General features: G+C 40.1%; 4 protein-coding genes and 8 long non-coding RNA genes across 16 annotated transcripts; 3 read left to right on the top strand and 9 right to left on the bottom strand.

Annotated features, from left to right (window-relative positions):
* The first annotated feature begins 2,054 nt into the window (after positions 1-2,054).
* On the top strand, positions 2,055-21,569 carry LOC114153630 (uncharacterized). Its single transcript, XR_003597360.1, has 3 exons — positions 2,055-2,065; positions 8,408-8,414; positions 21,236-21,569. It is a non-coding gene; the product is annotated as an uncharacterized LOC114153630 (long non-coding RNA).
* On the bottom strand, positions 11,525-13,253 carry LOC114153632 (uncharacterized). Its single transcript, XR_003597362.1, has 2 exons — positions 12,224-13,253; positions 11,525-11,710 (listed from the first exon to the last, which is right to left on the bottom strand). It is a non-coding gene; the product is annotated as an uncharacterized LOC114153632 (long non-coding RNA).
* Positions 17,698-18,644, bottom strand: LOC114153631 (uncharacterized). The gene is made up of 2 exons (XR_003597361.1): positions 18,455-18,644; positions 17,698-17,941 (listed from the first exon to the last, which is right to left on the bottom strand). It is a non-coding gene; the product is annotated as an uncharacterized LOC114153631 (long non-coding RNA).
* Positions 21,570-51,220: 29,651 nt separating the features above from the next.
* On the bottom strand, positions 51,221-53,031 carry LOC114152582 (uncharacterized). Its single transcript, XR_003597156.1, has 2 exons — positions 52,771-53,031; positions 51,221-51,604 (listed from the first exon to the last, which is right to left on the bottom strand). It is a non-coding gene; the product is annotated as an uncharacterized LOC114152582 (long non-coding RNA).
* A 1,082-nt stretch (positions 53,032-54,113) lies between these two features.
* Positions 54,114-56,018, bottom strand: LOC114152581 (uncharacterized). Its single transcript, XR_003597155.1, has 3 exons — positions 55,122-56,018; positions 54,894-55,029; positions 54,114-54,597 (listed from the first exon to the last, which is right to left on the bottom strand). It is a non-coding gene; the product is annotated as an uncharacterized LOC114152581 (long non-coding RNA).
* Positions 56,019-84,528: 28,510 nt separating this feature from the next.
* LOC114152892 (glutamate receptor 1-like) lies at positions 84,529-228,459 on the top strand. Of its 4 annotated transcripts, none has more exons than XM_028031026.1 (18): positions 84,536-84,944; positions 94,353-94,487; positions 125,612-125,851; positions 158,035-158,219; positions 163,946-163,999; positions 165,545-165,703; positions 170,653-170,820; positions 176,599-176,703; positions 178,086-178,196; positions 181,722-181,928; positions 183,639-183,854; positions 184,942-185,065; positions 185,185-185,326; positions 187,143-187,341; positions 188,935-189,182; positions 204,842-204,956; positions 221,960-222,094; positions 222,448-222,636. In XM_028031026.1, the coding sequence occupies exons 1-18, from the start codon at positions 84,848-84,850 to the stop codon at positions 222,502-222,504; spliced, it is 2,697 nt and encodes an 898-aa protein (XP_027886827.1). In that variant the 5' UTR covers positions 84,536-84,847; the 3' UTR covers positions 222,505-222,636. The 4 variants fall into 4 exon arrangements, with proteins under 4 accessions (XP_027886828.1, XP_027886827.1, XP_027886826.1 ...); XM_028031025.1 differs by lacking the exons at positions 204,842-204,956; positions 222,448-222,636 and adding exons at positions 200,552-200,666; positions 227,357-228,459 and having other exon boundaries at positions 84,543-84,944; XM_028031024.1 differs by lacking the exon at positions 222,448-222,636 and adding an exon at positions 227,357-228,459 and having other exon boundaries at positions 84,547-84,944.
* Positions 100,574-106,503, bottom strand: LOC114152893 (uncharacterized). The gene is made up of 3 exons (XM_028031028.1): positions 106,372-106,503; positions 100,750-106,226; positions 100,574-100,604 (listed from the first exon to the last, which is right to left on the bottom strand). The coding sequence occupies exon 2, from the start codon at positions 105,174-105,176 to the stop codon at positions 102,393-102,395; it is 2,784 nt and encodes a 927-aa protein (XP_027886829.1). The 5' UTR covers positions 105,177-106,226; positions 106,372-106,503; the 3' UTR covers positions 100,574-100,604; positions 100,750-102,392.
* LOC114152895 (uncharacterized) lies at positions 120,548-121,228 on the bottom strand. Its single transcript, XR_003597238.1, has 2 exons — positions 120,723-121,228; positions 120,548-120,641 (listed from the first exon to the last, which is right to left on the bottom strand). It is a non-coding gene; the product is annotated as an uncharacterized LOC114152895 (long non-coding RNA).
* LOC114152894 (uncharacterized) lies at positions 150,951-168,932 on the bottom strand. Its single transcript, XR_003597237.1, has 3 exons — positions 168,534-168,932; positions 164,867-164,869; positions 150,951-150,983 (listed from the first exon to the last, which is right to left on the bottom strand). It is a non-coding gene; the product is annotated as an uncharacterized LOC114152894 (long non-coding RNA).
* Positions 228,460-246,876: 18,417 nt separating the features above from the next.
* On the bottom strand, positions 246,877-248,677 carry LOC114152668 (uncharacterized). Its single transcript, XM_028030614.1, has 2 exons — positions 248,630-248,677; positions 246,877-248,484 (listed from the first exon to the last, which is right to left on the bottom strand). Exon 2 carries the CDS (start codon positions 248,133-248,135, stop codon positions 246,939-246,941), a length of 1,197 nt encoding a protein of 398 aa, XP_027886415.1. The 5' UTR covers positions 248,136-248,484; positions 248,630-248,677; the 3' UTR covers positions 246,877-246,938.
* Positions 248,678-262,036: 13,359 nt separating this feature from the next.
* On the bottom strand, positions 262,037-283,019 carry nipal4 (NIPA like domain containing 4). 2 transcript variants are annotated; one of them, XM_028031911.1, is made up of 11 exons: positions 282,899-283,019; positions 282,708-282,807; positions 273,468-273,569; positions 269,947-270,084; positions 268,468-268,524; positions 267,294-267,384; positions 267,049-267,209; positions 266,447-266,614; positions 266,224-266,303; positions 264,970-265,182; positions 262,037-264,842 (listed from the first exon to the last, which is right to left on the bottom strand). In XM_028031911.1, exons 2-11 carry the CDS (start codon positions 282,742-282,744, stop codon positions 264,651-264,653), a joined length of 1,239 nt encoding a protein of 412 aa, XP_027887712.1. In that variant the 5' UTR covers positions 282,745-282,807; positions 282,899-283,019; the 3' UTR covers positions 262,037-264,650. The 2 variants fall into 2 exon arrangements, with proteins under 2 accessions (XP_027887712.1, XP_027887713.1); XM_028031912.1 differs by lacking the exons at positions 282,708-282,807; positions 282,899-283,019 and adding an exon at positions 276,143-276,314.
* A 752-nt stretch (positions 283,020-283,771) lies between these two features.
* Positions 283,772-287,045, top strand: LOC114152673 (uncharacterized). Its single transcript, XR_003597202.1, has 4 exons — positions 283,772-284,131; positions 284,702-284,807; positions 286,284-286,342; positions 286,752-287,045. It is a non-coding gene; the product is annotated as an uncharacterized LOC114152673 (long non-coding RNA).
* Positions 287,046-288,358: the final 1,313 nt, after the last annotated feature.

Genomic DNA, 288,358 nt, shown 5'->3' with positions numbered 1-288,358 from the left:
AGTCAGTAAGAGAATGCAACATAATTTATTATTTTATCATAAAACTAAGAAGATACGACAGGTAGACCAGGGGACGAAAGTAAGAACGGGGATATTTATGGCACCTTTGTTCATCACACTCAGAAACTCATCTACCAGCCATGTACCGCCATGATGCGCTCCGCCACCCGTTTGTTGAGACCGGGATGATATGAAATTTATTGTGCGGTTCGTCCGTAAAGTTACACTTACACTGTAAGCATCTACTACTCAGCTGCCTGCCTTGTTCAGTCTATCTGCTCACCTGTATAAATACTCCTGCAGCGCTCTTGCTGCCGTTCGCTTTCAACCAGCAGCTCCGAGAAGAGAAAGGCTGCTGTACTCCAGGCATCACGACAGTCATTTTAAAGATGCTTATTGATCCCCAAAAAACGATGAAAACCCAGACATTATCATTAATCAATAAAATCCCCACGGGCCGAACTTGAAAATTAGCCATAATGCCGCTAACGCTTAGCTTTCGTTAACAACTCAGAGGCAGAAGTCAGAGCTACGCGTAACGCAAATAATGTCCCGGCTGGAGGTGCAGGCTCTAGTGCAGCGGTGTCAAACTCCAGTCCTCAAGGGCCAGTGTCCTGCAACGTTTAGATGTGCCTCTGCTGCACCACACCTGAATAGAATAATTAGGTCATTAGCAAGGCTCTGGAGAACTGATCTACACAAAGAGGAGGTAATTAAGCCATTTCATTTCAGTGGTTTGTACCTGTGGCACATCTAAAAACTGCAGGACAGCGGTCCTTGAGGACTGGAGTTTGACACCTGTGCTCTAGTGACTCACTCTTACCGAGTTTAAAAGCCTCTTGTATTTTCAGAAAAATACATTGATTACTGCCATTACCCATATCTTGATATCTTTTTGGTAGTTAAAAGACAACAAAAGATCCTTCTGGATAAGTTTAATAACAGATCAGTGTGGTTAGGTATTGAGATGGTTGACTCTGTCCTTCAGCATCTTTCCTACTGTAGGAAACATTGGTCACAGTGCAGCATAGGTGCCAGGCTGGATGTTTGAGACACAGAAACCAGGCTCATTCTTACCGCTGAGAGTCACAGAGGGCCTAGTGTCTAAAGGGCCTTAACCTCTTCAGTTCCCTTTCTGTTCAATCTGTGGGGCTGATATTAAACCTGCCTTGCACCAGTAGAGTGCATGTACTGTACATAAGCATGTATAGTAAACATGCTTATACTGTACATCATACACCAAGGCAAAGGTTAGACACTATTGTAGCACACACTAGATATGTTAAAGGGCAGGAGATGTTTTTCAGTCCATAACTCTAAGAGACATTAACAAATAAAATAGAAAAATGTGATTTTAGGAACTATCTCTCTTAAATGAAGAGGACAAACCAAGAAAAAAAATGACAATACACTTGTGTTTGTTAAATCGGTTCTTCAAACCTGTCATTCAGTCCAATAAATACCACCAGACAAAATAGAATAGCATTGGCAGATGTTATTTAATGATTTCTCATTTGCTCCGTTTCTATTATAAATGTGCACCAAACTTTGTCAATATTCCACAATGTTGGAAAAAACACAATTTTGCAATGACTGTGTTATATCAGACACAAAATTAAAATCAATTAGTTTGTTCATACAGTGAGTTATTTACAACATGCCGTGCCATGATCCTCCAACTACTTATTTTCTTATTCTTCCTCAACATTTGTACCAGTGGGAACATCTGTTTGTTGATCATGTGGCTCGTGTGATGAAAAAAAGTGTTTTCATTGCAGTTTTGAGAAGAAAACCAATTTTGACACAGTCAAAAAAAACACCTCATCTAGCACAAAAACCTTTTATCATAAAACAAGTTTTCTCGAAATTGGCATGTTTCCAAACAAAACTATGTTACAGCAAATTTATTTTTGAAATGTCAAATTGCACAATTATATGGTCAACAGTAACACAGCTAATGTCACATGCAACATATTCAACATTTTCTTCATAAAAGAAATGTTTGTCAGAACTGCTATTGCCAGATAGCCAGTCTCTTAACTAAATGTACAGAACAGACAACTATGTGCCCAATGCACATTTAGGAGGGTGCTGGTCAGTTAGCCCCTATTCAGTTTGCAATAAATTTCCTTTCACACTAAAGTGCTTTGGTTATGGCAAGACGTTCTCTGCCATGGGACATGACTTCATACCTGCTTTGGGAAAATTTTGCACCACTTTTGACCATCAGCAGATTTAAAGTAATTATCTATAATTTACCTTTAATCTATTTTATGAAAATGTGTTAATATAAATAAGTATCTTCAAACAGAAGGTGACTCTGAATTATTGTTTCATTTAGATAAACAAACAAAGTTTATATTAAACTTCCCCAACTGAAACAATAAAAATTGGGTGTAATTTATATTAAACACATTGAGCATATTTAACAATTGTACATGAGATGCAAAACAATTCATTCATGAGTTTAGCTTTCTTGTTTCCACAATAGACTAAGGTAACAAACCAGAGAAATAAAAGTGGTTGATTATGTGGGTATGCAATGGTTTGTTTCAAAGCAGAAGTAAGAATAGACAATATAGCAATAAGTGTGTAAGAGTTGGCAAAAGCAAGAAGTGAGAGGAGCTAATATAGATGCCCCCAATTATCCAGCTTGCATGTTTTGGACTGGAAGAGAAAATTTAAATCCCGGAGGAAAAGTGAGAGAATGCAAACACGACACCTTGCTGGGATTTGAAGCCAGTGGTTTCTTGTCATGAATCAACAGAGCACAACCCTTCACTATTGTGCCTCCCTATCGTATTATTTCCATTTAATTTAGATTTTAAAGCCTCCATTTTCCCTTTAGCTGCTTTATAATTTCACCAGGTTTTCTTCTGAGGTGTCAGCTGGTTATCTTTTGCCACCCAAAGTCACTGAAATTTCTTTAGGGGAAAAGCACATTTCTTGTACTGTTTCTGTCACTACACTTATTATATTACATGTGTCACATTATAATGCTACGTTATGTGTTATGCAATTTTATAATTTTTTTATTTGAAATACTATGAAATATCCTACAGAACTGTCTTCTTGCAGGCCACTTCAAATGTCCTCATAGGTTTAGTCAAAATACATTCTTGTACAAAAATGTGACAGCTCTGGATCTCAAAATATGAGGTGTCTGTGACGTTGGAAAGTTATTTTGCTATTTGTTTATCAGAATGCCTGACAGCACTTAGCAAAATTTCTCTTAGACAAAAGTGAGCAAAACATTTCTTAGGCTTAGTGACACTAACTTTAATTTATTTAATTTGGAACTCTAAAAACTCTAAGCTCTAATATCCAGATTTAGATTAGCTTCGCTTTGGTTAATTTACAAAATTACAAAAAAGAAAACATAATAAAAGACTATTTTACAACTAACAATATACAAAAAAAGAAATAAGGTGAAGTCAAGACTTATACTTGCCTAACCTAGTCATACACTCAGCAGTCTACAGCAGTAATCAGATATGCAATTTTATATTTTAAGGCTCATTTAAAGTACACCAAAACAGGATACAATGTGAGATCTTCATTCAACTCATTCCAAAGTTTCACATTGACAACTGAAACACATCTATATTTTACATTACTCATTAGCTTGATCAAATATTAACAAACCTCCTAAATTACATTTACATTTTTCCAGTAAAATATTTTATTGACATTCCACGTCCCAAGAGCCAGTTTCTGCAACCGAGGATCGGACCGCCAGGGTCCCCTCCCTTGGCCGCCACCCATCACACAATGCACCCGACCCCTTTGGCCCCTCCCACGGGTGGTGGGCCCATGGGAGGGGGGGCCCATGTTTCCTCTTCGGGCTGAGCCCGGCCGGGCTCCATGGGTAAAAGCCCGGCCACCAGACGCTCGCCATCGTGCCCCCCCTCCAGGCCTGGCTCCAGAGTGGGGCCCCGGTGACCCGCATCCGGGCGAGGGAACACCAAGTCCAATGTTTTTACTCATCATTGGGGTCTTCGGGCTGCACTTTGTCTGGTCCCTCACCTAGGACCTGTCTGCCTTGGGTGACCCTACCAGGGGCATGAAGCCCCAGACAGCATAGCTCCTAGGATCATTGGGGCACTCAAACCCCTCCACCACGATAAGGTGGCAGCCCATGGAGGAGGGATCTTGTTCACGAATGGGGGAAGAAGGGAGCGGGAGATCGACAGGCGGATTGGCGCAGCGTCTACTGTCAAGCAGGCGCTGTACCGGTCCGTCGTGGTGAAGAGAGAGCTGAGCCAAAAAGCGAAGCTCTCGATTTACCGGTCGATCTACGTTCCCACCCTCATCTATGGTCATGAGCTTTGGGTCATGACCGAAAGAACGAGATCGCGGATACAAGCGGCCGAAATGGGTTTTCTCCGTAGGGTGGCTGGGCTCTCCCTTAGAGATAGGGTGAGAAGCTCAGTCATCCGGGAGGGACTCAGAGTAGAGCAGCTGCTCCTTCACATCGAGAGGAGCCAGTTGAGGTGGCTCGGGCATCTGGTCAGGATGCCTCCTGGACGCCTCCCTGGTGAGGTGTTCCGGGCACGTCCCACCGGGAGGAGGCCCCGGGGAAGACCCAGGACACGCTGGAGAGACTATGTCTCTCGGCTGGCCTGGGAACGCCTCGGGATTCCCCCGGAAGAGCTGGAAGAAGTGGCCGGGGAGAGGGAAGTCTGGGCCTCCCTTCTGAAGCTGCTACCCCCGCGACCCGACCTCGGATAAGCGGAAGAAGATGGATGGATGGATGGATATTTTATTGAAAATACTTCATTTTCAGTGAAATATTTTAAAATATCATATAAAGCATGGAGAAAAGCTGCTACATTTTAAAGTTTTACTTTGAATGAAAGCTTAACAGCTATTTTTTGTAACTTAACTAATATGTCAACAGTTGTTTTATTTGCAATAGCATTAACTTCCTTGCAATCAGCAAAAGCTGAACTTATTTTACATGAAATCGGGCTTTTATGTTTTCTGCAATACACCATGCTTCCAAATATCTTAACCCTCTGATGCATGAATTATGATCCTTTGTGTCAGAATTTTTTTTTCCATTTTTTAAAATTCTTTTCTTTTTTTTCTCCGAAGAGTTTTTGCGGCGCTAGTGGCTCGTATTTTTTGTACAGTAGGCAGACAGGAAGGAGGGTGAGGAGAGGAGGGGAGACATGCGGTAAAGGTCGTCGGGACCGGGAGTCGAACCCGCGACGTCCGCGTCGAGGACTAGGGCCTCCAAACGTGGGGCGTGCTAACCCCCTGCGCCACCACAGCACGCCCCTAAAATTCTTTTCTTAAGGCATAAAAAAGGTAGGAACATTTTTTTGTAAAAAGAAATTTTTTTTTATTTTTATTTTTTATGTGATCAATTGTAATTTTGTCCAAATACAAAGTTGTTATTTGAAAAATACATCAGTAGTATTGTTCCTTAGGGGTTATCTGATGTCACAATATTTTTTTTACTTGCAAGAGTCGTCTACAGTAGAAGGAGGGACCGGGTCGGTTCTCATGCTTTTTTGTCTGTCGGCCATATTGTATTTAACAAAAATAATTTCTTGCATTTGCAGCTGATGGCCAGTAGTTGATGGTATATTTTATGATGCATTAGTGTCCACTTCAGTGGTCTGTGTGCATTTATAACATAAAAATCCACAGGAAGCACAAGAAAATGGCTTTTAGATAGCTGTCCACTGTAGTGACCACTATGCATGAAAGGGTTAAAAAAGGTGAACATCTGCTTTGGTACTATGTGACTATGAAAAAAATCATCAATAATTTTTAACACATGTTGCTCCTTTAATAAATATAAACACCTCAGATAATCAGATTAAGGCTGAAATGTTCTCCTTTGAATCTTGGAGAAACAAACTGTTTTTCTTACTTACAATTTTATGACTATCAACAGGTATGCCTGTTTTCTAACTCTGCACCAGTTTTATTCTGATAGACTGCTTCTTTTTTCATTTAATTAGTTGATTGTCAGAAGGCTGAAGAGTAAATGTACCACATATGCACTGATTCTGAAATGAAACAGGTGATAGATTGCACAAAGTATTACATCTGCGCCTTATGGCAGAAATAATTAGACTAGATTTGTCGGGCTAAACGAACCACACATTAATATACTGTATATCACAGAATATTAACAGTGTTCCATTTGCGCATTGTTGAGTCACACAAGAACATATTTGAATTTACTTGTGGTTGTAAAGCCACAAGGACGCTTTCGTAAAAGCAAAAAAAAGAGAAAGTTTTAAACCACATTAGGCAGTTTCTGTTGTGGAAGTGACACCATTAAGTTTACTATTCTGTTTTAGAGACAAGTAATGGACACAAACATGGTGTGTATGACTCCACATTCATCAGCTGCATATCTACAAGATTGTTAGTAGGCGTAAATGTCTCCACCTGATGAATCTTCAGCCTACTCCACATCCTCTGGGATATATGTGGCTCATTTTTTTGGGTAAAATGTTCCACTGTGTTCATCAGCTCATCTCTAACATGCCTCTGGGATGTACAGTGGCATTTTAGAGCCCTCCCTTTGAAAACAGCTGCCAGATGCAACTAAAGCGAAAGCTGTGTGAAGCTGCTGGCTGGCATCATTAAAGGGAAAAGATACATGCTGTTAAATTTTCTTAAAGCAAAAAAGACATCAGATTCCGATAATAATTGCTTGGAATCATGTCATAACAGTCTCATTCAATATGCTTGATTAAATGTCTGAACAGCTCTAATTGTGTGGCACAGACCAGAACTTTTGTAATGGCAGTGGCACTGGCAGACAGTAATATAAAGGTGGTAGTAACCTCCAAGCAGCAGAACTTGAAGCGACCGATCAAGTTTAAGCTTGATCGGTTGTTGAAGTTCCTCTTTTAGGTTTCATGATGTTACAGAACTGAGCTTTGTTCACTGAGAGATGTTGACCACAACAGCTACCAACTCTACAAATCTTATTCCTCTTTTTTTGAGGAGATAATTTGTGCTTAGTCAACTAATTCTTTGCAACAATCCCTCTTTGTAATAAGTGTTGCCTTTTCTAGCAACAGCAGTTCTGACAAATGCTTTGTTTCTTATACACCAGCAAAGATGGATTTTATGCTATTCAGAAAATCAGATTCTCAAACATACATAAATCAGTTTTGTTAATAATGAATGCATATTACACAATCTCCCATCTCTGTTTGCTGTTGGAATATTATGCAGGGAAAAACATCCAAGGGAACAGACCCCAAAGTGACTTCATGGAGTATTTAGACTAGAAAAGTGGTGGAAATATTCCAACACAGTTCTGTTACAATAACGTAGAAACATTTCAGATCCTGAAGGAGAAATTATTTTAATCTAAATTTATTCCTAACAAAGCAGAAATGGGACAAGGGCTGGGGGCTTATTGGGAACATGTTCAAAGATCAGCAGGTGTGGAATTTCTGCCTCAGTAGATGAACAATCCAAATAAAAATTACTCTGCTTTTGGCATAAGGGAGGTGAAATCACACCTTAATGTCTAACTTGATTTCATAAGCTAAATGTAAACAACTGTGACGTCAACCTTGGTTTTGGCATCACTTAATGTAATAGCAGCAAGAATTATGCTGTTAGCAGTAATTGAATATAAAGACTGAAGTATGTTTGGGAGGAGGGATTATACAAAATCTATGAAAGGCTGAGAAAATCAGTACAAGCAGTTGACCTGAAGGTTTTTCATGCAGATATTTTACGAACTGAAACTGGTGGAACCCTCAAGAACCAAAAGGTAGAGTGACTGAGGAGTGTACTATATAAGTTGCTTCATGCTGACATGGACAGGACTTAGTGTAGACCAGGGTTTCTCAAATCCGGTCCTCAGGTCCCCCTGCCCTGCATGTTTTAGGTGTTTCCCTTCTGCTACACACCTGGATTGAATCTATGGGTGATCAACAGGTTTCTGCAGCACTTGATGGTCATGCAATCATTTGAATCAACTGTTCTGGAATAGAGGCACATCTAAAACATGCAGAGAAGGGGGGCCTGAGGACTGGAATTGAGAAGCACTGGTGTAGACAGCATCTTGACCAGGAGTCTCAAACTCCAGTCCTCGAGGGCCGCAGTCCTGCAACTTTTAGATGTGCCTCTGCTGCACCACGCCTGAATAGAATAATTAGGTCATTAGCAAGGCTCTGGAGAACTGATCTACACAAGCAGGAGGTAATTAAGCCATTTCATTCCAGTGTTTTGTACCTGTGGCACATCTAAAAACTGAAGGTCTGCGGCCCTCGAGGACTGGAGTTTGAGACCCCTGATCTTGACAGTGGGTGCAAGATACAGTTGATGTTGATGTACAGGGCATAATGAAAGGGACTACAATAACTTTGAGACTTAATCTACTGTGATGACAGAGGAAAAGGATTCACTTTGTTTGCAGTATGCATGTTGATTGTTCTACCTGGCTCTGAAACTTTAGTGGAGAATCTTCTCTTCTCTTCTCTTCAGAGAGCCAAGACTTTTTAGACTTGACCAGATTCCTAAACACATTCTACTTTTACATCTCTAAGTCTCTCTCTATTACCTCATTGAGTGAACTGAATTTGTCATATTTTGGTTGAGCATTCTCAGGCTGAAACTGTACTTTGTCATTGCCTGACTGTATGGAGGAATTTAAAGGTCCATAAACTCATGGAATATATAAATAAAGAAATGATACATATGACTCAAATTCCTTCTGCTCATAGTCAAAACGGGAAGAGATTTAATGCACATCTTTGGAACCAAAACATCACATTTACATTGTTACAGAAATCCAAAATCTCTTGACTTCTGCTTCTGACTTTAGTTTTTTAAAGAGTCTCAGCTCTACTGGTGTGTATTGGGAAGCTTCAATTTAAATCTCGTCACTGCCCTTGATTTGCTCCGTTTTACACTGGATGTGTGTTGGACTTCCTGGAATAATTTGAGACCTCTTGACCTCAACATCTGCTCCATTTCAGATGTGCCGAATAACAAGGGTGGTGTTCTTATCTGTCCAAACAGCATTCTTTCTAAATCATATTTGGTCTAATTCGACTTCTTACGCCAGGAAAGGGAGGGGATCAGGTCAGGGTGACCTGAAAGGGGATGCCATAAGTCTTTACCAAAACAACTTCATAAATAGTATTTCCGCTTGTGATGGAAAAATTACAACAAGGTCACATCTGCTAGTCATGTTTTATGAAATGCTTATGAACTCTCACCTATTTGGGTGAACTATTTGGGTTACATGTAGAAGGTTGGAAGTTGTTTTCTACAGCTGCATCAGAACCAGGCTGTCTTGCCCTTTGTTGTTAATGTCGTGTTCCGGGGTTCTTGGTTTCCCTTGTGGAGGTCGGCTTGCTGCTATTCACCATCTAGCCACCAGATGGCGCCAGCTTCACCTCTCTCTCTGGAGTGGGGTGTTGTCATCCGGCGCACCTGTGATCTATCTGCTCGTCAGGCAAGGTGTACAAGAGGAGCTGACTGCCAGCACTTCGACGCCTGAGTGTTAGCCAGTAACGGTACCTCTGAGCCCCCTTGAGCTAGTCTCTGTTTTTCTCCTCGGTGTCTGATCTCTTAGTGAATCTCCTTGTTGTCTCCTGTCTTCAGGTGTCTTTCCTGAGAAGTCCTGGGTTCCCCCATCGTGACGCTGTGGAACCTACCCACTGGTTGCCCGAGTTTCCAGACTCACCTCCTCCGGCTATCGCAGTTCCCTCCTGGATGTCCCGACTGGCAGTCGTGTGGCTCCTCTGTCTCTGTCCTGCCAAAACCTACCTGTCCGTCCCCACCCCAACAACATTTCCTCGCCGCCTTCCGGATCTCAGTGGCCCAGCGCTGTTCCACCTGGATCATACGGAATCAAGAACCCCGAGTACGGCAGTTATCCCTCCAAACCTGCAAACTCCCACTCAACAAGTAAGATTGCTCCAATTCTCTGTCATCACTCCCGTCTCCTACACCCTGTGAACGCACCATCTCCTCGCTGTGTTCTTTATAGTGAGCCGACCACTCCGTGAGCCTTTTCCTTCCCCCTGGAAAGGACCCGCAATCTTCAGTACATTCTATTATTGCTGTTGTAATAAATTCACTTATTATATATATCGCTCTCCTGTGTCGTGTTCTGCATTTGGGCTGGAATTATATACTCATCATGACAGTTAATTCTTTATCCTTGGTATAAAACTCATGTGTTGTCTCTGCCTGACAGAGCTTTTCATCCAAACCTGCTTTATTACTGATTGTCCTACAAGCTCTCTGTATTGTACACAATATATGAATAAACCTGATTGAGTGATTTCACCTGAACAGTGTTGTAAATAATATTTTTTCCACGACACGCTCTAACAACTGACAGCCAGGTTCAGATAAATCTTTTTTTTTTTTTTTATCGCCCTGCAAGGGGTCTTTTTTGCGGACTCTAGTGTCCCTTTTTCAAAGTAGGCTGACAGGAAAGGGGGAAGAAGAGGGGGAAGACATGCGGTAAACGTCGTCGGGTCCGGGAGTCGAACCCGTGACAGCCGCGTCGAGGCCACGTTGCCTCTGAATGTGGGTCGCGCTAACCCCTCCGCCACGCCTCCAGATAAATCTTTCTTGATGTCACTTTTTCAAGGGAAATTTTCTCAGATCTAATCTGAGTTACACTGTGTAATAGAGCTCCTTCGTGTTGAAAATTTAGTTACTTGATTATTCTTTTTTGCAGCACTCATCTATTTTCATTCACACTCTTTATAATGCTGCCTGGGCAGATGTCAGGTTCATGTCTCATTTGTTCAGCTTTGCAAGTTTCCTGCTCTCAGTCTGTCATTAATCAGCATGTTGGTACCTTGAAGTTGCTGCTTTCCTCTGCAGAAAGGCGTTCTGACAGACAGCCAAATACTGCTCAGAGGTTTGGCACAAAGGATTGCTTCTGCAGCAAAACGTAGAAATAAAAAACTTATCATCTATTGTGTCAGTCATTTTCACTGCTTTGTTTTTAGCTTAAAGGCCCACTATTATACTTCTTTGAACAAGTTATGATACGTCTGTGAGCTATACAAAGCATAAAATATTTAAAAAATCATTCTCAGATATTGAAATTTCACCTGATCAGTTCTGCCTATTTTGAGCTAATTTACGAATGAACTACATCACGATTATGAAAATAAGCTGCTGCTGGCCGAGCCCTCCTCCTAACTCAGTGTTTATATTAAAACCTCAGATGTGTGAAAATGGCTACAAACAGATGCACAGTGGTACAACCGTACATGTTTGACCCCGAAGCAGAAGTGGAGCCTCCTAAACAACCATCATGCCACAACCACAGAAAGATTAAACTCTGCGGATATGACACACATATATATTATTAATTCAAACTCTGAGGATTCTGCTTTGCTTCAGTGCCATGATCTGAAGTCAAGCAGCTGACATCTGCAAAACAAATGCATTTTTTCCGTAAGTGCGACCTTTTTTAAAATATATATTTGAGAAATCAATGAAGAAGCATCTAACTCAAAATGCAGAGTATCACTTTCAGTTCCAACAGTAAATGTGCAAATATTCTGTGTCAAGTTATTTTCTAATGTATGCAGCTTCCCCACTTGAGAAGGGATGGACAGAACGATGTAAACTCTTATTAACAGGGATTTTACTCAAAGGACCAAGCAGTTTTCTTCATTTTTTATCCTCCATTTATTAAATGTGTGTCATGATATTCCATGAATGGTCCAAAGCAGGTAAAAACCTTTAAACAAACCCAAAAGAAGAAAAATAATTACTAATCTGCATGTAATTCTACATAAATTAATTCCACTCAAACTACAAAGCAAATGATGACAAACTATATAAACAATACTAAGCAAACCACTGTGAATCAAACCCACAAAGTAATAATAGTTAAATGAACAAGTAACTAAACTTAAGTTCTCTAACTTTAAAATACATTCCACATTAATATTTACAATTACATAATATTTAAATTTATTTAAATATACAAATATTCACCTCTCAATATTAATCATAAATATCTACTTTATAAATATAAATAGCTAATGCTAAATTGATTAATAGTTAACCTTAGCACCCAATAACAACAACAATCAATTCAATCATTAAAATCAGTCAATCAGTTCCAGACTTCACCACCACAATCCACCGCTTCAGTTCAGACGCTGCGGTTATAGGCGTTAATTTGGCCAGTAAAGCTGGCGGCCCGCTGTCGGGATGTCAGTAACTTTTGCAGTCCGATCTGTCTTACCGGCTGCCTCTCCGCTCGTTTACAGATTTGTCCAGATCTGCACAAATTCCGGGATTTCTGATGAAGCGTCCCCAAACTCCAGTCCTCTCTGTTTGGCTTTCTTTTCCGCTTTTTTTCTTTCATTGTCCGTCCCTCTTTTAGGTCCGTGTGGAACATAGTGAGCGCATGTCTTTTTTTTTTTTTCTGATTTGACTTCACACCTCCCAATCGATCTTTCCATGAACCACTGGGAAGATCGCAGTTCTGCTATTGTATTTGGTACATCTGGAGTTTTATTCCTTTCTGGTTTGACTTTCCGTTTGTTCCTCTACAGGTATTAAGACGATGAGCCTCCTAACATCCCTGTGAAGAATGGTGGTCTTAATTGTGTCTGTCTTTAGTGGATGAGCTGATCTTTGCTTGACATGGTTTGTTATAGGAGTGCAATAGCTTGGGACAACCTGGACATTTACGTCTCTCACAACACCCTTCTTGTCGGGATTAGCACTTACAACTCTGCCCAGCATAAACTGTCCTCTAAGTGCATTTTGATCACACAACCAGACAATGTCCCCAATAGCAACATTTCTCTGGGAAGTGTGCCACTTGCTCCTCACAAAAAGGTTGGGACCAGCCAGCTGCCTCCAACTTTTCCAGAACTTAGTAACCTCATTTTGCATAGCTCCAAGTCGTTTGAATGAATAGCTGGAAAAATTAAACATTTTCACATCACCACTCTGAGATGCTCGTCCGAGCAAAAGACTGTTGGTGTGATGTACTGAATACAATCCTCTCGACTCTGTATTCTGGCATCAATCGGGCGCTCATTTGCAAGATTGGCAGCATTACAAAGAGTTGTGTGAAATTCACTGAATGTTAGTGGAAATTCTTGACCAAGACTCTGGAAAGCTCTTTTCACAATGGCAACAGCAGCTTCAGCAGCTCCATTTCTGTGAGGTGAGTCTGCAGGAAGGATTTTCCACACCCACTCAGTCCCATTCTTTGCTGCAGTTTCTTCCAAACCTGGTATATTTTGGGTGCCCAGGTACCTGTACAGTGTAAAGGAAGAATTATTTATTAAAACTTTGAACAAAACGTTTGGCTCGTATCTTCCTTTAACAGCCGGATCCTCTCGGCAAGCAGCGGGCACAGCTGTAAAACGAAACTAAACAAGGCGTGTTGACGTCACAGATCACAGAGTTTAATTCATACAAAGCAACGCATAAATCAGTTAACAAAGCTGCAGAGGTACAGAGATATGCATTTTATCACAAAATAACAACAGACAAAGACAACACGAAACACAGAGACAGACAAAGGCGCCCACGTGGAGAAAAAATGGAAAAAACTCTCTATATTCCTCCTTACACGTCATCTTATACCAAAGAGGAGTTTCCTCACTTTAATATATGCAAAGAAGGCGTTCTGTTGTTCAACCAATCAGAGACCTGTTTCGGCCCCCCAGAGAACCCCGGAAACTCCCCTCCTTACAGCTCAGCTCTGTTCTCTGTCAAACCAAACAGGGGAAAAACCCTTAATCCTGGGCGTACCACGCACGAATGTCCCCAGCACCGAAGTCCTGATATAAATCTCGCCGACTCCCCTGGAGTTTCTTCCTCCCACATTCCAGCTGCCGTTTCCATGGAGATGCTAATTTTATGGCCCTTGTATAGGCGCCTGCTTGTCTCGATCGGGCCATCTCAAAGGGTCACACAAAGCCTGTTTTTCCAATAAGAGTGCTTAATATTTCTTTACACATGTTGTAAGTATTTTAGCACTTAAATAATCATTTTCCTTAACAACAGCTCCTCCAAAATTGGTTTTGCTCCAACAAAATTGGTGCCTGCGTCAGACCAGATCTTCTGGGGGTGACCTCGAATTGCAGTAAATCTCTGATAGGCCATCAGGAAACTTTCAGTGGAAAGCGAGCTTGCCAACTCAGTGTGAATAGCTCTACTGGCCACACAACAAAAAACGACTCCCCAGACCTTAATTGTCACCCTTTTCTTGATGTCATCTCTGACATAATAAGGCCCGAAGAGGTCGACTGAAGTGAACTTAAAAGGAGGTGCAGGCTCAGCCCTCTCAGGTGGCAAATCACCCATCAACTGCTGACACTTCAGAGCTCGAGCTTTCCTACAGACCATACAACTGTCAACAATCTTTTGGTTTATCCTTCGTCCTTTTACAACCCAGGCTTTTCTCCTCATCCTCAGCAGGGTTCCAGCAATTCCATCATGTGCAGCATTGTGAGCTTCTCGGCCCAACAGTGTTGATACCCAGGCATCATAGGGTATGATGGGAACTGCAGCTCTGTCTTCTCTAAAGATCTGTATCCTGCCGCCACAGACTAATAATCCAGACTCTTTGTCTTGATAAACCACCAACCTATCTATGGTTGTGTTGGGAAAGTTGGCACCCATCTGAGCAGCAAGAAAAATATCCCTGAGAGCATCCCCTCGTTCTCTCACAGAGATTACCCCTCTTGAGCAGACTGCCTCCCACTTTGGTTTAGCTGCAACTTGATTTTTCTTAATGAATCTCTTCGCTGCTCTCCAAACCCAGACAATTGTCTTGACCAGTCGTGTCAGAATGCTAAAGCGGCTAACATCTATCAGATTCTGTATGGATATTGATGGCCGCTGCTTCTTTGCCAAAACCTCTGCCTGATTTTGCGGTAATTCTTGTTTGAGCTCTGATTCCTTTATCCCAGTCCTTGTGGTTACAGCAATGAATGCCTTCTTTTGCAACTTGGTGATGCTTCTTTTTGCATCAATAGCAAGTTGTTTAGATGATTTAATTGGTCACTTTTCAACTGGAGATTTTAGAAATGCTGGGCCTTGTTGCCACTTCGAGTCAATATCAAGATCTTAAGGGTTAGCTCCTCGGGTAATGATGTCGGCAATGTTTTGATTCCCAGGAATCCACCACCAATCTTGGATTCTTGTGTTGCTCTGGATATCTCCAATCCTATTTGCAAAGAATGATTGAAACCCATAGCTTTCTCTTTGAATTGCTCCAAGAACTGTTTGACTATCAATGAGGTGATACCACCTCTCAACTTTGATTTGGCTGTGCATCTCAAAGTACTTCTTTAATCGTGATGCAAACACTGCTCCGCACATCTCTGCTTTAACAGCCTCACCTTTTTGTTCCAATGGAGTAAGCTTAGCCTTGGATTCCACCAGCCTAATGATTGGGTCTTGGGCTGATCCCCACCTCAGATACAACACTGCTCCATAAGAATATTCACTTCCATCTGAAAATGTAATTGCTAAAGGGTCACTGCTGTTATGAAAGGGAGTTAATGCTCTCCTAAACTGGATCTTACTAAGCTGAGTGTACTCTTCAAAGAGCTTGATTGCATCTTCTCTAAGGTCACTTGAGAGTGCTAAATCCCAGGTGTCTTTTACTTGGCTGCTCACATTCTTTGCCTCTTGGAAAGCTTTCCGCACCAGGATTGCCCCCTTCTGTTTTGCAGGAGTTACTAAGCCAACGGGATCATACAGACCAGACACCTGACTGAGGAGCTCTCGCCTTGTCAAAGGGTTTGGTGTTTGACTTCTGATTTGGTCCAACTGGAGGTCTTGTCCAAGTAGCATCTTTTTTTTCCTCTTTGAAAAATTTATGCTGACCATGACATGGAGTTTATCCTCCTCCAAAATGTACCCCAGACCGAGTGCTTTATTGTCCTTATCCCGCATTTGATTTGGTAGAACCATGGTCTTTACTTTCACTTCATCCTGCTTGTTGTTACAATTTTTCCTCCCACTTTGCCCAGAAAACACCCAAGGTTTGAGTTTGAAACCTCCAGCTTTGAGAATGCACTCCACATTTTCTGTGATTTCCTTTAGCCTGTCTGGGTCATTGTGGGACGTTAGAATGTCGTCAACATAGCTGTTATTCTGAAGGACTTGTCGCTCCTCTTCAAGATGAATAAATGAGGGTAAACTTGCAGTTTCTCGCATCGCCAACTGTGCAATGCATCCTGCAGGTTTATCTCCAATGTTCACGCTTGTAATTGCGCAATCTCCAACTTTTTCATCCTCAGAATCACGCCAAATAAATCTGTGCAGGTGAACTTCTCTTTCCTCCAGCCAAACAGAATTATACATTTTCTTTATATCTCCTAATGCAGCATAAGCTCCTTCTCTGAACCTTAATAGGACAGCACGGATCTGGTTTAGGACATCTGGGCCTTTCATCAGCAGGTCATTCATACTTATCTCTTTAAATTTCTGGCTGCTATTCCACACAAGTCTTACAGGAGTTGTCACCGAGTGTGGATTTGGAGCAATTAGGTGGCTTACATACCACACTGGGCCGTTCCATTTGTTGATTGCTTCCTCAGACAATTTAATTGCAGCTCCACGCTGAAGCATGTCATGCACTTGTTCAGTGTAAGCAGCTTTCCAGTCAGGTTCTTTAGCCAGTTGCTTCTCTGTTCTAAAAAAGGTGGCTTTGACTGCATTTCTGTTGTCTGGCAGGGATGCTGGATCTTCCAACCATGGGTACCTAGCATGTCAGTGAGGTTCGTCTGTATGGCTGTCTCCTTCATTGTAGGTAAGGCCTTTCTTCACTACTTCAAGCTCCCATCTCCACCACTCCAAGAAATCTTGGCTTGTAGTTGCAGTCTTTGATGCCTTATGTTGGTTGGAGACCTGATGAATTAATGGCAGATGCTGTGGGATTCCATGAATGACCTCTTCATATCTTACAGCAGCTGTCCTCATTGACCTTGCAAAATGTGCTTTGGTTGTACGAGCTGTCATGGCAAGTTCCTCAAACAATTCTGGATGGGTTCCTCCAACCACTTTTCCTAAGGGCCCATCCCACAGTACAAGGTTCCCCACAACTCTAATTCTTTGTGGTGTCAACTGACCTTCCCTGTGGCTTATAAGTAAGCTTATTTCTCTGGGTCTTACAAGTTCATCCAGTGGTACGTCTGGAAAAAATCTTTGCAGCTGCTTTGCTTTAACATGCTTATGAATGTCTGCTACTTCTGATTCTGCTACTTGAAGTGCAATTAACAGTTCGGTCCTTCCAAAGGTTCTCCGCAGGGTCTCCTGGATTAAGCATTTGATTTCTCTTACTTTTGCTTCACATTCATTTGCAGTTTTTTCCAGGTCAGATTTCTGCTGTTCAGTCAGTGCAGCGTCGTCATCTTCACCCAATTTGGATTCCACTTCTGCGATGAGACTTGCTTCCAGATCATCATTTGCTGCCATTACTTTTCCAGCCTCTATGTTGAGCTTGTTGAAATTGTCCTTTAATTCCTCTTCAGTCATGTCCTCATGATCCCGAGTTACGTTATTGATCAATCGAGTCAACAACCTCTTTGCTGTCGTTCTCTCCATCTTTAGTTGTTCAAAAGACTTCTCATCAGCTGGTTCTGCCATATTTTGAATCAGTCTCAGTTGTTCACAGATATGAAGCAAACAAATGATGTCAGCAACTATCTCTTCTTTAACAAGATCCTTCAATTAGTTTCTTTCTTTCTCATCAGCAGTTTGTGGTCGGTTTTTCAATGCCGCTGGTTTATACTGTGGCCGGTTTTTACTGTCAAGTTATTTTCTAATTTATGCAGCTTCCCCACTTGAGAAGGGATGGACAGAATGATGTAAACTCTTATTAACAGGGATTTTACTCAAAGGACCAAGCAGTTTTCTTCATTTTTTATCCTCCATTTATTAAATGTGTGTCATGATATTCCATGAATGGTCCAAAGCAGGTAAAAACCTTTAAACAAACCCAAAAGAAGAAAAATAATTACTAATCTGCATGTAATTCTACATAAATTAATTCCACTCAAACTACAAAGCAAATGATGACAAACTATATAAACAATACTAAGCAAACCACTGTGAATCAAACCCACAAAGCAATTAAAGTTAAATGAACAAGTAACTAAACTTAAGTTCTCTAACTTTAAAATACATTCCACATTAATATTTACAATTACATAATATTTTAATTTATTTAAATATACAAATATTCACCTCTCAATATTAATCATGAATATTTACTTTATAAATATAAATAGCTAATGCTGAATTGATTAATAGTTAACCTTAGCACCCAATAACAACAACAATCAATTCAATCATTAAAATCAGTCAATCAGTTCCAGACTTCACCACCACAATCCACGGCTTCAGTTCAGACGCTGCGGTTATAGGCGTTAATTTGGCGGGTAAAGCTGGCGGCCCGCTGTCGGGATATCAGTAACTTTTGCAGTCCGATCGGTCTTACCGGCTGCCTCTCCGCTCGTTTACAGATTTGTCCAGATCTGCACAAATTCCGGGATTTCTGATGAAGCGTCCCCAAACTCCAGTCCTCTCTGTTTGGCTTTCTTTTCCGCTTTTTTTTCTTTCATTGTCCGTCCCTCTTTTAGGTCCGTGTGGAACATAGCGAGCGCATGTCTTTTTTTTTTTTTCTGATTTGACTTCACATTCTGGGTAATGCAACATGGGACACAGGACTAACAGACACTATCGTTCAGCATTAAATCTGTAAATCTGTGGCTGCCTTTACAGACAACCCAAATGCCATATGGCGAAAAGTTTTATGGTTCACTGAGATTAGGACTCATTTGTTCAGTCACATTGACAGAAATGATAAAAAAAATCAAACAGCCCCTTTAATTACTTCTGTAATAAATATGCCGCTATGATCATTTTGTCCATTCACATCACATGATTGATCCATTGAAAACACAAGCCATGTGTGCTGCATTTATCCGTGCAGTTTTTGAGATGTGTGGGGAATTTCATCAAGAAACTAAGCCTTATATCAAGATCTTTCTGCAAGCTGTTTCATCTCATTTTAGCATTTCAAATGCAAACTAATTTGCCAAGCACCATCTTCACACTGCTCTTTGTCATGAGCTGTGCTTCCATTCACCATATAACTGCACAATTTGACATTTCAAAAATAAATTTGCTTAATAGAAACACTGCAATTAAAAAAAATAACTTGTTTTATTTTATTGATAATGACCGACAGTACTAAGACCCTCCTCTTGGCTCTGATTGGTTGTTTCAAGTAAGCACTGGGAGCTCTGGGAGAGTGCAGGGGAGCTTGACTTTTTACAGGTATCTTTCTCATGCTATACATTCATGGCACAATGACAGTTTTAATAAATATGTAGAATTTATTTATTTATTTTTTATATAAAAGTCACATACTGTAGCATTAACTAACTATTAGACAGGGGGTGTCCATGTTTCTGAAAATGTATTTACAGCTTTAATTGGCAATAATTTATTGTGTCTCTTTTTTTAAGGTAATTAAAGGTTAAAGTTCTATGATCGTTCCATGCTAGAAAAAAGGAGTCCAAATGCATAGTTAATTGCCTAAAATAAATGTCATGGTTGTATTCCTGTCTCTCTTTGAAAGAATGCAGTGGAGATCTACCAATACAAATGTACAAAGGAACAATGTCCTTTGTACATTATACTTTAAATAGTTATTTAAAGACTCTTTTCCACTAAGAGTCTTCAAATAACTATGAACAATTACTGTGTGATCAGATACATAAAAACAGGGACACAACTCACCAAATAGTAGCTGCCTACAGGTATCGGAAGGAGCATCTGTGGGCATGTCTGACTGCCAACATTGTAAATAAGCAAGTGCTTGCATGTGTATGGGTGTGCTTGCATGTGTATGGGTGTGTGTGTGTGTGGGCGTCTGCGTGTGTTGGTGTGAAGATGAATGACTGTAGATATGTGTTTGATACAGACCAGATGGGGGATGAAACATCAGATGTTTCTTTTGCCGACTCCTCGTTTTTCATGATGACCAAAGGACGGTCATGTGAGAACACGTACTTGACAGCCTCACTTTCAACCACTCTGAGCCAACCATACAAGCCTTCTCAGGCTTCCCTGAAAAAAAAGTATTGTTTTCTTTGGCTCAAGCAACACAAAAGTCCATTGAACTTGTGTGTTGCTTCAAGAGTTTAGACAGCTGCTTCCCAAAATAAAATGTCTTTATCTATTTTAAACAGTCTTTAATCAGTCAAGCAGCTGCCTCATTTCTTTGTGTCTTCACTTTCTTTAAGTGTTTTTAGATTTCTAAATAAAGATTAACAGCTGAAAAAGTAGAAGAGCCAACTAGATTCTGTTTCAGGTGTAACACAATGTGATGTTTTGCAGTCTGCAGATAGAAGAGGGGTGGGGGGTTCCATCTGTTTGAACAGAAAAATAAACTTTTATGTCATGTAAAAGTCAAAAACATCTTATGATCACATTCATGGGTCATTGCAGACAACTCAGTGTAACTTGGGAATTCTCAAATTTTCAAATTCCCATCTGGAAAAGTAAATTGGAATCCACCTCAGACGCCTGCTTGCTACTTGCTAATAAACAAATGTATGCCTGTGTTTCTTTCATACAACAGAGTATTAGGACCAAACTTGTAAACATCTTGCAATTTTTTTCAATTATATTCTTATCGTGGCCCCAGTACTCTTACATAAAAGATTACATGCAAGATTATATTTATTAGGTAGCCTATGATCAGTGATGGCATAGTTACTTTGAAAAAGTAACTTTAATCGGATTACTGATTACTCTTTGAAAAAGTAACTACTTAGATTACTGATTACTTGATTTGGAAAGTAACTAAGTTACATTAAAAGTAACTTTTTTAGTTACTTTCTGCATCTGTTGACAATAATGTTCCGCCACCTGTGAAAATTGCATTAAACTTTACGTATCCTATGTCTGACATCATGACGCAAGCTTCATCAGGGACAGATCCTGTAACAACCAGGGTGCTGTGGTGGCACAGAGGTAGAGGACAACCCACATAAAGAGACCGTAGTCCTCGATGAAGAAAGGTAAACATAAATTTTAAAAAACGATTTAAATGAATAGACTTTTTTTTCCCACAAGAAAATTTGTGAGATTACAAAAAATCCCAGGTAAAGTATTAATCAAAGATTAATAGTGTGAATATAATATTAGTAAGTGATAGGTATTTTTGTGCACCTAAAATACAAAGAAAGAACCACGGACAATGTTTGAGTTTTCAACCAAGCTTTTGCAAAAGGAGAAGACGCAGCAAATTGCTCCTCTGAACAGCTCACCATGTGTTCTGAAGCTCTGCAGTAGAACTTGCCTTTTATCAACACAAAACAAAAGAAAGGGGGCTGGTGCTGATAAGATTAGGAGCCCCCAGGAACTAACACAAACAAAAGCAGTTTTACGACTAAGGAATCTCTCCGTAGGGGGGGGCACAGAGTATAAACAAACACAGGTTTACGACTAAGGAATCTCTCAGAAGACCATCTTCAAAGAACATGTTTTAAGGGTTAAAGAAAGGTTAGATCTGTCTCACACACATGTTCACTTTAACCAATAGATGACCCTAGTAACACTACTAATGTAACAATGATAATAAAATTATTCTAACAGTAAGTGTATGAATAACTTCTAATAGTTTTCCATCCATGTCTATTATATGTGGTTATTATGTTTTAAAAGATCTAATTAATGATGTTATCTTTCTTCAAAATGTTAGATGTACACATTCTGAATCTTTTGTGTTCGAAAAATTATTTTTTCTAAAGTTCAAGTCTGTTAAAATTGTGAAATCCTGCTAGTCTTATTTTATTTCGCAAAAAAATATACATATCTTTATTGAAATGTAATATCAAAAGGTTTTGGTGCAAAGGTTGAGGTTTTTGTAATGGTTCCATTTCTGTGAAGAAGGATTGTTTTCCTTCTTTTTTCAAGGAAATCAAACTAAGACTTGGGGATATGAGGAAAGTCTAATGTCCTGATATATTTTTGCTATATCACGATGCACAATATATATCATGATATTCTTACATGAGGTCCAATGTTATTTTAAACTAGAGTCCTTGCAGCATGATGTCACCCATGCAAGTTCCCGTCCCCATTTCCCTGCTAGACTTAAATGTAAGCTCATATAAAAAGGAATGCAGTATTTTGCTATGAACTGTCTATACTATGACTAGATAACAAGGAGAGAAATAAGTTTTAACTAAGAAAAAAAATTGCGAGTGACAGGGAAGTAGGTCAGTTATCCTTGACTTTGACAAGCAAACAGACTTAACAAATAGATGTGCTGTGGAATAAGGTGTGTTTTGGTTCAGCTTAAAAATAAACAAGGTGATTAAATTGTTTAAATTAATCAACAATTGCTGTGTTAGCGTGGCAAATAGCAGCAGCGGCTAATCTACCACAGCAATCACTTATTAATAATCGCAAAATACACGTCAAGCCTAAAAACCCAAAACTGTAAGGGACTGAATGTTCTGTTCTATGTGGGGGTAATGGTTGAGTGTTTTTGGTGCTGAATCCTGATAAAAAAAGTTGTGTTGTGTCAAGAAAACCCGAGCTCATCCCACTTCCCCATGCTGGAGATAAACTATTATTAAGTTTAACAGTAATAATAAATAAAGATATTTGATCGAACTAACAGGAGAGCAGAGATGATCAATGCCTTATTTAGAAACAGATTGTTGAACAACGTAAACGTTTCAGAGAAGGGGTTGTGCAGGCAATGGACATAGGAGGTTGAGGAACCCTGAGACATTAGCACAGACATCAGGACATAATGTCTCTTAAGACAGTGATGGGTATGAGATCATCTGTCCAAGCAGTCAGCCAATTAAACAAGCACAGCAAGAGTGCTAGCCAATGCAAACGCACCAAAATGTGGATAAACCCTATAAAAGGTGGGTGCAAAAGAGGAATCTTTGGTTGGATCCTCCAGGCAGCTTCGAGCCAAGATCGAGATGGACAAAGAACTCTGCAGCTGAAGAAGAGTCGGGGCCACAGAGCCGAAGACTGCCCTGCGCATGGGGCCCACAACCTGTGACTTCAAATCACACTTCTCTCATCAGCTGGGTTCAGACCCCAAAGACAAAGATGAAGATAAAGGCAAAGACAAAGACCAAGGCAAAGGCAAAGAAGAAGAACTGGTGCCTTCCTTCCTGTCAGCACCCAAGTCCTGTGTGACCTCACCATCCATGCGGAGAAGAAGTTCATCAGACCTACAGAGATCCCTGCCTCCGCCGATCAACTTCCTCCTCCTGCTGCAGCACCTTCTTCATCATCAGGCCAGGTCTGGGGTTCAAAACGCCAAACTCCGTCCATCTCTCTCAAAGGTTCCCTTTTAAGTTCTCAGTGTCAGCATTAGGGAAAGATAGACTAGATGATTGATTTTACTTATTTGATTATTTCTGCTACTGAATTAAGCTGTACTGACCCTTGCAAAACTGCCTTCCTAATAAAATATTTAGCATAAAAAAATCTAAAAGATGTTGTGGACATTCAATTAATGAGTCACCTTAAAGTTCTTTGATGGTTGTAAAATAGCTGTGATGTTTGATTCTGGAGAGGAAAAAGTGGAAAATGTTTTTAGGTTGCTGGTAGCCCATATGCAAAACAACATCCTTGGGACTCGCCCGAGTCACTAAAACCAACCTGGTTCAATAACAAATGCAAGTTGTAATATAGAGAAGGAGCGACCGTTAACAGGTGTGCTCTGTGAAACTAGTTGGCTGCAGGCTGCTCAGTATGGCTATTTCAGAGGGGGAAGAAGGTTGGGGCACCTGGATGTACTGCAGGTCGTCAGAAACCAGGCGAATCGCTTCTCGAAACCAGCTTAAACAGAGTTTACTTCAGTTCTGGACAGGGTAAATCCCAACAGATTTAGGAAACTCAATTAACCTGTTAGATGGAGAGCTGATAGCACATCTCCCCTCTCAGAAGAGGAAGTAGAGAGTGAGAGAGTAGAGAAAGAAGGGGTAGGGGGTGTTTCGCAACAACAGTTGTCAGTTGCTATGGCAACGAGTCTACCTGTAGCATAAAGCCGATAGAGAGCGAGAAAACAAAAGAATGAGTAGTTTTGAGTTATTTTTCCCATTGCACAGCACTAAATTAATCATACCTACGTCTCCAGATTTCACTATAACGGACTAGTTCTACCGCGGCAGCGCGGCTATGAACGGCATGTAAAAGAACAGTCTGATTAGGCGGTGAAATAAATTGGTACTGTGGCGGTTACAATGTATATATTTCACACCCGAATGTACACTCTTATTGTGAAGGGGAGAAGGTGAGGTGAGAAGACACCAACGGTTGTCCTACATTTTCTATTTTTGGTATTGATTGGAAGACATTGAGAATAAAACAAGACTCAAATAATTTTTTCGCCTTTTTCTGCTGACTTCCACATTGGTGACCCCGAACATCTGCGAACATCTGAGCATGTTTTTTAACGAGAACTCACCAGGTGCTGCTGCTGGTTCTCCGCCAGCTGTGGTTTCAGACCCAGTTTTTTGCCAGACAGCCATTACTCCAACCACTGCTTCTGTTTTTACTACCATTATCAAGCTTCTGGAGTTCTGGCAGCACGATCCAGAACCATGGTTCCAGCATGTGGAAGCCCAGTTTCATCTCCGTGGGATAACCACAGAAGAGACCAAGTACTTCCATGTAGTTGCTGTGTTGGATTTCGTTTCCACCCGCCATCTGAAGGGTCTGCTGAGGAACCCACCAAGCGCTAACAAATACAGCGCGTTCAAGGAGAATCTGCTTCGGCTCTACCAACTGTCAGACACGGAGTGGGCCGATCGCTTGCTCTCTCTGAATGGCTTGGGGGATCACAAGCCCTCCAAGCAGATAGAGAACATGCTGGCATTACTTGGCTTGGGAGATGTTTCCTTTTTATGCATTTGTTTCTGGGCCAGCTTCCTCCACCTGTTCGCACAGCTCTGGCCAGCTCTCTGCTGATCCGGACAAAGGATTGTCGCTCCCTAGCTAAAGAAGCGGACCGGATTTTGTTGGTTTCCAGGCACTACAGTATGAAAGAATTTCTACCAGGTGTGACTCAAGGAGAGTCGGAGCCTGTTGATGCTGTGGCTGAGGTGACGGAGCGACGAAAGGACAACGTTCAGTGCTTCTACCATCGCCGGTTTGGAGTGAAGACGAAGCGCTGCATTCCTCCATGTTTGTTCGTGCGTCAGGGAAATGACAGAGCCAGCGCTTGCTAGCAGCTGTGTATGCCGGCAACTTGGACAAGCTGCTTTTCATCATGGATGAGGTCTCTGGACTGCGTTTCCTGGTGGACTCTAGTAATGTGTCACTCGCAAACCATCCGGCTCTAAGAGCCGGCTCTTTGAAGTGAACGATTGGAACCGGCTCCACAATGGGAGCCGTTTTAGGATCCTATTTGGGAGCCGGGTTTTTTTCTACAGTACATCGCTGTCTCTCCACCTCCCTGTCGTTGTGCTTGTGCTCTGCAAGTGCCAGAGCCGATAGTATTTCCCCACATCGTTTTTTTTTGTCTTGCGGTGCCTCGCTGTCTCTCCCCCCCTTCTCCCTCTCCTTGCGCGTTTTGCTCTTCTGCCAGTGCTAGAGCGGAGAGTTTTTTTCCCTCGGTCGGTCCACTGCCCTCATGTCAAGCGTGTGCTCCACACATCTGACCAATCACACATAGTTTCAATTAATAATGTGGCGGGAAAACACTGAAAAAAAAAAGTTTATCTCCACTTTTTTTGTGGAAACGGCAGGCAATTGGCCAAGCTGTATAGCGTTCGTCGGCAGGTGTTTATGCACAGACACTCACTCAGCGGTCAAGAAGCACAGACAGAAGGGGAGTCAGTGTGAGAACTGAATAGGTGAAAATAAATGAGTGACAGAAAACGGAGCAAGATTTGGACTCATTTTAATGCTACATCAAGCTCCAGGGCAGAGTGCAGACTGTGCAAAGTCAGCATTTCCTATCGTGCAGGCTCGACAAACAACCTGCACAGCCACATGCGGACATCACACGCATCGGTATTGCTATAGCATTGTTATGTGGCATTTTTACTCATCATAAGTGCTTAACAATGTCAATAATGAAACAAAATATTATAAAATTAGGTTTAAGCTATTAATTAATTAATAATGTCAAAAATATATATGGGGAGCCGTTTGGGAGCCGAAAGAGCCGGCTCTCCACAGTAAGAAGAGCCATCAGAGCCGCATCTCGAAAAGGAGCCGAAAATCCCATCACTAGTGGACTCGGGTGCACAGCAGAGTGTCGTGCCCGTTTTGTGCGAAAGTAACGGACTGCAGCTGGATGCGGCTAACGGCACCCCAATTCGCACTTTTGGATTGAGATTGGTGACCGTGTGTTTCAACGGACGTCAGTTTCAGTGGGACTTTGTAATAGTTTCTGTGTCTACCTATTTTGGGAGCAGATTTTTTGTGTACTTTTAGGTTATTAATACATGTTACTAATAGCTGCTTAATAGATGCTGTGTCTTTTGATACATACCCCTGTAAACTTAGTGGTCCCGGCCATCGACTCCTTGCCAACATGCTTGCCACAGGTGATGAGTATCAGCATCTGTTAGCAGAGTTCCCATCTTTAACAGTTCCCACATTTTCTGCTACCATGGCAAAGCATGGGGTGGAACATTGTGTACCTACGGTCGGCCCACCGTTTTTAGCACGAGCGTGCCATCTAGACACAGCTAAGTTAGCAATAGCAAAAAAGGAGTTTGCAAACATGGAGTGTCTTGGCATTGTACAGTGCTCCAAAAGTCCATGGGCATCTGCACATGGTTCCCAAAGCAGACGGGGGTTGGCGACCCCGTGGGGATTTTTGGCGCCTTAACAACAAAACCAGTAATGACAGGTACCCAATTCCTCACATTCAGGACTTTTCTGCCCGCCTGGCTGGAGCAACCATTTTCTCTAAAGTGGACTTGGTTACATCAGGTTCCAGTGCATCCCTTGGATGTACCCAAAACCGCAGTTATCACACTTTTGGTCTTCATGAGTTTTTATGCATGCCCTTCAGTCTTAAAGGCGCAGCGCAGACTTTCCACCAGCTTATGGATTCAGTCTTGCAGGGTATGCCATTTTTGTTCGTCTATTTGGACAACATATTGGTGGCTAGTCCCTAAGCGGAAGAACACAAGGTGCACCTTCGTCAGCTATTTGTCAGCTATCAGTGAACGTGGCTTGATCGTGAACCCAGCTAAATGCCAGTTTGGACTGCTTGCTGTTGAGTTCCTGGGACACAAAGTGTCTTCTCAAGGGGCAGTTCCCCTACCTGGTTGAAGCAGGTGGTTTCCCTACCTGGTTGAAGCAGTTTAAACCTTTCCCCACCCTCCCTAAGTGAAGCCCCTGCAGACGTTTTTGGGGATGGTAAACTTTTATAACCGTTTCATTCCACAGGCAGCTCACCTCATGCACCCCTTGTATGACCACTTAGAGGGAAAAAATGGGACCAGCAGATAGAGTGGATCCCCGAGAGGGATGATGCCAAATAGGCTTTGGCTAATGCTGCGCTTTTGGCCCATCCATCTCCAGTGGCTCCTGTGGCTCTAACAACTGATGCCTCTGATTATGCAGTTGGGGCAGTTTGTGAGCAATGGGTTGATGGTGCCTGGCAACCCCTTGCTTTTTTTTAGCAGAAAACTCTGGGATGCTGAAAAAAAAATCTAGCACCTTTGATAAGGAACTGCTTGCATTTTTTCTGGCAACACGGCATTTCCACTTCATGCTTGAGGGCAGGGACTTTACTGCTTTTGTTGACCACAAGCCTCTCACTTTTGCTATGGCAAAACTTTCTGAACCATGGTCGGCTCGGCAACATCGGCATTTGTCTGCCATTTCAGAGTTCACCACTGACATTCAGCATGTGGCTGGCAAGAATAATCTGGTGGCTGACTGTCAATCCAGAGCAAAGTTTGCTTCTGTGAATTTAGGTGTGGACTACCTCGCCATGACCACAGACCAACTGACCAACTGGGATATTCTGGCCTTTAAAGTGGCTGAATCCAGTTTGCATTTAGAGGAAGTCTCCTTTTATGAGAGTGGTGCAATGTCTCGACTGGCAAACCTCGGCCTTTGGTCCCTACTAGTTGGCGTTGGCGGGTTTTTGATACAGTTTATTCCGTTTCACACCGGGCATTAAAGCTTCTGTTAAACTGGTAGGGGCAATGTTTGTGTGGCCGGGACTCCGTAAAGATGTACAGACATGTTTGGCTTGCCAGCGTGCCAAGGTGCAACAGCACACTAAGTCTCCACTGAAGCACTTTTCTTTTCCGCAAAGGAAGTTTGAACATGTGCATGTGGACTTAGTGGGGCCGCTTCCACCTTCCAGAGGTTTTACCTATCTCCTGACGATGGTGGACAGAACTACTTGGTGGCCGGAGGCAGTTCCGCTGTCATCAACCACTTCGGTTGATGTGGCTCTGGCATTTATCTCCTCCTGGGTGTCCCGGTTTGGTGTGCCATTGGATTTGACCTCCGACAGAGGTCCCCAGTTCACTTCAGAGTTGTGAACTGCAGTGGTAGAGCTCCTCGGAGTTAAACTCCACCGTACTGCTGCCTACCATCCGCAGGCCAATGGTCTTTGTGAGAGGATTGCACTGCACAATGAAGGCTTCATTGTGGGCCTCATTGGTGGATAATAGCTGGATAGATCGCCTGCCTTGGGTTTTGTTGGGCCTGTGTTCGGCTCCAAAAGAGGACCTGCGGTTTTTTTCACCTGAGTTGGTCCTGGGCCAGCCTTTTATGGTACCAGGAGAATTCTGGGTCCAGCAGGATCGGTTGATTCCCAGGGGAGTAGAACAGTTCTAAATGGGGAATCTAGCACATCACTGCCTTCCACAGGTGTTTGTGCCAAAGGACCTAATGTCTGCCAAGTATGTATTTATCCACCATGACTCACACTGCTCACCACATCAGCCTCCTTACGATGGTCCATTCCGTGTTTTGGAGAGGGGACCTAAGGATTCTTTGGTGGAGTTGGGGGGTAATCAGGAGAGTATTTCGGTGGACCATTTGAAGCCAGCTCATGTGTTACCAGGGGACCCAGTTGAGTTACTTCTGCCACCTCGCTGTTGTTGTCCCCCAGTTTCTTTACCCACTCTTCCGGGTCCTTCCTGTGCAGCTGGTTTGTCCCCATCAGGTGGACAGTTTGGTGGCAGTTGATTAGGAGAGTCTCTTTCAATTTCAACCACTTCCTGTGAAAAGAAGCTGTGGTGGCCGACTTATTAAACTCCCTAGTTGTTACCATTAGTTATTTCAATTGTTTTGTTTGTCGCTGCTGTTTAGTTTTTCCTTTGTGTGTGTTTTCTTTTATGTACTTGTGATGTTATTTCACATGTTATGTGTTTTTTTGTTTGTGACATTCGGGGGGGGGGGGGGGGCATACAATGTATATATTTCACACCTGAACGTGTACTCTTATTGTGAATGGGAGAAGGTGAGGTGAGAAGACACCAACAGTTGTCCAACATTCTATTTTTGGTTTTGATTGGAAGACATTGAGAATAAAACAAGACTCAAATTATTTTTTCTGCTGACTTCCACAGTACAATTTCTTGTGTTTTTTCTGTTTTGCAAATTTCCTCATTTTGTTTGACATCCTCCATATAAAATCCAAACCACTGCCAAATTATTGATCCAGCGCGGTTTCTCTTTGGAACTAGACTAGTTAATCTGATTCCTCTTCAGTTACTGTCTCATTCACGGCTCGCCTCAAACTCTCACTGTCACCATGTTTTTTTGTTTTCTCCGCGCAGCGCAATTGGTAGAAAATCTTCAGGTTGGGAGGTGGGAGGGTATTCATAGGGTGTTCAATAATCCATTGAATCGCCATCCAATTCGCAGTGAATTTTACAGCGAAAGTTTATTATTTGAACGACAATTTATACTTGATAGTTGCAATATAGCCATTTTAACTATCGCAAATTGAAAATATTGCGATACATCGAGTATGCTCAATACATCGCCCAGCCGTAAATCCAACCAGTTAAAAGACCCAAGTCAATATTTGAAGCAGAGAAAATTGCAACTAATGGCTGGGAGACTGCAGCCCCCATCCTGTTATTTTAAATTGTGCATGATTCACAAAGATAAATAAGGAATAAGAACCTGAGAGAACAGTAAGCCAGAAACATGGATGGCTTTCACAGAAGGTGGAGGTTAGATGTTGAGAGTGAACATTAAGAGTCATATGCAAATCAGCTTGTGTCAAAAAATTCAAAGAGATTGATGGGAGGGAGATGTAGGAACAAGAGCTGCAGATTATAGCCTTTAAAACAAATGAGACACTTCAATCGCCATGGCAAGAGAGCAGGGTAGACAGATGGGTAGGTGAAATACAAAACACAAACTTCAGAAACAAAAAGAAGTTGAAGCTGTAAAAGTTTGGAGAAGAGAGCAAAGCAAGAGTAAGCGAAGAGGAAGAAGGCAACAGCAGAAGGTGTCAGCTTGAAGCAGGTTAATGAGCCAACATAAAACAGAATTACAGAGCGAGGAAAGTAATTAACACAGTTACATACTGACCTGAGAGCTGCAGGTAGAGAACCACCTGCGTTATAACACCCACACACCCACGCCAGCACTCACACACACAATAAGCCTCCGGTCAGACTATAAAAAAATTGCGAGAAGGCAAAAAAAAGTACTTCTACACAAAAATATGTGTAAGGAGGTTTTTCCTCTTAGATTTGAAATTTAGAAACTGCATTGATTAAAATTATTCCCTCTAAAATATTGAATCCGTAGCTCTTCTGTGAAATCGCCACTACAATTTCCCCAAAACGCTGCATAAGAGGCCTGTCACGGCTGGTGAGGCACTGACTTAATCAAAATTAGATTTACAAATATAGCCCCCCTACATGTTGTTGTCTGCATATGGAAATTTCCCGCATGTGGACAATGCTGGAGGGCAAAAAGACGATTGTTTAACATGCCATCCATAGCTGCACTGCCGCAGTAGAATAATTCCGTTAACTCAATGAAACTTGGACATGTAGGTATTATTAGGACCTGCCATAGCAATGCATAGGGAGGACAGTGACTGACTAAGTCCATGTTAGTCAACATGCTTGTGACTGTCCACATGCTCTCGAGTACATTGAGAGCATGTGGTGCTAAAGTAAGCATTAGCATCAATGTTAATTTTTACATCAGAACGCTGGGTTCCAACCGACAGGCACACTTTGGCAGGCCCCGTTTAAATTTCTTCTGAAATTTTCTAGTTAATTTAGTGCTATGCTCCACAGCAAAGGGAAAATCATTTCTTTCTCACTCTCTGTAGCGGCCAATCTACACGTGTGATGGATTGAAATGTGGTTATTTCAGAGGCTGGCTAGTCTGATTTGTCTGAAGCAGTGGTCAAATTCAACCAGCAGGGGGAGTCTAGCGCTTGCGCTAGCTATAGTGAAGAGCACCGGAACTTCCTCCTTAGTTAATAATAACCGTTGGAGCAGAAGCACCGTGTCCAGCTCTTTTATTAAAACACTCCCCTTCTTCAGGTATGAGTATATATATATACACACCTGTATATTGTAAATGAGTTTATTGACTTTCAGAAAGCTGTGAGTTCTTTTGGCACTCCGAATGTTAAATTCTGTTGTTAGCTCCGTTGTTAGCGCTGTTGCTAACATACTGCTGTTAAATCTAGTTAATAATAACCGTTGGAGCAGAAGCACCGTGTCCAGCTCTTTTATTAAAACACTCCCCTTCTTCAGGGCATTTACATTTGGAGGCACCGCTGGGATGTTGATGGTGAGGCGCTGGAATCCTACAGCAGAGGAGAACGCCCCATATCAACCATCCCATTATCAAAACCCAGGTAGTGGAGAGTGCAGCTACAACAAGGTGACGCCCAGCCAAGAGGACTTTGTATTCTGAGGTGCAGAAAAGCTACTAGGAAACAACAGTTCTGCGGTAACTGGCAAACACTATTCTTCAGCACACTTTACCACTGACGTAGAAGAAGAAAAATATATATATACATATATGAAAAAAATGGATTCAGAAATGGACAATCTACAGTTTGAGATTAAAGGAGCCCTCTTCCAACTTACCAGTGACCAGCTGAGCGAAATATGTGATTTCCTGGGAATTTCAGGAACAAGCAAAGACAATATTACAGGCAAAAGTCGTAATATTCTTGTTTCAATGATCATCAAGTATATTGAAAGTGACGAACTGAGACAATTAGAGGATGAAGGAATGTCAGCTTTGCTGAGTTTAATGGACATGATAAAATCAGTGCAGACAGTTGTCAAAAACAGCGCAGCAGAAAAAGAAAATGAGGAGGAGGAGAAATTAAGCAGAGAACTGGAACAACTAAAACTCATAGTTCAACAGAAAGAAACTGAAATGAAAACCCTGGCAAACAAAAATACAAAGGACATTAGAACAGCGTTTGCCCAGGCTTCCCCTGCCCATGAAAACAACCTCCCATGGAGAAAAGAATTTAAGATCTCAGGTCAAATTGGCGACCCTGGACAAAAGGATAGGTTAACATTTTCCAGTTTGGCCCGCCAAATAGAAAATGGTCTTAGCAAAGGTTACCCTGAACCAGAGATAGTGGATGCTGTCATTAGGGCAATAGTACCTGGCCTACAACTGCGCAGCTACTTAGAAGGAAAGAGTGACCTGTCCCTTCCCACTCTTAGGAGAATCCTTCGTTCACATTATCAAGAGAGAAGTGCAACTGAGTTATATAAACAACTTACCACAGAAGTGCAGAGCAGCAGAGAGACAGCACAGAATTTTGTGATCAGAGCAATGGACTTGCGCCAAAAAATATTGTTTGCTTCACAAGAGGCTGAGTCTGGCCTTAAGTACGATCCTGCATTAGTGCAAAGCATGTTCATGCACACGGTTCTCACAGGCCTTCAGAGTGATAACATAAAGACTGATCTCCAACCTCACTTGTTGAAATCAAGTACTTCAGATGAGCTGCTCTTAGAGGTTCTCAATACTGCCTCTGCTAATGACAAAGAGAGACAGGATAAGAAGAGAAACACCACACAAAGGTCCACCGGTGTGCACGCAGTTCAGTCTAATGATACAAATAATGAAAGGAGACATGGGGGACACCAAAATGTTGCTGCACTTCCCCCAGATGTGCTGTCTGACCTGAAAGAAATCAAAGCAGATATGGTTTTGCTCAAAGATCTCAAAACTGAAGTTGCACAAATCAGAGAATCCATTTACAACAAAGAAGATAAAACTAAATTACAACCTGATGTGTGTCAAGAAGCAGAATATGGTTTTCCCCACCACAGGGCTTATGCTACTCCACAGCTTGCTCCCTGGAGCACCGAGGGTGCAGCTGCTCATCATCAAAGAGGACCTCTGCAGGAATATCAAGGAACCTATGATCCGAGGTCAATTAGAGGAACTACTCAATTTCAACAGAGATTTGCACCACAAAGATACCCAGTGCCACGCCCCAGACCAAGGTGCCTTGCATGTCAGCAGCAGGGAGAAAATTTCTGCCAGCACTGCTACAGGTGTGGAAGCAGCGAACATTTCCAGGCTGGATGTAGAGGATATCAACGCACGCCCTCCACTGCAAGAGAACACCCTTTAAACGAAGGAAGGTTGCCCCCGAGGGACAGGGAGTAACCATGTGCACCAAAACGTCCCAAAAATGTGCCAATTGTGGAAGAATGGAAGGATCCCAAACGTTTGGACAATGTTCAGTGTGCAAAAGAGTACTTTACTGTTCCAAGGAGTGCCAGGAGAGTCATTGGCCAGAACATAAAGAGTGTAAGCCACCCACAAACACTGAAACAACTGCTGAAAACATACATCTATGCACAACTATGACAGGTAAAAAGAAAAACACACTGTCACAGAAAGACTCTACATTAGTTGACCTTGTTGGGAAGAAGTGTCTTGTTAGCTGCTATCTACAGCAGAAGAAAACACAGGCGCTCTGGGATACTGGTTCGCAGGTTTCTGCAATTGATGAAGCCTGGAAAGCGGAGAACATCCCAGATGCGAAACTTCGAGATATAGCAGAAATTGTTAACTCAGATGATCCCCTACAACTTGAGGCTGCTAATGGCACAGAAATGCCATACATAGGATGGGTAGAAGTAATGTTTAAACTAGCAGCTGGTCTTGAAGGGTTCTATGTTCCAACGCTTGTTATGAGAGGCAGCCATCTTCCCCGTCCCATAATAGGCTTTAATGTTATTGAACGTATTATTATTAACAGACACAAACAAATGAACTATGAAGAGACAGAGGAACTTTTAAAAACAGTGAACATGGCTTTCCCAAAACTAAAAAAAGGAAATGAAAAAGCTTTCATTAAAGCAGTGAGTGTGGAGCGAACAAGTGAGTACCTAGTTAACACAGCATGTCAGAGAATGACTGTACCAAGCCGTAGTACCGTCCAAGTAAAATGCAGAATAAATGTCCGACCTTTCAAAGAGGACACAACTCTAGTGTTTGAGCCAGATGAAAACCCACTGTGGCCAGAGGGACTTCAGTTTTGTGACACACTATTTCGAATACACAGAGGTGCACAGCCCAATGTTATCCTTAGTGTACAAAACCCCACTGATCGTGACATTACACTAACAAAAAGAACAGTTATAGGCACAGCACAGTCAGTTACATCTGTGTATCCATTCAGCCTAAACGACGATTCACATTTGTCTGCTTCTGTAAATCAGATTCAGACCCACCATACCAAAGATGACGCTTCCACAGAACCCTGGGATCCACCGATTGATCTCAGTCACCTGAATGAGACTCAAAGACAGATCGTACGTGAGATGTTAAGGGAGGAGTCAGATTCTTTCTCCCTATCAGACAGTGATATTGGCTGTATAGAGAAACTACAGTTAAAAATTAAACTGAAAGATTCTGAACCGGTTGCTTGTACCTACATGTCTGTTCCTAAACCATTGTACGATGAAATGAAGAACCACCTAACTGATTTGATTGTGCAAGGATGGATTGAGAAATCTCACTCATCCTATGCTTCCCCCATTGTTTGTGTCAGGAAAAAGTGTGGTTCGTTGCGTTTGTGCATCGACTACAGAGAACTAAATCGGAAAACTTACCCTGATCGACAGCCAATCCCCAGAGTTCAGGATATTATGGATGGACTTGGTGGAAACACCATGTTCTCACTGCTTGACCAGGGAAAGGCGTACCACCAGGGGTTCATGGCGAAAGACAGTAAGGAGTTGACAGCTTTTGTCACGCCCTGGGGCTTATATCAGTGGGCTAGGATTCCATTTGGGCTTATGAATGCCCCAGCAGCCTTCCAACGCTGCATGGAAGAGTGCCTAGAAGGGCTGCGTGACAAAATATGTGTACCATATTTAGATGATACACTAGTTTTTAGTAAAACATTTGAAAGTCATGTTAATGATGTTCGAAATGTTTTGCAAAGACTCAGACAACATGGGATAAAACTAAAACCCAGCAAATGTGAGCTGTTTAAGAATGAAGTCCGTTACCTCGGGAGGATTGTATCAGCCGAGGGAAATAAGATAGATCCTTCTGACACTGCAGCTGTCCAGGTTTTAAAAGACAAAGAACCAAAAACAGTCGGTGAGTTGAGGCAAATTTTGGGACTGTTAAGTTACTACCGTCAGTATATCAAAGATTTCTCCCGCATTGCTGCCCCTCTGTATGATCTAACTAAGGGGCCAGTTAAAGATCAGAACCAGTCGTGCTGTAAGGGGAGGAAGTCACAAAACTGCAGGAATGCAAAAGTAGTGCCATCCCACACTCCAATTGAGTGGACAGACAGTCACCAACAAGTTCTTGAGCAACTGATAAATTGTCTGACTCAGCCACCCATATTGGCATTTCCAGATTTTTCTCTCCCATTCGTTCTTCATACAGACGCATCCAGTAAAGGCCTTGGAGCCGTACTGTATCAAAAACAAAACGGAAAATTGCGCGTCATTGCATATGGATCGCGAACACTGTCAGCACCAGAAAAAAATTATAATCTTCATTCAGGCAAATTAGAATTTCTTGCTCTTAAATGGGCTATCACAGAGAAATTTCGCGATTATTTATACTATGCCCCCTTTTTCACCGTTTACAGTGACAACAACCCTCTAACTTATGTGTTATCAACTGCAAAGCTGAATGCCACAGGGAGTAGATGGGTTGCAGAGCTCGCCGACTTTAATTTCACAGTTAAATATCGTCCGGGCAAAGAAAACATTGATGCTGATAGCTTGTCTCGGATGCCACTGGATGTAGAGAACTTGATGGCTGAGTGCACAGAGGAGATGTCTTATGATGCTGTAGGAGCGACTGTAATGGCAGTAGAGACACAGTTCGAGCCAAATGCCTCCTGGTCAATGCCTACCTCTATTTGCAGTATGCTAGACACTCAGGGGAACTCTGTTTCATTAGCCCCAGCAGCTATACAACAAGACCAAAAAGATGATTTACTTATTGGGGTGGTGTTGCAGTCCAAATTGTCTGGAGTGAGACCCCCACGACATGAGCTAAACAGGCTTGGGCCACAGGGTCGGTGTTTAGTAAGGGAATGGGATAAATTGGAGTTGGATGAATCTGGGGTGCTTTGGAGAAAGACTGCCCACAGGAAGCAATTGGTTCTTCCAGAACAACACAAAGCAAGGGTCCTAAATGACCTACATGATCAGATGGGCCATCAGGGCACTGATAGGACAGTATCATTGATCAGGGATCGTTTTTTTTGGCCCTACATGCGGCGCGAAATAGAACAGTATGTAATGAGATGTACCTGTCTGAAACAGAAAAGACCTAGCCGTGAGACAAGGGCTCCCCTTGTAAACATAGTCACCACACAGCCCTTTGAACTTGTGTCAGTGGACTTTCTCCATCTAGATAGGTGTAAAGGTGGCTATGAATACATATTAGTGATTGTGGACCATTTCACACGATTCGCACAGGCATACCCTACAACATCAAAATCTGGAAAGACAGTAGCTGACAAAATATTCAATGATTATGCACTAAGATTTGGGTTCCCAGCACGGATCCACCATGACCAAGGTGGCGAGATTGAAAACCAACTTTTCTCTCAGCTCTCCAAATATTGCAGTATGGCAGGATCAAAGACTTCCCCATACCACCCTCAGGGAAATGGTCAAGTCGAACGCTTTAATCGGACACTGATTCAGATGCTCAAAACCCTCACAGACAGGGACAAGACAAACTGGAAAGACTCTCTGAATAAACTTGTCTTTGCCTACAACTGCACACGCACAGAGGTGACAGGATTCTCACCATTTTATCTGTTATATGGCCGCTCCCCAAAACTACCCATTGACTTGTTGTTCGGCCTACCAGCAGAAACCGGTAACCAGGATCACCATGCTTATGTTGAACAGTGGAAAGAAAGGATGCAGCAGGCGTATGCCATTGCACAAGAAAATGTGCAGAAATCTGCCCAAAGAAACAAAAGAATCTATGATGCAAAAGTAAGGAGCTCAATGTTGTTTCCAGGAGACCGGGTGCTAGTGAGGAATTTGACTCCTCGTGGTGGTCCTGGTAAACTCAGGAATTATTGGGAGGATGTCATACATACCGTTGTTCGCCAAGTGGGAAAAGATGTCCCAGTGTATGAACTAAGACCTGAACATGGGAAAGGAAGATGTAGAACACTTCACAGGAATCACATCTTGCCTTGCGATCACTTACCACTGGAAACTAGGACAAACAGACCTGTAAAGAATAAAAGAAAAGCTACAGCAAAAGAGGACACTAGGGAGGAATGTGAGGAAGAGGACGATGAAGATGATTATTATCCCATGAACTTATTTCATTCATCAATTCAGCCAGCGACATCAGCAAGTGAGGCACCTGTAGCTACACCTGATTCTTCTGAACCAGCACCAATGGAGCGCGCATTGGAAGCTCACCAGCTTGACTTTGATTCTGAACATCAGTCAGGAAACCAGGTGATTCAAACTCAACACTCACCTGATACTGGTGCAGCGACATCCATGACCCCAACTGATCACACTTGTTGCTCTTCTGAATGTGAAATGGACATAAGACCACATCGACCACAAAGACTGCGTCGGCCCCCAAAGACACTAAAATATGATAAAATGGGTTCTCCATCGTGTTACAGTATTGCTGCACTTCCCTCTTATGCAAGACTTCCAACTTGGATGCATCCTGTACAGCTATGCAACAACCAGCACCTTTACTTGTATGGACTGTAAAATGAAATATGTGGACTTTTTCCAAATGTGGCACTTAAGAAGTGATAAGGAAAACAGACTGGTTTTGAGGATGCTTAAGGCACCAGAAGTGAGGACATTATAAACTTGCTTATATGATTTGTAAGAAATACTGTGAACTGACTTATGTGGAAATTTCAATGTTCTTTAGCAGTGTTCGTGAAGCTTTTCTAAGTTTTTCGAGTGACAAAATGTGACTCAAAAAAAATTGTATGTTTCATAACTCCAGGTTTGTAAGACTCATTGTAGAACCGCCCTTATAAAAGTATTTCATGATGTTGAGGACAACATCTAACTTTGAGGGGGAGTATGTGATGGATTGAAATGTGGTTATTTCAGAGGCTGGCTAGTCTGATTTGTCTGAAGCAGTGGTCAAATTCAACCAGCAGGGGGAGTCTAGCGCTTGCGCTAGCTATAGTGAAGAGCACCGGAACTTCCTCCTTAGTTAATAATAACCGTTGGAGCAGAAGCACCGTGTCCAGCTCTTTTATTAAAACACTCCCCTTCTTCAGGTATGAGTATATATATATACACACCTGTATATTGTAAATGAGTTTATTGACTTTCAGAAAGCTGTGAGTTCTTTTGGCACTCCGAATGTTAAATTCTGTTGTTAGCTCCGTTGTTAGCGCTGTTGCTAACATACTGCTGTTAAATCTAGTTAATAATAACCGTTGGAGCAGAAGCACCGTGTCCAGCTCTTTTATTAAAACACTCCCCTTCTTAAGCATTAGCATCAATGTTAATTTTTACATCAGAACGCTGGGTTCCAACCGACAGGCACACTTTGGCAGGCCCCGTTTAAATTTCTTCTGAAATTTTCTAGTTAATTTAGTGCTATGCTCCACAGCAAAGGGAAAATCATTTCTTTCTCACTCTCTGTAGCGGCCAATCTACACGCAGACTCGTTGCCATAGCAACTGACAGCAGCGCCACTTTGTTTCAGAATTCAACAAAAAAAGCACTCAAATGTTTCCCACACAAAGGACCGAACATTCAGTCTGTTGCAGTGATATGATTTTAGGCTTAACATTTATTTTGCAATTATTAATAAGTGATCGTTGTGGCAGAGCTACAGCTTAGTTAATCTAACACAGCAGTTTGTGGGTTATGTTTCTTTTCTGCATTCTTTACACATACAAACTGTAGCTCACAAAACCACATTTCATTAATAAACTAAACAAAAAATGTTATTGCCGTCTTACCTTTACTTATAAATGAAGTCGTTGCGCTCCTCATTCTGCTCATAAATATACTTTCATCCAAAGCCAAGTCTATCCTCGACATGCCAAATATTTTCAGTACGACCTGATTTTGAATATGAGTGGTCGACCGCACATTTGGTTTAAGTCACAAAATCCCATCTGAGTCCACACAGTGCCATAAGTTGAGAAAAGAAGGAAGGAAAGCAGAAAACACAGTTTCTAGTCAGAACATCCACAAACCCTGTCTTTTCTTTCTGTTTGAAACGAGCAGTACCCTTCCGTCTCATAGTTTGAAGTAAACCTTTGAGCTCTGGTGTTGGTCGTTCTTTAGGATTATTTCCTGCTTCGATTGAATATTAACTTTAGAAAATAGTTTAAGTGTAGAAATGTAGTCTTCCATGTTGACGTCAGGAGAGAGGAGAAAACAATAAATATATTGCTGCACTTAACTTATTTACTGCATGGCTAACTTGCCGTCTCTTATTCTGCAGACATGGAGTCACTAGACCAATGTCTGGGATCATGAACGCCCACCTCACCTCGAATCTGTTTTGTGCCATTTATGGTCGCTCCTCAGCACACAAAACACATTACACACACAGTTGGTGACAACAAACACTGCATACATAAGCTAAGTTATGGAAAATCAATTCATATATTAAATGTTTTTTAACCATTTTATTGGTGACATACAGACAGGAGGAACATGCTCTCATCAAATAGCAAGAGGTTGTGCAATCCTCACCTGCCTCTCCTGACCAAATGTCACTGACTCACTGTCATTATATACTTTATCAGTATCAGTATTTCAGAAGGAAAAGGCGCAATATCAGAAGAATAACCTTTGTGAGTTAGCTATAGTGAGCAATGCTAATTCACATACAAAACATTGTGTAGAGAACTTGTATTCTCACCCATGAACAAGTAACTACGATTGTTTCCCCCCTTTTAACATTGAAAGTATAAAATAAAATTATAATCGAACTTTTAATACTTAACAAAAAAATAAATAAACTTGTGGCTAATCGATAGCCAACCAAACTAATTATAGCACAGAACTCACCGGAGATTCACACCAAGAGAAAAAAAGAGCAAATCAATCTCAAAAACAAATTTCTTCCGGGTCCAGATACATGGGCATCGAAAATCAGCGACAGATGAAAACTATTTCTTGAAAAATATTGAAAAGGAAATTGAGTTTTATCAATAAAGTGACCAAACAAAGCTTTTTTTTCCCTTCTTCTTTGGTTGTTCTGGCCCATATGCTGTAGCGCACCACTGTAGCTTTAGACTACTTTGTCCTTGCGCTCTTTATTTATTGCCACCTAATGGTAATATGGTGTATTACATACTATAATTCATATCAAATCATAAAGTCATATGGGTTACACTCACAACTCAAGATTAATTAACTTTAAAAACAATGTTTAGACAACTCATCTCTTGTTGTTAAATCAATTTCATGAACTTTAATTTATGAGTTAAAAACCAAAAGAATATTCTTGTTGACTTAAATTGCATTTTCAAGGCAGCAGGAGGACTTTCATTTTCAAGTTAAACCACCTTCAAATGTTTTCCAGTGTACATATAATTTAAATTATCCAATTGACAGGTACAAATAATGTTCAACTCACCATGATGTCATTCCAACACTAAGCAAATATTTGTCCAGTGTGTTTAAAAATCTTTGAGTTAATCTTAATAAAAAAAAAAAAACATTCTGGGAAATGTATTTAGAGTCTCAACTTGAACCCATTTGAGTTGATCTTGCTGTCTAGGCATTTTGAAGTACATTTACCTGGGAAAGCAAAAATATAGACACCACACTTCACCTCCTAATCTCTTCAGTAACATCCAAAAGCCAGTCTGTGAAAGAAATTGGTCTTTGAAATCCAGATGTGAAAGTTCAGCATGACAGAAACTTGGTGATGCAGTATTAGGTGACCTGTCAGAAATTATTCATCACCTCATTTGATGATTTATTAATGTTCCAGGGAGGTGAGGCAATAGAAGATATGGGACTGTCCTTCAATGCAGCATGTTCCAGTTTTTATTATTTATACAGAAGACCAATGAGGGTGTGAAGAGTTCTACTTTTTTCAGTCCCAAAACATTCAATCTTTAATCATGAGCAGGTTTGTTTTGTACCAGTCACAATCATGTTGATAGTTTTTCAAAACTAATTGTCTTGATCAGAATGAAATTAATGAAGAGAATAAAATACAGAGTAAAATCAAATCAAACATACACACAGAGGGATTTATTTGTAATATGACTAAAAGCAAAATTACGAAACATACTAGTGTTCTTGTCTGTCAAACATCTGAAAACAGAACCCACAGTTCATTGTGCTGCTGTCATGTTCTGAGTTTTTCTGTGTATTTATTTATTGTTTTCTGTGTCCTTGAGTCTCTTCGTTGTCCTGTCCTCCCCTTGATGGTTCCCAGGTGTGTCTCGTTCTGTGATTACCCGCTGTGTATTTAACTCCACCTGTGTTCCTTGTTCCTCATCGGGTCCTTGTCAATTCAGTGTCTTGTCTCATTTGTGCGTGCTGTCTCTCCGTGGTTCCTGCCTCCGTATAGCTAGTGCTACTTGTGTTGAGCTCTGGTCTCCGCTCTGCAGTGCTGCCTGGTTTTGGACTTTGTGTTGGCTTTTTCGTCATTAAATCATTATTATTCATCTACCTGGTTCCATCTGCCTCACCACCTCAACACCACCATTTCATGACAGCTGCATTTGCAAATATTGCCTTTGGATAAAAATTTGTTCGGTTTGTACTTGTTCTGGTTAATTGATGTCTCTTGCCCATTTGAACAATACCCTTTATATATCTGGTTCTTGAGTTTATTTATTTTCTTAAAAAAATTAGAATAATTAATAACTTGCTAGGTTGAAGTGATGTTCCACTTTGGCATCTTCTTCCTAGTTGCTTTTAAGCTGCAATGGCACACTTTCACTATATGTGTCAAAATATAGTGAAAGTGATTTCACTAGTGATCTAGTCTTCTCTTAGTAATTACTAAGTTAATTAATTGCGCTGTTTTTATTTGCTTGCTATTATTCTAGATCAGGTTCTTCCCATGTTTGGACACCTTCAATCCTTGTAGATGTTTTGTATGCATTGTATTGCTTCTATTTCATTTTCGCATCACTTCTCTCTACATGGCATTCTTTAATGTTGGCCTTTCATAACCCTCAGATGATGCTTTCATTCTGAACTATGTAGAAGTTGAAAGTCTTTGGTGAAACTCTGGATGATTTGAGCTTTTTGTCATTTCGGAAATGTACTCTTACATGTGGAGGACGTTGCGTGGGCTGAAGCACACATGGGTGCACGGCTGATTAAGCTTTCTGAGTGCGCAGAGATGCGCTGTCGGGGCTCCTCCATCTATTAGGATCTGAGGAGTTAAATGAGGCGTACACCCCCACTGCTTTGCTCACCTCGTATTAAAACAACACTGGACACCCAGAGACGTTGTTAGATTATGTACAGCTCTACTTTTTATTGTTCAGCAGAAATTAAACTTCATACAACTTCACTTTTGATCTTAAGGGGAACGGAAACCACAATGGAGACCAGTAATGACTCATGAGTCATTGATTCATCAGGTGAATCTCTCATCATCTCAACTCAGGGATCGTAAGAGGTTGACTACTGTCATATCAAAGCAGGCAGACAGTCAGTCTTTTTCACACACAGATTATGAGAGCTGTTTGATACAGAAAGAGTGATTGTTGCTTAATTCCCTTTTTTGATGCTTGCTTTTTAAGTGACATTCAGAAAGCAGTCTTTAGAAAAGTACTGGATTTTCTTTTTTGTTTTGGACATCTCATCTGGAGAATACAGGAGAGGATTAGGGCATCTGACTTGTTTTTCAGAATTCATATTTTTTAAGTCTGAATTCTAAAATTAAAGTCAGAATTTTGAGATTAAGGTAAAAATTCTGAGAAAAAAGTTGGAATTTTGAATTTTTCTCATACTCTTGATTTTAATCTGAGAATTCTGACTTGACTTCAGAAGAAATTCTGAGATTAAGGTTGAAATTCTCATTAAAAAAGTTTGAATTCTGACTTTTTTTTCAGTGGCCCTAATCTTCTTTATTAGGGGGACATACCATCATCCAGTGGCTTAAACTATAACATGCAACACACACATCTGAAACTCATTTGAGCTTTTAATAGTGTCAGCTTGTCAGAATATCACCAGTTTTTCAAGCAGTTCTGTAATAGCTCAAAAGCTTAAAGATCTTCCTGAAAGCTTCTGCTTTGAAATGCGATTGAATTCTCACTGGTTTTTTTTTTTCATAATATGGCATACTTAAAAGAGAGGAATGCAAATTGTTTCAGAATGCATTAAGAATAGATGGACCTCTAAGTAGGGCTGGACAATAAATCAATAACAATATACAATGCAAAAGTCACCTTATCAATATCAATAGGTAATATGTTTGATAGAATTTTCAATAGTTACACTGACGTCTGATCCAGAAATGCACATGATTCTGGAATATATTGGCATAGGAAAAGCTTTAACTCTCCTGTTATGTTAGTTTCTGAGGTACAGCAATAATGTTCGTGGGTCAATTTGACCTTGGGAGTGTTTAATCATGCAATAGTGTCAGAAACAAAAAAAATATTCCAAAACATTTTTGTATCTGATTATTAACTCCAGTACTAACCATTTCAATCAATATTTGAAATGTTTGAAAAACAATTATGTTTTTTTATTTCTCAGAAATTAAGGATCAATGACGACAACCTACTCATTTACTCATTTGGAAAAAAAACCTAGACATGAAAAACAGTAATTTCCTTGAAATTCATCTTTGATCAATTTTTTCATATTACATTTTGATTCTTTTTTTCAATGGGTGATCTTTATAATTGAACTTGAGACACACATACTGTTCAGGGTCAAACTGACCCGCTGATTAAAATCAAGATAAATGAGTCATGCAGAGAATATTTATGTTTTCCCCCACTTCTGCTGAGTGTCACTCAGTGTGGGTGGAGTTTGCCCATGGGAACAGAAAATGTTCCTGTCAGAAGTTGGATGAACACCTGCTTTCTCGCAGTTTCCTAGTGAAGTAAAGAGAATAGTGGGAAAGTGGGCTTGTGTGTGTCGGGGTGTGCATGTATGTGTGTGGTGTGTTGTGTTTGTGTGTGTGGGATGAAATATGGTTCATAGCTGCAAGGAAATATATAGAATTGGACATTTTTAAATCTTTTTTGCACTTCAAATTGACTGCCGGGTCAAATTGACCCGAACAGTATCTATGTAAAAAGTCGATGCATGTGTAAAATCAATAAATTTTCAATTTATATGTAGAGTGCACCTATTAAGACAAATAGAAAAAGTTTCATGCAAAAAAAAATACTTCCAACTATTTTTAAAAAATGTTTTAACTTTAAAACGGGTCAACTTGACCTGCAACATAACAGGAGGGTTAACCACTCAACCTCTCACGGTCAGTCAAGCAAGGTTGGTGGCATCAACTAACTCACTTACTCTTTGGTTGTCTATAAACACCCTGTTGAGTTAGTTGTGTAGCAGCAATTTAAAGTTTTTCCATCATGCCTCATAACTTCTGGTCACATCAATAGTTTGGTAGTATTTCAGATATCGACTGATTTGAAAAGCTTATATTGTGATATGTTTTTCAGCCAAAACACATCATCATTGCAATATCAGTATGCACATCAAGAATTTTGCAAATGCAAATGGCTGACTGGAACGACTGTTAACTGTTAGCAGGCTGACTATTTTCTTGTGTTTTAAAGATTTCAACATTTATTACACTAATGAGATACTCATGCTGACTTAACTTCTATGGATTTACCAAGTCTAGATTTGAACAGTCCTGAGGCAAATCAAGGGCAGCATAAGTGGCTGGGTGTCATTTTGGCAGAGGCAGAAGGTGAATGCTGTACTCAGAAGTATGAGGGGCCGTTTAGGACAAAATTTACGTTTTGTCTCTCACACACTACCAAAAAGTCTCGCATACTCCAAAAAAGTAGCCACGCACACTCCAAAAAATTACGTTTTGTCTCTCACACACTACCAAAAAGTCTCGCATACTCCAAAAAAATAGCCTCGCACACTCCAAAAAATTACGTTTTGTCCCTCACACACTACCAAAAACTCACGTATACTCAAAAAAATAGCCTCGCATACTCAAAAAAATTACGTTTTGTCTCTCACACACTACCAAAAACTCTCGCATACTCAAAAAAATTACATTTTGTCTCTCACACACTACCAAAAACTCACGCATACTCAAAAAATAGCCACGCACACTCAAAAATTACTCACGCACATTCAAAAAATACTCAAATTGCGTATACACACACTACTAAAATGTCACACACACACACAAACGTTAACTTTCTCGCTCACATACACTACTATCAGCTCGCTCACATACACTGTACTAACAGCTCGCACATTCACAAACGTTAACTTTCTCGCTCACATACACTACTACCAGCTCGCGCACATACACTACTACCAGCTCGCGCACATACACAGAAACGTTAACTTTCTCGCACACATACACTACTACCAGCTCGCTCACATACACTACTACCAACTCGCGCACATACACACAAACGTTAACTTTCTCGCTCACATACACTGCTAACAGCTCGCACACACACAGACGTTTATCTCTCACATACACAAGACTAAAGTTGAACACACACACAGTACTAAGACTCGTTTTATGTATGTGTGAGAGCGAGACTTTTTATGAATGTGTGAGAGCGAGACTCTTTATGAATGTGTGAGAGCGAGAGCGAGACTCTTTTTGAATGTGTGAGAGTGAGACTCTTTTTGAATGTGTGAGAGTTGTCACGGAAGAGGCGGGGCATAATTTTTGGATCAAACTGCGCATGCGTAGATCCTAAACTATAAGTTTCGATTGTTGACTCACTGTATGTTCTATTACTTAGTATATTTGTGCTTTTAAATATATATAGAACGTTTAACTTTCTTGTAGATTAAATGTGCTATAGAAATAAATGAATCTGATTGATTGATTAAAAATAGCAAAATTGCTGTAGTACAATCTGTCCACTGGGTGCCAGTATTACAGGAATTATTAACCGGCGCCAACTAGTGCCGAAGAAGAAAGAGTTTGCTATACCGAACATGGCTAACTCTAATTCGAAACGAGAGAGAATTGGTCAGGCAGCTGCCATTTTAAACACCATTCTATCTTCTCCGGAGGCAACCAGCACTTTGACAGGCGCATTAAACGATTCAACGACTGCCCGCAGTGCTACAGTAGATTCAGAACTCTCATCTCTGTTCCGTTCCGGAGCGGCCAGAGAAAGTTGTGCGGTGCCGGTGCCACCAGATTATCAAGGTAAACAATTGCTTTTATTATCACTTTGTTGTTGTTGAAGCGGTACAGATATAGTTTTAAAAAATAATTCTGTAATCTTTATTCACTCGCCTCACCACCGCCACCTCATATCCTATTCCTCACTTCCTCTCCTGTTTCATGACAGGATCGAGCTCCGGGGTTCCCAGACCCCCGCGTTATCAAGTGCAACAGTCTTTCGGATCTTGGTCTTGTACACGAAAAAGAAGGTAATATTGTTTGTTGGTTTGAAATCGTTATTATTCATTTGGATCTGCACAGATGACAGTAGACTTTGCCTTGATAATTGGCGGGTCCTCAATTCCAGTTTTCTTAGACCATGTCCCACAAATTGTCCCTAATCATGTCCACAACTAGCATCCAGGCTCTCTACCGTCCTTCTAATGGCCCCAGTAATTGGCTTATACCTAACTGTTATATTTTTGCCTTGCCTTCAACACGCATGTATCTCGAAGGACACTTTCCCTAAAGCGCTGTGCTTCAAGATTCCTGGTCTACATGTTTAACATGGGCTGCATTACAGTGTTGTCTTCATTCTAATTCAAACATCATGCTCTGCATAACATGTTTAGGATCTTGCTGTGATCCTAAACATGTTTTGCATCCTGCAGCAGGATGATGGCCATCATGCAGCAGGACCCACTGCAGGATCGTTATTATTCATTTGGATCGGAAGTGCACTTCTTATTAAGGAAGTGCACCTATGAAGTACACTTCCCTTGTTTCTCAGACTAGGGTTATATGTAATTTGTAAAGTTATTGAAACTGACTTTCTTTCCATCTCTCTCCTTCTCACCCTTTTTACCACAGGAGTTTTGTTCCTGCTTCAAGAATTTCTTCTGGCGGAGTTAAACAGAAGATTTAAAGTGAAAACCAGCTATTTTATCTTATTTGAGCTGCAGACATACAGTCTTAATGAAGCTTGCAGTCTTCTTAGTTGTGCAGCTACAGCTGTGTTTACTACCTTTATTTACATTTGGAATAAGTGAAGGTGATGTTCAACAATTTTTTAGGGATGCTCTACAATGCATAGACTCAATTCAAAGGGAAAGAACATATGGCACACATAACCAGAACAGGCTTTATAGAGAACTTTCAGGGTACACTCAGACTTTATATATAATCCTGTCAATGACAGAGTTTAGTGAGACAACAGACCATATATATAGAATAATGATTGAAGAATTGTATAGCTGTTTTAAATCGGTTTTGGAAGAATATATTGCTATGCAAAGATCTTCTGAATCAACTCCTAGATGTCTAATTCCCCCTACAAGAAGGACTGGTTGTCCAGGACGCCCGCAATACGACATCACATCATTGCAAATTTCTCACTGCATTTCCATTGGAATGAACTGGCAGCAGATTTCATCTGCCTTTGGTATTGATCGTCGAACTCTCTACAGACACAGACAGCACTTGGGAATCCAACCTCTACAATACACTGTGCTGACAGATCAAGACTTGCGCCAAATTATAAGTGACATTCTACAAAGGACCCCAAATGTTGGAGAAAGTTATGTGCGTGGGGGCCTTTCTTCGAGACAAATGCGTGTTCAACGTTGGAGAGTCAGACAGTGTCTCCAGGCATGTGGAATTAACGAATTAATTATGACAATTATAAATTTACATGTTATCCTCACTGTCCCAATGTTATACCCTTAAGCAGGAGATTGATCCAATTGGAAGATCATTTCGCAGGAGGCGTACGATACGCCGAAGGGTTTATAATGTTCAGACTCCAAATCAGTTATGGTAGGGGAACACTTATTTACATATGGCATGATTATAATTATTATATGGTGTTTTGCATTGTATTATACTAACTTTATTTGTTTTCTAATGCAAGTTTTCAGCCAAGCCCACTGAACAAAAACACCTCTTATTGGTTTTTTGTTTTAGGCAAAATTAATGTTTTATAGAATATTAGACTTTTTATATTTATAGAGAAAATTCATTTACACAGAAAAAGCCACACCTATATTATCAAATATTCTAAGAGTCCTGTCATACACCTCCTATATTAACCTTTAAAGTTTAAACTTTGAAACTTTAACTATCGTAAACATGATTACTGAAATTGCTGATTTCAGTAATCAGCAATTACTGGAATCAGCATTAATTGCTGATTTCTGATGACAGAAATTGAAATCTGAGTGAAGACATGTTGACAATAATGATGGTACTGAAAATATCTTCTATGGAGTGTGATTATTTCATCTGCTTCTTGCTTTAAGACTTATGGCTAATAACTTAATCAAGTATTTCCATAACAAACTGAACTATAGCCAACATTTATCAAAAATTAAAAAATAAAACATGTAATATAGATTATTCCATCTTAAAACTTGCTTAATAGTTTTCTATTTTAGTCTGTATGAAGCAAATCAACTATATATTTTAGCTTTGTGGTTTAGTTTTGACTGATTACTTGATTCATAAAAAGGACACAAATATATTGCAATAATCATTTCATAAAGTGTTTATTGAGATAAAAACGTCATTATGGAAGTAAAACAGAGTAAATTAATTGCCACAGGACATTAACATGCAAAGCATTCTGTTTTTACAGTTCCATTTAATGCACATATAATATCTGTCTTTGCTGGCTGGCTTTCTTGAAATTTATTTAAATATGACTGTATTAGGCACTCAAAAGTATCTAATCACTAAGGCTATAATGAAATAAGCACTATAAGATACTGTAAGTATTAGGAGTTTTTATGAAGTCATGAATTTAGATTTTTATAATTATTGTATCTTCTACAAGTAACAAAAAGAATGAATATTAGTTAATTATAAACTTATTAGTTTATAAGTTTTAAAATGCCCCTAGGGTATTTCAAATTTTTTTTAAGTTCCATGTTTTGGTCTTGATTAGATTGTATTCGTTATTTTAAACTACTGTAATGGTATTAATATACCTCATGTCTGTATACCTTTTACTCTTTTCATATTAAGGGCATTTAAAATTTAAGAAATGAACAAGAAGTCAAATTAATTATGTTTCTTAAAATGTTTTAAATCCTATGGTAATGATCACCAAGGTCTTTGCTACTTTAAATGTGTTACATTGTTTTGTTGTTTTAGTTCTTGGGTTAAACTTATACAATGTTATTCATTTTTCAGGCATTTTGATGGAAACCACAAGCTGGTGAGATGGCGCATGGTTTTTCATGGCTGTGTGGATGGTTTTAGTCGGACTATTATTTATCTCTGGTGCTGTAACAACAACAGAGCCTCTACTGTATTGTCACTGTTTGTTATGGGAGTGAATAATTTTGGTTTACCTTCAAGAGTCAGGTGTGATCATGGGATGGAAAACATACTTGTGGCTCGTTACATGTTAGAAAGGAGGGGCCTCAACAGACGTACTGTTATTGCAGGATTATCTGTACACAATCAACGCATTGGAAGACTGTGGGCAGAGCTCAATAGAGTTGTCTCTAATCATTTTATTAATCTTTTTAATTTTATGGAGGAGCATGGTATTCTTGATTCTTTGAATGAGGTCCATCTATTTTGCCTTCATTTTGTCTACATGCCAAGAATTGAAAGAGCCACAATAGAGTTCCAAAACCAGTGGAATAACCATGGACTCTCCACTCAGAATGGACGGACTCCACTCCAGTTGTGGCACACAGGAGTCATCAACAACATAGCACAACAAAATGTAGCTGTTGATTCCATTTTTGAGGTAGATGATAGTTTTGGAGTAGATTATGAGGGCCCTTTACCTGGTATTCAGACCAATAATAATGTTGTTATTCCTGATATTTCTTTGGGCTTAAATGACACGATAGTTAATTTGATACAGCAAACTTTTGATCCTCTGCAAAACGATGGCAATTATGGGATTAACTTATTCTGCTCAGTAGTACACTTTGTTGAACTGTTTAATTCTTAATCTTAATTATTTTTAAGTATGCAATGTAAATATTAAAAGTTAATGATTTGTTAATTTACATTTTGAGTATACATTTTATTTATTGTTAACTAAATTTATTGTCGTTAGAAATGTGAAATAAACATTTGGTCAATACATTAATTTGAACTGTCATTTAACCAATACATTTCAACAAACATTAAAACACTGATAGAAGATGCCAACATTTATTTAGAACATCAGATAAAGAACCTCCAAAAAACAAATTATATAAAAAGCAGCTGTGCCATAATCTAAAATCTTTAAAATTGGACATAGTACAAAACCAAAGGATAATAAAATGAAATTATACATATAACATTTTGTTTTACATTCAAACATGATGCATTGAACCAATGTGCTCAGAAGTTTTAAGATTTTGTCAAACTTAGCCAAACTTGAACATTAATGATTAAGACAAAGAAACTGATCAATTTAACATGCAATTTTTTCACATCATGTCTAGCCCCTTATTCAAACTAGCAGGGAGAATTTTTGAACATTACTTTGCTAACTGGACCAGCCTTTGCAAAATGTACATACAAACTCTAAACTTTATTTCAACACTTTCAACACAACTTAGCATAGTGATATGTCAGTCACTCAAATGAAAAACTTATGTTCTCCCAAATCCTTGAGTGTTTGCTAAAGCAAAATCAATGTTTTCCTTAAACACTTCATAACAAGTCAGGACTGGTAGTTTCAGACAATTTATGCACGTATTTGCCATTGGAAGCTTTTTTGTGTGGCTTTCTTCACTGCTGCCATGAAGAAACTCAATAGATGGTCCAGGAGAAAAGCCAATTGGTGGTATCTCGCTTGCTCCAGTTGCAAAAACCAGGATGTTCTGTAGCTTGGATGAACCTTCCTCATCTGTGGGGAATAAAATATTTCATATTAATTATGGTACTATTTTACAATAACAGTTATTAAAACAACTCTAGTGACAACTATGCTTGTTCATTTATTTGGCCTTACAATTGAAAAACTTTGTGCGACATGTCTTTCTTCCACAATCCATGAAATTACATCTGTCAAAGCAATTATGTTTTAATGTAATATATGATTATGATAAATGGGAACATAAATTCTCCCATCGACAGACCAAAATTACAAAGTAAAATGTACAGTCAGCTATTTATATTCTGAAACTGAAGCAAACTTGAGTTCTGCTGCAAAATAATGATAAAGAATTACAATTACACCTCAGAATAACAGACTAACCCTAATGGATGGAAAAATTCAGCAGGTTATATTAGGAAAGTAATGTGAAAATTAGTGATAAGTGACAGAAGTGTTTAATGAATTAAAGCTATTAGAGGATAGAACAGAAGGAAAACTGAGGATAGAGAGAAAATGTCACAGGTTTAAAGGGAGTGTACTCCAAAAGCTTAACTATAAACATGAATGTAACAGTAACAAATAAGTAGCAATAAGGAACATCACAAAACTCCTTTATAGACTTAACTAAACAGACGGTTGATGTAATAATAATCATATATGAAAAAAAAAAATCTGAAACAGCTAAAGACTTTGATTTAAATACTAGTAACATGCAGTGGCATGAAATTACATTAACTATAACAAATATGTTGTGGTGATTCTGAAATTGAAAACATCTGCAATGATGAGTGGCTACATTTGACAATCAGTTATTATTTTTCCGAAAAATCAATTCCCTAAAGTGGAATTTTATTTTTTATCCCAAATATTAATTTAAAAACTTGATTTTGGTTAAATTTGTGCTTTCTTATTAATATTTTTATTATATATTTAAAATGAAAATTTGTTGTATTATTATTTTTGATCGCACCATCAAAAATTGGATGTTTTGAAACACTGTAGTGTGACAGACATTAAAAACAATCCTAGAAAAAAGATATTCACACTACTGTATGTGACCGTAGGATGCACAAACAGGACCCACAATTTTCAAATTGTCAGGTGTCTACTATATCCACGGAGCTCTGGAAAATTTCTATGCTGTAACATAACTTGTTTTGATTTTCAGAGACACTGTATGAATCTTTGCAAAATACCTTCTGCATCCTGCAGATAATCCCTCCACAAAGGAATAACGTCTTCTTCCAATCTTCTCTTGTTACTTCCTTTGGGGGAAAGTCGAGGTGTGAAAAGTTGGTCCATTACGGCCGTTAACAGCTGGGGTTCGTGGCAAAACAACTTCCGAAAACTGTCTGGATGCTGCTTCACAGCACCCAGAACTCCCAGTGTCTTGAGGCCTTCTGTAAACCTGTATAAAATTAATGAAGAACAAATGCAATTAGTGTCATACTAAATGCATTAATTTAATTATTGGAAGAAAAATAAACCTCTGAAAAGGTCCCTGGACCCGATGTACAATATGAAACATCAGCAAATCATGCAGGAGAAGATCTCTATCGCTGTTAAACGTCTGACGCAACCTGCGCTGGCCATGTAATCCAAAAGCGGATCTGTGGCTTTTTGAAGCTCCTCCAGAGTGCAACTGTCAGATACCTAATAAGATTTCCCATAAAAGGGAAAAGACAAACACAAATAGGGACACCACAATATCATTTAAGTTCAAGACATATTCCCCCCCTTCAACAAGAACTAGACTCACTATAACCATCATTCATAAAACTTATGTATCAAAATTAATATAATTTGTGAGTGCATTTACCTTTTTCAGTTTTGCATGGAGGTCTGCATCATTTATGTCATTTAAAGTAGGGCAAGCTGCATTTGGACCTCCAACCAAGCCATCAAAAAGTACTGGAGAAAGAAAGCGAGGTGCTGGCCCTCCATGGACAAGGCTAACAGCTATTGCCCTTCCAGCCATGAAATACGTGTCCTCCCTGAGGGCTACATGAAAGATTATTTTTTTTATTCAAATAAATTTTAATGCATACGATTTGGAAAGAAATAACAGGTGCAAAAGAATCTACACAAACCTGTACTGTTCATTGCTAAATTCTTTCTTCCATCTGGGCCCTCAAACATCGGAGACACAGACAGGGCTTCAATGAGAAGACGCAGAAATTCTCTCCGTGGGCCACCCAAGTCCACTGCCTCTTCAGATTTTCCGAAGTCATCGGAAAACTTCACATTCATTGAGTTTTGTGGATTGTAGGTCGCCCTCTTGAAACCCCGTATGGCACCATCCAACACTGCAGATCGACTGATATTAAATTTGCTGTGCATTCCAGTGTTGATACTTTTGGAGAGCTCCTCAAGAATGTCTTTTGCAGGCAAAGTATTTGCTGAAGTTTCTGATCTGAAAAGTGGACAAACATTAAGATATGTGACTTCTTTAAACTATTCTCCCAAAAATTATGAAAGCCAAAAAAACATGTTTACTAAATGTAATATACTATAATGCAACACCTTTTAAAAGTTTTCAACTTATCATACTATACATTACCAAGCTGCAAGACAAAGCATACAGAAATAATTTCTTAAATAGATACTCACAAGTGAGTTTCAATACTGGCCAGAATGGCATGATTCATTTCCTCATCCTCAGAGGACAGATCAGAAACATGACACATCACAGACAAATAAGTTGAGTAGTTGCCAGATGCGTGTGCTGTAGGTTCGTCTTGACAGCGTTCATCGGAAACAAATTCTGTAGCAGGTGAACTGGAACTGATAGGTGTAGGATGCACAATGGCAGATGACTGACTTGGATTTTCAACAGAAGTCAGATTGCCTGTATAAGTTTGGCCATAGGTAGAATTTGTCTCTCCCAGCATTACTTCATCTGCACTCTCCGAATCATTGCAGAAGATGGTCTCGATAGTGTTCTGTTGTCTACGTCTAGTTGTGGCTCTGGTAAGCCGTAGAGATGTTTCATATGTTGTTTCACTGCTTACTTCAGGAGGTTCCTTTAAGATTTAGCACAGTCAACATGTAATTTGGAAAAAAAAAAAAAAACACGTGTAAGTCCTAATTTCTTTCTCTGAAAAAACATGTTTGAGATAATATGGTAACATTTCTTTATGGACTATCAATATGGCAAACAATAAAATAAACATGAATCCTGTAGGTAATGGTGCTATAAAGCAAAAATAATGCCTTTTTTTCTAAATATATCAAGATAACATAGCAAATGCATATAATAGTCAATATCAAATCGTGTAGAGCCAAAACGACAGTAACAAATTGAAACACAAAAACTTACAAGAAGTGTTTCTGATGGTCTGACATACAGAGCCTTTGATTTAAAAACCTTTTGAATCAGCTGACCATTGAGTTGTTGACCGTGTTGCAGTTTTGGGCTGATCAATTTCTTTCCGCAACCCATGAGGATCTGAAGGCTAAATAATTGGATTTTCATTTAAATTATCATTATTTGAATGAATTACTTTCAAAACACTAACAGAATACAATAATAGAAACATACACTTACCTGACATTTTGAGGAATTTTAGAGGCAAAGCCCTCTCTGATTTGCTGGATCACCATCTGAAAGTCCCAAGTCTTATGGAACTCAAAAGCACTCAATATGTGACCATTCTCATGCAAGTATTGCTTTAAAGGTGGCTGGCAAATCACTTCCCAAGTTGGATTTGGAAGGAGTATTACTTCTTTGTTAAAGCATTCGTGGTATGGGACACCTCTGGGTCTGAGAAACAAGGGAAGTGTACTTAATAGGTGACAAACCCCAATATCACAGCAAGATCCTAAACATGTTATGCAGAGCATGATGTTTGAATTAGAATGAAGACAACACTGTAATGCAGCCCATGTTAAACATGTAGACCAGGAATCTTGAAGCACAGCGCTTTAGGGAAAGTGTCCTTCGAGATACATGCGTGTTGAAGGCAAGGCAAAAATATAACAGTTAGGTATAAGCCAATTACTGGGGCCATTAGAAGGACGGTAGAGAGCCTGGATGCTAGTTGTGGACATGATTAGGGACAATTTGTGGGACATGGTCTAAGAAAACTGGAATTGAGGACCCGCCAATTATCAAGGCAAAGTCTACTGTCATCTGTGCAGATCCAAATGAATAATAACGATTTCAAACCAACAAACAATATTACCTTCTTTTTCGTGTACAAGACCAAGATCCGAAAGACTGTTGCACTTGATAACGCGGGGGTCTGGGAACCCCGGAGCTCGATCCTGTCATGAAACAGGAGAGGAAGTGAGGAATAGGATATGAGGTGGCGGTGGTGAGGCGAGTGAATAAAGATTACAGAATTATTTTTTAAAACTATATCTGTACCGCTTCAACAACAACAAAGTGATAATAAAAGCAATTGTTTACCTTGATAATCTGGTGGCACCGGCACCGCACAACTTTCTCTGGCCGCTCCGGAACGGAACAGAGATGAGAGTTCTGAATCTACTGTAGCACTGCGGGCAGTCGTTGAATCGTTTAATGCGCCTGTCAAAGTGCTGGTTGCCTCCGGAGAAGATAGAATGGTGTTTAAAATGGCAGCTGCCTGACCAATTCTCTCTCGTTTCGAATTAGAGTTAGCCATGTTCGGTATAGCAAACTCTTTCTTCTTCGGCACTAGTTGGCGCCGGTTAATAATTCCTGTAATACTGGCACCCAGTGGACAGATTGTACTACAGCAATTTTGCTATTTTTAATCAATCAATCAGATTCATTTATTTCTATAGCACATTTAATCTACAAGAAAGTTAAACGTTCTATATATATTTAAAAGCACAAATATACTAAGTAATAGAACATACAGTGAGTCAACAATCGAAACTTATAGTTTAGGATCTACGCATGCGCAGTTTGATCCAAAAATTATGCCCCGCCTCTTCCGTGACAACTCTCACACATTCAAAAAGAGTCTCACTCTCACACATTCAAAAAGAGTCTCGCTCTCGCTCTCACACATTCATAAAGAGTCTCGCTCTCACACATTCATAAAAAGTCTCGCTCTCACACATACATAAAACGAGTCTTAGTACTGTGTGTGTGTTCAACTTTAGTCTTGTGTATGTGAGAGATAAACGTCTGTGTGTGTGCGAGCTGTTAGCAGTGTATGTGAGCGAGAAAGTTAACGTTTGTGTGTATGTGCGCGAGTTGGTAGTAGTGTATGTGAGCGAGCTGGTAGTAGTGTATGTGTGCGAGAAAGTTAACGTTTCTGTGTATGTGCGCGAGCTGGTAGTAGTGTATGTGCGCGAGCTGGTAGTAGTGTATGTGAGCGAGAAAGTTAACGTTTGTGAATGTGCGAGCTGTTAGTACAGTGTATGTGAGCGAGCTGATAGTAGTGTATGTGAGCGAGAAAGTTAACGTTTGTGTGTGTGTGTGACATTTTAGTAGTGTGTGTATACGCAATTTGAGTATTTTTTGAATGTGCGTGAGTAATTTTTGAGTGTGCGTGGCTATTTTTTGAGTATGCGTGAGTTTTTGGTAGTGTGTGAGAGACAAAATGTAATTTTTTTGAGTATGCGAGAGTTTTTGGTAGTGTGTGAGAGACAAAACGTAATTTTTTTGAGTATGCGAGGCTATTTTTTTGAGTATGCGTGACTTTTTGGTAGTGTGTGAGAGACAAAACGTAATTTTTTGGAGTGTGCGTGGCTACTTTTTTGAGTATGCGAGACTTTTTGGTAGTGTGTGAGAGACAAAACGTAATTTTTTGGAGTGTGCGTGGCTACTTTTTTGGAGTATGCGAGACTTTTTGGTAGTGTGTGAGAGACAAAACGTAATTTTTTGGAGTGTGCGTGGCTACTTTTTTGGAGTATGCGAGACTTTTTGGTAGTGTGTGAGAGACAAAACGTAAATTTTGTCCTAAACGGCCCCTCATACAGAAGTCCATCCATCCACAGTCTATATCACCTTATGCATGCAGAATCATAGGAGGATGGTGACTATCTCCAGGATAATTGGGAGAGAATCTGGGTTCACCCTGAACCTGTTGACATTCAGGGAAAAACAGCCATGCACATGCATACACACACTCATATCCCATGGGCAATTAAGAGCAGCCAATTAATACAAAGGCTATATTTTCAGAGTCAGTGAAGAAACTGGAAAATCCATTCATGGGTAAAGCATACAGTCTCCATTTAGAAAGATTCTTTTACCAACCAACACTGCTCCATCATATAGCCTGGCCTAAGATATTGTTGCAAAACAAAGATAAATAGATGTCATCCAAAATGAAACAAGAGGAATAGTTTCATTCTCAGTTTTGCAGCTCTTAAAATCCACTTCCTGATGAGGGAGTTTAAAAGGTGCAGGTTGAAGTGATTTAATTCCTTGGACTGAGCCCAGATTTTCAGACAGATATCCTCTGAATTAGATTGTTTTTTTAAATTAATTGGGCAGGCCTTCAGTATGTGATCTGCACATTGATGTACAGATAAATATTGTGAAATTCACTTTTTAACTTTTAAATAAAATCTGTGCACTGATCAAAGGAAGTCCCTGAGCTGTTCCTGTCGTACATATCATCATGTTGTCTTTACCTGGCTTTGTTCTTCATTTGTGAGCTTTCTATTTCAACTTCTTAAGCTTTTCACATTGCTAGATTTACCTCTCCTTGACTGTCTCCCCCTCATTACAGTCTCACCCTGTGATTTGCATGACTTTAATCCTCCCCCATTTCAGCCTATAATTCATTCTGTCAAACTACAGCTTTTTGTACAAAGTGCTTTCCAAACACCGTTGCAGATTCTTTCCAGGTTTTCAACTTCTGCAATCCAATTTGATGTCCTAATGATCAACCCCCTCCCATGTTTCCCCACTGAATTCTGAAGGGGAGCATACCACCCCTAGTATGAGCCTAATTTCCAGGTGCAGCCATGCTGTGATGAATTGTCATGTTTTGAATCATATGGATCTGAGTAACAGGCTCTGACTGAGTTCATTTTGTGCTTAGAAACTCAGTCAGTTTCTAACCATGAGTACTATAGTACTGCTATAGTTCCTGGGCTTTCTGTTAATTTATTGTTGACCTTCCTCTAAGCTTTCAAAAGGGTTATCAACAAATTAGGGTTACAAAAAGAAATAACTCATGATGTTTTACATTGTTAGGTGTAAAAAATCCTGACAGCTTTTTAAAATTTAAATAAACATGAACTGGAATAAATGTAGGATTTATAATTGTTTTTCCCACTGGTAATCATACATGTGGTTTTGGGTCTGTATACTCCAGTCTTGCGTCTCAGTCAGACAAAACAAATTTTCCTGCTGATCCAAAGATGAAAATGCACCGCCCTGCAGCAGTTTGCCTCTCGGCCAGCATTGTGAACATAGATTGTGTGTGTGGCTGAGTTGCTGCACTCCTCTCTGTATAAAATTCTGTGCCCTGATAAATCAGCAATGACACATACAGTTAGACACACAGCCCTAAAAACCCACCCAAGGCTTTGTCACAGTTGCCATAACAATGGGCGTAAAAAACAATTAGGAAACTGATTGGCTGTGTATAGTTTAAGAGGGAACAGATAACTGCAGTTAAAACATGCATTGTAGATCTGACTCTGTAACAATGGCTGTCTGCCTGAAACTTTTTTTCCTCAAATCTGAGATAAATTCAAATGTGCAAAAGCCAGACAATTGTAAAAAGTATACAAATACCACCCTAAACTGTCTTGGATATTTCAGTATGTTTAAAAAGTATAACTTGGACCAGTTCATTGTTTATATACATTCATCGGTCACTTTCTTACGTACAACGTGCTAGTACCAGGTTAGACTCCCTTTTGCCTTAATCCTTTGTGGCATACATTCAATAAGGTACTGGAAACATTCCTCAGAGAATCTGGTCCTTGTCGACATGATAGCATCACGCAGCTGTCCAGATTTGTCGGCTGCACATCCTTGATGTGAATCTGCTGTTCCACCACATCCCAAAGGTTCTCTATTGGATTTAGATCTGGTGACTGTGGAGGCTATTCAAGTGAACATGAAAATGAGTCCACTGTAATGAACAGGACAGTCTGAGATAGTTCGCGCTTTATGACATGGCATGTTATCCTTCTGGAAGTAGCCATCAGAAAATGCGTACAATGTGGTCATAAAGGGATGGACATGGTCAGCAACAATACTCAGGTACGCTGTGGCATTGACACAATACTCAATTGTGTCAATGCATTAATTGTATTAATGGGTCCAAAGTATGCCAGGAAATCATCCCCCCACCATTGCACCACCAGCCTGAACACTTGATACAAGGCAGGATGGATCCATGCTTTCATGTTGTTCACGCCAAATTCTGACCCTACCATTCGAATGATGCAGCAGAAATCAAGACTCATCAGACTAGGCAATGTTTTTCCAATCTGCTATTGTCCAATTTTGGTGAGTCTGAATGAATCATAGCCTCAAATTTCTGTTCTTAGCTGACAGGAGTGGCTCCTGGTGGTCTTCTGCTGCTGTAGCCAACCCTCCTCAAGGTTCAACGTGTTATGCTTTCAAATCAAATCAAATCAAATTTTATTTGTATAGTACACTTCAGCAGCAAGGCATTTCAAAGTGCTTTACATCATAACAAACACAAAAACACAAAATCATGCAACATAGAATCAACAATCAAAACATTACATTAAGTCAAGTGCCCTCATTAAATTCGTAACTGATTATGTTTCAAAAGCAACTCTAAACAGGTGGGTTTTTAGTCGAGGTTTAAAGGAAGTCGATGTTTCAGCTGTTTTACAGCTTTCTGAAAGTTTGTTCCAGATTTGTGGTGTATAGAAGCTGAATGCTGCTTCTCCTCATTTGGTTCTGATTCTGGTTCTGGGGATGAAGAGCAGACCAGAACCAGAAGACTTGAGAGGTCTGGAAGGTTGATACAACAACAGCAGATCTTCAATGTATTGTGGTGCTAAGCCATTCAGTGACTTATAAACTAACAACAATATTTTAAAGTCTATTCTTTGAGCTACAGGGAGCCAGTTTAGGGACTTTAAAACTGGTGTTATGTGCTCTATCATCCTGGTTTTAGTGAGAACATGAGCAGCAGCGTTCTGGATCAGCTGCAGCTGGAGGATTGATTTGCTGGACAGACCTGTGAAGACGCTGTTGCAGTGATCAATGCGACTAAAGATAAATACATGGATAAATTTCTCTAGATCTTGCTGAGACATAAGTCCTTTAATCCTGGAGATGTTCTTCAGGTGATAGAAGGCTGACTTTGTGACTGTCTTTATGTGGCTCTGAAGGTTCATGTCAGAGTCCATCAGTACTCCCAGGTTTTGGGCCTGACCGCTAGGTTTTAGTTGTATTAACTGAAGCTGTGCATTGACTCTTGATCACTCCTCTTTCGCTTTGTTCTAAGCATCTGTTCAGTGCTTGGATGGGTTCAGAGTCACCTGGTGACATCGTAATGTAGAGCTGTGTATCATCCGCATAGTTATGGTAGCTAATCTTAATTCCTGTTATAACCTGAGGTAGTAGGAGCATATAAATATTGAATAAGAGGGGTCCTAGCATTGAATCTTGGTGTACCCCACATGTGACCTTTGACCTCTTTGATGAGAAGTTTCCAATTGAAACAAAGAAATCCCTGTTCTTTATGTAAGATTCAAATCAGTTGAGCACTGGACCGGAGAGTCCGACCCAACTCTCCAGTCGATTCAGTAAAATGTCATGATCAACAGTGTCAAAAGCTGCACTGAGGTCCAACAGAACCAGCACTGTGGTTCTCCCAGAGTCCATATTTATATGGATATCATTGAACACTTTTACAAGGGCAGTCTCTGTGCTGTGGTGAGCACAAAAACCAGACTGGAAGGAGTCAAAGCGGTTGGTTATCGTTGGGAAGCTACTTAATTGTTTAAACAGCTTTTTCAATAACTTTGCTGATGAATGGGAGGTTGGAGATCTGCCTGTAATTCTGCATTAGTGATTTGTCCAGATTGTTCTTTTTTATAAGTGGTTTAAAAACTGCTGTTTCCAAAGCCTGGGGGATATCACCTAATAAGAGGAATGAGTTTACTATTTGGATCAGATCATTAGCAATGACAGGCAGGACTTTCTTAAAGAAATGTGTGGGTAGGACATCCAGACAGCAGGAACTTGAGCTTAATTGACTTATAATTTCTTCAAGGGTTTTATAATTAAGTAGTTGAAATTGTGTCATTTTTCCTGTATTTGTTTTGTTTGGGCACAGCATTGGTGCTGGCTTTAGAGTAGATGTGCAGACTAATCCTCAGATTTCTTTTTAATTTTCTCTGAAAAGAAGCTTTCAAATATGCTCTTCTGCATACCTCAGTTGTAACAACTGGTTATTTGAGTTGGTTTGAGCTGCCATTTTGTCAGCTCAAACCAATCTGGTCAAACAACGCATTTGCACCCACAGAACTGTCGCTGACTGGATATTTTCTCTTTTTCTGACCATTCTCTGCCAATTTTAGAGATGGTTGTGCATGAAAATCCCAGTAACATCACTAGTAACCATGCCATGTTTAAGTGAAAGGTCACTTAAATCACCTTTCTTCCTCATTCTGATGCTCAGTTTGAACTGCAGCAGATCGTCTTGGCTATGTCTACATGCCGAAATGCATTGAGTTGCTGCCCTGTTATTGGCTAATTCAATATTTGGGTTAATGAGCAGTTGGACAGGTGTACCTAATAAAGGCCAGGTTTTACTTGAGGCAAGAGTTAATATTAATGACACTGTAATGACACTCAATGACACCTTCACAATTGTTGCTACTTGTTTCACTTTACTTGAGGTAAGAGTTAATATTAATGACAGTGTAATAAAACTTAATGACATCTTTATTATTGGTCCTACTTGTTCCACTTTATTTCAGGTGGGGAAAATATTAATGACTGTGTTGTTAAAGCTTTTGACAGTGTAATAACACTTAACGACATCTGTAACTAGTCCAATGTTTAAGGGGAAATATCACACAATTATGCAGTTAAGACTAACAACAAATGACAATATTTTTGACAGATGATTCTTGATGAATGTCAGGTTGTCATAACAAAGACAATTTTTGTCTCATAAGTTGTCATAATGAAGACATTTTTGCCAAGGATAATGAAAAGTTGTCATAAGAAAGACATTTTGAATAATGTCAACTTTGCATTTAAAGTGTCATTATTTACTGAATGACACTTCATGACTACAGTCGTAAACATTCATAAAGACTCCTTCATCTTCAAGACAGGTGTTATGTCAGTCTTGTGCACACTCCATCAAATAAAGTGTTACCGAGCTGGGTATATTCCATCAATTTATTTGCAATTCATCTTACTGCTTTCCTCTGGTGGGCAAGTGGCAAAAAGAATAGTATCCACCAGACAACTCACTAATGTATTTTGAATTACAATTTTTTTTACAAATTGTGGAAAATCTACTATACTATCTACAAAGGAAAGAAAAATCATGAGTTAGTTGATGTGTTCTTTGAGTGTCTGTTAGAACCTGTCCATTTCTAATCAGTTTTTTATTGTCAAAAGTCAATTAGGAGCAGTGGACTTTCTTCAAAAGCATTTGCTGGAGAAATTTGAAAATTATTGTAAATTGTTGTCTAATTATTTTATAACAATTCTTTCAAATAATCATAAAATCACTCATAGCTAACAGATGATCAATAGCGAAGTGAGTACAATGCTTTTGCACATCTAGAAAGAGACATTTTTGGTCATTCATCCTTTCAAAATTGTTCACACTGTTGAACTTGATAAAAGAAAAGATGGAAACATAAATTATCAAGTTTTACCATGGGATGTACATGTAGCTTTGGATCTTCCAAGCTTTGGATCAGCTTCAATCCAAAGCTTAGATTTCATTGGAAAAAAATTGGAAAGATCTGCCAACTATTTTGTTAGCAAGAAAAGCTAATGTATTTACTCTCAAACACAGTAGCTATATGCACACTGATTATAAATCAGTGTGCATATAGCTGATATGTACACTGTATATATATATATATATATATATATATATATATATATATATATATATATATACTGTATATACTTATGTTATTTTTTAGTGCAGCTATTGTAACACTAAATGCTAAGCAGTCATAATGAATTCTGAAGTCTTAGTGAGAAATGTCTTAGGTGTCCAATTGAAATTTTAAACTTGGTATTTTATGCAACTCTTAACTTAAAAATTGTAATTTATATGCAAACATGGATTAGATAATTATGCCATTTTCCACAAGCAATCAAGCAAGTACATTGTTTGGTTTTTTTCCAAAATTGTGTTGCACTTTAGTGCTGTCATCAAGGTGATATTTGGAAAACCTTTAGTTTATTTACTTTTATTTAATTGAAAAAATAGGAATAGTTCATGCAACAACTAAGAGAAATCATGAATGAAATAACGGAAAGAATTCTACATTCATAACATCTCCACCACCTATTCATATAAATATAAAATTAGCCATTAAGTTCAAAACTCTGGCTTTTTTTTCAAATACACAAAAAATAAACAAATACACAACAAAATATCAGCTTATTCAATGCCATATCTATTCAGCATAATGATTTTCAAACTAATTTCAAATGCACAAATAGATTTAGATAGTATTATATCACTGTCATGACTGAGCTTTAAACAGACACCTTTAATTGAAATGTGTATTGACACTTGTTAAAGTTTGAGAGCAAATTATTCTCTGTATGTTTAGGGTTGTTATTCTGATGGAAGGTGAACCTCAACCCTGGTTTCCCACCTTTACGAGCCTCTGATGGAGGGGTTTAAGACTAGTTCTTGAGATATGTCTTGCAGGTTTTAGAAGAGTCCCTGCTCTAACACGTGAATAAAATGACTTAATTACCTCTTAATTACCTTTTAGCGTGCCAACTAATTTGGCTCATAATGAGCCATTTGATTTAGCTGTGTTGGCGCATCAAACATTTGCAGGACAGTAGATCTCAAAACTAGGGTTGAAGACTTGTTCTAACAGCTTTTGTTCTAGGAATCTCTTGTTTTCAGGCCCATTCATTTTCCCTGACCAGCTGTGTTGACAAGAAGTCTGCTGTGCTAAAAAATATGTTCCTTCACACATGATTAAATGCCAATAAAGCATGAAAACAAGGCAGAAACTGAGAAATGTATGCATGCATAATGTGTGTGGTGACCTAGATGTGTGCAACATGTAATAAAGCTGAAATATGACCAGACACACCTTTTTTCAGTCTCAGAAACCACTAAACTTGTTGCATTGTTTAGCTGCTGTTTCAGCCTTTTAGAACTGAGCAGGACCAGCTTCCTGAATAATCACAGAAACTGTACGCCTTAACTCTACTATTTGAAGTTTTGTGACTGATGCGTCTTTGAGCAAGACACTGCTCCCTGGTAGAATTCATCAGCAGTCTCCAATTCCAGGCAAATTAACAACATGCTGTGGAAAGAAACATGAGGTGGCATGTTTCTTCATGGGACACAGCTGGGCTTTCTCCTCGCTCTGTTACCATTTTTACCGCCGTGACAGCCCTCCATTTGGCTGACTTGGAGTAGCCAATAAGGTCCCGGAATCTTATGGACTCCCTACAATAGCAGTAGGTGACTGCTAACCTACTTTGCACCACATCAGTACTGAGTATAAACTCCACAAATCCTAGCTTTAAATGTGACATTTTCTAGCAGCATTTTAGCTCTGATCAGACAGGAGGGATCTGTCTGCAGCAGAGGTCCATCACATTTAACAACAAAGGTCCACTTCTTCTGTGCACATCAATGTGCTGACCTACAAATAGCATTGATGCACATCTTGCAGTCTACCATGGTAGAGACTCTTGTGTAATCTGTTCCTTTATAGGATGAAGTCCTACTCCTGAATCCTGTTACTATGGAGACACAAAATTAAACAAGAAAAGAAATTGGATTAGACTGATGTTTCACAAAATAAAAGAAGTTCAATATTTTTGTTGATGAAACTATTTCTCACTTTTTGCTTTTAAAAATGATTTTTCATTCCCAAAGATCACTTTGTTTTGACAGCTGTGTTACTATTTTGTCTTTGAAGAAATACTCAGGAATATGAACAGACTTTTTCCATGTGTCCTCCTCTACCCTCCCTGCATCTCCTAGGGCTTTAACTCTTGCTGACAGCCAAGTGAGTGGGGGGAAGGTTTTTCCCATTCTTTGTTTCCTGTAGGTGGAAGAGGGAAAAGGACAGGGACTAGTTTTTTTAGAACAATTGATTTTGAGATGTGAGAAAAGTGGCACCACCTGCAAAGAATGGCTGGTGTTCCTGAGTTTAATCTAAGGTGCCTAATACCCATCATGTGGGACCTGCAGTGCCTGTCAAAAGTATTCCTTTTTTTTTTTTTATATGTCATGTTACAAACAGAAATTTAAATGTATTTCATTAGGAGTTATTGTTACAGACTAATACAAAGAGGCACATAAATGTTAAATAATAAGAAAATAATTCACAAAAACAAACAATTCTGGCATGACATTGTAATCAAACCCCTAAACCAACATTTGGGATTGTCTATCAGCTTTGCACAGAGAGTAAGATTGGACAGAGAGGAGCCTGTGAACTGGAATTCATCTGCCTGGCCCACACCATCCTACCATCACCTTTAAACACCAAGAATCTTAACTTACAACGCTTGAGGCAGAGAATGAATTCTCAACCCAGACAAGACATCAACCAGTTTCTGGTTTAGCACCTTGGCTTCAGAATTAGGAAAACATAATCGCGGGGTAGATGGGACAAATAAACCGGGACCAATAAACACACAAAACCAAATCCTCTCACGTACAAGTAGTATGTACATAGAGGGGTAAAATAGCCAAGGTTTTTACTTATGAAACATTTAAAAAACACAACATTTGATGAGAGGATTTAGTATGTATGTGTGTGTGTGAGAGTGTATATGTATGTATGCAATATAGATCATTTTAGGCTTGTAAAAAATATAGGATAAATTGAATTTATGGATTACACCAGTTGATGGTGGTAATACACCAAGTCTGTAAGCTGCCAGTAAGCGCCATAGACGAAGAAGAACAAGAAGCAAGGTTTTTCTCAATACCTATATTTCTAATAATATGAAATTTATTGTAGATGTTGGCAACAGCTGAGGTGTTTCACACATGCAGAACCCCTTTTGGCAGTGTTAGCTTCAAAGTGTCTTAATTGTGAAGAAACTAGTCATATAGATTACGCAGGTGTGATTTGGCCCATTTTATCACAAAACTGTGACATATGGTGAGATTATGTTCATTCCACTGTTAGAACATTCAGAATTTTAGAAATGCAGTTAAAACAATTTTGTAACACTAAGACTTTTTTCAGTGAACTGGAGAAATCGACAAGCCAGTATGTCTTGTGATATTTGTTCAGTCTTGGCAATCAGGACTATTTCTCTTACAATTATTTCCTTTAGTCTGATTTTATTCTGAAACAGATCAACACATTTTTCATATGGGTAATTCTGAGTTTAACTCAGAGATTCCAGGAAGCTTTCTTCATTTCTGTCCATTTTTGTGCCTCGAAGCAGTAAAGAGAAAGAGGAGAGCTGAGAAGAACAATTTGCTCTTCAGTTTACTTCACTTTAGTTTCCAAGATCAGTAGGTGGAGGTTACAATCAATAACAAGCACAACCTAAAAGAACAACTAGATTTAATTATGAAGGTGCATGTTGGCAGGGATGGATGTGAACATTTGTGCTAAAGTGCAAAATAAGAAAGGCAATACTTTAAACTGAAGGCTAATTAATATTTAATGCTGCTTATGCAGGAAGTTGGAAGAAAGACAACTGTTTGGAGGAAATATTTATTAACTTGTTCATATTAATATCATATCTGGTATAATCAGAAAGATATAAAACTGTTCTCTAAGTTCATGCTAATTAGATTTAAAGAACAGTTGTTAGTCAGGTTCAAGGTCCTTGATTTGCTGACCTGAAGATAACATTCTCTATTAATATTTCTTAACAAAAATAACAAGGTTCCCTGCAAACTCCCCCGTCTACATAGTGGGATTCATCAAGCTATCACTCCATTTTTAATTGTTTTGTAGCATTTTAAGTGCTTTCAGTGGTAGACTGGTGTCAGCATTTTACAGCCTGACTGGTCTGCATATGTGCAGGACTATCTATAAAAAAATGTTGGTGCACCATATATACTGACAACTTTCTCTAATGCAATATTGGGCTTTTTTTTTTAGTTTGCTTAAGATCCGAAGGCTTTCAGAGTCACTTTTACACAAAAGTAAAGCATTAAACAGAAGATCTCTTTGTTCAACAAATATTTTGGTTCACCATCTGCAAGTAAGTGGTCAGTGGTTAGACACAGACAACAACAAAGGCACAGCATTATCTCTGTAAATACTCCCGTTCCTCTTTTGTGACTTTTACATTCAGAGAATAGGAAACAGAGCATCATGAAACAGCGTAGCACAAATTTCAGGACATCTTTTCTCCATGGCTAAAACATGGTTGTGTGTGTACAATACATCCATCATTTATTCATTCTCCCAGCCTCTTTTATAGAAAAACTACAGACACCACATTCTTTCATGGACCCTTTGGCTGCTTCTTATAATTTAATGTATAGAAATATTGTGTGTTGGAGCTAAAGGCAACAACAAGCCTTTTAAAGAGCAGCTGGCGTTTTTTGTTTGTGTCAGACAAAACAGCTCCCAGTACAAGCACAAAAAACATTATGAAATAGCATGAACTTTTGATTTGAACATGGATTAAAGAGTATAAGAACAAGTGATGAGTGTATTCATTTAGAAGACCTGGCTCAAAAATAATAATGGGGACAGGAAAAAAGAAAAATAAACAAACAACTTGAAATTAAATGAAGCTTTTTAATTCTCACTTGTAAACATTTTCCTTTCCGGAATGTATCCCTGGAAATTGAACTAAAGGTGAAATTGGAATACCTATGTCCACATACTGTATGTTTATATATAGCATAGCAACACAGTGCATTCTGGTCTGAATGGAGAAGTTGCAGAAAGCTGTATGCTGCAAGTCATGCAGGGCAGAATATGATGATATGATATGATGAGACCAAGATTTCATTTTTTAGTCTACATGCAAAACACACCACAACATTGTGGTGGCAGCCTCATGCTAGGGGAAAATCTCTTCTGTATAAGCTTTTATCAGGGCAGCACTTTGAAAAAACCTGTTAGACACCGCAAGACAGCTGAAACCATAGCAGAGTTTCACTTTAGAAAAGGACAGAACGAACAATCCAATTACAAATCTGTGGCATGGCTGGAAAATTCAGGTTCACAGGCGCTCTGGCTTTAATCTTTCATCTTGAGCTAATTTGAAAAAAAAAAAGAACAATCTACAAAGATTTAAATTTCAAGATGTGCAATGTCAGCAGAAATATACCCTAGAAACTTGCAGCTGTTACTTTATTGAAAGATTGTTGTAATGGTTATGTAAAAATCTTGAAGATGGTTTAAATGCTGCAAGGCACCATAAATGTTTCCCTCATTTCTCTTTCCTGACGCATTCTGTTTGTTACTGTCATCAAATCCAAGATTTGTTTTAATTGTAGTGTGATTATGCAAAAAACATAATGAAAATTATTTCTTTGTCTCTCCCTCTAGCCAGGATGCTTCCCTTTTTCAATGGAACTGCAAAATAAATAAATCAGTTTAACATGAAAATTAACTTCATGACCCTGGAGCATGCATTTCTTATCCTCATAGGTTTTGAGGTAACTATTTTCTCCTAAAATAAATTTTGCAAGACTCAGCAAACCCCCATCATCTAGAGCGGTCACAGATAAACCTCGCTGTGAGGATGAAGCATTTGAATCCCTTGTGAAGTCGATTGTTTGTCCTATTTCCACCAGATCCACCTACACTGCTTTTAGCCTCCTCATTGGGAGCAGATAAATTAATTAGGCAGAGATGTGGATAAAAGGGGGTGTTGATTCTCCTCTCTTTCTTTGTTTTTCTCAATAAATTCTCTGGCTGGAAAGTGACAAGAAGGGGATAATCAGCTTCACTACAGTTCTTGGGAGAATGCGTATGAGGAAGGCTATTATGTAATAAGAAATGATTAAACTATGTTAAGGATGCCGTAAACGCAGAATATAGACAAATATATAATATTGTCACATACTTAATTAACTTATAAAATCATTACATTATGAGGAACCCACTGAAATAGACACTTTTTTGTGTGTATGGGTAAAATTGTTGATACCTGTCGTGAAAACTGGCGTAGAGTTGTGAGATCTTTCCAGGTACACGTAGAAAACAGTGCATAAAGGCCTGAGAGAAATAAAGTAATCTTGCGGTTTGATTTAAGTATAATTAAAGATAAATATATATATATGTGCATATTCAAATACTGAATGATTTTCTGAAATGTATTTTTGTATCTTGATCTGTAATGGTTACAAAAACATGATGATTATGGTAGATAATTAATAATGGACAACAGAAATGTGTTGATTTACTATCATACTTGATAATTAATAATGGATTATAGAACTGTGTTGGTTTAAAATCATACTCAAAGTTATGATGGATGTAAATGACAAGATGATTGTGTTAATGATTTATAATGAATTAACAGAAATGTGATGATTTAAAAGGATGGAGTTAAAGTAATGAGTGAGGTCCTGTTCTCAGGCTGTGTCGCAATAGGCAAGCTGAGCAAAGCGGGGGAGCAGGGGAGGTTCAAGGAAATAAGACTACAGAAGATAACGAGAAAGATACCCAGATGGCCAGCAGAAAAGAGGAAGGTCATATGATGTTTAACGCTGTAAGTTACGCAAGAGCTGACGGTTGGGGAAGGTTGGGACTTTCCATTGTCTCATCGAACGTTCAAGAGGTCAAGTACACCGTCTCCCCATACACAACCATGGGTCGAGATAGTATAAAAGACGGCAGAAAGAGGAACAAACTGTTCTTAGTCCGCGGCACTGAAGACGAGTCAACAAGAGGATGCAGAGAAAAAGCATAGGACCGCACCCTGGAGCCACGGGAAAGTTGAGACTTCGCGCCGCCAAAAAGGGACAAGATCCTTCAGCCCCCAGCCCTGGCTCCTGATTCTACCGCCGACTCTGCCTCAACCCAACGATCTCAAACCCACTGCAACAGACTTGGAGAAAAGACAAAGGTCCCAGAGGGATAAAGAATTGGGCGTTCAAAGGATAATAACCCATTCTGCTTTGCTTCTATTCTAAAGAGGATTTTGCCACACAAGCAGCAAAGACTCTGTTAGGTCTATTTTAGTTCCTAACCTGCAAGGAATCAACCAGAGACACAAATTACTTTTCTGCAGAAGAGGGGAGCAGAGCCAGACGCGGAGAACCGCCATCAAACACTGTCTGTGATCAACTCCGTTGGCTCTTTGTCCCCAATGCCTTTTATTATGATTACAAGGAAGGAGGTTGGGCTTTTTCACACAGTCACACAAAGAATTGACCAATGACCTTTACTACAGGATATTCTGGAACCTTCTGTGGACATGCCCTTACAAGGGCACAAGGCTGACCGCAACCAACCAGCCCCACAGAAAGCTGACAACACAGGAATGTGCAAACGTCTCTAGCCTCCAGGCAAACATCCTAAAAATAGTTAATAGTGTATCACAGAAGAAAAGAAGTCAAGTAAACAACACACAAAATAATAATATGAAAACATAACCTTTCAAATAAACTCACAAGTAAATGACCTTAGATCATTTTTCTAACAGACTCTAACCGAGGAATTGAAGATTTCTGTTGCCGAGATCAACTGCCATCAGGGTATAAGTTGAATTGCTCCCCAAAAGCCTCACTCAGTTAATTAGTGACATAGGTCAGAGAGAGGAGTTAGGATAGTGTGGTTGATTTATGTTGATTTCTATCATTCCACTATAGTATTGTAATCACTGGTAATTAATCTGTATGTCACTCACCCCTGCTAAAGCTTGCTTAATAAATATACGTTTTAAAATTCTGTAGAAGTTGGTGGACATTGAAATTAATTGAGTCATTAATTATTTTAGATTCTCCAGTTAAAGTAAAATTAGTGTACATGGTTCTAGTAACGTGGTAGCTTCAGACTTTCCTGTAGTGAGTATAAAAATAACGATCCTGGGACTTGAATCTAAGTCACTAAATCTAATCTAGCCATTTCCAAGAGCAGGTTATTTTAGAGAGAGGGTTACCATTAACAGAAGTGGTTATTGGAGCTACGCAGCTGTGAGGGCTACTCGGCTGACTGTTTCTTAACTGTAGAGACTTCTGGATTGAAGGTAGTTAGAGCTAGACGAGCCTCTCTCGCCACCAGTTTAGAAAGATTATCTCTCATAGACCTCCTTTAGGGTAAGACCCAGGTCTTAAAGATATTCCGGACCTGTTAGAGAACTGGACAGTAGTCAACCCAGAGAAGTTGTGAGGAGTGGGCGGGGCTGACTATTGCGTAATAACAAACATACCCCTCTGACCGAAAAGTTCACATTGTAATCAGAAAATCAGACATTATTTCTGAATTTTGGTTCAACAGAATCATTTTAAAAAATAAACTAATGAAACAGGCCTGGACAAAATGATGATTGAAAAGACTGAGAATAATTTGACCATGGGGACATGGAACATTAAACTAAGGAGTGTCCTTTAATTAGCATTACAGTATATGTGTCTTCAAACTTTTAATCAATCAAGTTTATTTGCAGATATCGGCAGGAACAAAATCCATATTGCCAAAAAATGCATCCCCTGCTAAAATGGAGAAATAAAGAGTTATGAGTGGAATAACTTTTTCTACATAATCACATTTGTTCCCTTAACTACTGATATTAGTTTTATATCAATAGGATCATATTTGGGAAAAATAGAGAGGGCATGCAGATATCGGCAGGCTAATAATAGGCTTTGCCAAAAAATGCATCCCCTGCTAAAATGGAGAAATAAAGAGTTATGAGTGGAATAACTTTTTCTACATAATCACATTTGTTCCCTTAACTATTGATATTAGTTTTATATCAATAGGATCATATTTGGGAAAAATAGAGGGGGCATGCAGATATCGGCAGGTTAATAATAGGCTTTGCCAAAAAATGCATCCCCTGCTAAAATGGAGAAATGAAGAGTTCAGAGGGATTTTACCTTTTCTAATGACACTTGTTCTCTGAGCTACTTCTGTAAGTTTCATATCAACAGGACAATAGACAGGGGATACAAATATTGGCAGGCACAGAAATTAAAATGCATCCCCCCTACATTAATAGACTAGACAGTAAAGGATGATATAAAATGTTCTACATAACGGGCTTCTGTTTTGTAATGCTTTAAGCCATTGTGTTAAAAGAAAAATCAGGGAATTTCAAACCATCTGCGGAGAACATTTTCATCAGACACTGACTGAAAAACGTTCGACTCATATGTTTCAATAAAGCTATAAAAACCGTATTTATTTCAATTAATCTGCGAAATAAAACCCACCGTTTTATGGCTTACATGGTTAAGAAACGTGATAATGTTACGAATATCTTCAAAAATTTCCTTTTCGGTCATATTTCAGTCCGTTTTCTCATCAATATGCGAGAGTTTAGAGCGATGCGCGCTCCCGCAACAGGGCATGCATTTCTCGGCATAACACCTGTTAGGTCAAGACTTGGCAATTTTCCTGAGGCCCGGTGGGGGGGCGACCGTAAGATAATGCTTCTGCATGTAGAACTCTCTAGCTAAAGCCTTATTTTTTTTTAGCCCTGTGGTGATATGTCACAGTGAGGCTTCCGTAGCCTGGGACAAACGGATGAGCATGCGCTGTACATCCGGTTGGTGTCAGTCACACGAAGCAATAAAGTTGAGTTCTACAAGCTGCATGACTGGTCTGTAACTGGTCCTTTATAAAAGGTAGCCGTTCACGACATGGTGTCAGAAGTGGCCGACAGGACGCCTACTGAGTGAGATATGGCAAAGTTCGGACCACCGTAACCCTTCGACTTCTCCCGGCCGGCGGACTGGCCCATGTGGCGCCGTCGCTTCGACCGCTTCAGAGTAGCATCGAAGCTGGACAGGGAGAGCGGGGAAGTACAAGTTAACACGCTTCTTTATGCCCTGGGACGAGAGGCAGAGGCTATTTATGACTCTTTCGTGTATGAGAGAGAAAACGACGAAGAAACGGCAGATGAAGAAACTGTAGAGATGCATCCCGAGCTGGACTACACAACGGTAATGGCGAAATTTAGCGACCATTTTGTGCCTAAAAGGAACATAATTCACGACAGAGCTTGCTTTCATAAGAGAGTGCAGAAAGCCGGAGAGCCAGTTGAAGCATTCGTTAGAAGCTTATACGAGCTAGCGCAATACTGTGAGTTCGGAGGCACCAAAGATGAACAAATTCGAGACAGGATAGTGATAGGCATAGTGGACCGAGATGTTTCCCAAAAATTACAGCTGGAGGCAGACCTCACGCTTGAACGAGCTATTCAGATGGCACGCCAAAGCGAACAAATCAAACAGCAGAGCGCGAGTTTGCGTGTGGAACATGCTGTGGACGGAATGAGTCAAGGGAAACGGCATTTTCACACTAAAAAGAGCTACAATGATGCACAATGGCGGAGAAAACCGGAGCTCGGTGAGTCCAAATATCTCCTTACATGCTCTCGCTGTAATAGACAACACGGAAAAACGCAGCCATGTCCAGCTAAGAACAAGAGGTGCCGGAAATGCAATAAAACTGGACATTTTGAAGTTGTCTGCAAAACAAAGATGCTGAAAGAGGTGACAGTGGCTTCTGACAACCCGACCGAGGGGGAGGACATGTTTTTTCTTGGAGCTGTAACTAATGTTAAGCCAGCAATAATTGAGCAGCCAGATTCAGAAAATGAGTGGCTTGTAGAGTTACCGGTAAATAGCTGTTCTGTCAGATTTAAAATCGACACAGGTGCAGACATTACAGTGATGTCTCAGGCTGCATTTAATAGACTGCCAAAGAGCCCAAGATTGGTCACAGCAAGTAAAATGCCACTGGTCACCAGCCCTGGAGGTGAAGTCCGCTGTGTGGGCAAGTTTCTGGCCACAAGTCAGTTTAAGGGACATAAATACCGGTTCTGGGTTACTGTCATAAAGGGACCCTATGCTCACAACCTGTTGGGAGGCAGCGTTGCTAGGAGGATGGGTTTGGTCAGAAGGATCAACAACATAAACACAGACCTCCTAGGGGACGTATTCGGGGAAATTGGCCTGCTTAAGTGTGACCCTGTCAAAATAGAACTGAAAGCAGACGCAGAGCCCTACAGCCTGACAACGCCATGCCACGTTCCATTTCCACTCCTTTCAAAGGTCGAAACAGAACTGAAGCGTATGCTACACTTAGGCATCATAGAAGAGGTTACTGAGCCCACTGATTGGTGTGCCCCAATGGTTCCTGTCGAAAAGAAAAACAGAGATCAAGTAAGAGTGTGTGTGGATTTGAAACGCCTAAACAAAGCAGTAAAACGAGAGCGCTACATCTTACCGACTTTGGAAGACATTGCTCCAAAGCTGGCGGGGGCTAAGGTGTTTTCCACCTTAGACGCCTCATGTGGATTTTGGCAGATCCCTCTGGATGCAAAGAGCAGAAGACTGACAACATTTATAACCCCCATTGGTAGATTCTGTTTCAGACGACTGCCATTTGGAATCACGTCAGCGCCAGAAATTTTTCAAAGACAGTTATCCACTCTGTTAAAGGACCATGAAGGTGTTGTCGTGGTCATGGATGACATTCTTGTTTATGGGAAAACTAAGGAGGAACACGACAACCATCTGAATGCAGTTATGAAGACCATCAAGAACAGTGGCTTGAAGCTGAACAAAGCAAAGTGTCATTTCAGCAAATCAGAAACTCGGTACTTTGGTCACATCATCAGTGCAGAAGGCATTAAACCGGACCCGACCAAAGTAGAGGCCATCACACAGATGCAGAGTCCCACCAATGTGGAAGAGCTCCGTCAGGTTCTGGGTCTGATTAATTATGTGGGGAGATTTTTGCCAGGCCTCTCCACCAAGCTACAGCCACTCACCAGCCTGTTGAGAAGAGAGAACAAGTGGGTATGGAACGACACACAAGAACAGGCGTTCAGCGCGGTTAAAGCCATGCTTGTGTCAGCCCCATCTCTTGCATATTATGATGCAAACCGCAAAACCGTCATAAGCGCTGATGCAAGCAGCTATGGCTTAGGGGCAGCTCTACTACAAGAACATGAGGACGGCTTAAAGCCCGTGGCATTCTGCTCCCGCACGCTGTCAGACGCCGAGAGAAGATACTCTCAGATCGAGAAAGAGTGCTTGGCAGGGGTGTGGGCATGTGAGCGGTTTGCACGCTACGTTCAGGGAATGGACAGTTTCCTTCTGCAAACAGACCATAAACCACTTGTGCCACTCATAAATACTTATGACCTGGACAAAGCCCCTCCAAGGTGCCAGAGACTCCTGATGCGCCTTTTAAGGTTCAATGTCGAAGCAGAACATGTTCCCGGCAAGCAGTTGGTGGTGGCCGACACTTTATCCAGGAGGCCGCAGAGATACGTGAGTGACGAGACCACAGATCATGTGGTACAAGCACATGTTGAGTCGATTGTAGCAAATGCGCCTGTCTCATCCCAAAGACTCTCTAAGATTCGTGTGGCCACTCAGCAAGATCATGAATTGCAGCAGATTACAAGTTTCATCAGGAATAGATGGCCGCCTAAAACGGTGATGAACCCATCTCTTCATCGTTATTATTCTGCAAGAGCGCATCTCTCAGAAACGGATGGATTAGTGTTATATCAGGACCGACTGGTCATTCCTGCTGCGCAGAGGGCTGAAGTGCTATCAGATCTACATAAAGGACACCAAGGACTAACACGGTGCCGGGCACGTGCTAGGATGGCTGTGTGGTGGCCGAGCATCAGTGCTGAGATTAAACAGACAGTATCATCATGCAAATTCTGCATTGAAAACAAACCAACCCAGAGGCATGAACCTCTCCTGACTTCTACCCTACCAGAGGGCCCCTGGCAGCGAATTGCTGCTGACCTGTGTGAGTTTGAGAGATGGAATTATCTCATTGTAACCGACTATTACTCCAGAGACATTGAAATAGCTCGCCTGTCCTCTATATCTAGTCGTGATGTCATCAGTCGACTCAAGGGCATGTTTGTGAAGTGGGGAATTCCACTGGAACTGGTCAGTGATAATGCCACTCAGTTCACATCTACTGAGTTCCAAGACTTCACCAGAGAGTATGGATTTGTGCATACGACCTCTAGCCCCCATTACCCTCAGGCGAACGGTGCTGCCGAACGAGCGGTTCAGACTGCTAAGAACATCTTGAAGCAGCCTGACCCCCATTTGGCCCTGATGTGCTACAGAGCAACCCCTAGTAGTGCCACAGGTGTGAGCCCTGCACTACTTATGATTGGGAGAGAGATTAGAACTACACTTCCGATGCTGGAGAACAAGCTGCAAGCTGCTCCGGTGGACAAAGAACTGGTACAGCAAAAGGACAATCAGACAAAGTCAGGGTATCGGTTCTTCCATGATCGCCATCATTCTGCACAATCACTTCCCACACTATAACCAGGACAGAACGTCAGGATAAAATTGGATGGTGAAAAAGGCTGGAAAACCCCGGCTAAGATTATTGCCAAATTGAAGGAGCCACGGTCTTACATGGTGGAAACAGAGAATGGAGCTGTGCTACGACGGAATCGGAGACACCTGCAAGCCGTCCCACAGCCCACCGATCGACCAGATCAGTTACAGTCACCTGATTCCCCAGTGAAACCGACCAGTAGCTTTCCACCTGAAGACAGTTCCGACTCCATGGCCAGAAGCCCTGTGCAAAAGCAGCTGTACCCAGAGGTGGAGCGTCCTACTTCACTTGAAGGTTCACAGATTACATCCAGGGGAAGAGTAGTCAGAATTCCTCTGAGATATAGAGACACTTAGTGATTCAAAGTCCTCTACTTCACATGTTAGTTTAAGTGTGACAACTATAGAGTTCAGAAATGTCTTAAGTTTGTTCTACTTTAAGTTGACAAGGCAAAACATTATTGCATATTACAATTTTGATTTATTCATATATAAGGGTTATTTGACATGAAAGAAAAAAGGAGGGAGAGAAAATGAGTAAATTGGAATTTGAGAGTGCACTAGAACTGTAAGAGCAAAGATTCACTTGCTAAAGATGTTCGAGTTACCAGCAGTCTACTAAAAGCAAGTAAAAGTGTTAAGTTTGTTTTGTAGGATGGATAGGAACAGCAACTGTTGAGGGCAGAATAATCCCTACGTTGCTGTGGACTGAGGGCAGTCTACCCCAACGTCCTAGTGTTCAGATATGCTATTCTCTAACTTGTAAGTATTTCTGCAAAGTACCAGTATAAGGTTAAGCATGTGTGTTTCACTGCTGAAAGGGGGAGATGTGGTGATATGTCACAGTGAGGCTTCCGTAGCCTGGGACAAACGGATGAGCATGCGCTGTACATCCGGTTGGTGTCAGTCACACGGAGCAATAAAGTTGAGTTCTACAAGCTGCATGACTGGTCTGTAACTGGTCCTTTATAAAAGGTAGCCGTTCACGACAAGCCCCAATTTTCCCTTTACGACAATCTTACAACGTCCTGCAGTGTGTGGTGTGTTGGCCCGACTATCTCAGCCTGTGGGGTTTTCCCTGACTGGGAGCGAGGACGCAGCCTGTTGAACGTGACAGGTAGCCAATCAGAAAGTGCGGTTAGCGCAACTGAGAGTCCGGTGGACATCGGAGGTGATATGTAGAAATGCGTATTACTATATGTAAAGCTCATTTTTATATGTGGTTATGTTTATTCAGTTAAATTATTAACTACGAAAAAACATAACACGCCTCCAAATCATAGTGCAGCAAATAGAGCGGCTGCTCCCGCCGTCTTTTATCAAAAGCCTTTTCTTTTAGTTTCGTCTTTAATCGCTTAAAATGAGTCCACAAACTATCACTACTGTTTGATTATTCTAAATTCATTTATGGTATGTTGGGGGTTTTACTGGATTTTCTTCTGGAATCGGGATGTTCGTGAGTGGAATCGGTTCGTGTGGTGTGTTGCTCCTGCCGTGTGGCTGGACACAGAACCGACCGAACCTGTTGGACTTTTATTCAACTCTGTGGTCACAGAAGTTTGGAAAATCGGCCGACAATCCTTAAATCGTGCCGTGTAAATCAGACCTAAAACTCACAAGCTACTCCTCTCCTCTCGTCGCGACCACTGCCCTAACGCTCTCTGACTCTGGTCGCTATGGTAACGTTTACATATACCTTCAAAATAAGATACAAATGCGCCACAAAAACGAACATTTTACTTTCGTGAAAATTTTAACTCACGATAACGACTCATGGGAGCCCTGAGCTTGTTTCTCTGCAACCAGACGGTCCATCTGGGAGTGAAGAGAGACAATGACACCCGAAGTGTTGCACAGGGTGCTGGGTCTCTACAAGCAGTTTGAAGCTTCATTGCCTCATTAACGAGCCGGTCACCATATCATGCAGAGCTTGGAATGTGGGAATCATCTACCGGGATAAATCCATTCTCCTGTCTCTTCTCTGGGCCTTTTCCCCTTCGCAAAGAAACTTTCCAAAGAATCTGATATGTTTCTGACTCATTTTGCTGCTTGTGGCTCAATGTTGGCACGCACGACGTAACCGAGAGAATCCGGTTAAAGGATTTTCAAAGTAAAAGATCCTCCAGACTCAAATAATACATAAAACGTAAATATTTAATTATTTCTTGCGCGGCCCGGTACCAATTGGTCCACGGACCGGTACCGATAGTGCAACTATCTGCTACTGAGAAAAAGAGATGGGTGAGCCAGAGAAAAATATCTTTATAAAGAGAAGTACTGAGAATCAGTGGCGCAAAAAGTGGGTATGCAGGGTATGCAACGCATAGGGGCGCTGCACTAGAGGGGGCGCCAAAACCCCGTCTCGAAAAATGTTTTTTTCTTGTTGGCATTTTCTATAATTAACAGAATGAAATGATCAATAACAGGGGACAGCACTGATTAGTCGCCCCTCTGCTCCTTCACCTCCCTTCCTGTCGCTCTCCCTTCCCATACAGGTGGCTGTGCACGCGCCCCTAAGAGTACGCAGGCGCGTTTTTTTATTTTTTTTTTATTTTAGACTACCACTCGTAGTGCACTTGACAAAATGGAGCGGCAGAAAAAAAAGCTGTCCGGGGCGCAAAACAGAAAAAGTAAAAGGGAGAAGGATAAAGATGTTGGCGGGATGAAAAAAAGCCTTTCAATGTGGTTGAAAGATAGTAGGTAAGTACCGTCAGTGTATTAGCAGGACAGGAGGGCTGTAAATAATCAAGTTAGCTAAAGCTAGCAGCTAGCCTAATACGGAATCGTCCCATATTTGCTGTTAAAAGTTGCCTCCCCTATTAAACCATTAAGGGACGCGATTTGTTTTGTATTTCTATGAATATCTGATACATAAACCTGTCACAGACACATAACCGCGCACTAAGTAAGAATGACCGAAATAAAACTCAGGAAATATTAACACAGGAAAGCTAAAGCTGCTGTGGCGGCAGTGCCCAGCTAATGTCCAACACTTAGCCCTCCTGGGTGCATTTTTTCACTCATATATATTATGGATTCAAATTAGTCATCAGAGTCACTAAAGCCCTTAAACTCAAAAAGGTTGGTGACCTATTTTACCAACCTTTTTGGCAGGGGGACACTTGATTTTAAATGTTTTATTCAATACCACTACAGTGGTGTTGTGATGTATCTGATAAGTCAGATCAGATGTAATGTCCAATCAGTAACTGTTATCCAACAAGGAGTGGCCTTTACCACACAAAATGGGGGACACATTTAGGCAGTGCATGGTTGTAAATGGCCCACAGAAAGTTTCTGATGGTCCATATCCAAGATCAGAGAAGAATAAGAGGTGTTTTTCCAAAGCATACTGTTTTCGTTTACTGTCTAATGGAGAGAAAGTTGAACGAGATTGGTTACTGTATTCTAAAAATACTAACAGAGTCTATTGTTTTGCATGTAAGCTTTTTGGTGAAGCTAAAGTTCTTGACACATGCCTTGTGGAGGGGTATAATAACTGGCGATGTCTTTCAAAAACACGGAAGCACCATGAAACCAGTAGTTCTCACATAAATGCTTATCTGACGTGGAAAGAAATGGCATCTCACTTACGCCTAGGTAAAACTATTGATAGTGAACTGCAGAAAACCATGGCAGCTGAAAAAGCACACTGGAGAAGTGTGTTGACTAGAGTTATCGACTGCATACTTTTCCTTGCAGAGAGAAACTTGCCACTAAGGGGGAAAAGTTCTCAGTTAGGAAATCCTAAAAATGGAAATTTTCTGGGAATCCTTGAGCTCATAGCGCGATATGATGTAACACTGGCAGAGCCTCTTAGAAAGGCTGCCTCCAAACAAACCACTGGATATCTGACATGGTGCACTCAGAATGAATTTTTAGATTCAATATCAGAGTGTGTTTTGAGTAAAATATCTGCCAAGATCAAGTCCTCTAAGTACTTTGCAGTGGAACTGGACTGCACACCTGATATTTCAAAGCAAGAGCAGGCCTCAGTCATCATTCGATATATGGGGGGGCGCCGAAGATATGTTCGCATCCACCTCAAAAATATGGAGTTGCGCCCCTGCTGAGAATGCATGGACTAGACTGGCCGGTCCGCGGACCAATTGGTACCGGGCCGCGCAAGAAATAATGAACTACTTCCGGATGTTTTATTTTGAATATCCTAAACCGGATTTTATCGGTTACGTCTTGCGCGGCAAAATTGAGGCAACTTGCAGCAGAATGAGTAACAAAACAACATCGGAGTACTGCGCCCCCCCCCACCCGCACATCGGTCTCGATAGTTACCACGCGCAACCCACCCACACACCCCCGCGGTCCGCAGCAAAATTGCGAAGGGCTGACTGGTCCGCGCGACTAAAAAGGTTGGGGACCGCTGGACTGGAGTTTAAAATCTGTTTGTCTTATATAACAGTAAACCTATTAATCGTATCTCTGCCTTTCAGACAAAGAGCACACAAAATTTGTTTTCTAAGAACAAATTTGACAGCTGCACTAGGATACTGACACAGTAATTGGTAGTGTGCTAGAAGATGGGATTTTGAGTCAATATTGAGATGAACTGACTTGGAAGAATCTTAAAGGTGCATTGTGGTAATGGCTTTGCATTTGTTCATAAAACTTAAAACAAAAAAAGGAAACCAAAAGAGCATGTATTGTTCTACAGGATGTAGTTTTATTATTCATGTTCATTTAATCACCTTTTGGTAAAAATTTGTTTTTGGAGTGCTTTAGTTAGTACACTGCCCATCTGGTGACATGGGTAGGGTTGCCACCTTTCAGAAATAAAAATAAGGCCCGTGTCATCCTACTCTCATGGGGTGGGCTGGCCGCTGCAGTGATGGACATTATTTTATGGCAGTTTCTTGTTTAAAAAAAAGTGAAAAAAGTTCATCGAGCAATCGTTAATACATAGAGGGTTAAGGTACCTCAAAATGTTACTCCAATGTTCAACATATTGAGTAAAAGTAGAAAAGAACAGTCCAATAAATTACTTTTATTAAGCAAGTGTAAAAAATACAAACACACCCGATTTAATATTCAAAGTTTGTTTTCACACAGCAAAAAATATAAAGTTATGTGCAAATTCTGGTATTTTAAAGAGTATTTCCAAAATATTTATAGAAATAAGGAGTTAGGTTTGGAGGCTGGTTGTAGACCAAATTTACAATGGGGGCCGGGATAGTCGGTGTTTTTTCATGGAGATACTTAAAAAAGAATGAAACAAAAAAACAGGACAATATTTCATCATTTGATATATTAAGTAAGGCAAAGCGTCTCCACAGATATAGGCTGCAGACCCTGATCTAGCAGATGAAAAGGATGATCATCTCAATAGTTAAAAGTGTAGCACTATAATTTTCAAATAATTGTTAAAGTAAAATTGTGAAGGTTAAAAAAAATCCACCACTGAATGTTACAAAAAAAAATAAAATACAGAATTATTATTTAGTATAATTCCTTTGGTATTGCTTGTTTTTGTTGTTTGTTTTAAATTTGATAAAAGTTTGCAATATACACTCATTTGCCACATTATTAGGTACACCTTGCTAGTACTTTGTGGCATAGTTTCTGTGCTGCCTTTTGTAAGTTAAGCTGGACCAGCAAGGTTGAAAACCGCACTAGAACGCCCCCTGGTGGATATTTTGTTTTGTTTTGATGACGCTAAAAAAGAATATAAATCCAAGATGGTGGAACGCGTCACCGAACAGCTCACGTTAAGCTGATTATCATCCTAATACGTTGTATTTCAGACAAGATTTGTTCGTAAGTGTTGGTTAATTGTAAAAGCAATAATTGTCTCTTTGTTTTATGTAACTGGTGTAAATAATTGTATGCTGGAGTCAGTTAGGAAAAGTTTTTATTTTTAGCTAGCAGCTAGAATAGCTAATTTGCAATGTTCGTTGGCTAATACTCAGTTTTGTATGTTTCAGTTTACGATGGCCAAAGTGATGGCGGTGGTCAGAGGCCACTCTTCAATAAACAAGTAGAAAAGAAACAAGTTTGGTTATTGGAGCGTCGTTGTCTGGCTGTCTAGCTGCTGAAAACTGGAAATCTCAGGGCGAGGACAGCACAGTTTCAGTAAGGTACTGGAAACATTCCTCAGTGAGTCTGGTCCTTGTCGACATGATAGCCTCACGCAGTTGTGCAGATTTGTCGGCTGCACATCCTTGATGTGAATCTCCCGTTCCACCACATCCCAAAGGTTCTCTATTGGATTGAGATCTGGTGACTGTGGAGGCCATTCGAGTTCAGTGAACTCATTGTCGTGTTCAACAGATCTGAGATGATTCACGCTTTATGATGTGGATAAAGCGTCACACGGTTTATCCACATCATAAACCGTGTGACGTCTTCTTATGGCTACTTCCTGCTGGAAGTAGCCATAAGAAGATAGGTACACTGTGGTCATAAAGGGATGGACATGGTCAGCAACAATACTCAGGTAGGCTGTGGCGTTGACATGATGCTCAGTTTGAACTGAAGCAGATCGTCTTGGCCATGTCTACATGCCTAAATGCATTGAGTTGCTGCCATTTAATTGGCTGATTCAACATTAGTGTTAAAGAGCAGTTGGACAGGTGTACCTAATAAAGTGGCCGATGAATGTACTTCATTACATGAAAGGTGATTTCTTACAGTTTTTCTCTCTTGCTTTGGTGCACTACTTAAATTATCCTGAACATTTGCAGAACATTAACTGGAATTTGTAGCCAAAGTACATTTCTATGTCAATGAGCATGTCAGAATAACAAGTCCAGGTGTCATTGTGTGTGGATGAGAGTCAAATTGAGCTTCTACACTCTTAATTTCCAAATGAGATGAAAACTTTACATTATCTGAAAAGGAGACTTTGATTCTTTGATTTTGATTCCTCTCAAGGCACTTTCCCCTGTCAAACGTTTTGCTTCCACCCAACTTTCTATTTATATGCTTAGATACAGAACTCTGTGAACAACCACCTTCTTTAGCAATGACCTTTTGCAGTCATTTTTAAAGACCACATAGATCTGTCTTCTGGGCATCAGAAACATTTGTGAATGTTGTTTTGAGTAAAGTACATGATGGAATGTGACACCAAAGTTTCCAAAATGTAACTTTTTTCATCTTAAATTTTTGACATACTGAATTTTGGGTTTTTTATCTGGAATCCATAATTATCAAAATGACAAGATATAAAAGCTTTATAGATAGATAGATAGATAGATTGTTGTCAGGAAAATTGGACACATCTGCCCTTCAGACGCTGCTTAGTAAACAATTTCTGCAACAAATTTCAAAATAATCTATTTAGAACAAAGGGTATTGTCAGGGTGTCTATGCGGATTCTGTGAAAAATGGTGCTGGGTTGGTTTGTTCAGGAGCGTGTTTGACTTGAGGTGAAATATCTGGATCAAAGAAGGCAGAAAATTCATGATGTTCTCAGAGAGAGAGAGACGGGGAAGGGGAAGGGGAGGAGAGATGGTAGAGAAAGAGAGGAGGTGAGGATACACATCAAGCAGTAAGAGACTCAGAGCCGACGCGGCAGCAGAGAACTGCGCTCAAACTGTATGGATGTTAATAAGCCAGAGAAATAAAAGCGGTTGGAGCGGAGAGCGCATGTGGCCGGGCTGCGGTGGATCCCTGCCGGCCACGGCGTGAATGGGATTACGCAGGTTGCTCCGGTTCCCCTGTCGGTGCTGCTGCTGCTGCAGGAAACATGCGTCTGCAGAGCTTTCCGGTCCCCTCGCTGCTGCTGCTGCTGCTGCTAACTGGGATTTGCAGCGGCACAAGTTTCCCAAGTAACATAAACATAGGTGAGTCGCAGCTAATTCTATCTATCTCAGGTCTCTTATACTACTCTTCATTTTAAAAGAGAATTTAAATTTTCTCCTGCCTCTCGTTTGACACAAAAATATCCCCGTTGTCATTATTAGATGCATTGCAACTTATGCAACCTTATTATCTTACATTATAAAGCAAAATTAGCTCAGACAGCTTTAGCGCTCAGTGTTGCTCTCGTGACTTTCAGAGAATTATTCATTATTTAGTTTGTGGTTTGAAGAATTTTACGCTCATTGACTTGCAACAAGCAGGGTAACATTTCCAAAATTTAAAGCATCGTCTCAGATGTTTTTCAATTTAAAATAATATTTTTTCTGTTTTTCACAGTTAGGAGCCAGCGTTACAACTACTGACATTGATCAAAGATTATGTTTAGTTATGACTAATAATCAGGGTCTCTTTACCTTTCAGGAACTAAGAGTAGCCTATTCTTAGTGGTACTGAGCTAAGACTCAGCATCATGGACAGAGTCACAGTTGTGGACAGACAGACGGAATCAGGCGGGATTACTTTAGTTTTGCAGTAGTAAAGAATAGAACCGCAAATTAGCAGTAGAATACCATTTACCTTATTACAAGCAAAGTTATTTTTACTGCATTCCGTTACAAACAATCTGCTGTTGACGAACATTATTGCTGAAGTTGTTTCTTCAAAATATAATCAGCAGCAAACTGTGATCCACTACCATAAACTAAGATTAATCATACATAAATGTATGTCAATGTGTGAAAATATATGTTAAATAAGGAAAACTGTAATTGGTATCAATTTTATAATTATTATTGTTTCTTTGTAGTATTTTGTGTTTAATGGCATCGTTTCTAGAGATCCATCCATTTTCTAACATCGTTATCCCTAGTGGGTTCAGGAGGGGTGCTGGTGCCTTTCCAGCTAACGTTCCGGGTGAGAGGCTGGGTTCACCCCGGACAGGTCGCTAATCCGTCACAGGGCAACACAGAGACAGACAGGACAAACAACCATGCACACACACACACTCACACCTAAGGAGAATTTAGAGAGACAGTCATGTTTTTGGACTGTGGGAGGAAGCCGGCTTAACCAGAGAGAACCCATGATTGCACAAGGAGAACATGCAAACTCCATGCAGAAAGACCCTGGGCTGGGAATCGAACCCAGGACCTTCTTGCTGCAAGGCAACAGTGCTACCAATTGCACTACTGTGCAGCCCATTTCTAGAAATCCTTTTATAATAAACACATTTTTATTTGACTCAACTGTAATGAAGTCATATATAAATAGAAATTATTAAATATTCCATTAATCTGCCTTAGATTACATTTGATGTAAAGTTGTACAATACAACTTCACTGAAATGAAAACATAAGCAGACAGTGGAATACTGAGAAATTTCGTTGTGATTTTGTCCGCATAGAAATTGGAGATGGACATGTGAATGGTTGACAGAGCTGAAGAATAATCCAACAGAGTAGTGACATCATGTGTGAAACCCCAGGGATGTCAGGCAGTTACCAGAGCATCTGACAGACAATCTAAAAAGTGTAGCTTAGATTACTTAGACTTAGACTTAGACTGACTTTATTGTCATTTTGCATGCACAGGGTGTATACAGAACGAAATTTCGTTGCATACGGCTCAGGACAGTGTTTTGAGCTTTCAATGTTGTGAGGTTACTCCAGAATAAAATAAAATACAGTATAAAATATGAATATAAATATAAATATAGAATATAAAGTGCAGGAATGACAGTAAAATATAAGTTATTTAGCTCTGTACATGTGCAAGGTATAAAGTGGAGACCAGATTTTAAGTGCAGTCCAGTTAAGAGTTCAGCAGTCTGATGGCAAGTGGGAAAAAGCTGTTTCGGAACCTGGTGGTCCTGCACCGGATGCTGCGGAACCTCTTTCCAGAGGGCAGCAGGGAGAACAGTCCATGGTGGGGGTGTGAGGGGTCACTGATGATGTTTCGGCCTCGGGACACGCAGCGCTGGGATGAAATGTCCTGGATGGAGGGAAGGGGGGCCCCGATGATCCTTTCTGCTGTCCGCACCACTCTCCTCACGTTCTTCCAGTCGGAGGCGCTGCAGCTTCCACACCACACAGAGAGGCAGTTGGTCAGAATGCTTTCTATGGTGCTTCTGTAGAATGTCTTGAGGATGGGCGGGGGCAGGTGGGCTCTTCTCATCCTCCGCAGGAAATACAAACGTTTCTGTGCCCTCTTGGCCAGAGACGTGGTGTTCACAGTCCAGGTGAGGTCGTTAGTGATGTGCACCCCCAGGAATTTGGTGCTGCTGACCACCTCCACAGCCGAGCTGTTGATGAGCAGTGGAGCGTGGCTGGGCCGGTTCTTCCTGAAGTCGACAATCATCTCCTTCGTCTTGTCAACGTTCAGGATCAGGCTGTTGTCTCTGCACCAGTCCACCAGCTGCTCCACCTCCTCTCTGTAGTCCAGGTCGTTGTCGTCTCTGATGAGGCCCACCACCGTTGTGTCGTCCGCGAACTTCACGATGCGGTTGGTGGCGAACCTGGGGACGCAGTCGTGTGTCATCAGAGTGAACAGCAGAGGGCTCAGGACGCAGCCCTGAGGGGAGCCTGTGCTGAGGGTGATGACATCGGAGGTGTGTTGTCCGATCCGGACTGACTGAGGTCTGTCGGTGAGGAAGTCTAGCAGCCAGTTTCGCAGGGGGGTGCTGAAGCCCAGGTGTCCCAGTTTTCCTGCCAGATGCTGTGGGATGATTGTGTTGAACGCTGAACTGAAGTCCAGGAACAACATCCGCACATGAGTGTTCTTCTCCTCCAGGTGAGCCAGGCTCAGGTGTAGGGCGGAGGAGATGGCGTCCTCAGTGGAGCGGTTTCGGCGGTAGGCAAACTGGAACGGGTCGAATGTGGAGGGGAGTCTGGAGATGATGTGTTCTTTTACCAGCCTTTCAAAGCACTTCATCATGATGGGAGTCAGTGCCACAGGCCGGTAATCGTTGAAAGAGGTGACTTGAGGTTTCTTTGGCAGCGGAATGATGGAGGCAGTTTTGAGACAATCAAACAAATAATAAATAGGGTCTGAATTTTTCTTGAAGTAACATGCAGGGTTGTCGCTCCTGTGGCTGGCATCTAGTTGTTATCCCTTTCTGGTCAAGCCACAATGGTTTCTACTGTTATATGTTTTTATTCAAGGTTGCAAGCTGATGATCTGAACCTGAACAGCATTCGATTTCCATCAACATTTAGAATGGCATCTCTGCCTACAACAACACATTTTTTTTAAATTTACATATCCTTTATTTAGCAAGTTGACGCACATGATGACTAGTTCTCATTTACAACACTAATCTGGTCACTTGCACAAGTCATGCAATACACCTAATATCTTATTCTGCAAGTTACTATGAGCACAAAATATTTGCCTCATCTGGCATGTTCAAGCCCTTTGTAATCCTTGAAAATGCATTGGCAGTTACTTGACTACACTGCAAAATTTGACCCGCAATTAGTTGTGTCTACTACCTTCTATTCTTTAAGTGTCATGAATCGGTGCAGTGGATGTGGTGAGGCAGACGCAGCAGACTCAGGATGAGATAAAGATGGTAATTTTAATACTGAATAATGTTCAAAAACAGTCCACAAAGATTCTGGCGGCACGGCTGAGCGGAAACCAGGGCTCACACCGGTAGCAACAGAATGATAGCGTGGCAAATGAACAGGCAGACAGAAATCACACAACAAGCGACGAGGACCCGACAAAGAACAGACACACAGGTGACACTAAATACACTGGGGGTAATCAGGGAACAAGAAACACCTGGGAACTAATCAAGGGGAGAACAGGACAACACGGAGACACAGAGACACCGAAAACTCGAAAATAACACACAGAAAACACAGAACACGACATTAAGTCAGTAAATTTAACGAGTTTTTGATTCGGAACCTAAATGTGTGAGTTTGTGAAACATACACTTACAGTAATAAGTTGTTTTGACTTTTCATCAATTTTGTCAAACTTCCAAGAGTTGAATAAATTAGAGTTTTTAGGTTAGCACTTAAAAAAAACTGATAGAAGAAAAAGACAGGACTGGGAACTCATTCCCAGTGCGCTTAGCAGCATGTTATGTCCTGTGTGGAGTGAGATGGAAGTGTGTTACATTGATCTGATTCTTGTGTGTTATTAAGGCAAATGTTTGTTTTAATGCAACTGACAGTTTGCAAAGCTTGAGGATAATGTCCTGTTCATACTGTTTGTGAGCAGAATTTATTGCTATGTTTAATAAAATTCATTATCAGATCAGAAATTTTGTTCATGCAATTTGAAACAGGAATTTAAATGATTCAAAAGTAAAATAAGGAGTTTTTCTTTAACTTGAGGTTGTGAGTAAAAATAATAGAGAAATGTGTGCTCTTTAAGTAGGTGAGGGCAGTTTGTTTTTTTCTTGCATATTGTGAAATAATTATTAGGTATATATTGAAGCGTTAAGTTAAAACTCATAATTCAAGATTAAATCACTTAAAAAACAATGTTTAGACAACTTGTCTCTTGTTGTAAATCAACTTAATAGACTTTAATTTCTCAGTTAAAACAAAAAGAATTTTCTGGTGGACTTAAATTACATTTTCAAAGCAACAGGTGGACTTTCATTTTCAAGTTAAACCATCTTCAAATGTTTTACAGTGTAAATGCATTAGTCAGCATTAACTGAACATCATCCCAGTGCATTTAGAACACGTATAACTTAAGGGTTGTACATGTTCTAAATGCACTGGGATGATGCACCTTTGCCATTTGTTGATTACAAATTTGTCTTCATTCAGCTGGAAGAAACCCTTGTTGTTTAAATAAAGCATACTTTAATGGTTACCTTTTAAGTTATAAAATGGCTTGCAAAATGACAATATAACATCAAATAAAAATAGACTGTTACCAAACAACAAAAAATTATATTTTTTTATTTTGTATCAAAAAATAAAACACTAAATAGTGTAGAGTCTATCTTCAGATGTTGGAGATCAAACAGGATGTGTCACTTCTCTTGGTATCCAAGCAGCAAGATGTGCTGTCTTTGAATTAAATGTCAGTCTTTGGTCAGCAATAATGTCTGTCCACCAGTTTGTGTGGAGTTTCCATAGTAATCAGCCATTATACAGGCCAGTGGGTGCAGCTGTACAGTTGTACGCAACGTGCATACCTTGAGATTTTCCTTTAAGTAAAAAAAACAAAAAACAAACTTTATTAGCTTTTTTATTATCTTCCCCTTTTTAATATTACCAAAATTATGAGGAAAAAAGCATCTTTTACAACATTTTGTACACAGCCCATGTCTGTGTGAGTCTATGGGAGTGGACACCTGTACATCCTGAACATAAATGCTTCAGTTCACTGTTGTTTCTTTGGTGGGTTGGCGTTTTTTCTGTAAGTAAATGTGACTATGCAGTGAAGCTAGGTAAAAATGAAAAAGCAGAGTTTTAAACCTTCCATAGTTTTAGGGTTGGGTGAACCCCACCACCAGCTTTTCACCATGTGTGCGGTTCTAGTGGGGTCGCCGGTTTAACAGCTTTTTTGTGGTTCGCAAAATGAAGAGCTGACGGGTCACCAGGTTGGCATACCAAGACATCTGACACACTCTTCCTGAGACAGCAGGAGGGTTAAACAGTTAATCTAGTCGAAACTTTGTGCGACATGATGTGGGTTGGTTATGTGATTGTGCTCTTGTGGGTTAGGTGCTGTGATTGTATTGTGCATATCCTCCGACAATATCCTGCAGACACCTCTGCAGGATATTAGTTACGGTAGTATCTATTACTTTGATTACATGCACCATAGTATCAGGAGCAAGCAAGCCCATTATTTAGTCATCTAGATGGAAGAATGTTAGTTGCCAACATCTATGGAGATTACTGTGGAGATGGTCAAAAGCAAAAGTACAGTATCTTCATTACAGGTTCTGTGTTGTAGCTGCAACTGAAGTTGACCAGGGTTGGAACATGAGTGGAAGGTGGTGGTGTAGTCGTTTCAGTCAGATCAACTCCAAGTTCTGCCTAACTATCTGTTTGCAGCTCAACAAGTCATCCACCATCCTCTAAAAATCATCAAAAGCCATCCATATTTAAAATAATAATGATAAAAAACCAAATATGCATTATCTTTGTATTCTGAAGATGCATACCAGAGTTTTTGAAAGTCTGAGGTTGCATGCTTGGCGTTCTTTATAAAGTTATTTTTTAAATCTGGTCAGTTAGGATATTTATCTGTAACTTAGCTTTTCTATTACCTTTCAGTCATTTTCCTGAAGACAAATCTTTGCCTGCATATATTGTTAGAAACCATAGTAATATTACTTTTGAAATAACAAAAAGTAATATACTTTGTGTCATAATGTATTTTTTAGGAGCTGATCTAATTAAGTTATTTAATCAGTAAAGAATTGTTATTCAGCTTATAATGTTTTCAGATAAAATGGTTCAATCAAAGACACTGGTCAGTGTTCCAATTTCAAATGAGAATAAAAAAGGTAATTAAAGAAATTCAATATGATTATCACAGATTGCATTCTTAAGTAAATAGAATAGTTTCTCATCTTTTGTAAATTGTCTTTAATATAAAACTGATAGCAAAAATAGAATTATATTAGAAACTCATCAGTATCATCACAGATAATTTGAATAATTTAGTTTTTAGTCATTTTTACTATTGACAAAACTTTCACTCCTACAGTATATGTAGACCTGTTGAATCTAGTTTCAGGGGTATTTCCTCAGATTTCTTTTCCGTTCCAGTCAGATTCGTTGGTGTGGCTCCCGCAGCTGTGGTCTGCGGAGTGGATTATTATCATGACTCATCAAGCCAACCGGTTCGGACTCCCGCTGTAGTTTGCTCCCAGGTTTGATGCTGATGAGGCATCATGTTGAATTTTTTTTCTGGAGTGAACCCCCTCCTGCAGTTTGAGCCTGTATACCAAACAGCTTTCAGCAGTTTTGGCTCTGGAACGTTGTTTTTTTCTGCATATTTTTTCCTGAATTAGTTAGGCCTTCTGTCACAGCAGATGGACCACTTCCAGCCATTTAGAACTTAGGTTCATTCATTACATACTATTTATATGGTCTGTCAGCATGTCCAAAGTTTGTTGCACATTTTAAAAGAAAGTGTTCTGATGTTTTATTCATTCATGATTTAGTAATCCCAGGACATTCAGAAGTTTTATTCTGGATAAAATGGATTGGATGTTTATTTCTCTCTTTGCAAAATTAAAAAGTATACTGCGTTTTAAAACAACTTAAACTTTTTACATTTTGTCACCTGAAACAAATCCTGCTGTGATTTATTGACATTTTATGTGACATAGAAAAAGTTCACAGTCAGTGTTGAATCAGGAGGAGCTGTAGAGATCCACAGCAGAGGTAGGTTCTGTCAATGTGACCACTTCTGCCAAACACAGATCTGACTTTATGGCATGGATGAAAAAAAGAAATCTATTAAGTTTGTTATAAGCCATGGATGGTAATACAACACCAAGTATGAACTTTCTGGAGGTCAGGAAAAGCACCAATGTGTAACACCGCATATGGTACTAAACACACTCTCTCTGACTTAAAGTAAAAAACGCATCTAGCACTTTCCAACGCAGATTTAAAGTTGTAAAAGAGGTGGAGACCACAAATTCCTTAAGCTCAACAGTTTTGTACTGGCTTGTGTTGGTCTCATATATACCTCAACTATCCTTTTCCCTTTTCCTTTTCCCTAATCTTGTTCACAAATTAGGGAAAAATGGAGTGGGAGATCAACAGGTCTATTAGCACAGTTTCTGTAGTGAAGTGGGTGCTGTACCGGTCTGTCATGGTGAAGAAAGAGCTGAGCCAAAAAGCGCAGCTCCCGATTAACCATTTGTTCTGAATTATAATTTTGTTCTAATCCTCTGGTCCAATGATTAAAACTTATGTTTTGTCCTGGTTTAGCTGGAGAAAGTTATGTGCCATCCAGGTCTTTATGTCTGAAATGCAATTAAAAAGTGCAGTGATTGGCCGGGGTCGTCCCGAGACAATGAGATGTATAACTGAGTGTCATCAGCATAACTGTGGAAACTGATTCCATGGTCCATGGCACCAAGCGGCAACATGTACAAATTAAAAAGTAGAGGACCTAAAATAGAGCCTTAACTATGGCGTCCCCCAAGGCAATCCTTAGCTTAACTTGTTTTTTTGTTTTGGAGCTTGAGAATTTCCTTCCTGGGTAATACACTTGTTATTCACTTTTTATGTTTCTACTGGTGGCTAATTTTATTGTTTGGTTTAAATATAAGAAATTTCAGTGGTATCATCTGAAAAACAAAAATTTGCAGTGTTGTTGCTCAGAATAAAAATAGAATGAAAACAGCTCTCTTTTTGTTCCAGAGGACCAATAAGTTGCTGACCTGTCGGAGTTTAAGTATTCACATTATTTCCATGAGACCCTGAAAACTATTATGAGAAGTGGGTGTGAGTGGCAGGCAAATGGTTGAAATAAGAGCCATGCCAAGAGGCTTTTAACAGCAATTACTGCCAAACACTGATCATTTTTAGCCACAATGATGAAGCCTGACTGAGGGATGAATCATGAAGTAAGAGGTCCCCTTAATTTATAATGTCAAAATTTGTTTTGTACAGTTTCAGAATTTAGGACTCAGGACTTTAGGACTCAACTGTAGGCCTCAGAATGGCAACTCAGAGGTCTGAAGTAGTCTTGAAATCTCAAGAATTGGTTAGATTTTGACATAATTACAAAAGACTAGCGTAACAAGCACTATGGTGCATGACGTGTGTTACCATGACATTTTTGTTGAAAGGACTTATAGGACTATAGGAAACTAGTTCAGCTATGATACAGCCTATTTAAAGTTGAACATTTTGGAGCCGTGGCCCAAAGTGAAAATTTGAGTGGCAAAATAGTAATAGGAGACACAGAATTTTCAGAATTTCATCTTCCAAAAATTTGGAAAGCCAAATTTTATTTCTTTTTACTTTCACAAATATGCTGTACTTTCTGTCAGTCTGCCACTGTAATTATCTTTGAAATTTGTTTCGAGAGGGACTGAAGTAGGGAATATCTTTTTACTGGAAGACTTTTAAGGAACAAGTCCTGCAATAGATCGTGCATTTTTTATGCTCCTGTAGAGTCCTCAGCTTTGACCCATTTTTATTCATTTAAAAGGCAGGATCTCACATCTTCTGCCTTTAAAATGCTGCTGCCAGACTACAAAGTACACCTTTTATGCATATTTTTGTCTTTATGTAATTATTGAATTGTACCAGTCTTACTAGTGCTCTTTATCCCTGAAATGTGTAAAACATAACTAAGTGGTGTCCTAAAAATTGAAAATAGGGGAAATTTTCTATTTTTTCCAAATCTTCTACTTACTATGTGTTTTTTTTATTGACTAGGAGGCCTTTTCCCCACTGGGTCCCATGAATACGAGGTGTTTCGTTTCGCCCTGGCACAACATCAGGACGTCCCCAAACTGGTGCCACAGGTGGACATGGTGGACATTGGGAGCAGTTTTGCCATGACCTATGCTTGTAAGTGAAAACACTAAAAGCTGTGGGTGTGTGATAGGGGAAAGATTTCAGATTGTCTTTGTGAACAAAAATACTTCAGCCAGTATTTTTTGGGGGGAAGACTCTGGGAAGACACATTGACTTTGATTCTTCAGGAGCCTATTTCACTGAACATTGTGTATTTGGTGTTGTTTATTGCATTTTGGTGCAAAGGTTTATCGCGGTCTGTTTATTTTGTAATTATGTCCCAAAGCTCATGAAAAGACATCCACATTAAACAAACTCAACTGTGTGAGAAACACCTTTACTGAAAACACAGACAAATAATAGTCCTAAAAGAAGCACTGAAAGTCGAAAAAGGCTTCAGCATCTGAAGAATATAAAATATTTAACACTAATAAACAGACCCACAGAAAGTAAGCAACTTTAAAATAAATAAGAATGAACAAGTGACTCTACAAACCTCAGCTTGATTTAAAAATTCTTAAATTAAACTTTTAAAACATGCTTGTTTGAAACACGATTTTGCTCATTCTGAAATCTAAAGTAGATTTAGGAATAGTGACCTTTATTTTTTATTATCTGACAGGAAGAAAGGTAGAGAGAAAGGTGGAGGAAGTGCAGCAAATGTCCTGAATTAGACCGAGGACCGAGAGCAGTTGTATGAAGGTCTTTAGCCTCTGTACATGATGCTGCTGCTTTACTGCTAAACCATGTGGCACCATTCAAAAAGGCAATTTGATCACCAGCTTGCCATGGACCTTTTAGATGAAAAAATATAGCATAACTATATGTGTTGCAGAGAATAGATAGTGTAGCTGTGGCAATGACCCAAAATTAAATTTTGTTAATCTCATGCAGCGCCATGCATGTAAAACCAATGGGATGACTGTACTAGTTAATCTGGCTGCTTGGAGGAAGTCATAAAGTTTTCAAAAAAATATTTTGAAAAATAAAACAAACAAACAAAAGAAAGCAAGCATGATGTCACATCAAATGTAACTTAAACCATACCAAAAGGGTTGGAACACTGAATTCCACAAGTTTGATCCCATTTTACCTGTCATATTCACATTCAAACATAATAAAAGCAGCATACATCAATGAATGACAGCACTTGATGTATCAGTTAATCTGCTGCATTTGATGTTGAGCCCTTTAACAGCAGCTTTATGTTTCCGTATAATAGTGGTCTCTATTCACTGTGTAAACCTGGTAAAGATATGTAAAAATTGTGTGCATTTAAACACAATTTGTAGATTTCATACCAACATAAATTAAAACACCTTGTGCAAAAAAGCTCACACAGGTTCCTTAAAGACAACACATGTCAAACTCAAGGCCTGAGGAGAATCCATAGCTTGCTATGTGGGCCTCTGGGTTTTGGAGAGAAATATGAATAGAACTTTCAAGATTGTCAAAACACAACAGTGGTGTACTTATATATTATTTTATCAGTTAAATCAAAAGAGTTTTTACCTGTATACTACCAAATTACATAAATATGAAAAGATGTTCAATCATATTTAATTTTGAGAAGTTCCCATTGATTCAGAGGCAGCCATTTATTAATATTTTTGACAGTTTACGAACAGATTTTATTAAAACATTCTGCAATATTCATGATCTTGATATGGCCCAAAATGAAAATGACTTTGACACCCCTGATCTAAAATGAACAGATTATTTTGATTATTAATCATTATTACATCAGTCTGTAGTTTTGATGTTGAATCACTTGGATTCTGTTCATTTTAAGTTTATTTTACTGGAATATTTTGTTGCATCTGCTGTGGCATCAGACACACTGAGTGACCTGTTAGAGGTCGATGCATTCAGCTGTCGTTTGCACTTCCATATCATGGATCAGCTCTTCAGACCTTTCTCCAGACTTTGTTAAGCAGGCTTGGGATTTGGGGAAGATTAGGGTAAATAGAGGCAGTCTTAAAGAGTGCAGCCGACGGCAGTAAATGTGGACTAGAGGGAGCTGAGCGATAAATGGACTCAGGCTCTGGGGACTGATCGCTGGAGGAGATTTAGAGAGTAGTGGAAGTGTTTTTTTGTTCTGTGGCCAAACAAAGAATTTAGAAACCATCCTTCTCGCACCTGAAGTGTGAGTCCATTCAGAGACTTCCAACTCATATTAGAAATAATTATGTTGAAAAAAGTACATCAAGAACTATATTTTTGTCAATTTAATTGAATTTTACATCTGTTATGCTCACATTTTTGTGAAAATTCAGCAATAAATAGCTTATTTCATCACTAAGTTACATTTATAAACAGTAGAAAATTACAAATCCTTCAGCGGTGAGATGGGTACACTCTGCAAAAGCACAAATCTTTCCAAGTATTTTTGTCTAGTTTCTAGTACAAATATCTTAGTACAATTGAAATAAGACAAATCTAACTTTCAAGTAATGTTTGAGTAAAATATAGGAGGTTATTTTAAGTCTAATTCCTTAATATTGATAAATAGTACTAGTTCTTAAAACTTGCACTAGTGCTTGTTATAAGTAAAATAATTTGCCAGTGGAACAAGGACTCTATCATTAAATATTATGGATTTATTTACTTCAAACAAGCTCTTATATTGTTATTGTGAGAGGTGTGGTGTGGAAGGAGAAGTCATCAGTCATCAGTTCAGTTAGTGATGTGTCTTCTGTGTCGAGGCCTCGGAGTGTGTGTTCAGTAATCCAGGAGGATTTTTATGAAGAGCGTATCGAGGCTTGTGTTGATGAAGCAGGCTGTGAAGTTTGAAGCCTCGCACTCGCACTCGTACTATGTGGCTGACTCAGGAACTGGTTTATCAGTTTGCTTGCAGATCGAAATACATGGCAGTAACACACTGCCATCACTAACCCATCACATTTTCATGTTTTATGATTTTATTGTGTGTGTGTTTGGAGGTTATGGACCCAACTTTTCTTTGAGAAGATTTTTTTTCAAGATTTTGATCTCCCCAAATAGTTTCACACAGTAATAATAAACTATTAACTAAAATGCCAAAAAATCAACACAGTAAATCCTGTGTTCTAATTTCTTAATTTCTAATATTTTAAAAGGACAGGTATCATGTCCAAATGAACTTTAATGATGAATATAAAAAACGTGAGCTATGCTGAGGCATTATTGAGCTCTGCAGAAAAACAAGGATATTAACCTGGTCGGCCAAGCTCAGCCAAATCATTTTAGGATGCAAAGATGAGACAGCATAGATTGACCTGGAATATTGGGAAAGTGACCAAATGTTTTATCATAACATTTATAAACCTACTGATGCGTTTCTTGCTTCAGAGCGCAGACAAAGCGCTTCATCTGCGCTGTGTGAGCGCGGGTATTTTCTGCAGCAGACAGAATCATCTCAAAACAGAGAAGCCACCAAACCCCGAACTCAGTTAAAGTTGTTATTTGTAAGTAATAAATGAATAATGTAATTTTATCCATAGCTTGGTTAGAGTAACAAGCCAATCACAACTCTCTCCTCCATTTGGTTCCAGTTTTCTTTTTGATCCAGCCATTGTTTCATATAGATAAAGACTATAATCAGATTTTATGTATCAGAATCACAAACATAATTTACTTGTTTATTCATTGTAAGGATTCATGTTGTTTTCACATTGCCTATTTTTGTCCACTTGATATCACAGCAGAGCAAATGAAGCACCACGGTTCATCGGCTCCTGAATCGAACGATTGGATGGAATGCCTCGATGTTTCATGAAGCTTCATCTCACCATCACTACTGTACAGCAAACGAAGCTGGTTTATTGGTTCTCATCTAACTGCCACATCCAGAAGTCCATCTATACACGTCACACAAAACAAAGTTGACTTTCACATATGTTACGTCCACAAAGGGCACAACATATTGAGGACACGAAGACAAAAATGAGGATTCAAAAGTAATTTTTATTTTCATTTCTCTCGACCTTTTCTTTAAGATGAGCTTCTTTTGATTTTTCTGTGAAGAAAAAAAGAGAATTAAATCCTCGGTTCCCCATGTCCCAAACAAGAAAGAACACAAAAATCCCAAAGTATAAACAGAAAGTTGGACCTGATGAGCCGATCAAAAAGAACAAAACGGTACAGCAGGAGGCCAACCCTATACAGGGCCGTCGAAGCCCCTGCTAGTACCGGACTACAAGAAAAAAGAAACTACTGTTAAAGAAAAATCGAAAACAGGACAACCGGTCCCACCAGGTCAAAAATTACTACAAAAACAAAACATCAACCAGACAAACAGCTAACAAAAACTACCGTGTGGCAGGCTGGAGACGTGCGCACCACGTCAGAACGCATCCTCGGTGTTGGTTGGGAGTGGGCGTCGCCCTTACCTGGCGCAACCCAGCCTATTTATAGGCGGTCCAACAGCGTCACAAATTAACGGACCAATTACAAGAAAGAATTATCAAAACTCTAAAGTATATTAAACAACAACAATCATACAACTAACTTCTATACAAAATAATCCAAGTGAAAAAAAAAAATAGACAGAAATAAATACAATGTGCCGGAGCACATAACAACATACATAAAGTAAACATTAACGATTATTTATCAATGATAAAATATCAGACAAACATCTTATGTATGCAAATGCAATATTTAGAAGTCATTTTGTTCTTTTTATTACTTTATGTTTCAACCAATCAAACTCCGGCTTTTATCATCTTACTTCCTATAAAAGAGCTGGGTCTGAGGCGGGCCTCTCCTTTAGCAGCAACCTAAGATGGCTGCCACAAAAGACACAAGCACAAGGTAACATCTCCACCTTAAAAGAGAATGTTCACATGTACACACTCTAGAACAGGGTTCTCAAACGCCAGTCCTCGAGGGCCACTGTCCTACAGTTTTTAGATGTGCTACAGGTACAAAACGCTGGAATGAAATGGCTTAATTACCTCCTCCTTGTGTAGATCAGTTCTCCATGAGCCTTGCTAATGACCTAATTATTCTATTCAGGTGTGGTGCAGCAGAGGCACATCTAAAAGTTGCAGAACAGTGGCTCTCAAGGACTGGAGTTTGAGACCCCTGCTCTAGAACTAAAAAATAAATTGAGAAAAACTCAGTGCTTCTTTACACAACAAAAGTTACTTGTGAGTTGGTTTTGTCTCATTTCACATGTACTGTGATATTTATTCTAGAAATTAGACCAATATTTAGTAAGATTTTATGTTTTTGCAGTGTAGGATTTTGTTGGCATCTTTATCAGTAAACTGTGACCTGTTTTATATGCCTGGATGCCACTGGAAGCTCCACAGAGCCTTGTGTTTGTGTGCATGGACTAAAAATCCTATCCTCCTTTATTTGAACTTTCTCTTCTGAGTTTGGTGAAAGGAAAAAAGAAAAATAAAGGCTATTTCAGAAAAAAACAGTGATGAGGATCTGAAGAAAACTTGATGAGGATCTGATTATTTTTGAAGCTGTTCATGTGCCCTCAGGGGAATTTTATACCTTTCTACTGAGAGTTGGAGAACATTGTGTTGGTTTTATATTTTAAGCTTTAGTTGACCACCAAATCCAGCTTGATGCAAAGCAGGTGTTATCTATTTTGCTGTATTCAGGTTGAGCGGTGCTCCAGCGCTGTGTGACACCAGCTGTCAACCATTTCACCCCATCAGGGCTGAGGATAATTCCTGCTAACATAATCTGAGCATGCTGCAGCAGCTCGCAGAGAAATGTTCTTGCCCCCTCCCCCCTCAAAAATCACTGAAAGGACGCGGCCAACTGTAGAGTCTGTCTCACAGGAGGCAGAGCCCAGTCTGTTTTACATTTCACACAACGGTGGACTGCAGAGGAAACACAGAGACAGAAAGGAAGTAATGTCTGAGAGAGAGAAAATAAATCAAAGAACAATCAAAAATCAATAAATCAAAGAACAGGAAAACAGAAAAGATTTTGAAACAGTTCAATCTGTCAAATGGGAATATTTTTTTTCCTGCAGCTTAAAGAAGCGGAAGGAGTGTAAAAAGTGACTTTGGATCTTATTCTGCCTCTGTGTATGTCCTGGCCTCGCTAAGCACTGTGACTTTTAGCAGTAACTCAGCTATACGGGTAGATAAACACTTTCCCATCCGTCCACCAAGAAGTACTCCATTTGGTTCTTTAGCAGGGTTTAATGAGAATCGTGTAAAACTGTAACACACAAAGGTACAGAAAATGAATGCCAGCTAGGCTAACACATTGGGCTGACACAAGTAAAAATGTCCATCTTCACATAAACATGTCAATGGGTTACAAATTATGATTTATATGACAAGCAAATTAGAACAGTACTTACAGACGATGCTGTTTTCCCCTTTTCACACTTAGATTAAAGAAAACACAACAAAAAGGGCTTCTTTCAGAGCACATGGATCAGCAGGCCTTCTTCCTTTCTGGTAAACAAGTTGTAGTGATAAAAGTGACCACAAGATGGCGTCAGTGAACCAGCAATAGACAAAATTATAACATTTGCCACTAGGTGGCCTCAGCAGATGAACTTAACATTGAATAACATTAAATTAAACAGGTTTCACTACACTCCCCGCCTGGCGTCTTTAAAAGATGCCACTAAATCAAATGTCCACATTACTAGGTGTCAATAGAAGAATCAATTCTGAGATTGGTCGGCTGAATGTCTTTACATCCTGATGTTTTGCAACTTTAACATCCACTTTTCTCACAAGCCCGTCCTTGCTGGGGTATGTCTTAACAAGTCCCATGGGCCACTCGTTGCGCTTAGCAGTGGAATCCTTCAGGAGGACAATATCTCCTTCCTTGAGATTTGTTTTCTTTACGAGCCACTTTTGACGACCTTGAATGGTGCAGAGATATTCTTTCCGCCATCTTGTCCAAAAGTTGTTGGCTAGTATCTGAACTTTCTTCCGTTGACTCTTGAAGACGTCCTTCTCTGTCAGGTTGTCTGGAACTGGAGGAGGAGCTCCTGTTTTCTGAGTAAGAAGCATAGCTGGAGTTAAGACCAGTGGAGCTTCAGGGTCTGTGGAAATTGACACAAGGGGTCTTGCATTAACGATAGCTGTGACCTCTGCCATGAAGGTCACCAAAACTTTGTGGGTGAGCTGAGGTTGCTTCACATCTAGGAGTAGAGCATCTAGAATGCGGCGAGAAACCCCAATCATTCTTTCCCAAATTCCACCCATGTGGGACGCATGGGGCGGGTTGAATTCCCATGTGCACCTTTGTTCTGTTAGATAGTCTTTGATCATGTTATTGGCATCTTGCGGTGATAGTTTCAGCTCATTACAGGCGCCAATAAAGTTGGTCCCTCTGTCAGACCTGAGAGTTGCTTGGCTGGTCCGCGGAGTGAAAAGAATCTCTGGAGAGCATTGATAAAGCTTGAGGCAGTCATTGTTTCCACAACCTCAATGTGGATGGCCCTGGTGGATGGCATGTGAACAACACTGCCCACCTTTTGTTGTTTATTTGGCCTCCTCTTGTACATTTTGTCACAATCTCACACGGGCCAAAGACATCCAGGCCCACATATGAGAATGGTGGGTCCACTTTGAGCCTTTCTTCAGGTAGGTCAGACATAAGCTGTTGTTCTGACAGTCCACGAAGCTTTCTGCAACACACACACTTGTGAATGATGGTGCTTATGAGCCGCTTACCTCCAACCAACCACAGTCCACTGGTGCGAACGGCTCCTTCTGTTAGATGCCTTCCCTGGTGTTTCACTCTCTCGTGATGATGACGCACTAGCAGAGTTGCAATGTGGTGTTTGTTGGGTATTATGATCGGATTTGACTCGTTTCTTTGTAACATAGAATGCTGCAAACGTCCTCCAACTCTTAGGAGCCCCTCATTGTCGATGAATGGATTGAGTCTGAGAATAGGGCTGTTCTTTGATAGACTTTGGTCTTTCCTGATTGCAGAGATTTCCTGTGAGAAGCACTGTTGTTGCACTGTGTGAATGATCAGTCACTCCGCTTTATCCATTTCTGAAGATGAGATGTTGTTGCAGTAACACCAACTTCGACAGCTGTTGCTGTTTTTGTTTGAGAAGCTTTGAGCGATGTGAATGAGTCTGGCAACCGCTTTCAGGAGAGATTTCCAGTTGGAAAAACGTTCAAAGCGACTTGAAAATAGTTTGTGAGTTGATGACTCTGTTACCACATTGTTCACCCTGACCTTTGTGTCATCATCTGGATTGATAAGCAAGTATTGTTCATCTGAACCAATCTTTGTCGAGTCCGTGTCTGTGAGGAATCTTGGTCCAGTTAACCAGAGGGTGTTGACAAGCTCTTCTGCTGCAACTGATCTCGAGACACAATTTGCTGGATTGAGTTTGGTGGGCACAAATCTCCACTGATTAGGCTGAGACACTTGTCTGATGCGCTGCACTCTGTTATTGACAGTGGCCTCGGCTTCTGATGTGAAAGACAGCACTGCATCGTCCATGTAAAAATGTTTCTCCACTGACTCTGTTGTTTTGCTGCCATAGACTTGCTCCATTTCCTTTGCTGCCCTCCGTAGGCCATAAATGGCGATTGCAGGTGATGGACTGTTCCCAAATATGTGAACCCTCATGCGGTATTCAACCACTTCGTTCCCTGGCTGATTGTCGCGGTACCACAAAAACCTGAGCATGTCTCTGCACTCTTCTTGAACCACAAAGCAGTGGAACATCTGCTCTATATCTGCTAAAACTCCGATTGGGCCTATTCTGAATCTCATCAGAACTCCAAGAAGACTGTTATTTAGGTCTGGACCCTGCAGCAAAACGTCATGCAGTGAGACGCCGTCAAACTGTGCAGATGAATCAAACACGACACGTATTTGGCTGGGCTTTTGCGGATGATAAACTCCAAAAGTGGGTAAGTACCACCTTTCCTTTTCTTCTTTGAGTGGTGGAGCAAGCTCAGCGTGATGATTATTAAGCAGCCTTTGCATAAACGCAAAAAAGTGCCTTTTCATTTCAGGTTTCTTCTGAAGATTGCATTCCAGAGAGGCAAAACGTTTCTCTGCATATTCTCTGTTATTAGGTAGCTTGCGACGAGGATGCCGGAATGGGAGAGGGGCGACCCAGCTATTTGAATCATCTTGGAGAAAGCCTTTTTCCATTATTTCCAAGAAGCGTTTGTCTTCAATAGAGGGAGCTAACTGGTGGTCATGAATTGTTCTTGAAAACACCGAAAGTGTGTCTGATGTTTCTGTGTACAAGTCTCTTACTTTTATTTTGTTCTCACACCCTAAAAATGTAGGTCTGCCACTGTCAGATATGTATGTCTTCATGCTGCTCACTGTTGGAGGCCCATGCATTCCATTGACACAGACATCACCGTCTACCACCCAGCCAAGATCCAATTTTTGTGCAAATGGTTCATTATTCAGTCCGTTTATCTGTTTCCGTACTTTGTGCACTCTCAACAGGTCTCTTCCTATCAGCAGGAGAATTTCAGCATTGGGGTTGAGAGGAGGGATTTCTGAAGCTATTTTGTTCAGGTGGTTGTGGTGATAGGCCACTTCCGGTGTCGGGATTTCTTTCCTGTTGTTAGGGAGATTGTCACATTCAATCAATGTGGGAAGCTGCAGACATGTTTCTTTGTCTAGAGACTCTATCACATAACCATGGGCTCTCCTTCCATATGCTTGTGTTGCGCCCATACACGTTGTAATGCTGTAAGGAGCCTCAGTGCCGTGTATGTCAAACTTATCAAAAAACTCACTTCTTGCCAGGGAGAGATTGCTCTGGTCATCCAGAACTGCATACATCCTCATACTCCTCTGCTGTTGACCTGAGGGATACACGTTAACCAGAATAATCTTGGAACACGATTTACCACTTTGTTTTTTGGCGCAGACTTTAGTGCAGTTTGAGCTTCTTTCCTGTTTCGTCTCTTCCTCCCCGCAGTCCTCTGCACACGGTGGGGGCTGACTTGAGGATTGAACCACGCTTGTTCCACTGAAATGCATGGCACTAACATGTTTGTCACTTGCCCATTCCAAACATTTGATTGGAGCTTGACAGTTTTTGGCCATATGACCTGTAGAAGCACAGCAGATCATGTGTTCTTTGAGAAGTTTTTTGCGTTCATCAAGAGTCATTTTAACAAATCCTCTGCACTTACTCAACGGGTGCGGTTTGTTATGGATAGGGCATTGTTTTTCTGGGTTAACAGGGATTTTCTCTGTTGATTTGACAGGAGTGCTTATTTGATCTTGTGTGACATTTGTTTTATTGACAGCAACTGGGTGTCTGACTGGTGCACATTTTTCCTTTCTCTGAGGAGCACACGTGAGTGAGAGAGTCTTAAAACTTGGATCATTCCTTACTTCAGCTTCTGAGCACACAAATTCTTTGAAGAAGGAAAATGGTGGGAAAGACACATTATAATCTCTTTTAAATCTAGAACCTTGTGACATCCAGCGTTCCTGTAGAGGGTAGGGGAGCTTCTCTACAATAGGCCGGACACCTCTAGCCGTGTCCAAATAGGCTAAACCACACAACTTGTCACTTTGCTTTGCAATCTGGAGCTCTTCTAGAAGATCTGCTAGCTCTTGAAGTTTGTGGTTATCTCTGGATTGGATTTTGGGAAAAGTTTCAAGTCTTGAGAAAAAAGCATTTTCAATTGCCTCTGGTGAGCCATATATTTTGTCCAGTCTTGCCCATATTGCTTTAAGTCCATCCATAGGCCAGTTAACATTAACTGCTCTTATTCTGGCCGCATGCTCACTTGACTCCTTGCCAAGCCCTTTCACCATCAGATCAACTTTTTCACTAGGTGTCAGCCCTAGTGGTTCTATAGCACTGATGAATGAAGCTCGCCATGCTTCATAATGTTATGCAGTGTCATCAAATTTGACTAGACCAGATGTTATGACTTGGTTGCGTGCTAAAAACCTTGCCAGGTCAAATGTGGGATTTCCTGAGTTTACGTTAGAGGTAGGGACAGCAGTTTTCACATTAACGTTGTGCATTGTGTCACCTCCATGGTAAGAGTTAAAGTTGCGGATTATTCAACGTGCCCTCCTGTCACATCTGGCTGATGAATGGGAAGAGACTTGAATTCATCTGATGCTGCGTATTGTTGCGTGGTTACAGCAGCAGGCATAGGTACTGTATATTGCTGCATGTTAACAGCATTGGGCATAGTGTTAGGTGGGTGTGAGTGAGTCCATTCATCCTTGTAGTTGTACTGACTGAAGTAAGATGACTGCTCTTTTACATAGTCTTCTGTCCTTTTCAGTGTTTGTATGGCTACAGGGCTGCGCTCGGATGTCTCACTGTATTTTCCTTCTTCTATGTCTGCTGCTACTGCCTCAAATACTTTTGCTTCAGCATTAGCAGCTGTAACTGCCTTTTGAAGAGTGAGTGCACGCAGTGATGCTTCAAGTTTTACCTTCTCAATCTGAATATATGTCTCTTTTTCATGAAACTCCAATTGAACTTTAGCTGCTTCAGGCTTAGCTCTTGCTTTAGCTGCGGCCAAACTGACTGAGGAGCACGTAGATGACCGTGAGGCTACGGAACGGACATGGTACACTGTACTTTGAACCATGTCCTTATTTGATTGCTCATCACTTGCCTTCTGTTCATTATCTTTGTTGTCCATGGCTCAGAAGTTGTCTTTTTCCTTTGTCTTTTCTGCATGGGATGTCTTTTTACTACGTCTTTTTACTGTCCTGGCCTCGCTAAGCACTGTGACTTTTAGCAGTAACTCAGCTATACAGGTAGATAAATACTTTCCCATCCGTCCACCAAGAAGCACTCCATTTGGTTCTTTAGCAGGGTTTAATGAGAATCGTGTAAAACTGTAACACACAAAGGTACAGAAAATGAATGCCAGCTAGGCTAACACATTGGGCTGACACAAGTAAAAATGTCCATCTTCACATAAACATGTCAACGGGTTACAAATTATGATTTATATGACAAGCAAATTAGAACAGTACTTACAGATGATGCTGTTTTCCCCTTTTCGCACTTAGATTAAAGAAAACACAACAAAAAGGGCTTCTTTCAGAGCACATGGATCAGCAGGCCTTCTTCCTTTCTGGTAAACAAGTTGTAGTAATAAAAGTGACCACAAGATGGGTTCAGTGAACCAGCAATACACAAAATTATAACATTAGCCACTAGGTGGCCTCAGCAGATGAACTTAACATTGAATAACATTAAATTAAACAGGTTTCACTACAGTGTATGTTCACAATTAAAAATTTAAACAGCACAGAATTTAGAGAATTAGCTCATGTTCATAAGTCTGCAATTCATTTTTGACATTAACCGTCCAAATTTTTAAATGTCTCACATGGATTTAAATAGGCTAAGCCCAACAGGATGAATGCTCAATTATATTGGAGCTAAAGGGTTTGTGATTCTAGGTGTATTTGTAAGTCCAGTGATCAATCAGAATGTCTGGATCAATCCAAGTTTTTCACAGGGAGCTGCACTTCACCTGATTCTTTCTGCTGCGCTCCTATGGGATGCATGCAGAAGCTCATGTGAGGTTGAAACTTTAGGGTTTCAGTTTTTAGAAATTCAATACTCTGGAGGAGATAATGGCAACTGTTTTCCACATTAAGTGTCAAAAGTCAATATATCAATGTACAGCAGTTATTTCCTCAAATAAAAAAAATTTCATGTAAGGTCAAGGAAGTAGAAAGAAACTTGTTCTCTTCAAAATCTTCCAAAAAATATCTGAGGGATATAGTATTATTATTATAGTATCATTTAAAAAATAACTCGCCCTTTATACTTACGATCCATGGTTGTTTGAGTTTTGGGTGACATTTATATTTTGTGTTCTATTACTGCTCATTTTTCAAAAAATAAATAATAAATAAATACTGTATTTTCCGCACTATAAGGCGTGGGGCACTTTATATATGGACCAATATTGAGCCACAACAGGTCTCGCAACTACGGTAAACAGCAGCCGACTTCATTTTCCCCCGTAGAAGAAGAAGCGCGCGGTGCATGCTGGGTTTTGTGTAAAGACCCCAAAATGGCTCCTATTAAGAGACAAGCTTATGACGCAGAGTTTAAGCTCAAGGCAATCAGTCACGCAGTAGAACACGAGAATAGAGCAGCAGCGACAGAATTTAACATGAACGAATCAATACTGTGGAAGTGGATATATATTGTGATTGCACTAATGTTTGATTTACTGTAACAGTATCAGACTGTTTTTTATGTGTTTATTGAATCGAGGAAAAGTTCCCCTCCACTATATGTAATGCCTTGCTGTTGTTAAAAGATAAACTGTGTCACGAAAATACCACGTCACTTACTTTACCTTGGAGAAAATAATCAAACAGCTGTTTATTCATTTTGGGAATGAACAAAGTTTTCAGAACGCTGGTTTGTAATCTATTAATAAAGTTTGACTGACCTATCTGACTATTTTGTTGACATTCCCTTTAGCGCAGTTCAAGCTAATGGATGCATAACGTAACCCCAGCCTCTGCTGTAGCGTCTATTCTATGCGCCTTATAATGCGGTGCGCCTTATATATGAAAAAAGTTTTAAAATAGGCCATTCATTGAAGGTGCGCCTTATAGTGTGGTGCGCCTTATAGTGCGGAAAACACGGTAAATAAAATTTCCTCACTCAGTAAATAGTTCACACTAAGCTCAGAGAAGAATAAATCCAGTCTCGACATCTATCTTCTTCTGAATCAGAAACAGAAAATGTTTAGCTCCTGTTTTTTTCCTTTGCTATTTGTTGCAAAGTTTCAGTTCAAAGAAACAAATTATTTAGTGACATGCAGTGTCACTAAATAATTCACTCACTATAATTCTATAACTATAACTCACTATAATTCACTCTAAATAATTAGAGTGATGCTCAATTCAATTATATGAATTGAGTTTTGGGTGACATTTATATTTTGTGTTCTATTACTGCTCATATATCAAAAAATAAATAATATATAAATACCGTATTTTCCGCACTATGTATGGACCAATATTGAGCCACAACAAAATGTTTGCAGACAAACTGTTTCTTATTTTTTCCAGTAGCTCTATGAAAGGAGTTGTCCTTTCTGCCCAGCTGCCTTCAAAGGAAGTGTTGATGCGGTCAGTCTTTTCTGCATTTTGGGTGTTTTCACTGTAACAGATACATATTTTTTGCATCAACACAAATCTCCTGAGAAGTCTGTCGCATACAGTGACTGTGGGAAATGTCCTACCACTTATCATCTACATGAATGCAACATTTGCTTCGTGCTCTGTCTTGAGGCTCAAAGGTTCTGAATTTGGCTCATGTGGATCCATCCATCCATCCATCCATTCTCTGTTCACCCTTGTCCCTAATGGGGTCGGGAGGGTTGCTGGTGCCTATCTCCAGCTACGTTCCAGGCGGGAGGCGGGGTACACCCTGGACAGGTCGCCAGTCTGTCGCAGGGCAACACAGAGACATACAGGACAAACAACCATTCACACACAACACACACCCCTAGGGAGAATTTAGATAGACCAATTAACCTAACAGTCATGTTTTTGGACTGTGGGAGGAAGCCGGAGTACCCGGAGAGAACCCACGCATGCACAGGGAGAACATGCAAACTCCATGCAGAAAGACCCCGGCCGGGAATCGAACCCAGGACCTTCTTGCTGCAAGGCAACAGTGCTACCAACTGCGCCACTGTGCAGCCGCTCATGTGGATTGTATTTCAAATTGGATTTGATCTTTGTCATTTCTGTATAACTAATCTATAGCTCAATAGACAGATCTATAGAAAACTATCTTCCATGTTTCAGTCTCATTGCATGACATTAAAAAGGAGTGCCAGCACTTAATTCTTTCCATATGAAGCTCTGAAATCAACTCTAACAATTGTGCCAAAATGAGTGGCCAAATATCCAACTGTGATAGATTGTTGATCTTCAAATGCATATGGTCAATGTGCAACTTGCAAAAAGAATACTTACCCCAATATTATCAAGGGCTTATGTGTATATTCAAAGTAGCATGTGTATTTTATTCAGCGTGGAAAAGTGAAGATCCACAAAAATATGGATAGGGACTTCTGATCAGAACAGTAAACAAAAAAAAATACTTCAGAGGGATTTCTCTCTTTTGTGTAGCCAAGTACCAGCTGTTTGGGAGACACATCGGTACACTAAATGTACCACTGATTCAGCTGCTTGTTGAATCAGTGGCACAACCAACAGTTGTAATTTTAATGAGTTTATCCATCTACAGATTTTTACACTATGATGCATTAATTTATTCAGTTACATTCAATTACCAAATGAGTGGTTAGAGAAGCTGCAAACAGACTGGAAGCCAATTGTGTATTTAATGAAGAAACATGCTGCAAAATGAGACAGGAAGGAAAGATGGGGACAAAGATGAATCAATAAATGATCTTGCATTCCACAAAAGAAGCTGAATATGCCAGCAAAATGTTCTGACCTCACACAAAGAACTGAGGTTAAAAGATTCCAACCAAGAGGCAACACAGCAGAAGAATTTAATGCACCAATTTGTTTAGGGAACTGATGGGATATTCAGTGCAGACAGTGGTGTGTATCTCTGCAGGAAGATGGTGGGGAGCGGCTGATGACCACAAGAGATTTACGCTCATGCAAAGAACACGACTGATAAAAGCTTTATGGACAAACCTGCATCAGTTACAACACTCAACAACAACACAAAGGCACACACCTGCCGTTTCTGTAACAGGCAAACCAAGGCAAACATTTTAGAAAAAAAAAAATTGCTTGTGTCTCTACACAAGCAATTTAGTGGTAAAATAGTTATATTCTGCATTCATTCACCAAGCTGAATATATTTATATTTTCTCTTCTTTTGCAGTGATGAAGCTTTGATAAGAGGCAACATTTTGCCAACTGAAGTTAATGAAGTCAGCAACATTACCTGATGCGCAAACACTTCCCTCAGTGGGAGAATAATCCCACAGCGCTGCGCTAGACGTGTTCCAAAGCCTCTTGTCCTTAATTCTTCAAACCGCCTCCATTAGCCCTCAGATAGTGTCCATGTCAGAGATGACACTGTGATGGAAATTTCCCGATATTTATTGATTTAGTGACCTTCAAAATGTTCTCTCTGCAGAAAATTGAAACTGTCTGCAGCACCAAGTGGTCAAGTGTGTAATCTGTTAAAGTGACAAATGGGTGTCATATTTTGACCATTTAATAAACCAAAACAGAAAATATTTGGTTAATGCGCTCACCTGTTTGTGTTTTTCTATTTGGGTAGATTGCAACAATTTGTGCAATACAAATACCTGAAGCTTCACGCCTGCTCCCTCTAGCTCAGATTATGGAGAATTACAACAGATAAATCATGATAAACAGTGTTTTCCTCATAAAAATATTAGGCTAGTAGAAAGTATAGCTAACTTGAATTTTTTGTTTAGTGCTGTTGTTAACTGAATAGGATGAAGACCATGAGGTTTGCACTGAAGGTAGAACAGCATAAAAAAGCAGGCAGAGAAAAACTCAAGCCTTAATGAATCTGTTGCTGCACTAATAAACAGCATACTGGCAAAGCAGCTAGATGAAGTCAACCTCTTTGGCAGAGTAACACAACATGGCATTCATGCTTGTAAATCAGGCAGAACTGAATGGAGCTGGACTGAATAGGAGGGAAATGAATGGAATCAGTAAAGGCAGGCAGAGATGGAGAGGGAAAATGACACGTTAGCAGAGCCTGTCACCCAGTTTTCAAAAGAGCTTTAACCCAAGTGTGACCTTGTGCACAGACTCACTTTTCTGATGCTGCTGCATAAACCTCTTTTCTGCTGCAAATTAGAAACCCACCATGAAACATTTTGTAAAAAAATAAGGAGCTGCCTTATTTTTCAGTTTTGGTTTGATTGATTTTGGCTGAGTGGTTGGAAATTCATCAGCCAGCTGAGAGGAAAATAAATGGCATGTCCTTTGAGTACCGAGTTCTTTATCGCTTTTACTAAAGTAATTTCTCAGAAAGTTGAGTTGTTCTGATACGTTCACCTGGAGTAATGTCACACTGAGTTTCGCACATGCAAACAAGGAACATCAGTTGGATTTATGCTGGCGTACAGAGTACATGCCTCTTTATAAAGGACATGTTTATTTAAAAGAAGCTTACTGATCTTGCGTAGGTGTTAATTTTAGTGGCAGTTTAAGACAGTGTGTGAAATAATCTATACTCATCTTTTTTAAAAAAACAAAAAAATATACAGGATAAATGTGTGTAGTCAATGATTAAGATTACTTCAGGTTCCATGTCTGTCATTACCAGAAGCAGTCAGGACTTCAGTGGATATAAAGAATGTCCACACAATTTCTTAAAATGTAACAATATTGTGAGGTAAAACAGTTTAGAGCATTTTTAAAGGGGCTGTATTATGTAAAATTAACTTTTTTGAGCTAAAAAAAAAAGCTCAAATGTTATTCCCTCATAAACATACTTGGAATGTTGCTGTGATTCTTTAATGTAAGTTTGAAATTTCTTAAATTTCCAGTGGCAACCATTCAGCTGTGCAAAACGCCTGGGAGAGCCTAGCCCCACCTTCGAGACGAAGCTCCTCCTCAGAGTTGCTGTTTCCAAGCTTCTGAGATCCCACCTCACAGAAGCACCCTCCCCCCCTTACGACTTCCCAACTCAACTCCTTCAGACTAGCCAGCAGCAACTAGCAAACATCTGGTGAAACTGTGCATCAGCTTATTATGAACTGCAATGCTGGTAAAACATTGTTTCAAGGGTCAGATTTCTTTTAACTCCTAGGAACTGCGGTCTTAAAGAGATGTAGGCCTAATTTTAAGGTGTCACATTTTAATGTCAAATTTATTTTGTCGTATTTAATATATGCAGCATTTTTATAACAACTGAACCAAACTTTAGTTTTGCTGTAAAGTGGAAATCACATAATCCTGCTCGTTTAATTATTTCAAAAATATTTTCAAACAGCAGCATAACCTTTTGTCTACATAATTCAACAACAAAGTCTGCTTTAGTCAAAAATAATGAATAAATGTAAAGGCTCTAGATCCACACAAATCTATAAACCAACACTTTACTAGAGCACCTCTTGATTTACTTCATTCAGTTTGATTAACAGCATTTAATGAGTGACAAGTCACTCTTCACTTACTGTGCCACTCTGTGACAGAGCTGACATGTTTAGTTTTCTCAAAACATGGTGCAGTGCATTTTGACCTAACAATTCTTAAGATTGTTTCAACATTTCAAAGGACAGTGTTTCACAAGTTTAAGGGTTCATGCAAATGAAAATATGCAAACCTCAATCTAACTGCCATGTTCCTTTATAAAGAGAAGGCTTTCTCATTGAGTCCTGCCAACCAAGTCTGATTGTTCAGCCTTTTTTCTGATTGTCCTTTCATGAAAATTGCAATTTACTTGCTAAAGAAGGAGCTCTTTACACATTTTGTCTTAGCACTACACACTTTGACCTTGAGGTGAATTTTCTAGTACATCCACTCCTGGGAAGATTAGAATTAAATGTTTCCTGTCTGTGAATAACTTGTTACTGAAGAATGGAGTTTAGATTGTATAGAAACACCTTTATAGCCCTTCCCAGAACTATAGGCTGCAACAGTTGCTTCTCTAAGGACATTGTTGATGTATTTCCACCTTTGTATTGTGTTAACACCAGTGGTGGGAAGTAACAAAGTACAAGTACTTCGTTACTGTACTTAAGTACAATTTTCATGTATCTGTACTTTACTTAAGTAGATTTAATAATGGGTACTTTCTACTTTTACTCCACTACATTTTACAGTAAGTATCTGTACTTTCTACTTCACTACATTTCTACAAAAGTGTCGCGTTACTCGTTACATCCAAGTCGCACTGCTCTCTTTTTGTCCGTTAAACTATGAAGTTCAGGGACTTTAAGGTGGCGCCGTAAAATCCAAGCAATAACTTAGTGTCTGTTGTCACCCATGCCTCCCCCTTTACTACCACGCGGAGCTCCAGACATGCGCAGTGGTTTCCTCTGAGCGGGAGAAGATGTCTAACTAATCGATAATAGCTGCATAAATCATAAGATATGACGACATGTAAAACCAGCAGCGCTTCGCTTTCACAGACGGTGGGACTTTGTCCAACTTTTAGCGTCACTTGGAAGGAAAGCTTAAAGAAAGGTAAGATCTGTGGACGTGATGCTAGCAAAGCTAGCTGTACTGAGACACATGTTGCATCTGCGATGAAAAAAAGTTGTCACTCATTGTGTGGATTCAGGAACGATCCGATTCTTCTGGACGGATCTTTACTAAGGTTGATGGGACTGAAGCCTCACTGAGAGCCGTTCTTTGTTCTTGTATACACTGCAATAGCTATATATAGCTATATATATATATATATACACACACACACACATTTATTTAATTGCCGAATAAGTAAAAGTTGAACGTATGAACACAGAGCATGCTCATTGGTTGATTTTGTCTCCTGCCATGGTGGCAAATATGCAGTGGGAGGGAGGATGAGAACAGTCATGGTGCTCCTTCTGCTTGTTGCGCCGTTGGACAGTGTTCATAGTGTTGTTGTAATGTTACAATTACAACTGTAATTGTAACATAGCAATTACAGTTAATTGCTATGTTTCATGGTTTAATGGTGCAGACAGTTGTGGTTTCTGACATGGGCAATATGGGCAACCGCCCAGGGCGTTATTTTTATAGGGATGGCAGGCGACCTCTGCGGATTGTAGCACAGCGATGAAAGCAAAACAGAATGAAATGAGTTGTAATTGATACTTGTTAAATATGTTTCAGCTTTAAGTATTTATATCTAGGTGTTTTTATGGAAATGTGGATCTTTCAGATCAATCTGAGAACCAATTTTGATAGGTGCACTTCATTTTATTGTGTCATGTAGTGCAGGGCGCTGGTCTTGGTCTCGTGTTCAGTGATCTTGACTACAACTCTGCTACGTGGCTCCTCGATTGCATGTCTTCCCCCCCACACCTTCGTTCCATCCCCTTTCAGTTGGATTTCTTTCTAAATAAATGTCACTAATGAAGTTCATGCTACGTTAGGACAGGAAATAAGATGTTTCCATCCCTGAAATGTTTATTAAAATGGCACATTTATGATGTATTCAAATTAAATACTATCGGCACACTTAATGATATTAGCTATTAGGTTATGTATTCAGCAAGTACTTTTACTTTTAATACTTAAGTATTTTTAAAAGCCAGTACTTTTTTACTTTTACTTAAGTAAAATGTTAATGTGGTACTTTGACTTTTACTTGAGTACATTTTTGCCTGTGTATTTGTACTTTTACTTAAGTACATTTTTTGAGTACTTTCTCCACCACTGGGGAACACACACTGTTTTGCTCCAAAGCAGCAAACTGACAAAACTAATGTTGTAACAGGGGAAATATAGCTAATTAATTTGATTGTTATGAATTTTAGATTCATTAATGCAGAAAAATCTCCCAAGCAAATAAGTCCCTTCAGTTTTCTTGCATGAACAATCAATACAAATGGAATTTGATCAATTTACAATGCAACGTCACAATTGTACAATCCTAAACTTATGAAATATGTTATATTTAGAGGCTAGATTGGCTTCAAACTCACAGTGAATACAAATGTATATGTTAATTTAAAATAGTATTTAAATTTAAATTTGTATATATTGTCCACTGAAATCTTACATATCCTTGTTAGAATGCCATTAGTTTTCCTCTTCTGAATCCTGCCAAACTTTGCAAATCAAATATAAACTAACAAGTGATCAACAGAGACACATTTTTTCTCACCATTCTCCCTGAGGTTGGAGAGCAGAAGGGAAAAGGAGGGAGGAATGCAGACGGAGGGTAAATTAAACGATGTTACTCCTCTGCCTCTGCCTGCTTATCAGCAGCCTACAGATTGAGACAAGAGGAAAGAACATGACTGCCCCACTGCCCTCAGTTTGTCTTATTTGTTGCTTATTGGTGCAGAAAATAAAAGATAAAGAAATCATTGTGTGGGATACATTGAGGCAGGAAGCCCAGTTAAAAAAAGACACTTCTGATTCGGGCTGCCTGTGACATTTCGCCCTTCAGGATTTGCTCGTAGTTATATGCTCAATTGGATGGCTAAGATGGGAAAAAAGGATAAAGTGCAGTATTTAAAAAAAGGACAAGATGTAGTTGTTGGGAAAATGTTTATCTTCAATAGCCCAGTTCTGAAAAAGGCAGTGTTGAGACACAAGTCCTGGTGGCAAAAATTAAAGGGATTATCTTTAATTAATAATCTTAAGGCTTACTTCTTGTCAGACAAACAAACAGTATTAGATTCCAGACTCACTGGCTAATTCAAGTTCATTATGAGACAAAAATAACAGCAACAGTGAAAAACAGAGGATAAATTCTGTACGGCTGTAGGCTGTGTGGTTCAAAAACATTAATCAGGCTTCGGCTAAAAAAAATTTTTTCTCACACATACATAGAAAGGCTCCCAACTGAGAGAAATAACCTGAAGGTTTACAAGCAACAAATAAGATAAGAGCTTTTCAGACTCACCAAAAAGGTTAAAGAAAGGGCCTTTTTTAAATGTCAAGTTTAACTTGGCAAGTCATTCTTTTTGATGGTATCTTTTTAAAAAAGTAAGGTAGTAGTTTTATCCCATAATTCTTTCAGAGTGAAACTCTAAGGTTTTAAATATTAAAAAAAAGTAAAATAGTATATGATTTACTTTAAATCTTAAAACTCAAGTAATGCCATTGTGGAAATCTCATTTGTGTTTTTAGAAACTTAAGGTTAGATCTAAATAATTTAAATAACCTTATCAAAATATATGCATGCAGGAGGATTTTAGGACACTGTATATGTTAATGGTGTAAATTCAGGCATCTTGTCCGGTCAGTTGACCATTCTTGTGTTGTGTCAAGCTAGGCTTCAGATGAAGAGATATTTTTTTCTTTAAAGTATAGATCTCAATACCTTATAGACTGAGATGTCAAACTCCCCTCTGCTTTCAAAAGACTGTTTTCACCTGTAGTTGAGTTCAATGAAGTTACTCCCAAACTATCTACTGCTATTAACATGTCAAAGAACTCCTGTTGATAAGCAGACAAAGCACTGAAGCATATGTTTAAAGCTGGTGTATTACAAAAAAAAAATTATTTTTTTTTACATATTTGTTGGAATTATCACTAAGTTGTGACAGTATGGTATGACAGATTTTCACATTTTATCTTATATTATACAGTTACAACAAAATGATAATTTTTATCAAATATGTTAAAAATATTTAATAAAAATTACATACATACAAAAGATGTTTTCATCATATAATCTAGTATATCTCTACTATGTCTATTTTTCTCCTATTGAATAATCCAAAATGAATGACTTCATAGTTTTTCATGTTTTAAATTTTCACCCTGAATTTCTTTTTTATTCCTTGAACTTCAAAAATGCTTAAGCAAATAAAAAAAATGTCAGGAAAACATGGTAGTAAGTAATAATCTGTTCATTATGGCCCATATGGACAGATTCTGGTTTTTGATGAAAGTCAGAACATCTCTGACACTGTTTTCGCTGTTAATGCGCCAACACTGAACACCGATCACTGAGTGTGTGTTAATTTCTGAATTAATAAGTAGAGCAGAAGGAGAAGTTAACAGTGCTTGCACCTAAGTCACTCCCATTTAATCCTCAACTAATTTAACTTGTCAAACTGCCACCTAAGAGGTTCATCCTGGTTTCATCTATTAGGATAAGTGAGACATGAGGTTCAGAGTCATAGAGGACAGTTAAGAGTTAAACTGGCAACTGCTGGCAGAGCCTTGACAGTCTCATGTGTGTCCGAGCAGCATACTCAGCAGGAGATTATTGCGCCAATGCCTGCGGGGCCGCCTTTGCCTAAATTATTTCAGACTAGTTGTGTGTTTGTGTATAAGTCATTGTGTGGGTGTGTGTGCAACATTGTTTTCTTTTTGTTTGTATGAAGGACTTATCACCCTGAGGCGGCAAGTTAATCTATTATTGAACATTGCTGCTAAACCCATTAATTAGGACTTGAGGTTGAGACGAGTGAATGGCCCAGCGAAGTTCAGTGGGAGTCCAGCTAGCAATCCAGTGACATAATAACCAGACAGGGCTTTAACATGCAATTTTGAATAACCCAATCACTCTCTAATGGGATTCAACATCTTAACATGGCAGGAACGTCATTGTTTGATAAAATGGGAAAAGGGAAATTTTAGAAACCTTATAGCTTCAGTATTGTGTGAAAAACATCCGCCTCTGGGTTTGTTCTTATATATTAACATAATGTAATCTTTGAGAGTTTAAAATCTACCAGAGCAATCAAGTTTACCCATTACCTCCTGCCAATGGGGCTGCTGAGGTAACAACATAAGGAAGAAACCGCAGACATCCCTATTTGGTCATACAACAGTTGTCTATTTATCTCCCCGGTGGCAAAAAACAACCTTCAGCAAATATCATGCAGTGTCAGAAATTGACATGGAAAATCATGCTGTGTAAGAATATGTGGCTGACGCCTCGTTATTGTCCTCTTTTGGCCCATCAATGAGCACTTCCACAGCTACATTCTGTTAGACCCAGAGGTTTCCCAACAAGTCACTCTCCTTTCGATCCTCAAACAGGATCTAACTCAACCTGTCCAGGGTGACCCCGCCTCTCGCCCGGAGCGTTAGCTGGAGATAGGTACCAGCACCCCTCCCGATCTCACTAGGGACAAGGGTGCTAGAAAATGGATGGATGGATGGAATATTGGAAAGAGAGCAGTAGTTTTTAGCACAAGTGTTACAAGTTTTGAGAAGAATGGCATGAAATCCTGCTTTAAACAGAAAATGTGTGCTCTCGAATTAGAGCAGAAATATTCCCCCATATTCTCGGTCCAACATCGAAATGGTTGCCACGGGAAATTAAAGGACTTCTCAAACATGCATGAAAGAATCTAGGAAACACTTTATTTATGTTTTTTTATGGGGAAATAACATAACACAATGTAAAGCTAAAAAGTCAATTTTACACTACATAAAATGTATATGTAGTAAATTCATTAGTTATGTGTTCAGATGTGGTTTCCCTCAGTTCATTGGGAGCAACTCCAACTACTCCCTGTTAGAAATAGTAAGGTAGACTTTACGTTTCAATATGACCGCTCCTCTCTTAAGCAATAGTAAGTTGTGATGGAAACATTTCTTTTACAAGACACACACATAAAAGTGCATTAAAAAATCAATGGTATGTGATTGGTAATGCTAAACTGAACAAATTAAAAATGGAAAGTGAAGCTTAAAACAATGTTTTTAAGAGCTATCGCAAACGATGTTCATGGATGTTGACATGTTGAAATTCTGACTTCTTAACTAGAACGCTAGTTTATTGAATCTAATGTCAAACCCCAATCTCAGTTCCCACTTCCCAGGTAACTGAAACACAGCATAAGCCCTCTGCAGATCAAAAAAAAACTCCACAATGTTTGACATATCTGCTGTTTCTAATTAACTCACCTGTTTTCACTCAGCTCATTGTCCTCAGCAGTTCTTAAGCTGTTGTTTTTCTTCCCATTCTCCAATTTCGATTAATTCTCCTTCCTTGTCTACCAAAATATGTATTTTGGAGTCCTTGCTTGTTCACAATGCTCACACTTCAGTGAATTGTGTTAAAGTATTAAGTTTAGCTCCTAATTATGTGTTTGTGTTCTACATTGCTTTTTGTTATCCAGTGGATTATTATTATTTATAGGATTAGAGGCTTGCCATGGGGTTTGATCTTTGTTCTACTTTCTACATTAACAATGGCTCATAGATTTTATTAAGGCAACGTAGGTAGTGTGTCAACTGTTGAATAGAGTTGTAATGTGCAGCCATTTTTATAAGTAATTTTGGACACTTAAATTCATGACTTAAATTAATTCATGTACAGGAACTAGTTTAAGTCAATTTACACATTCAGTATTCATTGTTTTGTTATTGGATTGAGAAAATAAAAATACTAAGCATTTATATTTTGAATAACTTTGGAAGATTCCTTTATTTATTGGCAGATACCAAGTCTGACATAATTGCTTGAAATTTTCTCTGAATTTAATTTAATCATGAGTAAAAAATAAAAACGCTTTAGCTAATAGAAATTTCCATTTATTTGTGATGCTGTCTATTTTCCTTTTCCAGTGTAGGATTTTTCTAATTTCCCCAGACTTTGAGCTCAGTCGCTCTCACTGAGCATCACTTCACATAAGACAAACAGTGAATACAAATGTCAGTATGAAGTGTTTGCACACTGAATTGGAGCTCATTCTGTTTCTGATTTGACTGGTTGTCATTCCAGACAAGCAACAATGAAACACGTGTCGGCTGAGTGATGGAAATGTGGAACGACATGCTGAAACATTGACCTGGTCGTTGGTTTGGTTTTCCCTGGGCCATCCTGTCTGTTTGGCAGATGAACGTAAAATACTCAAGCTGTAGGTCAGCATGAATGGAAGCTCTGGAGGATGATAAAGATGATGAAAAGAGTTAATAGAATTTTTTTAAAAATATTCAACTTACTTGTTGCATACTAGTCAAATCGATGAATGGATGGATCTGTCACAACAATGAACAATTCTGCAAGTAGACATGGTCGCAGCTGTGGGCCCCACAGCGCTCATCCTCATTGTCGTCTTTGGGCTGTCTTCAAATAAAGCTTTTTCTAAAAGCCTCAGGTGATGGTAAGCAGGATGTCTGATTGAAGGAGCTTCATTTGGTGTGAAGCGAGGTCAGCTTGGTTGTCAGGGTGCAATGATAAGTGCCCTTGTTGAGTTTGTTGATATTAGAGGACATCAGTTAGGGCCGGATGATATAGTTGAAATAAGGGGTTTCAGATCAGTCCATATTGATATTTATTGATTCTTTTTTTGTTTTGTATGTCTGAAACACTGAAAACCGGTGGCTTGACGTTTCCTGTTTTAGCTACAGTTTTCACTCCAAGCCATTGTTTGTTTATTTTTAAGCATTTATGAGGCATGGTGGCAAATCCTTAAACTGCTGCTGTGCTGGTTACTAAACAAGTTGCTGGGCAACCAAAGAGTGAGTGAGTTGTTGGGTTACTAAAGAGAATGAGTTAGTTGATGCCATGTCATGATGGGTTTAAGGTTTCTAGCCCACATGCAGAACACAAGACAGGAGAGTTGGAATCAGTTTAAGTGATTTATTAAGATTACACAATTATCAGAATGTGGCAAAGTGGTCTGGTCCAGGGAATCAACGGTAACGGGCAGCAGTGGTTCACTGCGAGGGGAAAGAGCAGACTGGTGAGTTCAGGGGTCGTGGGAACATGGAAATCTCAGATAAAACACAGGTTGTTCTTACTTGTGGTGGTTGGATCTGAATCTTGGAAGGTAACTGAGTATGTCCAGGGTCTCGATCTCTTAGTGGGTCCAGGAAAAACGGAGGAGTGCGGCGGAGAACGGACAGGTAGGCTCGGGTGCAACGGAGACACAGAGGAGTGGTGCGACCGCCAGCCGTGGGATCCAGGAGATACTTGCAAACAACGGAGAGGTGAGTCTGGGAACTCGGGCAACCAGTGGGTACTTTCCACGGCGTCACGAGGGAGGTTCTGAAACCAGGAAAACTGCCAGGATCTAGTCAGCGGGTCCAGAGTGTCAAAAGGATCACCGTGACTGGCAAAACACTCAGGCGACGCTGGACTGGCGGTCAACTCCTAAAGTATGCTCTGCTGATGAGGGTAATCGATGACAGCTGAGGATGATGATGACACCACCGCACTCCAACCGGAACCTGTCGCCATCTGGTGGTAAGAGGTGGAAAAGGCGCACAGGAAAAAACCCCACCAAGAGAACCAGAGAACCCCAGAACATAACCCACCTTGCTTTGCTGGCTATGAGAGGTTGAGCTGCTAAAGTCTTTCCTCTGCTTACATCCAGAAGAATGCTGTGCAGTTCTGGTTTGGAGTTCAGAGAAAATTGTATATATTGAATATTTAATATTCTGTCAGACATATTATCTGCTGATTTTGATCACGTGTCTATCGTGATATACATTATTACTAATTCATTGTCCAGTCCTAACATATAAGCAGTCAGGACAGATGGGTCTGAAATACTAAAAGAAACACATGTTTATTGTTATAGGTAGAATTCAAAAAGGTCTATGTCTCTTTTCTTTTTTAGAGAATTAATTCAATTAGTTTTGTTTAGCATTTTAGTAAGAAACAAGAAAAGGCTAGAATTTTTCATCCAAGCTTACTCTGCAGCCAGCTGACCAGAACTGAGCCACAATAGATAAGAGAGGGGCATTCCTGTGTTACTCTATGCTCCAACCTGCCAGAGAACATTCTTTCCAACTCTCTCTTTGGTGTTTCATAAACCCGATTTTGAACTGCAGGAATGGCATAAAGTACTTTAAACCAACACTTTTTGAAAACGCTTTTTGCTTCGCCTTCTGTTAGTTTTTGTTTTTTTCATTCATGTTTTTTTGTTGATAAAACTGCACCTACCTTTTCACTACAATACTCAAAAGAAAGATGTGGTTGCCAGAAACTAGAATGGGGAAACCAAACACAAGTAGAGCTTATTGATTTCACACAGTCGTTTGACAAAAAGTGTCGTTTTGACATAAGCAAGGAATCACTTCATCAGTTCCCTCCATGTTTTACATCTGGACTCCATCATGGGGATGTTTTTGACCCTAAACACAAATAACTACAAACACTTCCTGAGGCTGACAGCATCTGTCAACCCCTCTGCTGCCTGATTCCCTCTGATGACGGACCAGCCTGTCATCCCAGCAGGCCAGCAGAGTTAATGCTGACAGACAGATACCTCGTTAGCATTATAGCCACTGCCAAAGGGCGAGCATCTATTGTTAGCGTGATAGCAGGGCCTTGGAGCAAACGGTTATTCTCAGTGTGACACCACTCACAAGGGCCAAAGTTGTTGAGAGGATGTTACCTTGGGCCATAGGGCTCAGAGGAGGGAGAAAGGACGCCTGTCACTTTGGTCCTTATGGATGAAGAGTTCAGTGGTGGGAGCATTGTGACTAGTGTAGTAAGAGGTATTTGCCAGTAAATTTGGAGTGCAGTCTTGCTGCATAAGGTTGAGCTTTAAAGATTGTTTCATACGTTGACATTACCTTGAAGCACCAATCTTGGTGAATGCTGGTACTGAAACGTCAACGTAAAAACCATTAATAGCCCAAACTACTCAACCCAGTTATTTGGTGTCCGTTTCGGTTAAAACCGCAGTAAGCTGTAGCATAGCAGAGAGCAAAAGGTCAATTGTGGGGATTGAGCACTGTGTACACATGCGTAATTGATCGTGCTAAGATCTTCCTCCTGGATCTGTTATGAGAACTTAGAAAGATTTTTGGATCAAGTTGTATGTTGTTTCCATTTATCACTATATTATTTATTTTATTTTTATATTGTTGTAGCTCCGAAATACAAAAACATAATCTGTGTGTCTGTACCACAATACCCCAACTAGAAAATGGATTAAATTCATTCATAGTGAGCCACATGAAACTGCTTTTTAGTCATAATTTATGATTTTGAACATTTTTGTATGATTTATAAAGTCTAAGCTTATAACATTTTTAAACCAGGCAGTTTTTCTTGGTCTAAACCTGTTTCCTAGCCCTGGTCCTCAAGGCACACCACATTGCATTTTTTAATATTTAGTTTCTCTTCTATAGGACACTTAATCTTCTGCCTCTTAATCTGGCATTAATTGAAATCAGTCATGCTGAAACAGAGAAACATCTATAGGGCATTATGCCTTGAGGACCATGGTTGGAAAACCTGGTCTAAACATCTTACAAATGCATCAGCATAATGTTGACTATTATGTAGATGAGGTGTGAGTGTAGCCTTGATACTGAAAATCAGATCGATTGCTCAATGGGATATATTTGATTTTGCCTTTCTTTTCAAATGATTAGACTTTTAAGTCAATAGCTGTCTAATGCAAGCAAAAACGATTTCAAGCTGTAGCAAAAATCAAGTCTATGAACATTTATAACATATTTGGTACCTTTAGTTGTTTTCAAATGGCACAAAATCATTTTAGTCTTGGCAAACCTAGGACTGAATATAATCTGTTTCAACAGAGCTTCCTGTTGCAGAGGAGATATTTACTGCTCATAACCTCATAGATAAATGCTTACTTTACAATTGTGATTTTTTAGGATATTTTTCTCATACTACTGCAATGATCTTTTGCTTTGTAAATTTAACTTCTGATTCAGTGTCACAAAATCAACACAGAAAATCTTCATCATTTTTCTTGATTCTGTATGAACACAGACTGTGACTCATTATCGGATGACTAAACCTTGTCCTATACAAAATGCCTTTAGTTCTGAATGGATTATCTCACTTTGTGTTGTATTATTTTAAAATAAAGTCTGTTAAGCTACATCCTGTAAGCTCAGACTTCACTCTCTCTCCTGTTTCCATCTCTACTGTGACTGCTTATAAAAGGCAACAGCGCTTTTAAACAAAAGAACATTTTCTGTCTCATTGAGTTTGGGCTAAAATGTTAACTTTTCAAACAAGATATGTGAATAACTGAATGAATGACCTTATTAAATCACTTTTTTTTATATGCACTTTCTTTATCTGTATGAGCATTATGAGATTAAGATGGTCTTTGGGATGACGGGTTGTCCTTAGAACATTAAGATTTATAGCAAGTTCTTTTTTATTGACAGCTGCCTCAGCCTGTCACGGTCAGCAGTCCTGGACATCTTGTTGCTTTCAGCAGCACGGAGGCTTCTCTGCTTTAGAGCAAATTTTCTGGGTGACAACATATAACCCTGCACACTTTAATTCAGCCTGAATTCTTGAGAAGCAAAACATAAGACTTTGGTTTACACAATGACTTGTGCTGCTTCAACAGCAAGTATTGTTTTGTCTTAATCCCAGTCTGTAAAGGACCTCTGCATGAAGTAATTTGATTATTTCCATTGTGGGGGTGAAGATTTGCTATCAGGAAGCCTTTTGTGTGAGAAGAGGGAGTGTGCTTCATCAGCTCCACAGCAGTGGAAATTTACATCAGTTTACCATGAAGATAAGGCCTCTTTATCCTCTCCAAGTGTACCATCAAATGGAGATTTACTGTTCAGTGTTGCATTTGCAATAAAAAGGGAGATTGAGTAAAAAAGACCCAAATGTGGAGCCTGCAGGATTTTGTATGTTTAGAAATTGCAGCCAGACCAGAAAAAAAGAAGTGACGTTTTGTGGCGTGGCTGAAATATGAGCTCAGTTTCACTGACTTGAATGTCTGGGTGACAGCCTCTTCTCAAAAACAAGTTACACACTAAGACAAAATGTTGTTGGAAAGAGAACAGTGTGATGGAAGAGGACAGAAGGTGAACAGCAGCTCGAAGGGTGGAGACATTCACACTGACAGAGAAATGGAGACAGATTATATTTTTTTTAGCCCTATTCTTGAAAGAAACACACAAAATATGAATTCAGGAGCTGTTTTACTACAGCAGTCTCTAAATGTTCACTATACCTATGGGAGGTTATCACCAAGGATCTTCATCTAAACATTTGTTAGTCCTGGAGAATGGAAGCCACAAAATTTCCAATATTGTCATCAAACTCGTTTGAGATGGTTTTTGGCTTTTCCTGTATGTTTCCTACAAGAATCTCGGAAAAAATCCAAACTGGAAGGGAGAACTCTGTCCATTTTTCTGAGATGTTTGCATCAATTGCTGGCATGCAGGTTCTATGTCTTGTTCATTACAGCCACGCATAACATCAACATCTGATGGATTATGTTTTGCATAGCCTGGTTGATTCACTGGAAACCTGCTTTATTTGCATTTTGTTTTTTGTGACGTTTTTCAAATTCACTCAAAATCTACACAATTGGGTGGGAACATAGTTAGTAACTGTGCATAACACAGTGTAAATATTTAGTTTGCTAACTAAATGTCTAGTTTGCAGCTACATATTTAATTTTACTTATAGAGAGTTTTACTACATAATATCCAGTTATTTTCACTAGCTGTTTCTATTTTCACTAAATCATTTATCAAATTATTCAACCATTACAATGCCTGCCTTAAGAGTAGCTGCAGCCTGCTCTCAGTTGTGGCCTGCAACATTATGCAAGTCAATTCAAAAAGAAGACTATAATATAATATGTTAAACTCTGAATATATTATCAAGAAGTTCACTAACATTTCCTTTATTGGCCTGTCTTCTCCCACTCCCTCATCTCTCCCAGTCTGCTCCCAGTTTTCTAAGGGTGTGTACACCATCATGGGCCTGTATGACCGAAAGACAGTCAACATGCTGATGTCTTTCTGTGGCTCTCTACACGTGTGCTTCATCACGCCGTCTTTCCCAGTTAAGACCAACAACCAGTTCGTACTGCAGTTGCGGCCCCAGCTGCAGGAGCCCCTCATGGCCCTTTTGGAGCACTTCAAATGGAAAAGGTTTGTCTACATGTACAGCTCTGATTCAGGTGAGAGCACAAGACACAGCATGCAGGACAAATTGCTTTCATATGCTAATTGCACATGCATGCTTTATGCACTCCATGTCAGAGATTACTGTGCAGACATTCTTCAAGCTGCTTTATGTCCAAATGATAAAACTTTTTTCTGGATTTGCAGAGAGGCAACTCTGCTAACTTCATGGTATCCATGCTAACTCTGTACATGGATAGTATAGAAGATTTAGTCATACACAATTCTGTCATAATGCACTTCTTTTGACACTCCAATTTATGTAATATACATCTCTAGCCAACTGTCACAAACAAGGAAACTAAAAAAGGGAAAAGTCCTTGATTATCTGACTTAACAGTTAATACTGTTAACCCATTAAATATCAACATATTTAATGGGTTTACCTGTAAAATGTCACATTTCTGAAAAGTTTTATTGTATCAAACTGATTGTACATTGGGTAATGTGCTCATAGGTCCTTTCACCAATCTGTCCCCATTCCATACACATGCATAGCAATTTCATCTTACCTTCATTTTCACTTGTTAAAAAACTATTTTGTTCACGTGTGACATTGTGTATATACCAAGTTTAGTAATAGTATTGATTAGGTTTTTCATATAAGAAAAATTGGGTTTATAGTGGCAACAAGATAGAATATAAGGTACCATAAAATTCAGAGAACTAAATACACAAATAATGAAAAAATAGAACCTTCCTAGTTCTACATTTTTTAAAATATTTTTCACATTAACTTCACAATAAAGGAGCAGCAACATAAAATATGTTTGACTGAAAGGTTAATAGTGCAAAACAGATATATGTGTAATGGTGAACATCTTATCGGTCATTTAAACAAAGTGAATTATCATACAGTTCATGCGCTTATTTTATCTTTATCTTTTAAACATTTGTAACAAATATTTAACATCAATCCAAAAAATTTGAATCAGGGATTTAACATGTGATGAGTTCTGCATTAAGGGATGAAATTCTAAAATATGATTTAATCTATATCTATAGTTTGTTTTTGTTTTTTACTACACGTTATTTTTATTAATTGTTTTTACCACCCTTATATAATACACTGCTCAAAAAAATAAAGGGAACACTTAAACAACACAATATAACTCCAAGTAAATCAAACTTCTGTGAAATCAAACTGTCCACTTAGGAAGCAATACTGATTGACAATCAATTTCACCTGCTGTTGTGCAAATGGAATAGACAACAGGTGGAAATTATTGGCAATTAGCAAGACACACTCAATAAAGGAGTGGTTCTGCAGTTGGGACCACCACGGACCACTTCTCAGTACCTATGCTGTCTGGCTGATGTTTTGGTCAGTTTTGAATGTTGGTGGTGCTTTCACACTCGTGGTAGCATGAGATGGACTCCACAACCCACACAAGTGGCTCAGGTAGTGCAGCTCATCCAGGATGGCACATCAATGCGAGCTGTGGCAAGAAGGTTTGCTGTGTCTGTCAGCGTAGTGTCCAGAGGCTGGAGGCGCTACCAGGAGACAGGCCAGTACACCAGGAGACGTGGAGGAGGCCGTAGGAGTGCAACAACCCAGCAGCAGGACCGCTACCTCCGCCTTTGTGCAAGAAGGAACAGGAGGAGCACTGCCAGAGCCCTGCAAAATGACCTCCAGCAGGCCACAAATGTGCATGTGTCTGCACAAACGGTTAGAAACCGACTCCATGAGGATGGTATGAGGGCCCGACGCCCACAGATGGGGTTTGTGCTCACAGCCCAACACCGTGCAGGACGCTTGGCATTTGCCAGAGAACACCAGGATTGGCAAATTTGCCACTGGCGCCTTGTGCTCTTCACAGATGAAAGCAGGTTCACACTGAGCACATGTGACAGACATGACAGAGTCTGGAGACGCCGTGGAGAGCGGTCTGCTGCCTGCAACATCTTTCAGCATGACCGGTTTGGCAGTGGGTCAGTAATGGTGTGGGGTGGCATTTCTTTGGAGGGCCGCACAGCCCTCCATGTGCTCACCAGAGGTAACCTGACTGCCATTAGGTACCGAGATGAGATCCTCAGACCCCTTGTGAGACCATATGCTGGTGCGGTTGGCCCTGGGTTCCTCCTAATGCAGGACAATGCTAGACCTCATGTGGCTGGAGTGTGTCAGCAGTTCCTGCAAGATGAAGGCATTGAAGCTATGGACTGGCCAGCCCGTTCCCCAGACCTGAATCCGATTGAGCACATCTGAGACATCATATCTCGCTCCATCCACCAACGTCACATTGCACCACAGACTGTCCAGGAGTTGGCGGATTCTTTAGTCCAGGTCTGGGAGGAGATCCCTCAGGAGACCATCCGCCACCTCATCAGGAGCATGCCCAGGCGTTGTAGGGAGGTCATACAGGCACGTGGAGGCCACACACAATTCTGAGCCTCATTTTGACTTGTTTTAAGGACATTACATTAAAGTTGGATCAGCGTGTAGTGTTATTTCACTTTAATTTTGTGTGTGGCTCCAAATCCAGGCCTCCATTGGTTAATAAATTTGATTTCCATTGATGGTTTTTGTGTGATTTTGTTGTCAGCACATTCAACTTTGTACAGAACAAAGTATTCAATGAGAATATTTCTTTCATTCAGATCTAGGATGTGTTATTTGAGTGTTCCCTTTATTTTTTTGAGCAGTGTATATCAATGGCATTTAACCCTCCTATTATGTTGCTGGTCAAATTTACCTGTTTTAAAGTGTAAATTTTTTTTAAATAGTTGGAAGTATTTTTTTTGCATGAAACATTTTCTATTTGTCTTAATATGTGCACTCTACATATGTATTCATACATATGTATTATGTAGAAAATGTATTCATTTTACATATTTGTAAACCCCCCTGCGTTTACTTTTTACATAGATACTGTTCGGGTCAATTTGACCCGGCAGTCAAGTTGAAGTGCAAAAAAAGATAAAAAAATGTCCAATTCGGACTTCCGGGTCAGCGCTGCAACAAGATGGCCACATAAAAACAGGCTCCTCTGTGTCGGTAATTAAAATTTCCCCCTTGCTTAACTCAGATAATTATCAAAACTCCAGGCTAAACCACTTAAAGGGGGAAGATGCCGAAAACTAACAAGACCGAAAAGAAAACATCTAAAACACAAGATAATTGCAAGCAGTCGGGAGATGTTAGTGAAGATGACGCTAATGCTACCACCAGGAAAGCTGGCACTGACAACAACTCGCATTGCTGGAGAGTATCAAGACGCTTTCAAAAGACTTAAAAGAGTTTAAAAACAAAATGAAGCACAACATAGAAGAACTCAAAGAAGACATAAAGGCTACAATGAAGGAAGATCTCAGCAGATTCAGGGAGGAAATGATGCGCGAGCTGCAGAATCAGAAGGGCAGTATCACCGAGGTACAGACCTGAATAGCTGACCTGGAAGCTGCGTGCTTGGAAATGAAAGATGAGCTGCTTGAGACATTAGAAAGGAATAGAGCTATGAATGACAAATTTGTGGATTTGGAGAGTCGAAGCCGGAGAAATAATCTTTGTATCTATGGAGTTCCGGAAGGAAAAGAAGGTAGATCGGTCTCCGAGTTTGTCACCGATTTGCTAAATAAACAGCTGAAGCTACCAGATGGAAGCGAACTCCGTATACAGCGGGCACACCGAGCATTGGTACCCAAGCCGCCTCCCAACACATCTATAATTGTGAACTTTTTGCAATTCAACACAAAAGAAATGGTTCTAAAGAAAGCCTGGGAACAGAAAGTGGAAATGGAAGGCAAACGCCTTTATTTTGATAACGATTATGCTTTGGATGTCATAGAAAGACACAAAGCATACGGCCCATTGAAGACAGCCTTGAAACAGAAAGGTATCAGATTCCAGATGCCGTACACAAAGATGAGAATCTTCTGGGACTCTGGAGTATGGACCTATGAGAATGTGGACGAAACAGCATAGGATATGATCAAGAGAGGCTTCTGCTTGACCTGGGTTCCAAAAGAAAACAAGTTGAGATTGGCCAAGGAGAGGCTGGACTCGCTGTTGCCATGGAAGCGGATTAACAACACTGATGCAGGTCAACGCGCGAGGGAGAAACTTACTGAGTTCAGACGTGAGGACCAGTGACTCTGAACATCAAATCACACGAGGTGGTTCATATTATTATAAGAGCTGATTGACTTTTCCAGCCTGATTTAACCCGGTATTGGATATCAATCTCTCTTCTGTTACCAAAGTTACTTATTATATGTCTTTTGATAGATATTTAACCAAATACCGAATGCAACAAATGTTGTAGCATTTATCAAATGTTGGACTTACCTAGTACAAGTAGACCTCAGGCTACTACTGGAGAGGGCCCCCACCTTAGTGTGGTGTTTTGCCTTCCCCCCACCAGCAGGGACCCTGAGAGATGTCATCATACTTTGGAAGTTTCTGTTCTATTTGTTCATCTATGTTTTAATAGTTCGTTCAGTTATTTGTTGGGGGTTCTTTTTCTGATATCACATGGTGACCTTACTAATCTAAATAATGATTGATAATATCAAGATTGTTTTGTTGAATGTGAACGGTATGAACAATCCTATAAAACGCAAAAAAAACAACTAAAATGCGAAAACAGAAAGCACAGATAATTTATTTACAGGAAACGCACCTGTCTAAATCGGAACATGAAAAGCTTAGAGGCTTTGGCTACTCAAATACTTTTTATAGCTCATTCAGACATGGAAACAAAAAAGGAGTTTCAATTCTAATTCATGACTCAGTAAAATTTGACTGCAGCCATGATCTGTCAGATAAAGAAGGGAGATATGTGATAGTGAAGGAGACTCTTGAAAATGTAAAGGTAACACTGGTCAGTGTTTACAACCCCCCAAACATTAACATACAATTTCTGAATAGCCTCCCCAATAAAATAATTATGGAAGCAGAGGGAATGCTGATCTGGGGAGGGGATTTCAATATGGTATTGAACACGAAGCTTGATACAACAAACAATAAAAAACAACAAAATTTAACTACAAAAAAATTTAAATTGGCACTTGAAAAATTTGGATTTGTTGATGTCTGGAGGGAATTAAACCCTAATATAAAAGGATTATACCCACTACTCTGCACCCAATAAAAGTTATTCCAGAATTGATTACCTTTTCATGAATAAATTTGACATACAGTACAGACCAAAAGTTTGGACACACCTTCTAATTCAATGGGTTTTCTTTATTTTCATGACTATTTATAAGGCAAGAAATCCCACTTATTAACCTGACAGGGCACACCTATGAAGTGAAAACCATTTCAGGTGACGACCTCTTGAAGCTCATCAAGAAAATGCAGAGTGTGTGCAAAGCAGTAATCACAGCAAAAGGTTGCTGCTTTGAAGAAACTAGAATATAAGGGGTATTTTCAGTTGTTTTACACTTTTTTGTTTAGTGCATATTTCCACATGTTATTCATAGTTTTGATGCCTTCAGTGTGAATCTACAGTGTCAATAGTCATGAAAATAAAGGAAACTCATTGAATTAAAAGGTGTGTCCAAACTTTTGGTCTGTACTGTATATAAAGTAAAAGAATGTAAAATAGAAGAAACAAGTATATCTGACCACTCTTCCCCAATATTAAAACTAAATTTACCTTCCAGAAAACGCAAAACAGCATGGCGATTAAATGTAGGCTTGTTGAACTACAAAACAATCGAAGCTGAAATTTCCCATGATATAAAAACTTATATAGAAGAGAATGACAATGGACAGGTTAATCCGATAATACTATGGGACGCACTTCAGGCAGTATTAAGAGGAAAATTGATATTAAAACCTGTGGCCTTTAAAAAAATCCAGAGTGGAAGCCTATGAAAAAGAAAGAGCTAAATTAACAGAACTAGAAAAACAACATAAATTAACCCGAAATGCCAACGTGTTTATAAAAATAAAAGAACTAAGAAACAACATTGATGAAATACTTACATATGAAATTGAAAAGAAATCGAAATTTATTAGACAATCATATCATGAAGTCGGATCCAAAGGAAAAAAAACTGCTGGCAAAGAAACTGAAAATCAACAGTCAGATAGAAATATCTATAAATTAAAGGATGGTGAAACAAATCAAATGATACACGACCCTGTAACTATTGAGGACATGTTTAGGACATACTATCAGAGATTATACAGTCAACCTCCTTCCGCTGAAGATGGTCAGATAGAAACCTTCTTGGACTTACTGGACTTGCCCTCAATTGGAGAAACCCAAAACAAACTTCTTACTTAACAAGAATAGAAATACAAAAAGCAATTAATAGGTTAAAAAACGGTAAAACATCAGATAGTGATGGATTGCCATCTGAGTGATACAAATCCTTTAATGAAGATCTCCTACTAATACTAGAAAAATCATTTAATTATACTTTGGAACATGCAGTGGTCCCTCCGTCTTGGAAAGAAGTGATTATAACAGTTATTCCAAAAAAGAGGATGAATGAGACATGCTCGGATTATAGACCTATATCTATTCTAAACATGGACTATAAAATTTATACCTCGATATTAGCAAAACGATTTGAACAATTCATTGGAGACATCATAGATGAATACCAAACAGGATTTATTAGAGGTCGCCAAACGCGAGATAACATCAGGAGGGCACTTCACATTATGGATCATATTCAAAATAAAAAAATAAAAGCTATAGGACTTTATACCAATCACCAGTGGCCAGAATCAAGATTAACGGAAATCTAACTGATAATATAAAACTAGAGCGTTCTACACGTCAGGGTTGCTGTTTATCACCAACATTATTTGCGATTTATATTGAACCACTGGCACATAAGGATCTCGAGGGTATTAATATACATAATGAATTTCATATAATAGGTTTGTTCGCAGATGATGTAATTTGTTATTTATCAAACCCGGAAAATTCGCTGCCTTGTCTGATCAAACAGTTAGAGATATTTGGCTTCTATACAGGATATAAATTAAATTTGAAAAAGACGCAGGTTGTGACATTCTGTTATACACCATCAGAAACAATTCGTGGACAATATAATTTAAACTGGAACTCTACTATGATGACATACCTAGGAATACAATTAACAAAAAACATAGATGACCTATATAAAGCTAACTTTATTACAGTGGACCAAGAAATTAAGAGGGACATTAGAAGGTGGAATGCCCTAACACTAGATTTCAGCTCTAGAATTGAAGCCATAAAAATGAACGTATTACCTTTTCCTGGCATTACCTATAGAAATCCCGGACAGACAGCTTAAAACATGGAACTGGATTATATCTGGATTCATATGGAATGCTAAAAAACCCAGAATAAAATTTGTAACTTTACAATTACCAAAAGAGAAGGGAGGTATGGCATTACCAGACTTTAGAGAACATTATCATGCTGCCCAAAAAACTCCCATAATAAATATAAGTGACAAAAATTATGAAGCGAAATGGAAAAATATTGAACAAAAAGTCCATGGAAGAGAACTGCGGAGTATTATTGGAGATATAGAGACCACCAAGAATACACTTGAGAAAGTTAATGCTATTGCTACTTTCTCACTGGGTAAATGGTTATATATAATCCGGAAATGCAAACTAGGGGAACAATTATGTTTGATCCAGTGGCCAGCCTATAACAAATATTTTACTCAAGATCTAGGATTTAAACAATGGCTAGAAAGAGGTTTAACAGCGTTATGCGTAGTCCTTAAAGATGGGCACTTCAAAAGTTTCCAGGAACAACAGCAAGAATTTGCCCTAGGAACTCAAGATCATTTTAGATATTTACAATTAAGGGATTTTTATAACAAAGAGATAAAACACAGAGTAGACCAAAATGAAAATGGGATTGTCAAAATATTGATCGAGACCTATAAAGGTAAAAAACACAGAACAGTGTCCTTAATCTATAAATACCTGTTGCAAAATAGAGGCACTAATACTTTGGATATTAAAACAAAATGGGAAAGGGAATTGGAAATTCTGTTAACAGAAGACAACTGGTTGAATATCTGGAAGACCCAAACTATGACATCCTCTTCCAGAATTTGGAGAGAACATTGTTGGAAAAATATAAGCAGATTTTTTATAACACCCAAAACTACCAGTAAATTAAAATCTACTGTTCAACCGTGTTGGAGAGATTGTGGAGCATTTAATGTTAACCATGCACATATTTTCTGGCTTTGTCCTAGAATTACACAGTCCTGGAACGAAATACACAAAAAGATTGTAAAAATATTAGGTTACACAATACCTAAGACCGGTCTGGTTTTATATCTTGGCCTTTTGGAGAATGTTGTTCTTAATAATGACTGTTATTTGTTTAAAATTCTGTTGGTGACTGCCAAAAAGGTAATAACTAGGAAGTGGTGCCAATCTGATCCTCCCACCACAAAGGAATGGATACAGACTGTGAACTCATTATATGAGATGGAAATTCTAACACCGAGGCTGAGACTGAGGACACAAGAAGAGCAATGTGAGGACAAATGGGGAAAAATGGATAAACATCACATCAACGCTACAGTTCTAATTTCGGGTATGAACGGTAGCTACCCTTGTATTTTGCGATACTGGAATAAGAGTCTCCCCCTAGTATGTTATACTTGTTTTGTTTGTTCTGTATTTTTTGTCTCTTGTAATTTCTAAGTATTGTTTTTCATTTTTGAATGTATTCTAAAACTTTCAATAAAAATAAAGTTATAAAAAAAGTCTATGTTTCCTTGCAGCTATGAACCATATTTCACTACACACCCCACCACACACGCACATGCACACCCCGACACACACAAGCCCACTTTCCCACTATTCTCTTTACTTCACTAGGAAACTGCGAGAAAGCAGGTGTTCATAGAACTATAGACAGGAACCTTTTCTGTTCCCGTGGACAATCTCCACCCACACTGAGTGACACTCAGCAGAAGTGGAGGAAAACATAAATACTCTCTGCATGACTCATTTTTCTTGATTTTAATCAGCGGGTCAATTTTTGTGTGTCTCAAGTTCAATTATAAAGATCACCCATTGAAAAAAAAAAAAAAAGTGTAATATAAAAAAATTTACCAAAGCTCAATTTCAAGAAAATTATTGTTTTTTGAGTCTAGTTTTTTTCAGTGGACATAAAAAATGTAAATTCCATTTTTTATGTCCAAATGAGTAAATGAGTAGGTTGTCGTCATTGATCCTTAATTTCCGAGAAATAAAAAAACATCATTGCACAAATATTGATTGAAATGCTTAGTATTGGAGTTAATAATCAGATACAAAAATGTTTTGGAGGAATTTTTTAGTTTCTGACACTATTGCATGATTAAACACTCTCCGGGCAAATTGACCCACAAACATTATTGCTGTACCTCAGAAATGAACATAACAGGAGGGTTAATCTCTATCTTCAATATATATTTTTTGGAATCACAATTCTCTACAGTAAAATATGAATAGATAATACATTTACAAAATTATTTTAAATTACTGGTTGTCAAAGTGGGTGACGAACATCTCCAAATTGATGCAGTGTCAATGTGAAACAATTTTACAGTTTCTTCAGGTACCAAAAGTCTGTGGAAAAATCATTAAAGTCTCTTAGAAATACAACAAAGGGGCAAAGTGACCAGCATCACAAAGGTAAGGTGGAAATATTCTTACATGTCAAACAATTACCACACAAGAGTTAAAACTTTGAATTTTAGTCAAATTACAAAATTTCAGCTCTTACTAAACATTTTACAATTTCAGGGTTCATCTGTTTACTAAGAAATGTTCCTTTTTTATTTACGACACTGTATTAATAAAATGACCCCCAGTGACCCACAAGTATATCTGTAAACTTGTGATTCCACTTCAGAGTCAAATTCTGTCTGACAAGATATCTTATCAGAGACATCTGACAGGATGTCTCTCAATCTTGAGAGATTGAGAAGAGTCCTGATGCAAATAGCAAGCAATTTATTCAGATCATTTCATGAATACAAACCTTTTCTCTGAAATATTCCCCACAGGAAGTTAAAATCTACAAATGAAGGCATTTTCTGAAATTCAGTGAATCTCATTTTTTAAAGAGGCCAGCATCATTATTGGATACTACAGATTAATTTTACAATAACAGACCCAAACTGTCATGTTCTGTGTTGTCTATGTATTTATTTAGAGTTTTCCTTGTCCTTGAGTCTCTTCATTGTCCTGTCTTCCCCTTAATTGTTCCCAGGTGTGTCTCGTTTCTGTGATTACCCTCCCATGTATTTAACTCCACCTGTGTTCCCTGTTCCTCGTCGGGTCCTCGTCTATGTCTTGTCATTGTAGGTTGTCCAGTCGTGTAGCCTGTTGCTACCAGTGCTGAGCCCTAGCCTTCTGCTCAACTGTGCTGCCAGGTTTTTGGATTTTTGAGCCTACTTTCATCATTAAACTTCCATTATCCATCTCATCTGGGTCTACAGCGTCTGCCTCACCACCTCACACCCGCACTTCATGACAGTAGGACCCGACCAAACTGAACGGTGAGGCTCGCTTTATTATGGACCCAGCAGGATTGCTTAAAACAATAGAGGACTATGTCGTGGAGTTGGCAAGGCCATACTCCGCCCGTCACCGCCTGAACATCGCCACACGCTTGGTGATATACCTGGACGAATGGATCCCGCGACTTCCGCATCTGGGGCTGGCGGAGTTGCAACAGGAGGCAGAGAGGGAGTGCCTGACGGCGGCTGCCGTGCTGAGAGGTAACCCTCTGCCTCCCAATCCGCACAGTTTCTCCGCCAGCCCAGATCCAGCTCCAGCTCCGGGACCAGCACCCCCAACCGGCGCAGCCGGCACACCCGAGGCCGTTTCAGCCGGCGTTCCAGCCGGGGCACCCGAGGCCGAATCAGCCGGCGTTCCAGCCGGCGCGCCCGAGGCCGAATCAGCCGGCGTTCCAGCCGGCGCACCGCAGGCCGAATCAGCCGGCGTTCCAGCCGGCGCACCGCAGGCCGAATCAGCCGGCGTTCCAGCCTGCGCACCCGAGGCTCTCTGTGTTCCTCCTGAGACCCCGACTCCCAGTGTTCCTCCTGAGACCGAGACCCCCAGTGTTCCTACCGAGACCGAGACCCCCAGCGTTCCTACCGAGACTCAGACCCCCAGCGTCCTACCGAGACTCAGACCCCCAGCGTTCCTACCGAGACTCAGACCCCCAGCGTTCCACCTGAGACCCTGACCCTCTGCGTTCCACCCGAGACCCTGACCCTCTGCGTTCCTCCTGAGACCGAGACCCCCAGTGTTCCTACCGAGACCGAGACCCCCAGCGTTCCCCACGAGACCCAGACCCCCAGCGTTCCACCCGAGACCCCGACTCTCTGTGCTCCACCAGAGACTCTGCCTCGGGGGGCTCATCATAGCCACCTCCAGCGCCGCGGACGGCCGCCGGACTGCCTCCGGGGGTCCCGCCTCCGTGGTTCCTGCCTCCAGCGCCGCGGACAGCCGCCGGACCGCCTCCGTGGTTCCCGCCTCCAGCGCCGCGGACGGCCGCCGGACCGCCTCCGTGGTTCCCGCCTCCAGCGCCGCGGACGGCCGCCGGACCGCCTCCGTGGTTCCCGCCTCCAGCGCCGCGGACGGCCGCCGGACCGCCTCCGTGGTTCCCGCCTCCAGCGCCGCGGACGGCCGCCGGACCGCCTCCGTGGTTCCCGCCTCCAGCGCCGCGGACGACCGCCGGACCACCTCCGTGGTTCCCGCCTCCTTTGCCTCCGCCCACCCTGTGGGTAGTTTTTTGTTTGTTTTTGGACTCTTGGCCCTTTCTGTGCCTCCGCCCACTCCGTTGGGTTGTTTTTTGTTATTTTTGGACTCTGGCCCGCCGTCCAGCGCCCCTCCGCCCACCCTTGTTGTTTTTTTTTGGGGCGTCTGGTGGCTGCCCTTGAGGGGGGGGTACTGTCATGTTCTGTGTTGTCTGTGTATTTATTTAGAGTTTTCCATGTCCTTGAGTCTCTTCGTTGTCCTGTCTTCCCCTTAATTGTTCCCAGGTGTGTCTCGTTTCTGTGATTACCCTCCCATGTATTTAACTCCACCTGTGTTCCTTGTTCCTCGTCGGGTCCTCGTCTATGTCTTGTCATTGTAGGTTGTCCAGTCGTGTAGCCTGTTGCTACCAGTGCTGAGCCCTAGCCTTCTGCTCAACTGTGCTGCCAGGTTTTTGGATTTTTGAGCCTACTTTCATCATTAAACTTCCATTATCCATCTCATCTGGGTCTACAGCGTCTGCCTCACCACCTCACACCCGCACTTCATGACAAAAACAGACTTTAAAAATATTCTATTATGTTATCTAACTAGCTATAGCATCAGTACACAAAATTATGTTATACTGCTGATTAATAATTGCTTAATGAAATAAAAATCAGACTAAAAACTGAAATTATTTTAAGTTGAGGATATTCTTTAAAAATATACTTTTATGATTTAATAAGATTTTCAGTTTTAACAGAAGAAATTACACAGCAAAAATAAATATTACAGTTTATTTCCAAAAGTATAACCACTGTGTTGTTGCTGTGTTGTCATTAAATTTTCATGTGACACAGAACATCATCTTGTGCTCGGCTTATTGCTGGGTTTTAGACACGTGACAGGCGTGACAGGCGTAATTTCGATGGGGGTCAGGAAACAGAGCAAAATGGATCACAGGGAGTACATCCCTGCTAATGCCCAAAATGGGCTGGCACAAATGAGGTAGCTCAAAAAAATCTGTGTAAATGTAGGATATGATCTATATTGTCTCGGTAAAAAAGACTTGTCATATAATCTTGAGGATTTACCCGGCTTCGAGGTGATCGACATAGCTAATCTGGTGCAGCAGACCTCACCTCACAGCGAGCCAGAAAATCCAATTTCATGCCACAGTTGTATGTTAATGTTGAGACATACTGTACTTCATTACTACAATGTTGGTCAACCATTTGCAGCTAGGGTGCTGAAATAATATATCTAATCTTATATGTGAATGCTCATTTTTCTAAGTAGCTGTCCAATAAAATATCTGAAAATACACTTTAAATGATGCGATCGTTACCTGTTAGAAAGTGGGTGCTGCAAACTCTGGCAGTGTTAGCCCCTCATGTTTTTAGCCGTAGATTGTTGATCCACTTTTCTCGGTACGTTTTTTTAAAATGAACTTTCTACGAAACACAAAAATAATATTTATCTTTCTCTCTATTAGAACGGCTGGAAGAACTGTACAGGACACAGACTTTTCATTTTGATGCGTGACTTCGCTGCTACATCATCTACAACCCAGTGATTACATACTGGAAAACTGCCTAGTACTTATTTTAGTTTTCATAAAAAACTAGACCCTTAATTTTTGCAAATTTACAACTTTTCAACATTAAATCTTTGATCTATGATAGCCCTACAGGTAAATAGTCCATTGTATGTTATAGAAGTGTTACCGAAAGTGTTATCATTACAACTTGACTATGATTATTTGACGTCAAGAGCCAATGGACTGCTTAATTTGAAAAAAGGGTCTGAGGGTGTAAGTGGTTCTGATTCACCATTTTTCTTATGGTATTGAAGTAAATACAAAATCAACTACAAAGGAAAATGTAACATCTAAAGTGAATATACATCAGATGTTAAAATAAAACCATCTATGTTTGTCTCCTCTGACTTTTTTTTTTCTTTTAATCCATCAGTTCAGTGTTAACAGCAAACAGAGTTGAAGGCATGTTTTGTCCTTTTGAATGATTTGCTGCATTGTATTTGTGTGTGTTTACATGCGTGAGGGCGTGTGTGCGTTAGTGCAGGCAGTGAAAATACACATCTGCAGTCTCGTCCTTTATCACATTAATATATAAATGAATCCAAACTCCTATTCTGACCTTTAATCAGCTCACAATCAGATGTAAAAATTGTCAACTCTGACTCATCCCATAATCCTGTTGCCATGGTTACATCCTTACACTTTAAAAGCCTGTTTCCTTCCCAGCTCTGCACAATTTGTACATCTTTTTTTCTCTTTCTTCTTCCATTTCATTGCCTTTCTTGCAGTTTGCCCATCTTAAGGAGACATTTATTTATGTTCACAGTTTTACAGCAGTGGGAAATCGTCAGAATTAAACGTACTAAAGATACATATTCAGAAACCTTGATGTCGGCTCAGTTTTTGTCATAATTTTGACAGATTTGAAACAAGACGTTAACACTCACTGTGTCATACCCACACTTAGTTTTTTTTCTGGCTGGCTTTAAATCAATCAAAAATGTCCCAGTTTAAGGTCAGCCATGGCCACCAAAGTTATTGATATTTGTTTAATTTAAGAATAATAAAACATAGACTTTTGTATAATTAGGTTTTTTTTTTCAAACTTAGAAGTCAAAAAGGATTTAAGATCAGAAAGTGAGGGGAGATTGCAGTGTGCATTCATTGCATTTCACAAAGCCTTTCCTGAACACACTGATAAAAAGAGGAAGCCTTCTTTGATTGGACAGGAGGGAAATAATTTGACAATTTTTCTTGCTGATTCAAGTGTTCTTTTTTGATGTTTTTGCCCTCTGTTCTCTTGTTTTCCTCTTTGGAATTTGATACTTTGAAAATACTGTATCTTTAATTCCTGCTTTTGCTTGAAACTGGAGATGTCTGTGGGATTTGTCACCATTTCAAAAATGTAATTAATGCTGTCACTTGCTAAGACCTGATAACAAAAGTTTCTTGTCTTTTAATACTCTATTTTATTTGTATATTAATCTGCATTGGGAATCTTCTTTGCATAATTTTCCTTACTGTCTAAATGGCGTCATTTTTCACAGCCAAAACACGTTGAATCTTACCGGTAACATTATGTCCTCTTTCTCTTTCTTTCCTTTTGGTGTATCGACCTCTTTTCACCTTTTTTTAACTGTGCAGAGAACTGAAAGAGCGTTTGCATGTTTCTCTCTATCTAGAAGTCATTTCCTTAATTTTTATCTAGCTGGTTGGGTTACAATGCCTTTGAGCATTTAGTCCCTTGTGCAGGTTTAACAAGACAGCAGAGACTCCTAGAAAACCAACAACCAGAAAAATAATGTTTTGAGAAAAAAAACGGGAAGAGACAGCAGCTGAGAAATAAAGTGGAGAGCAGGAAGCATCGACCCGAATGAACAAACCGTGGGTAATTGAACATAAATCGTTTTTTCTTCCCCCTCTGTGTGGTTGATGTAACTGCTGCTGCATTGCTAGTCTAACAAACCTTCATACGCACACGCCTACACACACATTACGCACCAGCAAACACAGTCAAAGTACTGCACTTTTTCTTCTTCTGGTTGTGTGCAAGTTTAAAAAATGTAATTTTGCCTTCATTTTTAACCAAACAGTTCACAAAGACATTTATTAAAGATTTTGTGTTTCGTTATCAACCTGGATGTCTGCAGGAGCTGAAATGGATTGACTGAAATGTAAATAAAAGGTGGAAGTCAGTCAGGATTGAATTTTTTAAAAAGTATTTTAATGAACTGCTTGTGCCTCTTTCTTAGTCTTTTTGATGATGCCAACTAGCTATAGCTTCCTTTATGGTCAAAAATACAGTTTATGGTCCCTAAATTGTACTTTTTTATCCAAAATGTGATGACAGACTCTTCATTCTTCTGCTGTCACATGGTTTCTTTGCTGTGTATGGTTGTGTACTGAAAAATGCAAGTTACTGTATGTGGGTCTGAGAATTAGAAAATTGAGGGAACTTTATTTAACATAAAGTCCAGTTCTGTTTTTGAAGTGTTTTTGTTGCTTTTGATGTCACCTTTCAGAATAGTTCTTGTGTTTAGTGATATTGAGTTCACACTTTAGTGTGCATTCTCAGAATAAAGTAACAACTTTACTTTTGTTGTGACATCACTTTCACATTTGCAAATGATCTAGGAATGGAGTTTCAGTGCTCTGAGTTGGTCCAGCCAGAAAGTATGTCAAGACTCACTTTCACTTTTAGTTTCAAGCATCTGGCATGCCAATGTCAGCAAATCTTTATATGTGAAGACAGCATTGAATAGCAAGGGAATAGGTAGAACAAGAAGTGTATGCTATAGTGTAGACCAGGGATGGGCAACTCCAGGCCTCGAGGGCCAGTCTCCTGCAACTTTTAGATGTAGCTCTACTTCAACACACCTGAGTCAAATAATGAGGTAATTAGCAGGACTCTGGAGAACTTGACTGCACTTAGGAGGTGATTCAGCTATTGGATTCAAGTGTGTTGGACCAGGGAGACACCGAAGAGTTTCAGGACACCTGTTCTTTGCTATTTATTTTCTTACATCTTCCTCACTTTTCCTTTCTCCTTATGCATTATATTTATTGAAACAATAGAACAAAAATGAAGCAATTTAGGATCTAGATACAGATGAAATGTCTAGATGTAGCTCTTTTTTAAACTTTCATTCCGAGTGCTGTATTTATTTTTATGCCCTCGTCTTGGTCCGGGTGGCTGATGCACTGTCAGTTGTTTTCTTGCTCTGCTGTCTCTAATTGAATGTTGTGCATTATCATTAACACTTGGCAGGCAGAAAGAAGCCTCAGTAGTCAGTTTGTGGACAGTAATGAGTAGCTACCTTGTGGGGAAAAAAGGACAGTTTATTTCCCCTTTGAAACTCTAATCATTCCATTCAGTTTGTAAATCCTTGGTGTCAGAACGTATCATTTAACATATCTTGATTTTACCAAATGTGTCTTAATGCAAAGCTATGTGCTGCTGAAAGATAACTGCAAAAGGTTTTATTACAAGTTAACATTTGATTTTAAGAAGAATTCAATTTTTCAGCAAATTTCATCAAAACTTGTAAGGACACTCGGTGGGCAAAGGAAAAAAAGTTTAATTTAATTTTTAGATTCAGGTTGCTGCTCAGGATGTGGTTGTCAAACACAGCACTGAGAAAAGAGGGGAGAAGGCTGGTGATGCACTGATAAAAGAGGGGTAACTTAGAAATGTTCAGCTTGACTGGCCTGTAGTGCAGTGGATTGGTGGAGAAGAGAAACCAGGTAGAACAGGCTGCTGTGGATGAAACTCTCCACAAGGAGATGCAAGAGGCAACACCCAGGGACTAAGACAGTAATCAGGCAGAGGTCATACACAGGAGGGCAGAAAGAGCAAACTTAGCTTGAGGGGCAGGCAATACTCGGTGGTCATGAGGCAAAGCTTGGGTCAGGGTCCAGAAATCCAGAACAGTTGGGATCCGTGAAGAGCTTGGCAAGGGGGGTCAATCCGTGGGCAGCAAAAGGGTCAAAGAAACACTGAAGGCTTGGAAAGAAACGCTGGATCTCTACTGGCTCGTGGCTATTGATAATCTGGCAAGGAGGCAGAGGCTGAAAGGTGTTTAAGTAGGGCGGGGACCAGGTGGAACGGGTAAGCAAATCAGGCATGGCAGGTGAGCTGAATGAGTGTTAACACAGCATGGACAGGACAGAACATGAATCATGACAAAAACTATCTTTAATTTTACTTGAGCCATTGTGTGGTCTAGTTTTTCAATCTATTGTGCAACAATTTTACCAAAGCAATCTTGTGTAAGTTTCCAAAGAATATCAGTACAGTGAACCCTCGCTATATCGCGGTTCACCTTTCACGGTCTCGCTGCTTCACGGATTTGCATCGTGCATTGTGTTCTGCATTCTGATTGGCTAAACAGTCTCTCTGTTTCTTCTCTACCTGTGTGTCAATAACGTTGCGGTTTAATATGTACACGTACGTAAAACAGCTTGCCAAATTTAACATAATCGATGGTGGCATGTCGGTTTAGAAGAATCTTTTTGCCCAGAAGAAAAAAGAGCGACAACAACTACCGGTAAATATATTCTTCTCTCGAAAAAACACACCTGCACCGCGGGCTTTAGAAGACAAAAAATGCTACAGAGCGGAGTGAGGATGCAGCGGCTCAGTCAGAAGAGCAGTGAAATACACGTGAGTCACTATTTGTCCTATTGTACTTTGTTTTTGTTTTTTTTCATAATCATTTTTTATTTTCTCCCATTCTAATCCTCAGGTCCTCAATGACTCAGGTCGCGGTGGGGCGGCGCTGATCTCCACAATTCGGGCACGGGAATCCGCCTTCAGTTTGTATTAAAATTATTATTTCACAGTACTTTTTATTTACTAAACAAATGTTTGGGCCTGTAAAAAGGTTTTGTTCTCTGGTTTCAATGTATTATGGAGTATTTCATTGTATAATAATTGTAAAAAAATAAAGGTTACCACTTCGCAGATTTCGCCTATCACAGGTTCTTTTTGGGATGTAACCCCCGTGAAAAATCACATAATTGGGCAGTTATATTACCACCCAAGAAGAAAGTGGTAATAACTTCTATTTTGAGTGTGAGCCGATATGATTATTAGATTTAGACAGTAATCTGTCCAGAGGAAAGGGGGAAGTGGGAGCAATTTGAGCCAAGTTTTGAATGAAGTTGTTGAAAGACATAGACACCGAAATATAAAAAAATGATTCTTAATCATTTCTTCAATAGTTTTTGCTGTTATTTTTATTGCTTCTGTCAGGTAGCTCCTCTGGTTCCTTTCTAGGTGGCGTTCATGAGCTTGGCTGGTGTAGTCTTCTGCACAGGTGTGTTTTGACATACCAGCGGATCTTCAGCGGGAGCATAAGAGGAGCTGGTCCCCAGCACTTTGTCGCCAGAGTGTTTTCACCTTTGTGGTAACATCTAGCCCAGATTTTCCTTGAAGCAATCTTGCCTGTTTCGTATTCTAACCTGTCATAAAAGATCAGATCTTTTATGGTGATCAGATCCCAGCCGCTTACACTCGACCTGAAGTCCGGGTTCTGCAAGTACCATCTGAGGGTTGGTTTGCAAATCCGTTCCATTCTCCTATGCCCTCCTGGTGAGAGACATGAGTTAACCAGCTGTCAAGTCGCCACCTTGTCCAGGGATTACAGTCTGGCCCTGAGCTTATCGCTGCTCACTCAAGCCCATCCAACCATCCCTCCCAGGCAGACCGCCCTGCCCCTAATCTGCCTCCAGATTGCTGACTGACCCGGCCCCGCTTCCACTAGATTCCAGACCAGATACTCCTGAGGACCCCTTTGTTGAACATGCCTTTTGTCTTTCTGTAAATAAATCTTTAATCACATTGCCTGAGAGTGTTTTGTATGTGGGTTCAGAAAGTTAAGAACATCATGACAGAACACTCTGGCCACTTGAACCCAGAAGACGCTCTCAGGCAGAACATTGCTGAGCAGCATTCCCTAATACAGTCTCATGATGCTGATCTCAGTGCTCTGAGCGAATGGCAAGACGCAACTAACCAACGCCTGGATCATCTAGCCCGGTTGCTCCAAAACCTACAACCCGCACAGTCACCACAGCCAACTAAGGAAGCAGAGGTTCCACCTGTCTTGCTGTAGATAAATCCAGCTCAGGACGTCAGGGCCCCCACTCCTGATAAATTCTCCGGTGAGGCAGGTAGTTGCGGAGGATTTCTACTCCAGTGTTCCCTAGTTTTCAACCGTTCTCCTCAGTTCTACCCCCATGACGATGCCAAAATCTCTTTCATTCTTGGGCTGCTCACAGGCAAGGCATTAAGATGGGTGGAGGCATGATTCAATGATCCAACTGATTTTGGGTGTTCCTTTTCTGAATTCATTGATGAATTTAAATTAGTATTTGTCCACGCAGCTGACCAGATGAGCATTTCTCGCAACCTGTGGGCATTAAAGCAGGGGCAAAGATCAGTTGCGGAATTTTCTATTGAGTTCCGTACTCTTGCAATAGCTTCCGATTGGAACAGTTGGGCTCTTAAAAGCGCATTTTTTCACGCATTAAATGAATCGATAAAAGATAAGTTGGCACCTTTAGATGAGCCGCATTGTTTGAACGAACTTATAACCCTTGCCACCTGTCTTGACAATCGTCTTAGGAAGAGGAGGAGCCAAAGAAGTGAGAAGCAGTCCGCCAGAGGTCCTTTTTTCTCCTCACAGAAATTGCTCCTGTCACCTTCACCCAGGGTCTCACCTCCAGAGCCTGAACCCATGCAGATTGGTTGGGCCCGGTTGACACCAGATGAGCGACGGCAACGTAGAGGACTCAACTAGTACATCTATTGTGGAAGAACAGACCATTACATCGCTTCCTGTCCGGTTGGCCCAAACCAGCAGGTCCGTCAGTCAGAGTGGGGAAACTAACGGACCGAAAAGGCATCACATCATCTCCCCGTTTGTTGCTGCCGGCCGTACTGCTCTTCAATAATGATTCCTTACCCGTTTCAGCCCTCATTGACTCGGGGTGTGAGCAAAATGTCATAGATCAGTCTCTAGTTCAACAAGTCCGGATTGAAACCATAAGACTCTCTGTCCCGTTCAGTGTCTCTGCATTAAACTGGAAAATATTATCTAACATCACCCACAAGACAAGGCCGCTCCAGCTAATTGTGTCAGGGAACCATCACAAGATCATCTCCTTTTTTGTTTCTCCCTCTGCTCAGTCACCTGTAGTTTTAGGTTTCAACTGGCTGCAACTACACAACCCTCATATTAACTGGTCACATAATCGTGTGGAAACGTGGTCTACTAACTGTCTCACTTCCTGTTTGCAGTCAGCTGTGCCTCCAAACCCGTCCCCGGTGGAACGAGAAGGAGCGGACCCCATAGATCTCACCCACATTCCAGAGGAATATCATGATCTCAAGCAAATATTCCGCAAGGACAAGGCACTCTCACTACCTCCACACCGACCTTTGCTCTCTTCCAGTCGCCTCTATAGTATATCCCGTCCAGAACGCCAGGCTATGGAAAAATATATAAGCGAATCTCTAGCTGCAGGTCTTATCAGACATTCCTCATCACAATTTCGGGTTTCTTTTTCGTCAGTAAGAAGAATGGTCCCTCTGTCCATGCATAGATTATAGGGGGCTAAATCACATCACTGTCAAAAACAAGTGCCCACTTCCCCTTATTGCTTCTGCATTTGAACTAGTACAATAAGCGACCATTTTTTCCAAACTCGATCTCCATAATGCTTACCACCTTGTCCGCATACGTCATAGCGACGAATAGATTCGTCACATTCAAAACCTTCATGGGTCACTTTGAGTAATTAGTGATGCTGTTTGGCCTGTCCAATTCAGCTGCCGTATTTCAGGCCCTAATAAATGACGTCCTTCACAATTTTTTGAATGTCTTTGTTTTCATCTACCTTGATGATATTCTAATCTTCTCCAGAGACATCGAGACTCACCACAGACACGTTTGCTTGGTCCTCCAGCGCCTCCTTGAAAACCGTCTTTTTGTTAAGGCGGAGAGAATCAAAGCTGTCAGGGACTGGCCTACCCTGAGCTCATGTAAGCAACTACAAAGATTCCTAGGATTCGCTAATTTCTACAGGCATTTCATTAGAAATTACAGTCAGGTCGCAGCTCCGTTAACAGCCCTCACCTCGACCAACATTACCTTCACCTAGACCAGAGAGGCAGACCAGGCATTTACGGAGCTTAAGGGAAGGTTCTCCCATGCCCCTACTCTTGTTCAACCGGATCCTCAAAAGCAACCTGTCCTCGAGGTGGATGCTTCTGATACAGGGGTGGGAGCTGTTTTCTCACAGCGCTCAGTCCCAGAGGAAAACTGCATCCTTGTTCCTTTTTTTCCCGCAGGCTTTCCCCGGCTGAGAGGAACTATGAGGTGGGGAACCAGGAACTCTTGGCCATTAAACTAGCACTCGAGGCATTGGCTAGAAGGCTCAGAACATCCTGTGCTAGTTTGGACAGATCACAGAAACCTCTCTATTTACAAACCGCTAAACGTCTAAATACTCGTCAGTCCAGATGGTCGTTGTTTTTCTCCTGCTGTAATCTTATCATATCCTACTGTCCTGGTTCGAAGAACATCAAACCTGATTCCCTGTCCCGCCAGCACTCCCCAGACAACTAGGAGAGGACTCCCGTCTCCATCCTACGGTCCAGCTGCACTGTAGGAGCTGTCGTGGAAAAAATACTATTTCCAAGCACTGTTCAGGTGAAATCACTCGATCAGGTTTATTCATATATTGTGCACAATACAGAGAGCTTGTAGGACAATCAGTAATGAAGCAGGTCTGGGTGAAAAGCTCTCTCAGGCAGAGACAACACATGAGTTTTATACCAAAGATAAAGAATTAACAACAAAGGGGCGAGACAGTCTGGTTCTGATGCAGCTGTAGAAAACAACTTCCAACCTTCAACATGTAACCCAAAAAGTTCTTTTGGTGAGAGTTCACAATCATTCATATAACATGACTAGCAGATGTGACCTTAAATGTAATTTTTTCATCACATTTCCCCCCTTTTGATTATAAATAAATATGATAATATTTAATATTAATCAACACACATTTCCGTCCTCAGTCATAAGACATAACATAACGTAACAAAAAAACATATACGCAAGATACGAAAAACCTACCGGCAATCCCCTTGTCTACCCTGCAATAATATTACTGTGTTTGGTAGGAAAAGTTATCTTGCAATCCCTCCTTGCCAGGGAGGCGGTCCTCTATATGTTCTGTCCAGGAAAAGTGAGGAGGTATCATACCAATGATTGAAGACATAAAAAAAAACAAGAAACAAAAAAAAAGAAAATAAAAATGTAACACAAAAGCTAATTTAAGGAGAAAAAAAATTAACAATAAAAAAAACATTTAAAAAGAAAAACAAACAAAAAATCAGAGTCAAAAAAACCCAAGCTTAATAGAAAACTTATATTTAATCGCATAACTCAATCCAAACCACATCACAACAATCCATAATCATGAAAATAAGAGAAAAAAAGTAACATATTTCCAGATGAAACAAAATGTTAAATCAAATCATAAATGCATATTTAGAACATGCAGAAAGGATAGGCATTTGTTTTTGTGAAACATAGACATTTTTGTGAATTGCAAAGCAGTATAGAAAGCTAAGATAGGATAGCACCACCATCTTCATCATCAGCTGGAATAAAAGTACAACAAAAGTAGAAATAATCAACACAAATGTCTGTAATTGAAACAAGATGAAGACGTGATGTCTGTCATAATGAACATCCTTGTTCTTTCTTCTTTTGCTTTCTGGAACTTTTTAATATATATATTTATTCTTCACTCCTCACTTCGACCACTCGTCAGTGGACCAGCAATAGTTCTTTGGTTGGGGAGCCTTTTGATGTACAAAAGCAACCAATGTTTGTTGTTATGTTCCGTCTCTTCTGTATTCCCTTCATTGCGTCCTTTCCTCTTTGGGTGTCAGAGGGTGTTAGCACTTAACACCAATTGTAATGAAGGTATTTCAGTGATCCAGGAAATTAAATGTGGCTGTCTGTGGTGTCAGAGGTTGTTGAACTGGATACTTGGTAGAGTGAATTTTTGCTACTCACTCTGTTGTTTCAGATTTAGAGTTGTGATCTAGATGGGTATTACAGACAGGTAGTCCTTCACAGTGTGGATTTAGGTTGCTCCCTCCTTCCTGGACTTTAGCAGGTGTGCTTACCTGGAAGATTCCGGACGTGGTTAACGAAGCGCTGCAAGATGAGCCAGGTCCCGGAAACTGCCCCGCAAACAGAACGTATGTACCTTCCTCTGTTCATTCTCGCCTTATTCATTGGTTTCATTCTTCCACGTTCTCCGCTCACCCTGGCATAATAGGACTTTTTCTCTCATCTCGTGCCACTTCTGGTGGCCTTCTTTACATAAGGATGTCAAGGAATATGTATTAGCCTGCCAGATCTGTGCTCGGAACAAACCTTCTCACCTTCCCCCTGCCGGCCTGGTTCAACTGCTGGAGATTCTGAGAAGTCCATGGGCACATATATAGCTTTAGACTTTGTCACTGAACTCCCCTCCTTACAAGGTATGACCACAATCCTCACAGTAATTGATCAATTTTCTAAGGTGTGTCATCTTGTTCCCTTCAGGAAGCTTCTGTCGGCTTTCCAAATGGCACAACTCCTCATCAAGTACGTCTTTTGCCTTCACAGCATTCTGGTGACGATCCTATCTGATCGGGGACCTCAGTTTGTGTATGGAAGCAGTTCTGCCTCACGTTTAATGCCAAAGTTTCACTCACATCAGATTATCACCCCCAATCCAACGGTCAAGTGGAGTGGATGAACCAAGAGCTTGAGTCTACTCTCCGGTTAATTTCCTCATCTAACCCGTCTGATTGGAGCAAGTTTCTTCCATGGGTTGAATACGTGCACAATTTTCACACCTCAGCTGCTACAGGACGCTCCCCTTTTGAAGTCTCCCTAGGTTACCAGCCGCCCCTCTTCCCAGCTGATAAAAAAAGACATCTCCGTTACATCAGTCAAACATCACATTCAGTGCTGCCAACGTATCTGGTCCACTACGATTTCAGCCCTACAGCGCTCCGAGTGCCAAAACCGCCATTTTGCTGATCGTAGACGTAGACTTGGAACACAGTACTCACCCGGACAAAGGGTTTGGCTCTCTTCTCGGAACATTCCATTCAGGTCAAACGCCTGAACATTCCATTCAGGCGTTTGACCGTGTCCCAGAGGGACACGGTCAAACGCCTTCTCCAAGTCCACAAAACACATGTAGACCGGTTGGGCGAACTCCCATGCACCCTCCAGGACCCTGCCGAGTAGTGATGGGTCCGGCAACACCAATGCGTCGGCGCATGTGTCAAGCTCATAGACCAAAACCCGCGTCGGTGCCCGTATTGTTTTCAGCAAGTCACGTGACCGATACAGGAATTGTGTCGAAATGACACTGGTGCGCCAAACTGTGTATATATAGAAGTGAATCTGTCAACGGGATGCACTTGGATTCATTTGCCAAAATAATTCTTGATCTTTTACGGTACAGCGTCAACTATGGAGCAGCCTCAAGGCAAACGAAAGGTTTCGTAGTTTGGGACCATTTTAATCTTACGTCAGAAAATAAGGTATTGGTTGTCACTTAGTAGTTGTTTCATCCGGTTCTTTTCAGTTTCTACTCGATCTATCTGAATCCAAATTCAGCTGAAATTGACTCTTAGTTTACTTTCATATTATGTTCTGCAGGTTAAGTTTTGCATATGTTTCTTATGGAAGCCCGTTACTATGGAAGCCCGTTTCTGCCACTCTGTTAAAAAAAATTATCTCGTTATAATGAGATAGTATCTCAAAATAATGAGATAGTATCTCATTATAATGAGATAATTTTTTTTTAACAGAGTGGTGGAAATGGGCTTCCATAGTTTCTCCTTTGAAATTATACATTTCATAATTTTATTCTTAAATTACCCTCCAAAAATAAAAATCTACAGGCAGAAAAAAGGAAAATAAAGACAATCCCACTATAAATAAATACAAAAAAGACATTTCCAGCAAAACACATCCATAAAGATCAGCGTACAAAATATAAAAGAAAAAATGTACGTTATGTGAACAATATACAGTGTCACTAAAATCTGTTTTATTTAAATAAATTCACCTCAATACTGAGGCATAGTGCATCAGAATGAAGTCGCAGATACACCTGGATAAACTCAGGTATACAGCCATTCTACAAATTACTCAGTTGCTTTTTATGAATTATTTTATATAAATGTATTGTTTACTTAATTTTTGTTCAACAGCAAGAGAAGTTGTGTCAAAAAAACGGACCAGACTAAATTTCAAAATATTAGAAAAACTTTTTTTTTTTTTTATGAAAATTTGTGGGGGGAAAAAAACAGTCCACAAGCATCCTCATTCCAAACACGTTCACTTTCATTTTCATCACTTGGTACATGTTCACATTATTTATTGACTATCGAAGAATATCAAATATATTTTGATTTTAACTGAAGATATGACATAATACAATATATAATATACAATAAAATAAAATGACTTTAAATCTTATTGTGTAGACTAAGTCATCAAATCAGTCTGTGAACTGCGTTGCCTGTAGGGATTTTTATTGTCCAGCAGGTGTCAGTATTCAGTGACACAGTATTGACGCAGTATCAATACAGTTTTGCTATGGGTCGAAACAATACATGACGCCTCATTTCCCCATCACTACTGCCGAGGGTGTAGAGCTGGTCCAGTGTTCCACGACCAGGACGAAAACCACACTGCTCTTCCTGAATCCGAGGTTCGACTATCCGACGGACCCTCCTCTCCAAGACCCCTGAATAGACCTTGCCAGGGAGGCTTAAGAGTGTGACCCCTCTGTAATTGGAGCACACCCTCCAGTCCCCCTTTTTAAACAGGGAGACCACCACCCCGGTCTGCCAATCCAGGGGAACTGCCCCAGATGTCCATGCAATATTGCAGAGTCGCGTCAGCCAACACAACCCTACAACATCCAGAGCCTTAAGGAACTCCGGGCGGATCTCATCCACCCCCGGAGCCTTGCCACCGAGGAGCTTTTTAACCACCTCAGCGACCTCGTCCCCAGAGATTGTATAGCCCAACCCAGAGTCCCCAGGCTCAGCTTCCTCAATGGAAGGCATGTACGTGGGATTGAGGAGGTCTTTGAAGTACTCTGCCCACCGGCCCACAGCGTCCCGAGTAGAGGTCAGCAGCACACCATCCCCACTATAAACAGTGTTGGTGCCGTACTGCTTCGCCCCCCTGAGACACCGGATGGTGGACCAGAATCGACTCGAAGCCGTACGGAAGTCTTTCTCTATGGCCTCTCCAAACTCCTCCCATGCCCGAGTTTTTGTCTCAGCAACCACCCGAGCCGCATGCCGCTTCGCCCGCCGGTACCCATCAGACCCCAATGATGAACGGCACCATTGGACTTCGTGTTCCCTTGCCCGGACGCGGGTCACCAGGGCCCCACTCTGGAGCCAGGCCTGGAGGGGGGGCATGACGGCGAGCGTCTGGTGGCCGGGCTTTTTCCCATGGAGCTCGGCCTGGCTTAGCACGAAGAGGAAACAGGGGCCCCCTTCCCATGGGCCCACCACCCATGAAAGGGGCCAAAGGCGTTGGGTGCATTGTGTGATGGGTGGCGGTCCGATCCTCAGTTGCAGAAGCTGGCTCTTGGGACGTGGAATGTCATCTCTCTGGTGGGGAAGGAGCCAGAGCTAATGAAATAGTCGGTCTCAGCTCGACGCATGGCTCTGGTTCTGGAACCAGTCTCCTTGAGAGGGGCTGGACATACTTCCACTCTGGAGTTGCCCAAGGTGAGAGGTGTCGGGCAGGAGTGGGCATACTTGTCGCTCCCCATCTCGGCGCCTGTACTTTGGGGTTTACCCCGGTGAACGAGAGGGTAGCCTCCATCCGCCTATGGGTGGGGGGACGGGTCCTGACTGTCGTTTGTGCTTATGTGCCGAACGACAGTTCAGTTTACCCACCCTTTTTGGAGTCCTTAGAGGGGGTACTGGAGAGTGCTCCTCCTGGGGACTCCCTTGTTCTGCTGGGGGACTTCAACGCTCATGTGGGCAATGGCAGTGAGACCTGGAGGGGCGTGGTTGGGAGGAACGCCCCCCCCGCCGATCTTAACTCGAGCGGTGTTCTGTTGTTGGACTTCTGTGCTCGCCATGGATTGTCCATAACGAACACCATGTTCAAGCATAAGGGTGTCCATATGTGCACTTGGCACCAGGACACCTAGGCTGCAGTTCGATGATCGACTTTGTCATCGTTTCATCGGATCTGCGGCTGTATGTCTTGGACACTCGGGTGAGAGAGGTGCGGAGCTGTCCACTGACCACTACCTGGTGGTGAGTTGTGATAGGTTTATTTTCATTCCTATCTAGCAAAGATTCAGACCAAGGCCATTGTCTTTTCTGCAGAAACGAGGGAAGATCCAAGACGCGACAAATCGCTGTAAAACACTGTCTGGGATCAACTCTGCCAGATCTTTCTCTGCATTTGGCTTTATTAGAAAATACAAGGAAGGAGGTTGGGCCTTCTCACATAGTCACACAAAGAATTTGACCAATGACCTTTTTCTACAGGGTGCTCTGAAACCTTCTGTGGGCATGCCCTTAACCCTCGAGTTGACCTCATTTTCTGTATACACCCTGTGTCCTCTGGGTCAAACTGACCCGTCTTCACTAAACCCCCAATATAAGCAGCTTAATTGAATTTTAAACACCAAATTTCATCTTGTATATTGTAATTCACCACAAAATGTGTGAATACTTGAGTTTTCCTTCTCCACTTGAATTTCTATAGCTTAAGAAAAGAAAAAAATGTGCAAAAAGAAGTTTCGAATGCATTTTTATTCATCTCAATGACTCATTTTCTTTTACTTTTCTCCAGTGAACAATTGGTCACGGTCATCAAATCGTATCAGTCTTGAGTAGGTGTGAAAGACTTTGAGTGGCATTGTGGCTCGGAAAATTGGCCTTCCATTCTCTGCATCCCATAGGCTAGCTGCAGCCTCACCTCGGGACCTGTATACACCTGCTAGGATTAGCAGCCCTAAATAGGCCTGGAGGTCAATCTCATCCATCTTTTTCCAGCTGTCTCCATATTTGCGAAAACCCTCCAGATTTGTCATCTCCAGGATTATTTTTTCTATTGCTGGTGTGATAAACAGGTAGAATGTAAAAACAATATCATGGGCATGAGAAACAGCATACCTTGTGGGTCCTGGGGTCATCTTTATAATGTTGTGTTCTGCATGCCTGCCGTGTTGGTCATATGCCGCTGAGGACCATGTTATTTTGCCATTTTTTGAAAGGAAAGTCTCACTTTCAGCTTCAGGGTTTTCTTCTTCTTCTGAAGATGATTCATCCTGCTCTGGGTTGTATTCCTCTCCATCTTCTTCTTCGGATACATACTCTACTTCCTCTTCTGAATCAGAGTTGTCTTGCTGGACTTGTGAGAAAATCACCTCTAAAGCCTCTTCAGTGTTGTAACGCACACTCATGGCTTCAGCACAGACACAATTCAGGGTCCTGTTATGCAGGACCTTTATAACCTCTGCAAATAACAGGTGGTCTTCTGAAGTCTGCGAGAACGTCACCTGATTTGCCTTGTTTACTTCTGCTACTGATTGATCTGAGACACATCTAAAACTTTGTAACATTCTGTGGTTTGTAAATAACTCTGATAACCTTGATTTCAACTCTATTTGCCTCACGGGTCATTTTGACCTGAAGACCATCTTTGTACCTCCTTTTTGTACAGCTTACATGGAAATGTGAATAAAAGCAACATTTAACTTTTTCTATTGTTTTGGCCAATCTAGGAAAAGTCTTAAAATCTCAAGTTAAAAAAATAACATTTAGTGGATTTTTGGGGGGGTTTTAACACAGTGGCGGGTCATTTTGGCCCGAGGACAACAGGAGGGTTAAAAGGGCATGGCTGACCACAACTAATCAGTTGCAGATGGAGCTGATAACACAGGAATGTGCAAAGTCTCTAGCCTCCAGGCAAACATCCTACAAATGGTTAATAGTATTTCACAGAAGAAAAGAAGTCAAGTAACATCAAATAATAATATGAAAACATAACCTTTCAAATAAACTCACAAGTAAATGAACTTAGATAATTATTCTAACAAGTTGGCTCCGGTGGTGGGGGAGGAAGCTGGTCAGACCTGGCAGGCCCAAATGTGTTGTGAGGGTCTGCTGGGAACGTCTGGCGGAATCCCCTGTGAGACGGAGCTTTAACTCCCATCTCCAGCAAAACTTCGAACACGTCCCGGGGGAGGTGGGGGACATGGAGTCTGAGTGGACCATGTTCCGTGCCTCCATTGTCGAGGCAGCTGATCAGAGCTGTGGCCGCAAGGTTGTCAGTGCCTGTTGCGGCGCCAACCCTCGAACTCGTTGGTGGACACCTTCGGTGAGGGATGCCGTCAGGCTGAAGAAGGAGTCCTATCGGGCCTTTTTGGCCTGTGGGACTCCTGAAGCAGCTGATGGGTACTTGATGTGTTTTTGGTATAAATGTATGTATAGTTACTTAGGTAGTTACTTATACATTGATTTAATGTTCAACTTTACTCATTGTGCACGTTGTTGATGTGCTAGTCCACCTGTTTACTTGCGTCTCTTATTTTTTTTTAAAGATTTAAGATCTAAAGATTTGAATATACCCTACATGCTCAACATGGATGGATGCTCAACATTTAGAACATCCATTACTTCTGATGTTCTAAATGTGTTCAAGTGAATGTTTTTTTCTTTTCCTTTATTGATCTCAGCTCAGATAAGGAGGCAGAAAAGTTGAAAAACTTGGACTGATAGAACTTAGTTTATCAGTTTAGCAGTTTATTTATATTTCTCAGTAAGAGCTAACTTCCCGAAAGAAAACAAAGCATGTCTGCTGCCCTTTGGTGTGAAGAAACTGCCTTCTAGAATTTCATTCAGGGTCAGCTCCAGCCTGAGGCACACGGCAAATATCACAAGTCGGTCTCCCTTTTTAAAAATGGAGGAGGAATTGCTCAGCATTCGGTTTGATGAGCCAGTCCCTACTCAGCTTCACATTAAAAACTCTGTGATATGCAAATAGATATATAAGGGTGAAAGCTGCCAACATGGTTAAAAATGAAGACCACCAAAATATAAAACCTGTACTGTACAAGCTATAAAAACAGCACCATAAAAACGACTGGTGATTTTTCTGGTGAAAAATTATGGTGAAACTTTTCATTTCATGAAACTGATGAAACTTTTCATTCAACATCATGAATCAATTCTTTATTATTCAGGTTTTACAAATTGATTAAACTAAAGATAGATTCTGATAAAGAAATTAAACATGTCCCCACCTTCTACTCTGCTGGCATGTAATTCAAAAAGATGTTTGTTCTGGATTCCTGTGGGAGACCAGGAGACAAACCCAAAACGCAATGGAGGTACTCTGTTGTGCAATACCTTGGGATCTGCCAAATGAGTTGGAGAATGTCGCTAAAAAGAAAATGTCAGGTTTTTCTTCCTGGAACTTCAAGCCTTGCGATCCCTTCTGGGATAAGCAGAAGAAAATAGATGGATAGAGGGATGTCATCAGAACAGTTTTTACTTAAACTGTTCAGATCCACATCAAAGCAAAAGGAATGTGATTAAATAACAATATCAAAAACTGAAATCTGCAAAGTCAAAAGTCAGTAAATCTGTGAAGTCAGATGTTCGTAATTAATTTAATCCATTTCATGATGAATGATTTTACTCTGAGTGACCTGGGTTGTTTTGCGCTGCGTATTAATCCCAGTTTGGGAATATTCAAAAAGAAAATCAACCAAATAACAAATAAACCTTTATGTAAAACACTCACGTAGTGAATGATAATGCTTTACATAAATAGCAAAAACAGAACCCAAGCAAGCTAACAATGACAAAACAAAGAAGCAATACTAAACTAAACAAGGATGCATGGAATGTAAATGAAAAAATAAACAGAAGTTATGGTTAGAGTCCTTCTTGGTTAGAAGGACTTTTCTCAATGAGCATAATAAAATGAACATGACTGAGCAATAACTTGGATCTACCACTTCAATAATGGCTCTTGCATATGAGATAATTAATAGCACTAAGACTGGAGCTTATGAGACTGAGCTAAAATTTGCAGGTTCAAACTAAATTTGAACTTTTTTTTTTTTTCCATTTTTTTTCTCCGAAGAGTTTTTGGGGCACTAGTGGCTCATATTTTTTGTACAGTAGGCAGACAGGAAGGAGGGTGAGGAGAGGGGGTAAGACAATGCGGTAAAGGTCGTCGGGACCGGGACTCGAACCTGCGACATCCGCGTCAAGGACTGAGGCCTCCAAACGTGGGGCGTGCTAACCCCCTGCGCCACCACAGCACGCCCTAAATTTGAAAATTTAAATTAAATTAAGGTTACACACACTGCGATGGACTCGCGACCTGTCCAGGGTGACCCCGCCTTTCGCCCGTTGACACCTGGAGATAGGCACCAGCACCCCTCCTCACCCCAATGGGATAAGGGTGTAAGAAAATGGATGGATGGATGGATGGATGTTACACACAATTGGACAAATTGGACAGCAAGAGAAGATTCTTGCATCAGTAGGCTTTCTAGAGAACCTACTGATGCTTCTTCTAGAGACGGTTGAATATCATCTGCAAAGAAATTATGTGTGATTCTGAAACAAACAGACCAACAGGGAATTTGCAGATACCAGAGGATCAGAATACCATAGGCTGATCTGTGGGATACACTACAAATAATTTCAGATACTGATGATATAAAGAGGGGAATAATTTAAAATGTTTGGTTTTTGTAGCATACATTATAATCTATCAAGTTTCAATCAAGAAATCTATTCTTGGAAAAGCAGAAACAATGTAACAGTTCTTTGAACCCTTTTTCATATTTGCGGGTCAATTGATTAATTTAGTCATTTTCAGGTCTGACAGTGCTGCAGAGGATCCTTGATACAGCAGCAGAGCGCAGTTGGCAGGTTACCTCCGCTAACTTGGACACAATGACGGAAAAGACCTTCATCAAACTCCTGGCCGATCTTGACTACAAGGAGGACTTTCATATCATCATTGACTGTGAACTGGAACGATTGAACAACATCCTCAACTTGGTAAAAGACTCACTGATTAACACATTGGTTTACTTGTGGGTCGATGTAATTTCAAGTTTGAACCCTTTATCTGATTGCTGTTAACTGAGAAACTTTGGAATAAACCTTTGTAATGTCATGTAAAGGTGCTTGTTCATTTATCAGAAGTTAGCTACAGATTATATTCAGACCTTAGCATCCATGAATGATATGAAAGGGAGAGGACAGCTCCTAGATCAGTAAACAGAATGCAAAGAGCTAGTAGAACAAGAATCTCTGCCATCACGCAGAATTAAAATGCATAATTTTTTAAAACAAGTTCTTCCAAAAAGCACTTTGTCTAGAGTATGTGGTGAAGTACACGAATTCATGGAAAAGCAATGGTCTCATTGGCTAAAAACCGAAAAAGTATATGTTGAATTACATTGAAAACAGAGTGACTCAGTTGAGAACATAACTAAAAATAGAGACACTCCATTAAATTGTATTTTAATTATGATAATCAACACATTAAGGATTAAATTTTAATGACATTATTTGTATGGTACTAATCAGATATACAGTCATAATAAAAAATGACTAAAAGGCATAATAAAACTGTTGTGATCTATAAGTTTTGAAATGAATTTACTCTAACTTCCATTTTAGAAAAACTTGCAACACAGTTCATTCTGTCATTATTTAAGTTCATCTCTTGGTGCTTCAACAATGATTAACAATGAAAGTAGCCACCAGGTTCTTCTAATTAAATGTACTTTCACATTCTGAGGACATGAACAAAGACCTTGGAAAAGCAGTTAATGTGTAAACATTAATCTGGAAAATATTCCAAACAAAAAGGTTTCAATTGCCAATGTTCCCAGTGCTCCCAGCAAAGTCACTGTGAATTCAGAACATGCAAATGTCAGATTAATAGCAAAACCTCCAACAGCTCATTCTCTGCTGGACTTTGCATATTAAGTTTGCATATTATATGTTAGGTTAGGGGTTTTTGGTCATAATGTACTGCACCATATTTGGAGAAAATCCAAAGCAGCATGTGAGTAGAAAGAGTTCATACAAACTGTCAGTGGTGGAGGGCTGATGACAGGGCCGGCCCAAGCCTCCATGGGGCCCTAAACGGTTGCTTAGTTTGCTATTGCTTTGGGCCGGCCCTTGCTGATGATTTGGCATTTCTGCCTTTTTATATGCCAAACTATTATACAATAAGATAGTCTGTCCAAGGGCTAACGCTTGCTTGATGCTGGGTCGAAAGTAACTGGGTTTTTACTAACCATGAAATTTAAATTACGAAAATAAATTCACTGAAAGAAAACACGCCAATTTAGAGAAAAATAGTTTTTTGATTAAAAAAAAGTATTTGTTTTGACCTGAGGTGGTTTTTTTTGGAAACACTTTTTTCGAATCCCATGAGTCACATGATCAACAGCCAGATGTTAACTACTGTCATAAACCGTGAAGAAACACAGCAGTAAGTAGTAGGAGGATGATGGTTTGTTTTTGGTTATTTTGGATAATGAACAACTGACTCCACCAGAGATCTCAGAGCATCACACAATTTATAAAAAATTGTCTGTCATTAGAAAGTGTTGAATCCATAGTTCTTCTGTCAAATCGCCTACTGCAATTTTCCTCAAAACACTGTATAGATAGTTGCTCCCAGATGTAAGAGGACTGTCACTCCAGGCCCTGAATAAGATGTTGTTTTGATGACTGATAGACGAGGGAGTGCCTCATTTATCAGTGAATTATGACTGGCTAAATCATGACTAAATCTCACGTAATTGTTTACATCCTTCTGTGCCATGATTTTTAATGACTTATCAGGTGAACAAGGTTATTCACACGTGATTTTAATTACATATTTTATTTATTGAACACACTGCAATTGAAAATTGTGTTGTTGTTTTTTTACATTAGCAGAACAGTGACAAAGATTTGGACACATTTGTCATGGAAAAAGCAGTGCATAGTTTACCTTACCTCTCAACCAATGACTGCTTGAGATAGGGAAGAACCTGCAAGGCCAGGCGGGTAAAGACTATGGCTGGATGGATAGTTTGTATTTGGCTCACTCTTTTGGAATCTCCGTAGTGAAAAGATAAATGTAAGTATATGCAAACAAATCGATGCAGCAATAATCTGCTGACCCAGATGCAAAACCAGAATGAGAGGAGGCGTTAATATGCAGCAGTCCAGGCTGTAATAACAAGATGGCAGACAAAGATTAATTAGGCATCAAATTAAATGATTTTTTAAAAAAGACTGTTAGCCAGAACAGGCCTGAAAAACAATAGCAGGCTTTCCTGCTGTATTGTCACTATGTGGTAAAAACTGACCATTTATTTTTTTATTTTAGCCTCAAAGCAGCTGTACTGGAGACTATTTATCATCGTTTCTTCCTTTGGAGAGCAGCTGCTGTCTGCCAGTTGCTAAGAGCCCATTAGTGCTGGTGTCAGTTTGACAGTACTGTCCAAACAAGCAACCACTCTCTGAAACTACATCACAACACAGTAAATAAGGCTGACTAGGAAAGGAACAATATTTCCTTTCAGATTAGGCAAGTGGAGCTGATGTTTACTTTGAAATGATTCAGTGCTGTAGATAGTTGCTTAAGAAATGAGTGAGGACATCTCTGCAGCTATGAACTGAACTAGAAACTAAACCCAGAAAGATCTCAGAGGGAGAGAGCTGCAAGACAAACAAATACACTTGATTCTGATGTTCACAGCTGGTCGTCTTTGTGCTTCTTTAAGAGGGAATGTGGACAATTCTTCTCCTTCAAATAGGAGCCTCTTGGCTAACTTGCTAAATACACTAGAAGTGCTGGAGTTAGTCCATTTTGACATTTACCTATGCAGTCTAGAGATAGGCCAAATGACCTGAAGGATTGCTTTTGTTCTGTAAATAAGGCCATTACCTTATAAGTACCCTGGTAATGGCCTCAACGCATCTCACAGTTGCACAATTGTTCCTTAGACTTAGACTTCGACTTAGACTGGATAATGCAGCACAACATCATGGATCAGCTGCAAAAGGTCACATCTCTCCAAAAACACTTCATGTATGCTTCAAAAGTAGACTGAAGAGCATTACCTACAGGAGATCTGATCTCCTGTTGGTATCATAGATACCCACCCCCAACATGGACTATTCACACTCCTACCTTCTGGCATGACGGTCAACGACCACATTTACAACTGAAGAATGGATGCTAATTTGAGCCATCAGAGTCGTCAGTTTGGACTCAGGTTCTTTTGGCACTGTTTCAGTAAGTCTGGGGAGAAATCGAAAACCTAGTACTCCTAGTGTAAAGTCACTGTCCGGTCTCCCATGTACATCTGACATCTGCCAAGGTGATGTGAGGTGGCTGTACTGTTGCAGACAGAAATTGGTCAATTAGTGTTTTTTTAGGAAGCAGAAGGTCTGAAATAGTTACTTGGGAAACCCTAGGAACATGAATATGGTTGAGTGGTTGTCGAGTCACCTTGGAAATTAAGTAGAGCTGGATCTGGAGAGAGCAGTGGACCATTGTCTCCTTTTCTGGGAGAGCAGGATTTGGTAACAGCAAGGTGTGAACATCATAAGGATATCAGACATTCAAGAAGGAAGTAGCTCCACACTGAATGAGACGTTCATTGAGTGTGAACTATGTCTCTCCATCATAGTATTCATAGTATTCTTTACAAATGGAATTCATTGGGTTTGACACTGATGTCCCTTTCCAGCAGATTGTGCTCATTCACATTCAGATATGTCCCCATAGGCAGTTTTACTCCATGTTTGTGGAGAGTGTCTTTTTATCTCACACAAGTGCGGGCTTGTGTGAAATTTATATCACTGACCAACATCCCAGTGCACACAGACATTTAGGTAGATGATGATTGTCCCGGTTGTTGGATCCACTATCTGCTCACTGATCAGAGACGCTGAACATTTGTGCTCTGCAGCTGTTTTGCTTTTAACAGAGCTCTTTGATGTCGGGTTCAGCAATAATTGACTGGCAACAGTGAGAAAGTAAGAAAGAGGGAAGGGAAGAAAGAAAGAGCAAGTGCAAAGATGATTTTGTTTTTTTCAAATTTACAAGAATAAGCACAGAAGACAGATAAGAAGAGAGAGCAGGAGAAACAAGACAAAAAAATATTTTATTTGTATATTTTTTAGGAAAATAAAACCTTTTCAGCACAATCTCTAACCTAAAACCAGTTGTTAGTTTGTTTCCATTGACCTGAGACTAACCTGAGAGCCAGGTGCTGTTCTGATCCTTCAACTGCTTCTTCTGGCTTCAGTGATTTAGTTTAGCTTTGTTCGAATTATCAGATGCTGTACCACTTGGCGTCAGCTTGATTCATTCAGTTTAGTTGTGAGTTAAGTCTCAAGTGGCTTAAGCTGATGGTTCACTGTTGGTATATCAAAACAATGTTATGTATTGATGAATAAAAATCTCAAACAATAAAATGTTGAAAAAATTTAAAGTCCGTAAGACATATTAAACAAAAATCTTTCCGAGACAGGTCATTCTCTGGAAGTTTTAGACATATCAGTCAAATGTCCGACCATCTGCTGCTAAGGATAACACAGTAAAATATCAAACTCAGTGCCAAATTTTGGGCAGAGGCTTGTCAGTCCAGAGGAAATCTGACTAATTATTGGGATTTATTGATATACATTCATTAATCTCCATAGATGACAGAAAATATCTTCCTTACTTTGTTTTTGAAGCTTGATCAAAACAAATAGGAATCTAGTTCTTCAACTACAGGGCAACATTATGAATTGTTTTATTAAAATACTTTGCAACAAAAATAAACACTTTAATTAAAAAATCACTTATCAAATAAAGTTTTATTCTAATTGTGTCATTTGGGTTATTTCTGTTTTGATCTTGGCTTCTCCAGAAGTAACCTCCAAAATCCTTCACTTAGTTTCAGAGTTCTCTCTGAAACTGAGCCTTTCTTTTCTTTTCTTAAACTTTATTTTGCAATAATCTGGAAACATTAATCCTAAAGGTAACTTGGAAATAGTTGGTTAAAGAAAAGCAAAGTTTGATCTTGCAGTAACTGCATCCCAAAAAGACTTAGGAAAAGCATTTCAGAACAGAGATTTAAAGTTGACTCTAAACTGTTCTCGTCTCCGAGGTTTAGGCCTGAAATATGGTGACATCACTAATTTGCTGTTTGAAATATTGGGACAAACAAATCGATGCCATTCCATAAAGGGTGAAGAAACAGAAGCTGAAATGGTTGGGAAGCCTTCACAGGCTCTGATGTGATTTGATTGCTTTTATCCTTTTTCAGGATAAAACTCAAATTACAGCAGAGGGAATGAAGGAAGTGGAAGATGGAGGAGAAAGCGGAGGGCGGTTCCAACAGCTTCCTCCTTCAAAATTGAGCAGCTGTGCTCCTGAACGTTTACTGACTGATGCTCATTAAAAGTTGGACCACAGAGGAAAGAAATGACTAACACCTGCTTCTTTCTCCTCCTCTCGTCCTCTTTCTGATGCCTCCTGCTCTTCCTTCTCCTTAAAAAACATTTTTTCTGCATCTTCAAACGTCCTCTAGCATCATCTGTTAGTAACACCTTACCTCAGAAATCTAAGGGTACCCTCCTGCTTTCTTGCCATCTCTTTTTGATGATGTTGAAGGACTGATGATTGTGATTAATGTGTGACGGATGCTATTTATCATGATTAAACATATCAGGAAAATAATTAACAGATCAAATACGATGGAATTCTGTCTTTTCAGATTGCAGCTCAAAAGAGAAACTTGAAGAACTACCATTACATCCTGGCCAACTTGGTGAGTCAGATTTTCTAAAAAGCCATTGATGAATACGTATAAACCAGCAGACGGTTAGTGTAAGAGTGAAGAAAATTGGTTTCCAGTGAGGGGGAAATTGTTCCCAGTTTAAGGGGCCGGATATAAATACATTTTTAGGGCATTTCTACTATTAAGATGAATGAAATGTACTAAATATTCTGATTTTATTTATTCAGATGAGAATGTGAACAGATGTGCTTTTTTTCCCAACTGTTAAGAGATGAAGTGTCAATAGATCAAGACCAATATCCAGGGAGTTTTATGCGATATATATATATACATATTTAAGACATAAATTACTTTTTTTAAAAAGTTTTATTGGCTCTACGGGCCTTCATTTGACAGGAAAGTGGGCAATGGGAATCAAACCTGCGACAGCCGCATTGAGGACTAAGGCTTCTATATGTGGGTTGTGCTTAACCCCTGTGCCACCACAGCACAGGGGTGTGGTGGCCCCTCGTTTTTCGCGGCGGTTACCTTCCAAAATTACGTTCCAAAAACAACCCGTGATAGGCGAAATCCGCGAAGTAGGAACCTTTATTTTTTTTTTACAATTATTATACAATTAAATATTCCATAATACATTGAAACCAAAGAACAAAACCTCTTTACAGACCCAAACATTTGTTTAACAAATAAAAAGTACTGTATAAACTTTTTTTTTTTTTTTACAAATAACTACTGTACTGTAAAATAATTTTAATATGAACTGAAAGCGGATTCCCGTGCCCGAATTGCGGAGATCAGCCCTGCCCCACCGCGACCTGAGTCATTGGATTAGAAAGGAAGAAAATAAAAAATTATTATGAAAAAACAACAAAAAAGTACAGTAGCACAAATTGTAACTCACTGCTCTTCTGACTGAGCCGCTGCATCCTGACTCCGCTCTATAGTGTTTTTTTTTTTTTTTTCTTCTAAAGCCCGCGGTGCAGGTGTGTTTTTTTTCAAGAGAAGAACATAGTTATCGGTAGCTGTTGTCGCTCTTTTTTCTTCTGGGCAAAAAGATTCTTATAAACCGACATGCCACCATCGATTATGTTAAATATGGCAAGCTGTTTTACGTACGTGTACATATTAAACCGCAACGTTGTTGACACACAGGTAGAGAAGAAGCGGAGAGACTGTTTAGCCAATCAGAATGCAGAACACAATGCACGATGCAAATCCGTGAAGCAGCTAGACCGCGAAAGGTGAACCGCGAAATAGCGAGGGTTCACTGTACTCCGATGTTGTTTTGTTACTCATTCTGCTGCAAGTTGGCTCAATTTTGACGCGCAAGACGTAACCGGTAAAATCCGGTTTAGGATTTTCATAATAAAAGATCCGGAAGTAGTTCATTATTTCTTGCCCGGCCTGGTACCAATTGGGGACCACTGCTTTACAGGAAACATGCTCCTTGTTTTCTATTCAGGAATAATAAGTTGATTTCCATTCAGTGAGTGCAGGGTCTGTTAAATGCAAAGGCGAGGCACTGAAACTTGCAGATATCGAGTTCCTTTTATTCTTTCTCTGTATTTTGCTCAGGGCTTTCTGGACTTGAACGTCACAGAGTTTCAGAAGTTGGCACCAAATGTGACAGGCTTCCAGCTGGTGAACCGAACCTGTCGAGCTGTGGAGAAAATCAATGAAGACTGGATGGGCTTTGACAGCAAAGACCTCAAACTGACACGAAAGAGGCTCAAGGTGAACATGCACACTGACTGGTTTATAGTTCGAGCTATTTTGGAACTTTGTACTGTTTAACTAATTTAAGTAACACCTTACCTCTAAAAATGGAACTAGGATTTGGTTCCTACAAGGCCCACTAGTCTTCAGAAGAGACTATAAAAGAAAACAAGCTAAAGCAGAAAACACAAACATGTTGTTAAAAAAGAGGTAATATAACGCTAGCTTTGGACAAAACGTTTGGCTCTTTCCTCTTTAATCTTCCGAGTCCTCGGCGAGTGGCGGCGTGCTGCTAAAACGAAACAACAACAAAGCGTGTTGGCGTCACAGATCACAGAGTTTAATCCCACACAAAGCAACGCATGAATCAATTAACAAAGCTGCAGAGGTACAGAGATATGCATTTTTATCATAAAAATAAAGACACACAAGGGGAAGACAAACAAACATAAAACAAAGACAAAAAAGGCAAAAAATAGCGGCCGCTGTCTCTCTCTCTCTGGATTTTTTCCTAACACGGAATCTTAAACTAAAGAGGTGTTTCCCTATTTAATATATGCAGTCAAGGCGTTCCGTTCTTTAACCTATTAGAAACTCCGTAGGGACTCAGAGAAACTTGGAAACTCCCCTCATTTACGGCAAAGGTGTCTGGTTTTTGTCTAAGTAAAAGGGCGGACCACTTAGTGCTCATCCCTGTCTGATACGGGGAGATCCCTGGCGCCAAAAAGTCTCTTCCCCCATCGGAATGTAAATTTTATTGCTCTGTCTGTGGGGGAGGCCCCTGCTTTGTTTGAATGTCTGCTATTCAGCTCCCACATGCTCAACACAAAACTGTTCCAAATAAGAGTGTTGGCTATACCTTTACACATGTCGTAAGATTAACTGTATTAAGCACTAAAATTAATCATTTTTCCTTAACAATGTACATCACTAAAGTTTAAGTTTTTTTCATCATTTCAACATGTCTGCCATTCTAGAGACAGAAGAATTATTCACAAGTGGAAAATATTTTAGACAGCTTCCAATCTGGACGTCCCAGCAAATTTATCCCAAAGGTCAAATTCTCAGAAGATTGACAATAAATGAAGTTTTTAAGATAATGGCCTAAGCCTTTATTTTATTTTATTTACCAAAAGGGATTTTTTTTCATCTTTTTTCCACCAACAGTTCATCTTTTGGCAATTAAAAAAAAAAAAAGAGATATTTTTTGTAAAAATCACTTTTGGCAAAAAATGACTTTGGCCATTATTTTAAGTAGGTGACTGTAGGTAGAGTGTTCTTAACCTGAGTTTGGGGAACATCTTCCCATGTCTTGTCACGAGATGGTTGGTCAGATTTACACACAAAAACATTTTTGTGAGTAAGGGCAAATTCTTCAGCCAGTACAGCTGCCTCTTGTAAAGTGGAAGCTTGCTCATTCAAGTACAAAACTGTACGATCTGGAAGGCAGTTTTTGTACTCCTCCAACAATATCAACTCACATAGTGAAGTAAAATCAGTAGTTTTAGTTGCCTGGCACCATCTATCAAATAACATTCATTTTTCCCTTGCAAATTCAACAAATGTTTGTGCAGTGGATTTTCTTAAGGCTCTGAACCACTGCCTGTATGCTTCAGGCACTAGCTCATATGCCCTGAGTATGGCAGCTTTAACTTTGTCATACACAAGACTGTCTTCAATTGTGAGTGCTGCACATACTTCCTGTGCCTTACCAATCAGTTTGCACTGCAACAAAAGGGACCAGACTTCTGTGGGCCAGTGAAGGGCAACAGCAATGCGTTCAAATGCATTAAAACATGCCTCGACCTCCGTCTCTCGGAATGGTGGGACCAGGGCAATATTTTTGCTGATGTCAAACGTGGAAGGTGCTGCAGAAGAGGAAGATTTATCTGGGGAAATACTGACATCGTCTTCATCTCCACCAGAATCTGTAGTGAGAACAGTGGTCAGTTTATGAGACTGTAGCTCCAGCTGACGCATTTTGATGGCAGTTTCAGCTTCAATTCTTCGGCATTTAAGCTGGAACTCAAATTCATCCTTCCGTTCCCGTTCTTTCGCTTCAAGTTCTAGACGAACTAGATGTACCTTCAAACGTGCCTCAACACTGGGATTTGGGGTCTCAATAGAGAAGGGCTCAAACCGTGAGAGAGAGGTTGGTGGTTTTTCCCCCTCTGGCTTGGCAGCAACAGGTGCTGTCTTCACTCCCTCCTCAGCACAGACCTCAGGCTGATCAGCAGATTCAGAGAAGGAGGCGTCCTCTTTATCCATTTCCACTGAGAGTACTCCTTTTTCAACCAAGCTACTGAAGATAAGAGATTTTAGTTCACTTTTGAGCAAAGACTTTGACACATGGATACCAAAATATGAAGCAATTTCATGTAAATCATCTTTTCTACAGACATCAAACTGTTGTACAGTAGGATTACCTAAAAACTCCTCCAAATTAAACTGTTCAAAAATAATCCCGGACATTACATTACAACCTCCCCCCTTCCCCCCAGACCACTAAGGGTAAATTCTGGCACTGGCTGTAACACAAAAAAAGTACCCTAAACAGCTGGTGTCAGTAGTAAAATAGAGTTTAATTTACAATTCAAGTAAAATTTCAATCACGTGAGACAACAAACACAGGGAAGCTTTAAGCTTCAGGGTCTCCAAGGCCAAAACAACAAACAAAACATCCCCCTTTTAATTATAAAATAAAAACACTTTCTAGAAGAGAACTGAAAAGAAAGTACAATACCTGAACTCCCTGACTATCCAAAAACAGGAGAAAACAGTTAAACAAAATGGCAGAGAACCCCTACCAGCTTCCATTGTGAATAAAAACAAAACTTTAGTTATACACTTGATGCTAGTGATGGGCTATCTGAATCCAGGCTTCGAGGCTTGTACCAAGTAATAAGGGGGTGTGTCCGATGAAGCCCCGCTTCGATGCTTGTGTCGTCTTGTTGAAAACCACGTGACTGGCAACAAACAAGGCCTCGCATTGCATGGGTCACGTAACTGCTTCATTTTGCGTGTCGGTTTTCAAAATAAAAGCGTGATGAGCCGCTGTTTCATGGGTTATTGTATTTGATCGCATCAGAGGAGTATTTGCCTTCAGCAGTGGCCGAAATAAAAAGGAACCTTTTATAGTTCATATGTATTAATGATTTTGATGATGGCACTCATCAAAATGTAATGTTTGTTACCGGTTTTCTCAATTGATGATAATGGTATATTGTGTGACTTTATATTTGTGTGTTTTTTATTATGTAAAGCACTCTGAAACTGCATTGTTGCTGAAATGTACTACACTAATAAACTTGATTGAAAAGGAGCCAACAAGAAGAAAAAAATCTGACATCTGAGAATACTTGAGATGATTCCTCACAAGATTCTTAAATAAAAATAATTAAACCCTTCACCTCAAAAATTCTCACGTTCTTGAAATTTACACTATTTCTTAGTTCTGCAAAAATATATCAGTCTTGCACAGCAGAAACAGACTTAAAGCTGCTGGAAGAGTAAAATTCTGGCTGATGAGTAAAAATATAAGGGATCAGATCAGAGAGCCAATGGAAATCCAATAAAAAGAACTTTTGAAGAATTTTAGTTTTTAGGAGGCAAATCAAAACTCAAAGAACACTGTACCAGGATTGACTACAAATTATTTTAATGACTAAAAAGGATTAGTTAAATCGTTAAATAATAATTGACTCTCCTGTTACTAAACGCGAGTTTGACAAAAACTTTGTGACAATATTGCATTTACCAATAGTTTTTAAATATGAATATCTGAGTGACAAGGCTGCCACAGTTTCAACAGCAGATGTCACTAGTGAGAAATGAATGAACTACCGAGTAAAGAACCTTTGAGCAAAGCAATGGACCGGGAAGCTTCATTGCTTCATGAGGCTTCATTTGGCCATCACTACTTGATGCTTCACAAAAATGCTCACAGCAAAACCATCCAAAGTCTCCACAAACAATCAGCTCACAGACAAGATCACATCAGATCAAGGCCCAGAGAAAAAGGAAGGGACCTGACATCTCTGGTTGTAGCTCTTTATGGGGTGGCTGACGAGCTCCAACACATTGCACCTGTGGCAGCCAGGTAAAGCTGAAACACAAAGAAAGAGCTCTCTCATGAAGAGAGCCCTAGAGGTCAGTGTCTCAAAACACATCTAACAGTGACTGTCTAAAATTAATTAGAACAAAGAAAGAAAAAGTCCTAACCTATCTTTATCTCCGATAAGAATATGGCAATGTGACTCATATTTCCAAAGTTACATTTTACTAAACCACTTCGCCAAATGGTGTACCAAAGTAAGGGTTTTTGGTAATAAAATGGAGTGACTTGCTTAGATAAACCACAAAACTTTGATGACCTTTTTCTTCACACAAGGAATTATGAGTTTTATCAAACCCTCAGTGTAAACATACCGATCAACATTCATGTGCTCCTCTCATCATTCTCAGGGAGATTTTAATCACTTTATGCAAATTTAGCACCTCACCTGAAGATGACAGACTGGGAGATGAAGACTACAATAGGGTTGTTGCAAAAATATTGAACATTTTAGAAGACTTGTTTGATCACTACTATAAAAACCATATTCAGTTACACATCTCTTCTGACACAAATAAGGTTTCTAAGATGCAAGTCTTACAAAAGTGTTTGCACAAGGTAAAAAGCTGGATGACATTTTTTTTAACTCCAGGAAGAACAGATAAAATCATTTCTGCAGGAAAAAAAATGGAGAAATGGAAATTGTTTTTTTTTTTTAGATAATTCCTAAGTAAATTAGATGATTTTGAGTGTGTGGTGGCAGGGGTTCTTCTCTGTGAAGCACTTTGTTGATTTACGTCTTAAAAGGTGGTATATATATATTTTTTTATTTACTTTTGCATTTCTTTTCTGTTCTGAGAGCAAATTATTGCAGGATTTAAACAGGTTTTAATCCTGAAATGTGTTTTCTCAGTACACAGGAGCTCTGACCTACGACGGCGTCAATGTCATGGTGAAAGCTTTCCAAAACCTGCGGCGGCAGCGCATTGACATCTCTCGCCGTGGTAACGCAGGGGAGTGTCTGGCCAACCCACCAGCACCATGGGGACAAGGCATCGACATCCAGAGAGCTCTGCAGCTGGTAAGCATGAAAGCTGCTTATGTTGCAGCTTCTTGTTGCATTCTGACATAAATATTTTAAAAGATAACAATTGCAGACCTACAACTCAGATAAAATACAATGAAATGCCAAGAAACCATAGCATTCTAATTGCACATCATGGCAATTTGTTGACTTAAAATTCTTAACCTCATGTTTTTATTTTTTGCTTTTTTCCCCAAAAACTATTTTGTTCATGGGTATGTCTCAAACACATCTAAATTATATCAAAGTTCATTTAGTAAACTGAACATTTTTACTAAATACAAACGTATCCCTTAGCTTAGGTGATATTTACGCTATTTTCCGAGTGTAATATAGACTTGCATAAAGAAATGCTCACACATTGGTGTCAAATCTTATAGTTTTTCATTTATTTCTAGGAAGGCAAATTATTAATTACACTTAAACTACAACGGCTATCGTTGTTTTATTCATGAAACAAGACAAGAATTTCTCTAAGGAAAAGGTTTGGAGACTAACATTGCTGCCCAATAAGACATTTTGTCATGTTTGGGTCTATATGTCTAGCCCACATGCAGAACCGGAATCAGTAAAGAAGGTTTATTTAAATATAAACAGACAAGTAGGCAGGAGATCGGTCCAGGAAACGGGACTCACGGAGCGGTCAGCACACTATGAAAGACAGCGGGGAAGCTGGTGAGTTCACAGGTAGTAGGAAACGGGAGTACTGACGGAAACAATGGACTGATCTTACTTGTGTGGATGAAGAAACTCAGTCTGGGAGGATTTGCTGGTGGCTTTGGGTTCACGGTCTCCTTGTGGGTCTGGGAGGTCCAGGTCCTTGGTGTGGAAGAGATCCGGAAAGGGGTGGGGCGTGGAGGTGCGTCGGAGGGCGGACAGGTAAGTTCAGGCAGGCCGGAGTCAGAGGTGCGGTTCGGCTACCAGCCGGAGAATCCAAGAGGAGCTTGTACTTCAACGGAGAAGGAGAGGAACGGAACCCGGGCAACCAGTGGGTACAGTCCACGGCATCACAAGGGAGGTGTCCAGATTTGATCGTCACTGGGAAGATCTGTGGCGTCTCGACGGAAACACCTAAAGACGGAGTAAACACGGGAGAAATCACTAGAAGGAAAGAACTCTCAGAGAGAATGCAGAGACTAGCTCCGGGGGGGCTCAGAATACCATTGCTGGTTAACAGTCTGGCGTCGAAGTACTGGCAGCCCACTCCTCATGTACTCTCGGCCTGATGAGGTGATGAAAAACCGGTGTACAGGATAATTGCACCGATCTCCGGAGAGAAGGTGAGTCTGACGCTATCTGGTGGCTAAAAGGTGAGTAACAAAAGGAACCAAAAACCCACAAAGAGAACCTGAAAAACCTTGCTCCACGACACATTTCTTGTAGCCTTTGCCAGTTACTGACACCGACCTTAGAGAAATTTGACCCGATTTCTTGTCCATAATGATTTCTTGTATGTACAATTCATTTCAAGTCATCCCACAGCATCGCAGTGAGACCTTTCCAATTCAGACAATTCTTGGCTGATTTCTGGTGTCTTTCGGGTTATTGTTATGTTACAGGAGCTTAACTGACATCTCATAATTCATAGGGTTCAACATAATGTTGGTCCATCCTTTGCAGCCAGAATAGCTTCAGCTCTTCTGGGAAGGCTGTCCACAAGGTTTAAGAGTATTTATGGGGATTTTTGACCAATCTTCCAGAAGCGCCTTTGTGAGTTCTCACACTGTTGGAGGCCTAGCTCTCTGTCTCTGCTCTAATTCATTGCAACGGTGTTCTATTGGGTTGAGGTCAAGACTCTGTGCGGGCCAGTCCATTTAATATACACCAGACTCTGCCATCCATGTGTTTATGAACCTTGCGTTGTGCTCCAAACAGTTCCCACAAAGTTAGGACCATGGAATTGTCAAAATGTTTTGGTCTGCTGAAGCATTCAGAGTTCCTTTCAATGGAACTAAGGGACCAAGCCAAGCTATATATATATATATATATATATATATATAAAATTCCCTTCTCACCCAATGCGGGTGGTTCTTATCCTCTGAGCTCGGGTCCTCTACCAGAGGCCTGGGAGCTTGAGGGTTCTGCGCAGTATCTTGGCTGTGCCAAGGACTGCACATTTCTGGACTGAGATGTCTGATGTTGTTCCTGGGATCTGTTGTAGCCATTGGTCCAGTTTGGGGGTGACTGCCCCGAGGGCCCCGATGACCACAGACACCACTGTGGTCTTCACCTTCCAGGCCCTCTCCAGTTCCTCCCTGAGGCCCTGGTATTTCTCTAGTTTCTCGTGCTCCTTTTTCCTGATGTTGCAGTCGCTTGGTATTGCTACATCTACAACAACGGCTTTCCTCTGTTGTTTATCCACTACGATATATTTAAATATATATATATATATACATACATACAGTACAGACCAAAGGTTTTGACACACCTTCTAATTCAATGGGTTTTCTTTATGGTCATGACTATTTGGCAAGAAATCCCACTTATTTACCTGACAGGGCACACCTATGAAGTGAAAACCATTTCAGGTGACTACCTCTTGAAGTTCATCAAGAAAATGCAGAGTGTGTGCAAAGCAGTAATCACAGCAAAAGGTTGTTACTTTGAAGAAACTAGAATATAAGGGGTATTTTCAGTTGTTTTACACTTTTTTTGTTTAGTGCATATTTCCACATGTTATTCATAGTTTTGATGCCTTCAGTGTGAATCTTCAATGTCAATAGTCATGAAAATAAAGGAAACTCATTGAATTAAAAGGTGTGTCCAAACTTTTGGTCTGTACTGTACACACACACACACATACAGGTATAAAAAAATAAAGGGAACACTTTAAGTGTTAAACACCTGTTTAAGTGTTCCCTTTATTTTTTTAAGCAGTGTATATATATATATATATATATATATATATCAGTAGCGGCTGGTGCTAAAAAAACTGAGGGGGGCGCACACAAACAAACAAATGAAAAACAAACAAAACAAATCTTAAAAAATAGCACTATTTGAACATGAATTTTGCCCTCCTTTCCTTCTGCCCTGCAAATTTCTCAATTACATTCTTGTTAAAGTCAGTCATCTCTGTGACTAGTCTTTTCTCCATTGACAACATGGCCAATGCATTCAGCCTGTCCTGAGTCATTGAGTTTCTCAGAAAAGTCTTGATTCTTTTCAGAGTTGAAAAGCACCTTTCAGCTATGCTAAGTTTCCCCCAAAAACTTAGCTTCATTGCATTGTCTAGGTGGCTGCGGCTGTTTTCGTGCCGTTTGCATTTTTCTGAAAGATGTTTTAAGTCTCTTACCCCAGTTGTTGTCCACATTGCCTCCGTGCCAGAACTTTGAAATAGCAAACACGGAAAGCAGTAAAATGCATTGCTTAATGCAAACGTAAACGTGAATCGACCTAACGAACTGCAGCTGCGCTAATGAGTCGAATCGGGGATTGTCCAATCACACAATGTTTAAAAAAAAAATTAGCCAGTACTGACGCTCTACCAGCAATGACACAACAAAATGGGTGTGTCCGGGACGCAGAGCGCTGCGCCCTGTGGAAAACCTTAAACAACCAATTAAAAGTCAGCCTCAGATCACCTGCTTGCCAAAAGTTGATGCGCCTACATACACACTCATTAGGACGGCGCCCTGCACATAGGAAGTGTGCACAATGTGAGCAATTAGAATTATGTATTTACTATTTTAATAAATTCTAACATGTCTATTGGACACACAGCATGAATAAATACATTTCTAAGTATTTTGCAGTTCAGAATAGAAATCATTTATTATCTAAACAATTTAAAGGGGGCGGCGCCCAAGCGCCCCCTACTGGCCAGCCGCCACTGATATATATATATAACTGTCGCAACCGAAGTAAACATGTGGAGAGTCCAGTGAAACGTCACAGCCGTTCTGCTGTAGATCAGCTGCTGTTTGGATCCCGGTTCTGTTGACGACCCAGATGGAACCAGAACCACTCAGGCTGGAAGTTGATCACGTTTGGATCAACTTATATATATATATATATATATATATATATATATATATATATATATATATATATATATATATATATATATATATACACTGCTCAAAAAAATAAAGGGAACACTTAACACTGGAAGTACTAGACAACACAATATAACTCCCAAGTAAATCAAACTTCTGTGAAATCAAACTGTCCACTTAGGAAGCAACACTGATTGACAATCAATTTCACCTGCTGTTGTGCAAATGGAATAGACAACAGGTGGAAATTATTGGCAATTAGCAAGACACACTCAATAAAGGAGTGGTTCTGCAGTTGGGACCACGGACCACTTCTCAGTACCTATGCTGTCTGGCTGATGTTTTGGTCAGTTTTGAATGTCGGTGGTGCTTTCACACTCGTGGTAGCATGAGACGGACTCCACAACCCACACAAGTGGCTCAGGTAGTGCAGCTCATCCAGGATGGCACATCAATGCGAGCTGTGGCAAGAAGGTTTGCTGTGTCTGTCAGCGTAGTGTCCAGAGGCTGGAGGCGCTACCAGGAGACAGGCCAGTACACCAGGAGACGTGGAGGAGGCCGTAGGAGGGCAACAACCCAGCAGCAGGACCGCTACCTCCGCCTTTGTGCAAGAAGGAACAGGAGGAGCACTGCCAGAGCCCTGCAAAATGACCTCCAGCAGGCCACAAATGTGCATGTGTCTGCACAAACGGTTAGAAACCGACTCCATGAGGATGGTATGAGGGCCCGACGTCCACAGATGGGGTTTGTGCTCACAGCCCAACACCGTGCAGGACGCTTGGCATTTACCAGAGAACACCAGGATTGGCAAATTCGCCACTGGCGCCTTGTGCTCTTCACAGATGAAAGCAGGTTCACACTGAGCACATGTGACAGACATGACAGAGTCTGGAGACGCCGTGGAGAGCGGTCTGCTGCCTGCAACATCTTTCAGCATGACCGGTTTGGCAGTGGGTCAGTAATGGTGTGGGGTGGCATTTCTTTGGTGGGCCGCACAGCCCTCTATGTGCTCACCAGAGGTAGCCTGACTGCCATTAGGTACCGAGATGAGATCCTCAGACCCCTTGTGAGACCATATGCTGGTGCGGTTGGCCCTGGGTTCCTCCTAATGCAGGACAATGCTAGACCTCATGTGGCTGGAGTGTGTCAGCAGTTCCTGCAAGATGAAGGCATTGAAGCTATGGACTGGCCAGCCCGTTCCCCAGACCTGAATCCGATTGAGCACATCTGAGACATCATATCTCGCTCCATCCACCAACGTCACATTGCACCACAGACTGTCCAGGAGTTGGCGGATTCTTTAGTCCAGGTCTGGGAGGAGATCCCTCAGGAGACCATCCGCCACCTCATCAGGAGCATGCCCAGGCGTTGTAGGGAGGTCATACAGGCACGTGGAGGCCACACACAATACTGAGCCTCATTTTGACTTGTTTTAAGGACATTACATTAAAGTTGGATCAGTGTGTAGTGTTATTTCACTTTAATTTTGTGTGTGGCTCCAAATCCAGGCCTCCATTGGTTAATAAATTTGATTTCCATTGATGATTTTTGTGTGATTTTGTTGTCAGCACATTCAACTTTGTACTCAAAGTATTCGATGAGAATATTTCTTTCATTCAGATCTAGGATGTGTTATTTGAGTGTTCCCTTTATTTTTTTGAGCAGTGTATATATATATACGCCTATGTACGTATATAAATAGGCATAGATAGACACAAACGTCTGCATTTTCTTCTGTTTGTTCTAATATGCTGAAAGTAACGTTTAGTTTTTGCAGGTTCGTCTTGAAGGACTGACTGGTCACGTTGAGTTTAATGAGCAAGGACACCGCACCAACTACACATTGACTGTGATGGAGCTCAGCCACATGGGGCCCCGGAAGGTGCCGCCACTCATTCCTACTCATTAGAGTATCAGATTCCTAGCCAAACTCTAGGGAAGCAAGTCAGCAGGTTTTAGCTCCTTCAGTAATTAGTTCCCTCTACTCTGATTACACCTGTGATAATTAGAACAATCAGCATATGCTTTGGGTAGAAACCTGCAGACTCAACTTTCTATTGAATGCTTTCAAACCCTAATATCCCTCCATTGTTATTAGAAACAGTTATGCTTGATTTATCATGCAGCAAATCACAGCTTTAATAGAACCAAACCAGGCCAGAAAAAGGTAAAATTGGTATTTGTTTGGATTTACTGTCATACCTAGTATTGAAAAAAAACAGACCCATAATGATCCAAAACGGTGCTCAGACTTACCAGAGATTTAAGGCAACTCAAAATCTTGAAAAGACCAGTTTAAAATGCAAACAGATGCCAAAGACAAAGGAGAAGGAGGCAAAATTCAGAAGCCAGCCACAAAATAAAAATTTACAATAAAATGAAGTGAGACATCAAATGATCTGAAAGCTGGAGATGAACATCCACCCACTCCTCACATGCTTCAGCAGGTTTGATAGTTTTATATTAATGTTGTTTTTCTGCACAGACCAGTATGTACAAAATCATGACTTAAACATGAATTAATATTAAGGCATTTTTGGGTAAGGCAGCATATGAGCAACTGGATGATAAGAGAAAGGTGACTGAGAATGTCATTAGAAACAGCTATACTGCATATCAATAACTGCAGTAAAATTCACATTTAAGGTAAAACTCTTGAGTGTATATGGTTTAGTTATTATAACTCATAAGATTTAATTTCAATTGAAAGTCCTACAATGTTGTCATTTGACCTGAATAAACTAAAACGTTTCTAGTGACTACTGGAAAAGTGATCACATAATCTACAGCTCTATGTTTTCTTGAAAACCAAACACATCATTTTAGGCACAAACACCATATTCCAAACAGTCAAGCACAGTGGCAGGCTGATTTGGGAATTTTCCTGTCAAAGATCTGGGCTCCTTGCAACAAGTGAGTCAACCATATTTCCTGGAGTCAAATGTGACTAAGGAAATATGCTGTGTAAGGCCTTAACCTGTGCATCTAAATAGTTGTTTAGGCAATAAGTTTGTTAAGTTTTATTTGGTCCCTTTTTTGCCCTCTTCTTCATTTTTGCTTTTCCTTTTTTTCTCTTTTTAACTTTTTTCTTTGTTTTCTTTCTCTTTTCATTCCATTTCAGGAGCCAAATGAAATAAGAGGCTTTATCTGTAACATATCTTGGTTTCTATTATAAAGCATCAATAAATCTTTTAACCTATTTCTGGTCTGCGATGAGTGTCCCTTGCTGTGATTTTAATGAGCTTTTTGTTGCTTTTCATCCAGATAGGCTTCTGGAATGAGAAGAGAGGCTATGTGCATACACCCATCTCCAGGCTGCCAACAGAAGAGCTGGTTAATCTTCTGAACAAAACCTACATTGTCACCACCATATTGGTGAGACTGGGAAAATGACATGCTGCACAGTTTATCTTCACTTTAACTTTACAAACATACCAATCACTCTATTGGTATTGGTCTTACTGAATGGCCATTTTCTGTTTCAGCAGAGCTGTTTTTAGCCTCAAATGAGAAGTATAGAAACAAATGTGAAATTCAATCTGATTCCTATAAAGGAGAAATCAGAAATGTCCTAATTGTTTTCTACTTTTGTCAATTGTTTTTTTTCTGTTCCTTTTCACAGAACCCAGTTTATGACAATGAGAAATCTGACTAGTTTGAGCTGCATCTCAGTAAATTGAAATATGTGTTCAGATATGTTTGATCATAATCTTTAAGCAGGTATTAAACATACTTTTTGTTAAGAGAACGTTTCTGTAACCTGATGCTTGTACCAGTCTTAGGACTATCACAACAGACTTGCCTGAACAAACATGGAGTAATTTTCAGCATAACTTGAAAATCATTTCAAACTATTTTTTCCCCAAAATTGCTTTTACCAGATTATAAATGTTTCTTGTCTTGCTAGTGTTGATGCTTGTTTCAACTTGATTGAATTAGTATAATTGCATCTTTCCATATATTAAAATTTAGATCAAGTTCAGATTGTCCAAAAAGCAGCTGCCAGATTTTAAATGGTACAAATACAAGATCAGAAACAGTGAATTTCAGTTTGTAAACTAATACAGTTGACAGGCAATCTGATGGATACTTCAGTTCGTTAAACTGACTTTATGATGCAACGAGTTCTGAGGCATAGAAGAGATTACAGGTTTTCAGTGGTGGAGTCACATGTTGCTGATATTATCTGAATTTTATCTTTAAATATTCTGCAAAATTATTGTAAGACTTGTTAGATTAAAGTCCAAGAGGGATATGGAGTGATGGTTAGTCAGTCTGTCAACAGTAATGAACTCTGGGGTTGTTATTGTTTTTATTTATAAAATAAGAAGATAAATGATCCTCTCTTCCCTTGAAGATTCTGATTTTAGAACCTGAAACTGTAGTTGTCTTCATAAGAATGAAACTTTTTTTCTACATTTTGTTATGTGGGCTCTAATTACTGGACATTCCTCCAGTGATTTTTCTTTCTGGTTAAAATTTTTGTCTTTATCAGTACAATTTCACCCATTAGTATTACAATAGTTAGACTAAAGTTATTGATGTCACCAACAGTGACAGGTTTATGTGATGGTGCTAAGATCTGGATGAATACTGTAGAGCAGGGGTCTCAAACTCAATTTACTCGGGGGCCGCTGGAGGTACAGTCTGGGTGAGGCTGGGCCGCATTCACACACACGGTCTCCTCAGCCGAACCTTTCTGATTGCCTATTACCATATTTGGCCGTAGTCAGGTGCTGTAACAGCCGTAATTGTGTAGTGTCTCTTGAAGATACTCTAGTATTGCTAATGATGTCAGAAGTATGCGCCACGGCTTCTCTGTAGAGAGCGTGGGAGAAACGTGCTAGACGGACATGTTAGCTCCCTAACTTTTTAGTAATGTTACGGGTTGTTTGGACGCTGCTTAATTTTCATGTCTGATAATATAGCAGCCGTTCAGCCGGGCTTTGTAAGGTTGGTGAAGAGCGTATTTATTAAAGGACAACACTGTGGAATTCCCAGTACCAGTGTGGTTGTGAGTTTTTGACCGTCCTGACGAATCTGCCGCCTCCTCTCCTCCCTTAAACACAACCCAAGCGTTACAGGGCCTAACCTTAATTACGTTACACTGATCAGCAACTTCCGGGTCTAGACTGGATGCTGAAGCAAGTGAAGCGGGAGCGGCCGCGGAAATTGCGCATGTACCGCATGCAAATAATGACAAATAGAAAATGCAAATAGGCCCGGCCGATGTCCCGCCCCCGAGAGCAATATACTCCATCGTGATTGGTAAGTTCGTTCAGCTCCGCACACAACACTGAAAAGTGCCAATTATATCAAACCCGTGGGCCGCACTAACATTAAAATTTCATATTAAGGCAGGGGCCACAAACTATCGTCCCGAGGGCCGCAGTTGGCCCGCGGGCCGCGTGTTTGAGACCCCTGCTGTAGAGAATGATATCATTAATGTGGCATTTAGTGATCACCTGCCCTCTGCATCATTTCAACAAGAAACAGAAATGATCAGCAAGAGCAACATTAATCACAGCATTAGCAATCCTTAGACCTCTGGAAATAACCAGATGTTGTGGGTTTATCCAGAAAACTCAATAGCTCCTTTGAACTTCTATTTTTTAATATGAACACATAAATTCACCCCATGAATGCAGTTAAAATCAATGCAGAAAATAGAAAGCAGTTTAGAGAAAACTCTGGATTATACTTCAGAACATTATACTTCAGGGCATCAAATTCATTTTCATGTTAGCCATTGCAAGATCATGAATGTTATCAAGGGTGGGTTGTACGTGAATGTATTGATAAAATACATTAAGTAACTGTTAAGATATTAATAGCTTTCAATAAACTCAGAGTTATCTGATCTGGGGATCTGTGGATTTTGTGCGAATTTCCACAATAGTGGAATCACAGAAAACTGGAGTGACTGATTGATGTAGCTTGACATCAGCATTCTAGAGAGGGTGTGGGGGAACTCCGCAGTACTCCGATGTTGTTTTATTACTCATTCTGCTGCAAGTTGGCTCAATTTTGACGCGCAAGACGTAACCGGTAAAATCCGGTTTAGGATTTTCAAAATAAAAGATCCGGAAGTAGTTCATTATTTCTTGCGCGGCCGGTACCAATTGGTACCGGTCCGCGGACCGGTGGTTGGGGACCATTGGTCTAGAGCAGTGGTTCTCAAATGGGGGTATGTGTACCCCTGGGGGTACGTGGAGGTACTGCAGGGGGTACGTGAAGCTTTTCAAAATATCTTTAAAAAATCAATAGGCTCCTCATAATAAGTCTTGGGAAAAATTATTTTGTAAAAGTTTGATAAAATATAAATATGTGTTCATGCACTGAATTTTATATTCAGTATTTAGTTTCAATATCCTTTAAAATAAAACGGTTTGACTGGTTTTATACGTTCCTGGTGGTCACCGTCTTCTGTTTTTCTTTTTTGTTTAACCATGCAATGTTTGCAATATGGATGTATTTGTCAGGTTCACTGATATAAGTTGTTTGGCTTTAATAAATCAGACAGTGATTTTACAGCACTGTACCTCTTTTTAATTCCAAAAATGTTTTGCCCGTGTCAGGGGGTACTTGACTAAAAATATATTTTTAAGGGGGTACATCACTGAAAAAAGTTTGAGAACCACTGGTCTAGAGGACCACATAAAGGACGGGATTTGAATTTGACACAATTGTTAAGAATATTAATCATCCTATATCTACTTTTTTGTTTGCACTTAATAAAATGTTTTATTTTTTATTCTATTATGACACAGCTCCCACAAACGGAAGTGAAAAAATAGAGGGTTTGTTTTGTTAAATTAATCAAGATACCATGGTTCTAAGTCTTGATAAAATAAAAGCAGCAGTGATGACTTAACATTATGTTTCTCTCTGTGGCCACAGGAAGCTCCCTACATGATGCTGAAGAAGAACCACGAGCAGTTTGCAGGAAATGACAAGTATGAAGGTTACTGTGCTGAACTAGCATCTGAGATTGCCAAACATGTTGGCTTCACCTACCGGCTAGAACTGGTGGGAGACGGAAAGTATGGCTCCAGAGACCCGGAGACAAAGCAGTGGAATGGCATGGTGGGAGAACTGGTCTACGGGGTGAGTTTGGATGTAACAGGCAGTTACAGAATCCAACACAAGCAAGCTGATTCAGCTAATCTGGTGACAACTTGTCAACATAGAAGAATGGAAGAAAGCAAAATTTTTTTACTGTCCCACAATGGGGAAATTTCTGTGCAACACCTGCAAAGTGACAGGTAATCAAAGCAAATATAGTACTAACACAATATTAGTACAAAATAAACAAAATAAAAATCCTGTACGGTAAGGGCAAAATTTCAGCATAAAAACAACATTCAAACCAAGGCACTCATATTGCATACTGTTTTGTTTTTCACTGTTTTGTAGAACATTTTAATGCATTAGTGAAATCAGCTATCTTTTATGGAAATATTGATAACAGAAATTTCAAGAAGAAACTGAATTTCCCTTCAGTTTGTGGAGGATGAAGGAATAAATAGGAACGAAACAGATATGCTACACATCTCTAGAGCATTTACATACAAATTAAAATAATCCCAGCCTCTCAGCATTGTATTAACTAGGCACAATACAGCTTCTATTTTTTTAAATATCTAAATATAACTTTCTCTGACTTAAGAGTTATTTTAATACTCTTTTAAAGTGTAAATACCGTGGAATAGTAACAAGCTTCAGAACATTGGGTTGTGATCCAAACTGGAGCTTTTCCTCCTCTGTTCTGGTTTAAAAAAATGTGTCCATCATCAACAAAATTTGCTTCAAATCTTAGAGTTACATCGACTCCTTTTAGTGGAGTTAGTAGTGGCTTTGCATTATAAATAAATGTATTTGCTGTCAGACGTATTGGTTATAGCTTTAGATCTGGATTTTTTTTACACTGGGTTATATAATGACGGTAAACTGAGTGAATTAAGGCATGGGGTCCCTCTCAGTATGCCATGAAGTGGTGGTGTCAGTGGTGAGGCAGACGCGGTGGAACCAGGTTGTAGTGAAAAAAGTGATGTTTAATGATGAGTAATCCAACACAAAGTCCAAAAACCAGGCAGCACTGCTGAGAGGAAAACCAGGGCTCAACACAGGTAGCAACTGGCTACACGAATGGACAGGAATACAACAGACGAGCACGTAGACAGACGACTGTTGCGACTGACTTGACAAGGACCTGACGACGAACAAAGAACACAGGTGGGGTTAAATACACTGAGGGTAATCACAGAAACAAGACACACCTGGGAACAATCAAGGGGAGACAGGACAACACCGAGACTCAGACACAGAAACTCAAAATAAACACAGACAAAAACACAGATCCTGACACAGTATTATGGGACCCAATGCCCACACTGGTATTGGGTCTCACAATGCCAGTGTATAAGTAAAAAAAATAAATAACATTCTACTTATGCAGTTTTGTTGCAGATTTTTAATTTTATGCAAATGCTATTATTCATGACAGAACATGTGGACAGTATCAAAGAAAACATTCAAAATAAGGCAAGCATGTGGGCTATGACATATGTACAAGGAAGGTGTTGCTTTGACATGTTTTCACTTGAGCAAAGAAATTGCTTTTGTAAGTTAGGTCAAGTGTTTTTAAAAGCACCTGTTTCGAGCTTCATGCTCACATCAACAGTGACAGCTCTACAGATGTTTTCATTATGAGTCAGTGAACATGTCTGTTAGCTTCAACAACAGACATGTTCACTGTTTTTACCAAACAAAGACCTCCTCCATTGGGTGACATCTCTTGTCTGTGTCCTCCTGCAGAAGGCAGACATGGCCGTCGCCCCACTGACAATCACTCTCGTCCGAGAGCAAGACATTGACTTCACCAAACCCTTCATGTCTCTGGGAATCTCCATCATGATCAAGAAACCAACCAAGTCCAAGCCAGGCGTTTTCTCCTTCCTTGACCCGCTGGCCTATGAGATCTGGATGTGCATTGTTTTCGCCTACATTGGAGTCAGTGTGGTGCTCTTTCTGGTATGATGACAGGGTTCAGAAATGTTTGTTAATGTAGACTTGTTTCTAATCAAATAGGTAAAAACACAAAGTATTCAATATTTGTAAAAACTAGAATGAGCTAAAACCTATAGGTACATTCACCCTACATTTGGAAGCAACTAATTATTGAGTAATTATTTAGAAAAATTAGAATTGTCAAGAATTTAATGTAACTTAAAATTACAAAAGGAATAGTTTATATATGTTGTCTTAAGTTGGAGACAAATGACATAATGCCAAATTGACATGGAGCTATTCTCAGCATAAACACACACGCCCCCAACACACACTGGACATATTGTGCAAATGTATGCTGAGACAATACAATAAATTTCATCCATTGTTCAGGGTTTTTTTCCCCCCCTTCTTCATGCATTTGTTGTCATTGACATGTAGCAAAGAGACAATATGGGTCACTGAATGTTATGCTGTGTGGTGGTGAACAGCAAGAAGCATCCAACTGCACTATTTTATGTCAGTGACACACTTATTTTTTCCAGTTCAACCACATGTAGAAATATTACTCTGATCCTTATCCATTATTTCTTTACTTACAGAAATCAATTTCTAGTTTCTGCATGTCTTAAAAAATGTCTGTAAAAGAAAGTGTGCACATTTATGATTTTTGCTTAAAACAGTCTTCCCCCCCCCTTTTTTTATATTTGGTTAAGCGCAATATATTTCTGGAAGGTTTAGATTTACATAACCAAATTAAATTATACAGAGACTTTGTGGAAGGAAAAAATGGTCTGTGCTTTTAATAAGGGTTTGATTGCTTCACCAGGAAATATACATTTGTTTTAATATTGAAAAAGTTGTATTTATGTTTTAGTTATTAATTTAAAACTAGATTCTCCTTTGACATTGTTTTCTTTGACAGGCGTCAGTCTCATTTCCTATCAGAAACAAAGTAATTAGTTAAATGTAAATAATTTTAAATATAAATATACCAAGGGTATGAATAATTTAGGTCTTAACTGTAGCAGACTAAGTTATCTGCTTTTTTAAAAAATTTTCCTGTCAATCTTGAATCCGTTTGTCTGATAATCCTCATGACTTTTTGCAGGTGAGTCGTTTCAGTCCCTACGAGTGGCAAGGTGAAGAGTCAGATGAAGAAGATGAAACTGTTCCAGCTTCAGCATGTCGACGAGCTCCTCCCACTTCATACTCAGAAGACCCTCACTCTCCAGGTATCCCACCATTTTCAACGTCATCACCACCTCATAAACCCGCTCCCATGTTGTGATTCTCCTCACTTCAATAATCAAAGTTTAATTAGTCAGTTTATGTTATCATTTTCTCCTTTCAGGTTACTCTCAAGCTCAGAATCAGAACCAGAACCAGCAGAAAGATAAAGAAACTCCTGAACACATTAACGACTTTGGGATCTTTAATTCTCTCTGGTTCTCACTTGGGGCCTTCATGCAGCAGGGCTGTGACATCTCCCCTAGGTAAGACCGAATGGTATAAAATGAATTGTGCGATAATTGATACATAAGAAGACAAAAGATCGCATAGCCAGTATTTTTATTCACAAAGCTGCCTGTCTAAAGCAAAATGTCTGGGAGACTTTTTGTCATAGCTGAACTGTGATTAAACCACCACCTCTTTACACATCAGTTTCTGATGTAGACACACACACTTGCATTCATGAAACATTTGATTGCATGTGACATGGTGCCTGATTTTTAGTATTTTCAGCTGTGGTCGGGCTTGAGGCTGTTTCTATTCTCCATGTGTGTCAGGTTCATCATGCCACATGCATGTTTATGGCCTTTCCTTTGTGCATTTTTCTTCTGACAATGACCTTATTTAGGCATATTCCATCCCATATGTCATAGTACATTATGACGAGGTTAAAGTGTGTTGTTCATTGGTGATGATTACCTTAAAGGAAAATTGTGAGTAGAATAGTTTCTGTTAGTGTAATTGCTGTGCTGTGCTATGCTGTGCTGTAGTGAATATGTATTCACAATCCACAATAGGGATTAGGGACCACAGCCAGCTAAGCAGCTAAAATCAACTGCACAAAATTTCAGTTCCTTTTTCCTTAGCCCAGATAAGATGCCTTTGATATTGTCTCTGGTTTAGGAGTGGCTTGACATGTTTCTGTCGCAATGGAGAGTCTGGTAGTTAGTTTGGTTATAATTTTATGAAGAGTAGACCATCTCCAGACAAAAATAAGGTGTATAATAGGGCAGAAACATTTATTCATTTTCAACATTCGTGCTCTCAAACAGTGCAAAGCAGAACAAACTTGGCCAAAAAGTTGGAGTAAGCCACTGGTTTCTTTATATATCCATATTCCTCTTCTAAGACTTAGCATCAATGTGAAATAGCTTGTTCGTTTAAAAATTGCACAGTAGATGCTAAGATGGTTTAAGATTCTTTAAAATATGGAAGTCACAACTTTTTACTTTGTCTGGCTGGCACTTTGGTCTCAACCCCAGAGGGAACTAGTTCTTTGATGATGAGCTGCCTCGACCAGGGGAAGTTTTGGTTTGTTTGCAAAATCCACCTCATCTGGTGCTTTTCATTAGCTTGTTGTAAACCACATTACACTGAAGCTGCATCAATGTGAACATCATACAGGGTCACCTTTAGTGGGATGGGGCCGCAGGGCTAAACAGGATCAGTTTGCATGTGTGTGTGTTTGATGGGATTTGACTGAATGTATTCTATGCTTTCAATGTTAATGTGAAGCATGAATATCCTGCAGGCAGAAACTCTCAGCTGCAGTTTTTGCACCTACTGTACAGCTTTAAGTCAAACAAAATAATATTAAATAATGTGATTTGATGTGAGCAGCTCAACCAAACACATTGGCAACTGAAGTCTGCTGAGGTCAGTTTCTAGAAAGAAAAGGCTCTGAGTGGAAGAAGCTGGAGGTGTTGTTATTGTGCAGATTAATGTTTACTGTTACTGATTACCCCTATTTCCCAATTATTTAACTCTGGTGAGGCAAAAAAGCTGACCATCATTTCCAAAATATTTAAAACACTCCTTCTGAAAGACATTATTTCAAACAATGAAATAACTGCTAGGCCAAAAGGTGGTGATACTGCTACAGTAAGATTGGATTCAAGCACTAGTTTTGCACAGTAAGTAATATCATCAACATATGAGTGAAACTGTATATTCTGTTTTCCAATCAGACTTACCACAGGATGCAAGGGAAAGCTGAACAAAATAGGTCAAGTCCAGAATGCAGACAGCAGTTCCAGAATTTATTAAAATCTGTTGTTTATTTTCTGTTCTTCCCCACAGATCCCTCTCAGGTCGAATTGTTGGAGGGGTGTGGTGGTTTTTCACCCTCATCATAATCTCTTCCTACACAGCCAACCTGGCAGCTTTTCTCACTGTGGAGAGAATGGTATCCCCTATAGAGAGCGCAGAAGACCTAGCCAAGCAGACCGAGATCGCCTATGGTACACTTGAAGGGGGCTCTACCAAAGACTTCTTCAAGGTTAGTGTGCATGTTCACTCTTGATATCACAACAAATAAAGAATTAGCTGGATTTCTTTTGTGCTATAAATGAAAAATTCCTTCTGGCAACAAGAATTTTTATGTTAAAATTAGACCAAATCAAAAAAGTATAGATTAAGTTAATGCAACTTATTTCAACTTATCTAATGATACTTTTTCAAATACCAGAGGTTACTAAGTGTAAGTCAAAATTTGATTGAATCTTTTATTTCAAAGTTTTTATATTCACACACACTACTATGGACATGCCCACCACCACACACGCCCGCATGCAAACTAAAATTACACATAAACACTATTAAATTATCACAAATGCATACAATTTTCTCTCACACACCACTACAGACTCACACACGGCTAAAATTGCACTTACATGGTATTAAAATATCACACACATACATACATACCGTTTAAAGCACACATAGCTACTAGTCTGAATGAGAGATCAGAAATGTATGTGTGTGTGAACTAATACTAGACTGCTTGAATGACAATACATGTATGTGTGAGAGGTGTCACGGAAGAGGCGGGTCATAATTTGGAGATCGCATCGAGTATGGGTAGATTCCAAACTGAGCAACATTGGCATGTCCAATAGCATTGCAGGGAAGAATCAACCAATGACAATGAACTTTAAAGAAAAGAAGGCAAAACATGGCTAGTTGTAATTTGACAAAGAGCAGTATAGGACAAGCAGCCGCAATTTTTAATTGTATTTTCTCATCAGCGGATCTAACAAGCTGTGCCATAAGCAGAAAAACTCCTGTGAACGCAGGTGTTGTGACTATCTGTACCAGCTCATCAGCCATTTTAGAAAGGTAGCACTGACAGATAGACATAGCTTTCTAGATACTCTATGGTAGGAAAATCTGATGTGAAGCACAGATAGTCAATACATCGGCGCTCATCGGAGCTATTTTGTTTAAGGCACAGGACACACTGCTTTTTATAGTCGGTAACAATAAAGTACCATTAGGAGTTGGAGCAGTTTGTCTTATGCTGTCCTTTGTCAAATTACAAATATTACCTATGTTGCTCAGTTTGGGATTCACGCATGCGCGATGTGATCTCCAAATTATGCCCGTATCTTCCGTAACACTTCTCACACAGACAAGTACGAGATATAAGTATCTCATTCATTCATTCATTCATTCATTCATTCATTCATTCATTCATTCAGTCTAGTATTAGTTGACTCACACATACATTTCTGACCTCTTATTCAGTCTAATATGTTTGTATGCTTTAAACGGTATGTATGTGAAGGCTAATGTGTCAACCACTATAAAACCTTTATGGTACATCACTATATAAAAACTTTTTTTTAAAATAACACTTGTTTTAAATTACTTTCTGGCAGAAAATTAAGACCTAAATAATGTTGAGCGAACTTGTTTCCAATTTCTTCTAGGGAACTGTACATCCTAGTTTGTAAGATGTGCAAAACCAGGGGGATTTAGCTAGATTCAGTACTGTGATTAAAGTTCAAAATCATCTTCACAAATTGTGCGACTTGTCTTAAACAGTATTAATTTAGTGTTTTATCATTTTTGCTCTTTACTCCCCTTTTAGAGGTCAAAGATTGCTGTGTTCGAAAAGATGTGGTCATACATGCGCAGTGCAGACCCGTCTGTATTTGTAAAGAGCACCAATGAGGGGGTAATACGAGTCAGAAAGTCAAAGGGGAAGTATGCCTACCTACTTGAGTCCTCCATGAACGAATACATCGAGCAGAGGAAACCCTGCGACACCATGAAAGTAGGAGGAAACCTTGACTCTAAGGGTTACGGAGTGGCCACTCCCAAAGCATCGCCCCTCAGGTACACTCTGAGTGTCCGGTTAGCGGACGCCAGCATAGGGTTAGTGTTGTCTCATTTTGTCTGTTATTTGTTGTAACTTCTTAAGCGCAATATCAAATATTTGTACCTCAAACATGAATCCACACCTGTTTCTGACAATTAAATCTCTGCTTAAAACACTAAATCTGCTATGTTAAACAGCTCCCAGTGTGTAAATGCTGAAGTCTAAGCATTCTGAGTAATAGTAGCTGTAATAAAAGTTTCTAACTCCTCAAAATATAAACGACACATCCGGTGAAATAAAAATGAATGAAATTATAGATGTTAACAGAATTGAATGTGTCATTTCTCCAGATTTTCTTTCCCTTTAGCATATCTCCCAGTCAATTTTATGTAAAAATAGTCAGTTAAATCATACAGCTCCAAAACTTAAGTTAACTCAATTATAAAATTATACAAACCTTAAACGTATGAATAGTAATTAGATAGGGTGCTTTTGATAAACAGCGATATTAGAGTTAGAGTGTGCATCAAAGATTTCCGCTAAATGTTTGGAAGGAATACTTTTTTTTAAAATCTTGCTACACTGTTGTAAACTCAGAAAGTAAAAATGATTTTAATCATTGCAAAATTTTATTATGACACTGCAATTGAAATTCTGGAGTATGAAATGTTCTGATATATCATATCCAATCCTAGTTACAATCCTAACTATGGAGTTACAGAGAAGACAGTTGTTTGAAACACCAGAAAGAAGAAACATGAACCATCACAAGACAGGTTTTATTTCAATATTTTATTAAACAGCAATTTTAATTCAGAAAAAAATGTGTCAACTGTAACCCTTTGTAGCTATTAAAGAAGACATCCAAGTAAAAGCTAGGAATGCTCATTTCTCAGTTCTCGTAAAATTTTAACCAGTTTGGGATTCTGTTGGTGGGACAGGAAATGGCAAGGAAATTAATCAGTTCAATGTAAAATCTGTTTACATGTATACATATTATGTCTCTCATTTCCTGTTTCTCATTTCTAGTTTTTCTTCCATTTTATTTAAATTCCAAAATATGTAATTGTCAGAGATTGTAAATCATTTAATTTTGTTTGTCAAATTAAGGTTCAAACAGAGAAAGTTAAGTTAGTTAAACATTAGAGCTAACATCAGAATGCTGTTAGTAAAAATGATCTAAACAGTAACTGATTTCTGCACACACAGAGTGCTGGTTTAAATACGCAACTGGTTGGATTTTGTCAGAAACTGGATGATTGGTGCTTAATAAGGTAATCGAGTCTGTTAGTCTTGAGGGGTGGATCACAGTTTTATTGTCTTTGTGTTCGTCTGTCTGTCTCTTAATATGTCTCTCTGTCTGTCTTGTCTCTCTCTTTTGTCTTTGTCCACATGTCTGTCAGACTGTCTCTTGTTATCTGTTATGCCTGTCTTACTGCTACCTGCCTGTATGCGTTTACGTGCACCAGAGCACTAACAATTACAGTCATAATCAGTGTCTGTCTCTGTCTTTCTTCTGCTGTCAGGTAACACTGAACCTCAGCTTTAGTACATTTTATTTAAATGAAAAATTTTGACCAGTTACTACTTACCTGAATGTGGTCTGATTATTTAAGAGAAACAAGCCCAGCTATGTTTATTTACACTTACTTCAATGTTCAAAATAAATGACCAAGACTGCATTGCAATTTCTGATACCTATGATAAACAGGTTTTCTTGAAAGTTAAGATGTAAAATAAAATTCAGCAAACTATTTCTACAATGTTCAATTAGGTTTTGCATATTTGAGTTTGTAGTAGGCTCAAATGCAGACAGCAGCTTTGAAGCCTTAGTGATAATGATAAAATTTTAAAAATGATAGAGAGAAGCCATGAGAGAACCAGGACGAGGAACCAGGCAGGATGCACCAGAAGGAACCAGCACAGTAAAATGAAAATCAATGAGCTGAAATACTAATGAAAGGAAATGCTGGTGTGGAGGACCAGGTGAGCACAATCAGAGAGGAAAGCTGAACAGCTCCTGCAAAGGAGAGCAGGAAGGGGGAAAGGCGATTAATGAACACAGATGATACACAGAGAATTGAAATTAGAAACAAAAGATAAATTGCACAGTTTATCAGAAAGTTAAAAAGTTTTAAACCAACTTAAGAAAGTTCATAAATGGCATAATGAGTTAGTCTTTCCCTCCCTTTGCGCTTATGGACAAAATACATTGGATGAAGTTGGCTGAATAATTTTTGCAAAATAACATGCAAACACAACATTAATCACCAAAATGTAACCAGATTCTAGTCTAAAAGTTTCTTCAGTTATTCAGAGAATTCATGGCAGTAATACAAGCTAGCTAGGTCACATATTTATTGGGGCCTGCCCATAGCAATACATAGGGAGAGCAGTGACTGACTTGCGAACCAAGTTAGTCACTGCCAATAGAATGTCTCTTTATTATTCTTCCGTCACCGTTAATGCGGCTTGTACCACTGTGTGCCCACCCACAAAAGTGGTATCAAAACGTGTGGCTTGATGCCGGGAAGGGAACTATTACTTTTGTTGGGAATCGGAGTTATGATGGCGACGTAAAAAGCGAAAAAAGAGCAAAATTTCCAACTGCCGAAACGCAGAGTGTAACTGACACCAACTGCCGCTTTGTTAGAGTGAGAATTAAAGTGTATTTTTGACCCCAAAACAATTTTGAAATCGCCATCACGCCCACAAATATCGCCCTATAGGTATCAAACTCGGTCATGACATTGATACGCATGCCTGCTCCGGTAAAATGTATTAAAAATTTCGCTAGGGCTTACGGTTTTCTGTCAAGGTGCTTCAGAGCGAAATCATGCGCCAGGGTAACTGACGCTGTCCCAGATTTACTTCCATGTATTTCTAAAAAATTTCAGAGCTTGGCGCACACCATCTTTGTCTCATCACTGTTATTACTGTGAGTGAGGTAGAGATAAGAATAGCGGGACTATTGGAGACGATAAATAGCCCTCTCATACGCTTCCAACGGTTTTCGAATACGTATCATGGTTCCCGAACGGGAAGGAGTTGTTCGGACTGCTTTTTTCATATAAACTAACTGGGTGTCTCACAAAGAGAATTCTTTCTCCACCTTTCTGTCTCACACACACATGACAGCTGAGCAGCTCTTTAGAACTACAATGACTGAAGGTTAGGATTACAATATGGCGGACACTCAGTGCCTACAAAAGAGGTCTGAGCTGAATGAAAGAACTACAACATGGCAGAACTGTCAGTTACTACTGAGGAGGAATGAGTTGGCCTTTAGAACAACTTGTGTTTTGGACTTTTTATAACTGATGTTACCCAACCATTGTTACACATGGGTTTAGTGTGGCAATTTAAAATTTAGCTTAATGAAAATTTCAAAATAAAAGCCTTGACAATTTTTACATCAGTTAATTGCTCTTTTGGGCATTGTATAACTGATTTTACCCAACCATTGTTACACATGGGATTAGAGTGGCCATTTAAAATGAAGCTTACTGAAAATTTCAAAATAAAAGCCTCAATCAATGAATCAATCAGCTTTATTGTCAATTCCTCTTACATGTCCAGACATACAAGGGAATCGAAATGACGTTTCTCACTATCCCACAGTGATACAAGACAGGGCGTTACTAACATTGAGTAACAATAAAAGTCAGTCTAACTAAAATTATCCTAAACAATTAATAAATAGATGTACAATAACTAGACATATAGCGTAAAAAGTTTTACAACTGAGAATGTATATGTATATATATAAGTATATGGAGATATACAGATAAAAAAAAGTGGCAGAAGTGCAGAGTTTAAATGCCGAATTTGCCCTCTATGTTAGGAGGAAGGGCAGTTGTGCAAGGTTCTGGGTTTCTTCGTCTTCATCTTCTTGGCCGCTTTGATGCTGAGGGGAGGGAATTCAGCATCCTCACAGCCTGATGGATGAAACTGTTGGAGAGTCTGGTGGTGCGGGAGCAGAGGCTTCTATATCTTTTCCCGGAGGGCAGGACACTGAACAGTTTGTGGGCAGGATGATTTACATCTCCCACAATCGTGAACGCTTTCTGGGTGAGTCGGGTGGTGTACAGGTCTTGCAGGGCGGGGAGTGGGGCACCAATAATCTTGGAGGCTGTTTTCACAATGCGCTGCAAGCCTCAATATTCCTGTCAGGTTAATATTAGCCTGCATTATCTTGTTCTTTCAGGTTAGGGCACTGGCTTGCAAAAGCCAGTGCATTAGCATTAGCCTTTGACCTAATGCTAATGGATAGGACTACAAATACGCCATATCTGTAGGTCTAACTAACACTCAGTTAAAACAGAGGACTGAGCTGCCATTTAGAACTACTGGCTGTTTTGCCAGTAAATAACTAATTTAACCCAAACAACAATTCTATATGAAGCTTACTGAAAATTTCAAGATAAAAACCTCAAAATCCCTCTGAGGATAGTCATAGATTGACTTCCATGTATTTCTGAACAGATTTCTGAGCTCAGCGCACACCATCTTTCTCTCATCACTGTTATTACTGTGAGTGAGGTAGAGATATGAATCGCAGTACTATCGGAGACGACAAATAGCCCTCTCAGATGCTTCAAACGGTTTTTGAATACGTGTCATGGTTCCCGAACGGGAAGGAGTTGTTCGAACTGCTTTTTTGGAGTCAAACTGGCTGGCTCAAACAGAGAATTGTCTCCCCCTGCATGTCTCACTCTAAGCTGACAGTTGGCAGAGAGGATTATTTACCATAGCAATGGAACACAGAGCAGGGGAGCTGCTTAGGACTACAAATAGGCATCACTGTAGTTCTAACTATAGTGGAATACTCAGTTGAAACAGAGGACTGAACTGGCCTATAGAACTACTTGTGTTTTCAGCATTATATAACTGATTTAACCCAATGACTGTTACACATGGGATTAGTTTGGCCTTTTAAAATGAGGCTTACTGAAAATTTCAAAATAAAAGCCTTGATAATTTATACCTGCTGGAATTGCTCTTTGGGGATTTATGTGACTGGTTTGTCCAAAGCACTCTTACACATTGGATTAGTATGGCCACTTAATATGACGCTTACTAAAAATGTCAAAATAAAAGCCTCAATACCCCCCTCAATTGAGTGCACCGCCACAGGCGGTGCAATAATATTAGCTTGCATTATCTTTTTCTCTCAGGTTAGCACCAGCCTTTTAGCTTAAATAAGGTATTAGCTAGTTTTCTGACTTATTAGCCATGTCTAGTATACTGAATAGATTAAGTCAATTATAGAAAACATCCTAGTGATGCCCCACATACTACTGACAGCATTCATGCTTACATTAGCATTTTGGCTAATTTTAGCTGATACACTTAGTTTATCATACTGAATGGTGCAAGTCCATGTAAGTCAACATTCTTGTGATTCTCCACATGCTACTTTGGAATTTTTGAGCTAAGCTTACCATTGATGTTCATGCTTAGCATCAGAACGCTGGGTCCAAACCGACGGGCACACCTTTTCAGGCCCCGGTTAAATTTCTTCAGGAATTTTCTAGTTAATAACTATTATTCAACTGTAATGGGATTGTGTCATGTTTAGGCACCTTTTATTCTACCTTCCTGCACTGCTTTTGATGACAAAAGCAGCCTGAAGAAAAATGTAGATGGCAGAGCAGTTGAATGTTAATAATAAATTACATTTGACAAATGTTCACAAAGCACAATAGTGTAAATTGTAATTAAAACTGGCTCTAAAACAGAACTTGAGGTACACTGTTTTTTTCACCTGAAAATATAACTATGACTCCCTTCAAAAAGAATTTATAGATTAGTGAACCCCTGTGTGCTACCATAGTGACAACGAAAAAGAGAATTTGCTTAAGATATTTTGTTGTAAAGTTTAAGAAATAGATTGGGTAGATTTCTAAAAAATGTTTCATTTAACAATATTGATGTCCAGGGATTATTATGCCCAACATTTCTAAAACTAGTTGTGGCAGCCTTATTAGAGAAAACGCTGTTGTCACCATATAACAGGGTTTTTTATTGTGACAGGACAGTATTTTTCTGAATACCTTGATAAGAACTACATGGGAGCTATAAACATTTATTTTTTAGTAAGAGTGGACATTCACTGCTTCTTTTTCTCAGGTTTATTCAGATGAAAAATAAATAAAAGGCAATGGTAGTGTAGCACAACGCAAGCATCTTTTAAAAAGTTTTACTTTGAAATCATTGATCATTATGTCAGATGTTTACATTGATCATAGAATTCAAATCTTCATAAAAAAGACAACAAAAATATGTTGTTGGAATCCTAATAAACCCAAAACTGAACATGTTTCCCCATATTGGTCAATCCATGTTCATTCAGCAAATGAATGCAGATTTTTTTAAAATTTGATTTAATTGAATACAGTTGAACTAAACTAAAAGTTGGCTAAATATTTTTAAAAGCTTAGATTTTTACTTGACAGCAGAATTTGAAAAAATTATTTTCCTTTCCTTTGTGTTTGACATAAAATGAAAAATTTATCAGATGTTCTATATTGCTCTTATTATTTCTACCTCATGTCAGCATTTTTATATTCAAGCCAGAAACAAAAAGACTTCACAGAGGAAACTGGTGCTTTCTGAATGTAATCATTTGTTCCTTTATGTAGGAAAATACTCAATCAGGGAATTATTTGTGTGGAGAACTCAGTCTTTGTGATCCACCTTTTCTGTCTCCATGTTTCTATGCTTTTGAGCTGCAAAAGAAAAACACAAACCAATTCACTGCTTTGAGGGGGGGGGAAGTCATATAAAAGGCAGATTCTGTGTTCAGTTGCTAAGCAACATAGTTGTGCTAAAGCACTTGAATGCAGAACATTTATTTTAATCAACTTCACTCATGAAAAGCATTAGCTCTGTGTGAAGAGTCGGTGCTGTCTCTGGCTATTAACTGCTGTCATGGTGACAAATAAACACATCCTCTTTCATTTTTGCATATTAGGACATAATAAATAAAATCATCTGGTATTTAGCAGATTTTTAAAGCTAAAGAAATATAATCTCAGAAGAGCAATACAACATTAACATGAAATTCCATTCGAATTGCCATTGCAATTGCTACTAGGTTGTAGCTAAATTACGGGAGGAAATTTAAGCTTTAAGACAAATCTGGCATTAATATGAATGGTGATGTCTTTTATGCTGCTGTGCAGGCAATGAAAACACAAAGTTTTCATTTGAAATGGGAAACATTGCTGCAATTAAAAGCTGCCTCTTTTCAAGAAATGATAGCAGAGAAACAGTCTATATGCTAATGTGCAAATCTTACTACATTATTTTCTCATAAAAGTAGCTTTTCTTCATTTTTTAAGTTTATGTAACATTTTGCAAAACATTATGTCTGTGATTATTCTGACTATGATTCTGATTACCCTATGATATTGAACTTGTAAAAATAAACAGACTCTACTCCTCTATTCTTCCTGCTGGAGAAGTCAAGGCACTCACATAATTGAGCGTATTTTGAGCGGACTCATAGTGGACGTTTGCCAGACACGTCTGCTCACAGGTCAATTTTTACATCACAGTACAATGTTCACATTGAACCGTTTTGTATGCAATACCGAGCTCATCAGGTTGCAACCATTCAGAAGGACACTGCTCAACCAGACTGCCACTTTGTGCTGCATTAACAGGCGTGCGGTGGCTGTCCTGAAGAGGAAACATAAGACTAGGTGCCGAACTTGCTATTATCCATTTGGATTGTGGAAAATTAAGGAATTTGTCTTGAGAAATGTAGGCAGTTGGTACACTCGACACCTATGGTACACCTATGAAATCTCAACAGTGGACAATGTGTGCGGACTTCATGTGGCTCACAGAATACACATAGTATTGTGGGCGATAGTGGCAATGGCAGTAGGAGTTCACCCTGCAATTGGTGGATTACTGGTTTGATTCTTGGTCCACCTGCCTTTGTTGTCTGTGTCCCTGAGCAAGAGGCTTCACCCACAGTGCCTGCTGGTGTTGGTCAGAGGGGTTGATGGTGCACAATTTGTAGTCTTTCTTCTTTCCCAGGGCAGCTGTCGCTATATTCCAGCAGTTTGCTGTCAACAGTGTGAATGAGCCCTTTGAGATTTCCATTGGAGATGTAAAGGGCTTCATTAATAAATGGATTATTATCACTAGAATGCCCAAGTATGTGGGATGCTTTTGGCCTTTAAAACATAAACAGGAGATGAAGATGTGAAGGACCAGCTGAAAGGAGAGAACACTTCGTTGTTTCTGTCTCCAGATGCTGATGGCCAATTTTCTCTCCTCCTTTAGAAAATGCTATAATTCCTATTGTACACCAGCAGATGGCCATAATATTATTAAGAATTATGTCAATATTCCTTAAAAAGATAGGAAAACAAAGAGGATGGGTAAGGATAGGCTAGGCTAAAGCTTCTTTCAAAACAACTGTAGCTCATGTTTCTTTTGACAGTCACTGACCTCGTTAGCTCGCGTTTAAGATTAATTGAAAACAGAGTCTAGATGAAGTGACAGAGTGTAGAAACACACTGAAAGCTTCTCTGTTGTTGCTGTGGTTTCTATCACTGAAGTAATTGTAGGAATGTTCACTTAGATGTCTTTATATAACAGAAATTGAGTTTTTAAACGTCCCCACTTCAAAAAGCATTCTTAAAACTATGGGGAAAAAATCCATAAAAATTCCATTGTGCATTTGGATGAGTTGTGCAAAATGCAACAGAGAATCTACCTATGTTTGCATCAAAGCATAATATTTACAGGGCCTTATTTTTAACATCCTGCTTTTGAATATTGACTTAATATCTGGTTAAATAAATGATCACTCTGCCTTAAGTTTCTTGTTCGTCTGAGGTTGAATTCAACTCATTAAAAAAAAAAGAATATTTCATATTCTGAAAGAGGATGTGCTTTGATTTTGTCTTCGTCTCATGTTTGTTGTTTATGTCTGGTTAAAGTTAAGCATTTGCAAGAGTTTTGTTCATAAATGTAAACATCAAAGCATCTGAGAGTTGCACGTTCCCCACACAGAATTTGGGGTGGAGTTTGACGAACTCAACCGATTCATCACTCCCCCAATTATACTTTTGACTCATCAACCTGCTCACTTTAATATTTGATTCCAGCTAGTGGTAACTGAACAGTATGCAGTACATCATACCTCATACTGATAGCCCTCTACAAGGCCCTCACATATTTATCATTGGGATTATTTATAAACTGGAGAAATGGGCAAAAAGAGAAAATACAATTGGATTTATTAAAAGATTTGATATTATGTTACAATAGATACTATTTTTGATATTTATGGACCCACGCAGCTGCAGTCCCAACTTGAATCTGATTTTTTAAAATCTACAGAGGAACCTTAGAATGATTGCACAGAAACCTTCCAGCCTCAAAACCTTGTCTTAAAATTTTAAAATATCAGTGGAAATATTCAAAAATAAAGTAAGCAATTACAAAAATTCAAAATTGATACTCAAGAATTCAAAATTGATACTGCTTTATCTTTTGAGAAATAACTTCTTCTTTCCGATCAGAAAAACCTGGTTACGTGATGATGCATTTAATCTACATCTACCAGTTCTTTGAATAATTTTACACTTAATTGTAATTGCAATCCCAGATTTTTTACTTAAAATCAGCTGTTCAAGAATTCTCTCTATCCAATGTGGCTGAGTTAGTTTGCTGAGAAGAAATGGAAACTTCTATTATCTAATACATGTAATGTATAATGTAATGCACATAATGAGGAGCCCACTGTGATATTAATATGCCCTTGAATATCCTGCTAAGATTGTGCATATAGTGACAGATTTATATTATCTTTATCTAACAGGAAGCCACCCTGAAGAAACAAATTCACTCATTTAAATTTGAGCGCTGTTGTGATCGGCAGTTGGTGCTCTAGAACAAAACTCTTATTCTCTAATGTATTAAGCATCATTGTTCATATTATCATGTCATCAGTGCTAGCGCTGCACTGTAACTTTGATCATCTGCATGTGAAGAGGAACAACAGTCAGGTGTGTTTCATTTATGACTCACTTTGAATCACTAGTTCTGACCTCATCTAAGTAAATCTTTGAATGTTTTTCCTCTTTTATTTATCAGGTAATGAATGAAGGTTGATGAAAGTTCACGGAAATCAGTTACAAATTCACTGATTGTTTTTCATCCCAGATTACTTCATTGTCTGAACATCACAGGCTGCTCTGTCTTTAACAATATAATTTTCTTTCTGCTAAAGTGCTGGGTTTAACCAATACATTTAAGAAACTGATAAATCAGTTTAGCATTTGATAAAGAGTGAAAAGTTCTGATGAAGCATACAACTGCTTATTGATGTTCAAAGATGAAGCCCAAAAGGCACCTGAGGTTTCCAGCATTCATGCAAGCACAGGTTGGATTAGGAGTATTTTAATCCCAGCAGTTATTTTCCTAATATCGTTATAGTTTTGTTTCATCGGTCCAGGCCTCCTTGTAATCTTTTAAGATGGTGTTATCTGAAAAACTTCTGAAAGTAGTTGAACTTTTTTGCTTGTTTTCTTTGTCTCTGTCCCTCTGACACTTTCAATGATTTTGGCTTGTTTCTTAATTTACCCAATTCTGAGTCAATAAGATATGAGTTACTAAACTCAGTGGATAAATCTATGATGTATAAGGGACGTCTTGGTAAAGTATTTGTCTTTAGACATTCTTCTTGGACATAATTTGTTCCCCTTTCTGTAATTGTATCAATAAACAATATTTTGACAAAGAAGAAAATATTTTAAATCCAGTAGTCATTCTGAGAGTGCTATTGGATGAAAAGAAGAGACTCAACTGATGGTGATGCATATTTCTATTTCTGTGTCATATCTGTTTTAGGTTAATATATGTTGAAGGTTTGCCTTTCATATGGTGGATATACAGTATATAAATAGGTTTTTGACCTCATAGTTTGTCCTTCCCTTTCTAATTTTTTCAGCACAAAATAGAGAAATTATTTGTTTGCAAACAGAGCATATGCATGCACAATTTGACTGCAGCAAGAGCAGGGCGCCCTTTAAACTCTCACTAGTTGCCATGGTTACCAGCATTTATCTTGCTGTTTTAACATTAGCTAGCATGTTGTTGGCATACTACAACTGAAACAAGAAACCTTGACATGAATGTTTGCTTTCAGAAACCAGAAAAATGTCAAATCTCTGTTATAAACCTGAAGCCACTTGGATGTGATGAGAGGATGGTCTGGGCTGAAAACAGTGAACTTGTCCTTACATGCACCATTCATTAGACTCATGCAGCTGTACTGATGTTGCGTTCCTTAATATGGCAGTCTTCATTAACACCAAGTTCCCTTCTTATCCCTTATTGTTACTATCGTCCCCTGTAGAAACCCTGTTAACTTGGCAGTGTTAAAACTGAACGAGCAGGGCCTGTTGGACAAATTGAAAAACAGATGGTGGTATGACAAGGGAGAGTGCGGCATCGGGGGAGGGGACTCCAAGGTCAGATCACCGTAACCCTGACGGGTAACGACAGGCAATGGTACATAGGGGTAACCGGCAGAAAGGCACAGCTTCAGTAGCGAGCATGAAACCCTCTGGGAACAAATCAGAAAAACATGAATTCTACTCTCTCATTCTCTGATTGTTGGGGTATTTTCATAACTATTTCAAAAGTCAGCAGTTAATGACCAAAATATTTTGCTTTATATGTTGTTTTCTTCAGGTTAGTAGGTTTTTATACTCCACTATACACTTCCCAACTTTATGTGGCATACAATGATGCCTAGATGGAGCAGTGCTAGTCATATATTTGTACATAATGCTGTAACCACATGTGCAGCTGTGCTCAGGAATCTTATGTACAAACGCACTCGTAGATTATATGTGTCATGCAAGAATATAATTGCAATTTTAATAAACTCTCCAATGAGTACAATGAGATTTTCCTCAAAATTGTGGAAGCACTGTCATCATTTATTTGTGACTCAGTAAATAATATGCATCTTGTTTATTTTTTATCTTGTATTTTTTTCTATTTCTTATTATGCTTGTTTTATCTTTTTGTTATGGACATTCTTATATGTCTGGAATAACAGATATGATGATGATGTTTTAAGGATCATTTGAGGCCTAGCCATTCATCCTTAAACACAAACTCCTTGGACATCATTGACATGTATATGGCAAGGCAAGGCAAGTTTATTTATATAGCACTTTAAAACAGTACCACTGACCAAAGTGCTGTACAATCACAAGATTAAACAAATAAAGATCAAAATTAAAATTAAAACACATAAAAAACAACAGTGCAGTGACATAAAACACTCTATATAATACATAAACATACCCAGATAATTACAGAAAAGCAGCATCTCAAACTGAATCAAAGGCCAACCGAAAAAGGTAAGTCTTAAGAGCAGATTTAAAAATTGCTAAAGAGGGGGCCTGTTTTACCAACATAGGTAAAGAATTCCAAAGTTTGGGAGCTGCAACAGCAAACGCCCTGTCTCCTCTCTGCCTCCTGGAAGTCCTCGGCACCTCCAGGTTCATTTGGCTCGCTGATCTAAGAGCTCGAGGAGGACAGTGTATATGTAGCAGCTCAGAGAGATAGGAGGGAGCAAGGCCATTTAAAGATTTAAATACAAATAAAAGAATCTTAAAATGCACTCTGAAATGTACCGGCAGCCAATGCAGAGAATATAAAATCGGGGTAACATGTTCTCTCTTCCGTGATTCAGTTAAGAGCCGAGCAGCCGCATTCTGGACCAGCTGAAGACGGGACAAAGAAGACTGGCTGACACCCACATATAAGGAGTTACAGTAATCCAGTCGTGTTGTGATAAAAGCATGGATTAATATTTCAAAATAATCCACTGGTACAATATTCCTAATCTTAGCAAGCCGCCTCAAATGGAAAAAGCTCGTTTTCACAACGGCACTGATTTGTTTATCCAACTTAAAATTTGCATCCATTACAAAGCCCAAATTTGTAACAAATGGCTTTATGTAATGCGATAGCGGACCCAAATCCACAGGAGTGGATTTGCAGGTAGTACCAGGGTCAAAAATAATAACTTCCGTCTTTCTTTCATTAAAATTCAAAAAATTCAGAGCCATCCAAGTTTTTATGTCATCAAGGCACTCCATTAAAATTGGTACTGTATTGACTCCCTTACGCTTGAGAGGCACATAAATTTGTGTATCATCCGCATAGCAATGAAAAGCAATATTATGTTTCCTAAATATTGACCCAAGGTGAAGCAAATATAATGAAAACAAAAGAGGTCCAAGTATCGAGCCCTGCGGTACTCCACACAATAAAGGAGCAGACGATGATCTAAAATCATCTATGTCAACACAGAAAGACCTATCCGTCAAATACGACCTAAGCCACACTAAGACTGTGCCTTTGAGACCTACATAATGCTCTAAACGGGAAAGTAAAACATCATGGTCCACCGTGTCAAAGGCTGCAGTCAAATCTAAAAGAACTAAAATCACTGGATCTCCAGCATCAGTAGCCAAAAGGATATCATTAAACACCCTCAACAATGCAGATTCGGTGCTGTGTAAAGTTTTAAAACCAGACTGAAAATCCTCAAGAATATTATTTACATCGAGATAGGCCTTTAATTGATTATAAACAACTTTCTCTAAAATTTTAGACATAAATGGAAGCTTTGAAATAGGCCTAAAATTAGATAACAGAAAAGGGTCTAAGCCAGGTTTTTTGATCAGCGGTTGAACTAATGCCTGTTTAAAAGGTTTTGGAACCACACCAGTGATCAGGCTACTATTTATAATAGCCGTAATAGAAATCCCTAAAACAGGAAGAACCTCTTTAAAAAGTCGTGGGGGTAAAATGTCAGCTGCAGAACCTGAGGCCTTAAGATGACCTACAGTCTCATGTATTAAAGACAAAGTAACAGGTTCAAACTGAGACAAAGCAGTGGAGCATTTGACAGCAACTGAAGGGTCAGAAGCTGAACACATAATATCCTCACATTCACAAAGTTTCTCCTTCAGTTTAACCTTGGCTTTTCAGTAAGAAGTGCAGTTATCACTACAACCTTGTAGAGGGCTATGATGCTGTGTTTTGTACATTGTTGACTTGAAGAGATGAAGGACAGAAAAGTAGTAAATTATGGCATGAACATCTGTGCAGTTTTTTTAGTTTCTGAGTGGCAAATAATCAAAATAGGGATAACTGAATCTCCCAAACAATTATGTTTGAAAACAAGCACTGACAATGTATAAAAGATGGGAATGCATGCAGAAGTCCAAGGAGATACAAGGTTTACCCCAGACAGGGACCCATATGTAGTAGTTGCCACCCCATACCTCCCACCACACACCTTCTTTAAATTTTCTTCATAAAACAGAATTGGTGTCAAATATTTGTGGTGATTTGTGCAGCAAAAAATTTTGTTTTCGCCTCCTTAAAGATATTAGTAAATATTTTCCAGGGTCATAACAAATTGTCAAACCAGACAGTCCATGTTTACAAAATCAAGCAAATTTGGTGTCAATCAACTGTGCTAATATTTAGCTGAACAAAAACAATCAATAAATTTTTATCAATCTTGTTTGATTTTGTTAATGTACCAGGGAGGGAAGGGCAGGTTGATCTCTAGTGAACTCTGGAAACATTTTATTTTTTATTTCAAAAATTATAATGGCACAAACATACATTTGTGCTGCACAGTTGATGGACAACATTTTCTGTCTGATTTTGTAAATTACTGGACTGGATGGTTGACCTTTGTTGACCTCTAAAGATGTTTAGTAACATCTTTAAAATGATAGCGGCACAAATATTTGAAACCAATTTGTTTAATTGAAGAAGTGAAGAAAACCCTCAGGTCTATCAAGCTGTCAGATCCCATAATAGGTTTTCAGTTTGAAGACATCCAGCTAACCAAACATCTCACAGGATATCCCAATTTGTTGTTATTTTAATTATTTAAATATCATTAATTTTTTAATGATTTTAATAACTAAAGAATTTTGAGCTTTTCAAAGTTTCTGGATGTTTCCATGGAACAGAAGCTTCAATTGACTTTTTATAGAAGTTCAAACTAGTAACTTAAAAAGTATATTTCTGCATGAAAACCACCTAACCAGTTGATCAGGCAAATTTATTGTTTTAAATACCCCTTTGATCAGTTGGTTTCTTGTTCTTGGACAGTTTCTACCCAGCAATCCAAAAAGCTTCACCTCCTGCAGTCTCTTTGGCCTTCACCATGACAGAAAACAGTATTTACTGATTATATTCACTTTGCTCAGTGAAAGAAAGTTTCCCAGAGTGTTTTCAGCTGCTGTCGGTTACCCAAAGTGATATAGTAATACACATCTCGCATGTAGGGAGTCAGGCCAAACTAAGCTAGATGGAGTATTAATGCATATCACTTTGATACAGTTTCCAATATTTTTTGTGTTGTTGTTTCTGTTTTCTGTTTGTTTTGTTTTCTTTCTGTTGTTGAGCTGTTACTTGTAGTGTATTACAGCATCTGTACTGCTAATGGAACTTTTTGCTGAAATTGTTCTACAACCACCACTGCTGCTGCAGCTGCGGCCAACGCAGTTGAACAATAACATAACATAACATGGATGTGCATAATGTTATTTATGTTATTTCCAATCCCACCCACTCCCCTTCCCTTGATTCTCTGAAGAATCCCAGTAAATCTAGCAGTACTGAAGCTCAATGAACAAGCCGTCTTAGACAAGTTGAAAAACAAGTGGTGGTATGACAAGGGAGAATGTGGACACAAGGACTCCGGCAGAAAGGTCAGTTCTTGAGGTGACTTAGCCTGGTACCATGGTCATGCATTGGTTTGCCCCAACATCCTCCCCACTTTCTCCTGCCCCTTTTCAAAATACCCCAGATCCACAGCAAGAACACTGAGGTAGTTCAATTCAGCTCTTTTTTTTTTTTTTACCTTTGAAGCTAGATTTTTCCCTGTGGGATGACTAACATTAACTGTAGATTATAGTTAATAGACAGGTGATTCCCATTTTACTACAACTTCCTTCTCATCCCAACTCCTACATTTTGCACATTTTAATTATTTATTTTAATCATTTTCCTGGGTAGCATGATTATGCACTGTACAACTACAATGATCTATACAGATGAAAACCAGATTTATCAGGTTTTTGTTCATTTAGCAGAAATCAATAAAAAAATGTCTATAAATGCACCCAGATCTTAAAAAAGTGTCAATGCAGTTGCATATTCTGGATTCATTCTACGCTGAAACAAGAATGGTTCAAAGAAAAAACATAAAAGTTCATGTATGGATGACTTGGATGAGAAGATCAAAAGCTTAAATGTAGGAGTTGGGGTGTCTCTAGTAGAATGAATTCACCTTTTAAACCTGAAAAGAGAGAGATTTCATCTAATCAGAGCTGTGATGTGTTTTCTTAAAATATTTGGCATCTACTTTAAATTGTAATACAGAATAAAAGTTTGGAATTTTAGGGTAAAAATATATCTTATTGGTGATCATTAAAGAGAAGGCAAGAAGCTGGTTAGCTTAGGTTAAAGTAATGAGGCAGCAGTTGACCTAGCTCTGAACTAAAGATAAAAAATAATTTCATATAATTCAAAAGAAAACCAAACTGGCTTGCTTTACCATAACTGTAATGTTTTAGTTACATACGAGTGTCATATTAAAAGCTTTGCTGCATGGTTAATGTTTTCACACTCTTGTGGTGTTGGATACTGCAACATCAACATGTGATTTTTCTCTTCACACCAAGGTTCTTCAGTAGAATGCTTTAAATTTGTAGTCTGCTAAACTTTGCTGTTACAATTTGCACTTAAGAATCTTCAGCACTTTTGAGTCATTTCTCTGGCAGAATTTTGAAAACTAAATTGAATGAACAATGGTGACATAGTTATTAAAAGCACAGAAAGCATTTTGAATCACAAGAACCAAATTTAGTGGCACACCATGTGTCGCCAATGACAACATTCCCATTTGCACCTTCATTAAATAATCTGGATTGCTTTTTTCTTTATAAATATCCAAAACATTTAAACCAATTGACCACTGTTAAATGTAAACTGATCAGAATATTTTTTTAAACATATTTTGGCATTTTTAAAACCTTGATTCCATCAAAGACAGGTAGAAAAATGTGCCATTAATGCTCATTTGACATTAGTGCTAAATAATTCAAATGAAGTGATACAAGAAAGCCACAACATCTAGACTGGTCAGAGATGGATAAACCTGGCTTTTTGATTTGCAGCAATGCATGCAAACTGACAAATGAATTAAAAAACATGAAATATATTTTTGTTGTCCTGTCTACAAATACAGAAAAGTCTTATGTTTCTAACTGATATATTTCTGCCAAACGAAGAAGGGAATTCTGAGGTTTTCAGGTTGTTTCTTGTCTGAATTGAGTAACATTTTGCTTGTTCTTTGTATCAAGCTTTAAACTGAGCTAACCAGCTTCATGTCTACTCTTCTGATATTAAACCTCTCAACTTTAGCCAAACAAGCACCAGAATGACAAAAGTCTTGTTTAACTGTAGCACACAGAGTTTAGGCTTACTGAATAATTTTATTTATGGAATCAGAATTTATCACTGCTGCTGATTGTTCTGGAGAACAAAAGAGGGAAATAATTATAGACCAGTACAAATGAGGATTCTGATGATAGAAAGTTTGTTTTGTATGTTTGTAATGTCACATTTATGTGAATTGATGAGAAGATTTGCCAAGATTAAACCTGTTTTGTCACCTTTTGTTCTACAGATAAGGTCTTTTCATGTCTCCAGATCAGATTTCTTTCCACTCAGCCCTCTTTCTGTTCTTCAGAATATTCAGTGGTCAGCACAGTTCAGTAGAAGCAGTCGCAGACACAAGGGCGAGCTGCTCTGCAGAGAAATGTGGCTTTTTACATCACATTTTAACCCAAATCCTGCCTGCCTTTGTAGGCACATTTGAAGAATATTTTAAGCTTCTGCTGGTGGCAAAAAAAAAAAAAGCTTTCTTGAGGCTTGAGGATGTGGAAAATACTTTTTGTTTCTTGCCTTGGGCGATGTTTAGTCATTTAAGCTTTGACAAATAAAATCTGGCCTTGAAGGAAATTTTCAGATCAAAGCAAGATTTCCATTTTTACTCTTTCTGAATACATCAGATGTAAAAAGTCACAGTTTCCAATCCGAAATATTTTTTTACTAGTTTCCTCACTGGTGTCTCAGCTTATGGCTGCTCTCCAGTAGTTATCAAATCCAATGACCACAGCTTTCCCTCTTCTCCTTTTCCTTCCCAGACACACTCCTTGATGTTTTTGTCTCCAATCTGTCATGAACCTCCTGTTTTGCTCTGAACTCTCTGAGTAACGGAGCGTGACTAACCTGGAGATGTTCATCAGTCTGTCAAGGAGACAGCTTACTGTCATACTGAAGCTGCAGCAACAAGACACTCACTGCCATTTGGCTTCTTACGAGAAATGCCACATGGAGGCAGTAAAAAATGTCCAAAACTTTATTTTTATCTGGTAGAAATGTATCAATTCAGTTGAAGTCTATTTTTTATGTAACACCAGCATAGAACAAATGTAATTTTATGGCACTGAAATTTAGAAAACAAGTTTAAATTATATCAAGTATTCTATAGCATCATCTATGATCACACTATCACAAGTTTTTCATTTTGGTTAGTTTTAAAGTTCAAAGTTCAACACTGCAGAAACAAAAACATCTTAACAAGTACTTATAGTCTAGCTTTTGGTGCAAATATCTTAGTACACTTGAAATAAGACAAAAGTATTTTACAAGAAATTTACAGCAAGATATAAGAGCTTGTTTTAATTCCTTAATATTGATAAAAAAGGTACTAATTCCGCTGGCTGATTTGGTCACTTATAATAACACATTTTTCTCTTGTTAGAATATAAGTGAAATAATCCATAGCACTTGTACCTTTTCATCAATATTAAGAAATATTTAACCTTAAACAAGCTGCTATATCTTGCTGAAGTTCTTTGTAAGTTAGTTCTGTCTCATTTCAAGTGTACATTTGCGCAATTACTTTAAAATGCTTCTGTCCCAAACTAAGCCTGAAGACACAAAGCTACTGTATTTTGCCAATGGCAAAAGACACAGGCTTTCTCCTTAGGTTTAAAGCCAGAGAAAAGGCCTGAATTTTACACACAGCAAGTCGACACAAAGAGACACTTTTTTAATGAAATAGTACAAGTAGGTTCCAAAATTTTCTGACATTACAGGGGCCTGTTACTTCTAAATACAATGTCTTGCAGGTGAATATAAATACAAATGCAGCTTAAGCTAAATTTGTTACCCGATTAAAAACAAATCCACTTGGGAATACTCCATGGCCAAGTCATATCACATGCAGTGGCCACAGTTAACTCAGTTGTCCTAGTTCAATCCTTCCATGTGCTTCATGCCTTTCGATTCTTCCTGTCCTACTATTGAAAAATGCCACTAGTGCCACAAAATCCTTACAAACTAACAAAGAACAGATCTGAATTTAAGGACAAAGGGAACTCAAACTTTTTCAGATTGTTCATATCGTAAAATCATCACTTTCAAAATTTCTCACATAATCCAAGACATTCCTGTGTGAATGAGCCCATCTTCTTCAGCCTGGTATTAGTCTGACCTTAAGCTGTCTCTTCAGACTCCTCAGCTGTTGACTGCAGAACACATTCTATGATGGGTTCACAACATTTTCTATGAATAAAAATTAGGAGTTTAGTGTTCTTTGTCTATGTTATGAAAGGCTGCATGGTAGAGAGTCAGTGAAACTAAGATGCATGTGATGAAAGTAATGACACAAAAATGAGATCTTGCAAAGAATATATGTTCCACTTTTTTACAGAATAAAGACTAACAAATAATGTTTATTAATAAAATAGTTGGACTCATCCTCTGATGATAGTATAAAAGTCAATAAATTGTTTTCTATTATTTTAGAGAATGTTTCTTTTGCTCGTTTTTGTTTTATTCTATTAGATTTTTCTTCCTGCATGAGTTTGCATGCGACAAACAGAAGACAGTGTATCATCAGAGGCGGTGATTTGAGGTAACTAAGAGCAAATCCACTCTCATTAAATATGAGCTCACCAACAATTCATCAACAGAGATATTACATATTTAGCTATTTTGTGTAAATTACAAGTGGTTCTTGTTAGATTCTCTTTTTGTGGTGACATTATAGAGCATATTTTAGGCACAATTCAAAGTAAAACGAGCACTTTAAAACAGGAAACAGACCAAGGGAAGAACATACCAAATGAAGTTCTGAAACTAAATCAAAAATCCAGACCCAATATTCTTCAGTGATGATCATGATGATGATGATGACGACGACGATGATGATGACCAGGCACTGTGAGGAAAACAATGGAAACAATCTGAATGTGAGGAAAAGAAAAGTATTTGCTAAAATTATGTATTTGTACCCTTGAGACAAGAAAGAAATGCTCCAACATTGAAATTGAAAGTTGGGCACTAAGAAGGATAAAGATTTTGTCATGATGGGTTAAGGTTTCTAGCCCACATGCAGAACACAAGACAGGAGAGTAAGAATCAGTTTAAGTGATTTATTAAGGTACACAATTATCAGAGTGTGGGAAGGTGGTCTGGTCCAGGGAATCAACTGTAACGGGCAGCAGTGGTTCACTGCGAGGGGAAAAAGCAGACTGATGAGTTCAGGGGTCGTGGGAATATGGAAAACTCAGATGAAACACAGGTTGTTCTTACTTGGTGGTGGCTGGATCTGAATCTTGGAGGGTTACTGAGTATGTCCAGGGTCTCGGTCTCTTAGTGGGTCCAGGAACAACGGAGGAGTGCGGCGGAGAACGGACAGGTAGGCTCGGGTGCAACAGAGACACAGAGGAGTGGTTCGACCGCCAGCCGTGGGGTCCAGGAGATACTTGCAAAACAACGGAGAGGTGAGTCTGGGAACTCGGGCAACCAGTGGATACTTTCCACGGCGTCACGAGGGAGGTTCTGAAACCAAGGAAACTGCCAGGATCTGGTCAGCGGGTCCAGAGTGTCAAAGGGATCACCTGAAGGCAACAGAGAAACACAAAGAGAATCAAAGGAAGGCTCAAGGCAACGAGGAACACAGAGACAGGTTCAAGGGGGCTCAGAGGTACCTCTGACTGGCAAACACTCAGGCGACGCTGGACTGGCGGTCAACTCCTTAAGTATGCTCCGCTGATGAGGGTAATTGATGACATTTGGATGATGATGATACCACCGCACTCCAACCGGAACCTGTCGCCATCTGGTGGTAAGAGGTGGAAAAGGCGCACAGGAAAAACCCCACCAAGAGAACCAGAGAACCCCGGAACATAACAGTACCCCCCCCTCAACGGTCGCCACCTGGCGGCCTAGAAGAGCTGGACGGCAACGAGGAGCGATAGTCGGAGATGAGGGAACGATCTAAGATGAACGAACCAGGGATCCAGGAACGCTCCTCCGGACCGTAGCCCTCCCAATAGACGAGGTACTGCCAGCCGCGACCTCGCCGACGGGAGTCCACGATCCGGCGGACATCGTAGGCAGGATGACCATCAATGTCACGGGGGGGTGGAGGGGGTTCGGCCGGAGGGCAGAGCGTACTGGTCTGGACGGGCTTAATCTGAGACACATGGAAGGTGGGATGGACGCGGAGGGAGGCGGGCAGACGGAGACGAACAGCAGATGGACTGATTATGGCTGCGATGGGGAACGGACCAATATAGCGGGGAGAGAGTTTTTTGGAAATGGATTTGAGGGGAATGTCGCGTGAAGAGAGCCAGACCTGTTGACCAGGGGCGTAGACGGGTGCGGGCCTCCGCTTACGGTCAGCCTGGCGCTTATTACGTGCTGCTGTTTGGTTGAGGTTATGGATGATGGTGTTCCAAACCTTATGGCAACGGCGAATGTGGTGACGGACGGAAGTGACGGAAATACCCTCTTCTTCTGAGGGTAGCAGAGGGGGTTGATAACCAATGGATGCTTCAAACGGGGACATACTGGTAGCTGCTGAAACGTGGCTGTTGTGAGCGTACTCCACCCAAGGAAGGAATCGGGACCAGTCGGAGGGGTTGGTGGAGGTGAAGCAGCGGAGGGTGGTTTCAAGGTCCTGATTGAGCCGCTCAGTTTGACCGTTGGTCTGGGGATGAAAACCGGACGTGAGAGAAACAGATGCATTAAGAGTAGAACAGAAACTTTTCCAAACCTGGGAAATGAACTGGGGACCTCGGTCTGAAAGGATCTCTCGTGGGATGCCATGGAGCCGGAAAACGTGCTTGACCAGGAGTTGTGCGGTTTGGAAAGCTGTGGGTAATTTACGGAGGGGAACGAAGTGGCAGGCCTTGGAGAAATGGTCGACGATGGAGAGGATGGTGGTCATGCCCTTGGAAGGGGGTAAGCCGGTAACAAAATCTAAGGCTATGTGGGACCATGGTCGTTTGGGAACGGGGAGAGGTTGCAGGAGACCAGACGGAGGTTGATGAGATGTTTTGTTTCTGGAGCAGGTGGTGCAGGCTTGGACGTATTCACTGACATCTTTATGAACAGATGGCCACCAAAACGTGCGGTTGACTAGAGCGATGGTGCGGCTGATTCCGGGATATGCAGAGAACTTGGAGGCATGGATCCAGCGAAGAAAACGGGCTCGGACTGAGGCGGGGACGAAGAGCTTCTTGGGTGGACAGGAGGCGGGTGTTGGTTCAGCTAACTGAGCTTGTTTAATGATGTCTTCGATCTCCCAGGTAACGGTGGCGACTGTACAGCTGGGGGGAAGAATGGTGGCCGGAATCTTCTCAGAATCATCAGGTGAGTAAAGGCGGGAAAGTGCGTCTGGTTTGACGTTGCGAGACCCTGGACGATATGAGACGGAGAGGTTGAACCGGGAGAAGAACAGTGACCAGCGTGATTGACGTGGGTTGAGCCTCCGGGCAGACTGAATGTAGGACAAGTTCTTATGATCGGTCCACACCAGAACTGGGTGCTCTGCTCCCTCCAGCCAATGTCTCCATTCCTCCAGGGCCAACTTAATGGCCAACAACTCCCGGTCTCCCACATCATAGTTTCTCTCTGGAGGGGATAATCTGCGTGAAAAGAAGGCACAAGGGTGAGTTTTATTGTCATGAGGGGAGATCTGAGATAAAACTGCACCGACTCCGGTGTCTGAGGCATCAACTTCAACGATGAATTGTTTCGATGAATCTGGCTGCACAAGGATAGGTGCGTTGGCGAAGAGGGCCTTGAGGTGTGAGAATGCCACTTCTGCCTCCGGAGTCCAACTAAAAGGGATCTTAGATGAGGTTAGAGCGGTTAGCGGTAAAGCTGTTTGACTATAGTTCCGGATGAAGCGGCGATAAAAGTTAGCAAAACCAAGGAAACGCTGGAGCTGTTTGCGGGTGTCAGGTGTAGGCCATTCCAGGACTGCTCGGATCTTTTCCTCGGTTGGCCGCACCTGCCCGTCCCCTAATATGAAACCCAGAAAAGAAACGGACGACTTGTGGAACTCACACTTTTCAGCCTTGACGAACAGTTTGTTTTCAAGTAGCCTTTGCAGGACCATGCGGACGTGGCGTTTGTGTTCCTCTAGTGTCTGAGAATAAATGAGAATGTCATCCAGGTATACAAACACAAAGATGTTCAAAAAATCTCTCAAGACGTCATTAACCAGGGCTTGGAAGAAAGCGGGTGCATTAGATAAACCAAAGGGCATAACGCAGTACTCGAAATGGCCAATAGGGGTCTTAAACGCAGTCTTCCACTCATCACCTTGCCGTATACGCAGAAGATGATAGGCGTTTCTTAAGTCGAGCTTGGAAAACACTGTAGCGCCCTGCACAGGTTCGAAGGCTGATGATAATAATGGCAGGGGGTATTTATTTTTAATTGTGATATTGTTTAACCCTCTATAGTCTATGCAGGGTCTCAGGGAACCATCTTTCTTTCCCACAAAGAAAAATCCAGCTCCCAGGGGAGATGATGATGGGCGGATTATACCGGCTGCCACGGATTCTTTAATATATCTCTCCATAGTTTCTCTTTCGGGACGAGATATATTATATAGGCGGCTGGTGGGCAATGGAGCACCAGGCAGGAGGTCTATGGAACAATCATAAGGACGGTGAGGAGGGAGAGAAAGAGCCTTGGACTTACTGAACACTGGGGCGAGATCGTGGTATTCGGCGGGGATAGCGGAGAGATCAGCTGGATCCGCCTCCTGTGGTTCCGCCGGTGACGGACCTGGGGGAACGGCTGAGCGGAGACAAGATGAATGGCACGAGATGGACCAGGATTCAATATTCCTTTCGGACCAGTTTATTTGTGGGTTGTGGAGTTGAAGCCAATGGAAACCTAAAATTATGGGGGAGCTAGCTGACGGAAAAACAAAAAATGAAATAAACTCACTGTGGTTACCGGAAATGATGAGGTGGATAGGCTTGGTTTTGTGTGTGATTTGCGGCAGCGTCTTCCCATCAAGGGCGGTGACTCGCAGCCCTTGGATTCATCGATCAGGTCTTGCTCGCAACCGGAGTCGACAAGGGCGGAAAAAGGATAAGACTGAGTTCGAACCATGATAGTAGTGGGCAACAGTAAGCGAGGAGAGTCTAATTTACTGGGAAGGTCCGCCAACCCCCTCGCCTCTACTGGCGGACCGGTAGGTTTAAGACGAACCGGGCATTTGGCGAGGAAATGACCTGGAGAACCACAATAAATGCACAGGCGGGCAGCAATGCGCCGCTGGCGTTCCTCTGGAGTCAGGCGAGTTCGTCCCACTTGCATGGGTTCTGACTCCTGCGAATCTCGGGGCGGAGAAAACGCCGAAGCGGGAGCGGAGCCACCGAGGTGTTTAAATGGTTGGCTCCAATAACCCCGATCTCTAGTACGGGACCGGATCCTGTGATCAAGTCGGATGGTCTGGCTAATTAGTTCTTCTAGTGTCTTTGGTTCTTCACAAGTAGCCAACTCATCCTTAATATTATCATTTAGCGCGCTATAAAATGCGCTCTTAAGTGCGGCTGGGTCCCAGCCCGTAGCCGCAGCCTTAATGCGGAAATCGACGGAGAAATCCGCCACAGTTCTACGTCCCTGTTTAATATTCCATAGCTCTCGGGAATTAAATGACTTGTCTGCGTCTTGACAAAACACTTGTCTGAACTCCTCTACGAACTCATCGAATGAACAACTATAATGTGCCGGATGCGGGAAACGAGCCTCGGCCCATAATAAAGCTCGGCCCGACAGCAAGGACAGGACGTATGCGATCTTGGAACTATCTTGAGAAAAACTTCTTGGGGAGTGATTGAAAGTGATTGAGCATTGCAGAAGAAAACGACTGCATTTACTCAGCTCACCTGTGAATCGTTCGGGCATGGGTGGACGGACTTCAGAAAACGTGGGTTGGATCACTGGAACTGGATCAGGCTCTGGAGGAGATGTCTGAGGGGTGGAACCTCGAAGACAGCGGGTTAATTCAGACAACTGTTGGTTTGTTTCTGTTTGGATTCTGCTTAGCTCTCTTAAGGCATGTTCATGGGTCTGTAATAACGATTGTTGTTCTGATAATGCTCTCCGGATTGTGTCTGCTGGGCTGATTTGTAGGCCTGAGTGTTCTGTCATGATGGGTTAAGGTTTCTAGCCCACATGCAGAACACAAGACAGGAGAGTAAGAATCAGTTTAAGTGATTTATTAAGGTACACAATTATCAGAGTGTGGGAAGGTGGTCTGGTCCAGGGAATCAACTGTAACGGGCAGCAGTGGTTCACTGCGAGGGGAAAAAGCAGACTGGTGAGTTCAGGGGTCGTGGGAATATGGAAAACTCAGATGAAACACAGGTTGTTCTTACTTGGTGGTGGCTGGATCTGAATCTTGGAGGGTTACTGAGTATGTCCAGGGTCTCGGTCTCTTAGTGGGTCCAGGAACAACGGAGGAGTGCGGCGGAGAACGGACAGGTAGGCTCGGGTGCAACAGAGACACAGAGGAGTGGTTCGACCGCCAGCCGTGGGGTCCAGGAGATACTTGCAAAACAACGGAGAGGTGAGTCTGGGAACTCGGGCAACCAGTGGATACTTTCCACGGCGTCACGAGGGAGGTTCTGAAACCAAGGAAACTGCCAGGATCTGGTCAGCGGGTCCAGAGTGTCAAAGGGATCACCTGAAGGCAACAGAGAAACACAAAGAGAATCAAAGGAAGGCTCAAGGCAACGAGGAACACAGAGACAGGTTCAAGGGGGCTCAGAGGTACCGTGACTGGCAAACACTCAGGCGACGCTGGACTGGCGGTCAACTCCTTAAGTATGCTCCGCTGATGAGGGTAATTGATGACATTTGGATGATGATGATACCACCGCACTCCAACCGGAACCTGTCGCCATCTGGTGGTAAGAGGTGGAAAAGGCGCACAGGAAAAACCCCACCAAGAGAACCAGAGAACCCCGGAACATAACAGTACCCCCCCCTCAACGGTCGCCACCTGGCGGCCTAGAAGAGCTGGACGGCAACGAGGAGCGATAGTCGGAGATGAGGGAACGATCTAAGATGAACGAACCAGGGATCCAGGAACGCTCCTCCGGACCGTAGCCCTCCCAATAGACGAGGTACTGCCAGCCGCGACCTCGCCGACGGGAGTCCACGATCCGGCGGACATCGTAGGCAGGATGACCATCAATGTCACGGGGGGGTGGAGGGGGTTCGGCCGGAGGGCAGAGCGTACTGGTCTGGACGGGCTTAATCTGAGACACATGGAAGGTGGGATGGACGCGGAGGGAGGCGGGCAGACGGAGACGAACAGCAGATGGACTGATTATGGCTGCGATGGGGAACGGACCAATATAGCGGGGAGAGAGTTTTTTGGAAATGGATTTGAGGGGAATGTCGCGTGAAGAGAGCCAGACCTGTTGACCAGGGGCGTAGACGGGTGCGGGCCTCCGCTTACGGTCAGCCTGGCGCTTATTACGTGCTGCTGTTTGGTTGAGGTTATGGATGATGGTGTTCCAAACCTTATGGCAACGGCGAATGTGGTGACGGACGGAAGTGACGGAAATACCCTCTTCTTCTGAGGGTAGCAGAGGGGGTTGATAACCAATGGATGCTTCAAACGGGGACATACTGGTAGCTGCTGAAACGTGGCTGTTGTGAGCGTACTCCACCCAAGGAAGGAATCGGGACCAGTCGGAGGGGTTGGTGGAGGTGAAGCAGCGGAGGGTGGTTTCAAGGTCCTGATTGAGCCGCTCAGTTTGACCGTTGGTCTGGGGATGAAAACCGGACGTGAGAGAAACAGATGCATTAAGAGTAGAACAGAAACTTTTCCAAACCTGGGAAATGAACTGGGGACCTCGGTCTGAAAGGATCTCTCGTGGGATGCCATGGAGCCGGAAAACGTGCTTGACCAGGAGTTGTGCGGTTTGGAAAGCTGTGGGTAATTTACGGAGGGGAACGAAGTGGCAGGCCTTGGAGAAATGGTCGACGATGGAGAGGATGGTGGTCATGCCCTTGGAAGGGGGTAAGCCGGTAACAAAATCTAAGGCTATGTGGGACCATGGTCGTTTGGGAACGGGGAGAGGTTGCAGGAGACCAGACGGAGGTTGATGAGATGTTTTGTTTCTGGAGCAGGTGGTGCAGGCTTGGACGTATTCACTGACATCTTTATGAACAGATGGCCACCAAAACGTGCGGTTGACTAGAGCGATGGTGCGGCTGATTCCGGGATATGCAGAGAACTTGGAGGCATGGATCCAGCGAAGAAAACGGGCTCGGACTGAGGCGGGGACGAAGAGCTTCTTGGGTGGACAGGAGGCGGGTGTTGGTTCAGCTAACTGAGCTTGTTTAATGATGTCTTCGATCTCCCAGGTAACGGTGGCGACTGTACAGCTGGGGGGAAGAATGGTGGCCGGAATCTTCTCAGAATCATCAGGTGAGTAAAGGCGGGAAAGTGCGTCTGGTTTGACGTTGCGAGACCCTGGACGATATGAGACGGAGAGGTTGAACCGGGAGAAGAACAGTGACCAGCGTGATTGACGTGGGTTGAGCCTCCGGGCAGACTGAATGTAGGACAAGTTCTTATGATCGGTCCACACCAGAACTGGGTGCTCTGCTCCCTCCAGCCAATGTCTCCATTCCTCCAGGGCCAACTTAATGGCCAACAACTCCCGGTCTCCCACATCATAGTTTCTCTCTGGAGGGGATAATCTGCGTGAAAAGAAGGCACAAGGGTGAGTTTTATTGTCATGAGGGGAGATCTGAGATAAAACTGCACCGACTCCGGTGTCTGAGGCATCAACTTCAACGATGAATTGTTTCGATGAATCTGGCTGCACAAGGATAGGTGCGTTGGCGAAGAGGGCCTTGAGGTGTGAGAATGCCACTTCTGCCTCCGGAGTCCAACTAAAAGGGATCTTAGATGAGGTTAGAGCGGTTAGCGGTAAAGCTGTTTGACTATAGTTCCGGATGAAGCGGCGATAAAAGTTAGCAAAACCAAGGAAACGCTGGAGCTGTTTGCGGGTGTCAGGTGTAGGCCATTCCAGGACTGCTCGGATCTTTTCCTCGGTTGGCCGCACCTGCCCGTCCCCTAATATGAAACCCAGAAAAGAAACGGACGACTTGTGGAACTCACACTTTTCAGCCTTGACGAACAGTTTGTTTTCAAGTAGCCTTTGCAGGACCATGCGGACGTGGCGTTTGTGTTCCTCTAGTGTCTGAGAATAAATGAGAATGTCATCCAGGTATACAAACACAAAGATGTTCAAAAAATCTCTCAAGACGTCATTAACCAGGGCTTGGAAGAAAGCGGGTGCATTAGATAAACCAAAGGGCATAACGCAGTACTCGAAATGGCCAATAGGGGTCTTAAACGCAGTCTTCCACTCATCACCTTGCCGTATACGCAGAAGATGATAGGCGTTTCTTAAGTCGAGCTTGGAAAACACTGTAGCGCCCTGCACAGGTTCGAAGGCTGATGATAATAATGGCAGGGGGTATTTATTTTTAATTGTGATATTGTTTAACCCTCTATAGTCTATGCAGGGTCTCAGGGAACCATCTTTCTTTCCCACAAAGAAAAATCCAGCTCCCAGGGGAGATGATGATGGGCGGATTATACCGGCTGCCACGGATTCTTTAATATATCTCTCCATAGTTTCTCTTTCGGGACGAGATATATTATATAGGCGGCTGGTGGGCAATGGAGCACCAGGCAGGAGGTCTATGGAACAATCATAAGGACGGTGAGGAGGGAGAGAAAGAGCCTTGGACTTACTGAACACTGGGGCGAGATCGTGGTATTCGGCGGGGATAGCGGAGAGATCAGCTGGATCCGCCTCCTGTGGTTCCGCCGGTGACGGACCTGGGGGAACGGCTGAGCGGAGACAAGATGAATGGCACGAGATGGACCAGGATTCAATATTCCTTTCGGACCAGTTTATTTGTGGGTTGTGGAGTTGAAGCCAATGGAAACCTAAAATTATGGGGGAGCTAGCTGACGGAAAAACAAAAAATGAAATAAACTCACTGTGGTTACCGGAAATGATGAGGTGGATAGGCTTGGTTTTGTGTGTGATTTGCGGCAGCGTCTTCCCATCAAGGGCGGTGACTCGCAGCCCTTGGATTCATCGATCAGGTCTTGCTCGCAACCGGAGTCGACAAGGGCGGAAAAAGGATAAGACTGAGTTCGAACCATGATAGTAGTGGGCAACAGTAAGCGAGGAGAGTCTAATTTACTGGGAAGGTCCGCCAACCCCCTCGCCTCTACTGGCGGACCGGTAGGTTTAAGACGAACCGGGCATTTGGCGAGGAAATGACCTGGAGAACCACAATAAATGCACAGGCGGGCAGCAATGCGCCGCTGGCGTTCCTCTGGAGTCAGGCGAGTTCGTCCCACTTGCATGGGTTCTGACTCCTGCGAATCTCGGGGCGGAGAAAACGCCGAAGCGGGAGCGGAGCCACCGAGGTGTTTAAATGGTTGGCTCCAATAACCCCGATCTCTAGTACGGGACCGGATCCTGTGATCAAGTCGGATGGTCTGGCTAATTAGTTCTTCTAGTGTCTTTGGTTCTTCACAAGTAGCCAACTCATCCTTAATATTATCATTTAGCGCGCTATAAAATGCGCTCTTAAGTGCGGCTGGGTCCCAGCCCGTAGCCGCAGCCTTAATGCGGAAATCGACGGAGAAATCCGCCACAGTTCTACGTCCCTGTTTAATATTCCATAGCTCTCGGGAATTAAATGACTTGTCTGCGTCTTGACAAAACACTTGTCTGAACTCCTCTACGAACTCATCGAATGAACAACTATAATGTGCCGGATGCGGGAAACGAGCCTCGGCCCATAATAAAGCTCGGCCCGACAGCAAGGACAGGACGTATGCGATCTTGGAACTATCTTGAGAAAAACTTCTTGGGGAGTGATTGAAAGTGATTGAGCATTGCAGAAGAAAACGACTGCATTTACTCAGCTCACCTGTGAATCGTTCGGGCATGGGTGGACGGACTTCAGAAAACGTGGGTTGGATCACTGGAACTGGATCAGGCTCTGGAGGAGATGTCTGAGGGGTGGAACCTCGAAGACAGCGGGTTAATTCAGACAACTGTTGGTTTGTTTCTGTTTGGATTCTGCTTAGCTCTCTTAAGGCATGTTCATGGGTCTGTAATAACGATTGTTGTTCTGATAATGCTCTCCGGATTGTGTCTGCTGGGCTGATTTGTAGGCCTGAGTGTTCTGTCATGATGGGTTAAGGTTTCTAGCCCACATGCAGAACACAAGACAGGAGAGTAAGAATCAGTTTAAGTGATTTATTAAGGTACACAATTATCAGAGTGTGGGAAGGTGGTCTGGTCCAGGGAATCAACTGTAACGGGCAGCAGTGGTTCACTGCGAGGGGAAAAAGCAGACTGGTGAGTTCAGGGGTCGTGGGAATATGGAAAACTCAGATGAAACACAGGTTGTTCTTACTTGGTGGTGGCTGGATCTGAATCTTGGAGGGTTACTGAGTATGTCCAGGGTCTCGGTCTCTTAGTGGGTCCAGGAACAACGGAGGAGTGCGGCGGAGAACGGACAGGTAGGCTCGGGTGCAACAGAGACACAGAGGAGTGGTTCGACCGCCAGCCGTGGGGTCCAGGAGATACTTGCAAAACAACGGAGAGGTGAGTCTGGGAACTCGGGCAACCAGTGGATACTTTCCACGGCGTCACGAGGGAGGTTCTGAAACCAAGGAAACTGCCAGGATCTGGTCAGCGGGTCCAGAGTGTCAAAGGGATCACCTGAAGGCAACAGAGAAACACAAAGAGAATCAAAGGAAGGCTCAAGGCAACGAGGAACACAGAGACAGGTTCAAGGGGGCTCAGAGGTACCGTGACTGGCAAACACTCAGGCGACGCTGGACTGGCGGTCAACTCCTTAAGTATGCTCCGCTGATGAGGGTAATTGATGACATTTGGATGATGATGATACCACCGCACTCCAACCGGAACCTGTCGCCATCTGGTGGTAAGAGGTGGAAAAGGCGCACAGGAAAAACCCCACCAAGAGAACCAGAGAACCCCGGAACATAACAGATTTGGTTGACAACCAGACCTGAGATGGAAATAAAACTGATTTCATTCACAAGCAGCTGCCACAAAAAGGAAGAAAAAACATCAGAGCACATGTGGGGTGGTTTTAGAAGTGGACTTGTGGTCTTATCAAAAGTCCAACAGAAAATGTTGTTAGCGGAGATATTGTGGGTTTGGTGATGTCATCCATGTTGTGTCCTCAAACAAATGCTGTGTTTTTGCATAATGTGATCAAACAGTGAGGCCCCAATAAGCTCCACCCTTAAACCTGGAGCAGGACAGGCAAGATTCAAACAGAATATTTGCACAGGAAGCATAAAATCTTAAATCTAGTAGGATAAAGGCATAAGTGGCACTCAGACATTGCTGCCAATTAATGAATTCAGAAGTTTGAATCCCTCACATGTCCTTTGTGTCTTTGTGTTGTCCTGTTTTGGACTGGCAACCTGTGTAGGTTGTACCCTGCCTCTTGCTGGAGAACATAAATTTGAGCATGTTTGTTGCAAAACAATAAGAGTGCAGATTTGTGGGGGAGTAGTTCAAAACCTCAGGGTGGAAATAAGAAATTTTTCTTTTAAATTGTGTTCTCCTAATATATGGATGACATTTTTTCTCATAGTACTGCTGTGTAGTTATAAGGCTCTTTTAGTGGTCACCTGGTCACCTTCATTCCCAGTTTTGTAATCTTATTGACTGATAACACTATTAGTCCACTTATGCCACCCACTCAATCAGTCGGTGCAAGTTAAAGTGTTTATTTTATAAACCTTTTCATTTCAGGAGTTAATCTCTAATTCTAATTAAAAAATCAGTTTATTTTCAAATGACCGAATACTATAGTTTCCCCCCCAAAAAATGGTAATAATTGTGGCAAACGATGGAAAATACAATAATATATTCCTTGTTGCTGTATACAGTTGTTATAGAATCATAGAAAAGTATGGATATGGTCAGATTAGATCAAATAATGTATATATTGCTGTTGGTGATCTGCATGATTTCTACCACAACAAACAAAAGTTATGTTTCATTCATAATTTTTAATACCATTTGGACTTCAGTAGGAGCTGTTTCAATTCTAATTTATTGGAGTGTTACCTCATTTCACAGCCTCTGAATGAAGAATGTGTCTTTCTTTTCGGATAAGCCAGAAAGTTAACTGTTTGGTTATTCAGTAAAATTTATTGCGATCTCATGCCCAGCAGCACCATGTCTGTTTCCCTAACTCCACCACTCTGTAATGACAGGACAAGACAAGCGCGCTCAGTTTGAGTAATGTAGCTGGAGTATTCTACATTCTGATTGGTGGACTTGGGCTGGCCATGCTGGTGGCATTGGCTGAGTTCTGCTACAAGTCTCGGATCGAGTCCAGGAGGATGAAGGTGAGTCTTTAAACTACTGCATGTTGTCTGCTGACTCCTGCATTACATTAATAATAAAAGTCGATCATTTTCCAATCAGGACAACTCTGCAGTTCAACTCTCTACAACTCTCTGTAAAAAAACAGGCAGAGAGAATAAAAGCTGAGCATACAGGATCAAAATATAAATTATAAGAAAACCTCTGTTACATGAATCTCAGTTTTCAGATTGATCGTAATCTTTATATCAATTCATTAACTAGCTCCAGCTTTTCTTGTTATTGTCTAGGGGGACTTTTAATCGTTTTCTGTCTGAAAACTGCAGCTTAAGTGTTCCTCACCTTATTTATGTGACTTATTTTTTTCTTTTTAAAGTGTTTCATGTTTGCCTGGACGAATTCCCAAAGGTGGACCAAGCTGTTTGGACTTTGACAAGCTTAAAAATACTTTTGGCCCAGAGTGAAAGAGCAACTCAACTTGCTTGATGGTCTAGATCCTAAAATAGTTAACATCAGCATCTTGGGCAAGGCTTTCTGAAAATATATCTAAACTAAAACAGAACTTAAAAAGAAGCAGTTAAATTTAAAAAACACATTTGAGCAAAAACAATCCTCTATATACACTGCAAAGACACAAAATCTTACCAATTAACTGACACAAATTCTAGTGCAGAACACACTAGAAATGTACTAGTTCCAGTACATGCTGGGACTAGTACCTTTTCATCAGTATCAAAGGAATCGACTTAAAACAAGCTCCTAGACCGGTGACCTGTTTGTCCTATCTTTTGTGGATCAGAGCACAGAAGACAAACAATCATGAACACAGACAACTATGGATAATTTAGAGAGATCAATTAATCTGACAGTCATGTTTTTGAACTTTGGGAGGAAGTCAGAGTACACAGAGAGAACCTAAATACCTTAACTGAGCTCAAATAGCAACAGTAAGTTAGATCATAAAACATGTGCCTAGAAATGTAATAGCCATTTATGTCTTCAGAATAAGACTCTACAGTATCTTCCTGCTCTCTATGCCTTTCAATTCTTAATCTGACTGTTCATTCACTCAGAGATTTCACATTGTATGTTTTCACAGATAGAGCTTTATTTTTAGTTGTGAGCATCAGCTGCTGCTGTTTTTCAGTATGTTGCCACAGGGCAGCAGCACCAAACATGACTTCCATTTCAAAGTGAATCAACTGAACTCTGCTCAGCTGCCACTCCAGCCTCTGACTCCTCATCACTGCTCCGTCTGAGTGTGATGAAATTGCGGAGGACTCGTCACAGACTGCGTTATTTTATGCCGTGGCTTTGAAGAGTGGCTCAGAAGAAACAAACAAGTCATTAGAAGCTAGTGTGAGCTAAGAGTGCTCTCTTTTACGTTGGACTTTTGTTATTCCCTTCTCATGTGCGTCTGTGCACAAAACGACTTGAAGTGCTCTCTGAAGGCAGCGATGACGCAACATGTGGAAGATTTCATCAGTAAGAGCAGATGGAGGGGCTTGTAGACCAGATTTAGACAACAGTTTTATGCATAAGCAAGGAGTGCTGCACCTGTTATCAATACAGAGGATACATGCATCTTGCAAAATGATCACATTTTGTCATGCCGAGCTGGTCCAACCCCTCGGGGGCGCACCGAGGGGAGTCAACTCCTGAGACTGTGAGGGTTGCTTAATAAAACCAAGACATTTGTTGTTGTTGTTTGTCCGACAGTGAGAGTCATTGAAATCCAAAGGTTTTGGAAACAATTTCAACTTCTTACTGGTGCATGTCAATACATGCATGTACCCCAATTTGCAGAAGGCAAATTTGGGTACTCAACCCAAACTTGCCTTCTGATTTGGCTGTCGATACCTGAAATTGTAAGAAATCTGTTGATTGAGGCTCTAATTCAGTGTTATCTAAAGTGTGGGATGGGATCATTTACGGCCCTCTGAATTATTTTGTGCAGCCCTCCAAACTTAAAGCTGCAGTATGTACCTGCAACAAAAATATGATATTTCCATATTTGTTAAAGTTGTCACAATGTTGTGACTGTAATATGAGACAGATCATCTCTGAAAATGTCAAACTCCTTCACATTCTCCAAGTGCTAATATTGCCATCTGAAGAAGTTCACCAGTAAAAACAACCAATCAAAGCTGAGGGTAGCATCTTAGCATTGTCAATCACCTCCTGTGTACTGTACACTGCTACATGTGCTAATAGCGGATTTAGCTATTAGCACATTTAATAATAGCTAATAATAGGTAAGTTGTTTCCAGTTTTCCCAGAAACAACTTACCTTTCCAGGAAAACTGTTTATCCACTGTCGTCAGTGATCATGCTAACCAGCCTCATGTGAACCAGAGTAGCAGAGAGCAAAGTGGGGTTGAGAGAGGTGATGTGAATACAGGAGTGATTGACAGCAATAAAACCCTGGGACAAGACAAAGGATATTGTCATAGGATAATTATAATTTTAATATGTTAAAAACATATTTTTTTATAAAGGCTACATACTACAGCTTTAATTCTAGAAAGGAACAAATCCGGTGGCTGATGCAAATGTACACTACTCCATCGTTTAGGGTGACAATTTTCTCACATAAATAAAATCTTCATGAAATAAATTTAAACCAGGTTTCTGCATTCATCTTAATTTTGGAGCAAATTTCCAAACCCGATAAAGAAATAATAACTCAAAAAAATGTGAAAACTGTGATCCTGTCTTATACCTCACTATAGTGAAAGTGCTTTTAATGCTTTATATGCACGATTTTCAGATTCGTGCTACACAGTGACACAGTTGGTAGCACTGTTGCCTTGCAGACAGAAGGTCTTCAGTTCAAATCCAGGCTCAGTTTCTTTCTGCATTGAGTTTGCATATCGCATGAGAACCCTGTGCATGCTGGGTTCTCTCTGGGTACTCTGACTTCCTCCCACAGTCTATAAACACCACCATCATTGATAGATTTCAGTAAAGCAAACGCCTTACTGAAAAGAAAGACTTGTTTCTGTTCAGACTGTCAGTTTCCATCAAAATCAGCAGGGATGATTTGAATAAGAGACAGATGTCCTGTGGTACCTGGAGCACATATACCCTGGGTGTGTCAATAAAATAAAACCCTCTAGAAAAACAGAAAGTTATGTTAACTAACTGAAAGAAGAACTAAGCACAAGCTGCAGGATTTCCATGTGGAATGTGAACAGTTAAATTCCTGCTGCTGAGGTAAAAGCTGGAGGCAGATGTGGGAATGCTCACTGTGAGGTTTAGCTTCTGTAAATGAATAAACCTGGGATTTATTTGCTCCAATCTGTGAGATGACTGTGGAAGCTTGGTAGCAAAAAGCGAGGGCGTGCGAATGCCTCAGAGGCTCCAGTCAGGATATTAACTCTGGATCCACATCATTAGTTTTATTGAGAGGTGACGCACAGAGAGACAGAGAGCTTCACACAGGCAAAAATGCTCAGAAAAACCTAAACACCGAAGAAAATGCCTTTAGTTTAGAAATAATCAGATTTTCATATGGGGAAAATAAATCACCAAGCCAGAGTGTGAATTGTACTGTTACAACTGGGGATCAACTTTTCTTTTTTTCTCTTTTTTACAGAATAAAAGGTTACAAGTGTTATTGAAAACCCCTTTGCGATGCAATCTAGTAATTCATTGGAGATGCATGTTAGCACAAATAAAGTCGAAATGCTTGCTTTGGGAAGCAAGTTAAGACAGTGTCATGGAGTCTCAGCTCTTTCAATTTCTTTCCAAATGTTAATATTCACTTCCCAAGACCAAACATTGAGTATTTTTAGCAGTAATTCCCAACAACAAAGATGCTTAATGCAGTGGTCCCCAACCTTTATTTTTTTACAATTATTATACAATTAAATATTCCATAATACATTGAAACCAAAGAACAAAACCTCTTTACAGGCCCAAACATTTGTTTAACAAATAAAAAGTACTGTAAAAACTTTTTTTTCTTTTTTCTTTTTTTTTTTACAAATAACTACTGTACTGTAAAATAATAATTTTAATATGAACTGAAAGCGGATTCCCGTGCCCGAATTGCGGAGATCAGCCCTGCCCCACCGCGACCTGCAGCATTGGATTAGAAAGGGAGAAAATAAAAAATTATTATGAAAAAACAAAAAAACAAAGTATAGTAGCACAAATAGTGACTCACAAGTATTTCACTGCTCTTCTGACTGAGCCGCTGTATCCTGACTCCGCTCTGTAGTGTTTTTTTTTTTTTTTCTTCTAAAGCCCACGGTGCAGGTGTGTTTTTTTCGAGAGAAGAACATAGTTATCGGTAGCTGTTGTCGCTCTTTTTTCTTCTGGGCAAAAAGATTCTTATAAACCGACATGCCACCATCGATTATGTTAAATATGGCAAGCTGTTTTACGTACATGTACATATTATACCGCAACGTTGTTGACACACAGGTAGAGAAGAAGCGGAGAGACTGTTTAGCCAATCAGAATGCAGAACACAATGCACGATGCAAATCCGTGAAGCAGCTAGACCGCGAAAGGTGAACCGCGAAATAGCGAGGGTTCACTGTACTCCGATGTTGTTTTGTTACTCATTCTGCTGCAAGTTGGCTCAATTTTGACGCGCAAGACGTAACCGGTAAAATCCGATTTAGGATTTTCATAATAAAAGATCCGGAAGTAGTTCATTATTTCTTGTGCGGCCCGGTACCAATTGGTCCGCGGACTGGCCCGGTGGTTGGGGACCACTGGCTTAATGTATCAAGGGAATTGCGTGTAACAAATAGGATACGTTTTTATGGTAAAACGTGACTTTATTTTGGTGGTAGGAGTTGAGTGAGGGTAGGGGTCGAGTTGGGTGGCAGGATGGAGTGTGTGTGGTTTACAAGGGCGTAGGTTTGGTCTAAGTTTTGGTGGGACCTTACAAATTACTGACCATTGGTCAGTAATTTGGTCGGGACCAAATTGGTCGGGACTATTTTATATCCCTTGAATATTGGTCGTGACATGTCACGACCGTCCATACCCAAACCTACGCCCATGGTGGTTTATATGTGTGTTTTCAGGTATATGGCTCAACCTAGCCGACACACAGGGTAAGTTGAGCCATCCCTTACAAAGCAAAAATATATTGCAGTATATTGGAAAATATAATGCAACACATATAAACAATGCATTCACACAGCAACTGTATGAGTGTAAATGAAAAATGGCTCATCTTATCCGATTCTCCCCTAGCATGATCTTAGCTGGAATTCATATTTCTAAATTTTGTTTTTGATTTTTCTCGCAACTCTGCCTTACAGGAATTAATTGATGCGGCCATGATGAGTACCAGCCTCAGAGGGATGGCAGGTGGAGTTGGGGGTGGTGCTGCGGCAAGTATGAGTGGTGGAGCAACAGGGCGCGGGGGAGAGAACGGCCGCGTGGTGGCACACGACTTCCCGAAAGCTGGAGCTCAGGGTTTACCCTGCATGAGCAAAGCAGCAGGGCGGGGACTGTCCTCCACGGGCATGTGACACAAACCCAGCCAGCTGATTGGATGCCATTCTCATGTCTTTTGAAAAGGGATGACTGAGAGAAATAGGTCAAGATTAGCAGACAAGATGAGAGAAATTAATCAAATAGGTAAACTGAGAAAGAATTATTTAATACAATGAGAAATATCAAATGGAAGTTCAGATGTAAACATGGAGAGTGTTACAAAGCAGGCAGACTAAAGGATGTTCATGTTACACTTAAATGGCCCAAATGCAGCCGAACTCTAATGTACAGAGAGCACCTAAATAGTCCACCTGAGCAGCACTAAGCTCCTGAAGCCAGTTGGGCTCAACATCAACTGGAACTATTTTTTCTACAAACATTGTCTTATACTGAACTCCTTGTCTTCTGCAATAACAGGATCTGATTTTTTTAAGCTTCATAATGGCTGAATTTATGCACTGTTTTTTCTTGCCCTTTGATTCTCTTTTCTTTCCTTCTTGTTCAGATTCAAAAACATAGCTGTCTCACATTCACATTAACACCACTCTTTTGGGGGTGAGATGTTTGAGCATGTCCACATTTGAAATGCTTGTTTACTCTGAAATACAGACTGTGATGTAAAACCTGAAGAAAATGTTGATCTAAACAGATGGCTGTATTGATGATAATATTGTTAAGCTGCAACACACTTGTTAGATATTTGTACTGTTTTGTTTACTTGGATTCATCCAAGTAAAGGCTTACCTTCAGGTAAGCCAGATACAGAAATTTCTAAAGCCTGATTGTATTCATAACAAGACATTGTTGGCCACTGTGAAATGGAACTTTTGTGTTGAAAATTATACTAATATGTAGTAATCTCATCCTGATCAGATCAAAAAATCAGCAAAAACCCACAATATAAACAACAACACATGACATATTACACTGCATTTGTATTTCCTTTAATAGAACTAAACAAAAAGAAGCAGTGTACAGAGGGATTCACGGTCGACTCATCGACAAGAAGACCTGTCGATGAGTCTCCCGTGGCTGGAAAAAGTCCATATCATCACAGTTCAACCATAATGCTTACAGTTGTAATAATATGAATTGAAATATCCTGTGTTTGGTTTTCACCAAACATGATGCTGTGGATTATAGCCAAATCTATGATTTTTCCAGGGCCGTACCTATGGAGGGGCGGGGCTCACATTTATAAAAGGGGCACATTGAACAAAAACTCCATACAACAACACAGCAACAACCCATATTAATAAAGAATCTAATTGGATCCTACTATATCATTACCATCATACGGGGAAATGCAAAGCAAATCTAGTCTATATTTTCCCCAACAGGTAAAAAGTTTCTGTTTCTGCTGCTGACAGTCCTGGAGGGCTGAGCTGATCTGAGACTGTAGCTGTTAAACAGACCAGAGGAGAGAAGGTCAAAGGTTATAAAGTTATGAAATAAGCTAATTTGCTGCCATGTTACTAATTAAGCCCTAATAATTAACCTCTAGAACAACCTGGCTGCAGACTGATTTATAGATCAAAAAGCTCAAAGGGGTTAACTCTATATAATAGTTTGATGTTAAACCTCTAGACCTAGAATTATAAGACTGGAATATCAAGGCAAAGAAAACTCAGTACCTGCTGGTAGCTGCCACTCAGGGGCCTCCAGACACTCAGGGGCCCCTAGAAATGGTTTAATTGTAACACAGATTGTAGATCTAAACCTGTAGCATCATTTATAGAGAATGACAATGTTATTACATTTTATTTAATGCATTCAGTTGAGAAAAATAAATAGTACTTTGAGGATTTAATTAGGACTTTTACTTTGTAAAAGTTTAAAGAATCATTTTGATAGTTTGATTGTTGTGTTACCATGGCTACAATATGGTATAATCTTTTTGTTTGAATTGGGTTTGTTCACAAATACATCACAGCAAATAACCAATAATCAGTGACTGATTTTAAACTCTGCCAATAAACCTGGTCTCCCTCTTACAGATTCACCTGATCGACATTTAAACATGTTAGTCATGCTGAGGTTCTTAGTAGGACGGGTTCCGGAGGGAGAGGGGTTCTGTCTAAGGCCCTATATTACCTTGGGCCGGCCCTGGAGGAACAGCTGCTGCAATGCGCATCTCATACCTGGAATCTGTTGGATCAGAAAAGGTCTTAATTATATTATAGATGAGAAATAATACTCTGAGACGAGTTCTTCAACTGCAGGCCACGGCGGGTGGAGATTTATTACACTGTTCCACAGATCAATTTACAGTACAAGTCAATTCTCAAAATTCTCCCCAAAATCTCATTGTATTCTTAGTGTCAGTCTGTTTTATAGAATCTCATTTTCATTGGTGTAAGTTGGTAAGTTTCGACCAATAGCATTACTGCCCGTGTTTGACGTGTGTCCTTACGTAAGAATTCTATCAGCTTTCACATGAGTGTGTATTGGAGTTTCTTAGGGAGTGTTAAGACCTATTGACCTCCAACATCTGCTCCATTTCAAAAGTGCAAAACAAGCCCATTATTATTCTTATCTGTCGAAACAGTTTATTTCTCAGACATTCTTTCCGTCTCATTTCTGCTTCGCACACACAAGGAACTGCAAGCCAGGTCAAATCAACCTTCTTTGGCGCCAGATTTCCTTGGTGAAAAACAACCTTATAAGGAGTATTTTCGCTCTTACAAATCTACCTGGAATCCCCCGGTGGCCCCTGCCAGTCCACCGATGCTTTGGAGACATTTTGGTTCATTTCATTGTGGCATGTTTGGCTTTTTGCTGCGGTTCTAATTATTGCTACAATATTTTCTCTGATGTTTATTTTGTGACTCTAATTGGGTCGAATCTTCCTTAATACTTGAGGTTCTGCAATAACTTCTATTTACAGCCCAGAACCTCAAGCCCAGATCCCGTCAGCAGAGGCTTTAACCTGCCTGGTAGAAACATTAAGGAGAAGCAGAGCGAACAGAGAGCAGGTGGTACCAGGTGGTACCGGCTTTGAGCTGCGTTGCGACTTGCGGTGACAGTCGGTACCTTGTCTTATATCAGGATGTCTGATATAAAGACAGATATTCTTTATATCTGTCGGTGGACCGACTCAAGCTGCCTGTAGCGAACCGGGCTTTTAGCAGAATGATCAAGTTAAAAGTCAGAAGTTTCTCTGCAGCCGAAGCATTTCTGTGTTTAGTGGCGAGGCGGGTTTTGTCCCGCTATTGCAAGGACGATTATAAAAATATAAATAGAAACAGTTTTTCTAACATCAACATCAGACCTACGTTTTTATTCACAAACCAGTGTATAAAAAAATATTCTTGCCCATAATTTGATAGTTAGAGGAACAGATCCTCCTCCTCCTCCTCACCATAGACTCGGAGTCTGAACAACATGGAGGCTCTGAGAGTCATTATTAGACTGAGGGCAGCGAGACTAGTTTATTTTTACTAAATTATTATATTTAGCTACATATTATTGCTGAGAGGCACAAACAGGCCTTCTGACATACAGATTAAAAATCAAATAAAAACAATTTTTTGAAAAAAAAAAAAACCTCAAAAAGGGCACTAGGGGCATCAAGGATAAAAAGGGCAGGGGCTCAAGCCTCCCTGTTCCCCCCTCTGCACGTGCCTGATTTTTACTCATTTGTCCAAAGAACATTGTTGTGGAAGTTTTGTGGTTTATTGAGGTTATATTTACACAGCAAGTGCTGATGCCCCATTTTGATTTTTTTTTTTTTTTTTGCAGGAGCCCAATGGGGTTTCTTTTGCATGATCATTCATACTACTGAATGATGCAACCACAATCAGACTTATATGTGAGCAGTTTCAAAGCAACCCACATATGCAAAAGAAGAAGTCACACAGTATCAACACACTACAGAATCTACATATCCTTCTGGCTATGGGTACATTTAAAGGGGTGGTAATCTGTAAAAACGAGTTTCAAGAGTTTGACATCATGTTATAGTGTTGTTCCCTAAACAAAAACATATATGGAGTGTCGCTTTATTTCTTTCATGCTGTTTTAAGAAAACCAATCTCCCATGGCAACCTAGCCTGGTAAATCAGCCCCTTGCTTTGTGTAGTACAAAGAGGGTCTGGTCTTTCGGCTGTTGATAAATGATTGCTTCCTGAAAGCTTGTACAGTGTTGAGGTTTTAAAATGTACCCAATTGCTAACGTTTGCCCGTGACGTATGTAATGCCCCAGTGTGAAGCTAAGATTAACCGGAGGTTACCTGAGCTGCAAACAACCGTCCTCCATGGACCTTACCAGAGTGGCTGCGTTTCATTGGCTGATGCCCATTCTATGTGGTCACCTGCGTGGCCGTCTCACAAACACATGCTTCCCGTTAGCTAAGTACAGCGTAATGGCAGGATACAACTTCTGCTGTGTAGTAAGACTGCTACCCAGTCTTACGTTAGCTAAACAGATCAATATGAAATGTGTACTGTATCTGACATACACTAAAGATTTTATTTTAGCAGAAAAGGCTTTGGACTAAACTGTTACTCGTGTTAGCCGCTCTAGCACCAAGTACAGCTAGTCAATCAACCATCGATGTGTTCAGGGAAGCGCTGATTAATAATCGAGAAATAAATATCAAGCCTGGAAACTTGATATCGTAACGGACTGAATGTTATGTTTTTAACATATCCTTTGCTCGTCTTGTGGGGCACAGGCGATTGCCACGGTAACAGCTGTGCTTAAACTACAAAGAGAGAGAGAGAGTTCAAAGGTACAGTGGCTTTGAACTTTGGCTTTGAAGCGGGTTATTTTACCTTTGTTTACGTTTGCATTACAGCTGCTGTAGTTTCTAAACGTTGGACTAATTACCTCGTTCGTTTATGAGTATACGTCATTCACAACAAACATCAAATAGAACAAATATATTTCATAAAATTTTAACAAACAAATGGCTTCTACCGCGATAATTATGTGAAATTAAATGAATTATATCCCAATTATAGAAGATTTGCCTTTACCTTTACAGAGCTCTTTGGTTCCTCCTGTCAGTCTGTAGCTTCTCAAATTTCATTAGTCTACAATCCTAGAAACCAGTAACCTCCTCCACATGAACTTGTTAGTTCCTCTGTCCATTGTAGTAGCTGATATATTGTGAAAATCCGATAGAAATGATGCACTAATCCAGTCATGTTTACATAGAACAATGAGATGCGAGGCTTTGTTTGTGAGACTTGCGGTCACGTGGGTCGGTTGTGGGCGGAGCTTGGTAAGGTCCATTGCATAGAGAGCAGTTCCGAACTGAATGAGACGGCTGTTAATGTTAATTCAATATGTGGAATTCCAAGACGGACTGAACGGCTTCCTGCACTTCCTCTGCTACCATCGCTAAAACTTCAGGCAAATGTTAAGGAAGAATAATTATAAATTAACTTTGGAAAAAAGTTTGGCTCTCTCTCTTCCTTGAACTCCCGGGTCCTCTCAGCGGGCGACGTGCAGCCACAAGGAAAACAACAATGCGTGTTGACGTCACAGAATCACAGAGTTTAATCCCATACAAAGCAATGTATGAATCAACAACAAAGCTGCAGAGGAACAGAGATATACATTCTTTACCTGAGACAGACAAAGACAGACAAAGACAAACAAAAAAACAAAACAAAGACGCGTCTTTGGAGAGAGCCGATGCAAAAAAGCAAAATAGTGGCAGCTCTCTGAATTTTTACTCCTGTACACGAAGTCTTATACTGAAGGTGTGTCTTCCCTTTTTAATATATTCAATTAAGGCGTACCTCTAGTTGACCAACTGGAAGCTACTTTGGACACTCAGAGAAACTTAGAAACTCCCCCTAATTTACGCCAAAGATCAAAGGCCATTTGCTCTCTTGGTAAAATAAAAGAGCCAACAGCTGCGTCCTGGCCTCCTGGGTTCTACGGTCATTTTGGGTACAGAGAAACATGAGATAAGATTTCACAGATGCCTGTGAAATCCGAAGTCTCTCCCGTTATCTCCCCCAGGCTCAAGTAATAGTGCCCTGGAGAAGATGCTAATTTTACGGCCTCCTGTGGTCTGAATACTTGCCCATCTGGTTTAATTTTAAATCCTTAACACAAACCTGTTCAAAATTAAGAAATTTGTTCAAAATAAGAGTGTTCAATATACCTTTTACACATGCCGTAAGATTAACTGTATTAAGCACTAAAAATAATAATTTTTCCTCAACACAAATTACAAACAGCGCAGAAATTGATGTCATCATTTACTGCTTCTCTTTCTGTTCACTGATTGGCACGGTCAAAAATCGACCGGAGAAAATCCGAGTCAAAGGGAGCGAGCCTACTGGAAGCACAAACTTTTTTGAGTGGAATTGCACAGGAAGGTAATGGCTAATAGCAACCATTCAGCTGTGAAAAGCGCCTGGGTGGGAGCGAGCCCCGCCTTACAGACGCAGTTTCCAAGCTTACAAGCTTCCGCCTCTCAGAGCAGCCTTCCCCGGCGACTTTCCCACTCAGATTAGCAAGCAGCAATTAGCAAACACCTGGTGGAACTGCACAACTGCTGAGCTCATTGTACCAACTGCTTCTCAGTGAAACGCTCCAATGAAGAATGTTAAAGGCTTAATAGAGAAATAATGTGATAACTTCCTGAAGGTGGAGTTGGAAAGAGAATTAATGTCTTAAAGAGACAGAGGCCCTATTTCAATGTGTTAAATCACAAAGTGAAATTTCTTTCAATTGATATTTAAAATAAACAGCATTTTTATAATTACTGAAGGTAACATTGTTAAAACAATTGGATTTGGTTTGCATTCACCTGCTACGTGAATAGCCTATTATCTTGCAAATCAAAATTGCGCTTATAAAGAAAACTATCATGCTAAAAATTTTAACTAGTTGACTCAGGCAGGTAGACGTAGTGCTCTTTGGTTTTAATATTTTTCTAAGTGTTACACACACTAATCTTCTCACTATAGGACTTTGGGAATAGTCTTATAATCCTTCTCCAATCGATAACCACCAGTTACATCTTTATGGTGTTTGCTGATGTCTTTCCAACTTAACAGAGGATTTTCTGTGAATTTAATCCACATTTGGCTGCTAAACTGATGCAATAATGAGGGACCAGCTTCATCAGCAATTTGGCTAAAATGCTAAATATTGTGATGAAGAAAAATCAGATTTCCTCTTTTTGGTAAGACTTACCTTATTTTATAATAAGGAGAAAAATTCATTTCTCATATATGAAACCTTCAGGTTGAATGAAGGCTTGCCAATATTTCTATAATTTTTTTTGACTGATAAGACAGTGTCTTACCTTTACATTGTTGCAGTTAAAGGATTCTAATTTTGCACTACTGAATACTGTGTTCTTTTTTGTTTTTTTGTCAGGCTGCTGTCAAACGGGAGCTGAGCTGAACATTTCAGTATTGTTTTATGTTTTAGGAGATAAGACAATTAACCAATTACATGTATATGCAATTCACTCAAGCATAGAATTCAGAGCATTGAGACAGGCACCAGTAAAAATGAATCTCTTCAGTTTTAGTGCTGGATTTTAGTTATCAAAATGATGAACAGATCACAAGTGAGACATTTTTAAACAAACAGAAAAGCAAGAAAATCTAATTATTTATTCCTGATCTTACTGAATATTAAATCACATTAAAATTGGATCATTACTTTCTTGAAGCTGGTTATGTTGTGAGGTTTACAATCAATTAGAATAAATTTTAAGACAAAGGTTATTACAGGATTGATTGGATGTGAATGAATTTTTCTCTGGGGCACTTAACAGTAAAATTAAAATAATTCATGTGTTATCAGAATTCATATGACTGACCTTTAACTTATTACAACATAATGTTTTCAGAAAAGGCCTGGCTGTTTCGGCCTTTGTGGGAAGTTCTCCAGAATTTACCCACAAACTAATCATTGCAGCAGTAATGAAGCCTAGGCGCAAATTCAAACTGGAAGACTCTTTTATCCCCACCGGGACCCGTTAATTGAAGCGACCTGCCCACAATCGTCGACCTATCAACGCCGGACCAAGCCACGTCACGTCCAATCATCGACCAAGTCCCAGCTGATAAGGACCTTCATTCATGGCGTCCTTCGCTCTCCAGCCGAGCTCAACCCACCACCACCCCTTCTCCTCCATTCGCCCAGTCCTGAGGCCCGCACCCTTCTTCAGCCTCCACCACCAGTGCCGGGCCCTGGGGGATGACGTTCCTAACAGCATCGGGGATGCTCATCTGAAGCCTATCGCTAACGCTGCGATAATCAGAAATAAAAGAATTACATTTATTATCCTTGAACGATAGATAAGCTGGGCTTTTCTGCATAATCTTCTTATTTATGAGTTAACATATTTTCATTTAGCCAATTTAATAAAACTGTTGTTCTGACTTTTTTGTGTTTTTAATTTTTCTTATATGAAGTGTTGTTCATAATTGATGTTTATAGCTGTATGTTTCCACGACTCAAGTTTCCAACGTTTTACTTCATGTAGAAGCTAAACATGGCGTCTTCTTGTTCAGTTCTGGCTTGAGGACTTTTAAGTACGGTAAACCTGCCTCTCATGACCCAAAGGACCTAGATGGCTCACATCTGATAATTAACTCTAAGATGACTTTGAGCATAGGATTGTAGACTAATGAAAGACAATGAAGGAGTTGGACTCAGATTTTTACAGGAATTTAACCTGCAAAGAATAAAAGCATGTTAGAATTTTTGTGAGTCATTTTACCTGCAAACCCTTAACTGTGAGATGTTAGTAAATAGGCAGTAGGGTTTTGTTATATTTAAAAACATGTTCACTTTAAATGCAGACTTATGTCTGGATTTCACTGCACAGACTAAATCTATTTGGCAGCAAAAAATAAAGAAGCTATTTGTCTTGTTGAATTATTTTAAGGAATGTTGGATCAACTTCAGTTGTGAAATCGAAGCCATTGTTGGTAAACTTACAGAGAAACCAGAGGCTTTTTCAATCAATCCACTTCTACTAGAAAGTTTTAAATTGAAGATGTTTTGTCAGCAGATTTGTACTTCTCCAGCAGTGTCCCTGCCCATTGACTTTCACCTTTTCTTCTTTTTATTTATTTCTTTGTCCTATCATCTCTCAGTCCATCCTCTTAATTTTCAGTTTCCTGAACAAGCACTGTCTTCCCTCTCCTCTGGCCTTCCTCTAATGATTTTTATCATTTTGTCTTTGTTTCTCTCTTTTTGCTCTTCTTCAAACTCTTAGGATCTTTTGTTCAATGGTTTGTGGTCCTTAGGGGGACATGGCATCTTGTAGCACCTCATTACTTTCTCAGCTGCAAGGGGGACCCGAGACAGATGGAGCAGACAATTATTCCCCAGAAGGGCCCTGATTAAGAGTTTGTGGCCCATTGCCTTCCTCCACTCTCCTCTTCAAAACTTCCGGTAAAACATATTACAGGAGCTAGGCTGCATCCCTTCTGGGCATCTCTCAGTTCAGACAAAAGTTTGAAGTCAGATGAATTCAGTGAATATGCTCCAGAGAAGCCAAAGTTCTTGTTAGACTGTAATTACATCGTCTAAATCAGACCACGTAAAAATTTCAAAATAAATTATTTTTATTTGTTCATTACTGACATTATTTTAGTCTGAAGCTAAGTCAGCAGAGTCACACATTTTTTAACTGAACAAATAATCTCCAATGATGTAATTACTGTAAACTACCTGATCACAGATTATGCCTTTTTTATGCCTTAAAATTGCTATTTAAAGGCATAACAATTAAAATTTAAAATCAATTTTAATAGTGGACTATTATTAATTATTTTTGTTTGTTTAGCTACAAGATGAACTATGAAGATCAACTTTCAGTTTAAAAGGTGAATGGAGAAATCAAGAGCTCTGTCTGGATTCTCAGTGCAAAGTGGAGCCTTCAAGTACTTCACATTTAAGTGAAGCCAAATTTACTTGTACAGCACATTTCACCAATAAGGCAGTTCAAAGTGCTTTACATCATAAAAACATCAGTCACAATTATGAAACAAGCAATAAACATTACATTTTGACAAATGTCATCATCAAAATTATCAAGCAAATGCACATTAAAATATGTTGATCAAGGTTCCACTTAATACTTAATAAATCTAAACTAGTGGGGTTTTAGTCTTGATTTAAAGGAACCCAGTGTTTCAGCTGTTTTGACTTTTTTATGGAAGTTTGTTCCAGATTAGAGGAGCATAGAAGCTAAATTCTGCTTCTTCATCTTTGGATCTGGTTCTGGGGATGCAGAACCAGAACCAGTTCTGGTTACATCTCTGTGTTAGATTTTTTTTCCATTCAGTATATTAATGTCCAATGATATTAAAAATTGAACAAATCTGGACCACAACCAACAGCTCATAACTAGACCTGATATAATAGAAGTTTTATTTTATTCTATAAACCCTGCACTGCAACTCACTAAATATGACTTAACCTCCGACTAAGTCAGAGTCAACTGTTATGACAAATCTGGACAAGCTTGTGTTAATAGTTTTTTGTGGTTCATCTTCAAGATGTTGGCAGCAGAGAGATCCTCAAAGCAGGTCTGTCCAGTCTTGTAATTACCACTAGAAGTGCTGGAGTTAGTCCATCTAGACATATACCTATTCAGTCCAAATGACCTGAAGGATTTTATCTAGCAGGTGCTTTTGTTCAGTAAATAAGGCCATTACCTTATAAGTACCCTGGTAATGGCCTCAACGCATCTCACAGTTGCACAATTGTTCCTTAGACTTCGACTTCGACTTAGACTGACTTTGTTGTCATTTTGTATGCACAGGGTGTATACAGAACGAAATTTCGTTGCATACGGCTCAGAACAATGTTTGAGGTTCCAATGTTGTGAGTAAAATAAAATACAGTATAAAATATGAATATAAATCTAAATATAAAATATAAAGTGCAGGACTGACAGTAAAATAGAAGTTATTTAGCTCTGTACATGTGCAAGGTATAAAGTGGAGACCAGTTTTTGAGTGCAGTCCAGTTAAGAGTTCAGCAGTCTGATGGCAAGTGGGAAAAAGCTGTTTCGGAACCAGGTGGACCTGCACCGGATGCTGCGGAACCTCTTTCCAGAGGGCAGCAGGGAGAACAGTCCATGGTGGGGGTGTGAGGGGTCACTGATGATGTTTCGGCCTCAGGACACACATCCTGCATCGATGGTTGACCTGACACTTCGCCCTTTTGCCTGAGCTGGGTGTGGAAGGTTGTTGCAGAAGCAGTTTCTCCTTGTGTGCCTTCTTCTCACTCACATGAGAGTTACCCAACTCTTTTGCAAGCTCAACCAGGAAGTCCACCCGTCTCTCCTGCACCCCAATGCATGCCTGATAAAGCACATGTGCATTCAGTGCTGCCATGTCAATCATGTTTGCCAGGTTTGCTGACCAGCTGTCACATAGTGATGGAACCTTGGTCACCCCCCGCAAGATTATGACTGAAATAAATGCCATTAGTTCTTGTGAACTAAATAGGTGAAGCAGTCACCTATTTATCCTCCACAGCACAAAAGGCTGCATGCAAATTTGCATGTGCAAAGTCTCCCAGATTTCTTTTGCTTACACTTTTTGCATGATTTTTTTGAGGTGGATCAACACAATTAATTTGGTTAGTTTATTTCTAAACTGTCATTTTATACCCTCTTAGCTTTATTTCAAAGAGAAACATTACTAATTTCTTTTAGAAAAACCTTTGCATATTTTTTGAAACAGATTGTATGTTTTGCAAACTCTATGTACATTTGGCAAAATGACCTGGATAATGCAGCACAACATCATGGATCAGCTGCAAAAGGTCACATCTCTCCAAAAACACTTCATGTATGCTTCAAAACTAGACTGACTAGTTGTAGGTATCATAGATACCCACCCCCAACATGGACTATTCACATTCCTACCTTCTGGCCTGACGGTCAACGACCACATGTACAATAGAAGAATAGAAGAATAGAAGAATGGATGAATGGATGCTAATTTGAGCCATCAGAGTCGTCAGTTTGGACTCAGGGTCTTTTTGGCACTGTTTCAGTAAGTCTAGGGAGAAATCGAAAACCTAGCACTCCTAGTGGTAATTAACAAAAGCATGACTATGTTATTGCTAATTACACAGGCAAATGTTACTGCTTGATAGAACTGATCAATGTAAAATCAAGTAAAAACAAGTGACTGGTTATTATCAGTGTAAACTGATTTTATACTGATATGAAATCAGTTGTAAAATTACTTGTTTTTTTTCCATGTCCCCATTTTCAGTCAGAATCACCAACCATCAGTTGGGGAGGAGATTAATGAAAGGTGGCTTTTCAATTAAAAATAACAACACGCCCTGAAGAAAATTACTACTCCTCCTTTTCCTCTCCTATCTGCCTGTGCGAGCAAATGTCTCTGCTTAAGGGCCAGGCATTTAAGAAGGCTTATGGAAACATTACACCCTCTCAATCTGAAATCTATGTCAGCTTCCAGTAGCTCCCCTCACAGTCTGCCTGCCGGGAAATAATGGTAACACTCCAATCAAAGCAAATCCTGGCCCCCCGCGGCTTTTAAATGGGAGGATTTTCCTCTATAAGTGGAGGCGAATGGGCCTCCTACCTTTCATTAACTGCTTTTGTGGAGTCGCACCAGACATTGCAGCATAAAAATGCTCCTGCAATGTGAAGAGAGATTAATGTTAACTCCATTTGGGTTGGAACAGAAACAAAAAAGGCAATTCCATTAAAAGTTACCCTGAAACAAAAACCTAAAAATTGTACTCAATCTTACAAATTAGAAATTTATTGCATTTTATTTTATTCCAAGATTTTTGTGGATGGAAGGGAAATATACTGATATAAAATCAGTTGTAATCAGTGTTATAACAGATACAGTGAAAAAACAAGTTGAAGGAGTAAGTAGAAAATTATCCTGGGTAATCAAGCAGAAAGGAAAGTTTGGAGAAAGTGGTTAGGGGGAAATTTTAATAATGCAGTCTGTGGATGTCAGCAGACATTTAAAAGCCCATTAGTGCAACCTTTATGTCCATACATCAACCTGACATGAATCTTGACTCATGATTTCAGTGCATTGATTGTGGGGAAATATAGCCAACAGACGGCAATTCTGAGTAGGCTTTCAATGTCAAATAAAGTTTAAACAATAGCAAACACAATAGTTAGTGGTGGTTTGTGCACCCATTATGTCATGTAGATGAAGAAGTTCCATTATTTCTATCATTAACATGAGGTCTGCTGCTTGTTATATGGAGCTAATTCATAATGCACAAATCAAGATTCACAAATGCACAAGATTCACAAACTCAGAGAATAAGATTTAATTGTGCAACTATCAACATAAGCTAGAGATCTAAGTGAGTGAGCTGAGGTACTAGCGATTCTGCATGTTAATAGCATCTTTCCATATAGTTCAATTTAGTAAAGATAATAATAGCCTTTAAATACATCATACATACATACATCCTGTATTTTTATACATTAATTGCTTTAAACCAGTGGTTCTTAACCTGGGTTCAATCGAACCCCAGGCGTTCGGTGAGTCGGTCTCAGGGGTTCGGCGGAGCCTCTGCCTCGGAGGTTAAGACACACTTGTGTAAAGTTGTGATGACACGCCCCGCTTGGCCATCACTTGCTGCAGAAGATCATGTTACATTGCTCGGCCAATCAGTCCTGCGGGGAATTTAGTGCACGCAGTGGCTGTCGTAGTTGTATGTCGCGTGGTTTCCTTCTTAATATTTTAATCCATACTAAATATGTCGAGCAAAAAAAGAAGAAAATTAACAGACTTTGCTCTGAAGATGCAATTGCCAAGGTGAAGCCACACCTCTCTGAACTGGTCTCCCAAAGACAACAGCAGAAGTCACACTGATTTGCAGGTATGTCATTTGTGCAATACTTTATTCTGGCCCCAAAAAAGTATTTTGTGGATTCAAAATGACAAAAAACAAATTTAATTTAAAATGAAAAAAATTAAGAAATTTTTTTAATTCTGTGAAAAAAAATCCAAATTTATTTTTAATTAGTAAAATAGTAAAAAAATATTTTGGGGGGCTGAAATTCTTTTATGGGGCCGAAATATTTTTTGGGGGCCAGAATAAAGTAACACTGTAACTTGCTGTGAGTTCATGGTTTTGTTCTTTGAGCAAGGTGACGTTCATGCATTGCTCATTTTGTGCACCAGCAAAAAAACATATACCTATGTCTTGAATTTTGAAAAAAATTTTTTTTATTTATCACTAAAAAAGGGTCCGGTGAATGCGCATATGAAACTGATGGGTTCGGTACCTCATAAAAGGTTAAGAACCACTGCTTTAAACAAATGGCCAGGGCAATCAGGCTGCATATACACTACGGAAAAGTATCTGCTTTTACAACTGTGTCAACTTTTATACTTATAAGGTAACAAATGACACGCATTTGTTACCTTATAAGGTAACAAATGCACAAATTCAAATTGGAAGACTCTTTAGCCCCACCTGCATCATCCAATCGGCACGTCCCGCTCATCGCCGCCGACCTAACAACGCTGGACCAAGCCACGTCACGTCCAATCACCGACCAAGGCCTAGTTGATAAGGACCTCCATCCATGGCATCTTCCGCTTTCCAGCTGCGCTCAACCCTCCTCCACCCCTTCTCCACCTCCACTCTCCCGGCTCTTCAGGCTCGCATCTTTCACCACCAGTGTCGGGTCCCGGGGGATGACATTCCTAACCTACATTGGGAATGCTCATCCGAGCTTATTGCAATTCACAGCTTGATGTCCTCAGCCGGGGCCCAAGCGCCAAAGAACTTTAAATTCATGCATGTCAATAAACCTTTTTTATCAATGTTTTTTCCGTCTGAGTCTCTCCAGATTGAATAATTGTAAATTTTTTACTAAGCCTGCCTAATTTAGCAGGACATTAGTACACCATGCAGACATCTTATTAGATAGACCGGGATCAAAGAACTAATGTGCACTGTAATATTTAGAAAAGAGTGCTGTAAAAAGGTTTCAGTTGTCTAAAATGAGCGATCTCATCTGAAATATAGAGAAAATGCCTGCTTATGATTGATATGCTAGCACTATCATTTTATCATTTCTTTGTCGTATTACGACAAAGAAAATGAAGACCTTTGAACTTTAATGTCTTTCACGGCTGCATTCCTCTTGGATTTTTTTTTTCATGAACAAATTCTAAATTATTCTTTATTTTGTGTGACATTTTGCAGCTTAGAAAGGCCAGAGAAAGCAGAATTGCTTTCTCTGGCATTATGATGCTGAACACTATCATAAGCTTTTTTCTCATCTGTTCACATGTAACTTTTCCACATAGTCTGATCAGAACTGACATTATGATGAAGCTCTTCGTTTTCAGGGATTAGACAATCATAAATGTCACATGAAGACATGAGCAGATGGACTTTATGAATGAAGTACAGAGAATTAAAAGTCAAAAGTTGTCATAAAACAGACAGTAAGGTTGTCAGATTTAGTACAAAATTTAGGCTTTCTTTGTTTGTGTTGCCATGGCAGCCTGCTTAACCTCTCAAATAAGATTATGGAGGTTTAAAAATGACCGTGAACATAACACATACAAGGCAAGCTAATTGACTGTCAGGATATTAACAAAAACCAATCAAAATGTGCAGGAAGTAATTACAGCTACGGGTTAGCACTGACTTATTACTAAGTTCTTATCGCCAACAGAAGCAGATAGAAATGTGATTAATATTGTTATCATCATTTAGCTCCAGACATTATTAATATGTGATGGAAGAGGATCAAGATCAAACTCATCGTTGACGTTTCCTCTGATACCAGATTGCTTGAGCTTTAAAATAAGACAATTATTACTATGATACTGTAGGCCAAAAACACAACAATATAGCATACCATTAAGTATTGCCTTATTTATCAGTGGTTTTCATCGATAGTTTGCCTGCAGTTTATCAAAGAAGTTTAGGTTTATTTTAGCTCCATATGTATATATATGGAGCTAATATATATGGGTGTGTGTGCGCGCGTGTGTGGAGAAAAAGGTACATAGTGAAAAAGCAAGGCAGCAGTTTGTCTCATTGATGTGTTTTTATCGGTTTCTGATAAACAGTTTGTGACATTATATGAAACGACCATCATCATCAGAGCTTTACAGCTCACCACATGCCTTCATGCAAATGTGATAACTTCTGGCTGAGGCTAAGAGCTGGAAAAACATTTCCAACATTTGCAGTCGACCAGGTGCCGACACAGAGCTTCCAAGGGAGCCCTGCTGAATATTCAGGTCACCATTCAGTGAGCTGAATTCAGCTAAAACACGTTTCCTCTTTATTGAATTTCTGAATACTAATGAGCACAGGGGAGATAAAGGCAGGTTAAAGCAGGCAAGTTGGAGATTTGCAGCTCTCACTTATCTGCAGTGTGTATAATGCTTCAGCAGCTCAGACATCTGTATGTGTATATGTGTGATGTTTTATACATGCACTGTGATTCTTCATAATTTTAATGCTCACACACAGCCCCTCTGGCAAAATATTGGATTCTTGGTGTAACAGCGACACAGTGTGGACATTTAAGGAACTGATAGAAGCAATAAACTTTCACAAATTACCTAGTGTAACCTCGAATAATCGTGATAGCTCAGTTCAACTCAATTCTGCGTTGTGTGAATAAGGGCCAGGAGACAGGATGAGATGAAATGATTTTTATCTGTATGGAACAGGATAACAACTGATCAGGAATCAGGTTCATCACAGCGGGTACAGCACCTCGCGCTCATCTCTCATGAACTGGCCAACGGCCGTATTTAATACATTAATATTAGACAGAAATACAAAGAAATAAAACAATATGTACCTGTATGGAACAGAATAACGACTGATCAGAAATCAGGTTCATCACAGCGGGTACAGCACCTTACGAGGAATAGCATTTCATGTTAGCATCAAGCTAACATAACATTTTACCAGTGTTAAACTCAGTGAACCTACCTCGCGCTCATCTCTCATGAACTGGCAACGAGATATCTGTGTGCAGTATATTTAACACTGCCAACCACCAGGAGGGGGTGCTGTTTCACCCATTACACATGAACGTAAACTTGGAAGTAGTGACAAGTGGAATTCTATACATTAACTATGTTACACTAGGTGACGTTTGAGCACTTTTATGGAAGCCCGTTTCCGCCACTCTGTAAAAAAAAAAAATTATCTCATTATAATGAGATACTATCTCATTATTTTGAGATAGTATCTCATTATAATGAGATACTATCTCATTATAATGAGATAACTTGAGTTGGCCCTATAGCTTGAGATATGCTCAACTTGATAGAAAGAAATGGATATTGAGCAATACTTCAGAAGTGGTTTTACTAATCTTGAAATCTTGCGAGTTTTGGAAGAAACCCATAATGTTAAATTAAGTCTCCGGACGCTGGAGAGAAGACTGCAAAAGAAGCGCCTTTGGCGTAGAAAAAATAAGACAGATGTTGCAGAAGTGGCCTCTTTTATTGAGCAACAACTAAATGGATCTGGGAGACAGCACGGCTACAGGTGGATGCACCAGAAATGTTGGATGGCTGGCATAGTCACAGACAGGGAAACAGTACGTCTTTTGATGCGCCTATTGGATCCCAACGGGGTTGACCTGTGTGCACAAAATCGCTTGAGACGACACTTATATGTCAGTCGGGGACCAAACTATGTCTGGGTATGACAAATTAAAGCCTTATGGGATATGTATTAATGGATGCATAGATGGCTTTTCGAGGAAAATGATCTGGCTAATAAGACTAATAGTGACCCTCACATTATTGCTGGCTATTTCATTGATGCTGTGATGGAGTATAATGGATTTCCACAAAAGATACGAATGGATCATGGCACAGAGAACACTTATGTGGCAGCGATGTAAAGATTTCTGCACAACACCGAGAATGAAAATGGTTTTGACTCTCTTATTCTCGGTCTGAGTACAAGAAATCAAAGGATAGAGCGATGGTGGTGCACTTTAAGAAGTGAATGTGCCCAATTTTGGATGGACCATTTCGACCAGCTTAAAGCCGATGGCTATTTTGTTGACAGCTTTCTGGACAAATCACTGATCCAGTTTTGCTTCCTACAAACAATACAGGTACTATAAATTTACTTCTTGCTTTCAGCACACAAATTTGAAATAAGTTACAAATAATACAAAAGCATGAATTTGTTTTCTAACAACTATTTTCTTATTTTTTTCCCCGTTTTTTTTTTTATCAAACAGGTGGAGCTGGATCAAGTTGTCCATACATGGAATGACCATCGTATACGATCTACAAATAATCCTCGGGCTCCTCCTGGTCGTCCCACATTAATGCATGGTGTTCCCAACCTGTATGGGGTTCCAAACTTTTTACAGTCTGCTAATCTAACAAAGCTGGAAATATGTATAGAAGAATGTCGTTTCAAGGACTTTCCCTGTGATGTTGATGTATTTCACTTATGCACTGAACTCATGACAGAGCACAGACTGGTAATGACAGATGATGTGTATGAAATTACTAATCTTTATGTAAGACTCCGTCAAATGATCAGTGACGGGCTGAGGGAATAGTTTCTCTAAGTCACCCAGGTCCACAAAACATCTAACAAGTCAGATATTATGTCTATATGTCCTGTGTAAACACTGATTGTAAAACTAAAATGCATGACTGAGTTACAATTTGTTTCCATGGTTTACCTAAAAAGACTAAAGATTTTAGTTTCCTTCAATGTTGTGGTCAAGGTCAATTTATTAATTTCTATGTGTTTAATCTTATTTATTAATGGAAAATACTAGCCTCCTGTTCAAAACAGTACTAAATAGTACCAACATTTGCAGGCTCTCTGTTTTCTTAGCCTTACTTGTTCAGGGAAACTGTTGATATATGGACAGGAGTATTACATGTAGAAGCAATGTTTTAATCATGTTATTAGTAACAGATAACCAATATGGTATTGTTTGCAGTTGGTATTAATTTGATAAGAGTACAAATGTTGTCCTTACTCTTGACATATACATGTTTTTCAGTATTATGGCCAATCAATTTATTTACAGTGCAACAGCAAATCATAAACAGACTCTAAACTTTATTCAAATGTATTTATTTTGTATTCTGTCAACAAAGAACAATCCATTACTTTGACATCCCCAAACATAAATCACAAATGCTTAAAAAAAATTTGCCTTGGTGTATAGTGCATTTAATAAGTTAAGATAAAGGAATTTACCAAGTTGTGTCCAGTAAAACAAAAAGACTCTTTTCATAACCTTCCACAAAAGAAATCCAATGTGCAAAAAAGAAAAAGAAATTAGAAAACGATTTTATTATGAATATGGATGCAATGTAACAAGTACAACTGTCAACATCGTTGTGTCTCATAAAAAGATACAATAACAATAAACAGTTCCTATTTTTGTTTATTTTGGCTGTGAACTTCTAAATACTTCCTACAGTAATTTTCACTTTTTCACCGATGATACTGAGTGTTTTGGCCCACTGTTCAATAACGTAAGCAGGCTCTTGGACAAGTGTTTTGTGTGGAAGCTCCTGGAGGATTTCGTTTACATTGCTGGCAGTGGGCATTCGTCTGCAACTGCGGTTATCAAGAATCTCTATCAATTCCTCTTTGTCAACACTGCTGAAGTCTGACTGCCATGACTGAAACACAAAGTGCTCAGATTCAGACATGCACTTAAGGAAATTCTCCACCACCTCACTTTTAACCTGTCCAAAGGCTGCTTGCTCTAGTATGACAGGTGCAATCTTCATAGGAAGATATTTCTCTCTTGTCCATCCAAAAGCAATTATTCGGCCTACACTCTCCCACTGCTGCTGTCCATAATCATGTCTCAGAAAAGGCACTTTATAAGTGTTTCCTGTAGTACACTGGTCATAGAAATCGTTCCAGAATTCAGAAAGACAGTCTCTAACGACTCCTCCGTCATCATAACCCATTTCAGGTGTTCCATCTGGCAGCACAAGCTGGATTTTGAAATCTCTATCTAAAGGTCCGTCATCACAGAAATGTGCTATGAGCTCAGGAAGTACCTGTCCTCTGTGAACTATCAGCATCTTCTTCACTGCCTTGGAGGATGATGTGGATTGAGGGGATATTGGCAAAGTATCATCCAAAATCTGTGGCTCACTGTCAGAAAACGCTCCTAGAAACACTATGTTACTGCTATCCAAATCCTCCTCCCTAAGCTCTGTAGAATGAAGTGAAAAGTTAATATTCTCATGATTTGTTATGTTTCCAACAAATAGGAAGTCAGAAGTTACTTCTGTGGATATTGTAGATTGGCTGGTCACTGCAACATTTACAGCAGATGAAGAGGAGGGCTGACTCAGAGAACTGTCTTGATCCTGAAAAAATGATGAAGACAAAACTTCATCTTGACTGACTGACTGGTTAGCCTTCTTTTTATGGGTGGTCAGGTAAAACCTGAGAATAGTCAGTTTTGTAACATGAAACATTTGTCCAACAGTGATTTTGTCATCAATTGCCACTTCCTGATAATCTTTTAGATCCATTTCAAAATCTGCTATGGACCCTTCTCTATTTCTTCCATTTGGAAAGAAGAGGCCAATAGCCATCTGGATTATCTCCCTTTTTTTTAGCATCCTTTGATACATCGACCTTCCTTGTTCCACCACCTCTTCTTGCTCTTACTTGTTTAAAAGCCTGTTGTTCTTCATCATAAAGCAGCCAGCCTATTTCTATTTTTCTCTTTGACTTCAGAGCATTCTTCTTTACAGTTGTTTCAGATTGCTCTTCTTTTTCCATACCACAGCCATCTTCATGAGCAGTTTTTCTTTTACCCAGCTTTGATTTCAGGCGCTCAAACAGTTTTGATTTGCGACTGCTTGGGGGGCCATTTTCCTTCCTTTTACAGTATCCTGATAGGGCTATGCGGTCTCCATATGATGGCAAATAATTCTTTAGCTCTTCATCTGTCATGAGCTGGATGACGTTGGTATCAATCTAAACAAGGACAATAAAAAATAATTTCTTTAAAACTACAAAAATGGAACTAGAATTGCATGCAAATTATTTGAATTAAATTAGATAACATTGCTAGACACATGCTTTTAAAAAAACTGTAGTTTTTGAAATACTGATTTAGTACCTTCTCTCTCAGCATGGTCTCGATAGTTTTCTCTGGAATATTCCTTTGCCTCAGGAAATCACTCAGGTCATCCATTCTGTGATCATACACTGGAAGAGAAGATACACAAGACCATCATCATATGTTTCCAATAAAATGTAAAGCAAGTCATACTACAAATTATAATTTTACCTAAAAAACTAATCATAATATAGTCATTCATAATGCCATCCCTCCATCCATCCATTTTCTAACACCCTTGTCCCTAATGGGGTCGGGAGGTGCTGGTGCCTATCTCTAGCTAACGTTCCGGGCAAGAGGCAGGGTCACCCTGGACAGGTTGCCAGTCTGTCGCAGGGCAACACAGAGACAGACAGGACAAACAACCATGCACACACACACTCACACCTAAGGAGAATTTAGAGAGACCAATTAACCTGACAGTCATGTTTTAGGACTGTGGGAGGAAGCCAGAGTACCCAGAGAGAATCCACCATGCACAGAGAGAACATGCAAACTCCATTCAGAAAGACCCCGGACTGGGACATTCATAATGTCTTTAAGCACTATGTTTTTTCACCAAATGATTTTACTAAGGCTAAACTCAAACTATTTAAACGTCACAAATAAATTCTTTCACAAAAAATATTTAGCATCTTTTAAACTTTTGTTTTATAATAACTATTACCACAGTTATTTCATGCCAAATTGATGACTTTATATTATGCTAGCGTACAGACAAATGTATGCATATACAGTAGTTTTACTTTTAAAATGGACACATCTTGAGAAACCTCTTTAAATTCACAGAAAAGATAAGAAAGTATTTATTGGTAGTAACAATACATTTTCTACTGCTAATCTTTAGCAGAAAATTAAGCCATCTGTGAAGCATAGAGGTCTTTCAATAGAGAACTGGAGAAACACGCTATGGCAGAGAACTCACATATACCTCTTGTGTGATCAGACAAGGCCAGTGAAACTGCAGGTGCTCCACACCATCAAGTCTTCTGTCTTTCTGAAACAACCTGCACTGTACAAAAGCAAGCACATTTGGTTTTGATGGTTACTTGAACTTACTGATTAAATCAATAAAAAAGATTTGCAGACATACAATATATATATATATATATATATATACTGTATATAGCCTATTTACATTTCTTTGCTTGGGGTGCAGTTAAATAAATTATTTAGAATTTCATATTAATAAAAGAGAGAGAGACACAGAGAGAACGTGACATAAAATACCATGACATATTTTAGTTTAACTTTAAAAAACATATATACATAGGCTTAGAGGTATTGTTTTGGTGTCGCAGTGGTTTGGGAGCGAGATGCAGCATCTACGAACTACTCACAAGTTATTACACCACGATTTTGTGGTAGACTGAACATGTGTCATTACAGCAAATAAACGTACCACGTAATCCTTCGATATTAACTACAGTTACCGGAAAGTCAGTTGTGGACTGACGAAGTAAAGAAACAGAAAACGTTAGCTTCAAAGATATGAATGCATCTTCTTAAGCTATCTTCAAGAATAGCTACCGTCGTCAGTATGCCAAATTGATGACTTTATACTATGCTAGCGTACAGACGTAACTTAAATTAACAAAACCACATTTCTTACCGTTGTAAACAGCTATGTTAAGCTGGGTGCTTGCAGGCGGCAGGCGCGACTGACGGCACAATCAAACCGCTACAGGTGGACTGAACCAATTCGAAATGGGGGTTCAACCTCCAAATGTCCTGAGCCTGTGTAGACTATCTCATTATAATGAGATAGTAACTCAAAATAATGAGATATTATCTCATTATAATGAGATATAATGAAACAGCTTTTCTCTTTTAAAAACAGACACAGAGTTCTGAGCAGCACAGGAACCAATCATAATGAGATATTTTTTTTTTTTTTACAGAGTGGCGGAAACGGGCTTCCATACATTTTAAATGCTCCTTCATGAATAAAATATCACAACCAATGCTTGATATAATATTCTTTAAACTATTCCATCATAGTTCTGACTGGAGACTTGTTCTCATCTGATCAAAACACATTTTTCTCATGTTGACTGTGTCCCTCTCATGACTTAAACTCTACTTTCTTTGTATCTTTTTCATAAAGGCATCATTTGTAGAATACACAACTTATTGACTAGTTGAACATTGTTTTACAACCTGAAGCAAGTCTGGAGGCCTTTACAGAAAATCTGTTAATATACTGAGAATTAACTGACTTGTAAAGGCAATTAGCTGCACTGTATCTTATTTAGGAAATCAAAGTGGGCTGGAAAGATATGCATGTCACTCTTTTGTTTCCTCTCCACTTCACAATCAAACACTTTGTCTCAGTCATTCACATAAAGTTCTAATAAAACAGATTTAAAGTTTGGAATTGTGACGTAACAAAGTTCATGCACTGAAAAAAGAAAACAGGTGAATCCAACTTAAAAACACTGAGTTAATTTGTTATGAGTAATTAAATTCAGTTTATCCAAGTAAATATATTAAGTTTCATTTGTCATGTAAAACAAACGTAAATAAATCAAGTTTGACAAACTTAATTTATTACATGTAGTAAACTCAATTTCTTTTAAGACAGTGCTCTAGTGATGGGTAAATGAGGCGTCATGTATCGTTTCGACCCATAGCAAAACTGTATTGATACTGCGTCAATACTGTGTCACTGAATACTGACACCTGCTGGACATTAAAAATCCCTACAGGCAACGCAGTTCACAGACTGATTTGATAACTTAGTCTACACAATAAGATTTAAGTCATTTTATTTTATTGTATATTATATATTGTATTACGTCATATCTTCAGTTAAAATCAAAATATATTTGATATTCTTCGACACAGTCAATAAATAATGTGAACATGTACCAAGTGATGAAAATGAAAGTGAACGTGTTTGGAATGAGGATGCTTGTGGACTGTTTTTTCCCCCACAAATTTTCATTTAAAAAAAATAAGTTTTTCTAATATTTTGAAATTTAGTCTGTTCCGTTTTTTTGACACAACTATATTGTTCACATAACTTACATTTTTTCTTTTATATTTTGTACGCTGATCTTTATGGATGTGTTTTGCTGGAAATGTCTTTTTTGTATTTATTTAAGGCGGGATTGTCTTTATTTTCCTTTTTTCTGCCTAAAGATTTTTATTTATGGAGGGTAATTTAAGAATAAAATTATGAAATGTATAATTTCAAAGGAGAAACTATAGAAGCCCGTTTCCGCCACTCTGTTAAAAAAATCTCATTATAATGAGATACTATCTCATTCTTTTGAGATAGTATCTCATTATAATGAGATTTTTTTTTTTAAAATAACAGAGTGGCGGAAACGGGCTTCCATAAGAAACATATGCAAAACTTAACCTGCAGAACATAATATGAAAGTAAACTAAGAGTCAATTTCAGCTGAATTTGGATTCAGATAGATCGAGTAGAAACTGAAAAGAACCGGATGAAACAACTACTAAGTGACAACCAATACCTTATTTTCTGACGTAAGATTAAAATTGTCCCAAACTACGAAACCTTTGGTTTGCCTTGAGGCTGCTCCATAGTTGACGCTGATCAAGAATTATTTTTGGCAAATGCATCCAAGTGCATCCCGTTGACAGATTCGCTTCCATATATACACAGTTTGGCGCACCAGTGTCATTTCGACACAGTTCGAGTTCGAATAAGAAGTAGTTAATGTTGTTACCTGATGTTAGAAGCAACAATAAAGAGCACGGCTTTTCAACCGGATAGCTTCTCCTGTCTTTCCTCATATCATGACATGGTGTCAGAATTAAGGACTTAAACGCCTACAGAGAGAGCACAATGGCAAAGTTTGGACCTCCGGAGCCGTTTGACTTTACGCAGCTTACGGAGTGGCTGACATGGCGGCAGAGATTCTCCCGCTTCAGAGTTGCGTCGAAACTCGACAGGGAGAGCAGCGAGGTGCAGGTAAATTCGCTCCTGTACTCCATGGGGAGGGATGCCGAACCTATATACGGCTCTTTCGTGTTTCCTGCTGCAACGGAGGATATGCCACATCCAGAGTATGAGTTCGCCCTAGTGATGAAGAAGTTTGACGAACACTTTGTTCCGAAAATAAACGTCATCCATGACCGCGCCTGTTTTCACAAACGGAGCCAGAGGGCCGGTGAGACAGTGGAAGCTTTCGTGCGGAGCTTATATGAGCTCGCACAGCACTGCGAGTTCGGCGTGGGGAAAGACGAGCAGATTCGGGACCGGATCGTTATTGGAATAATGGATAAAGAGGTTTCTCAAAGACTAGAAGCGGACCTGACTCTGGAGAGAGCCATCCAGCTAGCACGTCAGAGTGAACAAGTGAAACAGCAAAGTGCGGAGCGCGTGGAAACTACAGTGAATGAGGTGAGACAGAAACAGTTTAGCAGCACAAGGAGGAGCTTCGTGAAACCACGGCAGAAACAAGCACAGACGTACGGCGAGAATAGACAGAACTGTCAGAGATGCGATAGGATGCACGACAGAAAAGAAAACTGTCCTGCCCGAAATAAAAAATGCAGAAAGTGTAACAAAATGGGACATTTTGAGGCTGTGTGTAAAACTAAAATGCTAAAACAAGTCAGAGCTGAAACTGCTACATGTTCGGATGAGGATTCATTCTTTATTGGTGAACTGTTCCTTAGGGCAGCAGCAAAGTCAAATGTCATCGAGGAGTCAGACTCAGACATCGACTGGGACATAGAGCTGCTGGTGAATGGTAGCCCAGTGAATTTTAAAATCGACACTGGTGCTGATACCACAGTCATGATAGACGCAACTTTCAATAATCTGCAGAAAAAAACAAAACTGCATAAATCCAGATCAACAGTGTACAGTCCAGGTGGAAAAGTCAGATGCGTGGGCACGTTTCTCGCTACCACCACACACAACGGTCAGAAATACCAGTACTGGATTACGGTTATTAAAGGACAGTTTGTCAGTAACCTATTAGGCAGAGCAGTGGCAAAGCAAATGGGACTGGTCAAACGAGTCAATGCCATCAGTGGTGACTATTTGTTATCCAGTGACATGTTCGGGGAAATAGGAATGCTGAACTGTGCGGCAGTTCAAATTGAGCTGGCGGAAGAGGCAATTCCATACAGCGTCAGTACGCCACGCCGAGTCCCTTTTCCCCTCCTTCCAAAGGTGGAGAAAGAACTAAAGCGGATGCTAAATCTTGGGATCATTGAGGAGGTCACCGAACCAACAGATTGGTGTGCCCCAATGGTGCCTGTTCCAAAACGCAACAAGGACGAAGTTAGGGTGTGTGTAGATTTAAAACAATTGAACAAGGGCGTTAAGCGGGAACGCTACATTTTATCTACATTAGATGACATAACACCTAAACTGGCGGGAGCCAAGATTTTCTCCACTCTGGATGCCTCTAGTGGGTTTTGGCAAATTCCATTGGACCCCAGCTGCCAAAGACTGACCACATTCATTACCCCAATGGGCCGGTTTTGCTTCAAACGCTTACCATTCGGGATTACATCTGCTCCTGAGATTTTCCAGCGACTGATGAGTAATCTACTTAAAAACCTGGAAGGGACTGTTGTCGTGATGGACGATATTCTGGTTTATGGATCTACCAAAGAGCAACATGACCGCCGACTCGATGCAGTTTTGCGGACAATCAAGGCGTCCGGTCTTAAGTTGAACAGGGCCAAGTGTCACTTTGGGAAAACTGAACTGCAGTTCTTCGGACACATCATTAGTGCTGACGGTGTAAAGCCTGATGAGAGCAAAGTGGATGCTATTGCTAGAATGCCTTGTCCTTCAAATGTGGAGCAGCTGAGACAGGTGCTTGGGCTGGTGAACTATGTGCGGAAATTCCTGCCAGGTCTGTCTACAGTGCTGTATCCACTGACTAATCTGCTCAAGAAAGAGACTGCATGGGTTTGGGATGAACCCCAGGAGCGAGCATTCAACAAGGCCAAAGCAATGCTCATGGCTGCGCCAGCCCTTTGCTACTACGACGCCAACAAACTGACAGTGGTTAGCGCCGATGCCAGCAGTTATGGCCTTGGTGCTGCTCTGTTGCAAGCCCATGAGGGGGAGTTGCGTCCTGTTGCCTTTTGCTCGCGCACACTTACGGATACAGAGAAGAGGTATTCACAAATTGAAAAAGAGTGTCTGGCGTCAGTCTGGGCCTGTGAACGTTTTGCTCGCTACATACAAGGGATGGGCCACGTCCGGTTACAAACCGATCATAAGCCACTGGTACCACTGATCAACTCTTATGATCTTGACAAAACACCACTAAGATGCCAGAGACTACTTATGCGTCTTATGAGGTTCAATGTCACTGCTGAACATGTTCCTGGTAAACAGCTCGTAGTCGCTGACACACTCTCCAGACATCCGTTGGAAGACAGTTCTACTCCAGAAACTGAAACACAAGTAAAGGCATACGTCAACACTATGGTGGCTAGCAAACCAATCAGGTCACCAAAGCTGGAGGAACTCCACCAGACTACACAAACTGATACTGAACTTCAAAAAGTAATCATGTTTATCAGAAAAGGGTGGCCCCGCTATATGGCAGAGAGCTCACTACTGCACAGATACTATGCAGTCAGAAGTCACCTATCAGAGTTAGATGGGCTGGTCCTTTATCAAGACCGCAATGTAGTTCCAACAGCACTCCGAGCTGGGGTTTTAGACCAACTACATGAAGGCCACCAGGGCCTCACCAAGTGTCGTGAGCGTGCGAAGTTGACAGTGTGGTGGCCGAAGATTGGTGCACAGATTACAAGCAAGGTGAAGTTCTGCGATTTTTGCAGAGAGCACAAACCTACACAGAGACATGAACCACTGATGACAACTGCCCTGCCCAGTGGTCCATGGCAGAGAATTGGAGTCGACCTGTTTGTGCTTGAGGGTAAGACGTATCTTGTTGCTGTTGATTATTTTTCCAGGGACATTGAAATCGCTTCCCTCACCACCGCTTCCAGCACTCAAGTTATCAACAAGCTCAAACACATGTTTGTGAGATGGGGCATCCCGCTAGAACTTGTCAGCGACAATGGGACACAGTTTACGTCGACAGAGTTCCAAGAATTCAAGCAGAGGTATGGGTTCACTCACATAACCTCAAGCCCCCATTACCCGCAATCTAACGGAGCTGCAGAAAGGGCTGTTCAGACTGCTAAAGCACGTGCTTAAACAACCTGACCCCTGCTTAGCCCTTATGAGTTACCGCTCCACACCGGTAGCGGCAACAGGTTCCAGTCCAGCGCAACTTATGACTGGCCGACAGATCCGCACCACTGTTCCTGTCCTGGAAAAAACATTGATGCCAAGCGCAGTCAACCCAGACCTAGTTTACTTAAAGGATGCCAAGGCTAAAGATTCTTACAGATCCTTCTACAACCGTAGATATTCAGCTCGCCCTCTTCCCGACCTTCTCCCTGGCCAAAATGTGAGAGTGAAACTTGATGGGGAAAAAGGGTGGACAACGCCTGCCAAAGTCATCAGCAAGTCCAAAGAGCCAAGATCCTATCTTGTAGAAATGGCCAACGGGAGCGTGACCCGTCGCAACAGACGTCACCTTCAGGAGGTTCCTGCGACCGATATTCCTGTAGCACAGCATTTGGCTGAGTCTGCAGTGCCACAACAGAACTGCAGATCCCCAGCTACAGAGGTGGCCATTTCATCTGAACCGCCATCAAATCAGCTAGTAGTGAGCCCTCCTTCAGAATCTTCCTTCCCACCATCTACTCCTGTGAGGACAACTTCCAGGGGATGCAAAATAAAGCTGCCTCTGAGATTCAGAGACTAGAAGGTTTAAAAGGGCATAATAATCCCTATCAGGGCTGAGGGCAGTCTACCCCTGTGATGTCCTGTATTGTTTTGTATGGAATTTGTTAAGGCTGTTATTGAAAAAAAAAGTTCTGAAAACAAGAAGCCTTTGTTGAAAGAAATGTGACAGTTAAAGATTGAGTTAATTGGAGTAATTAATTGTGTTAGAGAATGTACTATTTACTATCCTTTAAGACATTGAAATAACTTGCAGATTTTGCGATCTTGCAATCTTTAACTTTAAAAGAAGGGAGATGTCGCGAGATTAGTTTCTGTTGTACATCTAGAGTAACGGTAGTTACACTTCCTGACCACTGGGGGAGCACTAGGAAAGGACACACAGAAACGTGTTGTTGCGCAACACCCCCCCCCTCCTTTCTGTCTCTACTCTCTCACTCTCGTACTTCCTCTTCTGAGAGGGGAGATGTGCTACCAGCTCTCCTTCTAATGGGTTAATTGAGTTTTCTAAATCTGCTGGGATTTACCCTGTCCAGAACTGAACTGAAAATCAAAATTTTCCTTTTCACCAGCTCCAGCAATCCTTCCAGTACTGCCGTTACTTCTCCGGCTTGAGCACTACCGGGAGCTTTTCCTTTCTGACGGCATCTCTCTTTGCCGTCTTGCTTCAGAATAAATCCCCAGTATGCCGACTGGTCGGACCCCTTTCTGGATCCATCGGTGTAGATTGTCCATTCTGGTTGTCCTGGCTTGTCAGATGTTTCTTGTGGTCGTTTCTTACTGGTGGGTTGTGCTGGCCCAATTTCAAGCTCCGGGTCCAGCAGGATGTCTTTAACCATGTCTGCGTCTGTGTGATGATGTCAGTTGCTGGTGTTTGTTCCTCTGTTGCCGGATGTCTTCTCGATGGCTGCAGTGGAGGACGCGGTGTGCTTCCTCATTCATCGTCAGCTGATGATACTTTTCTCTGTTTCTTGTGCATGCTTGCTGGCTGGTCTTTTCTTTTCTTGTCAGCATTACATCACAAACCACTCCAGCAAGACTGAGCCAACTTTCCTTTGTCAGGGGTTGATGTTTCAGTTCCTCAGTCTTGGACCAACTCCCCCCCTTGCTTCAGGTCTGAGTCACAGTAGCTGTGTAGAAGCTGATGCAGTTCTGTTGAGTTCTCCTCATTTTCCAAATGATCTGGACGGCCGGCTTCCTCCGGTTTCTTCCCCAGATTTTCCTCCTCGAAGTGATCATCCATCACCCCGTCTCTCTGTCGGTTCGAGTTGTCTATCCCCCAAAGCCTCTCTTTAGCCTTCGAGCAGGGATGGGTCTAGACTATGTTGGCTACTAGCTTCACTGTCTGGATCCGGTCATTTATCCTCAGTAGAAGCTTTCCCTCACCTGTATGCCATACAGTTACTGCAAGGGTTGTGACTGACGGCCTTATCAGTCACCATTAACTCTATTCCCTAAGAGTTAACAAACCAAGTGAGCTATTCAGATCCTCACATCTGTTTTTACTGACTTGGCACATAGGGCCATCCTACTCTGTTGGATCGAGCCCCACGTTAGGCGCCACTTGTTGTTGCGCAACACCCCCCCCTCCTTTCTGTCTCTACTCTCTCACTCTCGTACTTCCTCTTCTGAGAGGGGAGATGTGCTACCAGCTCTCCTTCTAACGGGTTAATTGAGTTTTCTAAATCTGCTGGGATTTACCCTGTCCAGAACTGAAGTAAACTCTGTTTAAGCTGGTTTCGAGAAACGATTCGCCTGGATTCTGACGGCCTACATCCAGGTGTCCCACCCTTCTTCCCCCTGTGAATTAGCCAGACTGAGCAGCCTACAGCCAACTAGTTTCACAGAGCACACCTGTTAACGGTCGCTCGTTCTCTATTTTACAACGTGCATTTGTTATTGAACCAGGTAGGTTTTAGTGACTCGGGCGAGTCCCAAGGATGTTGTTTTACATATGGGCTACCAGCAACCTAAAAACATTTTCCACCTCTTCCTCTCCAGAATCAAACATCACAGCTATTTTACAACCATTAAAGAACTTTAAGGTGACCCATTAACTGAATGTCCACAACATCTTTTAGATTTTCTTTATGCTAAATATTTTATTAGTAAGGCATTTTTGCAAGGGTCAGTACAGCTTAATTCAGTAGCAGAAATAATCAAATAAGTAAAATCAATCATCTAATCTATCTTTCCCTACTGCTGACACTGAGAACTAAAAAAGGGAACCTTTGAGAGAGACGGACGGAGTTTGACGTTTCGAACCCCAGACCTGGCCTGATGATGAAGAAGGTGTTGCAGCAGGAGGAAGATGTTGATCGGCGAAGGCAGGGATCTCTGTAGGTCTGATGAGCTTCTTCTCCGCATGGATGCTGAGGTCACACAGGACTTGGTGCTGGCAGGAAGGAAGGCACCAGTTCTTCTTCTTTGTCCTTGCCTTTGTCTTCATCTTTGTCTTTGGGGTCTGAACCCAGCCGATGAGAGAAGTGCGATTCGAAGCCACAGGTTGTGGGCCTGACGGGTTGGTCTCCATGAGCGGGACAGTCTTCGGCTCTGTTGCCCCGGCTCTTCTTCAGCTGCAGAGTTCTTTGTCCATCTCTTGGCTCGAAGCTGCCCGGAGGATCCAACGAACGGTTCCTCTTTTGCACCCACCTTTTATAGGGTTTATCCACCTTTTGGTGCGTTTTCATTGGCTAGCACTGTTGCTGTGCTTGTTTAATTGGCTGACTGCTTAGACAGATGATCTCATATCCATCACTGTCTTACAGACATTATGTCCTGATGTCTGTGCTAATGTCTTAGGGTTGCTCAACCTCCTATGTCCCTTGCCTGCACAACCTTTCACCTACTCTCTACCTCCAACATATCAGTGATGTTTAATTGCAGTTACACCTTTTTACACCATTTCAAGTTTAATGTCAAAATCACATTTATATCACATTTATTTTCTTTAGCTTCTCTGATTTAGCATTCATTTATAATTTTATAACCATAACTTATATCACATTTATTTTCTTCAGCTTCTCTGATCTATCATTCATTTATGATTTTATAACCATAACTTATTAGTTACTCTTATTATGATCTTAATGTGAGTTATTACAGATGTTTTTCTGAAAAGAAACCAAGAATAATACATGATTCTAATTATTTACTACTAAAGTTACAGTTACCTGTTTTTCTTGTAAGTGTTCCCACAAATATAAGTGTAAGTATTATTACAAGTAAACCAATATTAATATAAGTATTTTACTTTGAATCTTATCCAATTACTAATAATGTTTAGATTTCATTCTTTAAAACTTTACCTTTAAACTAAGGAATAGTCTCAGCTATTTTTATAAATCTGCAGGCTGGAAACTTCCTCTTTTTCCAGGAAACCTGCTTTTCCTGTTTAATGACTCTCTCTGACTGACTATGATTTCTTATGATTAGATAGAAAAAAGTAGAATTAAAGCAAAGTTTGCATGAGACAAAAACAACACACACAACCAGATTTATTTTATTGACACCTAAGTCTACTGTTGGGCCTTGATGTCACTTGAGTGATTCATTTTAAAGATAACTTTATTTATTATTACTGTTAAACTAAAATCTCCAGCATGGGGAAGTGGGATGAGCTCGGATTTTCTTGACACCCCCTCCACGAGGTCAGACCTTTCACATGCTGGGAGTCCATCACCCTCCTGCAGTTCGCCGTCCTCATCCCCTGGAAAGAGAAGATGTTCGTCTGTGATGTGAAGATGCAGATTTCTTCATCCTCAGTTGTCACAGAGGGCTCAGTGTAGTCATCAAAACTCCACTTCTCTTGACAAACGAGTTCGAATAACTTCTTATTCATGTTGTTACCTGATGTTAGAAGCAACAATAAAGAGCACGGCTTTTCAACCGGATAGCTTCTCCTGTCTTTCCTCATATCATGACAGTCTATGAGCTTGACACATGCGCCGACGCATCGGTGTTGCCCGACCCATCACTACAGTGCTCCATTCCCTGTTTTTTTTCTGTGTGGAGTATAAAATTTTGCAAGTAACTGCATTTGATCAACTGAATCTTATGTATTACAAAAAAGTTTAATTGAACTCTTTAATTGGATCTGATTTGGAATGATTTTATTGTATTGGGGGGAAATGCCCTTATGTGAGACTTCCAAATGAGATCAACCTAAATATTCTCTGAATAGTTCATCAGCAGCTCTCAGCATACTTTGGATAAGCCTTGAATTATTTCTTTAAGTTTCAACTGGGTAGGAATAAATGACTGATTTTCAGGTTGAGAACTGCATGTGAACTGGAACTGGCTGTCACTTTAAATCCCTTCTCAGGGTTTAACTTGAGAGTGAAGGTGCTAAAGTGACAGAGGATCATCTAGACAGAGCCTGCAGGTGGTTTCCTGTCTGACAGTCTGCCTCTGGATGATCCATGCTGCAAGATAATTAGTCCTCAGAGGTTTCTGTCTGAACACCAACAGCAGCAGAGGGTTTTCCCATAGCAGGACTTGAAGTGATTTGTGCTGCTCAGAGAGAAAAGTGAGGTTTGTGATGTCAGATACAAATCAGACAAGTTTAAGTCAGTCTGCCTTATTGAAGCTAAAAATAATGATGTTCAAACTCCTCATGACACAATGTTTTATTTCTTCAACCTACCATCACAATGGAAAAATCTTGTTTTAGAAATGAAAGGACAGTTTCAGGCTTAAAGGTTTTGCCTATTGCTAAACTAAAACATAATTTAATCCTGAGGGAGTCTTAAAATGGGAAAACATATTCTCAATTTTAGGAAGCAATACAGTTGTAACTTTTTTGACTATTGTGATGAAGATATTGGTTATGGTTGTACCTTGCTAACTATAGAGAAGTAACATCTTTGTATTTTGCTTTGAGCAGAGCAGATTTATGAATTCATTTTTTGAACACTCAGGTTCAAATCTTAGAGGATTCCTGTAAGAGATGAACCAGCAAACTGAGGTTGCTTCTGTAATTACATTACTTGTTAAATTGAGAGAATGCTCAAGTGTTTTGTAATTTTTTCTTTATCATTTTTTAATCAAGAATTTGACTAGATAAGCAATTTGAATGTTACAGGTTCTCGGACTATCCAATTAATATTACCTGATGCTCATATTGACCAGCAACTGCTGTGATAGTTATTGTGCTCTGCATTCAATGAATTTAAAGTTTTTTTATGTGAATCATTTTCACAATTCACATATTCAAACATTGTTTCTAGTGTGTCATTAATTGACTGGCACTGTGTTTTATAATGGCACTGGCACATTATAAAACAATCACCCTTTTTGGCACCCTCCCAGCTATTCCTCTTTGAATTACTTTGCATTGTAACAACTCTTCAGAATCATATATGGCAACAAATGCACTGACTTTTGTCAGAAACAGAACAGGTTCTATCATTAATCTAATGAGATTTTAAAAGTCACATTTTATAGTCACATTATATTGTACAATATAATATGGGGTGGAAACTATAGAAAACTCCTACTGAAACCAAAATATATTTAGATAAATTACTTTTCTAAAGTTTTCATTTAGTGAAAACTAACCATTCAACATAATTCTCAAACAAAGCACTTTGTTTTTGCTGAAATGATCAGGAAGAGAGAAAAAGAAAAAAATCAGGTGAATTCTGAAACAAAAATTTTATTTGTTCTTTGGTTCCTCTAAGCTTCACAAACTTAAATGTGTTCAGCAGCAAATGCTCACTTTCAACATCTTGATCTACTGTTTTTGACCTACCTACATTTACAAGGTCAAACTCACCCTGAGTTTTGTCTGCTTCATTACTCCAGTCTTCAGCTCAGAGGAGAGTGAGACATCAGGACAAAAAACATTTCATTATCAGTAATGTGTTTCTCCATGGCACAGTCTGATGACAGCAACACAAAGGGGGATCACAATTGATCAACCTGATGAGGCCCAGATGTGACAACAGCACACCTTTAAATCAGTAAATAGACTAAATTAATTCAAATTAAAACAAACTCTTAATGACAATTTTAACAAGTAAAAATGTCAGAGGTGTTAAATTGGATTGTGTTTAAAACTTCAGTTGTTTATGAATTCTTTTGAAATGTATTGTATCCTTTTTAAGATATACTGTAGTCTTTCATGTAAAGAATAATTCTGTCAACTGAAAGTCAAAGGTCAAAATAAATAGGCATTTCTCCCTGCCCTATGGATTTAGAACTTTAGATAAAGCTAAACCACAAAAATATATATAAAAATTATATAAGTTTTCATGAAATAAGCTTTATTCAAATCAACTGCTGATGGTCTTGATATAAATTCTTCTGAGTTGTTTCAGTAAGAGAATCTGCACAAAGGTGAGGTGTCGAGTCTCATTTTGAAAACCAAAAAGCTTCCTTAACTGTCACGATTATTTGATAGTTCGGTATACTAAATATATTTTTCAAAATGTAAATATTGCATTTTCATATAATATTCAGATTGATCACATATTGTGTAATTAAATTCACCCACCTTTTCAAAGCAAAAGATAATTCAGCACATAGAAACTATCCTCCATTTACACAAATCAGTGGGGGTGTGGTTTCACCCATTTCTGAAAACAAAGTGAAATGGAGGATTACTTTTGGAAGAAAATGGTTAAACTTCTTCAAACTCTCAACTTTTGTTCCTGTTTAGCAGTTCAGAAGTGGAAATAAATGTTTTTGCTGACTAATCAATTGTTAGAAAAAATTTGATAAGATGAATCAATTTAATTCTTAGTTGCAGGCCTAATGTCTATGTTCCTCTACTAAGAAGCAGTTGTCATGAAAGGCTCTTAACGATACTGAATCTCAGACAACTGGAACAATAACTTAGAAGAAAATGTCGCTTGACCCATTTCTAACCTCATTTGTGAGATATCTGTTTTAATTAGTACCTCAATTGTAATTTTAACACATAAAATAAAACATTAATGAATGTCTACAACTTTAGCTGAAAGAAACTAGTTTCAGTCACCAAACACTTCAAGCAGAAGCTGAGATGTCTTCCATCAGTTTTTTTGAAGGGATTTCAAAAAACAGCAGCCCAGGAGAGAAAGCAGACCCACACTTAATAGACCTCAGAGTTGCTAAGCAAGGTAGTGCCTCAGAGCTAATATTTGCAATGGTAGGTAATCATACCAAAAGCGAAGAGTCTTCTAACCAGTCCAGTTCCAAAACAAAAGTTAAGCTGTTCATTTTGAAAGCAGCACAGTGCCCTGCATAACAGCCAAAATCTTATTTTGTTTTCCTTGTTTCCAACAATGAGGCCACACAGAGCGTGAAACAACACCCAAATAAATGACACCCTTGAAAAATGGTGATTAAGTGATTAAAAATGCTTCCTATTAAACTAATACCATCTTTCTTATGATGAATAAATTAGGACACTATGTCTGTTTAAAACAGCCAAAATGAAAATGTGAGCCTCCTCCTATGACAAGTTGTCACAGCAAGTGTACATGTTGGAAATGTAGATAATCACCATTTTAAAGCAATATTTAATTATATTTGACTTTTTAATTTATTTAGTCTCTCTGCCTTTCTTCCTTTCTACTGTTTAATAAAGGCCACTAGTAGCACAAAAACTTTGAAAAACGTATTAGGGGTAAAAGGTCAACTGCAAAAAACCTTCTTTGGTGCCATGATGGTCTTTTCAATTAACATCTTCTTGGGACTCTTCTTGGGTCCAACTGGTGATTTATGAACAGCCTGAGACATCATGGAAAAACTCTTTCCAGCCAAACTGCCTGTGAAAAAAAGGCAGAGCCAATTTGGAGTCCATAACAGAAGACACTAACTCATCTGATAATTTAATGTTGTCGACTCGTATGATCAAAAAGAATAAAATCTTTAAAATGCTCCAGGTTAATGACAGCTATGAGGAGCAGTTTGATATTATTTAACTAACCAGTTTGATGGTAAACTTTGATCAATTTTTTGTATTTTCTTGTATTCTGTCGACTTGTCTTATTTATTATTATTTATTATTTCTTTGACGGCATATTTTGTGTGGGCTCTAAAGTACTTATTTCCAATAAATAATTTGAACCTTCTACTAAATTGGTATTTACCGGCAAGATTTCTTAAATATTTACAAATTAAAAAGGTCGACTAGTACTGTACCGTTAAATACCATCATGCGAGATTGGAGGGACCTATAGCATAAACTAATATGGCGGCAAAAGTTTGAAAAAGTGCAGGAAATATCAAGTAACAGTGCAGAAACCTCTGGAATTCTCTTTTTCAGCTGATTATGAAGACTCTGGGTCCTTCCTCTGTCATAGGAGGCAGACTTTCTATCACTACATTGTCCATCAGTCCATATTTATCCTCCTTTTTATTCCTTCCTCCTCTTCCATTGGTTGTGACCTCTTCTGTAAGTCCCTCCCTCTCCACTGGCTGAGAAAGCTGATTGGTCAGTTGCTTCATTGTAATCTGCATTAAGAGAAATCAAATGTCAGATTCCTGTATGAGGTTGAATCGTCATATCTTTATTAGCAAAAATAAGAAGGAAAGCTTTCGTTCATCTGAGGAGGGACATTAGGGGGGAAAGAATGCCCACCTGCAGCTCCCTGAACAGGTGCAGCAAGGCCACACCCACCACGATGACCAGGAACGAGCCCAGCGTTGTGACCACATCCACGGCAGACATGCTGCTCCACTCCTGGAAGAGGATGATGGAGGTGGAAAGGACCACAGAGGTGAAGAGGACGTAGTAGATAGGATATACCAGCAGGGTGTTGAAGGTGTCCAGAGACTTGTTAAGGTAGTTCACCTGCACAGACACAAAGGTGGCTTCAGACTCATTAATGGGTCTCCCAGCCACATGACAAACAAACTTTTGGGTTTGTGTGTGGGGTCTTGTGTTCTCTCCATGTATGAAGGGGGCTTTCTGTCCCAAAGCTGTTTTAGACTTTTTTAAGGTTAGTCATTTTTAGCAAGACTTTTTAGGGTATGAAATGAAGAGGTCTGTCAGAGGAAATGTCATACTGGCCACTCATAATTAATAATTTATAACAATTGTCTATAGTATACTTAAGGTGCATTAAGACCAGCCCTGTTTAGTCTGCTTCAATCCAACTCTAGTTAGTTTGTCTAGAAAATGAAGTTTGTTTGGGGAGGTGGAGAATGTACAATCAAACTCTGATGTGGACCAGAAAAGCAAACTCTGTGCCACCTAAAAACTTGGGTCTAGATTTGGTTGGACTTGGATGCATATGTGAATGTCAAGCAAACCGGAGACCACTCCAAAAGCAAGAAGCAGACAGCAGCCACGGCATACTGGATGAATACAACTAAAGCAAGTGCAAGTGTCTATTTCTTGCATACATTTTTAGCAAAAGCTAAGGCCCTTTGTTGAAGGGTGTTTGTTTGGCACAATGTGACAGACGAAAGAGAAATCCTCCAACTGCTGAAATCGGATTTCACTATTTTTATCTACACTTTGTGAAGAAGAAATTGAAGGAACAGTCTAGATCATTTGACACAATGGATGGTCACCAACTGAACCAAGTCTATCGGACTACCAGCTGTGAAAACACTCTTAATCTATTCTGAGAAAAGATACTTTTGTGAGCCAGTAAATTACATGTACCAGGAGGACATTGCCCAAAGTTATTTTGATTGATCATTAATATCAGAACCAAAATAAAAAACAAATGATTTTAACATGTTCATGATTATTCAATTTAATAACAGATATATGGTTTACAGCAATCAGATATTGCATTATGCATTACCAATGTATATGGTACCAAGATACCAAATCCTTTCCATCCTGTAACTTGCAGTGCCAATTTTTATGAGCCCAGCTTACCTGTGTTACTATTGAAACAATGAGGGTGAGGAGCAGGATCCACGTAAGAGGGTGGCTGAGCACAGAGGTGTCATAAACCACTGAGCAGAGGGGGGAAAAAAAAGGGTTCACCGCAGTGGTTCTGTGTAATTCAGCTAAAGGAAAACTTTAGCTGAACTGAAAATGTTTTTAACCTTCAGAATGTTGAGTAAGAAGAAGCATGCTGCCATCTGCGACATCTCACCGGTGTTGATGGCTATGGCGAGGCCCTTCACCGACGATATTGTGAAGGCTCCCAGCAACGAGCAGATGCCGATGTAGATCAGGATGTTGGAACGACCGGAACGTGGACAGAAATACAAAACCAGAACCGCACACAGAACCAATAATGCCACAACATAGACCAGGAAACCTGGTACAGGCAAGCAGAGTGGCAAACACAGATAAACAAAAACTCAAAGAATTTCTTGTTTTGTTCAATTGAAGCTTGCATATAAACCAACTTTGAGTTAGTTACAAAATAATAATAATAATAATAATAATAATAAAGAAACATGGTGTCAAACTCATTTTGTTTTGGGTAACATCATGAACATAATCACAGAGTCAGTTGTGGTAGGCTGTTTTTGATAAATCGACCTATTAAACTTAAAATAGTATATCTTTCTCTGTTTTCAAAGAGTAATTCATAAAATGTAATCATTTTTAACATTTATGCTAATTGGCTGTATATGAATAAAAACAGATTTGATTGCTAAAATTATATTTAAGAATGCAATGTTATATTTTGGATATCATGTAGCATATCATAGCATGTCTGGATGAATTGTTGGACTCTCCTCTCACCTGGCTCCAGCAACTTATTGGTCATATCCTGTATTGATGTCACTTCTCTTTCTTGTGGGGCATGAATGACCAACAGAATGCTCCCAAGTACACACAGCAGACAGCCAAACTTTCCCACCACATTCAACTGCTCCCCCAACAGGTGGGAGGAGAGAACCGCACTTAAAAACACAGACCAGTATGACATCACAAAACACATCAACATGTTCTCAGAAGATGGCGACGGTGTGGAAATATCCAGCTACCTGATGAGGACACTGAGCGCTCCCAGGGGAGTCACCAGTGTGGCTGGAGCGAACATGTAGGCAGCAAAATTACACACCTCTCCGGTTCCCACTACAGAGACATCACACACACAAACACGCTCACAGGACAGATGATCACCAGTCAACTTTTAGATTACAGAAACAATGTAATTGTTAATCAGAAATGTAATTGAAATTAAATTAAAGATATTGATAAGGACAGCTAGAATTTGAATTTTTGACATATCATTTACTAGCAATAATGAATAATAATGAAAATGTAATAAATAGGTATACAAATTTAAGACCCAACTAAAGGCAACCTGCTACAGAAAATCTGTGCATATTTACCATGTTTTGGTGGCTTTATGTTGAGATTATTGCACTTGAGTTTTAAAACCCTGAAGAACACTAAGTATTGTAATTTCTGGATTACATCTACTGCTTTTTTTTTCTTTTTAGACACACTTTAAACACTGCAGTGTGGTTAAATATACAGATTTCACCAACAGATTTTGAAAGGTTGGACTGCTGCATGATGAAGGGCAGCAGAAGCTCAAGAGCAAATTTACCAAAAGACGAAGAGACACTGAGAGCGACAACAAAATTTGTGATAAGAAAATTTTGAGAGATTGTTCAATTCCGACTCTCAAGACAACAAGTTTTGTGGTGTTAGTGCAAGAGAAAGATGAAGATAACGATCAATGCCTTTTCCTGGTAGGCAGCAGGAAAAATATACGCATTTCATTAAATGTTAAAACACATATTTGCGTAAATATCACGTAATTTTCTACTTCTGATGGAAAAGTGGGGCCTACATATGTACTTTTTTTTCCTTTGTTAGTGGATGTGGCTTATATTCAGGTGGGCTCAATATTCCGGAAATTATGGTAGTGTAAATGTTTTATTTTGATTTTGGAAATGCAGAAATTCTCTATTGCATCTATTAGAACCTTTTTGCATTTTGGTTTAGTTTAATCTCATGCATGATTCAATTTCTAAAGTTCTACTGATATAATTTAAGCCAGTTTCCAAACTGAACTATTAAAGGGTAAATTATCTTGTGACCCCCTCTCCACTTGGCTAAGATGCATAGTAAACAACCATTCTTGGGGACTTTGTTTCAATCACACAGAGGTTACGACTGTAAAAGGTTCTACAGTGAAGTTCTTACTGGTCAACAGGCCTCCCCACCACAGCCAGTCTTTAAGGTAGCCATATCCTCCATCACCTGCAGAAACGCAAACAGAGGCACATTTTGTGTTGGTAATGCCATCCTGATTCATAGCATACACATCGAAGTAGTATTTTATTCCTGGCTATTTTCAGATTTTGTCACATTATAGCCACAAATTTCAATTTTACTTAATGGGATTTAATGTGACAGTCCAAACATGGTCTATAAGAGAAGTGGGACAAAAATTAAACTTACTTTTTTCAAATAAAGAAAAACTAAAAGTGTGCACTTTACTTTCAACATGATATTTTATAGACTGTACAGTCATGAGTAACATGTAAAAGCTTTCACTGGCTTTTTGTGCAGAATATTCTACATTTTTACCATAGAGAAACATATCACATGGTTAATTAGTCAGAGTATCTGCTCCAGCAGCCAACCTACAGCATCAGACAGAGTTTATAGTTTAATGAATTTAATGTATTGTTTTAAAACTACAATACATTAATAAGAATGATTATTACTATTGAGTTTACACATCATGTCTATTTGCAGCAGTAAATATTTATATTAATAGTCATTAGAAGCATTATGCCAGCCAACTGACGAAGTATGCAGTAACAGGAGACAGTACTGCATTGCTCCATACATACAGAGAAAACATCAGCCATTCCAATGCTTTCTGTAGACCTAAGATGAAAGTTTAGGTCTACATGTTACCTAACTAAAATGTCCGAACAACAGAATGGAGAAAAAAAATGGCCAGTTCTGAAAATTCCATTTTAAATCTTTGATACATCTTACTACTAATAACCATCCCATAACAAGTCTGCCAGTTTAACTGAAGACGAGTGCAACAGTTCCATTTATGCATGTGTGAGAGTTTAATGGACAAAATGTTGTATTAGGATCAAACTGGATCATACAGCAAAAAGTGAAACAATGTCATAGGGTTAGTGGCTAATGCTACAGCTAAGACGTGAATGTAATACAACTTGAAGTTGAAGTTAAGGATGTACTTGTTACAATTAAAAGTGGTACTGGGCACAAATTAAGTTACTATCATGAATAGAAATAATTGCAAAGTTATTTTAAGGATCATTGAATTATCCAATGAATGGTGACACAAAAAGAAAAAAAAACCTTCTTGGTAACAACTGATGGGAGAAGTGATTGAGCAGAACAAAACAGGTCTTCCAAATCGCTCTTACTTCCATGTTGGAAAACAATTTGGGCTGAAATTTCAGGTCTGTATAAGCAGTCACTTTTGTCACTTATTTTAACCTGTTTCTAAATAAATCACCTTTTCTTAGTCATTTTTTATTCTTTCTATTCTGAACTTCTCACCTCATTGTCTCTTCAGATTAAAGTAATATAGCTCATCTGTTTGGAACCACATTTGTTGCTTCAATGGTGCAAGATCACCTAGGGCACCGAGTAAACGTGGATCAAATGTCAATATGTGCCTCTGCTCACCTGCTCTAGTGTGTCCATTGCTGGCCAATCGGATGAGAGCTTTCTTCTTCAGGATGACACTTCCACCAATCAGGAAGGACGAAAGCAGTGCAACAGCTAATCCCAGCCACATGTTGTAGGAACTGTAAGTTTGCATACCTGGAGACAACAGTTACGACTGTGTATTTAACAGGGTGTGTATTCTTTTATGAAAATAAAAACACCTGCAGAAAAAGGTTTTCAGAAGGAGTGTCCATGATAAGAGCAGTAAGTTCAGAGGAATTTAGCCAGAAATAGCTCAGTTTTGTGTAATTGTTTTGTTGTGATCACAAGTTTGTGGAAGGAATCTTACTGTAATTATGGTCTTTTAATGATTTGCTGTTTTTATTTCAAAATACAATGATTCCAAGAACAAGAAATCCATGTACAAGTTTGATTTATTGTGCATTTTTTCAGGTCTAAACATAAAAAACCAGAACCAACATGCTGAAATACATTCCTAATCACCCATTGATCACACACTTCTTGAGGCCATTATCATGCTTTTAATATAATTAGAAAAGCTACGGGTGGGTATTAATCTACTCTTCATGACAGAATTAATAAAACCTTTTTTATTGGTCAGTTTCTTGATATGGACCTGGTTTTCAACAAAGGCTTTTGGGATGTTTTGTGTTAGTCTGCAACTGTGATTCTGAAGTACTTTCCAGGATTAACAGTGACTCCTTTATTTAAATTAATCTGAACTTCTAGTTCCTTTCTGCCACCAGACATGATTTTTAAAAAGCTTATCTAAATGACCTGTTTTGCTTCAGTGGCTTTCAGGAAAAGTTTTGAGGGAGCTCAGAAAAATGTTTCCATTTCTGAATTTAAATTGAATACATTAAGTCTTGTTGTGTCAGAGAAATCTAGTTTCACACTGTGGTTTCCATTGTGATTAGTTACTGAAATGTGGCAAACCTAATTTTCTTTTTGTAAAGCTATAAATTCAATGACTGTAGAATCAATGCGCAAATCCATCACTAAAAGCAGAAGCTGAGAACATTGATTGTAAAGAAATAATCATCTGTTCTTACCACAATTTTTCCATGTTAATGCCTAGACATAGTACTCTGAACAAGCAGCTTTTTTTTAGCAAACATGCAATTTACTGTAGTTATTTTTCCATGTGTACCGTACTCAACAAATATCTACTTGACAACTGTCAAGTCAATAGTCTTCACCGTGAGTCTGTGGACCATAACATCCATTCTTACTACAGAGTTTACCAAGTGACATTCACATTTTCAAAAAAACTTAACAATTTTTATCATCTAAGTATAAGTATAATCACCAAGCCCAGCAAAAATAAGCATTTTTTGAGTTTAATTATTGGAGCAAAACAAAAGGTCTTCAATTATATAATTTACTGACATATGCATCTTGATTTCTACAAAGCAAAATTAATGTCAGAACTCTTAAGACAGAATTATTTCAGGAAGAATGAAGTGAAATATTTATTTTGTGTCTAAGCCGCTAACCTCCCTCAAAGAAATTTTCAAATCAACTCACACTTTAATTACACATTACTATTACCTACATGTTACACATTTAGATATTCTGCATTGTATCTTTCCACTGTTCCAAACCTGATTTGACTTCACTCTCAAATCAGCTTCATCTGCTTCATCATGAAGTAGATGAAGTTTTCCTAACAAACTTCATCTTTCCTGGAAGTACTAGAGAAAGGCCATTTGGCATTTCTACCTTTGGAGTCCAGAGATGGGCCAACTGGCCTGAAGGATTTTATCTAGCAGGTGCTTTTGTTCTGTAAATAAGGCCATTACCTTATAAGTACCCTGGTAATGGCCTCAACGCATCTCACAGTTGCACAATTGTTCCTTAGACTTAGACTTCGACTGACTTTGTTGTCACTTTGCATGCACAGGGTGTATACAGAACGAAATTTCGTTGCATACGGCTCAGGACAATGTTTGAGGTTCCAATGTTGTGAGTAAAATAAAATATAGTATAAAATATGAATATAAATCTAAATATAAAATATAAAGTGCAGGACTGACAGTAAAATAGAAGTTATTTAGCTCTGTACATGTGCAAGGTATAAAGTGGAGACCAGTTTTTGAGTGCAGTCCAGTTAAGAGTTCAGCAGTCTGATGGCAAGTGGGAAAAAGCTGTTTCGGAACCAGGTGGACCTGCACCGGATGCTGCGGAACCTCTTTCCAGAGGGCAGCAGGGAGAACAGTCCATGGTGGGGGTGTGAGGGGTCACTGATGATGTTTCGGCCTCAGGACACACATCCTGCATCGATGGTTGACCTGACACTTCGCCCTTTTGCCTGAGCTGGGTGTGGAAGGTTGTTGCAGAAGCAGTTTCTCCTTGTGTGCCTTCTTCTCACTCACATGAGAGTTACCCAACTCTTTTGCAAGCTCAACCAGGAAGTCCACCCGTCTCTCCTGCACCCCAATGCATGCCTGATAAAGCACATGTGCATTCAGTGCTGCCATGTCAATCATGTTTGCCAGGTTTGCTGACCAGCTGTCACATAGTGATGGAACCTTGGTCACCCCCCGCAAGATTATGACTGAAATAAATGCCATTAGTTCTTGTGAACTAAATAGGTGAAGCAGTCACCTATTTATCCTCCACAGCACAAAAGGCTGCATGCAAATTTGCATGTGCAAAGTCTCCCAGATTTCTTTTGCTTACACTTTTTGCATGATTTTTTTGAGGTGGATCAACACAATTAATTTGGTTAGTTTATTTCTAAACTTTCATTTTAAACCCACTTAGCTTTATTTAAAAGAAAAACATTACTAATTTCTTTTAGAAAAACCTTTGCATATTTCTTGAAACAGATTGTATGTTTTGCAAACTCTATGTACATTTGGCAAAATGACCTGGATAATGCAGCACAACATCATGGATCAGCTGCAAAAGGTCACATCTCTCCAAAAACACTTCATGTATGCTTCAAAACTAGACAGGAGATCTGATCTCCTGTTGGTATCATAGATACCCACCCCCAACATGGACTATTCACACTCCTACCGTCTGGCCTGACGGTCAACGGCCACATTTACAATTGAAGAAGGGATGCTAATTTGAGCCATCAGAGTCGTCAGTTTGGACTCAGGGTCTTTTGGCTCTGTTTCAGTAAGTCTGGGGAGAGGTCGAAAACCCTTCGACTCCTATTAGCTCCTGTCTTCAGGTTAATTCCACTGGATCACCTTAGGAAATCCTGGGTATATTGGGCCTGCTTCACAAAACTCTGAAAATCCTACTAATTTAGTTGAAAGATATTTCTGACAATGCAGTGCTTTCATTTGACGTGCAGTTGAGCTGCACTACAAACAAAGCTCAGGTTTAACAGTGCAGTCCTAATAACGCAGTACTCAGGTGACACAAGGATGCATCACATTTCCAGGACAAAACTGAGGAGGGAACAGAGACATACATGACAGCAGAGCAAAAATAAGGCAAGTTTACACAAGAAGAGAAGCTGTGATGTCTCAGCTGATAGAAGCATGCCGGTCAAGGACTACCTGGTTGTCGACTGTTGTTCAGGTGTGTGAGGATCAGAGTTTGATCTGTGGTGACCAAACACACAGCTGTCTGGGATCCACACCACAGTGTCAGCACAGACCCTGCAAAGACATGAAGCATTCACTGAGAATCTGAAGCTCTGTAGGAAATTTCTGATTTTACTAGAATTCAAGGTGATCTTTTGTTATGAATGCAACATATCTTTATTACTGCAGTTAAACCATCATAGCGGCCATGACCAGAAAACCAATGCACAAATTTCCTGTAAATCAATTGTCCAGCAGAGAGGAAAAAAAACTATCACTGACTGTAGACTAAAGCTTTGGCAAAAATTAACGAAAAGCAGCTGTACAGCTGTAGCTACGCACTGTGAGATTTTCCTTAAAATAAAAAAAGAAAAGTTATTGTATTTTTTATTATCGTACCCTCTTTACTATTAACAAAATTGTAGAGAGACGAAAAAGTTAAGTTGACGCGACTCTGCAATATCGCATGGACATCGGGGGCAGTTCCCCTGGATTGGCAGACTGGGGTGGTGGTCCCCCTGTTCAAAAAGGGGGACCGGAGGGTGTGCTCCAATTATAGAGGGGTCACACTCTTAAGCCTCCCTGGCAAGGTCTATTCAGGGGTCCTGGAGAGGAGGGTCCGTCGGATAGTCGAACCTCGGATTCAGGAAGAGCAGTGTGGTTTTCGTCCTGGTCGTGGAACACTGGACCAGCTCTACACCCTCGGCAGGGTCCTGGAGGGTGCATGGGAGTTCGCCCAACCAGTCTACATGTGTTTTGTGGACTTGGAGAAGGCGTTCGACCGTGTCCCTCGGGGAGCCCTGTGGGGGGTTCTCCGGGAGTATGGGGTACCGGGCCCTTTGATACGGGCTGTCAGGTCCCTGTATGACCGGTGTCAGAGTCTGGTCCGCATTGCCGGCAGTAAGTCGGGCTCGTTTCCGGTGGGAGTTGGACTCCGCCAGGGCTGCCCTTTGTCACCGATTCTGTTCATCACTTTTATGGACAGAATTTCTAGGCGCAGCCAAGGTGTTGAGGGGATCCGATTTGGTGGCCTTAGGATCTCATCTCTGCTTTTCGCAGACGATGTGGTCCTTTTGGCTTCATCGGATCGTGATCTGCAGCTCTCGCTGGAGCGGTTCGCAGCCGAGTGTGAAGCGGCCGGGATGGGGATCAGTGCCTCCAAATCCGAGGCCATGGTCTTGAGCCGGAAAAGGGTAGAGTGCCTTCTCCGGGTCAGGGGGGGTGTCCTGCCCCAAGTGGAGGAGTTTAAGTATCTCGGGATCTTGTTCACGAATGGGGGAAGAAGGGAGCGGGAGATCGACAGGCGGATTGGCGCAGCGTCTGCTGTCAAGCGGGCGCTGTACCGGTCCGTCGTGGTGAAGAGAGAGCTGAGCCAAAAAACGAAGCTCTCGATTTACCGGTCGATCTACGTTCCCACCCTCATCTATGGTCATGAGCTTTGGGTCATGACCGAAAGAACGAGATCGCGGATACAAGCGGCCGAAATGGGTTTTCTCCGTAGGGTGGCTGGGCTCTCCCTTAGAGATAGGGTGAGAAGCTCAGTCATCCGGGAGGGACTCAGAGTAGAGCCGCTGCTCCTTCACATCGAGAGGAGCCAGTTGAGGTGGCTTGGGCATCTGGTCAGGATGCCTCCTGGACGCCTCCCTGGTGAGGTGTTCCGGGCACGTCCCACCGGGAGGAGGCCCCGGGGAAGACCCAGGACACGCTGGAGAGACTATGTCTCTCGGCTGGCCTGGGAACGCCTCGGGATTCCCCCGGAAGAGCTGGAAGAAGTGGCCGGGGAGAGGGAAGTCTGGGCCTCCCTTCTGAAGCTGCTACCCCCGCGACCCGACCTCGGATAAGCGGAGGAAGATGGATGGATGGATGGAAGAAAAAGTTATTTTGTGCCAAAACATCTTGTATGTAGTGCACATCAGTGTGAGTCTGTGGGGGTGGGCACGCCAAAGCCTAAATCTTATTGGTCAGTTTGCTTTTTCTGTGAGCTAAAAATGATAAGTGAAGTTTGAATCTCCCATAGTTCTAACATCCCGCCTGAGCTTTTCTGGCAGGCGGTTCTGCCGTTTAATTAGCTTTTTTGTGGTTTCGCAAACTTAAAAGCTGACGGATCACTGACACCAGCAGATGTCGAAAAAAAAAAAGTCCGACAGATCGGAAGGTACGTACAACTCCCCTAGCTACTAGGGGAGTGGTTCCTAGAGGTTATCCGCCAGCGCATTGATATGTAACTTGTGAGACAACAGTAAAGTCACGTTAATTTTCTTACCAACGAGTTGAATCCTTTATTTAAATATACTATGTTGGAGTAAAGACACAACAAATTGGCGACGAGGAATCTGGACCCTAAACAACTGCACGAAATGAAAATTTAAACCGGAGGGAAGGAGAAAAGGACGAAATAAAGCAGGAGACAAAACGAAACCTAGCAAAGGATACGTGAGTAACAGTGCATAGCACACAGTGAAAGGATAAACGGATAATATCTGGATTCCATGTCCAAAATGGCTCACGTTGGAAAAGTGGAGGAGTTTGATAGTTCAAGTGAAGACTGGGAATTATACATAGAGCGAGTGGAGTTGTACTGCGACGCTAATGATATCGAGGAAGAAAAAAAAAGTTCCGTCCTCAGTCTAATGGGAGCTAAAACTTACAGTCTACTCTGTAATCTCCTGAGCCCTGCTAAACCGTCGAGAAAGTCATATAAAGACATTGTTGATACGTTACAGAAGCACTTGAATCCCGCACCACTAGTAATAGCGGAAAGATTCAGATTTCATATGAGGAATCAAACGAAAGATGAAAGCATATCTGAGTATATGGCCGAACTGCACAAACTCTCGCAGCATTGTGACTTTAAAACGGGACTTGGCGATGCCTTGAGAGATCGATTGGTATGTGGCATGCACTGTACGAGCACACAAAAAAGGCTACTGTCCGAAAAAGAGCTAGATTTGAAGAAAGCACTCGAACTAGCTATCTCAATGGAAACAGCAGCTAAGGCTGCATCAGAGCTACAGAAGAAAAGCTTAGAAAACGAAGTGCATCAAATGTCCTTAAATGGGAAAAAGCAAAAATGCTACAGGTGTGGTAAATCCTCAGACAAAGCAAATGACTGCTGATTCAAAGAAAAGACATGTAGGAAATGCCACAAACAAGGCCACATAGAAAGAGCAGGCAAATCAGACCAAACAAATACCCAAAAAGAAAAATCTAGAAAGAACAAAGGTTTTAAACCTAAATCAAAGGCCAAAGCAAATGAAATGCACAAAGTTACAGAACATTCTGACAACACAAACAGCAGTGAGGATGATGACCTGTCATGCTTAGAGTTGCATAGCATAACTGAAGAAAATAATATGGGTCACGACTACAGTGTCTGGAGTGAAACTAAAGATGGAACTGGACACAGGTTCAGCTTTGTCAGTGATCTCCGAAACCTATTATGACAGGCTGCTCTCCCACGTACCACTGAAAAAGACATCAGTGATGTTAAAAACCTACACAGGTGAAAAAGTGTCACCAAAAGGGAAACTTAAAGTGGATGTGGTCTATGGTGACCAAACACACAAGCTAGAGCTCTATGTCCTGAAAACCACAGGCCCAGCGCTACTGGGGCGTGAATGACTGAGAAGAATTCAGCTTGACTGGCATGCAATAAAAGCCCTGAATATCTCGGCAGGTCTCAAGAGCTCCACCCATAGGCTTGAGCAGAGATTGCCACAGTTATTGGAGGCTACTGCACACGTGTTCGAGAAAGGCATTGGCAAACTAAAACACTAAAACTAAAAGCAAAAATTTAACTTGACAAAGATGCCAACCCAAGATTCCACAAGGCGCGCCCGGTGCCGTATGCCCTACGTCCGGCATTCTCTCAAAAGTTGATTGGAGTGACTGGGCTACGCCCATTGTTCCTGTGATGAAGAAAGGAAAAAGTGAAGTGCGTATATGTGGGGACTTCAAAGTGAGCATCAACCCGGTGTTGCGCACGGTGCAGTACCCTCTTCCACGAATAGAGGACATCTTCTCATCATTGGCTGGTGGGGAGAAGTTTTCAAAGATAGACTTGTCACAGGCCTATCTCCAGATGGAAGTGGAGGAGTCAAGCAAAACGTTTCTAACCATCAACACTCATAAGGGACTTTACCAATACAATCGTCTTGTGTTTGGTGTTTCTTCAGCCCCAGCCATCTGGCAAAGAGCCATGGATCAGGTGCTCCAGGATATACCTGGAACACAATGCTACCTGGATGATATTATCATAACAGGAAAAGATGATGATGATCACTTCCAAAACCTGAGCAAAGTACTCACCAGGCTGAGTGAGTATGGGCTACAGGCAAAGAGAGAGAAATGTGAATTTTTCAAAAGTGAAATCTCATACTGCGGACATGTCATTGACAAGCACGGCTTGCACAAGTCACAAGAGAAAATTGAGGCAGTGCTGAAAGCACCTAAACCTGAAAATGTGTCACAACTCAGATCGTACCTGGGTCTCGTCAACTATTACCACAAGTTTCTACCAAACCTTGCCTCAGTGCTGTATCCACTAAATGCGCTGCTACAAACAGGAGTGGAGTGGCATTGGTCAGAAAAATGTGAAAAGGCATTCACAGAAACAAAAAGACTAATAACATCTGACGAGCTACTTACCCACTATAATCCATCCAGACCCATCTGTCTAGCATGTGACGTGTCCCCGTATGGCATTGGTGCATTCCTGTCGCACACGATGGATAATGGACTTGAACGCCCAATTGCATTCGCTTCAAGGTCCCTGTGAAGTGCCGAACGCAATTATGCACAGATTGACAGTAAGGGGTATCAAAAAGTTCCACCATTACCTCTATGGCCGAAGGTTTACCTTAGTGACTGATCATCAGCCCTTAGTGTCAATATTCAATCCACGAAAAGGAGTCCCAGTGATGTCAGCTGCGCGACTACAGCGATGGGCCCTGTTCTTAGGAGCACACTTGTATGACATCGAGTTCAAGGGGACTAAACAACACTGCAATGCTGATGATTTGTCACGCCTCCCACTGTCAACATCTGTGGAGGAACTACCATCAAAGGGTGACCCGGCAGAAATGTTCAACACAACACTGGTAGATCAGCTGCCAGTTACAAATGCCCTGATACGAAAAGAAACGCGGAATGACCCAACACTTTCCAAGGTGTATGACATCACAGTACAAGGCTGGCCTGCCCAGGGGAATCCATACTTTCCTGAGTTTTCAGCAAGACGTGATCAACTGTCAGTCTGCCAGGGAACCTTGATGTGTGGATCACGTGTGGTAGTGCCCTCCAAGCTTCGCACCAGAGTGTTGGACAGTCTGCATGAGGCTCACGTAGGTACGGTGAAGATGAAAAGTTTGGCTACGTATGGTGGCCAGGGATAGATAAACAGATTGAGGACATCACCAAAACCTGCCCAGGATGCCTGAGCGTTCAAAACGCACCACCACAGGCTCCCCTACATCCGTGGGAATGGCCGTCTGTACCCTGGCAGAGAGTGCACATTGATTTTGCTGGTCCGTTCATGAACTCTATGTTTCTCATAGCTGTGGACGCTCACTCAAAATGGCCAGAAGTAGTCCCAATGAAATCAACAACATCAGAAAAGACTATCTCTGTTCTGAGAACCATCTTTGCCAGGAATGGCCTACCTGAGCAAATTGTGAGTGACAATGGCCCACAGTATACTTCTGAAGAATTCCAAGACTTCATGAAAAAGAATGGTATCAAACATTTCAAGTCAGCACCTCACCATCCAGCAACAAACGGGTTAGCAGAACGGTTCGTACAAACATTCAAAAAGTTCATAAAAGCAATGACAAAAGAAGACATATCTCTTCAACACAAAATTGACAATTTCCTCCTGGTGTACCGCAATTCTGTCCATGCAACAACTAATCAGACACCTGCAATGCTGTTTATGAACAGACCGCTCAGATCTCGCATTGACCTTCTAAAGCCAAACCTGAGAAAAGAAGTGCAGAACAAACAGGTCAGCAGCTTTTCGAGTGAACCGCCAAGGAGCTTCGATGTGGGACAGCAGGTCCTGGCACGTGACTGCCGAGAAGAAAAGTGGATGCCTGGAAAGATCATCACTAGGAGCGGCCCTCTGATGTACGAGGTGGACACTGGAGAGCATACCTGGAGACGTCATGTGGATCAACTGTTGAATGCTCAACCAAAGACACCGTCAACCAGCACGTCCACCTGATCCTGAAACCAACTCTGAACCCAGTACAGTGACACCCACAGTTGTAGAGGAAGTGCCCCCTACCGAGAGCACCCCACAGGTTCCCAGGCGTAACCCTGAACGACTCAGGGCACCCCCGAAAAGATTGGATTTATGAGTTTCACTTATGGACTAAGAAAAAAAAAAAAAAAGAGTTCTAATATTTGTCAACTGGATAACAAATTGTGTTTAATGCATTGGCAATGTTATGTGTTACTTTAGTTATGTAGCATTAATCTAAAAGGGGAGGAGTGTAGTATATAAAGTGGATCTATTTACTTCAGCGGAACCACTCCCCTACCTACTGAGTTACCTAGAGGTTATCCGCCAGCGCATTGATATGTAACTTGTGAGACAACAGTAAAGTCACGTTAATTTTCTTACCACCGAGTTGAATCCTTTATTTAAATATACTATGTTGGAGTAAAGACACAACAATGTGCGCGTCGCATAAAAGCAGCACAAACCTAAACCACTAAAGGAGTGCACCCTGTTTTTTCGTTTGTTTTTTACACAAACGATGCTAAATAATAAAGACATGGAAGCGAAGCCTACCCGTGAGATCCACAGAAAGAGGAGTATGTTGATTCCCAGGTTCAGGTGGTGTCAGACGTCCAAAGGAGGAGAAGGTGAAGCAACAATGTTTGTTTAATTTTTACTATTTTGGGGAACGTTTCGACTAGATTAAATTGTTTAAACCACAGTCTTAGCACGACGCTCAGGAAGAGCGGCAGATGTCAGCTAATGGGAGACCCATCAGCTCTCCAGTTCGGGAAACATCAAAGAAGCTCATAAACAGGCGACCTGCCAGAACTGCACACGGTAAAGCTCAACAGGCATCCAAACCGCTCTTAGAACTACGGAAGGTTCAAACTCCTGTCATTCATTTTTAGCTTACAGAAAAGGCGCCAAGCGGCCAACTAAACAAAAGCAAACTGACCAATAAGATTTAAGCTTTTGCGTGCCCTTCCCCTCCCCCCACAGACTCAGACGTGGGGGGATGTTTTGACACATAAGATCTTTTTTTTTCTCCACAATTTTGTTAATTGTAAAGAGGGTTCGATAATAAAAATTTCAGAAATTATTCTTTTCTTTTTTTGACTTCAAGGAAAATCTTAAGGTAGGCACAGTGGGTGCAGCTGTACAACTGCAGGCGCTGCTGCCCTCCGATAATATCCTGCAGGCGTCCGTGCATAGTTCTGAACTTTAACCATAGAAAAGAGTTTTATGCATAAAGCAATTTATTTTAAACATTTTATATAATTTACTTAAAAAATGTAAATATAAAGAAATGTTATTAACTCAATGTAAAAACATAAAATTAAATCATTTCTTTGGCAGTGCTCCCTAATGACAATGGCTATTTTTAGAACTTGCTCTTCGGGCGACAGGGTGCCCACGGGCACCGCGTTGGTGACCCCTCTGTGTTAATGTAATATTTATCCAGTTGAACAGAGTCTCAATGCAGTAAGTGCTCACACTGGAAACAAATTACGTTGCCTAAGATACTGAAGGTCACAGAGGGTAAAAACACAAAAGGAGAGGAAAGGAAGAAAAAAAATGCTGAAATCATAAATACTACCTAAGATTTTACCATGCTTCCGTAAAACTGAGTTATGAACACATATCCTGTTCTGCATGTACTGTTTGCACAAATACTGGTCTTGTAGTTGGCAGGGGGATGCAAAGAGACTTTTCCCCAGAGAACTGTGCATGTAAACAAAGCTAAATTAACGCAGGAGACATTGTCTTCAAATTACATTTTTGAGAAATTCATGATTGTATCACCGTAGCTTCCTACAGTGTTGCAGGCAGTCTTTGGTCTGTCTGACCAAAATGCAATATTTGGTTTGCGTGTGCAGAGTTGTGCCATACTGGTCTGACCACTCTGCATAAGGGCGACAAGAGGAGCTTGGCTAATATTTACACTGTAAACAACTCAGCACCAGGCGCCACCCAGATAGAGAATGCTCAAAAAGAAGTGGTGGAGAAACATGTTTGGATTTCAGGTGTGGGGAAGCAATTAAAATACCTTACAAATCAAAATGACTCAGAGCAAAAAACAGAGGTAAAGGTTATAGATTACTTGTATTTAGCAGGATTTAAGAAACAAATTCCAATTTAATATTTCAGTTGTTTTGTCGTTTTTGTTTTACTTGGTAAAGTCAGTAGGTCAAGAAAGGAGAAACTGAAAACACGTTAGATTGGTTTGAAAACTAAACATCCTCTTTTTAATTATTATGTTGAAGTTCAACAAACAGTTTCTTTCAGATCATTTGAGGACATAAACATAATAATAAAAACATGTTCACATATTTGGACTTTACTAACAGTTTCATTTAAAGTGTGAAGCAAAGGTAAGAATTGAAATAAGACAAAAATGAAAAGTATTCTCCATTTTAAACTATGCATTTTATGCGATGCATTATGCATTTTAAGCAATGATCAAACATCTCTCCTTGGTTATCGAAAGTTGAGGATTTTTTTTAAATGCACTGTTTAGTTGAGAATGTATTTCAAGCCAACATATTTCGCTTTATGTGTCATTAAACGCTTAATTTATAACATGGATACAGGTATGTACATTTCGGACTACTTTCAAGCATGCATGTACATCGTCTCAGAAAAACATGCTCTTTGTCCCACGTATCGCTTGTATGAAAACTAGTGATGCATGCCACGTTACATAATTTGACATTTAAAGAACGAACGTAAAATGACTTATAGGTCTGTCACGTTTCATGTACAATTTACAGAATAAAGACACCGTTTCAGCTCTGAATTACGAAACAAGGAGGACAATACATCCACCTGAACACAGAAAATAAAACTTGGCTCTTTGAACCTTCAGATGCTGCACGCGAACGTTTCATCTCCTCAATGGGTCACTTAGCTCCTCAAAGAGGATCCACCTGACGAGTGCAGACAAGTGTGTGAAATCCTTTACAATGGCTTTAAAATAAACTTCTTTTTACCATTTTTGCACGTATCGTTCAGGTGAAACTCTCGCATCGTGCTGTTGTCCAGGTGAAAATGATCAGAAGAAACAGAGCAGAACGGGAAGTCCGTCTTCACCTTTGTCCAACAGAATTAAATCACCTTTTTAAAATAGTCTATATACAATCCATATAAAAATATATTTAGGAAGCGGTCAGCACTTCAGTACATGGAACAAACGCCACTTCAGGGCCGAAAGTCCCCTGCTGTTTTCTCCGGAATCAGCCGCGGCCCAAAGGGAATTCAGCTGACCACGCCCCGAGCGGTGAGATCCTGTGCCAGGGCAGGTGTTATGCCGAGAAATGCATGCCTGCCGAGAATTGCATGCCCTGTCGCGGGAGCGCGCATCGCTCTAAACTCTCGCATATTGATGAGAAAACGGACTGAAATATGACCGAAGAGGAAATTTTTGAAGATATTCGTAACATTATCACGTTTCTTAACCATGTAAGCCATAAAACGGTTGGTTTTATTTCGCAGATTAATTGAAATAAATACGATTTTTATAGCTTTATTGAAACATCTGAGTCGAACGTTTTTCAGTCAGTGTCTGATGAAAATGTTCTCCGCAGATGGTTTGAAATTCCCCGATTTTTCTTTTAACACACTGGCTTAAAGCATTACAAAACAGAAGCCCGTTATGTAGAACATTTTATATCATCCTTTACTGTCTAGTCTATTAATGTAGGGGGGATGCATTTTAATTTCTGAGCCTGCCAATATTTGTATCCCCTGTCTATTGTCCTGTTGATATGAAACTTACAGAAGTAGCTCAGAGAACAAGTGTCATTACGTAGAAAAGGTAAAATCCCTCTTAACTCTTTATTTCTCCATTTTAGCAGGGGATGCATTTTTTGGCAAAGCCTATTATTAGCCTGCTGATATCTGCATGCCCTCTCTATTTTCCTCAAATATCATCCTATTGACATAAAACTCATCCCAGCAGTTCATAGAACAAGTGTGATTATGTAGAAGATGTTATTTCTTTATTATCGCTATTGCAAGGATACTGAAGGAAATAAATCTGACAATGCATCTTTGCTAAATGTAAAGCATGCACAAACAATTTTTATTTTGGTTTAACATAAAAATTAAATCACTTTTTTAGTAATTTCAACAAAAGAATATTCATAACAATAGGTTTCCTTAACTCACTTGGAGAGTCCCAAAAAGATATGAAGAGGTGCTTGGAAGCAACAAGGTGAGAAAAACAAGAACAATTATTGTTTATTATAATAAAAAATGTCATAATTGGATTTCTAGAATGTTAATTTAACATTTTATCCTCTCAACAAGGGCATTTATGAGAAGCAAAGGGATGAAAGTCTCAAGGTGGAAATGTGAAACTGTCACCCATGCCATCCAGCAATATATGGTTTCATGTGGTGTGTTTGCGCTTAAAGTAAGTGCTGTTTATATATATATATATATATACTTGACTATGATTACTTATATTTCCTATGTAATGTCGAGCATTGTCTGCTTACAAATCAATTTATATAACCTTTATGTGTACTGTTCTGTCTCTTTCCACATACATGTATATCTATCTATGTCTGAAGATAGATAGAATTATATATCAATATATTGGTATACATGCTAGTTTATGTTTTTGATGTTGTGAAAAAAAGATTAATATGAAAGTGGTGGTCTAATCACATTGCCATTAATCTAATGCTATTTTGCAGGAGTATAACTTTTAAGATGATGAACAGCTTTGGCTTAACAACTTAAACTGTGCATTTCTACCTGAAATATAATGTAGTTTATGAATTCTATTGCTTTATTACACAGTTGATTTATCTTAATGACAATGGAAAAAGTCTGAAATAAGTACAGCAAAAATGTCTAATTATTCATAAATGTCATGACCTCTATATGACAATCTAATACTTTGACAAATATTTTGTATTTGTAATGAGTCCACTGTTAATCTTCTTTCTTTTTTCAAAAAATATATTTGCCTTTACAGTTTGCAGAGTGCATACTGGAAAACAAGGACCTGAACTTTCCATCAACAGCAGAAGCTGTTAATGCCATGCGACTCAACATTTCTTCCACACTTCTCTCAGAATCAGGTATCTTTTGACATATTTTTTATTCAGTTCCTATGTGGGTGGGATACTATGTTGTGTGTAAAATCATGCATGTGTAACAGTTATGGGCTATGCAGCTAACTGCGGCTACATAAGCAGCATCGGAAGAGTGGCCTTTTAAGGAGCCTGAGGTGTGAAAAAAAAAAAACAGGAGGCAGTGCTTTTAGTTTTGGTGAATATATATTAAGTGATTTGAATAAAAAAACATACAATTACAATAACACAATGAGACACATGAGAATTGACTCAGAATAAATTGATTTTCCAAATCATAAAGTCCATAGTCCATTCCTAGCTCGCCATCTTTCGATCCAGATGAGGATCTAATCCGACAGGTGGAAAAAAAAAACCCCGACCTTTTTGAAGAGAGTGGGGCGTACTTAGCCACAATCAGCACTAACAGAATCCTGGTGACGGTCCAGGTAAGCAATGCCAGTGATTCCAGCAATCAAATCAATAGGTTCAAAGATTTTTTGAGGAATTCCTGAGGAAGACGCCAACAGCAAGCTACAATCACAGTGGAACAGGTGAAGATCTTTTACTGCGCACTAGAGGCGTGGCTTTAAATAAGTTAGCAGTGTTCGGGCAACACAGGAAGTGGGCCCGCAAAAATAAAAGTCCTTTACTAATTGTGGGTTACACATGCACAAAAAAAATTGTGTTAGGTCAGCTATTTTATCTAATTAGAAATATTAAAATATTGAACTTTGCAGATGTTTGAAGTACAATCATGTCAGTGTTTATGTCAAATTCAATTAGTGAAGAACATTTCAATACACCTGGCCTTGATCTCTAATAAATAAATTACACATAACACAGCCCAATAACTGTTGAGGCAAAAAACATAATCAACAAACTTAAAATTGTTCTAGGATACAATTACACTTTTCTTGAGTAGCTTTAATGTAACTTAATAAGCAAAAAGGATTTGCAGTTTGTGAAAGTACTAAACTGGAATGAGATGTATTATGTGAACCATTATATTCATTACTGTGTTTTCATAAAATTAACATTTACAAAATGACAAATTTCACAAGATGTACATACATGTATATGTAGACATATTAAAATTTTCTGAATGCCATTTTTATACTTTCAGTGGCTCAAGTTGGAGAAAATTATAAAAAAGTAAACACTAAATGATACTTTCTTTTACCATAAATCCCAGAAATACATTAAATACATGTGTGTTTCAATTCATGAATAGACAGACACCATGTGAGCCTGCCTAATATGCCAATATGATGTGCAGTTTCTATTACTTGTATTTGTTTATGAGACCAGACATTATCAAAAAGGGATTATTGGACGACTGAGATATACACAGAGGATTATTGTAGTTCCACTTTCAAAAGAACACTAACAAATGGAATTATTTAAAAGAAAAAAAACGCAAAAAAATTACCATTAAGTTTATTTTATAACATTGATTTAAAGATGCGGTTTGTTTTTCTGTAGACTCAGTGGAGAATCTCTGCAGACACTGTGGCAGTGAGGACACAGAAGATCATATGTGGGTAAGACAACAATGTAATGCAGTGAAAAATAAATTCAAGCAAACCATATACCATCCTTAAAATAGTTGCAAAGTATTTAGATATACAAAAATAAATCATAATATAATAAATAAACACCCAAGGCAGGTAAGTGGGAAGTTGTTTAAGTTTTTTTGTTTTTAAGTACAGTCGTAAAACATTAAACACAGATGCTTATGGTCCTAGAATTTTTTTACCTCCATACATGTCAGGAACATGCTGTCATCTCCTCAAATAAAGGGCTACCAATCATATATTGATGATTAAGAAGAAGCTTTATGTTGACAAAACCCAATATTACCTTCAGTAAACATGGAACAAAAAAAAAACATTGTTTATGTTGAATATTCTTTATGTTGTTATTTGACTATTTTGCTATTTTTATTTACAGATCGCATGTGACAGATGCAACTGGTGGTACCACCAAGGCTGCGTTAAGGTCCCACAAACCGACACAGGCTACTGCTGTGCAATGTGCTTATAGATTTTATGTTTGTACCAATCTAATTCTTTAATGACTGCAGTTTAGTGGATTTTCAGTTTAAACATGTGACATAATTTTCGTTGACTTAATTGGTTTTCCAAAATTTTTTGTTATGAATATTCTTTTGTTGAAATTAATGAAAAAAAGTGATTTAATTTTTATGTTTAACCAAAATAAAAATGGTTTGTGCATGTTTTACATTTAGCATGGTTGCATTGTCAGATTTATTTCCTTCAGTATCCTTGCAATAGCGATAATAAAGAAATAACATTTTCTACATAATCACATTTGTTCCCTTAACTGCTGGGATGAGTTTTATATCAATAGGATGATATTTGAGGAAAATAGAAAGGGCATGCAGATATCAGCAGGCTAATAATAGGCTTTGCCAAAAAATGCATCCCCTGCTAAAATGGAGAAATAAAGAGTGGAATAACCTTTTCTACATAATCAAACTTCTTTTATGAACTGCTGGTATAAGTTTCATATAAATAGGATAATATTTGAGGAAAATAGAGAGGGCATGCAGATATCGGCAGGAACAAAATCCATATTGCCAAAAAATGCATCCCCTGCTAAAATGGAGAAATAAAGAGTTATGAGTGGAATAACTTTTTCTACATAATCACGCATGTTCTATGAACTGCTGGTATAAGTTTCATATCAATAGGATAATATTTGAGAAAAATAGAGGGGGCATGCATATTTTGGCAGGCTAATGACAGGCTTTGCCAAAAAATGCATCCCCTGCTATGGAGAAATGAAGAGTTAAGAGGGATTTTACGTCTTCTACGTAATGACACTTGTTCTCTGAGCTACTTCTGTAAGTTTCATATCAACAGGACAATAGACAGGGGATACAAATATTGGCAGGCTCAGAAATTAAAATGCATCCCCCCTACATTAATAGACTAGACAGTAAAGGTTTGTTTTAATTAATTACATATGTCTGTTTCAGAATAAGCTTTGAGTAACAATTGCAACAGTTACTTCACATTATTCGTGAAATCACTTAAGAAAATGTGCTAATTTTAAACATCCTTTCCATCTTTTAATATTTTGCTTCCTTACAAATGCCACAAAAAGACTAGCTGAGATGAAAATAATTAGATGGGATCCTAGCCAACATTTATACATTGGGCCCACAATGGTGGGAAATGGGCTCTTTGCACCTGCCGCGCTGACGTCACAACCGCATTCGCAAATGCGGCTCTCTTATTTCCTCTTTGAGTTACCATGAAAGCTAGAAAAGACAAAGTCTTATTTCAGATGAAAATAAAACAATACTATGAACATTGCTGTCTTCCTAATATAATGGGCTTTTAAGTTTTCATGGATTTCCAAGCGGTCCTCAATTAAAAAGTCATGAAACTCAAAATTTAGACTTGTTTCCAGCTTCAAACCACCAGAACTACTGCATCTCAGCATTTCTATGCTGTTCCACAGCCAATAAGGCTGAAAATTGAACGCAGTGTTGAAAATTCACTTATTGTCACTTTTTCGCTTCTCTCGCT

This window comes from Xiphophorus couchianus, chromosome 11, assembly GCF_001444195.1.
Source record: "Xiphophorus couchianus chromosome 11, X_couchianus-1.0, whole genome shotgun sequence".
Lineage (NCBI taxonomy): Eukaryota > Metazoa > Chordata > Actinopteri > Cyprinodontiformes > Poeciliidae > Xiphophorus > Xiphophorus couchianus.
The sequence above is the reverse complement of the archived record's forward strand: the minus strand, read 5'-3'. Positions and strand labels throughout refer to the sequence as shown.

Excerpts from the sequence above, each read along its gene's own strand:
- LOC114152892 (XM_028031025.1), top strand. The coding sequence starts at position 84,848 with ATGCGTCTGCAGAGCTTTCCGGTCCCCTCGCTGCTGCTGCTGCTGCTG. Across the intron at positions 176,704-178,085 it reads GCCACATGGGGCCCCGGAAG|ATAGGCTTCTGGAATGAGAA; the intron begins GTGCCGCCACTC and ends CTTTTCATCCAG. Across the intron at positions 189,183-200,551 it reads CCCAAAGCATCGCCCCTCAG|AAACCCTGTTAACTTGGCAG; the intron begins GTACACTCTGAG and ends CGTCCCCTGTAG.
- LOC114152893 (XM_028031028.1), bottom strand. The coding sequence starts at position 105,176 with ATGGTGAAAGGGCTTGGCAAGGAGTCAAGTGAGCATGCGGCCAGAATA.
- LOC114152668 (XM_028030614.1), bottom strand. The coding sequence starts at position 248,135 with ATGTATCAAAGGATGCTAAAAAAAAGGGAGATAATCCAGATGGCTATT.
- nipal4 (XM_028031911.1), bottom strand. The coding sequence starts at position 282,744 with ATGCGAGAGTTTCACCTGAACGATACGTGCAAAAATG. Across the intron at positions 273,570-282,707 it reads GAACGATACGTGCAAAAATG|GGTCTGTGCTGACACTGTGG; the intron begins GTAAAAAGAAGT and ends ATGTCTTTGCAG. Across the intron at positions 266,304-266,446 it reads CGCCATAGCCATCAACACCG|TGGTTTATGACACCTCTGTG; the intron begins GTGAGATGTCGC and ends CCCTCTGCTCAG.